At 38.9% G+C, this 288358-nt stretch overlaps 8 protein-coding genes and 2 long non-coding RNA genes across 28 annotated transcripts in view; 4 read left to right on the top strand and 6 right to left on the bottom strand.

Moving 5' to 3' along the window:
- The window catches only part of ctnnb2 (catenin, beta 2), a 17234-nt gene extending 2596 nt beyond the window's left edge, over positions 1-14638 (bottom strand). The window contains exons 1-14 of the mRNA XM_079590175.1: positions 14167-14638; positions 5206-5255; positions 3852-4076; positions 3455-3708; positions 2756-2994; positions 2430-2631; positions 2206-2350; positions 2017-2120; positions 1586-1924; positions 1344-1502; positions 1137-1256; positions 840-990; positions 524-645; positions 370-430 (exon numbers count right to left, since the gene is read on the bottom strand). Of these exons, the coding sequence (XP_079446301.1) occupies positions 370-430; positions 524-645; positions 840-990; positions 1137-1256; positions 1344-1502; positions 1586-1924; positions 2017-2120; positions 2206-2350; positions 2430-2631; positions 2756-2994; positions 3455-3708; positions 3852-4076; positions 5206-5218 (2134 nt within the window). The 5' untranslated portion in view covers positions 5219-5255; positions 14167-14638. The remainder of the gene's footprint in view (positions 1-369; positions 431-523; positions 646-839; positions 991-1136; positions 1257-1343; positions 1503-1585; positions 1925-2016; positions 2121-2205; positions 2351-2429; positions 2632-2755; positions 2995-3454; positions 3709-3851; positions 4077-5205; positions 5256-14166) is intronic.
- A 9112-nt stretch (positions 14639-23750) lies between these two features.
- LOC306987036 lies at positions 23751-29149 on the bottom strand. Of its 2 annotated transcripts, XR_013795081.1 has the most exons (4): positions 29010-29149; positions 28692-28753; positions 25162-25344; positions 23751-24141 (listed from the first exon to the last, which is right to left on the bottom strand). It is a non-coding gene; the product is annotated as an uncharacterized lncRNA (long non-coding RNA). The 2 variants fall into 2 exon arrangements; XR_013795080.1 differs by having other exon boundaries at positions 28692-29149.
- A 421-nt stretch (positions 29150-29570) lies between these two features.
- cfap44 (cilia and flagella associated protein 44) lies at positions 29571-56134 on the top strand. 4 transcript variants are annotated; one of them, XM_079589985.1, is made up of 34 exons: positions 29571-29617; positions 32356-32470; positions 32795-32949; positions 33941-34103; positions 35270-35372; positions 35490-35706; positions 36243-36357; positions 36467-36631; positions 36786-36941; positions 37098-37145; positions 37235-37334; positions 37429-37523; positions 40927-41136; positions 41223-41333; positions 41438-41590; positions 41896-42132; positions 44843-44985; positions 45168-45447; positions 45530-45585; positions 46518-46680; positions 46780-46910; positions 47532-47737; positions 47827-47989; positions 48062-48239; positions 50789-51256; positions 51337-51540; positions 51639-51834; positions 52324-52452; positions 53814-53944; positions 54037-54153; positions 54282-54483; positions 54688-54848; positions 55289-55423; positions 55634-56134. In XM_079589985.1, the coding sequence occupies exons 1-34, from the start codon at positions 29586-29588 to the stop codon at positions 55880-55882; spliced, it is 5487 nt and encodes a 1828-aa protein (XP_079446111.1). In that variant the 5' UTR covers positions 29571-29585; the 3' UTR covers positions 55883-56134. The 4 variants fall into 4 exon arrangements, with proteins under 4 accessions (XP_079446111.1, XP_079446113.1, XP_079446110.1 ...); XM_079589984.1 differs by lacking the exon at positions 29571-29617 and adding an exon at positions 31702-31812 and having other exon boundaries at positions 32790-32949; XM_079589986.1 differs by lacking the exon at positions 29571-29617 and adding an exon at positions 31775-31812.
- A 502-nt stretch (positions 56135-56636) lies between these two features.
- trak1b (trafficking protein, kinesin binding 1b) lies at positions 56637-88615 on the top strand. 4 transcript variants are annotated; one of them, XM_079590886.1, is made up of 17 exons: positions 56637-56998; positions 59993-60194; positions 60280-60474; positions 77088-77164; positions 77752-77868; positions 78051-78148; positions 78421-78529; positions 80344-80422; positions 80509-80639; positions 80735-80809; positions 80940-81077; positions 82012-82088; positions 82205-82414; positions 83916-84169; positions 85057-85344; positions 86297-86399; positions 86474-88615. In XM_079590886.1, the coding sequence occupies exons 4-17, from the start codon at positions 77114-77116 to the stop codon at positions 87243-87245; spliced, it is 2502 nt and encodes an 833-aa protein (XP_079447012.1). In that variant the 5' UTR covers positions 56637-56998; positions 59993-60194; positions 60280-60474; positions 77088-77113; the 3' UTR covers positions 87246-88615. The 4 variants fall into 4 exon arrangements, with proteins under 4 accessions (XP_079447012.1, XP_079447011.1, XP_079447010.1 ...); XM_079590885.1 differs by having other exon boundaries at positions 56665-56998; positions 86279-86399; XM_079590884.1 differs by lacking the exons at positions 56637-56998; positions 59993-60194; positions 60280-60474 and adding an exon at positions 75860-76047.
- An 8078-nt stretch (positions 88616-96693) lies between these two features.
- On the bottom strand, positions 96694-99734 carry LOC306987280 (cholecystokinin-like). The gene is made up of 3 exons (XM_079591389.1): positions 99686-99734; positions 98771-99021; positions 96694-96877 (listed from the first exon to the last, which is right to left on the bottom strand). Exons 2-3 carry the CDS (start codon positions 99018-99020, stop codon positions 96750-96752), a joined length of 378 nt encoding a protein of 125 aa, XP_079447515.1. The 5' UTR covers position 99021; positions 99686-99734; the 3' UTR covers positions 96694-96749.
- A 33114-nt stretch (positions 99735-132848) lies between these two features.
- On the bottom strand, positions 132849-152366 carry LOC306986610 (uncharacterized protein). Of its 3 annotated transcripts, none has more exons than XM_079590018.1 (7): positions 152320-152366; positions 144400-144512; positions 144171-144248; positions 134725-135007; positions 134490-134635; positions 134086-134410; positions 132849-133396 (listed from the first exon to the last, which is right to left on the bottom strand). In XM_079590018.1, the coding sequence occupies exons 3-7, from the start codon at positions 144244-144246 to the stop codon at positions 133243-133245; spliced, it is 984 nt and encodes a 327-aa protein (XP_079446144.1). In that variant the 5' UTR covers positions 144247-144248; positions 144400-144512; positions 152320-152366; the 3' UTR covers positions 132849-133242. The 3 variants fall into 3 exon arrangements, with proteins under 3 accessions (XP_079446144.1, XP_079446143.1, XP_079446142.1); XM_079590017.1 differs by lacking the exon at positions 152320-152366 and adding an exon at positions 145337-145881 and having other exon boundaries at positions 144400-144515; XM_079590016.1 differs by lacking the exon at positions 152320-152366 and adding an exon at positions 144907-145264 and having other exon boundaries at positions 144400-144515.
- A 724-nt stretch (positions 152367-153090) lies between these two features.
- Positions 153091-232594, bottom strand: topaz1 (testis and ovary specific TOPAZ 1). Of its 8 annotated transcripts, none has more exons than XM_079589992.1 (21): positions 232492-232589; positions 231858-232038; positions 231336-231414; positions 225710-228062; positions 225456-225526; positions 224767-224828; positions 224392-224503; positions 224186-224238; positions 223950-224036; positions 223766-223829; positions 202628-202779; positions 183379-183471; positions 182960-183075; positions 182786-182852; positions 167086-167257; positions 159024-159124; positions 158774-158939; positions 158535-158687; positions 155969-156172; positions 155443-155620; positions 153091-154203 (listed from the first exon to the last, which is right to left on the bottom strand). In XM_079589992.1, exons 2-21 carry the CDS (start codon positions 231894-231896, stop codon positions 153993-153995), a joined length of 4533 nt encoding a protein of 1510 aa, XP_079446118.1. In that variant the 5' UTR covers positions 231897-232038; positions 232492-232589; the 3' UTR covers positions 153091-153992. The 8 variants fall into 8 exon arrangements, 7 of the variants coding, with proteins under 7 accessions (XP_079446118.1, XP_079446120.1, XP_079446121.1 ...); XM_079589994.1 differs by having other exon boundaries at positions 225710-227561; XM_079589995.1 differs by lacking the exon at positions 231336-231414 and having other exon boundaries at positions 225710-227561; positions 232492-232594.
- Positions 231698-266836, top strand: LOC306986616. Its single transcript, XR_013794998.1, has 4 exons — positions 231698-231790; positions 257959-258066; positions 265763-265980; positions 266163-266836. It is a non-coding gene; the product is annotated as an uncharacterized lncRNA (long non-coding RNA).
- Positions 251208-267242, bottom strand: abhd5b (abhydrolase domain containing 5, lysophosphatidic acid acyltransferase b). Of its 3 annotated transcripts, none has more exons than XM_079590012.1 (7): positions 267154-267242; positions 266156-266241; positions 265667-266075; positions 261586-261734; positions 254721-254832; positions 254438-254624; positions 251208-254356 (listed from the first exon to the last, which is right to left on the bottom strand). In XM_079590012.1, exons 1-7 carry the CDS (start codon positions 267192-267194, stop codon positions 254192-254194), a joined length of 1149 nt encoding a protein of 382 aa, XP_079446138.1. In that variant the 5' UTR covers positions 267195-267242; the 3' UTR covers positions 251208-254191. The 3 variants fall into 3 exon arrangements, with proteins under 3 accessions (XP_079446138.1, XP_079446139.1, XP_079446140.1); XM_079590013.1 differs by having other exon boundaries at positions 254721-254769; positions 267154-267229; XM_079590014.1 differs by having other exon boundaries at positions 265667-265877; positions 267154-267229.
- A 15956-nt stretch (positions 267243-283198) lies between these two features.
- LOC306987390 (uncharacterized protein) lies at positions 283199-286547 on the top strand. Its single transcript, XM_079591595.1, has 4 exons — positions 283199-283379; positions 283452-283721; positions 284599-284640; positions 286051-286547. The coding sequence occupies exons 1-4, from the start codon at positions 283322-283324 to the stop codon at positions 286251-286253; spliced, it is 573 nt and encodes a 190-aa protein (XP_079447721.1). The 5' UTR covers positions 283199-283321; the 3' UTR covers positions 286254-286547.
- Positions 286548-288358: the final 1811 nt, after the last annotated feature.

Here is a 288358-nt window from a genome sequence, read left to right as displayed (position 1 = left end):
GAAAAGAAAAACACCCGTAGTATTTGGGTGCACCCCATCCTTCATGTTGACAGCTTTCAATGTTGTTACGGAAAGGGTGAATCTGATTGGTTGGTTCTTGTCACATGCCCTGTGGTGTGCTTGTGGAATTCTGAAAAGTTGAGTCATCTGGAAAAAAACGGCCGCTTTTTTGCTACTTTGTAAAAACTTTCTGCGGCCAGCGTTTCTGGATATGAACGAGGGCAAAACCTTTAGACCTGACTAAATTAAAGACCTCGGATGAAAATCTGGCGTTTTTTTAAGACGTTTTAAGGCCTTAAGTAAAAAATTCTGAACTTTAAATTTAAGACCCCAATAAATTTAAATAAAGTGGCATGAAAAATGTCTTACCATCTGGTCTGTATCCAAGAGGCTCTCCCTGAGCACCAATATCAAGACCTAGGTCACCAGTCTAAGACAAAATAATAATAAAAAAGTCCATAAATATGGATGCATAGAGTGATTGAGACCATTTCTCCATCAGTGTGCAGATGAAAGTTCGTACCTCATTCCAGGACATGGGCTCCGTTCTGAAAAGAGAGCTGGTAAGTTCCACAGAAAGACGTTTCTTGTAGTCCTGAGGCTTATCCTCAGACATGCGGAACAGCACTGCTGCAGCATATGTGGCTATATAGAGAAAAGTACATGAGTCTAGATTAAATGGAAAGCTTTTGTGTCTTAGACGCCCTTCCACCCTTTAGCTTGTAGCACAATCCACAACAAAGGAAGAAATTGTAAAAGATGTGCCCACTGAAATAAAAAGCGTTTTTTATTTGCTGTAATGTATGGTATTTGATAGTCAATTGGGGGCAGTCACTCACCCACTCCCTCATTTCTGGAGTGTAACAGCTCTGTGAGAGGAGCCGTGGCTCCTTCTGCTTCAATGGCCTCTGCTGCCTCCTTATCCTGAGCCAGCTCACACAACACTCCTGCTGCTACCCGCTGGATATTCTCAATGGGCGAATAAAGCAGCTACAGAGCAAGAGAAACACTTTAGAAACGCATAAATCATCGGGCTTACTAGATTAAAGATGACAGCCATCTTGTGTTAATTTTGTAGGGAAGTAATAAGGTGGTGAATGTGTGCACATGAAGACAATGAGCAAGTCAAGTCATACTTGTACAAATAAGGGGATGGTGTTGAGCCCCCTGATGACGATTCTGTTGTGCACATCTCTGGCCAGGATGTGAAGTGCTCCAGTGCAGCCTTCCACAATCTCCTCCATACGAACTCCCTCCTGAATATTACAAATCAGACAATTAGTAAAAATTTGTTTTTCAAAATGCCTTCCCACTATAAAAAATAAAATAAAAATAAACCTCACCACAAACTGTTGCTGTGTGCCACCCATAGAAGTGCGTCTCTGGGTGTCTTGGTGTGCCCTCACCAGCAGTTGGACCAATCGAGGAATTGCACCCTGCTCACGGAGTGGTGCATGATTGGCTGGGCATAGTGCCAGATTACGGATCAGACCGACCGTGGCCTACAAGTATGTGGAAAGAATTATTAGAATGTGCAATCATATCAGAAAATGCAGAAAAACTAGACGCTAGCTAGCACGCTCACCTTAATTAACGGCCAGTGTGAGGGTGGGTGCAGCAGTTTGACCACTACAGGTAGGCCATAGTGAAGACGAACAGCATTCTGGGCCATCTCGGCATCTTGGTGTCTGGAGGTAAGATGGCGTAGCGCGCATACGGCAGGCTCAGTGATGTCCTCTCGGTCACCAGCCCTGAGAACAGTGCGGACCAGGGCCTCGATTCCACCAACTTGGCAAACCATCATCTTATTCTTGTAATTGTTACATGTGAGGTTGGATAGTATGCCGGCAGCACAGGTGACCACATTGATGTCATCAGAAGCAAGAAGCTGAACTAGAGTGCCAAGAAGTCCTTCCATCCCTTCCTACAACCCATGAGAAATTTAAAAATAAGTGCCAGCAGTTCCAAAAAAAACTAGTCTACACATTTTATTAGCGCTTTAGTCCAAGCAGTTACCTGTTTTGTGGCAGCATCTGACAAGTTTCTGAGGGTCCAGAGGCAGTTTTGAACCAGACGCTGACTGGTATCTGTCAAGTGAAGGCCGAGAGCCTGCATACCACCTGAACCACACAAGGAAGCAAAAGATAAGACACTGACATCACACATGAATTCACACTTTAATGGCACCACTATGCAAGTACGTACCAGCCTCGACAATGGCAGGTTTGTTGCTGGAGCAGACGGACAACACTTTGAGCACACGACTTGTGGTCCAGAGCAGTTTCTCATACGTGTATGTTCTCATGATGTTGACCAGAGCCTGAGGTCCTCCACTGGCCAGGATGATCAACTGTGGCGGTAAGAGTTTAGATAAGAACATAAATAAGGTGTATTTATTCCCCATTTAGCAAGACCAATGCAATACTTGCCTTGCTCTCCTGGTTGCCATATGCTAGTATCTGTAAGCAGTCTGTGGTGATGGCAAGGAATTTGACATTGGTTTTGTTGAGTAGGGCAACCATCTTCTGAAGTCCTCCAGCTAAACGGACAGCCATTTTAGCACCTTCCTGATGGAGTAGGAGGTTGTGCAGGGTTGTGATGGCATAGAACAGCACACTGTCCACGGGGGACCTGGAAACACAAATCATGTAATCAATCTCAAGACTTAAGTGCATTGTTTTGGATCTTCAGAGTCTCAGAAGTTTCCATTGAGCTCTACTCAAGGCTTTCTAAAACCTGGCTTCTTTGGTCTTACCCCAGCATTTTGACGAGTGCAGGAATTCCTCCTGACTTAAAGATGGCGAGAAGACCCTCTCTGTGGTGGGACAGGTTGTGCAAGGTGCCGGCAGTGCAACGGGCAGTCTCCACATCATTGGTGTTCTGCATGGTCCTCACGATGGCCGACACCATCTGGGGGGAGCGCATAATGGCGTGGCGAGAAGCCTCTTTCTTGGAGAGCTGGTGCACCATCACTGCGGCTTTGTTCACCACCACCTGGACAGCAAGTGTGAGCGTTTAAGGGAATTTAGCAACTTGTCATTTATCAGTGAGCTTTAATAGAAAAACTGCAGACACCAATCAACCAGAGAAACCTGGATTGAAGCGACTGATTTGCTTGTCAAATGCAAAAACTTTCAAGGGTCGCCTCAAACTAGTGACTCGCTCTTCCAACCTCACATCCACAAATAGGCAAACATTACCTTATGAAATTGACAACGACAACATCCAAAAGCAAAACTTTAGGTGATCCAGAAAGCATTGTCACTGCTTCAAATTTTCACTATATGGCTAAAAATAATCTTAATGAAGGCTCTTGCTAAAAGAGCTTCCATATTTAGCTTCAGCTGCAAATAAACATTCCCCGGAGCAGAAATGTCTTGTCAAAGGAAATTGCAATTCTGATGGCTTAAGAACACCGTAGGAAACAAACATTAAGTATTGGAACATTCCTAACCTGGTCCTCATCATTGAGAAGTTTGGTGAGCTCAGGAATGGCTCTGGTGGCCAGTTCAGCATCATCCTGGTAGTTAATGAGATTGACAACAGCATGTTTAAGCATTTGGGAAGGCTCAGCCAGCCGCTGCACGTTGGTAGGGTGGGCAGAGTCAAACTGGGTAGAAGCGATCTGCATGCCCTCATCAAGAGTCTCAGGAAACATGGCTGCACGGACACGCTGTGCACGGGTCATGGCATACTGCCCATCCAGGTCTAAGAGAGGAAGTTTGTGATTTAGCCAGAAAGGAGGCAGGTAGGAAAATGGCAAGACTGAAAATATCCAGGCAGAAGGGCTTCCATGTTTATTTTTAGACTACAGGAATCATAGGGTGTTGGAAGCAAATACAGCAACATACCTGTCACCTGCTCAGGTGTGAAGGGCTGGTTGAAGCCCTGCTCCCATTCATAGAGCACCTGGTTGTCCAGATCCTCCTCTTCAGGGTTGCCTTTGCCTGAGAGAGATGGCGCTGTGGTGGTGGCCCCAGAGTGAATACCTGAATCCAGGTAGGACTGCTGCTGCCAGTGACTCACAGCAACTTTACGATCCTGCTCCATGGCCATATCAAGCTCCATAAGGTCAGCTACAGGAGATCAATACAAAGACATCATTCAATTTAATGTTGTTCCACATACATTTTTAGATGGGTTCTCAGCAGCCTGCTGCTACAGTATAGGACTTTTAAATTAAAATACGAATTTAGAATAGAATGTCAAATTTAAAGTAAAATCCAAAAGTTTTAAGTGAGCGTCATGCACAACGATGTAAGTCGTTGTTGCGTTTTAATGTTTTTGTTAGCCTAGACTAGATGTTAGCCTAGACTAGATGTGGCGCTGCTGCATTGTTCATTTAAAATATTGCAGAAAAAAAATAGAGAAGCTCCATGCAGCAAAGATACTGGTTACGTCAAAACCACAACCAAGCCATTCACAGAGTGATGCTTTTCTATTGTTTTCCAAGTAAACATGCGCTAGACGGACATCTTTAACCACTCGTTTCACAAATGACAGCTGCATGTTTAGCATGTAAAGTTAAGTTAGACTTAAAAAACTATGTATACATGCGGTTTGTTCATAATTGTTTTTAATGCAATTTATGAAACCATATCTGACTTATAAAGGAAAATACAGTTAAAACAAAGACAATCTGTAGAAAAAAATCCTTTTAAAATTTGAATAGAATTCAAATATTAGTAATATTCAAGTACAAATTCGAATTTAGTTTAAACCATTTTGACTGCCCTACTACACTAAAGATTCAGGAGCACACAATAGTCTTACATCTCATTAAACTGCCAGTAGAGTATGTGCATTTTTCTGCTACTTTACCATACCTGCAAAGCCTACGAGCAAAAAACGAGCAACATAACAGTAACTACATATAACCTTTAAGTAAGAAAATTGTAATTTAATTTTTAATTTGTTATTTGCTGTATGATATATTTGCATAGTTCTATGACTTAAGTTTAAAAAAATAATTGTTTGAATTTTGCATTTGAATACCATCACTAAATTTGATACAATTAGTACATTCAATAAAAAGGGGCATTTACTTTGCGTTTGATATATTGGCTCTCTGAGGTTTAACTGAAACATTAAGTAAATAAACCAATTCTTTATCAGCTTATCTGTGTTTGTGTGTCTGCGTCAAGAAGCACAGTCATCGGGCAAGCATGCTGATAAACTAACTGGTTACTTTGGAAAACTACTCACACTGGGTAGCCATCGTTGTCTCAATCCCTCAGCCTGAGCGACTTCCAAACCTGTAGACAAAAGAAAAAGAAAAAGCTAATTAGGATAGGAATAAAACTACATAACAGAACAGGTCAAGCATTTAAAGGGTCAAGAAAATGCTCCATTTTACAAACTAACATTAACATTTGGCTATTCCCTCCGACACAGCTGCTTTTTTACAAGCGAGAAAGAGGCTTCAGTCTACATTACAGACTGTAAAGGTAGTGTAAACGGTGGGGAAACTCCCCTAATTTAGACTGTAGGGTGTCACGCGAGAAGTTGAGAGTAGGAGACGGGACGGTGAGTCATCTTGGCAATACCAGTAAAAACACGCCGAGAGGGTTAGTCAGCTTCATTCATCCAAAGCTGATGAGAACAATACAGCATAAAGCATCACAAATTATGTGATTATAAAGACCCAGAGGACATGAAATAAACACTGTTGCTTATTAGGATCTTAACCTAATGAAATCAGATTTACTTGTTCCCCTGCTAGGGTGGCAAATTTGACTATAGGTTGCAGGCTATTATTCTAGGATAGTTAGACCCAAACAACAAAACAAGCATTAAGTAGGATTTCTTTTGTTACACATTTTATTGACATTTTTAGGTTATAAATAGTCAGCCATTCATTTATAGGTGACTCAAGCTAAATATCTTCAACCGGGTTTAGATAACTACAGAAACTAGTATCTGTTTCTGTAGTGATCTAAACCAGGTTGAAGATATTTAGCTTGAGTCACCTATAAATGAATGGCTGACTATTTATAACCTAAAAAAAAAATTTGTCAACAACAAAATGTGTAACAATTGTAATAACTAGCAAGAGACTGAAAAATAATGGCTGCTCCTTAATGTGGTTACGATAAAGTGATGACACCAATGTCATTAAATGATAAATGTGACCATCAACATGCCAAAAAGACAAATGCAGTTAAATAATACAAACTTGACAAAAATCACCTAAATCATGATTTAAAAAAAATTGCAACCTCTCTACACTGCAGAAACAGATGATCTGTAAACAAAGACAAACAAGTAAGCTGCCGTTTAGCGATCTCCATTTGAGATACCGTATTCTGCTTGGAGTCTAGACCGACTGAATGACACTTTCATATGCGTTCTGCCACAAGACACTTGTGCTGTTTGCGGTGACTAAATCTGCGATCAAACCTTCTCAGCGATGAACTAATAAATCCAAACATGGATCTCTTGACTATTTGCGATTGTGGATGCTGAATAAATTCACTCTGTGTGGCTATAAAGTCTTTCGCTGTTGTTTTAAAACATTAAAGTAATTTGGAATGATTGGAATGGATTACTAGGAATTTCACTATTTTAAACTATTTTAAGTTTCTTGTTTTACCAGTAGGCCTATGATAAACATCCTACAGTAAATCAGAAAACTAGGTGAGATAAAAACCATGTGTATGGGTTGACATTCTCTTTGATTTGTTCTCATAGGTGAAAGTGCAACAATTCTGATGAAACTTTTAAAAATACATCTCAAATGACAATCGTTGATTATAATTGAGCAAAATAATGATGATCAATTTAACCATTATGCAGCATGATGAAAATTTAACTTTTCATTGACGAAACTGCTCAGACAGTTCAGGATCAGGATACAGTTGCCTAAATATGATAAAACTAAAAAGTTTCAGACAGAACTAAGACTAGTAGCCTGTATAAAAAAAACCCTGACAAAACACTAACCTTTAAGTAGCCTACACATTTTATGGGTACTCAAAGACACATTCTTGTTCAAAAGTTAAAAGCAGCTGGATGGAGTGCAACAGAATGGAACAATGCAGGGAACTCAAGACAGGTTATTAAAGAAAAGTTGGACTATTTTTAACTGGCCCTGTCCCAAATGGCACCCTAAACGCTTGCGTTCTTCCTACGAGTCTGCACTTTCGTGACGTAACGCAGCTTTGACTGTCGCGAAGTCAAAGCTCGCTTCAGTGCGGCTCGGCAAAAGTGCGCATGAAGGGCACATTGACAGCAAAGGGGGTGTTCGCGAGCACCCTTCTGAAACCTAAAATGACAAATGGGACACCACACAATCTCATGGACTAAGTGGACACTTAGCCCGTGTGTCCACCAATGCGTTTTTAGCCACCTGAAAACGCTAGGCGCTCTGCTGAAAACGCCGAGCTGCGGGCGCTTGAGAGCGTTTTGGCAGCGCAGTTTTTTTTTCAGTTGAGACGCATCGTTGCTATGATACAGAATATCCGTTGGTCCGTGTGGTATTAGTCCCGCCCCTCCTCCACTGTGATTGGACGGTTGGCTAAAAAGTGACAGTGATGAGCGCTGCGTTTTATCCAAAGTTGAACACTCTTCAACTCTCGGCGACCTATAAAAAACGCCGAGCGCTCAGCACTTGAGTGTTAAATACTCGATCAGCGCCTCGTTACGCTCCTGGCGTTCTAAAAACGCGGCGTTCCCATTGACAACAATTGAAAAATAAAGCCAGCCGCGTGAAAAAACGCTTTGGTGGACACACGGCCTTAGTCCACAAGACCAAAAGTGCAACCTTATTTGCAAGATACTTAAGCGTGCAAATAATGGCAACATATAACGTAAAAAAATCTTACTGACCACAAACTTTTAAATGGTAGTGTGTATAAATCATATTTACAAACAGTAGGTTATGCATTTGCTAGAGTGTATGCAAGTGTTTGAAGTTAAGTCACAGTGCTGTAATGACCTCTGTAAACCTTAGTCTTGCGCAGAGCCTCAGGCTAGTGATGCCAGTTCATGGGGAAGGACATATTTGGCGTGAAAAGATGCCGCAACGAAAGGAAAGCTGTTAAGCATTGATGTGAAAAGTTTCCTCACACTGGCCTCAAACCAGAGAGGTCGAGTTATATTTCCATAGGAAACTGCTCACGTCTGCTTCAGGGCCAGTCTTCCTTCCTGCACAAGTCTTCAATGCACCAAGCAGTAATTAAACCAATGAAATGAGTCTAACATCCCTCCTCGGCTCAAAGAAAATAAACTAATAAAATATGTCTCAAAAAATCTTAAGTATAAATCAGCATCAAATTAAACTTCTGTATAAACAGGTTGGTGAATAGCCTCAATAGTTAATAGCGGACATTTTCACATAGCATCAAGGAAGCGGACAAGCATTGGAAACTGACACGTTGACACAATCTGGCTTCCTGCTGCAGTGAAGAACATCAGCTCACATCTTGCAGGCTTTAAAATATCTGATATGCGTCATGATATCGGGGTTAAATGCTAAAGTACAACATGGCAAGCAACCGACAGCTTCATTTCCAACTAAACTAGACATTCAGCAACAATCAATGTGGTTAATCCGACCGCAAGCAAACGTCATCTAAGCACTGATTTGGTGCCATGGAAAGGAAGAGCATCATGTGGCAGGGGAGATCAGAGGAAGACCGCATACAATTTGAACTTAAAAGAATGTGCATTAAACATTCCAACATCACTAAATTTAGGGGTCAATGATGACTAACTGTAAAATAAATGTATATGCACTTAAATATGGTAATTAGTACATTTATGATCAATTAAACAAGTATATTTAATAGGAATGCGCCAATACAATTTATTCAGTACTTATCCGATCCCGATACATTGATATTAATAATCCATAAAACCGTAATGCCATTTTTAAACAGTATTTTAAATAGAATAGTTATGGCTTCGAAAATGCGCAGGGATGCCTAGAATCACTTTATAAGTAGATGAAAATAGTTAAATGCAAGATGTGCAGCGCCAATCTGCTATTTTGGCTACATACCATTATAATGAGAATAGACAATCACATCTATAGAATGTTAATTTCAGCACGTTGATATGGGAAGAGTGCACACAACAGAAGAAATAACACTTTCCCAAGCACGTAACTTGGGTCAAGTTCACTTGCATTTGTGTCCTTTGTGCAGACGATGGTAAAGTAACGTTTATGTTGTATAGGAAATTTAACACCATGTAGAATGCATCACATAGAACGGTCTCTGTTTACTGGTGTTCATTCACTCTTCAACTTCACACAGCCATTCCTTTTAGAGGTTTCTTTTTCAAAAACATTCCTGCCAGATTATCAAAGATGCATCTGTGCTATTTTTCTAGTCATTTTCATATTTTGATAGACATTTTTTATTTGTCAACTTTAATTTTTGTAATGGTTAATTAAAAATATCTTCATTATCGGACACACCCCATCCTGCCCCCAAGTAGGCCTACTTGATATTGAGAGCTATCAGTAGCCTACTTGGAGAAAAAAAAAAAAAAAAAAAAAAAAAAAAAAGTACATCCCTAACCTACGGTTGTTAACAGTATGAGACGGATATCACGGTTTCTCAGTATTAAACAATCAAGTATTATTCTCAGTTTTATGGAAGACCGCAAAAAAGAAAACATGTTTTTTGTTGAACAAATGCTTTTACAAACTTTAAACCATTTGTTTGTGATATCGGCATACCGATAGCCTATACCGTTATTTAAAATGTAAAAATCGGACAGTTGAGGACGTTGCAGGTATCCAAAATGAACACTTGTCAAAAGAACTGAACTTCTACAGCTGTTCCATGGTCATGGGTGAAGAGAGACTGTGAATGAGAACACTGCTCAAGTCACATGCACTCCAGAGCTCTTCAGCTAAATTGCAAACCTGTGCATCTAGGTTAAGTGTTGGTTCTCAGCTGGGTGAGCATCCAGGCTGTCTGAGAACATAAGGCCGAGTGAGAACAGCTCTCAATGATGGGGAAGCTGTAGAATCACAATGTCAGCCTTCACCCAGCCACAAAAAAAGAGAGAGAAGAACACATACACCAATCTATAGCACTACTAGTGTAGCAGATTTTTTCAACATGACCTCCAAAATATAACATCAACACAAGAGCTGCTTTCACATACAGGCATTAATGGGAAACCTTATGACAACATCCTGGAGTCAGCACTGGACATTCCTCTCCTGTCTGTGTATGTCTGCATGACACAAGATACAGCATTTCAAATAGAGGGCTTCACTGAAAGACCCCGCCAGCAGGAAATACAGTGCTGTGAAGCCGTGCCAATGTTAATAAATTAGGCTTTTTAAGGGTGCGTGTGAAGGGAGATGGTTTGATTCGAGAGCAAACAGAGGTAGCTGTAGTAGTTTATGCAACATGCATCGTCCTCCACAGTGGTGAGACAGACCTGGAATTAATTTACCAGACAATAAACAAAAAAGGAAGTCAGATGCAAACTCAGGGTTTTCCTTGCGGCACCAGTCAGCATTCCACACAGGCGCACGGGAGGCGGACGTGCAGACGAATCACTGTGTTATTACGGGACGGATTTGGAAACTGAACCTTCAAAGTAACGGAAGGCTGCCTGATTAGCACTTTTAATGGGCTTGTTTAAAGTTTATTCACTGTATCCTGTTAACACAAGCAGAGATGTTGCTGCGGCACAGGCACAAAGCAAACAAAGCAAGTATAGGTTAGCTAGTCAAAAAGCTATACTATGAATAAATTAGTCTTTCAAGTTGCTCCAAATGCGTAGGCTATGTAGCCTATTGTTTGATGATAGAAATTAAGGGATTTTAGGCAAAACTGAGAACGCAAGAACGATAACTACCGGTAGCTATAAAGTTTTAATATTCATTCTAATTGTGAGAATAGGCAAGCCCATACTACGGCTGCACGATTTGGGGGATGGGTGGGGGGCAGGGTTTCTACACCTTGGTTAACTTCAAATTCAAGGACCTTTCCAGGTCCAATACCCTGAAATTCAAGGACTTCATTGGAGACACATTTGTTGTGTCCAACAACAAAGGTTGAGGTACCATTGTAGTAGTTGAGGAAAAAAAACTAAGGATTTATTATAAAAATCTGTGACAATTTCTTCATTTTTCCCAGGAGGTATGCAAAATCACAAATAAGTCCATGTCCATTTTAATATGGAATATGAGCCTCTTATGCATTCATTGTGGAAGAAAAAAACCTTCTGTACACTGGAGAAAAAACATGGATTCTTATCAAACTTTTTTTTGAAAGAGGTTTTATTTTTCATACCCAAAATCGGATGAAGCAAGCATTAACTGAGCGCCAAACACACGTCTGTTTGATTCATACTGGAAGCCAGAGGGCACCCTCACGCAGAAACTCCACATATGTGTTAGAGAAGTAATATAACATATGAAGTACCGGGAAATCTTTAGTGTGATACCTAGGCCCTGTCCCAAAAGGCACTCTCGGTCTTCCTGAGAGTCCACATTTCCATGACGTAACATCTGTCTGTCGGGAAGAAGTCTGCTGAGGAGCTCGCCTCAAGTGCGGCTCTGCAAGTGCACATCAAGGGCGCATATCAACCGCATAGGGGCGCTCGCGTGCACCCTTCTGAAACTTAAAATGACAAATGGGACAACCTACGGTCTCATGGACACGCACGCAACAGCAGTCCACAAGACCAAAATTGCATATGAAGTGTGCCATTTGGGACACGGCACACTTCATATTAAATGTCAAAAGAAAAAGTAGCCTTTGGGATTAAAAAAAAAAAAAAAAAAAAAGCACTACGCCAAAAATCGCGATTTTGGTTTAATTTAAATTAATCGTGCAGCCCTAGACCATACCACAAAAATAACGATAACAGACAAATGATATTGGAAGACTCACTTTAGAACTTTTTTTTTTTTCAGCTGATGAACGATAAACAAAAACATTGACAGCCAATCAAAATCAACCCAACTTTAAAAGAGTGAGCGTTTAAAGGGTCCTAACCCTTTAGCCAAAAATTTCTATTTCAGCCAAAAAAATTATCCCATAATTTACTCACCCTCAAGCCATCCTAGGTGTATATGACTTCTCTCAGCCAAACACAATCGGAGTTATATAAAAAAAGTAAAAAAACATCCTGGCTCATCCAAGCTTTAAAGAGTGAATATTACCCGAGCTTTTGAAGGCCAAAAAAAAAGCACATTCATCCATCATCATAAAAGTAATCCATATGGCTCAATCTCAGGTACTACTCACTCCCATTATTTTATTTAGCCTATCCTTTATTTAACCTGGAAGATCCTATTGAGATAATCACAATCTCTTCTTCCAGGGAGACCTGGTCAAGACGGCAGCACAGAGATTATGAAGCTTGGAAGAGCCAGGATATTTTAATATAACTCCGATTGTGTTTGGCTGGCTGAAAAAAGAAAGTCATGGGACATTGTTTTGGGTGAACTATTAAATGATGCAGACAACATAGCAGCGCACGCTTATAAACAGAAACTTTAGCCATCATTCAGCTTCACTGAATCTTTTCAATAAAATGAAACTGATCATCCTACTTTTGTCAACATCATACACATATGAAGATGAGAAGTGACAACTTAGATTTTTGGTTAAACTATATCCTTAAATGATGTTTTGTTGAAGGAAAGTGATTATAATGTACAAAAGCAAACCCGAGTCAAATAAAAAAACTATTAGAACTATTTTTGCAACAATAAATAGTCTACGTCCAAAGTCAAATTATTTTCAAAGACCATTTCCACAGGTTTTTCCATAAAACCACCATTGTCTGCGTGTTATGAGAAACCTAGGTTGTTTTTAAACAGACTACTGCGGGTATTTCCCGGACAGGTACGAAACCCGAGATTCGTTCTCCACTAGACAAAGCGACCACACACGCGCAATCGTGGAAAAGTTTCGACCTCTTCAGTTTCCACAGCGCACGCTGCCGATAGACTTTAGCCCCGCCCACACTTCCTCCAGCGGAGACGCGCACGGTGGCTGATCTAAGGTCAGTTCTGCCGTGCCTCTCAAGGTGGGTACGTCTAACTAAAGTGTGAGAAACAGCTGTTCCGGGCTCTGGGAGCCGAGAAACCCGAGCCCCTCCTAAAAGCACGCAGGAATTCGGCCATCGGTGCCTTTGTTTCGAGAAAGAGCAATGAACCCTGAAATGTTTTGACTCAGTTTCCCATTCGCAAACTTGCCTATCGGATGACACCGAACTATGACCAACTATAACATCACAACACATTGAAGACAAAACCACGATAGTTATTGTAGCCAAAACTCCTTTCCCCCCGACAAGTCCATCGTGGATATCCACGTAAGTTACACATAACGTTACGTAAGTTACGTGTTGCTGGATGGGTTGTCAAGACAGCAATTTTAATGAACAATTAAATTCAACCAAACAATCCACTTTTTAATAAAAATGCCCAGCAATCTCAGATTTAAGTTTTACACGGCACTTCTTCAAACTGAATAAGCGCTAATTGAGGTGTGCGATAGAGCAAAAAAAGAAAAGAAAATGAATAGTAATAAAATAAATAAAAATACTGGAGAAAAAAAAACAATCTCAACTGATAAAACAAACGCATTTCTATCTGACACACGTTTTCCCGACTGCCTTAATCTTAAATCTTACAAACTATAACATAACGTATCGGCTCAGTTTGTACTAATTTGAAAATATTCACAAAACAAGTAAAAACTCCCCGGTATGCCTTACGACATGGGTTAAACCGTTGAAGGAGAGGAAACTAAAATCATGATGTGGTTAAGAAAAAATGGGTAACGTTAGAATATGTGCATGGAAAAACAACATGTGGAGTCCCTGTTGAAATCATTTACGTAACGTTACTATTTATTAATTCTAGTTTATCGATTGAGATCTGCTGGTTTGCTGTTAGCTCGCTGCTCGAGCCATAATACTGAATGAAGCTAACGTTAGCCAGTGTTTGCGAAGCTACCGTAAACAAACACAAGAGTAAATGTGCGTCGTGCATAAACCTGCAAATTCCTGCTAAAACCAGTATAAAACAAAAAGTAAAAATCTAAACCAAGCGTTTTTAAATGCCCAGGTCACGGAAGGTAAATCCAACCCCAAGTCTCGCATGGAAAAACCTGGGAAGATCCTCCCGCTCCTCCAATCAAACTACTTAGAGTTTAATCAATCCTCATTTAAAAAGCTTACCTGAAATTAAACCGACGAACCCCTTGTTTTGGCCGGCGAAGGATGACCAACGTGTTGTTATTCAAATAGGTAACGAAACAGCCAAGCCAGCCGGTGAAATTCCCGGACGGGTAGCTGTTCTCCTGCGTTAGAGGTGCTGCAAACCTTCCGCGCTGATGTAAATCTAGACCTTAAAATGGCGTCGCTAAGACGCAGCTCTTATACAAGGAATGCAGTTCATGTATCCTACCGCACGCGAAAAACTAGGGCGCAGCAGTGGCTCGTCCAGTATGAAACTAAGCGTTAGTATTATATGTATACGTTGACAGGTGATAATCAATAAATACTATATCATATTCAGAGTACATTGTCTGAGGTCTGGATGTTTTTAAGTCGACACCAGGAATGTGGTATGCGCGGAGTAATATAGCAGCTACAGGAAGGGCGAGGTGCGTCCATTAGGTTGGAATGTGGGTGTTTTGAATGGGATGTCGGGAGCAGCTATACAAAGGTAACATTTGTATTAGGGATACAGGAAACACTACTGCTGCAGGATGGTTAACTGAAGTTACATAGATTTCTCTTTTCTTTTTTTGTATTATTCCTAAATAGTTTTTAACTTTTTTTGTATGGCTTTATCTTTTAGACTATAATGTCTTAAATCATATACCTAACAACCATATGACCTAAAATAATAATTTTGCTGATTCCCTTCAGGTTGTCACTGTATATTTTTTTATTTAACTGGAATAATCATAAATTATTAAAATTATGTTATGTAAAAAAACAGTATTTTACAGTAGTTTTGACACTTATTATTTCCTTTCTTGGTTTTGCTTAAAAATATTAATCAAAATAATGTGATTTACTGTTTATAAATAAATCCATTTAACACTTCATATCCAAATATATCCAAATAGCACAACATACATTCATATCCAAACAGCACAACACAAATAAAGACAAAAAGAAACCTGTAAATATTACATAAATTTTTTATTGTAACGATCAAAGATAAAACATCAATTAAAGTCTATCTAAAATTCATGTATCATAAATTACAATGTCAGATGATTTCAATATGATTGGTGTACAATAAGAAAGACATACAGCAGTAGATTCCATGATGAGACATAAACATTAAATCAGATAATAATTGACACATATACAGCAGTTGTCAATGTTGAACAGTGATGAGGGGAACAGTAATTCTGCAGATGTTAGGGTCGTGTGTGTGTGTGTGTGTGATCCTCATTCATGTCAGTATGCATTCAATAGTCAGAATGTTTAAAAAAAATAACAAAGGAAAAATAAGCCATAATTTGTTAAGCACTCCAGACAAGCGAGCATCAATGTCTCTTAATATAAATGTTAAACATTATCAGGTGAAATCGAAAACAAACATTTGACAGCAAAAAAAAAAAGTAAACATGTTATTCATCATTTTAATTTGCTGATACAAACTTATAAAAAAGCATTAACCACTGTTTACATACATGATTCAGGAATGATGCCATTTACCAGATCACACAGTTTTAGATACACTTCATTTGTGTTAGCACAACATTATTCTTGAATTTGGTGTAACAAAACATGTTGAAATGTTGTAACAAAACATCATCAGTTTATTATTAAAGCCATTTGACATCCAGAATGGGTGTTTATAAGTGCTAGTGCGTGTGTTTCCATATCACCCTCCAATGGTAATTGTGTGTGCACATTTTGGGCAGTGGCCACAAAGCTTCTGAATGGTGGGAGTGTCCTTAACAAATTTAAGTGCTTTATGCCTTTCATCAGGCCAACCCCCATGACCCACACCAAAAGAGATAGGATCTTAAATAAAAATAACATGTTATGATTGAGAGAAAAAAGGAGTCAAGAAAATCAATTCACTTTAAAAATGAAATCATTACCACCCATTTTTATTTATTTATATTTCTGTTATATAATAGAATGTAAATTATATAAAAAAAAATCCATGCAGTCTATAATAAAAAAAGAATGAACAGAAATCTACCAATTTGTCTTTTATTTAACCCGTTTTTTTCTTTTGGCAAGAGGTACACCTCGCTTTGAGTTCATGCTGCGAGCTACCAGGTGTGAGGTAGTCAACCAAAACTCAAACAGTCATATTTTAATAACCTCCTCCTGTTCCTTATTTTGTTCCTCGCCACATTTACCACGGCCAGCAGAATCTGTCTGCCATGTTTGTCTTCATCCTACTTTCACAGGCAGATTTAAAACAATACCTTAAAAATATTGATTTTGTTACATCTTACAATTTTGCTTTGAGCATTTTAGGGAAATAATATTGTTTTTGGTTTTATATTAGAGTGGATCTGTTGCCTTCTTTAGCATAAATTGTTTTAGCATTAAAGGACAATTATAAAATGAGTTCTGGAGTCTGAAAAATATTTTAAAAACCTAATCAAACATATACATTTAAATGTAAAAATGTAAATATAAACCAAATAACCATGTGACAAATAATAACCCTTTTCATTTTTAAGTAAAAAAATTATGATGGCTGCAAACACATTTATTTTCTATAACTTAATAGGTGATAATAAAACAGTAAAAAACATAATTTGTTCTTTATTTTTTAATAAAGAATTAAAAAATACATTTAAAATGTACTCTATTTTGGCTTGTTAAAGAAATATTGAACAAAAATGATCAAAAGGAGGCTGATATTTTTGTTATCTTTATTCTCATCACATTCTTTTTTTATGTAATATGACACAGTCGCACATTGACATGTGTATCCTGAGGAAATCAGTGAGACTGAGGCCTTTGTACCGAAGATTAGCAAGCACAGATCGATTGCAGACGGTATAGAATAAAAGGAGAGAAATTATCCATATTGATGCCCATGTTAAGTTTCTCCGTATATCCCATTTTCATTTACATTGTAAATGCCACAAAAACAGAGGGAATGCTTCTTGAGTCATCTTAATACAGACTCCATATCTTATTCTGCTTTCACAGAACTGTTTGTCTTTCACCTTTTTTGAGGGATCTTCTTAAAAACCAGAGCACACCTTAAACCAAGCAGAAAATCAATCAACTCTCATCTCCTTGCCTTAAAAGTGTGTGTGTGTGTGTGTGTGTGTGTAAATAGCCGAACAGATGTAAGGAATAGGCCTCGTGATACAGCTTTGACAATACTCTGCTTTAAATAAACTCTCATGTACGGTTGCTTCAAATATTATTAATGTAATATTATGTTGCACTTGTTAACATAACATAGGGTATTTAAATTAACAAATAAATACAGCTTGGATTAAAAATCTCTCGTATTATCTCACCTTTTTTGTCATGTATTCTTTTGTCAAGGATTCCTGATGGAAGTGCACTATATCAATACATTTACCATTGTTTATTTGTCCTCTCATCCTCTCCAATGATCAAATCCTCTCCTTCTGCTCATGCTCTTGCAGGCGTTCACATACTCATATGCACATTTATTGTTCTGTCATGATGGGGACTTCCATTGATTACTATTGTTTTTATATTGAGCTAAATACATTTTCTGCCTTCTTTAACAAAATCAAATCCTTGCATTAACCTAAATGTTGTACATTTGAATTAAAACATGCATTCGTTTGTTTATTGAGATTTTCTCGTGGGAAACACAAGCTAAAAATTAACACAATGTAATTAATTTCAGGTTTTATTGCCACCGGTTCCATTTGAGCAACAAGGCAGGCAAAATATGACCCATGTGAAAATATGAATTCAAAAACAGTGATAAACCTGCATAAACACTCAAAATAATCAACCGAATTGCTCTCTTTATAATCCATTTCATTACATTACATACACTGTCAGTATCCATTATCATCATAGTACAACTATGTTTACCATCTTGTTTTCGACAGTATACTGCATTCCTTTCACTGTCATCTCTTGAACACTGTAATGAGCCTGAATAATATGTCTTCATCATTCATTTCTACTCCAAACCCACAATAGGAAAACATTAGCATAGTCAAATGAATTCAAGCTAAATCTTACCCATATAAAATGCAACTTCCTCCACTCCTGATGGGGCAGATTTGCATATTAACCCAGATATTCACCTGCGGTATAAAAAAGCAAGTTTCTATTTAAATTGACTTTACAGTATATGGCCCCCCAAAAAAGAGAGAATCTGAGAGTGACTGAGATTTCTTGCTTTCAACGTTCGCATCCATTTCTGAGTACATCTCTCGTTTCTCCTGGGATAGAAGGGGCATATGCTCGCTCCAGGAGGGGTGGGTTGGCGGGGGTGGCACCCTGAAATTTTAAGCCTAGTTTTCTAAGCTCTTTTTGTGGGGAAAAGACGCTGCAATCTGGGCCTCTTCTCCCCAGGAGCCATTAGGCATGGTTTGGTGGCCAGCATGAAAAGAGTACGAGGACTTGGCTCAAAAGAAAAAAAACGTTTGCCTTTTTTTTTTTTTTTTATATAAAAAAGAGGGCTTCGGATATATATATATTCTTTTTTTTTTGCTTTTCGGCAAATGACACAACCCTGGATTTTTGGTAATGTGTGAGATGAGAAGTGAGGGGGCGCGGTTGGCATCTCAGCTCTTCAAACGAACAGCGGGACGTTTGGCCAGAAAAGGATGCAGGATTTTGCCTGGTGCTACATTACTTCTATTCAGCAGTCTCTTTTCATTATGTTTATCTATTATTCTCTATCCATATTTTGCCTACACACAAATGTGCACTCTTTCCTAGACTGGATTCATGATATTATAGGCCTCTTAGGGGTTTGTTAACACAGAGTGTTGCATTTAAAAACGTAAAAGGTCACAATTTTGAAACGTGTTCTCAGCGGTGCTCATGCGTGAGACGCTGAGAAAGCGGAGCAATGGTTCAAATTTCATCCAGTGGATGTTTACATAAAAATAGCATTTCAAAACATGCAGCAAAATAAAACGTAAAAACGCCTTTTGAGCGAATCGGCGAATTTTTTGTTGATTTAAAAATGCTCCATGCCACACAATAGCATTCAACTGCAGAACCGCAGCATTGATAAATGGCATGTTTTTAAGATTTGAACTTCATAGGGATAGTTCACCCTAAACTGAAAGTTAATCCATCATTTACTCACCCTGGTGTTGTTCTAATGCCATCTGCCCTTCTTTCTTTTATGGACCACAAAAGAGATAAAAAAAAAAAAAAAAAGTCCCACTCTTGTTGGTCCATAATGGCAGTGAATAGCGACCAGCATCAAGCTTTTTTAAAAAGACAAAAAAGTATCACAGTATGATCCCATGCGACACATGCCTTATATTTCCAAGTGTTCTGGGGTATAAGGTTTATCAAGAATAACAAAAACGTAACATGAAATATATCCCATGTAGGCTACCTTCTTCTCTGAGGTGAATATATTTGTGTTCGTTGTAACAAGAAGTTATGGCTTTCACATCAGTCGACATTAATTTTGAGCATCACCAGACAAATGGAGTTCCTAGTTCTCTCTTTCTTTTATTAAAGGGTTAGTTCACCCCAAAAATGAAATTCTCCAACCCAGTAAGACTTTCGTTCATCTTCGGAACACAAATTAAGATGTTTTTCATATATTTTTCAATTAAGATCATTTCATTCTGCCGGGCCAGAAAAGTTAGTTAAGATATCGTTAAAACAATCCAAGTGACTACAGTGGCTCAACCTTAAGTTAATCAAGCGATGAGAATACTTTTTGTGCGCAAAAACAAACAAAAATAACAACTTTATTAAACTATTCATTTTCTTCTGTGTGGGCCTCTGACGTGAGTTCGAGAGAGCGCCACGACGCATGTGCGAGAACTGAGAAGATGACGCTCACACTCATTTGATGGAAAAGTGAAAGGTACGCCATTCATTTTTCGGCATTGGTAAGCCACTTTTACACTTTCTCGTTGTTTTCTCACGATTTGGACATCCAGGAAATGCACACTTTAGAACCATTTTAAACACTACATCGATACCCATTTGCGTCGTGGCGTTCTCGTGAACTCACGTCAGAGGCCCACACAGAAGAAAATGAATAGTTGAAGAAAGTCGTCATTTTAGGGGGGTGGGGGGTGGGGGGGGGGTGTGAATACAAAAAGTATTCTCATCGCTTGATAAACTTAAGGTTGAGCCTCTATAGTCACTTGGACTATTTTAACGATGTCTTTACTAACTTTTCTGGGCTGGCAGATTAAATTACCTTACAGCCAATGAAGAAGTGAGACAGCTCTCAGATCTCAAATATCTTAATTTCTGTTCCGAAGATAAACGAAAGTCTTACGAGGTTGGAACAACATGAGGGTGAGTAATTACTGACATAATTTTCATTTTTGTGTGAACTAACCCTTTAATCAAAACAAACAAAAAAGTATTAGATTCTGTACCCTTTTTCTTTTTTAATAGATCACTAAAACCCAATTATGGTAGAATTCATAGTAAAGTGTTAAGAAGAATAGAAATAAAAACAGGTTTGAACAACAGAAAGCAAAGGCACAGATTTTCAGAGAAACCAGATATGGGCCAATATATCTGACACATTGTGTGCAGCTCCATGTCTTAGAAAGGACGCATAATTAGGTGTGTTGGCTTTATGCAATTTACAGTAAACTGTATCGTCATGCACTGCGGTTTTATGAAATATATTTTTTACCAGTGTCAGTATGAATTTGACACATTTGCCTGTTTTAATTTCCCTGCAATAAGCCATAAACAGTTATGTTGGTAATTAAAAGCATACAGTGGCACTAATTCATTTCCTGGAATAGACTTTATGTGTTTGAGATTGAGAGAGGGCGAATGTGCATTGTGAAAGCTATGCGTTTCCAACAACATATTACTGAAACCGAATACATTTTTGGGAGTCTAATTTCTCTTCATTTCACATCTTCCTCCTTATCCCCAACTATAATCATATCCAGAATTAGATTTAAAATGTGCATATTCTGTCTGAGAGAGTGATACAATACAAGAGAAGCTAATGTTTGTAATGTCCAGTTTGCTTCACTACAGCATAACTAGATTTTCTCCCTCCGATCAGCATCATTCACACCATCACTGTCGGTTTTCTCAACTTGTATATGTGTGACTGTCCGTCAAGAAATAGGACATCATCCTGTGACAGATGCTGCACTTTGCATTATTTATAGACTCTAATAAAGGACAGATACATTTTTTCACCTTTTTTATAGTTAAGGCAAATAAAATGACACACACACGCATGCATGCGCACACACACACACACACACACACACACACACACACACACACACACATTTACCATCAATGTGAGTATCTAAAGGCTTCTTTTAGAGATCAGGCACTCATCGTGAGCTTCCATGGAATGCTAAACAGATTATATTGGAAATTATCCTTCTCTAATGTGAGTATTGATTGAAGACGTACAAGGTGAAACTAAAAACACATATTCATGGACACATACACTCCTCACTCACACACTTATATATGCTGTCAGCAGAACCTTGACATCAAGACATGCCTATAAAACCCAATATACACGTATCTTCAACATACACAAGCATTCTTAGCCGCTGCTGGAATAATGACCTTCATAGCGTCAACATGCTCAGAAAAAAAGGGGTGGAAAATATGTGGAAATTTATGTCTATATACCTTTTATACCCTACAAGAATATCACATATAGCCCATCACTTCAAGATGCCCTTGGACACAACAGCCTTTGAAATGGTGGCCTCATTTTATATCAAAGGAGACATAAATTCCATTTTGCTGCCAGACTTTATATATCGACAAACATATTATTCTGTGAGAAAATGTACAGGACAATAGCAATGTACACTGAGGATAAATTTGGATGGATAGTTTCCCCTGTACAGCAGGACTCTACTTTTAGAATAAATAAGCTGTTTGGACTGGTATTATTCAATTAGAGCTGTTTTTTCTTAATCTTAAATTGTATGTTTCAAATGGGTTGCATAACCTGTGGTACAAAACAAGCTAAGTTGTTTTAATTACTCTGCTGGTAATTATATTTCAAATTGCACCTCTTACAAGCCAGCACAGTTTCAGTCGCCCTTCATCATCTGTGATTGGGCAGTACATCACATTCACACAAAATAACTGTTTCTGATTCGCTACAACATTGGTTTGAGAAACGAATGCATGATTCAGAGCTGTAGGCGAAGTACACTGTGTGCTTTAAAATGAGAAAATTGCAGAGATCAAAGTTGTGATCTTTTTAAATGTAAAATCACAGACTCCCAGTATAACGATGTCTATTTTCATATGCGGCAATGTAATTACATTTATTTTTATTAGTAGTAATTCAGTCAATGCTCTGGCTGTTTTTGAGTTTTGCATTAGGGGGAAAAAACCTAAAGAAATTATGAAGAACATTTCAGTGTGCTCTTTGTCACACAGAAATAGAGGACTTCAATTGTGAGATAAAGCCATATCTTACGAGAAACATCATAAAGTTATTCCATGAAAAATCTACTATGTACTAATATTATTACACACTTCTGTACATGCCTTGACAATGTTCAGGTTTTTTCTCATAAATAGTTGTATAGCAACTAGGTCTTAGCAATAGAACAATGCACAGTTTTAAACAGGCAAATAAAATGAGCCAGAAAAATATATATGAAAAATTGTTATTTTAAACACTAAATATACAGTATAATGCAGAGTTACCCTAAATGTTCGAATTTATTGTGCTTTCAAACAGCTTTTTACATTTATAATAACAGTCCACGATAATCTCATAAGGAATTACAGGTGATGGATGTAATAGGAATTTGAAAATTAAAGATATATTGCAGTACATTTTCTATTTAGCGTGTAAACAGTGTAAAATTAATACAAAATATTATTATAAAACCCTAAAGGGTGAAGGGGTTTTAAACATGTTTTAAGGCATTTTCTTCCACAGAACAACACATTTTGATTTGATTAGTCAATAAGCAGATTACATCAAGATGGTAATCAGTTATGTTAAAATGGTTTACATTACACAAAATAAAGACATATTGTTCTGAAAGAGATATGCGACAATTTACAGTTTAATACCCGTAGAGCTCCATTTTAGGCATGCGTTTCATGTGAATCTGTCTAATACCAGTGTTCTTACGTTCCTTCTGGATGGATATAAGGGATTATAAATTGTCTTTCATCTAATAACAGTTTGCACTTTTCACCTCATCTACTAAGGCCTTGTAATCATCCTAAGCAAAACAGCCCATTTCAAGCCTTCGCTCGAGTTAAATCTAACAGCACAAACACACTGAAATGACTTACATGTACACGTTGAGTATATTGCAAACAGGAGGATGACATTTTTCATGTCTTTTTCATGTTTCCATTTTATACAGTTCATCCACCTGAGGAAAGTGTGCTGTTGTTTTTTAATCACAGATTTAGACTAGAGAAATTTCAATAGATATTATTCACATGTTCCGAATAGGTTGCAAGTTTAGTTGCTGCTAGGCCCGCAGTAACTATTATGGCATTTTCAGGATTGGCTTCCCACCAAACCAAACATCCCGGACTCTCCGCTATGGCAAGCATTTGAAAACTAGCCAATATTACCACAGAGCAGAGTCTGAAAATATGAGCATATGCTGACTTTAAATGATATTTGACCGCAAATCTGCTCTTATACTGCATACCCGGAGAGGTGAGCCAAATATTGATCCGCTCCTAAAAGTTGTAGGATTCTACCTCAGGTACCGTATCGATCGAATTATGACACATCTCCTCAAACCTCCCATTAAATCATAACCTGTTTATCAAGCCACCATTATGCTTCTATAGTGAGTGTGAATGGGAATATTCAAGCATTAGCAACTCAGTGTCTTGCTAGAATAGCGTTCAATTACACAGAACTGTATGACCAAATATAACCCTAACTTTTACATACCTCAGATCTTTTCCTTCTGATCAGAACTATATATTATTCCCAGCTAGCTGTCAAATGGCTGGAATTTTTGCAGGTCGATTAACCCGATAAACTGGAATCTCCTCATCCAGGGTCGAAGTCTGGGTCCAGAAAGACATAAAATGGTGTAAAAAAAAGAAAATTAAGGTAAATTAATATGGAGACCAAGTCGGTGTTCAGTCCTCTGTGGCTTTGTAAGAAGAAAGTGAAGATGGAACACTGAAGATTTCGCTTTTCTTTCCCTAAAGATGTGGCTGCTGGAGCTTCAGGCCCCCCAACTGTGCACAGCATGGGCCTGGAGCTGGGAAAGCCAGAAACAGACCCACTTAGCACAGAGAACGATATATGTGTAAAGAGAGAATTAATATCAGAATACCTTAGAAATATTTAGGACTTATATTGGAGCAATCTTAAAAGATAAAGACGCATAATATTTCACACACTATATTTTACATCACATTACTTTATAATTGAATTAAATGACCCAAAGGCATGTGAACACAAACACCTGCATTAATGCATTTTAAGTATGAAACAGTGTAGCGTTTTGAGGTGACAAACAGTAGGACTTATGTGTGTAATGTTTTAAAAAAAATCAATTTGACTTTTATCAACCTACACATTTGATGTAGTTTATGCGTTTTCTGTCGTTTAATAGATATTTACAAGTCATTGTAACAGTTAAGATGTGTTGTTAGGGCTAGAAACACATTTTATTTATTTATGTATGCTCGGTATTGCTTTACTGCACTTCCACACAATATATTAGCAAAGTATCTCCCCGCTACATGCAGTCAGTCTGTCACATTCGGTCTCTTCAGACTGAGAGGGCAATGAAAGGACCAGTGCAGCTTACACACTGGCTAAACCAACACGAACACAAACACACAAACACACACTCTCTAGTCTGTCTGGAACCTAATATCATGTTAATGACCCTGTGCCTAAAGGCTGCCTTGCATCATGGGGCTTGCGAGTAGCTGGTCGGTCGCTTTAGTGCGGGTGGATTAGGGAAATGCTGTGGTCCCTGTGCAGAGCGGGGTCGCAGGACTAAAGGGTTTAGCCCGCGCACACACAGACCCAGACTGACACTCTCTCATTCGGCTGTCACTTTGACTCACCTCTGCGAAGCTCCGCACCCTCTCCTCACAAAAGAGTCTTTCTTGTTTTCTTTCTCTCTGCAGCCGGACGCTCCTGCCTTTGTCCACCTCCAGCTTCCTTTTTGTTTTTGTCATCGAATCTCTATTTTTTTGTCTTTCTTGTTTGCTTCGTATTTATCGATGTTTTCTCCTTTATCGTATAGCCTGTAACGATATTCATTGCAATGTCACCAAAAACTTTGTTAAAATTCTTAAAGCAATATTGTTTTAAAGATTAGTACATTTTGTAATTCATATTAGAATCAAAGGATATATTCATAAAAAATAAAACAATAAAACATAGAATATATAATTGAACTTACGAAATACAACAGTAACTATATACAATTCTTCAGTTCAATATTTGAGAGAGTTTACATTTTAAAATTTGAGTGCAGAGCAAATACACCAGTTTTAAGTTAACCCCTCATGGATTCATGTTATTTATTTATTTTTTGCAACCCATAAAGCTGACTGGCTAGTTTCATGTCATTAATTTTATATATAAATGGAAAAAATATTTTTATTTATGTATTTATTAGCCTATAATACAGATACAGATTTACTAAAGGGATGCAATAGGAGGCACAGGGACTGCAGCACACAGTTCCGTGGCTTGCTGCTTTGCCATATGTTTTTACATAACAGGCTGTTTTCCAAAAATAGCATGGCCAGAAACATCTCATTTGTTGGTCATTTGCAAAACTATACAGAAGGCCTAAATGAGCAATACAGCTTGAAATGAGGTACTGTACAAAGTAATATATGGCTTGGCTTACTATAGCAGGCCCATTGGTGACCTCTTCCATATGATTTCAAACTGCTTCAAAGCTTATTCTACGGGTTCAAGGCCTACTGTTTTACATATGGATTGTGTTTTAAGATATCTATATGGAGATCAGAAAACTGTAGTGATCACTCAGGCTATTGAACTGCAATTAATCACTCTCCACATAAGTTTGGATACTTATTTTTAATATTAATGCGACAACAAACTAACACACAAAGAATAGAATCTAACAGATGCTGCCATGGAAATGTTCATTCAAAATAAACCAAACACATTGTATTAATTCAATTAAGCTCAACAGACAGATGTTTACTTGTAAGGCAGTTCAAGTTTAAATTCAAATCAATAATTTATCATTTTATGGTAATAATCCAATAGCAATTGGATGGTAGGCCTAATCAGTTACGTTGTTTCTGTTTTGACCCTAGCACAAATATTGGGTCTGAGATCCCAAACATATGTAACATGAGAGTGGTGAATTGCAAAAACAAATACATGTTGAAATTTTGCTTATAATCAGTTTTCAAAACTAATGAGATATTTGACAATTATGTTATCATTAATCACCCTCATGAAGTTCCAAACCTATAAGCATTTCTTTATTTTGTGGAACACAAATGAAGATATTTTGTCCATAAAATGAATATAAATAGGGTCCAATATTAGCCATTATATGGACAAAATCAATTGAAATATTCTTCAAAATATCTTCTTTTGTGCTCTACAGAAGCAAGTCAGTAAAATTACAACAAAATTGAACCATCCCTTCAAGCATCAGCAACCTGATATTTCAACATATTTTGTGCTATTAAAACAAACTCTGCGAGACACCAAACAGAATATGATAAGCCATAAAGACAACATGATACCTTGCATACTGCAAAATTTGCACATTGCAACTTCATTGTAAAATCTTTCGCATTTGCAACCTTGGCCTGCACATCCACAACACAATTTCTACTCGGCTGTTCGAGAGATGTCTAAACTAGATATTTGAGTGTGTGTGTGCGCATGTGTGCGCATGATAGACAGGGACACCGTCTCTTATGTTTCATTATCATTCCTGTTGCAGACCCTCCATGAAAGAGCAAAAATCCAGAGATTTATGAGGCGGCTTACCCCCCGCAGAGCACATCATCAATGCCCAGCGCTAACCAGACTAACTCACACAACACGCACATATATATTTGCCCTCATCTATGCCCAAACCTTCATATGAGCACATACACAGATGCTTCATGACGTTTGCACACTGACAGACAGACGCTGTATAGGGAGTGCTGAATTAAGGCTTAAAATAGTCCAAGTGCGAACTGTCAATGGATTGTCGCATTGTGACAATTGCATGTTTTGCACGTACAATTGTTAGTTTTTTTTTTCAAATAAGAGACATATCAAAGCACGATTCCTGCTGTGCATAGTTAGAGCGAGCAGACAAGGGAATGATTTTTTCACAGGCTAGCCTCTCTTTCCCAGCACACACACACATATACATTCACATTCTACTTTTAAGTCTTTTTCATAAATAATTGTGTGTGCAATTTGAGTGACAGTGTGGGCACAGGCAGTACAAATACTAATTAAGTTTCACAGCAGGGGGCGGAGCTGTAAGAACGATTACTTTTGACAAAGAGGAAATTAAACTCGCCGCACAATAACATCATTTGCATATTTATTCACAGAGATGTGCTATAGATGATTTGGACTGGACTGTTAAGCGAGAGCTTAGTTCTGTCTGCAAAACATTTCCTTTTCAAAACATTTTTATTTCCTGAAAGATATCTCAAACTTTGCTATAAAACTAGTATTTGAAATCACTCAGTGGGTAACTTGGATTTTCACTTGAGTATAGATGTCTTCAGACTGCTTTTCCTATTAAAATTAATTTTTCTTTGGCAACCTCATGAATGCTGTTTAATCCCAGCAAATTAGACATCTCAAGTAAGACATGTAAGAAAAAAAATCATGCTTTGGTGAATCCTATTGATGACAAAAAGTCACAATTATGACACGTCGAAATTATGACATTTGATTTAAGTTCAAATTATGACTGAGATAAAAATCATTATGACGATATTGAATTTTGTCATAATGGATTTTTCTGTCATAATTATGACATACTAAAGTCGTAATGTGATTATAAAGTTAAAAATGTCATAATTTTGACTTTTTATTTCATAATTGACTTTTAATGTCATAATTATGACAAAAAGAAAAAAATATTATAGCCTACTAAGTGATAATTCTGACATACTAAATCATAATTATGAGATTGCAACATGCATGTTTATATTATAACATACTTTGAAATTATGACAGAAATTTTGACTTAATTATGATCAAGTCAATAATAATTATTGACTTAAAATTATGAAATAAACTGTTTAAAATATGATATACTCAATCATAATTATGACTAATAGCCTATATGATTATGACTATATCATAATTGAGATTAAAAAGTTAATATTTTGAGATAAAAAGTCGATTTTCTAAATGTCATTTATGACATCATAAGTTGACTTTGTATGTCATAACTTCGACTTTTCATCAAATTCATATAATTTAGTATGACACAATTTCGACTTTTTATGTCATAAATGAGTTAGGCCTACAAAAGCATTTTTTATTTTTTATTATATGACGGAAATGTGTTGCCATATGTGTATTGTTAGATACATAGGCTACACACACCTGGCTGGCAGAGTGGCAGGTGACTCACCTGCCGAAAACACCGAGTGAGGTCATGCAGGAGGTGAGGGAGGGGAGAGAATGTCCTCTTGACTTTGGATAAAAGAATGTATGAGTAAACCCACACGTGCTCTCACTAACACCCACGTAGCCTATACACTCCCGAATTTCCCACGTATCGGGTAAAAATAGCTGAGTTAACTCACTTAAAAAAAAAATCTGTCATTATTTGGTCCAAGAAGTATACTTTATGGAAATACGTGAACACAGACGCGCTTGCACTACCAACGTTTGTACAAACTTGCGTTGTTGATCAGGCCTTAAAAAATTATTCATTCTGCATACTCACTTTACTTTAACTTGCTCAACAATATTTTCTTCAAACTGTTGCTCCACCATGATAGTATTTGAACCGAAAGAAAAATCTCGTCGCAAAACAAAACAGTAGGATCGTCGGATTTCCGTCGCGCCCCGAGAAGTTGGGGCGAGTCAAACATGGTGGAAACAACGGTGCAACGTAGTCTATGGTCAAATAATAATAGCCTAATAATAATGGTTAAAAAAAAGCTAATAGCATTCTTTGTTCTTCATTGAGTTAAAACAATATTTGTAATATATATATATTTTTTCTTTATAAATATTGTTTAGTCTCTAAAACCTTAGGCTATTAGTCCCGCCCCTTTTCAGCGCTGCGCTCGTTGTATTTTGTCTTCCGGTCTGTATTTCCACAGTGATCATGAACGGCTCGTTTTAAAACCTTACCGGTCTACTTACATCTGCTTAAACATGACACACCTCATGATAACTTTCGTTAACTTTACATTAAGTAAATCCACTTTAAAAAGCTAATCACTCCTGGACAGCAATGGAATATAAAAATATAGAGTGACCGCAAAAACGGAAGTTCAAAGACAATATTCTAAAGATGGCTGCGCCCTTGTTTCTCTGGCGCATAAGGTCTTATAGACTTTATACTTATAGTCATAATTATATATATGAAAATACTGTTTTTAGAATCTGTTATTAAAGGTATAGGCTATGTAACTTTTTTTGTTCATATATCATTATATATTAATATACATTATATTAGTATAAATAAAGGTCAGTTGACTTGACAAAAATGATAGGCTAATTTTAAATACTGAATTTTATAGCCTACTTGGTCATCAAGTGATATGTTCAGAATGTTCCTTACACAAAACTATATGGTTTCAGAACGTTGCATGAGTTGTATTCAAAAGTTGTACGTAGCCTACATGAGGGTGAGCAAGTGATGAAATTATTTTCATTTTGTGTGAACTATCCCTTTAATACCACCATGAAAGAAGTTGTGATATTCTTTTCTTCCCTATACTGATGTAGTGAAACAGCTTCTCAAACAAGAAAAAATGTAGAGCGGAACTTGATTTCATGGTGACTTTAAGATGAAACTACCCCTCTGTAGAATGTACTGGCCATTTTTAAATTCTTTCTTTTGTTTATGTGTGTTTCAAGTCTTTCAAAGATGTGCTGTTTCTTGTCTTTAAGTATTACTTAAACATATAGGCCTACATAATAGCCTTCATATACAGTTGTGGTCAGAAAGAATTAATGGCACCCCTGGTATATATGATCAAAAATGGCTGTAAAAAAAAATGCGTTGTTTATCCTTTTGATCTTTTATTATTCCAAATTCCCTTAATCATCCATCCCAATCAATAAAACCAAAGAATATAGTTCTGATGTGCATCACAAAATAGAAAGTTGCTTTAAGAAAATAGCTAAAGAATTGAAAATCCTTTTGACCATCAGGGCAATAATTTAAAAGTTCCAATCAACTAAATATGTTACGAATCTGCCAGGAAGAAGAGGATGTGTGGATTGTCTTAATGCACGGTAAGGAGGAGAGTTTGAGTAGCTAAAGACTCAGGATCACATGAAGAATTGCAGAGATCACTTGAGTCTTGGGGGTCAGAAAGCCTAAAAAAAAAATGTCAAAAAACAACACCTACGTCACCACATGTTGTTTGGGAGGATTTCAAGAAAAATACTCCTCGCTCCTCCAAAAATAAACTCCAGCAAATTCAGTTGTCAGACATGACTGGAACTTCAAAAGGGACAAGATTACGGTCAGATGAAAAAAAAAAAAAAAAAAAAAGCTTTTTGGCAGCAATCCCACCAGTTGTGTAGATGCAGAACAGGGATAAAAAGTACGCCATGCCTACGGTTAAATATTTATGTTGTGGGCCTATTTTTTTTGCTGGAGGTCCTGGACATCTTGTTTAGATACATGGATTCTAGCAAATACCAACAGATAAAAAAAATCAAAAATTGAATGCCTGTGCTAGAAATCTTATGGGCCGTGGTTGGATCGTCCATCAAGACAATGGTCAAAAACAAACATCAAAATCAACACAAAAATGGGTAACTGAGCACAGAATAAAGCTTCTGCCATGCTTCTCCCAGTCCCCTAAGATGAACCCAATAGAAAATGAGTGGGGTGAACTGAAAAGAAGAAGCACCAACATGAACTTGTGAATCTGAAGGATCTGGGGAGATTCGGTATGGAGGAATGGTCTCTGATCTCTTGTCAGTTGTTCTCCAAACTCACCAGGCAGAAGAAAACTCAGAGCTGTTATCTTGGCAAAAGGAGGTTGCAAAAAGTATTTAATAAAAGGGTGCCAATAATTATGGCCAGCGTGTTTTGGAGAAAAGCATTTATTTCACAAAGTGATTTACCCCCCACTTTCAATTATTTTACTTCAATGAAAGTTTAGATTTTTGCGATTTTTTTAAATGAAAGATCAAAAGGATAAACAATGCAGATTTATTTTTTACAGCCATTTTTGATCATATTTATGAGGGGTGCATGCCATTAGTTCTGAATACAACTGTACATAATAAAAACATATACATGCTCTCACATAAAGGGGCTTGTCATGTGATGCTGACTTCCTGCCATTCTACTTTAGCAACAAGAGGGATAAAAAAGAAAGAAAGAAAGAAGCACATGTGTGTGCATATGAGAAGGCCGGTTCAGGTGTTGTCCTAGTAGTGAGAGATGTGCGTGGGTGGATTGTTCACGGCTGTTAGAAATGGGGACAGTATGTTTATGTGAGTCAGTTCAGCCTTGTAAGTCACTGCTGAGTGATGAACAGTTTTTGTGTGAGCAGGTGAGTTTGCTCACATTTGAAAAGAGTGTCCTTGTTGTATGCCAGCTTTTTTTGGCTTTCTGTAAAATAAAATGTCATTGTATTTCAGACAGTTTATGCGTTCATTTCAATATCAATCTTGTATCAAAAGACATGATCCTTCTATTATTTGTAGCACCATCTCCTAGTCTAGTAGAGCTGACCACTGACCACTGTACTGTACTGCCATCTAGTGGCATCTCTGCCGAATTTTCTACGTAAGAGGACGGAGGCGCGGCCAGTGTAACTTGATTGTGTCAAGGTTTCAGTTCTCATATCAGTTATTTTAGCTGTAAAAAAACGGTCCGTTATGCTGCTTGATATAATTTTTTGGGGGGCATTTTGTAATCATATTTGTATTATTATTATTATTATTATTATTATAATCATAAACACACTGGTTTGTAGAAGAGATAAAGAGAGAGAATAACGGTTAACACTTCCACCATTATTATAAAATATATGCTATTAATACGGTGACGTTCACAAGTTGTCACAACGGAAACCTACTTGGTCTCGTTGCAGTTACAATGGACTACAATTCCCAGTGAACATTGCTCGGAGTGTACGGTTACTAAGCAACGCCGTCAGACGAAGATGGACGCTTCCGAGACGCTACGCGATGAAGTTACTTTACAAGGTGAAATAACACTTTTAATGCTTCGTTTTGACACAAAACCATGTTTTTGAGAAACGCGTATTGTTCGTTTGTCGTTTAAACCTAATTCTTATGCAATTTCGATGAAACAACAACAACTAACGTTAGGTTATCAGCAGTAAACAAACTTGACATCTGTTTGCCTAACAGTAACAAACAATGATTGTCATGTAAATAAATATTAAAATTGTTTAGCAGAATTTCATGCAGACATATTAGACCATTCATCATGCATATTTTCTCATTAGTGTGACAAAAACACAATACATCATTTACAGTTTTAATGACATTTTAATTTCAGAGCAGGCAGATGTTTTGGTGGTTGAAGAGTGTGATGGAAACAACGAGGAAGAGCACAAGAAGTTGATCCCACATGATATGTATTACAGCTATGAGGAACTGTGCTCCAGACCCTTCATCACCACAGACTCCAACATCCCACTGAACCTACTGCACCTCTCGTATCCACAGCCATTATCACAAAATAAAATATATACTATATTACCATTTATGTTGCCAGTCAAAAGTTTGAAATAATTAAGATTTTTTTTTAATGTTTTTGAAAAACGTTTCTGCTCACAGAGGCTGCATTAGTTGTTCAAAATACAATACAAACAGCAATATTGTGAAATATTATTTAAAAAATATATACTTTAATGTGTTTTTAAAATGTAATTTTTTTCCTGTCCTGGCAAATCTGAATTTTCAGCATCATTACTCCCGTCTTCAGTATCAAACGGTCCTTCAGAAATCATTCTAAAATGCTGATTTGCTGCTCAAAAAACATTTCTTATCATCAATGCTGAAAACATTGATACTGCTTAATTTTTAGGTGGAAACCGTAGTACACTACCATTCAAAAGTTTGGAGTGAGATACAAAAAAAGTATACTTTTATTCAGCAAGGACAAATTCAATTGATTAAATGTGACTGTAGATAGGCTATTTATAATGTGTTACACAAGATTTTTATTTAAAATAAATGCTATTCATTGAACTTTCTATTCATTGAACATTCTATTCATTCAGTTTCTAAAAAAAACAAATTGGAGTAAAAACTTTTTAATGTTAATAATTATAAGAACCATTAATAATAATTGAGCATGAATAATAGGCTAATTGATCATTTCTGAAGGATCGTGTGACACTAAAGACTATGTAAGTAATGGCTGCTGAAATTTCAACTTTGCCATCACAGGAATAGGATCACATAAATGCAGCCTTGGTGAGTGTAAGAGACTTCTTTAAAACATAAAAAATCTTGATTATTATATATAATAAGTTTGTTGTTTACATTTACATTTATTCATTTAGCAGACGCTTTTATCCAAAGCGACTTACAAATGAGGACAATAGAAACAGTTAAACTAACAGTAGGACAACAATATGTAAGTGCTATGATGTCTTGGGAAGACTATCTGTTCATTTCATTTGCTCCTTAAACTGAGCCCAGACATTCGTTTGGCTATGACTGTGGGCGGAGAGGAAACCTACAGCTATTGGATGAGCATACGTTGGCCTTCATTGCCGGAAATCTGCTCATCCTATTGGATGTGCACACCAAAGAGCAGCGTTATATCCGCTCTAGCAGTGGGGGCGGCATTGGTGCCATCATGGTACATTAATACTGTTATTTTGGTGACTGTATGTGAATAGAAATGCATGGGCAAGTAAAAATATAGCTGCGAGCAGCAATTATAGGGGTTCAATTGCCGGGGTTCAAAAGGCCTTTAATCGTATGCGTAAAAAGGTATTGTTTCATTTAGCAAGCCTGTAACCATCTCAATCATAGATGAAAAATACCATTTACAGCCAATACAGGGAATTTACCATACTAAATATGTTTTTTAAACAGTTATGGCCCCACCTATGGGCTGATCTCCATAAAAGTTAGCATGCTCCTTTAAAATCATGTGCCACATGTGCTCACCTGTTTTCTAAAGGACTTAGCTATAGCTATCCAAAGGCCAAAGTAAACATTTTTTTTATTATTATTGACCTAGACGAGAGTCCCGAAAATTGTGCCGCAGTGGTTTTATCGAGGTCGAGCCAAAAATCTAGGACTAGTTAACGAACATTGTTTTTTGAAATAATCTTCAATATTTAACGAACGATTCTATTGACAGCGGCGCTCCTAGAGGCAAAGTTGCTCAGAATGAGGAGTTCTACCATGCAGTATGAATGTCGTGTGGGTGTGTGCGAAAAATCGCGTGGTATACAATCCTTTACGCACGTGAAAAGCGTAAAGGTGCCCCTCCCAGTGGCCGATTTCTTTCGAGTTTCTTACAGGCCTCTAGGGCCGTGAGCCAAACGGGCCCAGCGAGTTTCATTCCGATCGGCCTCCGTTAACATTGTCTGATAGCTGCTCAAAAGTCATTGGCCGCCGCCGACCGCGTTTTTCGAGATACGCGAATGTCCTCAAAGGCAGTCTTGGCACCTTGGACAAAGACACAACATGACAATTTATAATAAGTCAATCAGACTTAGGGTTGCGTAGTTATTACATTTTTATGTTTTTTCCATGTCATAGCGCCACCAACTACGCGCTTGAACCATTAAATGCCAACAACAACAAAGAATGACCTTGACATAAGAGTGTATGAGCAACATGAAAAAAGTCATAGCTTTTACTTTTAACAGGCTCAGACACATTCACATTTATTCATCCTTCATTTTACACTCTATAGTATTCACATAGATTATTATGCACAATTATGTGGTTATATAGCCTACAGATTTTTGTGGACCTGAAGACCTAATATCTCCTTTTGTCTCTTTAAAGATTCATCCAAATAAGCAATATTTCGCGGTGGCAGAGAAAGGCCATCAGCCTAATATCATCATATATGAGTACCCATCCCTGCGGCCTTACAGAATCCTCAGAGGTAGGACATCAGTGGCAGATCAAATGTCTTACAAAAGTATAACTGAAATTTGAACAAGATGTGATTTGAGACATAATCATACATACATAATTTGAGTTTGTTGTGTTTAATGTGAAGGAGGCACAGGCAGCACATATAGCTATGTGGATTTTAATCGTGATGGCTCTTTACTGGCCAGTGTGGGTGGTGCTCCAGACTACATGCTTACACTCTGGGACTGGAGGCAAGAACAAGTGACGCTGTGCAATAAAGCTTTTGCACAGGACGTCTACAGGGCCACCTTTTCACCCGACTGTGTCGGACAGCTCACTACTTCTGGCTCTGGTCACATCAGGTCTGTATTACTATAATTTATCCACTTATTTGTATTTAAAAACATTTTTTTAAAATATATTTCAAAGATGCTTTTTGTATGTTAAGAAAGAACATTTATACACTACTGTTGTAAAGGTTTGGGGTCAGTACATTTTCAGGATCATTGTTACAGAAATTTTATTTAAAATAATCTCTGTTCTTTTGAACTTTCAACAAAGAATTCTAAAATGAATCATGGTTTCCACAATAATAGTAAGCAGCTGGCTTCAACTGTGAGAAATGTTTCTTGAGCAGCAAATCAGCATATTGATTTTGAGCATATTGAATGATTTCTGAAGGGTCATGTGACACTGAAGACTGGAGTAATGATTTGGTATTTACAGGATAAAAATAAAAATAAATCAGTTATTGTAAAATATAATAGTATTTCACAATATTACTGTTTTTACTGTAGTTCTGATCAAATAAATGCAGCATTGGTGAGCAAAAGAGACTTTTTCAAAAACATGAACAGTATATATGTGCTGAGAGAGTTTTTGGTTTCATTTTTTTTAGATTCTGGAAAATGGCCAATACCTTCACTGGTTTAAAGTTGCAAGGGTTGCTTGGAAGTTTTGGAAAAACAACTGTAACAGATATAGAAGGATATGTGGAGCTTCCTGATGGAAAGGTTTTTCTTCACCACCTTCTTACATTTTGCATATTCACACACACAAACCTACAGATTTTTAAATGAAATATGTTCTTGAAGAAATTGATTCTTTCTCTCTCTCTCCCAGGTTGTGTCAGGATCAGAGTGGGGAAATATGCTCCTTTGGGAGGGGGGTCTGATAAAGGTGGAAATATGCCGTAAAGGTAGACGCACGTGTCATAGCGGAACCATTTACCAGTTTAATCTGGATGAGGGAGAACTAATGACTATAGGATCTGATGGTGTCGTCAGAGTAAGTACAGGTTACTTAGTGAGATTATGCTACTTTACTGGTTTTTGCTGTTGCTAAAATGTGTAAACTTATTTGAAACAAATTAATTTCACGTAGAGGATTTTTTTTTTTTTTTTTAAAGCTTTTAAAGCAATTTCTCCATCTTTTTCCTCAGAGCTGGAATTTGGAGACCATAGACACAGCAGATGCAGTTGATGACAGTGGCCTGTTTGAGACTGAGCCCATGAATGAGATAACAGTAGGCCGTAATGTCAGCTTGTACTCTATGGTCAAGAGCTCCATCCCAGAAACCTCCAATTGGTTTGCTCAGGTATGAAATCTTTTTCTTTTAGATGTGGAATTGCTTTATGTATGTATAATGTATGTGTGTATTTTTTTTTTACAATTACCTTTTTTTTAAAACCATTCTAGTCTGAATATTTGTGTCTGTGTGTGTGTGTGTGTGTGCGGGTTTGATTTTTAACAGGATTCTAAAGGCAGTATTTGGAAACTGGATCTCTCATTCTCCAACATTGTGAGTCAAGTTAAACAGGTTAAAAGAATCATCTTTCTTTTTTTCATGGTGGATCCTATAAGGATTTTTCCTGGCCTTTTGTTTTGCAGACCCAAGATCCAAAGTGTCTCTTTTCATTTCATGCTGGTGCCATTCAGGGCATGGATGTTTCTGAAAGTAGCCACCTCATGGCTACTACAGCCTTGGACTGTATGAAAAAATGTTACATTGACCAAATATATACCCACATACCTATAATATGTGCTTCTGTAAATAATAACAAAAACCTTTTTATCCTACCCAGCCTCTGTCAGGGTGTTTGACTTTCTTTCAAAGAAAGAGCTCACAATAAGTCGCTTCAAACGAGGAGGGACAACGCTCACCTGGGCCTCAGACACGGTAATGTAAATGAACCTCTTAGAAACATGCTTGGAGACTCTCTATGCATCATAGGATTGAGTGCATAGGGATGTCCAATATTGAAATTCTGGAAGATAATATAAGCTGATAATTATTTGAATGTGATGGCCAATAACCAATAAAGAGTCAAGTAAAGTCAAGTCACCTTTATTTATATAGTGTTTTTTTTATATACCTTTTTTATACCTTTATTTATATAGCACAATACAGATTGTTTCAAAGCAGCTTTACAGTGATAACAGGAAAATGATTCAATGATACAAAGAGTTCATTTCGGCTGTACAGCAGCTCTAAAAGAAAATAGTGTCATTGTTCAGCTAAAGTCAGTTCAGTGTTGATTCAGCTCCATTGTAAAGAAAAACAATTGTTAAATTAGTTAATTTAATCTATAAAACAGTTTTGCAGAAAACAGTCATGTTGTTATCCAGCTCAGTTCAGTTCTCATTGTTGAATGAGGGTCACTCATTCCTACTAAGAAAGCCAGAGAGCTCGGGAGCTCCCTACTAAGCAAGCCAGAGGCGACATTGAAACTCAATATTGACATTGAAACTCTTTACAATTTTGTCTAAATAATAAAAAAATACACAAAAAATGTTATACTTGTAATTCTACAGTGTTGTTATTGTACACTAAAACTATTGAAAAACATTGAAATATTGTTTATATTTTATTAATACTTGAAATAAAGCTGAAATAAAAAAAAACACATAAATATTATATGAAAAACTTAAACCTAAAACTTGAAATAGGACTAACTAATATAAATAGGTTTAGGTTGGAGCGCTAAAATTACTAAACAAATACTAAAATAAGAATAAATTAAAGATATATAGAACTATTTCAAATAATAATAATAATAATGACAAATGCACATAACAAAATTACCAAGACCTAAACTAAAATGAAATCATCATCATCATCATCTTCTTCCGCTTATCCTGGGCCGGGTCGTGGGGGCAGCAGTCTAAGCAGAGATGCCCAGACTTCCCTCTCCCTAGACACTTCCTCCAGCTCTTCTGGGGGGACACCGAGGCGTTCCCAGGCCAGCCGGGAGACATAATCCCTCCAGCGTGTCCTAGGCCTTCCCCGGGGTCTCCTCCCGGTGGGACGCGCCCGGAACACCTCCCCGGGAAGGCGTCCAGGAGGCATCCGGAACAGATGTCTGAGCCACCTCAGCTGACCCCTCTCGATGTGGAGGAGCAGCGGCTCTACTCTGAGCTCCTCCCGAGTGACCGAGCTCCTCACCCTATCTCTAAGGGATCGCCCAGCCACCCTGCGGAGAAAGCTCATTTTGACCGCCTGTATCCGGGAGCTTGTCCTTTAGGTCATGACCCAAAGCTCATGACCATAGGTGAGAGTAGGAACGTAGATTGACCGTTAAATCGAGAGCTTCATCTTGCAGCTCAGCTCCTTCTTCACCACGACAGACCGGTACATTGACTGTATTACTGCAGAAGCTGCACCGATCCGTCTGTCAATCTCCCGTTCCATCCTTCCCTCACTCGTGAACAAGACCCCAAGATACTTGAACTCCTCCAGTTGAGGCAGGAACTCTCCACCAACCTGAAGTGGGCAAGCCACCCTTTTCCGACTGAGAACCATGGCCTCGGATTTGGAGGTGCTGATTCTCATCCCAGCCGCTCCACACTCGGCGGCAAACCGTCCCAGTGCATGCTGAAGGTCCTGGTCTGATGGGGCCAGCACAACAACATCATCCGCAAAAAGCAGAGTCGAAATCGTGTGGTCCCCAAACCTGACCACCTCCGGCCCCTGGCTACACCTAGAAATTCTGTCCTTAAAAATTATGAACAGAACCGGTGACAAAGGGCAGCTCTGCCGGAGTCCAACATGCACCGGGAACTTAAAAAGAGAGATCACCACCCCGGTCTACCAGCCCAAAGGTACTGTCCCCGACCGCCACGCGATATTGCAGAGGGGTGTCAGCCAAGACAGCCCCACAACATTGGGAGACTTGAGGAACTCAGGGCGGATCTCATCCACCCCACGCTGCCTTGCCACCGAGGAGCTTCTTGACTACCTCTGTGACTTCCGCTAGGGTGATGGACGAGTCCACCTCCGAGTCCTCTGCCTCTGCTTATTCAATGGTGTCGGTGGGATTGAGGAGATCCTCGAAGTATTCCTTCCACCGTCCGACGATATCCCCAGTTGAGGTCAACAGCTGCCCACCTCCACTGTGAACAGTGTTGATAGGGCACTGCTTCCCACTCCTGAGGGGCCGGACAGTTTGCCAGAATCTCTTCGAGGCCAAACGGTAGTCCTTCTCCATGGCCTGACCGAACTCCTCCCAGGCCCGATTTTTTTCACCACTCGGGTTCAGATCAGGGGGGCCGTTCCTCCCAATCACGCCCCTCTGGGTGTCACAGCCACGTGGGCGTTGAAGTCCCCCAGTAGAACAACGGAGTCCCCAGTTGGAACAATTTCCACTACCCCTCCCAGAGACTCGAAGAGGGCCGGGTACTCTGCACTGCCATTCGGCCTGTAGGCACACGCGACAGTGAGAGACCTATCCCTGACTCGAAGGAGTGAGAGACCTATGCCTGACCCGAGCAGGGAAGCGACCCTCTCGTTCACCGGGGTGAACTCCAACACACGGCGGCTGAGCTGGGGGGCTATAAGCAAACCAAACACCAGCCCGCCTTTCCCTATGGGCAACTCCAGAGTGGTAGTCCATCCTCTCTCAAGGAGTGTGGTTCCAGAGCCCAAGCCGTGCGTGGAGGTGATACCAACTATCTCTAGTCGGTACCTCTCAACCTCACGCACAATCTCAGGCTCTTTCCACGCCAGCGAGGTGACGTTCCATGTCCCTAAAGCTAGTTTTCGTGTCCAGGGATCGGGTTGTCGGGGCCCCCACCTTCGACTGCCGCCCGATTCACTATGCACCGGCCCCTTACGGTCCCTCCTGCAGGTGGTGAGCCCATGGGAGGGCGGCCCCACGTCGCTCCTTCGGGCTGAGCCCGGCCGGGCCCCATGGGGGAGGCGCTCGAATGCGAGCCCCAACCCCCGGGCCTGGCTCCAGGGTGAGGCCCCGGCTGCGCCATGCCGGGCGACATCACGGACCTTGTTTTTGCTTGTAACATAAAAAGGGTTTATGGGTTTATGGTTTATAAAGTAGTATGAAAGATGGATATTTATTTTGAGATTAGATAAAGATTACATTTATCAATGTTATAAATTATGAGTGACAGCAAAAGTAACAGAAAATGTTCTTTGATGACAGCAAATGTATCTTATTTGTAAAAATAGGCTTTCACAAATAAATATCCAATATCAAACAATACAGATATATTTAAAAGTCTCTAATAGTCTAGTACCAGGATGTTTGCATATTGGATATTGATGGAGAGTGTGTCTGTCTCCACAGCTGAACAGTGGTGGGGGTCTGCTGGTTGTCGGTTTTGATGATGGTGTGGTACGTCTCTTAGAGCTATATAACCCTCAGAGTCTGCACAGGGTTGCAGGGCGCACACGCTCTGGAGATGCCGAACTTCGCCTTAGACAAGCTCTCAAGCCCCACAATGCACCTGTCACTGCTATCGCTTATGAGAGAAGTAGAAAGATCATGGCTACTGGGGTAAGGGTTGAGTGTGTGAGCATGATTTGTGTCGGAATATTCTGCTGTGTTAATATTATATTCTTTTGCTCTCTTTTTGTCTTTAGAGCGCAGACAGCACTGTTTTCTTCTTTGCGGTGGGAGAAAGATATGAACCAATTGGGTTTGTTACTGTCCCAGGGCCTGTGCAAGGCCTGGAGTGGTCACCTCAGGCACATGTGAGTGATGATGATAGTTAACGGTGCAACTCACTGAGGCTCTTGTTGTGAATGTATCATATGATTTATTGTATCGCACTGAAGCTTTGTATATGTGTTTAAAGGAAAAAAACACTCTGCTGATCTTCTGTCAAAATGGTCACGTGGTGGAAGTTCAATGTCCTGATCCTGGAGCACAGACCGGTGGAAACACCTTCCAGCTTTCAGGACTTCCCACAATACATTTCTGCTTCAGAAGCATCAAGTCCCAAATTATGGTTATCCACCGACTCTCTCTTTGCCATTCTCTCTCTATTTCTCTTTAAGTTTGTATTGTTGTTTTATTTTGTTGTATTCTGCTTTCATTCATATTTTATTTACTTAAATTTATTAATTATTTTATAAACTATTTTTCTACATTTAATTTGAATTCTATTGATTTGGATTTATATGATTAAAATTAATAATTATTTATATGCACAGTGATGATACAAACAAAATTATTCAAATTATAGCAATGGTCTGTAATAATGTCTATGATGTTTAATGTTCTGCTGCTATCATTTTGCATGTGTGTTCGCAGAGAGATGCAGAGGTAGCACTCAGGCAGGCCAGAAACGAGAAGAAAAAGAAAGAGAAGGAGGAACGCTTGAAGAAACTGTTGGAGCAGAAGCCAGATGCCACAGAGGAGGAACTACAGGAGAAAGAGGAAGAAGAAGATGAGGAAGAAGTGGAACTGCCTCCTCTTTACATTCCATCTCAACCCAGTCCTTTACACTGTGGCTTTTACTCAACACCAGGGTCATTCTGGCTTTCTATGGTAAATACATACACTCACAGACATACACTACTGTTCAAAAGTTTGAGGTTAGTAAGATTTTTTTTTTTTTACAGAAAATAATAGTGTTATTCAGTAAGGATGCATTAAATTGATCAAAAAGTGATAGTACTGGTAAATACATCTTTAAAGGGGTCATGACATGTTTTTTTATTTTTATTATTATGTTCCCTTAGGTGCAATTATAGTATTACTATAGTTTTTTTTACAAAAAACTTTTAAAATGTAGTGATTTATGACCTTTTCCCACCCTGTTTCTCATCCTCTGATTCAAACAGTCTGTTTTGGGGGTGTTTCCCCTATAAGAGTTCAGTGTTAACGCCCACTGTTATGATTGGCTAACGTCAGTGCCTATGCATCAATTATTAACGCCCCCAGCCAGAACATTTGCGGATTCAGCGTATTTAAAAAGTAGTTTAAAGTTTTAAATACATTACTTACAGTTTGCGTCGTCGTTGTTGAGCCCAGAATAGTCGGCACGGACTTATCTTTGAGCAACAGTTTTCTGGCAAAGCCATCATCATTTTGGGATTTGTTCTCAAAACAGTCATCCTTCAAATGTATAGAACAAACGCTTAAACTAACACTGCCGTGACTGAGACGTCCGCAAAAAATAAAGTGCATCCATTTTTCCCTGACGACTGGATCTTTCGCAGCGTATTCAAAGATGTTGTTTGTCCACAGCCAGGAACAGCACATCTGCGTGGCATCGTAATTTCCCTGTACACAGACCCACTCGCTGTCCGTCGACTGAACACTTGTGAGGCGCGCAGTGCGCGGGCGCGACAATGATACGAAATGAGCGTAGTTGCCTTGCGCTTTAAGCGTAGTTGTCTTGTGCTGGAGGCGGTCTATATGCAAACGCTGGTATGTCACTTCGTACCATGACGTCACTTCTTACCATGGATCCAGAACGAGCTGTATTTAGAGCTTGATTAAATAAATGATTCGTTTATAATGGGGAGGACGTCTTAAGCTATGAAACTTGCAGGACGTTTTAATGGTACAAAGACCTCTTATATACCAAAAGATCAAGGCAAATTTGGTTTCTCATGTCATGACCCCTTTAATGTTACAAAATATTTATATTTCAAATTAATGCTGAACAGTTATTTTAAACTTTCTATTCATCAAAGAATCCTGTAAAATATATAATTGTTTCCACAAAATTATTAAGGAGCACAATAATAAATGTTGTTTTGAGCAAATCTGCATATTATGATTTGTAATTATAAATCAGCAAATATGATTTCTGAATGATCATGTGACACTGAACATGAAAATTCAGGTGTGCTATCACAGGAATATATTGCTTTTTAAAATAAATTCAAAACAGTTTTTTGAAAACATAATTCAAAACATAAATTGTTATGATATTTCACAATATTTGTACAGACTGCTCCGAGACTTGAAAGGTTGGAGATCCAAACGCAGCTTTTATTAGAGGGACAATCCAGACTGTAATCTAAAATACAGGCAACAGGTCAATAACCAGGCAGGCAATCCAAACAAGCAAACAAGGCAGGAAGCACAGGCAAAAGGGTAATCCAAAAACAGGCAAGAAATCCCCAAACCAAGAGACATGAACCAGGGAAAAGGCTCAGAAGTGCAGAATTTGAAAGTGAATTAACCCTATTCGGACGGTAATTGTTTCTTATGTGGACGTCTGCAAAAAATAAATTTGCATTTGGTGCACATGGTGATTTATTGACGGTGGAGGAGCGAGTTTTGTAATCTCACGAACGCGCTGCTCACATGGTCAGTCACATGATTGTCTGGTGTTAATGTCCATATTTCATTTAATAATAGGAAAATAATATTCTATTTATTATTTATTTAAAACTCATTTAAAAAATAGGAAGCTAGACATATGCTATATTTGAAATGGTTTTCTGTCTTGCATTTTATCTCAAAAGGATGTAATTTAAAAAATATGGAAATTAGCAGAAACAAGTTAATGCAGCCTCTTATTTACGTGAGGTAAAAATAAAGCTGCTTGGTTTGTATTTTTAATGTTGTGCATAAATTTATATTTTTAAATTGTATCATATTTTGCTGCCATAATAACAGCTCTTTTCAAATGTTTCTTCGGGGCTCGGCAGTGAACAAAAAGGATTTAAACAGTGAATTTTGAAGTGATCTCTTCTTGTAAACTCAGAGATGTGGATTTGGACGGCAATTCAATTACCACACAACCTTGGTGTTTGTCAAAAAAACAGTAGGTAATTCAGGTGGGGATTTTTACGCAGGTGGTGGGAGAAAAACACTGACATTCTGGATTTGGATAGCAATAAAATCACCAATTAACCCCTGTAACCATTCAAATAAGGCTAAAGACAGCGTGAACATGGTTTAAATAGGCTGAGAATGACAAGGTAATGAGTAACAGCTCAATGCAATCATTTATGATGAGTCCAGGCAAAGGATTATGGGGAATAAAGTCCATGACTGAGTGGCAATTGTTAGGGGTTGAGTGCCCTCTGGTGGTTATCACTGGCACTCCAACTGGTGATCGTGACAATATTACTTTTTATTTTATTTTACTGTATTTTGCTCAAATAAATGCAGGGTTGTTGAGCATAAGATAATTTTTTATTTTATTTTTTACTTTCATATCCCAGACTAGTAACATCAATGTTACTAATAAATATGCTGTGTGTCATCTCTCTCTTTCTCTCACTCTCTCTATCAGGGTGGCTATGACTCAGGGTATCTGTACCACTGTAAATTCTCTGAAGAGCAGAGTGAAGATCCATTAGAGAGAAAAGACGAGCCCTTCTTCTTCTTACCTGTGCATGACACAGACCATAACCCCATTCTCACCATCACATTCAAGTAAGGTTTTTCTCTCTACACTTGGTGTGTCTATGTGTGCAATCCATGTGTTTCTCTAATAGCCTAGGAACTGAGAAATCATTATTAGTTTCCTTATTGGATTCTATTTATTTTTTTAAATTCAGCAATTAATCAGAAGGATGATGTTTCCCACACCTTACTTCTCACTCTTCCTGTCTTAGTTCCAGCAGGCAGTTATTGTTATGTGGCATGGAGGATGGCAGTATTCGGGCGTACCCTGTACAGGCCTCTGACCATCAGCTCAGCTCCATGCAGGCTTACTGGGCCCTCAGCGTCCATGACAACCAGTACGGCCATGTGTGCCACCTCCGCTTCAGCTTTGATGACATGTTTGTCCTGACCGCAGGAGAGGATGGCAACATCTTTTCTTTCAGCTGTTTGCCAGAGGTGGAGCTCCAGAAAGCCATGCAGCTCAAACATGCCAAAGTGCCCTCTCCACGGGTTAGTGTATATTTATGTTTGTTTGTGGTTAGTGTGTACTTATGTGTTTTAACTTTACCACCTTATTCTGTCATGAAAACAGGTTGGGCTGGAGTTGGAGAAAGCAGCACAGGACATAGAGGATCCATCTGCTTACAGGTGACAATGTGTATATTGTGTATAATGTATATATTATATAGCAAGCAATAGGATCAAGGCTTGTGTTTTTGCTACGTACAAAGACACGAGCAGTGCTTATCTCCGTGCTTTTCTGTGTGCCATAGCACCCAGTGTGCCACAGAGTCAATTGTAAATAATCTTTAAAATGTTTCACACAAAACTAAATAAATTACCATTCAACTCTCTTATGTTCACCAAGGCTGCATTTATTTGATCAAAAATACAGTAAAACAGTAATATTGTAAAATGTTATCACGATTTAAAATAGCTGTTTTTTATTTTAATATATTTTTAAATGTAAGTTATTCCTGTGAAGAAAAGCTTAATTTTCAGCAGCCAATTCTTCAGTCTTCAATGTCACGATCCTTCAGAAATTATTCTGATATGCTCATTTGGTGCTCAAGAAACATGTATTATTATTATCAATGTTGAAAACAGTTGTGCTGGGTAATATTTTTGTGGTAAACGTGTTTTTTGTCTTTACTGTCACTTTTGATCAATTGAATGCATCCTTGCTAAATGAAAGTATTCATTTATTAAACAAAATGAATTGTCTTGTTTTCTTGTGATCATGCATAAAAAAATGCTGCAATAAGACTGTTTACTGTTCTTGATTTTATAAATCCAAATAAAAGGTAAAGCTTTCCTGTTTATTTATTTATTATTCTATATTTACAGTATTATATTTATTTGACGCTAAATTTATTTGGATTTTAGAAATCTTTAGGAAAGGAGAAATCTTGAGAAAACATTTTGTTTTAATCACAAAAACAAGAAAAAAACTAATTTTCTTTATCCATCACATCTTCTGGCTTTAAAAACACTTGTAAATAATGAGTCACAATGACAGAATTTCCATTTTTATTATCATGCATGGTGCTTGTTTAGTTAGCATAAGTGTGTGTGTGCAGCATAGAAACAGCTAAACAGAAGCTGGAGCTGGACCGCATGCATAAGGAAGCTGAAGAGAGGAAACAGGAGCGGCGTAAGAAGCTGGCTGAACTGCAGAGTCGATTTCAAGCTTTACTGGAGCAGAACCAGAGCCTTCCTGAACACATTCGCCTCCATCGCTCGGTGCACAGCTCTCACACTCCTCCTCGCTCACTCACCTATTGCAGTGTAATGATTACATTGACACAATAATCTAACATCATATTTTATGGGTGGTTGTAGGAGTTTGAACTGGACACGCGCTTCCACGAGGAGACTGAAAGACAGACTGAAGAGAGAGTGATGGAGGTCAGGAAAGAACTGTCCTGGGAGGAGGAGAAACACCGGATTGGCCTCAAAAAACTACAGACCATGTACTATACATCCACGCATAACCACTTTTTCTCTATTACTTTACTGTTACATGATTTTTTAACTCTAAATCTCCAAATATGTTACCAAATAAATTCTGTTATCATTTACTCACCCTCATGTTGTTCCAAATCTGTATGACTAACTTATGTGCAACACAAAATAAGATATTTTTAATGTTTCTGGCCATACAATGACAGTCAGTGGGGTCCAAAACAACATTGTACTCTTATGACTTTCACTGAATAGACAAAAACAGTTGAAACAGATCTTATTTTCAGGAAAAATCTTATTTTGTGTTCTACTGAAGAAAGAAAGTCAACAATATGAGGGTGAGTATGATGACGGAACTTTAATTTTTGTTTAATGAGCTCTCCCTTAAGTCTTAGATGTTTCCAATAAAGCTTTTAAAGAAAAAAATAAAAATAGACACAAATGAGACCGCCGTTAAAATACAATATAGGGCTATTAAAATGAACACACAAAAATATAAATCTAAGAAGCTGGACGCTTAAGCAAACGTCTTAATTTGTAAATGTCATTTATTCTCATTGATTTGTAGGAAGAAACAATTGAGTACCACGGCTTTTGTTTATTCTTTCATGTTGCTGTTGTCTCTGTAGGTTCTGGGAGTCGGTGGTGCAGGACACGGTCACGGTGTATGCGTTTAAGAGTGGACATAAGATCTCCAACTACAGACTGTTGGCTCTGCCTGCCGTACAAATGCATCTGCGCCCGCACGGCACAGTGGCCTCTCAGAGCGCAAACGTGGAACAAGAGCATTGGCTGAACAAAGCACAGCCCGGCAAAGAAGCCAGCAACATTTCACGTGAGACAGCATGAGTGTGTTAACTTGACATTTAGACTTATAGGAGTGTACGTGTGCAGTCATCATTCTACTTCTCTCTTTCTAAGCAGTGCAGGATGAGCTGGTAACAGATTCGATGATGCAGTCAGGAAGGATGCAGTCAGGGTCTCGTAAACTGGGCAGCAGAGAGGCAGAGAAACTCCGCAAAGCTGCGGAGAAGGCAGAGAAATCCCGAGCCATGATAGAGAAGAGGAAAAAAGAGTGGGAAGAACTGTGAGTGAATGCCAGTGTGTGAATCTCTTGGTCTCTGTGTTTATGTGTGTAACATTTTTAATGCTTCCTCAGCTATGCCTCAAAGCCCAGTGAGGACTACGAGGACCCTAAGGATGTGGAAGCGATTCGATTGGCTAAAGAGAAAATGGGCGACTTTAAGCTGAAGTCAGCGAAAGACTTTACTGTTCCTGAACACTTGAGGATGAACGTGGACAAAAAGAGAGTGCAGTTAGTGGAACTGGAGAAGAAGGTGAATGGCAAAAACGTATCAGCAAAAATCACACCTTAATAGAAATGTAAAATTTTCACAACGTAAAAATTATATTGTAAACGGAATATAGACAGTGAATCTGATTATACATACACTCAGGGGCGTAGGAGCAATTTTGAACCTGGGGGGGACAGTAAATTCTAGGGGGGTTCGGGGAAAATTTACAATATCCTCCACACACACGTTTGTAAAGCGGCCTCCTGTATTTTTGTCCACATTAGCCCAAATTTTGTCCACCTCCCCCAAACTAATATTGACCCGCACAATCAAAAATCAAAACAGCCAATCTGGCAACACTGCCGTCCACTCAGTCCTCAGACCAGAGTTTTTTTTTTTTTTTTACAAGTTCAAGGATGGTCACAGAAAATTCAAGTTATCGTTAGTTGTCTCATTTGGAGACTCCGAAATCGGCAGAGATGGCAGGCAATACAAAACAAAATCTTACATTGGGAAATAGTTGGGGGGACAAAACTTAGATTTACGTATAATGGTCCTACGCGTATGCATACACTTCTTTGAAAGAAGTCTTTAATGTTTACCCAGGATTTATTTATTTGATTAAAAAACAGTTCAGCACAGCAGTAATATTGTGTAATATTATCACAATTTACAATAACTGTTTTAAATTTCTATATATTTAAATTAAATTTATTCACGTAATAGCAAACCTGCAAAAACCTGTAATAGCAAACCCTAATTAATAACCTGAAATATAAGAACAGCATTTATTTAAAATACAAATCTTAGTCTTTAATATTAATCTTAATCTCTTTAATATTTTGTCCTTAACAATTTAATATGTCCTTGCTGAATTCTTACTTACGGAAGCCCTGAACCGCAACGTAAAAAATAAAATCTAGTATTTCGAGATTAAAGCGAAATATTTTGAGAGTAAAGTCTAAATATTTCTAGAATAAAGTCGAAATATTTTGAGATTAAAGTCGAAACATTTCGAGATTAAAGTCGAAGCGAGAATACAGTCTTCCATAGAAATTGTGTGTGCATTCATAACGGTGCGCGTCCATTGGCGCAGAGCGCGTTTCCAATTCATTGTTTGTGTGTGTGTGTGTGTGTGTGTGTGTGTGTGTGTGTGTGTCTGTGTCTGTGAAGTCGAACTGCCTCGGACATAGATCTACACAAAATAGTAGCTTTTTACTTTTATCTGGTCTTTCAACAAAAGGAAATTCTACACAGGTGCTAATCTACCAACATGCATTACCATGGTGTTGCCTATAGACAAGCTCGTCTATAGTGGAGAACACTTAACAGTAACCGTACTGTCTCCCTCTTCACCGTAAATACGTTCTGGATACATTTTAAGTGCATTATTCTGTATCCAATCATTTGGCCGGATCCCGTGATTTCCTCAGATATAATAACCACTGGTGGTGGTTGAGGAGAGATTCCCTGATATGAGTGTAGGCCTAAGACATATGCAAACGCTATATAAATAAATTAATAAATAAATAAATAAATTAATTCATTCATTCATTCATTCATTCATTTGGATATTTCCATGCACGTCTGAAAAGTGTTTTCGCCTATAGGCTAAAGTCTATTCCGGCACAGTATATTTTATAACGTCCTATAATGATATCCTAATACCATATTGGTATATTGGCACCTGTAGAATTTCCTTTTGTTGAAAGCCCAGATAAAAGTAAAAAGCTATTATTTTGTGTAGATCCATGTCCGAGGCAGTTCGACTTCATAAGCCCAATTCTTTACACACACTTTACACACACATAATATTATTTTTATAAAAAAAATAATTTGTGTGAGTTTTAGATTTTAGTTTAGTTTGAAATTGAAAACTGAAACTGAAATGTGCTTATGGCAAAATAAAAGAAGAAGCTTTACTTGCAGTGTAAGTTATGAGCGCATTACGCGTAATAAATTGGAAATACTCGCTCTGCGCCAGTGGACGCGCACCGTTATGAATGCCTGTGACAATGTGAAACAACGGCAAGCACACGCGTAATTTCTACGGAAGACTGTATTCTCAAAATGTTTCGACTTTAATCTCAAAATGTTTCGACTTTAATCTCAAAATGTTTCGACTTTAATCTCAAAATGTTTCGACTTTAATCTCAAAATGTTTCGACTTTAATCTCAAAATGTTTCGACTTTAATCTCAAAATGTTTCGACTTTAATCTCAAAATGTTTCGACTTTATTCTCAAAATGTTTCGACTTTATTCTAAAAATGTTTCGACTTTATTCTAAAAATGTTTCGACTTTATTCTCAAAATGTTTCGACTTTAATCTCGAAATATTTCCGTACTTACTAGTCCAAAACCTTTGAAACATTTTCTCCATTTTGCATATTATTGTCAATGGAAATATTATTTTTATAAAAAAAAAAAAATGTAGTGTGAGTTTTAGATTTTAGTTGATTGATTTGGTGATTTGGTGTCTTTTTAACTAAAATAAATCTTAGTATGACAATAAGCTCTTATGATCTACTAAATGGTTTGTTTTAACCGATATATGCATGTGGTGGTCTACGTATTTTCATGTATGCTACAGATCTTTGAGAAGAAGTCTGAGATGAACTCCCATGTGATGGCTCTTCGAGACAGTAAGGTGGAGATCGTGTCTCAGCTCCATGCCAAGTTGGAGCAGCTACAGGCGATCCAGCAGCACCTGCCACCTGAGAAGCGTCTTCCACTGCCAGCTGTGCCTGTCTTAATGCCAGAAGAGATGCCCGAGAGGAAACACAGATACACCCGGACAACCTTGGAGCGTTACGCCACTCTTAGGGCCAAGATGGCTTCCACTGGCTTGGATGAACAACATAATGGGGAGAACATTCTAGAGCTGCTTGAACAAGAGATTCAAGACACACACACTGAGGCTCAGAACCCGCACATGGAGGACGAAGGTGCGGAAACAGTCTCTCAGAAGCAGGAAGAGGAGCTCACAGAGCTAGAGAAAGAGAAGAGAGAAGTCGAGGAGACCAAAAACCTGTACCAGCAGGACAAACTTCTTAAACAGGCGAGTTTGGTGTGCATTAGGAAAATCGAGGCGAATTGTATTTATCCCAATCCTTCAAATGTCTTTCTCTCTTTCTGCAGATGGAGGAGGCAGTGTGGCGTTTCGACGCTGAGTTACGTGTGTTGCGTCACGAGAAGCAAGAGTTGGATGTGTACATGAAACTGGCTGATCTGAGACATGTGACCCTGTTTGAGGAGCTGCTGCTTTTGAAGGAGTTCGAGAAGAGAGAGGACATACTACAGGAGCGACTGAGCACCTATATACAGGAAGAGCAAGAGATCAGGGTGGGTGTTTTTTTATTTGTGCATGGGACATAGAAATGATGTGTGTGTGTGTGTGTCCAGTACAGAACAGTTTCCATATTCATTGTTTTGTGTGTCAGGCCAAGATGCACGAATGTAAGAAGCAGATGGAGCAGAAGAAGAGAGACATCCTGAGACTCCAAGGGAAGGAGAAAACTCTCACCGCCACCTTTCAGGCCTCATTGGGGGAGAACAACAAGTTTGAGGAGTTCCTAACCAGAGTGTTTAAGAAAAAGATCAAGCGTACGAAGAAGAAAGAAACACGTGGAGGTGAAGGTGAGCTGTAAGAGTGTGTTCTGTGTATTTCACCTGGTGAATCTCAAAATGTCACATTTCACCCTGAAAAGGAAATATATTTTAAAAATATTTTATCGTAGTATCTAAAATATACATATTTTAATGATGATTCTCATTACTGTTTTGCAGTTATTTTTTTAATTAAATAAATTAAAGGCAGTTCATGCTATCATGATGACCAAGTACTTTAAATATATATTCATATATTTTTAATGTCTCTCGGTAATGAGTACAGGTAATCTTTGTATTTCACAATGCAGTAATGAGAACTGGTAAAATGAGCTCAATGGTCTTTATTTTTAAGTTTGCAATATATAATTTAATTTTTTGGGTAAACTGTAATGCAATGACAGGAACAGTTAGAATATACATAGAATTGTCAGAGATTGCCATCATCAGAGTCATGTTGAAATATAGAACACGTGATTTAAATGTAATATTTGTTTTGTTTATTACTCCTTCCATCAGGTGGTGATGTGACAGATGATGAAGATGACAGCGATGAAGACTCTGATGAAGAGTCAGACAGGGATAATGATGAGGATTATGATGACTCTGAGACTGGAGCTCCCCTGGACGACAGTGTGTGCCCACCAAGTAAGATCAAATTTGTTTAGACGTTTTCCAAGATGTGAGTTCCAGACCGTCAGCGGCCGTTCAGTGCTCATGTACCCACCGAGAACCGCTTTATCTTGGTCAGTCCTTCTGCAATTTGCCACCGTCTCTTATGTAGATAATGTTTAAACAGGAGGTATAATTAATTTTGGATATATCAAACGAGCAATCTTTGCTCTTATTAATCTACTTTATGAGCGAGTCAGTAGCAAAGATTTTATATTGAAAGAGAGAGAGAGGCGTTCAGATAGCGCTCGGACATCGAATTGATTCCTCTTTCGTGTTTCCTTGCCCTTGAACAGTTGAGAAAGAACCCCCCCATATATATATATAATAATTATATAACTTAAATTATATTACATTTTTTTTAGCTGATCCGAAAAATGATCCGTTCCGTGGCTCAAAAACCGTAAATGATCTGAAGACGCAACTTACATTGCATTAACCATGGGAAATCCCAATAGTTCACTTACATTTTTTAATTCTGTTATCATTTACTCACCCTCAAGTTCTTTCAAACCTGTATGAATTTCTTTCTTCTGCTGAAGACAAAGGAAGATATTTTGAAGAATGTTGGTAACCAGAAAGTTGATGTATCCCATTGACTTCCATAGTAGGAAAAAAAAAATACTATGGAAGTCAATAGCACTGCACTGTTTGGTTACCGACATTCTTCAAAATATCGTCTTTTGTGTTCAGCAGAGAAAAATAATTTATACAGGTTTGAAACAAATGAATGATGACAGAATTTCTATTCCTTTTACTGTTAAAAGGACAAAGACAAAGATATCGCTTTCCTCAGCAGATTTTGTGATTATGAATAAAAGAGTATGAATAATATACGAGCAGGTAATGCACTCGCTTAGTCGATCTCTCTCTTATAATAGGCTACCTACTCCACTAGTACTTAGCGTTCCTTCATTGCTAGTTCTAAAGAATTAGTTACGGAGACTTGAGCTCAATTGTTAAACTGTCAGTTTGAGATTTGAATCTGTGGCGGAAGGAAGTAGTTCCGCACAAAAGACACTCCGTTTTTAAAAACACTCCATTGTTGTTTCTTATTTATTTACTCACTTGTACCGTTGAACTAGCTGTGCGATATGGCTGTATATATTAGCACGGCTGTGATTGCCTACTGCCCAATCACAGCCAGCCGTGCTGATATAGAGTGATATTGCACGGCTAAGAGTGTGATATTGCTTAGTTTGGGATCAGTAAGATTAGGGTCAGTTTTTATTCACTTTTAAATTAATACTTTTATTCAGCAAGGACACATTCAACTGATCAAAAGTGACAGTATATATACCGTATATATATATAGGTCCTGTCTCTCTGTTTTTCAGACTGTGATCCCGAGCTCTTTGATAACACACTAAGGTTGCGTGAACATCGTCTGGATGTGGAGGAGCAGCTGCAAGAGGAGATAAAAATGGTTGACAGTTTAAAGAAGGAGTGTGACACACTGGCTAAGAAAGTGAGAGATATTTCTTTCCACTCCCACCTTTCTTTCTGTTTCTTGTTTTTTTAAAAGAACACGCTAAAGAGACAGTGTGTTTGTTTGTGTAGGAGAAGATTGTGCAAATCAATCGCAAGGCAGCAGAGGGCGATCTGGAGCTCATTAATCGAGAAAAGCAGCAAAGGCTGAATGAAGTGGATGTGGTGGTGCCGCTCAGACTTCATCAGGTGTGAACATAATCACACATAATTGCTGATTATCTTATGTTATATTGTACATATATTTACCATCTCAGCCTCTGCTAAAGTGTAACTCACAACCAATACCAAGTCTCTCTTTCTCCTTGTCTGAGCAGATTGAATATGTGAATAATGGTCTCTTGCCGGGTAAGCTTGACTCAGCACTGATCCTGAACACAGCTGATCTACAGCGTTTGCAGAAGCGCATTAAAGAGTTACAGGAGGAGAAGACTGAACAGCGAGAACTTTATAAACAAGCCAAACAACAACACGTACAGCTCAGACATGACCTTAAAGACATGGAGGCCAGAACAAAGGGTCAGAGATGTGCATACATGATGACTATTTCAAATCACACACTTACTTGCCTGATAGGCATTATCTAGGCAATTTTACAATCTATTATAAACTCAATTTCCAGTCTTTTTTACAAACTGAGGGAAAAGACAAAGTTACATTTCTTTAAACTCGAGGTATGAGTTTAAGTGTATAAAGTAATACATTACATACATTTCTTTGCAGAGTCAGAAGTACGTTGCGAGCAGCTGATGCTCATGAAGTTTGGAATGCTGGTTGAACTTGAAGTTCTGCAGACTCTCTCAGGCAACAGGAAGGTAGAGGAGATGAGACAAGAGGTCAGGGAACGGGACGCCAAAAACACACAGGAGCTCAAACACTGGGAGGTACACTGACACAAAGAACATGTGACACTGTTTGGGGGTTGCTTTACACTACCGGTCAAGAGTTTGGGGTCTGTACGTATTTTTAAATACTTTTTGAAAGAAGTCTCTGATCAAAAATTCAATAAAAGCAGTAGTATTGTGAAATATGAATACATTTTAATTTCATAAATTTATTTTAAAATGTCATTTATTCTTGTGATAGCAAATCTGAGTTTTCAGCTGAATTGATTTAGTATTTAATCATTTATTTGAAATATAAATCTTCTATAAATGTATTTATAATCACTTTTGATCAATTTAATGCATCCTTGCTGAAAGTATTCTTTAAAAAAAAAACGTTCTGACTCCAAACTTACATAATAGTGCATGTTATAAGTCAATTATATGGTTAAATGTGGCAATCCAGACCAATTGTTCATTATCATTTGTGTGCGTACCAGACAAAAGTTACTGAAGCAAGAGAGGCATTGACCGAAGTCACGAAACAGAACACAGAGAGACTACGTAACATGAACAGCCTGCTTAGCCAGAAAAAAGCATTGGACGACCAACTCAACTCCCAACAGAGGAAGACGGTATTCTTTTCTTTCATTATTCGCATTTCATCACTTTATTTATTTAGTTTCTTAACATTAATAAAAAACAGATATCTGACATGATTTTGTTTACTACATTTCCGTTTAAATTTCTACAAATTTACTGCAGTTTATTCACAAGTTAAGCAGCACCTGCAGCTGTGAATTGATATGCAGGACACAGACATTCAAAATGTGTGTTTGTTTAAGGTGGGTCAGTTCCAAGGCTGTCTGGTCGAGAAACAGGAACTGCAGAGGCTGCAGCGGCTGGTAGAGGCTCAAGCTCAAGACATTGAGGCTCTCAGTGATGAGATCCGTGCTCTCTCACGCAAAGACGGACACATTCTCCCTCCGCTCGATCCTGTCCCGCCTCCCGTTCCCGCCCCGCCCCACAGACACACAGCAAGCAATTCTGGTGTGCACAGGAAACTCAACCTCAGCAGCAAAGCTGTGAAATAGATCCACATACACACTTTTGCCCAAGTACAAAATCAGCATGTTAGCACACAGACCTCAAACTATCAATCTGTTCCTGTAGACATGTACGACAGGCTAAATGCAATAAATTCTTACCTTGGGGATTTTAAAATGTGTTATGTGTCTTCCTCAAGATTTACCTTCTTAGAAATTGCATGTATAACCTCTGAAATTTCCCACATTATTTTATCATAATAATCAGGCAAGTTTCAAATCCAAATCACAATGTCAAAGCACAACTCAACCATATTAAATAGAAAATTAAACTGTACATGAGCAGTTGACGTGTGACAATATTGTCCTGTAGCGTGATATGCTATATCCAAAACAATTAATTAAACATTTAAATCATTCTGTATGCACTTTTTATGAAATCATATTAAATTTCGAGACTTAACTTGTGCACTTATAACACCACAGGACTATTTCTATGTATACTATTTTTTATTTATAAAATATTGTGTGTGTTAATATTAAGAATAATATAAATAAACAGTTACAGCACCAACATTTTATATAATTAATTTTCTTTAAAAAAAATTAAATTACATTTAAGACGTAGTTTAGAAATCTAGTTTAGGCTACTAGATGTTTGGCATTAAAAATATCTGTCATTAAATATCACGTAAATGAAATCAAATAAGGAAACCTTTAATATTTAGCCCTATAAACAAATACAGATAAATGATGTCACGTCCTTTGTGTGACATTCTGGTGCTGTGAGCTCCTGTAGAACGTTTGACGCGTGACGTCACGAACTTTGCGACGCTCTCAGATTGAGAATGAAAGGAGGTGATACAGGAGAGGATGCTGTACAGGATGTGCAAAATATGAGCACTCAGAGGAACTAAGCATTAAGTCTGGTTGGTTTTGGAGATTCGAGGACTGCTGTTAAAGACGTTATCTCAATTCCGGGTAGTAAAACAATCCGACAATCTAGGTTTTGGGTTCCCTAGAGACAAAAGCACATTTCTAGTTTTTGCTTTATCGTTACCACGTCGTTCATTTGAAGTGGACAGATAATCTGTGGTACGCGCATCATCCGGACGACGATACATGTTTTAAATGATTTCCAAATTTACTGGTGATTCCTCAATTGTAAGTATCCGGAGTTATTTATCTAGACGGTATTCAAGTCATTACATTATCTTGTTTGATAATATAGATTGTTAGCTACAAGGTGGGCTGTAATGAAATATAGATGTTCTATCTTAAATGACTTAATATCAGTTTGTTTGTTTACGCAAGGGTTAGGTACCGCAGAAGATGCGGAGGAACGTCATGACGACACATGCGTAGACACGCCCATTACAAAAACAAACCACGTGATCTCATATGAACCAGTAATGTATGTGTGTGAGGGCCATAGACAGTATATAGAGCATCACAGTCCCGCCCACAGCCCGAGAGAGCTCTGGTGCCGGAAGTAAATTTCCCATTCATTTCTCCCATTGACTTTTGGAAAAATCCGTATCTAAAGAGTTTTAGAGCATGTCTGAGGATAACCAGCTATGGCTGAACTCATAAGCATACAACATATCATTTCGAGTAAAAAAACGAAGAGAAAATCCAAAAAAAGGCAAAGGTACAAGACTGTGTACATATTTTCATTTCCGAGCGAAAGAACTACTCATCCCATAAACCACCGCGCCTCACTGAAGTCGACTCAGCCACAACCGCGAACGAGCCTTTTGAGTGAATTTTATATAGTAAATGTGTAGTTAATAGCAGTTATTTCAGTAATAATCGTGTAAATAAAAATAATAATATATTGTGTGCGTGTGTGAAAGCGGTTAACGATAGCGTTAGCAACATGGTGCAGCTCAGTCATTAACACACGTGTGTTCAGTCAGTGTGTAACGTTAGTTTGTGTGTTTATTTCAAAGCCCTTTATGACACAGGACACTCTGCTGACAGGACAGGTTGAGGTCCATGCTCATTTTCATGATGTTATAGTTCATCCTTAATTGTAATAACATTTAATGTATTTTCTTAATATCCACAAGTGAAAATTAAAAAGTGATGGTCAGCAAACCAGAAAGTGCACAGCGCCACCGGTCTGATGCATGGACCGGTGCATGGTCTGCTCTTGGACCGTCATATTCAGTTTATTAACTTGCCATGAATTATTACACAAATGTTCAGTAACGTTAAATGCATGAAGAGGTATGCCTAGGCTTAATATTGTTTTGACAGTGGCATCATAAAATGCTTGATATGACTCATGCCATATGAAGGCTACAGTAGCCTATCTAAAGTGAACGATAAGTAAGGGATAAAGGCTGATTATGAGCCCGAAGCGAAGCCTGAAGGGAGTTCAACTCGCTATACATTATCCCGCTTATTACATAAATTACATTATCCCGCTTATTACTACCAAATAAATAAATAATTTGACACAAAATATTAATTTAAAAAGGAATGTATTGATTTAAAAAATATTTATATGGCTTCCGCTAAAGAAAACAGTCCGTTCAAGTCTCTACCAGAGAATGTAGACGGGCTCTGGTCTCTACTGTTAGAATCCTGCTTCCATGGCAACGCTCTGACCTTCGCGGGGTTTACACGACATCCACCAATCAGATGCATCACTGTGGGATTGTGGGATTGTTTAGGATTGTGGGTAATGAAGTACTTATCCAAGACATCGCGAATAAAAGGCATTTATCTCAAATCAAGGTTAGTGCCCCATGAACTTTTGGCGTTTATATGAGCATATACAATCGCTTAGTACAGCCGTTGCTGGTTTTAAGTCTACCATGTATGGTTACGTTTTTATGGCTTATACCCCAAATGTCTATGGAGAAATTGTATTGAATTTTTACTTCCGGCACCGGCTGTGGGCGGGACTGTGATGCTCTATGGTGAGGGCTAGTCTCTGTGTTTTATTATAATCTCAATATGTACACAGATACCTTTCCAATACATGTGTAATTCATTATGTAAGATTAGTTTTATTACACTGGATTTGTGTGATCTGTGCAGGTAGGCAAATATCATGGCTATCATTTTAAATGTTGATTTAGGTATGGGATTTTCATCCCAACGTTTTGGTGCCAAGGACTATATGACAATTCCTTTGCAAGGCACTTTCTTAATTATAAAGGCAGCTTTATATTTTCTCTCACATGCACACATGTTTGTTTCACTATTTGCATAGACTTCCATTGATTATTATGTTTTCTATCGCCCGAAATCAGCCCCAACCCCTAAACACAGCCCTCACAGAAACATTCACAAAATAAATCGGTCAAAACAGATTATTATTATTATTATTTTTAAATCTAGTGTTTTGCTAATGTTTCTGTGAGGGTTGTGTTGTCGGTTGTCATAATATTTGAACATGTATATTTGAAAATTTGGTCCTCACAAATATAGCCAAACTTGTACACACACACTCTCACACACACACTCTCTCACACACACTCTCTCACACACAGCTGAATCCTTGTATTTGTGGATACAGTTTTTGGTCCCCATGAGGAAAACGGCTTATAAATCATCCAGAATTATTTTTTTAAATGTAAAAATGCAGAAAGTTTTCTGTGAGGATTAGGGGATAGTGCAGTATATTTGTACAGTATAATATAAAAATAAAACATGAAAAACAAATGTGTGTGTTTGTTGTGTGAGGAATATAGTATGCATGAATGATGTGTTGTTTGCAAAATTCTAAATTAAATAACTTATTTTTTTTATATTGTCATTGATTGTACCAAAGGCAAAGAAAAATGTAAACAATGTTGTATTTTAATGTATATTTATGTCATGGACCGTATCTTTTTTTCTACCCATTATTAGATTAATGAATAAACGTAAAAGGAATCCCCTTGTTACACCTGGTGGTCCTACTTTAGAGTAATGCCTAATGTATCATTAGTTAACAGCAAAACTATCAAGAAGGATGAAACCTGATGCTACAATTTCTCAACACTAAGCCTCGATACCTGTAACAATTACAAACAGGCTTACTTATTTGTGGTTGTTGATGAACCATTCATCCACAAGAACAAGATCCTTAGATCACTCGAATACTGAATCGTGGTGTGTTATGATCTTCAATCTCACTGGTCTTTGTTTGTTTGTTTATAGAGGGCCAAAGCTGGAGATGTTCTAGTATCTCATTAAGAAGTTGCCAAGCTGGAGGAGTCCAGTTCTGAGTTCTCGAGAACAGACCCTACAGAACCCGTGCACCTCGGACCCATCCCAGAAGAGCAGTATGTAGGTGAAGGAACCGAGGAACCAGTGCCTTTAGCAGCACATGCCCGCTACAGGGACGCAGAAACCATCACAGGTCAGAGAACGTGCATCGTTTTATTACAACATGCATAAGATGTACTAGTGTTGATTTTCACATCTTTCTCTGGGTCTGTTTGCAGATGTTTGCAACAGCACAGAGCTCCCTGAGGTGGAGATTATCAGTCTATTGGAGGAGCAGTTGCCGGTCTACAAGCTGAGGGCAGACAGTGTGTTTGGCTATGAACACGACGACTGGATCCACACGCCTCTCATCTCGCCCGACACACGCATAGACCTCACCTCTGAGCAGATTGAGGAGACCCTCAACTATTTTTGTGAGTCAAAGATGTTTGCTATAATTATAAAGAGTTATGACCACTAATTGATTTGAATTGAGTCTGTCTTCTTTAATATTTTGTTTATAATAATAAATGTTTTAAATTCTATACTTCTGATGACTAACTCGATTGTTTGGCCTTAGTTACTATTTACTTATAGAAACAGTGACATGTGGAAAACACGGGTGAGGGTAGAACCACAAAATGGCAACAATATTGTACAGAACATCATACTAAAAGAGTTTAGTTATCATTTTATTAAAATAACTTTTTTAATTAATAATAAAAGTCAGCTCATTAGTAAGCAAAGCCCGCTGCCCTAGGGCCAGTTTAAGAGGGTTTCGGACAGTTGCTCTTATATTCATTGATCTTGTGCATGTGTTTTTATGCCTTGCAAACCAAAACATTTAAAAAAAAATGTTTTATTGTATTGTGCGTTGTTGTTGCAAATTGTGTTTTTTTTTGTGTAAAAGTTTTAACCTAGCTGGCTGACATAAATGCAAATGTAAGAATGACTTGTGCTTTTAAAAAAGAAAAAACAATTAGAATCGAAAATGTCTAAAACCTTTCTTATTCTTTGGTTGAGAAAATGTAACATTTTATGAAAAATGTTATGTCTGGCACATCTAAAAATGCTTTACTAATCAAAATTATAATCTTGTGGTGAAGCCGGCAGAAAATCAAATATTACTTTTGAGCCTTGTGGGTTTTTTTTAGCCTAAATAATTGTTAGATTAGAGTTACTGCTCGTCTTCTGATCCCCTAAATTTTATTTTTAGGTACAGTATGATACAATCTTTTTCCTAGTAATATAATATGATATTGCTGATTTTTCAGTTTTTAACAAGCCTATGTAACACAATATGTAATGAAGATATATCAAGGTCATTGTGAAAATGTAACTGTTGTCACTGACATGGCTCAGCCAGTAGAAGGTGCTGGTTTCTTTCTTTTGCGTCCCCACACTGGTTTTGTACCAATGTGAAGTTACAGATGATTGCAGCCCATATATTATATAAGCTATTAACTAATTTAGCATTAGAGTTATTGCTGTTTTTTTTCTCTTATTGCAATAAGTTATTGCTTTTTCCAGGCCTTATTGTTTTCTCAGGTGCCTGAACTGGCATGTGCCATTGTTACTTGTGAGCTGTTTTGTTGAAAGTTTAGGTATATAAATGTGACATGTTAGTGGAAACATGTTTATAGTACAATATAAATGACTGTTCAAAAGTTTGGGATTGGTAAATTGTTTAATGTTTTTGAAAGAACTCTCTTATTTGACCAATAATACAATCAAAACAATAATATTGTGCAATATTTTTGTATAATCTAAAATAATTGTTTTATTTTATAATTTTATATATTTTAAGTGTAATTTATTGCTGTGATGGCAAAGCAAAGCTCCTTAGAAATCATTTTAATATTTGTATTTATTATTTATTTTTAATCTTCCTGACCTCAAACTTTTGAATTGTAGTCTAAGTTTTTTCCACTTGGAATAGCTATACATTTAGCTTTTTTCCCTAATTGTTTTTGAATACCAACACATGTATCTTTTTTTTTTTTCAATGAACTTCTCTGACTTGTAAACAGTGACACATTTTCATTAGCATTCTGAGAATTAGTCTAATTAACCTTTCTGTAGCCTTTTTTTCAGTGATTCTGGTTACATAATTGTTATAGATCTCCCCTCTGGGGCGTCAGACATGTCGATAAGAGAGTTTGACGCACATGCATCAGTGTTAAAAGGACTTTAACGCACAATTCCTCTGATTGGCTGACTCATGTACAAGTATGTCACTGCAATAATAAGCCATTTTTTAACACTAATTCAGTTCACAAAAAAGGGTGCAGGATTTAGTTTGAAACAATTTCACTCAAAAATAGAATATAATGTGTGTTTTAATCAAAAATTAACCCCATTGCAAATCAGATTTATTGGTTACATTTACAGACTTTCTGCTGTTTGCAATGAACAAATCAAACAAAAGTAATTGAAATAGCTCAACACAACAAATGTGGTTTCCCCAAATTCAACTGAAAATGCAACTTTTAATGACTTCTGCAGTCTCAATATTATTCAACCCCTTCATGTCCAGCATCTTTATTACCTGGTAGAACACCCTTTTGCTGTTATGACATGCTGCAAACGAGACACCAGCTTCTGACATCATGAGCAATGGCCTCTAGTTCTTGTGTTTGCGTGCTGTGATGTGACTGTGATGGCCACTGTAGACTCTTCCAGGACTACTTCTGCAACCAAGCCTTGGTGGAATTTGAGGAATGCTTGGGGTCATTGTCCTGTTGGTAGGTCCAATGATGCCCAAGCTTCAGCTTCCTCACTGACGGCATAGAATTTTCTCATTGGATTTCATACATTTTTTTTCATAGGATTTCCTGATATTTCACTGAATCCATCTTGCCTTCCACACGCTACTGGTTTCCAGTGCCAGAGGATGCAAAGCAGCCCCAGAGCATCACAGAGCCACCACCATGCTTAACTGTAGACAGTGTTCTTCAGCATATGCTTCATTCTTCTTCCTCCAGACATAATGCTGATCCATAGGGCCGAATAGTTCCTGTTTTGTTTCATCGCTCCACAGAACAGAGGCTTATTTATATGATTTGGAGCAAATTGGAACCGACTTTTCTTGTGCTTTTGGGTCAGTAGTGGTGTACGTCTTGAAGTTCTGGCATGCATTTAGTATGTGTCTTACTGTGCAAGCTGAAACCTCAGTGCCTGTTGCCACCAAGTCGTGCGACAGGTCTTTTGCAGTCACTCAAGGGTTTTTCTGAACCTGCCTTCTCAGAAATCTGGTTGCAGCTGTTGATAGCTTTCCTTTTTCTGCCCCGTCCTGGTAGTGTAACCACTTTTCCTTTTAACTTTGAACTTGTAAACTATGCTTCCAACGGTGTGTCTAGAAACCTTGAGTACCTTCGCTATCGTTTTGTATCCTGTTTCTAGTTTGTGAAGGGCGATTGATATCTTCTCTTAACTTTTTGGACCATTCTTTTGACTAAAGGCGGGCGTACACGGTGCGAATTTAGCTGTTTTTACGAGCTCACAGATAATTTTTTCACTCGGGAGAAATCGAGTGGAAATCGGATGTTCGCGGCTCACAGCATGTGAGAGGAATTACGAGCCGAGCACGTTACGAGCACCTCCCGATCATTTTTAAACATGTTTAAAAATCACAACATCATTTTCACCAGCGTATAGGCTGTCCCTATTGCCAAATCATACACAAGCACGTCACAGGCTAGATCGATGGGGCTATACCTCAGTGGCAGCAACCACACAGCGTGCGCATACACTGTTACACGCATTTGTTGCTTTTCAACAAATCATTTGCATACACATTTCTGTAATTTTTCTATCTGAAGCTATTGCCTGCAACATTGAAAGCTCCGGTCTCTGTGTTTAGCGCGAAAGCTCACGTGATTGCCGCCGACTCGGGATAAAATTCGTGCAGGAGGACAGTCTGCCGTGTACCAGCTGCTTTGATGTGATTATCAGTTTAACTGACTCGTAACCTGTGCAATATCTCACAACCTCCCGAGTGTCCGAACTCGCACCGTGTAAGCCCGCCTTTAGCCATATTTCTAACATGCAGTCAAATGTGACACTCAACAAACCTAGCCCGTTCAGGTATTTCTTGTGTCCTAGCTCAAGCGCACCTGGTGCAACTAATGAAGCCCTTGAGTAGTTGCATCAGTTGTGCTTGAGACAACACCTGTTTTGCAGATTTTTGCTGTTGTGAGCAATTCTATTCAGGGGGATAAATACTTTTGAGACTGTCGAAGTCATCAAAAGTGTTTTTTTGTTGAATTTGCGGAAACCACTTGAAACATTTGTTGCGTTGAGCCATTTCAATTACTTTTGTTTATTGCAAACAGCTGAAAGTCTGTACATTTTAAATGAAGTCATATATACAAAATAAGAAGGGCGCACTAATTACATTGTGTAATTTGTGCAGTAAATTTCGAAACACTTCTTGCAGCATTTTGGAAATTTTTTATTTAATGTAACATTTTTCAAACATGTTCAGTTGGATATTTGTATACAGCGCTTGACTCAACCCCCTCTGAATAGCTCCGTACTGAGTCATGTTTACCATCTGAATTATGCTTCATATCAGCTTTCTGTCCTGGCAGAATATACTGACAAAGAAAGATAAATCAGCTGTGCCTGGGCCATAAATAATGATAATGTACTAAGTAGTTAATTTTATTCGCAACCATATTATATTTAATTTACTGGATGGTTAATGAATTATTCCAGTCATGTTAATCTTTAGTTCTCTTTTTGTCGGTCACTTGCGACATTGTGTTGAAATACTGACACTAGGTGTATCCTAACTCTTGGGAGCCCCAAACATCTGACGTATTTAGTAAAGGCCAATGGAATAGGCATATGGAATATGTATGCTTGGCCATACCCCTGAACATTCATGGTATATAAGGCAGCTAGCGTGCATCACACACTTTAGCTTTGTTCTTCTGAGCCTTAGCACAGCATCTCTTCATGATAAGAGAAGCGAATTTCCATTCACCTCGCAACCGCTGCTGGATTCAGAACACACATCAACGGTCTCTCTCCGAGTTTTGCACAGAAAAGTGCAGGGAGTTCCCCTGGGTGCATCAGTGGTCGTGACTCTCATACATCTTCAAGAGGCTGAGAGTCTCCTTAATTGCTTCCCGTCCTGGTCATTATACCTCCGGGTATGAGGCTTCGGCGACGAATGCTGAGGGCGATATGGGGGTTACAATGGGAGAGTTTCCGCTAGATACTGTACTCCAATTTATTTAAAATATATTGACAAATCGGTTACAATTTCTTATTAGATGGACACATTCCAACTCAGATTTTGATGCATGGATCGATTTAGAACAAAATGAATGTAATAATATTAAATTACTAAGTGAATTACCTTTTACAAGAAAAAAAAAAAAAAGCTTTAAAAAACACACTCACAATTGTTTCAATAATATACTTATTTTCTCAACTCTTACAACCTGGTGGAAAATGTAAGAAAATAAATAATAAATTATTAAATAGACAAATTCCAAGATTGACCCCTATGCAATCTGGCATAACCATGACTTCTATTTTAATAAAAAGCCTCTTTAATTTTGCAAATGTAGTCAAAAGGGGCAATACTCTCCTTCATCATGTATTTCATGATAACACGTTTATTTTTTTTTAAAGATTTCACATCTAAATTTGATAATGCTAAAGGAAAATTCATTCACTACTTGCACATAAAAAGGCAATTTAAAACATAATAAACATGAATTATAATACACCATAATACACTATATATAATACACAAAATATTATATTTACAAACTACAATACAAAACTATTCATTAAATTCAAAATGGGTTCCCTTTCAAAGTAAAACTTCAACACTGTCTTGGATTGATGCTGTGAGTGTTTGAAGCATGTGGAGAAACATGACTAATTTTATTGGCTGACAACAGTCCATGACGTCATTAGCAGAGTGCCCCTGAGTATAAGACGGTGCCTGTAATACACATCATCAGCTTTTTTGTCTTCAGGAGTTGTTTGTATCTAAAATAGCACGTGGTGAAGGCGAACTAGAAATCCATTTCAGGAGCGTTTCATGAAGTGTATGCCTCTGTGTCTCAGACACCTGTGGGCACACAATCTGTGCGTTTTGTGCTTGGGTGAGGAGCACACGCTTTCAGTATACTCAAGGTTTCTGAAGTCGTGAGGATCGCAGGTAGATCTGGCTGAGAATTTCGAAAAAGCTATGGCTCTTTCACGTTCCTCAGATACTGGCTCGAGCGATCTGCTGGATCAAGGTGTGCTGTATGTAGCATAATCTAATCCAACAGATATCATTGTTGCTTGCACCATCCAGCCAGGAAGAGGTGAATGTGGTTTAGAAGCATGGAAGATGTATATGTACTGAACCCTCTCATCCTGCCAGCCCTGCATACGGGGAGCTGTTAGATGTTATGGCCCGCACCACAACCAGATTTGATCTGGTATGGTGGCGTGAGAAACAGGAAGATGTTCGTGGCAGACTTGACAACAATTCCTGTCAGGCCATAATTGTCCCTCCCCATGAGCCTTCCCTTTATTCCCGAACGCCACACAGAGGTGAAGAAGTCGTGGAAGAAACCATATTCAGCTCACATTTATCCATTCCAAATGAATTCCATTCGAATGATACAAATGTGAAGAGGTAGATCGAGTGAGGATATGTGCAAATGCCCCCTGTCGAAGTGATGCTTGCTAGTTATCTCTCACAGGGTGAATCATCCCTGCCATCTAAGCTGCTACAAACCACTTCACTAAATGGCAGGGCATATGCGGCAGGGGGTCAGGCCGGTGGTGTCTTGCACACTATGGCTGTATTGCAGGCCTTCCAGGTGGATCTTCATTATTCATGTTAAGAACCTAACAAATAGAGGTAGTTTGCCTAATAAGCATTCCTCCTTATTTTGATCCCGGAGTGGTTGAGTTTGATGGTGAGAATCATTGGCAACTATATTTGCTGTTCTTGTATTTGTAACCTTTCATATGAAATTTAGGGTTGCAGTCTCCCCCTGGAAGTAGTGGTAATATCCAAGGTCGTAGTTGAAAATATTCTCCCTTTGGCGAATACTCCCTAAGCAAAAGAAACGGACATAGCTGAGCCATTTATTCCTTAGAGCTTTGCTTTTGCGGCTGATGGCCTGCACGGGAGGGGGGGAAGGTTGTAAAGGCTGGGACATCCCTTGTTATAAGACCATAGAAATGTGGATCTCTTATATTATTGGAAGATAGTGGCTTAGGGAGTATTACCACAAGACCGTCTAAATGAGTCTTTGTATATGCGCCCTTAATTGATACTCTGACTCCGGCTAAATAATCAGTAGAGTAAACCTATGCTGTGCCAAATATGTTTGTGCATATTCACAGCTTAATGAGGCAGACATTCCCACAGCATGGTGCAGGTGCAGTGGATATTTGTTTCCCATAGTGTCAATCCAAGATGCAGTGTTGAAGTTCCACTTCAAAAGGGAATGTCTCAGGTTATGACTATAACCATGGTTACTGAGAAGGGGAACTAAACACTGTGTCTGGTGCATGCCTTGGGCCTGCCTGCGTGTCTTCATTAGACATTACAGTGTATTAAAAAGCATATAAACATATTGCATTTAGAGTCTGGTATGGAAACTGTTCAACGGCTGAAAGAGCTGCACTGCAGAGGGTCATAAAAACCTCACAAAACATCATCGGAGTTCCACTGCCGCCCCTTGAGGACATTTACAGGCTTCGCTGTTGCAGCAGAGCTTCTACTATCTTTATGGACAGTACTCATCCTTTTCATGATCTGTTTGCACTACTGCCATCTGGAAGACGCTACAGAGCGCTAAAGACTCGTACTTCCATATTCCGAAACAGCTTTTACCCAACAGCCATTTTTTATCTGAATTCCCTCTCCCCTTCCTCTATCCTCCCACAGCTGCTTCGATAGTTTGAATGGACGTGTATGCCATATTGTTGCAATAACATGCACAAGACACTTTAAGCAATTTTTATGGTTTTTATTGTTTTAACTTATTGTTTTGTCATTGTTTATTAACTAATGTGTGTTGGTATATGTGGGTAATACGGATGAATACAGTTTGTTTTCTATGAGAGATGTGAAATTTAGTTGTATACCATGCAATGACAATAAAGGTAAAACTATAAAAAACTAAAACTATTACAGGCACCCTCTTATACTCACAGGCACTCCGCTAATGACATCATTGACTGTCATCAGCCAATAAAATTTGGCATGTTTTCACACATGCTTCAGACACCAGTCACACTGATGCTGTTCCCCATGTCAATCTAAGGCATTAATCTACATTAATCCGGATATATTTAACAACGCTCTCCGTCCAAACTAGTGTTTTTAGCAAATGTGAGTACATTTTCTGTCATCTTTGCAGGACTGTGATATAAAGAGTGTGCAAAGTAACATTTTAGCAACAGTGTGAAAGTGAATATCACATAACAGGCACAAAACCGGTATAAACATGAATATCTATTGGGACAATATGCGTCACAGTCCTCACTACAACGCGAAAACTGCGTTTTCAAATTTATCCACTTTGGAGAGCGTTTTCAAAAAGCTTTGTTTTCATTATTAAAAACGCCTGCTCAGTGTGGATGGAAGGCCAAAACTGAGAGATAAATATGCATTTTCAAACGAAAACGTATTAGTGAGGACATGGCCACACACACACACACACACGCTCTTGAAGCTCTGCCCTTTGTGCCGGGAGCATATTTGCATTTAAAGGGACCCACACAAAACGGGGTGTTTGTTGCTCACCCTCAAAAAGTGAAAATTTTAACATGCTGTAAAAAATGTCCTGTAGGGTATTTTGAGCTAAACCTTCACATACACAATCTGTGGACATCAGAGACTTATTTTACATCTTGTAAAAAGGGGCATTGTTGATTACGATTTCACTTTTCTAATGTTAGTTAGTGTGTAATGTTGCTGTTTGAGCATAAACAACATCTGCAAAGTTACAACACTCAAAGTTCAAAGCAAAGGAAGATATTTGCTTTTAAATAAATAATTTAAGGACTACAACAAACGGCTGGTAGTAACTACACGACAATCCTCCTGGGTTAGTGACATCACCAACCCTAAAATTGACATAAACCCCGCCCCCGGGAACACACAGTCCATGTTGAGAAGAGGAAGAGTTGTTATAGTAGATCACATTTGTGAGTCTGCTCAAGCTGTCCCATTCGTCTTTTCACATGCAATACAGAATGTAACACAAATGCAATAGCGTTTCACTCTGTAGGCATTTTACAACAGTTCCCACACGAGCGATTTTATAGATTATCATGACATAATATGCTAATTAAAGATGGTTAACTCCACATCAGCAACATAAATTAATCAACTAACCATTCAGAAACATCCTGTTGCATTCTACAAGTTGTCACTTCTTATTGAGTCTCTCCGTCATTGTCGGACTCCAGTTTAAACATAAAAAAACGTTAGATTAATTAGCTGCGCAGTACTTGGTTACCCTGGAAATCCAGAGTTCTCGCGAGAACACAATTTGAATTTGCTCAGCGAGTAGCTCTGGTGTCGAGTAATAATGCTCATTAAACATGCCCCTCTATCTGAGCTGCACCAATCACATCGGGTTATCTGATATAGGTGGGCCAGAGCCGAGATGACATTACCGGTAGTCATTAGTAAACATTGCAAGATGGCTATGGATGAACATCAATTGTTTGAAAGGGCTTTGGGCGCTACAATGAAAGATTTAGACTTGCCTTTTTCCCTAAAAGAGGAACAGAAGACGGCGCTCGAATCATTCCTTTGCAAAAAAGAAGTTGTTGCTGTTTTGCCGACCGGATACGGCAAAGGTATAATCTACCAGTTAGCTCCGCTCAAGTTCGAACCCGAAGACAGACACGAGAGGTGGGGAACAGAGTAGACGTGATCAATTTGAAGTTTGCAAAAGAAAGAACGCCGTGGATCAGGAGGTGAGGTGAATTGGCTTTATGCCCAGCTGCACTATTTCCTGAACTTCACCCAGCTCCTTTGTTTCCTGTCTGCTATTATTGGACAAACTGATTAATCCAGGTGTGTCTGATTATTGTTACTGAGGTCAGGCACACCTGGATTAATCAGTTTGTCCAATAATGGCAGACGGGAAACAAAGGAGCTGGCTGAAGTTCAGGAAGTAGTGCAGCTGAGCATAAAGCCAATTAACAGACTGCAATAGCCTGAACTTAAGTTGGACCCAACTTTTCAAATGTGATCAACATTTTCCTAAGTACTAGATGTGTTGGGCTATTTAACATGACATTTTAATTATATTATGCTGAAATGAACGAAATTACTCAAAAAAAAGATTAATTAATTTTGCTGAACGAGATTCAAAGATCTGAGTCAGTAAAATGATCCGAACTTCCCACTACTACTCTGCTGGTAGTGCATGGGGCTTAGTGATGCGTGATTGGTCGTAGTGTTAGCCAATTGCGTGCAGTGAGATTTATAAATGCATGCTTGGTGCCGCCCCTCGAGCTGGCCGATTTTCATCAATCGACACCAGACCATAAATCTTTCAGATTTAGGTCTGGATTTCCAGGCTAGTACTTGGTAGCCTTGTCCGCCTAAATTAATTATAAATACATAAAAAACTAGTAGGCTATTTGCAGTATATTAAATCGTTTTTGACCTAATTATTTTGCACTGAAATGACACACTCGAGTCTGTCGGCTCTGTCACCGTTGCATCACGTGCACCCGCGCAATAATCATAAAACTAGTACTATGTCAACTAGTGATATCAGCAAAGAACTGTTGAGGAATGTGCAACATAATTTAGACAACTGTTTTTGTCATGTTATAATAACTGACACTATTATTTCAGCCACTCTGTGCATGTCCTTGCACAGAGCGAGGCTGAACATAGTCATCTTCATTTATATAGTGCTTTTAACAATGTAGATTGTTTCAAAGCTGCTTTACAGAGATAAACTTATCTAAGGTAACAGATTGTTTTGGCTTTATAGCGGTTCTTGAATAATGTTATTTTCCAGCTAAAGTTAGTTTTGATTGATTCACTTCCGTCGAAAGGATAATTTGTTATTAAATTAGGGGCCGCTAAGACGACACCGTTCTCTCTACACAGACTTTAAACGTGAACCTGTGATAAACACTGATGGCACTCACGAGCGCATCAATAATTAATTCTATAGTTATGTGCATTTGAATATATGTGCGCATGTTTGTAATTCTCTACAAACCAAACCTTAAACTACTTGTCCTGCCTATAAATTTGATACAGAATTTAATTTTATTTTATCACTACGGGGAAGATACGCAAATTTCTCACAATGCTTTATCTGTAGAGTAGTAAAGGGATCCTCCATAGGGAGAGGCTAGTTGGCACTTCAGCACTGCGTTGTCATCGGGTCCAGGCGAAGGTCCTTCGTCAGATCTGGATCCGGCAGGCTGCGGGAAAACCTCGGGATAAACAAAGACACTAAAATTAGCGTAGATGCCATTCTTCTTATGATGTAACGAGTACATCAGGATTTAAGGGAAGTGTTCCCAGTTCCGGCTGACCTAATCTATGCAGCCTTACATTGAGTTATAGAAGTCTATAATGCATTATGTGAATGATAGGTCAAAGAGATGTGTCTTTAATCTAGCTTTGAACTGACAGAGTGTGTCTGCTTCCTGGACAATGGTAGGAAGACTGTTCCAAAGTTTTGGTGCTAAATAGGAAAAGCATCTACCGGCAGCAGTCGATTTTGATATTCTAGGTATTATTAACTGGCCGGAGTTTTGAGATCACAATAGACTTGAAGGACTATAAATGCGTTAAAGGGATACTCCACTTTTTTTGGAAATAGGCTCATTTTACAACTCCCCCAGAGTTAAACAGTTGAGTTTTACCGTTTTCGAATCCATTCAGCCGAACTCCGGTTCTGACGGTACCAGTTTTAGCATAGCTTAGCATAGATCATTGATTCTGATGGGTCCAGTAGCATTTCTTTCAAAATGACCAACGAGTTTCAATATTTTTCCTATTTAAAACTTGACTCTTCTGTAGTTAAACCGTGTACAAAGATCGACGGAAATGAAAAGTTGCGTTTTTACAAGCCTATATGGCTAGGAACTACTCTCATTCCGGCGTAAGAATCAAAGAACTGTGCGCCCGTACCATGGGTGCAGCAGGCGTAATGATATGAACTGATCATCTCTTCCTTCTAGTTAATTTATAGCAGCAAATAAACATGAATGAACATAAGAAGGAATGTTGTTTTCCTTCTTATGCGGAAAGGCGTCAGTACACTCTGTTTCTCAAGTTCAAATCCTCACATGTTAATCTCCTGACTGCTTTGTCGGACAAAATGGTGGATGGCGAAGTATGATTGGGCAGATCGCCTGTCAATCAAGCTCTCTGCGAAGGGTCAAATGCCCTCCAGTGGGTTGGGCTAATCCAAAAAAAGTGAAAACAAGGCGGGTGTTCTGAAGACAGACTGTTACCTGTGAAACAGGGGTGCTCTGAAAACACCCCCATTAGCAATTAGTGCTTTCCAGCTGATGAAATTAACACGGCAAAAAATCAACAAATCAGATTTTTGGTCGAGCCAGAACATATCGACCAATAAATCGACTAGTCGACTGGGACATTACAGCCCTAAAAAAGGGACAACTTTAACATGCTGTACAAAATGATCTGTGGGGTATTTTGAGCTAAAACGGCACATACACACTCTGGGGACAACAGAGACTTATTTTACATATTGTAAAAAGGGGCATTATACCACCCCTTTAGTTGATCATCACCATCAGTGATGTATAGTGACTCTATAAAAGCAAAAATGTTTTGCCAAATAGAGCATTCAGGTGTGTGTTAATACAATGCCAAGGAGGAAAGACATTAGCAATGATCTTAAGGCTGGTTCACACGGCAGGATAATTAGGCCGTTTTTAGCCCCGATTCACCCCTTCCAACAATCTTAAGGATGCTCTGATTATCGTAAAATGATCTATTCAGATATTCCTGCCGTGGTATACTGCGCTCGTCTGCTCGGAAGGACGCCGGGATCGCTCCGACTTCAAATCGGGGATATCCAACAATTGGATTTTTTTGGAACGATTTCTTTTCGTGTGTGGTGTCCCCCGGGGACAAACGAGCACACAGCCTGTGGACTGTGGCGTGTAGCCAATCAGAAAGCGAGGCGGCGAAACAAAATCAAAACAGCCGGCGGCATGGCGCACCAGAAAGTCCGGTGGACGTCGGAGATGGAGGATAATTTTTTTTTCTTCAAACAAACAATTTTAAAATCGTCCTGTGTGAACCAGGTTTTAGAAAAGCAACTGCTGCTGCCCTTCAATCTAGAACGGGTTACAAGGCCATTTCCACACAATTTGAAGTCTATCATTTTAAATTATATTATTCACAAGTGGACACTGTCACATTCAAGACAGTTGCCAATCTTCCCAGGAGTGGACGTCCCAGCAAATTCACCCCAAGGTCAGACTGTGCACTGCTAAGAGAAACTGCAATTAAACCAAGAGCTACATCTCAGACATTTCAGGCCTCAGTTTGCATGTTAAAAGTTAAAGTTCATGACAGTACAATTAGAAAAAGACTGAACAAGAATGGCTTGTTTGGAAGGGTTGCCAGGAGATAGCCTCTTCTCAAGAACATGGCAGTGGTGGTCAAGCGCAGTGGTGAAGGGGTGATGATTTGGGCTTGTTTTGCAGCCATAGGACCTGGGCACCTTGCAGTAGGGGTCTTAATAGGAACCAAGACCCTAGGACCCAGGACCCGTACTGGTTTGGATCTATATTTTAAATGGTCAGCCGGGTCCGGTCCCAATCTATTACTTTATTTCCCAGGTCTGTTAAACATTGTGTAATATACCCGAGTCAATCGGGGAACAACCGGCCGTGATCAGAGTCAGCCAGCGCTGTGCGTGTGTTTTGACACAATGACTATACCAATTGACAATTGGCTCTTTTATGAATGAACTGTCTCATAAAATGTTTGGTCAGACTCTTCTCAGAGAGCACAGAGATGATGGCAAAGAAGTTCTAACGTCAGCGGCCGCGGCCATGGCACTGAGCGAAAAATCATTATTATAGTTAAAAAGAGCAAGCAGTCGAAGTTATCTTATTATGAGTTGACTCGAGATATAAAAAAAAATGCAAAACTGAAGAGTCGCATTTGTCATCCGTCACCGTGACAGCTATTGGACATTTGGACTTTTGAAGCTGGAATAATGAGTGGATTAATCATGCTCTTTCATTCGGCAAGAGAGGAATAACCTGGATAGAATTTTTTGGCCTAGTAGGATTGTATGCATCACAGTCAGGTAGGGAGAAGGCTACTAACATTAAGTAAGACAACTTGTTTATTGACTTGTTCATTCATAGCAATTTGCTGTAGAATATGTTCCGATCGCGTCCAGTCAGTTTGGGTTCAACTTTAAAATAATATACGGGTCCGCGTCAGTTCGGGGTAGTACATTTATGGCATTTCTTGGTTCTGCACTGGTCCGGGTCCAACTTTTAAATAAAAGACAGGTCCATGTCGTTTTTTTCGATGAAAAAAAGAATAGAATCAGTGTGTTACACTGGCCCAGTCAAAGTCCAGGCCTCAACCCGATTGAAATGTTGTGGCAGGACCTTAAGAGTGCTTTGTGTAAATAGACGTCCACAAACCTCCAAGAAATTAAGCAACGTTGTAAAGAACAGTGAGTCAAAATTCCTCCACGACGATGTGAGAGACTTATAAAGTCATATAGAAAATGATTACTTCAAATTATTGCTGCTAAAGGTGGTTCTACAAGCAATTAAATAATAGGGTGTACTTAGTTTGTCACACATGGCTTCTCCATTTTGGCTTTATTTTGTTAAATAAATAATGACAGTGTAATGTCATGTGTTGTTGTTCATCAGAGGTATTTACCTAATTTAAAGACCTGCTAAAGACCAGATAATTTTTTTTGTCCTGACATGTAAAACCATAGAATTAAAAAAAAGTGTACTTTCTTTTTTCTGTATGTATCAGTCTTGTTCTATATCAGTTTATATATTGTTACTTTAGATTCTTAAAATATAATACAATGTGATAAAACTTTCCCTTTAATTTGACTGAACTGAAGTAGCCTACATCATATTAATCTCCATGCATGTTCAGAATTGCAATGCACCAGCCATATAGTAGAACTCATTTATTTCAGGTATTAATTTCTATATTTTTGGATCTGTAAAATGGCAGATTACTTTAGTAATGGCAGTATTTTTTCCACATTGTATTGTTGTAAAATACTTTATTTGCGTTATTTTGTGTAGTAAAAACAGCATTCAAAAATGTATTTACTGTCATATTTGATCAAATTAATGAATTTTTGCTGATTAAAAGTATTCACTCCTTTCATAATATAGATAAAACTATAAATTATTATTACTAAATAAATTATTCCAAAATAATGTCTATGTTAACTTAATTGTCATACTGAAGGAAACAAAGTAATATGAATTACAAATGATCAGTATAATATTTTATTGGATAATATTATGATATGGTTATCATGGATAATATTTGGGAAAGAAAATATACTACATAGTGTTAATGGCACACTAGTTTACATTATAGATTAGGCCTATAGTCTAGTGTGTAACCTTTACATTTGACCTTGTGATATCAACCCTACTGTCATGTCCCTCATCCCACACCAGCGCTCTCTCTCTCTCTCTCTCTCTCTCTCTCTCTCTCTCTCTCTCTCTCTCTCTCTCTCTCTCTCTCTCTCTCTCTCCATCCCTCCATCCCTCCCACTGTATCTCTATCTCACCATAGTGTTAAATATAGTTACTCTACTCTTGTTGCTGTAACTGACCAGACTCCGCATCACTCAATACCTTTACGGTAGTAAGGAAGTGTAGCGCTCATGTTTGGTCTGGTCCTCTCTCTGCTGAGTTGAGAGAGAGTGGAAGGATGCACACGATCATGGGAGCAGAGGACTTTGAGCTGGAGTGGTGCTATGAGCAGTATGCCAATGGTAAAGCCTCTGTGTGTGTGTGTGGGTTTTGTGTTTTATGCACTTTTAGCATCTCTTTGATTAGTTTCTGTTTTCATTTCTCATTGTTATGTGTTTTTGTTGATTTTGAGGTTTAGATTGTTTGTTGTGGGCTACTTTTATCTGTAAAGGATTTGAGAGGTTTGGAAGTGCTTTAAAGCTATCGCATTTTCTTTTTTACTCTCTCTTTCCTTTTTGAGTATAGCCTGAGGCCTCTGGATTTCCGTGTGTGTGTGTGTGTGTGAGAGAGAGAGGGAGAAAGTATGGCATGGTAGTCTTATTGTTTGCTCTGTCAAGAGCCATTTCATTTTCTGGCAGTATAAAACTTCTTTCTCTTTCTCATTTCTGGAAGTCTTTAATATTTTTTTACAGTCAATGTCCTGAGGCTGAGCTCTGAATTTAGATGTATAATGCTCATTAAAGCCATTAGGATCTCAGATGCGTTCAAATACGTGATTTGTTATTCAAATTAATTAAAACCGTATAAAATTCAGTTTTTATCTTTGAAGACATTAATCCATATTCAGTTTTGCATTTCGAAATTAAGATTCTATTGTATGTTTTATATACAGCTCCAAGATGTAGTATGTCTTGTGACAAAAAAAAAAAGTTCCTTCTGCATGCCCACATCCTGTACATTGAATTTAGTTTTAATTGTGTCATTAACAAGTTGTTGCAACGTTTATTATATCAAAATTTTGTGCATACGTTTGTGCATGTGTGTGTGTGTGACTGTAAGAGTGTGATATAACAGTAATTGTGGATGATCTGATTCTGGCTGACTGTGGATGGGGTTGCTGGGTAACAGCACCATGGAAACAGTCGCCGGGACAATCACGCATGATTTGTCATTGATGTTATTGTAAGAGCGTGATGGTACGAGATTCAGCAAGCCATAGCTCCCCCCCCCATTCTTTTTTTTAGGTTAAGTCAATGTAGGATTCTCATTGTGTTGAACTCGGGTCTGATGTATTTAAGTGCTTTGCTAACAGGTTTTTCTACTCTCTTTCTGTCTGTTTCAGTACTATGTGCTGAGCGAGTGGGCCAGATGACTAAGACCTACAATGACATTGATGCGGTCACAAGACTTCTGGAGGAGGTGAAAATTAAAAAGAAATTATGTGCATTTATTATGATGCTAGAGTTTGGGTTCAGTAAGAGTTTTTTATTTTATTCAGGAAGGATGCATAAAATTGATCAAATGTGACAGAAAAGATTTATAATGTTACAAAAATTATATTTCAATTAAATGCTGTTCTTTTGAACATTCAAAGAATCAAAGAATCCTGAAAAAAGTGAATCACAGTTTCCACAAAAATTTTAAGCAGCATAACATTGATAATAATAAGAAATGTTTTTTCACCAAATCAAGATTCAAGATTCAAATAGCTTTATTGGCATGGTGACTTTACATTGCCAAAGAAAATCATCATATTAGAATGATTTCTGAAGCATTATGTTAGTCAGCTTTGCCATCACAGGAATAGTTTAAAAAAAAACATTAAAAAATAGAAACCAATTATTTCAAATTGTAATAATAATGAACAGTATTACTGTTTTTCTTTATTTTTTATCAAATAAATGCATCCTTTCAAAAGCACTTTCAACAACAACAACAAATCTTCCAGACTCCAGACTTTTGAATGGTAGTGTATTTGAGAATCTTTTCTTCGACTCATTCTACAGAAAGAGCGGGATCTGGAGCTCTCTGCCCGCATCGGTCAGTCCCTCCTGAAGAAGAATCGCATACTGTCGGAGCAGAGCGAATACCTGGAGGAACAAGTGGGCACCATCAGGGAAGAGGTACATGAACAGATTCATTACAATGCAACTTTTGAAGTTTCAGCTCAGATAAGTCTGTTAAAATATTAGTAATGATATGAGTAATGACCATTAGCCTATGTTCAACCTGTTAGTAATGATGAAGTCATGAGTAATGAATGTTTGTAGTTTGATTCAGTTTTGTTGATTTGATTGTACCGCAGGTGGCTCAGCTGCACCATGAGTTGAATCTAAAAGACGAGCTCCTGCAGTTCTACACTAATGCAGCGGAGGAGAGTGAAGAGGGGTCTGGATCGCCCACGTCAGTCCACTGTTTTATAACACTGTTCTCATTTGTCTCTCGCTCAAGGCCAGTTCTTTTGGCTTCAGTTAGGATATTTTTAGCCTAGGTGTTTTTCTTCAGGGCTTCTCAGCTATATTTTAATGTATAATGTGCTAAACTAAACAATGTTATAACACTTGTTATTTCTGCTGAATGAGACAGCCCAAAGATCTTCAATAAAAGTAAACAAAAGCAGAATTGTAATATTTCAAAGTGATTTCATATTTATAGTTTTTTTGTTTTGGGTTCAGGGGTCAACAGGGAAGGGCAGGAGTTTCTGCCCGTAGCGGTTCATCTCTGGATATTCTGCAGCAAAAACTTCGAGACCTTGAGGAGGAAAACATTTCTCTCAGATCAGAGGTACATGCACATGCAGAGAAATTATATATATATATATATATATACATGTGAAACTCGAAAAAGTTCAAAAGTTCATTTATTTCAGTAATTCAACTTAAAAGGTGAAACTAATATATTATATAGAACAATTTTGATGATTATGGCTTACAGCTATGAAATCCTTTTCACAATATTCTAATTTTGAATTTGGGGTTTTCATAAGCTGTAAGCCATAATCATCAACATTATAACAAATAAAGGCTTGAAATATCTCACTTTACATGTAATGAGTCTATATAATATATTAGTTTCACCTTTTAAGTTGAATTACTGAAATAAATGAACTTTTGCACGATATTAATCGATATGAATGATATATATTATATAATTCTAAATTTAGAATCTAATAATATATACACGCACACACAGTACTGTTCAATAGTGTGGGGTCGGTAAGATAATTTTTTTGTGATCATGATTTTAATATACTGAAGAAATGTGTTAAAATATGTTCAAGAAACATTTCTCATTATTTATACTGTATATATATATATATTCCTCCGTACAAAGATTGCAAACCACTTTGCTTTTGTTAAATCTTTATTTGATGTATTTCGAAAATATTTGGTTAAAGGTACTTTACAAAATACCAAGAACCGTATGAAACAGTTAATACTTATTTATATTTTAACCTGACACACTTGGTCTTTAAAGGGATACTTCACCAATTAGCATTAAGTTTTGAATCAGTAGAAACCCGGTAGTATTTTCGAATGACCATGCGTCCCTCCCTCATGTCCTCCTGAGATGAGAGATTTATGTATTTTTTGTCTGGAAAAAATCCTCCGATGATGCAAAAATCGTCACTTTTTTTGGCCAGAGGCTAGAGACTACAGCCAGTAGTAGGAGCTAGATCCGCATGTTTTCAACCCGCCCATAGTGGGTGGGATCTTACTCACAGAATGTACAAAGTGTCAGCCATTTTTCACATGTCCGGCTGGGATTTCAGGATCGCCTAAAATGTCCGGGATTCGGCTTTTGCCGTCTACAGTCGCCATTCATTATGTTTACATGCACATCTTTTGTTTCCATCGGACTAAATTCATTCCGATTGGTGAATCTGAATGTAGTGTTTACATGAACGTTAAACAAGTGATTGGTTGATGTGCGTTTTAGCATTGCTAAGAAAGTTTTCGTCTCGCCGGGATCCGTGTGAAGCAGAATGCATGACCTGCAAAGCTGGCATGTCAGTCTCAAATAATGTAATAACGTAAATATAATGAATGGCGACTGTAGAAAGCAAAATCCGAAACCCGGACATTTTGGGCGATCTCCAAATCTGGTGCGGGAATCCAAAGCTTGTGGCTACCTGTACGAGCCGCAATACAGTGGGGAACAGTTGCGGATGATCGAACAAGAGGCGGCCGGAGCAGCTGAGCAAGACCTGCTTGGCAGTCAGGAGGAAGAGCCCGGGCAGACTCGAGGAGGGGCGGACTAACTCATCACGGAGACTCACAAAAAAAGGGCGTCTTTTCAGTTTTGAGTCAACTAGTAGCCTAGTTGTATTATTTATTCCGATACTGTCCTCTGTAACCGGTAGGCGTGGCTTGGGAGTGGCCTCGTAGGACAGCGAAGCAAGTGCATTCTGGGAGTTGTTGTCTTTCATCCACATGAGCCAAAAATACATTTTCTGGCTTTTCGCAGTCTAGAAGGCACCAACTTCTAAAATAATTTCACATTTCCACTACATAAATGACCCAATTTAAATACACATTCATCTTTCCAGTGGTGAAGTATCCCTTTAAGTAGTTCTTGTCTCTCTTTCTTGTCCTTAGGCGAGTCATCTAAAGTCTGAGACCGAGTCATATGAGGAGAAAGAACAACAGCTGGTGAATGACTGCGTCAGAGAGCTGAGTGAGTGAAACGTTGGCATGAAGTGGAGGTGTAGAGCTCTATCTTTTAACAAAACTAAAATAAGTCCACCCTTTCTCTTCATACAGGGCAGTCCAGCATCCAGATCTCCAGTATAGCAGAAGAGCTGGCCAAAAAGACAGATGATGCCTCTCGCCAACAGGAGGAAATCACACACTTACTCTCTCAGATAGTGGACCTGCAGAAAAAAGCCAAAACTGTGAGTCGTTTGCACCTTTCACTCTATCGGAGAACAAATAAAGAAATATATGAGATAAATATGTGCTGAGATTTACATGTGTATGTTTTTGACAGTTTGCCATTGAGAATGAAGAACTTTCTCAGCACCTTTTGGCAGCTAAAGACGCTCAGAGACAGCTCACAACCGAGGCACTTTATTTCAAACATAATAAATCAGTATTCTACGTATTTAATCTTACAAAAGCATGTCTTCATAATATATTCACTTATTCAATCTGTGTGAATGTTGTTGACTATTGTTGGTTCCTCACACACACAGCTGCAGGAGCTGGAGGAGAAATACTCTGAGTGCATTGAAATGCTCCATGAGGCTCAAGAGGAGCTCAAGGACCTACGGAACCGCAGTGTGTCTGCAGGAACTCCTCGACGCTATCACCCTCTGGGACTTTTTCCCATGGTACACAAACACGCAGTTATATAACTCATGCAAGGCCAGTGCACTAGGAGATCACAAACATGTATCTTTTGGTTTAATGTCTGTTGGTGTGGATTTTCTGGTGGGAATGACAAAAGCTGGATAAGACTTGGACTTGCTGGTACAGCAAGTTAGGTAGAAGTCAATTTACACTACTGTTGTGGTCAGTAAGACTTAAAAAAACTCAGAAAGGACGCATTCAATTGATTAAAAATTACAGTAAAGACTTACGTTGTTACAAAAAATCAATTTGAAACTTGACCTTTCTATTCATTAGAGAATCTTAAAAAAAAACTTTACATTTTACTTAAGTTATATAGTGAGTTATATAAATAAAAGCAGAACATTCTCAATTTAGTTTGGTTTGGCAATAACATTTATGAAACCTACTAATTAATTAATGACATTTCTGTCGATTAAGTTCTGCTAGAGATGTGTTTCTCTGTAAATTCTCATTTCCATCATAATCAAAGAAACCTTTTTGTAAAACTTGAATAAAATGGAAAATTGCTCTATAAAATGTTTAAATGTTATGACTACAGTTTCTTTGTTCTAAAAATTACAAATCGTACAAAAATACCACATTAATTAAAAAAATCTAATAGTACATTTTATGCATTGACATGGGAATTTAAAAAGTCCGAGTGGAGAACAAGCCCAAAAGAAAAAAAATATGGTATTGTTTATTATAACTAATTACTGTTATAATATTATCATAATGTTGTTTATTATTTTTATCTTTTTTGTTTATTTAAACATATTTTGAGGACTAAATTGAATCCAAAAGTGAGCTAAATCTAAAAGAACGTTATTTTGGTGATGTCCTCATTTGTAAAAGAAAGGGGAAAAAAGAAGTAAATAAAATGTGTGCGTGCGTTTGTGTGTGTGTGTGTGTGTGTGTGTGTTTGTTTTTTAGGACTCCCTGGCTGCTGAAATTGAGGGAACCATGAGGAAGGAATTGAGTCTCGAGAATCCTGACAATGAAGAACAGAGGTTTGAACTTTTTTCCCCTTCCTATCACATAGCACATTTTCTTTCATTGGTCATTATCTGTTTTTTACTGTTTTTTAAACTTTGCATTCAATAAAAAAATATGCTTTTGTTTCAAGGGTCCGTCATAAGCGTGTGTTTGAGACTGTGAAGAACATCAACCAGTCCGTCAGACAGCAATCTTCTGCTAATTCTGCTACTAACATCCCTGGGTCCAATCAGACGCTGTCATCCCTTAGCTCCGCCCTATCCGACAGCAATAGCAACTATGCAGTACCTGATAACCGTACACAGAGCATGCTCCAGGAGTCTGGCTCCTCAGATGCTGCGTGAGTCTATTATGAACTTTCAATTAACCTTTAGCGAAATCATAATGTAGTCACTGCTTTCCTGGGAAAACAATAAATGCATGTTAAAATATTCATGGGTCTGAAAGGCCACTGGTTCTGGCCCACTTGAATGAGTTTGTGGGTCATTTACAGGAAAATCTAAATAACACATTTAAAATGTAACTGATGAAGGGGGACATGCAAATGGTCAAAAAAGTTGAAGCGATCAAATACTGTGACTAGTTCAGCATCCTTTTAACTACACTGTAACAAGTGATCAGTTGACTTAACTTAAAAAAAAAGTAAGAAATCCCGTTGCTTTAAAATTAAGTAAATATACTTCATGCGTAATTGAAAAAATGAAAGGTGCTCTAAGCGATGCTGGGTGACGTCTCTTCTTGTTGACAATCAAAGTATTGTCAAACAAAACGGAGGCTAGCTAGACCCTCCCTCATCCCGTCTCCTCTCTCTCCCTTCGTTTCCCAGTGAGCATAAACAACGGCTCCTTCATAAACTAATTTAGTCAAAGTTGTCAATAGCCTATAAATGAACATTCAAATTCATAACAAACAGAGTGAATACAATCATTCACACAAGCTGTCGCCCTACTGTGAGTTTGCTTGATCATTTACAATAGAGATCGATCGCTAGCTGCTATAAACCTATATGTTGTATTCACTAAAGTTTGCGCTGACTGCATAGATCTAGCTAATTATATCCTTGTGTTGGTTAGGCGAACACGAACATCCATTTCGAAAAACCAAAAAATGGATTTACCCACCTGTCCAGCAAAAACAGAGCTACCTGAATGTCGGATTGGAAGCCCCTCTGGCGGCGGAGTTTTCGCCGCCTTTCGCAGGCTTTTCCAATGTAAATTCGGGACTTCGCGCGTTCCTTATCCTTTTCCCTCTTTGCAATTTGTTCATCGGAATGTCGTCTCTTTGGTCGTGTCGGCCATATCAAACTTTAAGAGAATATAATTCTAACTTCCTTCTTCATGCTTCTCTCTCCTCCTCCACACACCCCTTCATGTGTACGCACACTAACCCCCCAAACCACACCCCCAAATCTTGCTTGTCAGTTATTGGCTGGAACACTGTTTGTTATGTTTCGTAGTGCGGGTTGCCCCAGTTTGTTTTTGTTGCCGTTTGTGGAGCCTGGGCTGTCTACAAAGACTGCGTTTTTTACAGTGTGTTCAGGAGACAGGCAGCTAGCGGATAGTGAGGAGATGTTTGCTGTATGTGACACAAAAAAAAAATTTGGCCTAAAAAACGTGTGAAATTGCTTATAGCACCTTTAAGTTATGTGGAATAGTCAAGTTCACATAACTTAATTTTTTTAAATTTCACATGAAGTTTATTTAGGCCTACTTAATTTTACGGCAATGGGTTTCAAGTTAAGTAAACTGATCACTTTTTTGTGTAAAACAAACAAATGGCATTGTTTCCTGAGAATGACCCTTGTTTTCAATCATACGACTTTCCTTGTTCTCTGACTGCAGTGTGGACGCCTCTGAGAAGCGATCTGGCTCCGAGGAGCTCAAGCTCGCTCTGCGACGACTGTCTCTACGTCGTCAGAACTGTTTGAGCGAGCGTCTCTTCTTTGAGGGGGAGCGGGGGAGGCGTAATCGGGAGCCGGCGGACAGTGGAGATTATTCAAACAGGCTTGTGCACAGTGAGAGCATCATGTCCCTGGGCGCTTGGTCCAGTCGGCCTTATCTTCCCGACAAGCTCCAGATTGTTAAACCTCTGGAAGGTGACCGAAATACCAAAAATGTCTATCCTAAGACATTCCTGCATTACCGTTCCAGGCCACGCCCACCCACTATGATGCTTTTCAATTCACTGTGGGCGCTAATGCATCCCCGCAAACACTCCTACTTTAGAGAGTCCCGCTCCTGGGTACATTTACACTAGCGATCAGGTTTTGAAAATGGATAAATGTAAAGGAATGGTTCACTAAAAATAAAAAAATTCTGTCATCTAGCCTTTTAATTGAAAAAAAAAGCTAATTTTGAATGAAACACACCCTCCACTGTATCACTTATTTTGCATTTGCAATTACTGTTATGCATATTCATATAGTCTATAAAAGCTCTACTATGCAGCAATCATAGAGGCAGGACTTTATTTGTGTTTTATCTATGCTATACTATGTATGTGAGATGTAAAAGAGTCCAATTAGTCGTTTCTATATATTCTAGTGTCTACACTAATATACACTAATATAGTGTATGAAGTAGTGATTTAAATATTAATATGTCAAGTTTGTTGTGAAAGTTCTTGGGGGATTTCTGTTTTCTATTTTATTACCGCCACCTAATGGACAATAAGTGAAACATATAACTTTTGTTTGTGTTATTCTTCATCCATTTTTATTCTGTTTCTGTATTTCTTGTACTTGTATTTCCCCCCCTCATCTCTTATTCTGTGTTCTGCACTTTATTTAGTATATCTTCAATAAAGACATCTTATTCTCACTCTTTCTTTCTTTCCTTCATTTTTTTGTTTTTCATTATCACTTCATTGCAGCATTGTTAATATGTGTTTGTTTTCACACTAAGTGGATGTAGCCACTGTGTAAATTGGGTTATGAAATCACACAGTTCTCCGTCTCAATATCCCTTGTGTCTTTTTCCCTAGGCTCAGCTACCCTTCAGCACTGGCAGCAGTTAGCTCAGCCTAATCTGGGCGGTATCCTGGATGCTCGACCTGGTGTGGTCCCGAAAGGCTACCGTCCTTTGGAGCTGGACCTGGAGGAAGTATATCACTATGCCGACTATGAGGAGGATGAGCCTGGAGATCAGTACTTCCAGAACCTTCCCACCACAACCACATCTAATCCCAGTGTCCCTCCTGCCCATAGCATTTCTCCCTCAGCCTCCCCGTCACCATGTCTCAGCACAGGTCACGCGTCCATAGAGTTCTCAAGTAAGTCAACATGTTTCTGTGTGCTACAGACATTGCATCCGATGCAAAGATATTTATGTAATAACAAAAATAAATAATACTTGTGTTTCTAAGAACACTTTTTCTTGTATGTATGAAGTCAGAAATGGTCATATGCTCCATAATGTTTGATAAATGTTAACTTTTTAAAGTATATAGAGTCCTTATCAAACCTGACTTAAAGAAACAAATTACAATAATGCAAAATATTTGTATTTATTTATTTATTTGTTTAAAAAGAAATCAAGGCTATATCTTTGCCTATTGTCCCATTAATTTCAAATTTCAGAATGACAAATTTCTCAAATCAATATTTTAAATCTATGTATTTGGTCAAGAGCTGTGTAAATAAAAAAAATAAAAAAATATTTTAAATAAATTATTGATTAATTTAGATAAAATAAATTCATACTTGCTATATCTATAATTAGTCCTTATACAAAACTATTTGTTTTATTATAAAATATTTCTTGATTGATTGTCGATCGCTTAAAACGGTATATTTGCCCACTATACCAGGCAAACGGTTTCCTATATATTAAGATAATAAAAAAAAGAATTACAAATGACTTAAGTCAATATTTCAAATCCATGTATTTGTCAAATGTAAATGTAAATGTTTTTTTAAAATAATAATAATTGTTTTATTTGTTTAGATCAAATTATTTAAAACTATTGTTTTATTTGATTGATTAATTAGTTGATTGATCCAAACTGTATATTTACCCATTGTCCCAGGCAAACAATTTCCTATAAATTAGGCTAACACATTTCAGGTAACAGAATTACAAATTTCTCAAATCAATATTTCAAATCTGTGTATTTGGTAAGTAGCCATGTAAATAAAAAAATCATAAAAAAATAAAAAACATATTTATTTAGATAAAAATAAATAAAAAATGTGCTTTGTTCTCAGCTTTTGTACCTTTTTCAGTGTATTTCCCAGGCAAATGCATGGCTCATACAAGTTCGACCTACACCTTCACCACCTGCAAAATCCTCCATCCTTCTGATGAGCTCACAAGGGTGACCCCCAGGTAATATACTGTCCTGTAACTGAGATAATAATTCACAAGCCAATCAGCACATAATGTTCTGCTTCTCTGTCCAGTTTAAACCCCGTCCCAACCTCGTCCTGCGTGATTTCAAGCAGTCTTCGGTCGACGCCTGCTGTCACGCCCTGTACTCCTCGCCGAATGAGCCTGTCCCAGTCACAATCCTTCACCAACCTGCGGGACCCCACAAAAACCTTCAGCACGTCTTTGGGGCTGGTGCGCCTCCTGCAGGAGAGGGGCATCTCTTCCGCCGTGTACCAGCCTCAGAGCTGGGACAGAGGAAGTGGAGGAGTCCTCTTTTCCACCTCAGTTCTTCCTCCCCCGCCTCACGACCCCCACCGGCCCAATACCCCACCCAATTCCCCCACCCGCCGCACTCCTAGCCCGGGATCGGTGGTTTCTGATTCAGACACCTCTATGCCTTTCTCTTTCAAAAGCCCATCCTATGAAAACTTTTTGGCTTCCAAACCGGCACGGTCCATTTTGAAAGAGGTAGCAGGGGTGTCTCAGGCTAAAGACTGTGAGAGCCAAACTGATGTCAGTATGTATAATCTCAATTTGGTTGATAAGCTGAAAAGGTTGGGTTTGGCAAGCCCCGGGGCTTCTGGGGCAACAGGGGGTGGGATTCCAAGGTCAAGCCCACTTATAAGTCATCTTGGTGCACTACGAAGGGCAGGGTCCCCCTTTAGTCCACTGAACGAAGGGATGAGAAGGAATCGGAGCTATCCTGCTATGGTCGGGGCCAGTATGGCGATGAAGGGGCCTGGCCCTCAAGGGGATGAAATGTTACTGACTTCTAAACTACCTAAGCAAACAAGTCTCAAATAAGTTATGCATATCACACAATCAATAGATAGGACACTAAACTACTAACACAGAGGTCATAACTTGTACAAAGACACACTAACTTAAATAATTCACCCAATTTTTTTCTGAATCTGTCTTCATTTCCTCACCCTCATTCCTAACCTGTATAACTTTACAATATAATTTTGAAGAATATTTCAGCTGTTCATAAAATGAAAGTCAGTGGGATCCAAATCTACTGGACTTCATAGACTTTTATTGTATGGACAAAAGCCAAGACGTTTTTCAAAAAAATCTTCATATTCATCATTCATCATTCACAGTCATTCGCTCAGTCACAGTCACATCATTTCCAACATTTGGAAGGACTTGAGGGTGAAAAAATAAAGACATAATTTTCATTTTTAGGTGAACTGTCCCTTTAAAAACTACTTTAAAAACACGCATACACACATAGTTTGAAGTTTCTCCACACTTAACTCCCTGAATTGCCCTGTAGGATCTAATGCGATATGTTCCTGTACCGATGGTGCTGATTGTACATAACCTTTGACCTCACTTTCACTTCCCTGTGCACATGCAGGAAAGAATAAACCATCAAAAAACAATTGAACCGGAAAATCTACTGTCACATGTATGATTCGATCACTATGAATTAGAACTAAGTTATCACATTTGGAGCTGAGGGTATTTCCAGGATATAATAAAATGTATTGATTCGGGATCAATGGTGTTCTGCCCCTGCTTTGGGCAACTATAGAGATGTGTTCTCCCTGAATGGTTTTGAAGGGTTGCAGTTGAGGCTGATGTATTGATGCTGGCAGAGAGAATGTGTAGGACAGGTTTAATCACTCACCTGACCAACTCTCTTTTCTTCCATTTCTCAGTTTATATCTTTTTTTTAGAAGATGAATATGTAGTGAAGTAGTGAACATTATAGCTTTTGATTCGATAAGTGGTAGAATAAATTGAGGGTTGGCTACATGGATTGACTGATTTCAGGAAGTGCTGTTGTCTACATATGAAATTCTACATATGGTTTTCTATGATAAAAAAGCGAGTGCCTGTATTTGAGTCATCTGTTATGTCTTTACTGAACGATTAGGAAACATTTGAGCAGCCGGAGAGCATTGTAAACTAGAATGAGCACTGAGCACTTGTATTTAATTGCAATTTTATTGTCTTTATTCATTTACCTTCTTTTTCATGTTATTAAAAGTTGCACTTTGACGTTCTAATGTGCTGTTTAACACCACCTGTTTCATAAAGTTTTTGAGATTTAGTTGCTCTTAGCTTATGGTCTTACAAGGACAAAATATTTTAGATTAGAGAATAAGCTTTAATGTTTTTTTTATTATTTTTTTATTTTCAAATTAAAATAAATGCAGAGGAAACAAAATTACGCTTCTGGTCGTCGATGTCCATAACTGTCAACTAGAGGGCACTGTGTCCTCACTTATTTGTTTCTTTCCTTGTCCTCCCACTGATAACCTTTACAAGTGAAGTAGTCTACCAGTTGTATGTTTTTTCTCATGATAAAACTCATGACTTTCTTAACATTTTGACTTTGAAAAAGATTACATTAAGATAGTTTTGATTTGTTTAACATTTTGGCAACTGTTTTATTCCCCTGAGAAAAAGATTAATTGTAGTTGCAATAACAGCTATTTTGCGCGGAACTGAGGAACAACTGATGATGACACGGTTTGATCTTTGGCTAACCAATCAGAGGACAGTTTTTTATTTTTATTTTTTAATGAAAAAGGAGCAAGCTTCTCTTTTTTTCTACTTCGGTATTAAATAAAAAATCTGATTCTCTGCTTGCAGCAAAGTCAATTTAGCGATTTCTGGTCTTGTTACATGCTCTAAGCTCTATAAATGGTAAGAAAGAATAATTTGTGGCCCTGAATTTTCTTAGAATGAATTAATAATCAAAAGTGTTTGCTGGACGAACTAATTAATTTATTGTAATATCAATCTAGCTACATCAAATTAATCAGATTGACTTATCCAAATATTCAGAATTAATCAAAAGTTATTTTGCTACACCTGACAACAGTGGAAAATACTTAAAGAACTTGAAATACTGCTCATTTTCAGCAGCCTCTCATTTATTTTTGAGAGGCTGCTCACTGCAGAGCAAATGGGTGGAGCTTACATCTAGCTCCTCCTCCACTCCATTCGTGATTGGTCAACATTATTGGGAGATGAGATAGTCTGTGGCTCTTACCATTGGAAAAAGCATAACAGCTAACTTGGATCAATTGAGGCACATCATCCTATCATATAATGGCAGTGATGTCAGTGGCCTGTTATCAATTACCTTACCTTCCATTCCCCCATTTATTCTCCTTGTGTCTTCTGTCTTTTGCCAGATCGTTGTGGTTGCTACCCGCTATCCTTCAACCCAGCAAGTAAATATTTAACTCTAGTCGTGTCTTGTTCAGCCCTGTTTTGAGGCTCCAGTGCCATTTGTTTTCCCTGTTTGTTTTCTTTTGTGCATCTTCCTCTGTCGATCTCACCAGGCTTTCTCTCTTCTGCCAGAGTTTGAGTTTCTCAATGCCTGGTCTCATCCGTCCCTCTTCATCGCCTGCTGGTGTGGGGTTCTTCTCTGTCACGAATAAGGATGGCTTTACTAAGCTAGACCTCCGCAACGCGTATGTAACGACTGAGACAAATCAGACATAATTATTTGTTATAGTTAACAAATAATATTTAAAACTCACTCTGGGATCTGTGGTCCCATCCCCCCAACAAGGGCAAGAAGGGTCTTTGGTTACCATGACTACGATCAGATAAGTTGGTTTTATTGCTGTTAAAAATGTGGTCAGGACCTTGGCCATAGGTCCTACAGACATTAAAACAGACTATCCTGCATTCATTTATCGATGAACTGATCTATAAATGAGCATGCATCCCAGAACAATTTGTGAATGATGTACTGTCTTGTGTAATGTCTTTTAATACTATTATTTTGTTAATGCTGTGTATTATACAATAGAATCAAATGATCACCTATACCATGTTTGGTCTCTATAAATTGGTACTTTGAAGATCGAAATGATTGTGTACATGATATGCCGATAGCTGCGCAACATATTAGTATTACAAGAATCTTTCTTAGTTTCTTCATCAGAAACCAATCCAGCTGCACATGCAAATGAGCACACTTGAGACAGCATCATAAATCCTCCCCACAGAGAAATCTCCCGCTTAGAAATTCCCCCTTTCTTATAGGTTGAGCCAACCCCGAAAGGTGTGATCTTTTTCAGCCTTTAAATGGCCAAAACACAAGCCTACAGGTTTGTCACCATTTCAATGTTCTGTTGGTTAGCAACCTCCTCTTTTTCCCTCACAGGAACCCGATGGTGCGATCCTGTCTTCCTTAGCTTTCGTCCAGCGCTGTCGTTGCACCTGGAAGAAGGCTGAGAAGGTCCTGGCCCAGACCTCCAGACGAACCAAAGCAGCAGTCAATGTAGCCTACACATCAATGTAGTCTAAAAGCATTCGCTCCGTGTTGTCAAGCCCATATGAAAATTAACCATTGTAACGAAGTTCGTTGTTATGGGAAGGAGGCGGGAACCGGCGAACATTCAACAAACAATTTAATACCAAAAATAAAACAAATACAACACGAAAGTAAAAGACAGAGAGATACGAGACCGATGCGTCGCGCAGTGTCGCTCTCATTATCAATCACGCCACCGGCCTCACACAGTCCTCCCACGGCCCTCGACCTCGTCCTGCTCGCTACAACCATGTAGTTTTCTTATAGTAAAAGTGTAATGATGTTTTTTTGGCGGATTGATTACCGTCTGTATAATCACAGTTTTACTACAAATACCATGGTTAAACTATGTTTAATGTAGCAAAACCATGATTAATTCGTGGTTACCATGGTTTAAATATTAACCATGTTTTTTTAAATTATTTGTAGTAAAAGTTTACTGTAAAACCATATGGTTAATTTTCGTAGTGCATCGCACAGCTTTGTCACACATATTTTTATATTTTGGTTAGTTATATAAAACAGTCAGTTTACCAAATATGTAGGCTAGGGTTAGTTGAGGGCAGATGCGAAGTAAATTAATAATTATGAGATAAACTAATATTTCACGGCATCCTTATGTGAAGTTATATCTGCACAGAAGAAAGCCCTGTCTAGGCTCTGACCTGGTGTAGTTTGTGTCAAGCCATTAGTCTGGTTGCTTGATGATAAAGAGATGAAATGTAGTTGCAATAAACAATTTAAGAATCAGTACAATTGTAACACCTGATGCCTATTTTGTTGCGCAAAACTGAGAAACAGCTGATGACAGCATGGTTTGAGGTTTTGTTGACCAATTAGTGGAAAGGGGCGTTTCATTTGCTCATGTAGAGATCTCATATTTTTAAGCAGTTTATCCATATTGGTTTTTATTGTTTTCAGTTGGTGAATTAGAACAAAGTGTGATGAAAACGAAAGAATATGAAGGGACCAATTTGTGGTAAATTAAAGGTTTCTTCGTTTTCCCGTTTTGAAGACAAAAACGAGAAAAATTATCTGAAGGAACACGGATCGCTTTGGTCAGTCAGAATGTTTAACTCGTCATTTCGACTGTGAATGGGTTTGCATTTTTCCTAAAACAGCTTTTTTATGTAGCCTAATTGTTTGTTTGAAGGAGTACATGACAGAAGTGATAGGAAGCAATTTGTTATCCCAGACAGGATGGTGACTAACCTAATTTCAGGTCTTGCCTACTTCAGACATGCTCTCCAAATTAAGCCTCCATGCTCAAACCACCTTATTCAGATTGAAAAAAGAAAAGGCCCTAGCACAGTAATTGCCATGGGAACAGGACGGGAACTATCTGCACTCAAGTATTTCTTATGAGTCACAAAGATGTCCAGCAATGAGCACAAACAGCATTTAATGTGACCCTGATGCAGGTGGGACATCATTTGAAGATGTTTCATAGGGCAGACTCACAAACATATGACTATGTAATTCATTACAATGACTTTTCTGTTGTCTTGGAGGCAAATCCATTAATGTATGACATATCACTAAGATGTTTTAGAAATCTAAAAAACCCTAACTATAAGTTATCCATCAGATATAATCCATCTCTGGTCACAAATAAGTAGCCATGTTTTGGTTCATCCATTTGCGTCATCCAGTCAGGCAAGAAATAACAAGCAATTGCTAATCTTTTAAAATGAGGGCAAAATGTTGAGCTAACACAATAAGAAGAATGTGACCGATGGGTCCAGTTTATACCTTAATGTCCCCAGCAGTGGTTGTGTTCTTATGGTAGTAACAATTACGTCATTATCTATTATTACCAATCATTTAAATGTTCATATTTTAATATTATGACATTTAATAGCTTTTGTTTTAATTCACATTTAATTTTTTTTAATCATGAACTTGCAGGAGGAGGAGCATAGGCTAGATTAAAGATTATGCATTTATATATTTATTATGAAGAGAACAAATTAACAGAGACTGTGCGTCACTTTTCATGTTCAGGACCACAATGCAGATGAATGTTTGAGGCCACTCAAATGTGAGCTTTGTGCCTGCACAAGCAAATATGAACAACACAATATTAGAAAAAAAGTTATGAACAAAACACGTAAAAAAAAAAAAAACTGAACTAAACGCAATCGTAGAGGTGAAAAGTATTTGAGTAAATGTAATTTGTTACTGTACTTAAGCATGTTTTTGGCTACTTTGTAGTTTTAATGAGTATCAAAAATACTAGCAAAATACTACTTTCTTGAGTACATTTTTGAATAAGTATGTACTCTTTACTCATTTATTTGAAACGAGCAATTACACATTACCAGACATACCGCCTCTCCTGGAAGGTCTGGGAGTCTCTCCTGCAAATTGATAGCAGCTCCATGTTACCCACAAGTTATATATCCCGGAAATCAACTGTGTGACAGCCAGGTATGATTCAATTTACAGCGCATTGGTCAATTTTCTCATTCTTTTCTATCTGCAAACAGTGATTGACTGTTTCACAACTCTGAACGAAATTCAATGACGTCAAGGCTGTAATGTGATTAGCTATCAGGGCACATGTGACTCAAGTTAGCTGTCACGCTTTTTCCAATGGTAGAGTCACATACCCACGTATCTCCCAATAATAAGACCATCTCTGTCTGCAGTACATTTTGCATGGCACTTAACTTTTTCTGCCTCAGTTTATTTCAGCTACAAGAGAAGTGATATTGCCATCTACAGAGCATTTAAGGTAATATATCTTGTGCATTACTTTTACCCAAACTTAAAGGTACAATGTGTAGGAATTTCTCCCATCTAGCGGTGAAATTGTATTTTGCATTCAAACGAATAGTGCTCTCTAGCGCCTCGCTTTTTCAAATGCGTGTTGCAATTATGGTAGCTGTTATGTACCAAGAAGCTATGAAAACATGTCTTCCAATAGCACTTCATCGAGTTTACCTATACATGTTCTACTGTTATGCTGCCTATATAATGAATTACACAACCAAGCAAGGAAAAAAAAGCTTGTAATTTAGACCGGAACATTGACTTACCTGTCGAGAAAAAAGCAGGCAACTTCAGCGTCCCTTTCAAAGTCTTTCTCCTCCATTAGCTCTTTCCACCTGGGAAAAGCTATCCCCATATTTACTCTCATTTTTTAAATTTGCCGATAACGTTTTCTTTTAAATTAAATTGTTTGCTTTTTTTGGCGACGAGGATTCCTTCTCCAATGGCTCGGCATAAGTATGAAGATACCGTGCAGTGCAGCCTTTCAAATTTGCCGGGGCAATGACAAGCGCGCACCTCTCACTCTCCTTGTCCGTTTCAGTCTCTTGACGCTGGCTCTGAACGAAAACGCGTTGTAGAAAACGCGTTGAGGTAGCTAGTGCTTTTTGTCCCTCTCTGCTATTATAGTTTTTCAATATGGCGGAACGACATGGAAGCCTCCATGGACTTACCCGTCCCATGTAAATAAAGATAAGAAATTCTTCGCTTACGAAGATAAGTCAGATCATTGGCAGAGGTAATTCTACACCAATGAGGACATATTTATGAGTAAAGACATTGATTTTAGCTAAAAAATACTTAAACTACACAGTGTACCTTTAACAACAAGGCTACTTTATGCAAATGCGAGTGGATTAGCAGGTAGTTGCTGAATCGCAGGTGTTTATGTGAGATGAGGACATCGTTGCAACAGGAACCAGCGTGTTTAGTGCTTTAATTACTTAATTTTACTTAACATTATTTTATTTATCCATTAAAGAGACCTTTTTGAAAGATATTGTTTACTTAAACCTTTTTGGAAAACTTAAGTTTAACTGAGACTTGAGTGTTTTTAGACGTTTAAGGGGCTGTTGTGCCTTGATTTATTTCAATTTTGAGGTGTTTAGTTTTTTTTTTGTGTGTGTGAAAATAAACATGTGATTGCTCTCCTCACAAATAAACTGTTTCTTGTTTTTCACTGACATGTCTCTTAAGGCCGGGACACACCTGATGGTTGGCCATTGGCGAGCATCTGTCGGGCTATTTTTTGCGGTAGTTTTACTCTTTACCTTTACCTTTACCTCAGCGCAATCAACTTTCTGTATCTGCCTGAACTCAAACCTAAGTCCCCTGCTCGCCTGTGCCGGGGACTTATCCTTCATCCTCCACCGTATCAGTCCTTCTTTTTACACCTCTTTTATCAACAACATCAAAAATATTTTGTCCGTTTGTTTGATTGTGGAAAGAAACTTTGCACAATCAGCTGCCATGACATTTTTGCAATTGTTTGTAGCGGTGACTAAAGCCACAGGTCATGCACTGAGATCAAAGATGAGACAAAACTTTAATAGACCATTTGGGTGTTAACAAACAGCGATGATGTTTTTTGTGTGCGGAGCCTAGCTGGCAATTCCGAGTTTATATGACTATTCTGAGGGGGGGAAAAAAATCTCAATTGTAAGATATAAACCCATTATTCTGTCTTTTTCCTCTGAAGTACGACTTTATATACTGCAATTCTGACTTTTTTCCCTCATAATTGTAACCATTGAAGGTTTCACAGTACAGTATATCCGTTGCATGGCTTGCTTCGAAGGGAGTCTTCAACGACAGTGTCTTATAAAAATGAAGACCATCTTTTTTTCCATTCAGATTCTGACAGCCAAAGGCACAAGAAGACATTTTTTCTCTTAATCCATGGATTTTGCCTGTTCTCCACTGTTTTCAAGCTGACGTTTGCTCGCAAATGGTCTATAGGTAATTAATACGCACGCTCGCCACCAATTGGGCAGGGGGGCTACAATTTAAAATAGATCACCCTCAGTGTAATCTGTCAAAATGATGGACGGCCTTCATATTTTTCCATCACTGCTAAAAACAATTCACTCAATGACGGAAAATATTAAGGTCCCCAGTGTTCAGCATCCGCCCAGCAACAGCCCAGTTTCCAATAACTTTATTCCTATTTGACAAAATTATGACTGAAAGTTGAATCTGATCCAGTGGTGGTCAAATGTGATGTAATATGATGTTGCATTATGTCTATAATTGAGGGTTTGATGTGATCATTTTTTGTTATTGGCCTGTACTTGATTACAGCCCAGTATAGGATTTTGCTTTTATTAAGAGTCAGCAGAGGAAAATTATGATATGACAGCTCTGTCCTGCTCTCCGGCATTTAAATATTGCCTAATTATAGTTGACAGTGACACGTTTGTGTGTGTGTATATGTGTGTGTATGTGGCGGCTGACCAGTCTGAAGACATATGCCTTATCCACTGCATTTCGATGGTTGGTCTGTTATTATACAGAGAGATACATTGCATCTGTCTGTCTTCCAGTCTATTTCTGTGTCCATGTGCCTGTCAAATGGAAATCTTTACCCTTGGACAGCGTATCAAGCTCAATATGTCCCTTGAGTCTGCCTTGAAGTAGGAACTCTCTACTCTCTCTTTCCATGTTCCTTTTCTTTGTCTTTGTCTAAGACCATCTGAATAATTCAAGTCTTTTCTAACCAGAAATTGTACCGCTCTCTCCTCTTAATGTTCCTTTAAAGCGTTTCCTCCATTAATTCACTAACTCATTTATTGATTTTTCACTTTCTTTTCAAGCAAAGAGGCTTCATGAGACTGCAGTTTGAGCCGCAAATACTTGTTAAGCCATTATGTCAAGCACTTCCTTCCATTAAAAGCAAGTTATGTTGGTTGTGAGTTGTTTTGATGGACAAAATGCCAGAGTCTGTAGGATTTAAGGCCAAAGTTGAATGCTGACCTGATTTATTGAAAACTGTGGTTCCATGAATCTGACAAACACATTAGCTTAATGGTTTTCATTTATGCAAAACCACTGTGACAAATAAAATCAAATAAAATGACAAGATTTAAAAACAATACTTTGAGACTTTTTTTTGTGTCTTTTTTAGTAGATTTGGGCTATTCTGCATTATACTATCTTAACAAATGTACATTAGAATAATAATAACAATAGTAGTAATAAATATACTCTTTATTTGTAGATGAGGAACCAGATGATATTTATGGATTTTATGATGAGTATTCATACTCCTCAGCACTCCGGCGGCCAAAATCCATCCAGCCCACATAATCCCGATCTTTTATCCGATGGTTACTGTTTGCTCTGTTGTTCATGGAGGAGTTGCGACGAACAGAGCCTAGGAGAGAAAGAAAGAAATGATCTTAAATATATAACTAGTAAAGTGACATGATATATCAAGACAAGTTAAAGAGTTAATGAATAGAAAAAGGTGGTATATATATATATATATATATATATATATATATATAGTTGCTTTCTCATCTCATGTCTGGATCTAGTTCCACTCAAATACCTATACTAAGGCTACTATACAATAATTTTTCTGCCCATCTATCTAATATAGACACTGCTTTCTAACATAACACTAAGAACAATTTTCTAAATGGCAAACTATCAAAAAAGTTGAACTGTGCCCAGATTTCTGACACCCATTTGAACATAATTTTTATTTAAGTCAGCGATTAATAATGTTAATGGCGAACAAACAGTTCAGTGCTGTGAGAAGATGGGAACCTTTTTGTGACTGTGTCAAAGTGGAATTTAAATAGTCAATGTTCTCTTGGCCTGCTATGAACTGTAGTAGTTGCAGAGCAACAATTCATTTGAATAGTATTTGTAAAAGAACATTGTTTTCCAGAGTGGCATGCTCCTGTGTGTGGCAATGTTTCAGCTACATACAGCATGTTAAGTGTCATTCACTCTGTTGTTAGGGGTGTGATGGGTTTGCAACAGATGGGAGACTTTTAACACACTACATACTATAATTTTGTTGAAGTTTGTACAAGTTGTAGACTTGTTTTGACATGCTGACATGTGTGAAACTTGCACCTCCTACTCACAATTATAAAAAAAAAAAAAAGAGAGAGAGAGACAGCTGACCTTATTGAGAAACTAAGCGCATGCAGAAACTAGGGATGTTATAATGGGATCAATTAGTTTCCAGTACTAACACACACACACACACACACACACACACACACACACACACACACACACACACACACACACACACACACACACACACACTTTTCTATCGTTATATAGACTTTACATTTTTTGTATACTCGGCTAATGATATTATCTGATATTAAATCTAACCCTTACAGAAAACCATTTTTAAACAATACTGTTTATTAAGCTGTATTCCTCTCGGAGACCGTTGAAGTTTTGGTCACTTCACTGTATGAAAAATCTGATTTATATACAAACATACATAACAGGCACTGTTAACAATTAAATGTTTAATAAAAAATAAAAATTCCTCACTGCACTTACATGTTCAGAGGTACAATTCCCCGTTCCTGCATTTAGGAATCATAATAGTTATACCCTTAGAAGAGGTTACACCCTAAAGAATGGTTATGCAACTTAATGGTGCACACCTGACCCAAAAACATCCACCCCATGTACACCTCGGGCATAAACATGCTTCACTCGGCTGTGTTTATGTTTATCAATGCCAAGCAACGCTAACCTGGAGCTACTGTATAGTGCGTGACAAAGTTTTTTCTTTCATAACACGGAAACCTGTAATTTCATGTAATGATTTTATCTGCTTGTTTGTTATTTTTCCTTTTGCTTGTTGTTGAACATGACACATTTTTTAAAAAATTGAACATGACTTGCTCTAAATGTGTTTAAACCTTTTCTTTTTTTTATTGTGTTGAATTTGTGTATCTTGTGTGCATGTTAAGTGTTAAAGAAGAATCCAATTTGTATTGTAAGTTTTTTTTAAACACTTGTATACTGTAAAAGGACTAAACAAAATCTAAACTCATGGCTAGTTTTCAAATGTCCTGAATGAAGGAAAAAAAAAAAAACTGTGTTCATACACAAGGACATACATTGAGCAGAAAATGTCCTAGTGTGTCTACTGTGCAGAACATTAAGCATTTGTTGAAGCTATTTTTATTCTTTAAGACAATTGTGTCTTCAGACTTCCTGTCATTGAGGAACATTGTGTATTCTTCTGAGACGTCATGTGTTTGGCCGTTGAAGTGTCTCTCACCTTTTTTAGAGATGAGTTTGGCCAGCAGTTCGCTGAGGTTGGCACGGGTGTCTGGGTCTGTGTCGCCTGCTGGCTGCTGTTTGAGGGTGAGGCTGGTGGAGCGGACGACCCGGTGGTGCCCGCTTAAACTGGTCTCCACCTGCGAGGGGAGAGGGCTATCATCAGAGTCAGGGGAAGAGGAGCGGGGCCGACCCAAACAGGAGGTGGAAAGCGCAGCCAGGATCACACACACACACACCCCGCTGTTCATCCTGCAAATGTGAACGAGAGGAGGAGAGAGAGGCAAACATGTTAAAAGAAATCCCTTTAGTAAGACTGTGATTCTGTTCATATTACCATAATTTTTTTTTCAATGTGTTTTTCATTTATTATTGTTAATATTAACTGTATGTGCTTATTTTTTGGTCTTACTGCTATAATTTTTTTATTTCTATTTTTTCTAAATACAATTCTTAAATTACATTGGTATTTAATTTCAGTTGTTTATTTTGTGTTTTTTTGGTTTTCTAGAAGAAAAGTTAATTTAACCTTAAATTTGATTATCAAATGTATTAGGCTGCAAGAGAAAATAACAGGGAAAATACAGTTATTTGATGTAACAAATTGCTATTGTAGCTATTATTAAGACAAAGAGAAAAAAAGACAGTTTTTAAAGACACAAAAGTTATCAAGCACCGTTTTACGATAGTTGCCATCTGTTATTCTAATATTAAATTTTTCTATAAATATTAATATTTTCATCAAACAATGAATAAATAAAATATTGAATCCTTGTGTGAGGATAGATAGATAGATAGATAGATAGATAGATAGATAGATAGATAGATAGATAGATAGATAGATAGATAGATAGATAGATAGATAGATAGATAGATAGATAGATAGATAGATAGATAGATAGATAGGATCTCTTACCTTATTCTGTTTTGTGAGCTTGGAGGAGAATGAAAGTGTATTCTCAGGAAGGAGGGAGAGAGGCACTTATATACCCAGCTGTGACGTGCACACACACGCACACAAATGCATTCACACACACTAACACAGACATGCACGCACATAGAAAGTGTTTAAGCATATACATATTTACTACATTCTATTTTTGAGTCCGCTTTTTCTTAAAATTAAAGAAATTGTTCTACAAAAAACAGGGAGGGGGGGGGGGGGGGTAGTTTTAATTATTGAATTATTCTATTTAAACTTTTTAAATTGTCTTTCATTCTGAATTTGATGATAGTTTAATTTAAAGTCAATTATACAAACATAGACAGTGAGAGTTGTCTGGCTTTTTGGTGATCTGGGCGGAAAAAAACAAACGCAATTTGAAAGCCATATTTATTTAAGTGTTAGATCTGCCCATTTCAGTCCTTGTATTTCCTGTGTAAGTGAGTGGAAACCATTATGGCACCAGTCCATGCACCTGTACTCTCTGGATGCCCAGGTGTGAGCCAAAGTAGACAAGTGCAAGTCTGAATGTAATTGTCGATGGAACGTTTTCTGAGTCATTGATAAAAACTGCTGCTGGTGTCTTTAGACAGACTTTATATAACTCTTTATATAACTTACAGCTTCATGTATATATAACTTTCTGGAAGTGTTTCAGCACAGGTTCTTTTTACAAGGATTACGTAGTAAACACTATGTGCCAATACCTGTCTCAAGGCCATTTTCTTTTTAGTTTGCTATGTCTTTTTTCCTTTCTCCTTTCATTGAAGTAATTCTTCTATGACTTCTTTCTTTATCTTCTGCCGTCACACTGCCTTTTATAAAGCCAACTGCATAGAATGGAGACTGTGGTGTTGGACAAGAAAATCAAGCAGATTCATTTTGAGATAACCTGGTCAATCAGCCATAATCGATCACAATTGATTCCTTAATTTGCATAGTAATGGGAAGATAAGACACAATAGAGAAGTTATAATGGTCTTTATGAGCTCTAGCAGTATTTCCTATGTGAACTTAAAGGTATAGTTCACCTAAAAATAAAAATGGGATAATTATTTACTCATCCTCACGTTGTTCCTTTCTGAAGAATATCCTGGTTTCAGGATTTATGCGAATCAAGCTGTCGAGTTCCAAAATATCTAATATTCCAAAAAATATCTAATATTCTTACATAATATAGAAAAGTGTGGCCAAAAAGCCTGAGAAAAAAACATTGCGCAATACATTTCTCCTGTCATTCATCTTATTCGTGCCTGCTAACCTTTTGTTGTGCAGGGCCCAACGCTGAGGATTTTTTTTCTTCTGGGCAGTGGTTCAAATTTTCACTTGCCCTTTCAAAATTTTCACTGACCCCTCCACAAACAAGTAATAAATAAAATTGGCCCAGTTATCATCTTCATTGTTTTTTTTATTTTGACTCTTAATAAATAAGGTTGTGACACCATGTTTTCAGGTAAGTTTAACAGTAATTTGAAGGTAGAAAAAAAGAATAATCAAATGTAAAAATGGCACTGCATAGTCTTAATTAAATATAGAGTCATCCTTATTGAAGTTACAAAAGTTATTCAGTCAAGAGCAGTGTTTTTTCGGTGTCCTTTGTTGTTTGATTAACATTAAACAAAGACATCAGCAGGTTTATTAAGTCAAGTCAAGTCAAGTTTTATTTCTAGAGCACAAGTTTAACAACCGTAGTTGATCCAAAGTGCTTTACTAAGGTTTGCGCTAGTCAATTTACTAATAGTTGCAGCAGTATTTACCGCCTCCAAAAAAGTTTGTCTTAAACCAGACGCTAATTTGCACTGTTCTTGGAAGATTGCGTTGGTCATTATGGAAGTGATCTGTGTTTGTTAATTTGCGCATCGCCAATAAATCAATGCAAATGATGCAATGCGGCAGCATTGGCCCGATCGGCCAAGTGACATCGACTGAACTGTCCTGCACGAGCGACGTTTAAGCTGCGACTGGGCCATTGGGCAGTCCTTATTGTTGAGCCCTGAACTTTGTGTATCTTTTTTTACAGCTTTTATTATAAGTTCACATGGGTTACTTTAATTTGTTTTCACAGAAAACAGCTGTGAATAAATATAACTGCGTCTGTCCACCTGTCTCTCCTTCATTCTTTCTCTTTCTCTCCATTAATCTCTCCCTCTCACGGTTATCAGGGTGCAAAATTTGCGTGGTTGGTGTGGGAACACTTGTGTGGGAGGTGCTGTGAAGCATGAGAATTGATTGGCTGGCGTGTGGGAGGTGTTTGTGTGATTTTAGCCCGTTGTAGTGTGAAGGCAACCTGCACTTCAATTTGCTTGACTTCTTTACAGGTGTGAAGCAACCTGTGCACACATGAGCACCACTTGCAACCTGTGTTTCATGAGACGATTATTAGCACTCTATGTTTATCAAGACTACTGACCTTTAGTCCACCATGCACTTTAAACGTTCATCACCTTACATATTTATGAGTCGAAATCTGCTTAGGGGTAATAATGGACCGACAGTATTAAAAAGTGACTTTTGACTATTATTTACAACAGGATTTGCATTTTCATGGGTTTAAATAAAACATTTTTGTTATTTGAGACAAGAAAATAACTTTGTGCAATCAAAACCACTCCTTTCCTGGTAAAAAATTGACTTGATTTTCAAAAGTCTACAAATTTACAAAAGCTGACGATCCAAACATGTCAGTCTGTATTCATCCAATTTGACTCTCATATGCTGATGTAATTTTGATTGCAAGTATACCATTAAAAAGATTGGGCTAAGAATTTTTGTAAAGAAATTGTTCATTTTATTTACCAAAGATCATGATCAAATGTTTTGAAACTAATCAAAATGACACATTTATAATTAACAGATTATTTCTGTTTTAAATCAATTCGGATCTTTTGAACTTTCTATTCATCAAAAAAGTATTACAGTTTCCACAAAAATGTTAAGCAGCACAACTTTTTTTGAAAGACCCAAGACATGAAAACTGGAGTAATAGTTGGTAAAAAAATAAAAAAATAAATCACTGAATTACATTACAAAAAACATTAAAATGGAAAACAGTTATTTTAAATTGTAATAATATTTCCCAATATTACAGTTTTTACTGTAGGCTATATTTGAACAAATAAATAAATGTAAAAAAAAAAAAAACACTTGGCAAAAAGTTTTGCCATTATCAGTCATGTCAAACTCATTACTTCAATCTCACTCCAAACGGTCTTGGTTGAAACAATTACTCGCAGTCCTTGCAGAAATCCTGCCTGTCACATTAACTGATGCTCATCATGTTTTATTCTGATTGGTGTCTGTCATGACAGGGTCAAATCTAAATCGAGGGCCAGGAGGTTAAATGGCAGATGTAATTGTGCTCACCTCACATGTCTTCTGGAAAGAAATGAACCCAGCGCCATTACCAAAAATCATTCCAGAGTAATTGAGGATGACCTATGTAAATCTATGCTTCTTACAAGACGGCCAAACTTTTCTCTGCATGAATGAGTAATTTAAAGCTGTTTCTCCTTTTGCTGCTGCCCCTCCCTCTGTCTATAATTACATGCGGGGGGCATGTCAATTAATGAGACTTAATTACCACATTTCAGTCCAGAAAAGACTGAGTAAAATGTCCATGTTACTTCCAGATGTTAGCTGGAATTAGAGGAGACCAAGCAGAACTGGCAGACTTGTGTCTTGTGCAAGACTTTATGAAAAAAAAAAAAAATTGTAGCTCATATCTGTTGGATCATATCTGTTGGATATCTGTCAACATGGATAGTGTAGTGGAGTGCCCTCCTAAATGTTAAATTCACTTCTAGCTGATCAGATTTAACATGTGTACAGTCATACCTTTTTAGCAGAAATTGACCAAAATATTGTGCACTCTCAATAAAGCTGTCCAATCAAATACTCTGTAGGGAAAGTCACTCCCTCAATTCCATCTACTTCTGACTAGCATTAGCAATTAGCAAATAATGTCAAATGAAAAGTTTTTTAGATTTAGTTTATGACAAGTCCTTTGATATCCTAGGAAAGAAATGCTCCTCAAGCTATTGTTGGGCACTTAATGTTTTTAAGTGAGTGCAAAGGACTCACTTAATCAATGAACAAAAAGAAAGTTATTCATTTTGCAGATGCTTTTATCCAAAACTGTACATTGCATTTGTGGTATAGATAAGTTTGTGTGATCGCTGGGAATTGATCCCTTTACTAAGGCGTCACTAGTGCCACATTCATCTACAGCAACTGTCAAGTAGCTGAAGAATCAAGGTAAAAAATAGAACAGTGTGACAATAAAACTCACACACTGCCAGACGTCACAGTGATAAACCATGTGTCCTTTGGTAAACACTAAATAATTCACAACTAAATGAATGCATGTTTTTATTTGCAAGTCTCTTTCACCTTTACAATACCACTGTGATTTGAATGAAAGAAAATTACAATTTTATTCAAGGACCCTGTAGATTCCTTGATCATAATGATACTTCATCCCAGCTAACTGGGAACATTTCCATAGTTTTTACTAATGTTCTTTAAAATGTAATGTTCATGGAAGGACCTTCAGTACTTGATGAATGTTCTTGTAATGTTGAGAGAAAATGTAGCCTAGAAATCTAGACGCACCCTAGCGGCAGCAAAATTTATTTTGCAGCCAGGGCAGTCTAGCAACTGTCCATACCTAGTGATTGGGTCAAGCCAATCACGTCGTGTATAGAGTAGGCGGGGGCGGGCTTAACATATGACGACAGAGTTGCGATGGCTGCCACTTGAAAACAAAGAATGGCGGCTGTGGATGGAGAACAGCGGTCTTTCGAATCGGCTTTGGCCGCGACTCTGGAGGACTTGGAGTTAAGTTTTTCTTTAAGAAAAGAGCAAAGAACGGCACTTAAGTCATTCTTAACAAAGGAAGAAGTGTTCGGAGTTTTGCTGGACCGGATCTTTGCCGCTCAGACTACGTCACCTTCTTCGTTGCTCTGGTTGGTTGTAGCGCTATCCTATTGCGTGCAGAGGGATTTTGAGAGACAACCGTTTATCCCGCCCCTCGGATTAAGCCGCGTCTATGGAGAGTTGCCAGACTAAACATCTTGATGTAAGTCTGGCTTGCCAGGCTAGAGAAAATGTTCATTGAATAACATTCTCGGAATGTCCTTATAATGTTGTTATTTGCTGAATGTTATCATAAAGTTATCATAAAATGTTCTTCTGAGTAACGTTCATGGAACGTCCTTACGATGTAACTTGTACAAGAATGTTCTTGTAATGTTCTCATAACATTGAAAGAAAATTGTCTTTCTATTACTCACAACTAATGGGCATGCGCTCCATTCCACACCATTTTTTAAACCAGACAACCTATAACACTCTAAGGTCTCTCTTTAGCCTGAAGCATCACAAAGCATTTTGTAAAATGACAGTATGACAGTATGAAACAGGTCATATATACAGAACACTAGTGTTGTTGTTTTTTCTAGTGTGTTGTTTTCCATATGTCTTGTTAGATTTGACTTGTGTGTTGTCTAGTTGTATGTTTGTGTTCTTTTCCCCCATTGTTTAAGTTGGTGTTTTTGGTTTAGAAATGCTTTGCTCTTTATGAATCCATGTTTTGGACGGTCTAAGAGACTCTTAGGAAATTTTGTGTATTACTATAGTAAAATGTAAATCTTAAAGTTAAGTCTTATCTGTTATTTTTTGTGATTCAAATATTTAATATACTTTGAAACCTTTACACTCTGGAAAAATGTAAACATGTAACGGTACCATTAACTGTACCATACTTGTGGTATGTGTGGAGGATTTGGAGTGTTTGCAATGTTTGGAGGATTTTTTGCACAACCAAGAAAAAGCTGTCTTAAAACATGGACATTTTGAACATTCAGAAAACATTCAGAAATAAAGTTTTCATAATATTTTCTAAATTAAAGAATAGAATGTTTCTCTCACATAAACCAAGAGAAAAAAACAGTCTTGAAGGTCATGAACAGATTGAATTTAGGCTTTTATTCACATATAAACATTGATCAGCGAACACAAAAGCTCAACCGTACTTGTTCGACATGCGAGAACAAACTTCATTGGCTCTTGCGAAAGCTCAAACATGCTGCGTAATACACGAGCATGAACCTCATTGGTTCAAACATGCTTGAGCTTACATTTACCATAACTGATGTGCGTGAATAAAAGCCTAAATTCAATCTCTTCATCATATAAGGTAATCGTGTCTCTTCAATTTGCACTAAACTGCTCAATTCATACGTATTTAAATGTAAAACATTTTTACAAAATCTTTATACAAATTTTGAAGCATTAAAGAGGTAGTTATGTAGACTGTCAATGGAGAGACAGAAATCTCCCAGATTTCATTAAAAATATCTTAATTTGTGCTCCGAAGATGAACAAAAGTCTTACAGGTTTGGAAAGACAGAATTAAATAATGACAGAATTTTCATTTTTGGGTGAACTAACCCTTTAATACATAAAAATTTGGACATTTTGAACATTTAGAAATATGGTTTTCATAACTTAATGGGAATGTTAGCGAAACATTCTAAAACATATTTTGTTAGCTGGTGTAGCAGCTGTGCTTCATTCAGCTGTGACTTTTAAATGTTTAAAGTGCATGCTTATGATGAAATCGGCATTGTTAAGGGGAACAAAATATCTTATTGTCACTTTTGTCTCAAATCAACAGTTTGATCCAATGGGAATGCCCCAGTAAAATGATGCTAGTGTAATTATCTTTGTGTTGGGTGCTGTATAAGAAATGGCATCCATTTTCCAGTGTTTGGTTGTATGATTTACCTCTAGCTTGGCCAATAACACTTGAAGCAGGATGAATTAGGACTGAAGTGCCAGCTGGGTTGTGCTGAAAGAGGCACCTGTCCTCCTCCTCATCGACATTGCAAAGAGCAAGGTAACGAGAGGACAGATTGACAATTATCAAATCGGGTCCCTGCGAGGCTGCTTGAATGTATCTGCTGTATTTTTGGTAAGCAGAGTATTGACTCTGTGGGGATATCATTTTATCTTTACTAATTGAAGTTAATATTAATAGACAAACTGCAACAACTAATTAAATATATTTTCTTACATTTTCTTACATAATCTATTTCTTACATACAGTACGTCTATTTTGGACCATCTTATAAAGAACTACACTCTAAAAAATGCTGGGTTGTTTCAACCCAATTTTGGGTAAAATATGGACAAACCCAAACGTTGGGTTAAAAATGTAATGTAAAAATTTAACCCAACGTTTGGGTTTGTCCATATTTTACCCAAAATTGGGTTGAAACAACCCAGCATTTTTTAGAGTGTAGCAAAATGTCAAAAAACAGCAATTATGCCTTTAATTCTCAATGCTTTTAAAAGCAGGTTGAACTTCACTGGCCTTTTACAGACTTTTATTTTACTTTCATATGATCTCCCCATGGTTATGTTCCTAATTTGTGCTAGTTTCTATGAGTTGAGTGCAATGACAAAATCTCTACAATGAAAATTACTCTCTTTTTTTTTTACTAGCTAGCTGAGAGGCTGCATGAGTTTGCCTTAGGGGATTCATAAAGTACCCCTATCTATCAATCTATGAATATTTAATAATGCTGAGCTCCACCACCCAAACAAAACACGTTACAGCAGGGGTGTCGAACTCCGTTCCTGGAGGGCCAGAGCCCTGCAGAGTTTAGCTTCAACCCTAATTTTTTTTTAGAACACCTGATCAGCTAATCAAGTCCTTCATGCTAATTTGAAAATTGCAGGTGTGTGTGTGTGTTGAAGCAGGGTTGGGACTAAACTCTGTAGGGCTGTGGCCCTCCAGGAACTGAGTTTGACACCTGTGCGTTACAGGGTTCCCACTTTCTGCAATGTCTGAATATTTATCTATTTATTTATTTTTTCTTTATCCCTTAGCCTATATTTTGTATTGTTAAAACGAAAAACTAAAGGTGCCTCAAATATCCTGTCGGATACTCAATGAACTAAAAAATTTAATCTCAAAGCTCTTTCTCCTATAGTAGGGTTACTGGTGGAACATTGACAATATTTGCGGTTCTTGCTGGAACTTATGGGATCCTTTAAGGACTTTGTATTCAGTTAAGAGGTTCTGGAGTCACCTTTTCATTACCATGAGACCTCGAAGTGCTTTGGGGGAAATTAGAGGAACTCGAATTCTATAAAAGGGTTATTGTAAGATCTTTTAACATTTAAGTGGTTCCTGGAAGATCTCTTATGTTAAAGCCAGCATCTGGAGGAACCCAATGGTTCTGTGAGGCCACGATAAGATTTTTATAATTCTATTATTATTACATTTAATCATTTAGCAGACGCTTTTACCCAAAGCGACTTACAAATGAGGAGAACAATAGAAGCAGTTAGACTAACAATATGACAACAATAGGTAAGTGCTGTGACCCTTCCCAGTTTTAGTCTGACGCAGTATACGTTTATTTATTTATTTATTTTAATTAACAGATATAAAGTAGAAGAGAAGAGAAAAGAAAGAATTAGTATTAATGGATCCAGTATTTATATTTAAGTTTTGTCATGTTTTATGAATTTGCTGTCTCCTTTCTCGTCTTGTGTTGTGTATGCGTGTGGACGTAGTCGCGTCAGCTGCAGCTGATCAGCTGTCTCACTGCTGTCGCCTTGTCTTTGTCAGATCGTTGTGGATGTTCCCCGCATGTTTGTTTCCTGCCTGTCTCCTGTTCCCGCGTGTCTTCCGTGTTCAACACTCCTGGTTCATCACGCGTCAACTTCCTGGTCTCCGGTCTCCGAGTCATCTCGGATGATGTAATCATCATCATCATCTTCACCGGAGAGATCGGGTTGTCCTCAGCGTCCCTGTGCTGCCAAGGGCTTCATACCAAACTTTTGCACACCATCACTCTCCCAGCATCTGACCAGCTCTCAATAAAACTTATCTTTCACTTGCAATTTAATCTTCCGATTATCTTCCTAAGTTTTGGTGCTAAATAGGAAAAGGATCTACCGTCAGCAGTCGATTTTGATATTCTAGGTATTATCAACTGGCCGGAATTTTGAGATCGCAATAGACGTGAAGGACTATAATGCGTTAAGAGCTCGCTCAAGTACTGTGGAGCTAAACCATTTAGTGCTTTGCAAGTAATCAGCAATATTTTAAAATGTATACGATGTTTAATAGGGAGCCAATGCAGTGTTGACAGAACGGGGCTGATATGGTCATACTTCCTGGTTCTGGTAAGAACTCAAGCTGCTGCGTTTTGAACTAGCTGTAGTTTGTTTATTAAGCGTGCAGGGCAACCACCCAGTAGAGCATTACAATAATCTAGCCTTTGAGGTCATGAACGCATGAACTAATTGTTACGCATTTGTCAATGAGAGCATATGGCGTAATTTAGATATATTTTTAAGATGGAAAAATGCGATTTTACAGATACTAGACACGTGACTTTCAAATGAAAGATTGGTATCAAAGAGCACACCCAGGTTCCTAACCGACGACAAAGACTTAACAGAGAAGCCATCAAGTGTTACGCCGGTTTCACACTGCATGCGCTAGAAGAGCGTCAGCAGCGCATAAGCAGTGCGTACAGTGAGCGGAAGCAGGACACGCGCGTTTTGCTTCCACACTGACAGCGTTTGACACGCGAAACTGAACCGCGGCGTGTGTAGCTACAGACAGAGTAACCTACTCTATAATGGGTAATTTAATAAATTTGTTGTTTCTTGGAGAAAGGTTTTCTTCGTTTAAACTTGTCAAAAAAAACTTAAAAACTTAACATCTGCACCAAGAGCCACTGCATGCCTTTTCCTTTGCCTGTGAGTCTTTATAAAGTATGTTTCTTGGATCATAAATAATTTAACGTTTCTCAACCTCCACAATGAGACGAGTGTCGTCCATAGTTATATTTTCAGGTGCACTCGACCACACCTGACACCATGTGCTTTTATTTGATTGTCAGCATGACATCCTTATGGCAATATATATATATATATATATATATATATATATATATATATATAATATGTGTGTATGTATGTATGTGTGTGTATATACATACATATATTAAATTAATCTGTAAACTGGCAGTATACATCGATTAAACTTGTTTTTGTAGTTTGGTCAACAATTTTGTTTTGGACATTTAATTTTAAATTGATGAAGGTAATTTGATTGACTGTTTAAAACACAAGAGATCTCATCAATGTGCTTTTTGGGTGAAACTGCTGTGTGTTTTGGCCATGGAAAATGCATGGTCACTTTAATTCAGCGTAAGCGGCGCGTTAAAAATAGACTGGGCGCCGAAACTATCGCGGCACTGCTGTTCCTGCTCTGCTCCTGCTACGCGCTGCCGCGCCGCTTCTGCGTGCGGTGTGAAAGCATTCATTGAATAACATGGACGCCGAAAAAAATACGCGCAGCTCACGCGCCGCTGACGCTTGCGGTGTGAAACCGGCGTTAGACAGTATTCTAGGTTATTATGTGTGGAAGTTTTTTGTCCAATTATTAGAATCTCTGTTTTTTAAGAATTTAGTATTAGGAAATTACTAGTCTTCCAATTTTTTATATCAGCTATGCATTCCGTTAATTTTGTGAATTGGTTCTGAAGAAATATACAACTGAGTATCATCGGCATAACAGTGAAAGCTAATTCCAAGTTTCATAATGATATCTCCTAATGCATGTACAGAGTGAACAGTAGCAGTCCTAGTACTGAGCCTTGTGGTTCTCTATACTGAATTTGTGATCGATAAGACATCTCTTCATTTACTGCTAGAAACTGATAACGGTCAGATAAGTATGATTTAAACCATGCTAGTGCAATTCGACTAATGCCAACATAATGTTCAAGTCTATTTAAAAGAATGTTGTGGTCAATAGTGTCAAATGCAGCACTAAGATCGAGTAACACTAATAGAGAGATACAACCACGATCTGATGATAAGAGCAAATCATTTGTGACTCTGACTACTATGTACTATATCTCGGTACTATGGTACGGTCTAAATCCGGACTGAAAATCCTTGCAGATATAATTTCTTTCTAGAAAGGAACATAGTTGTGAGAATACTGCTTTTTCTAGTATCTTTGACAGAAAAGGCAGATTCGAGATCGGCCTGTAATTTACTAATTTTGTATGATCAAGTTGCATTTTTTTAACAAGTGGTTTAATCATAGCCAGCTTAAAGGTTTTTGGTATGTATCCTAGGGATAAAGACGAATTAATGATATTAATAAGAGGATCTATGACATCTGGAAGCATCTCTTTCAGTAGCTTAGTCGGTATAGGGTCTAACACACGTCGTCGATTTAGATGAATTAACGAGTTTGCAAAATTCTTCCTTTCCTATAGCAATAAATGAATCGAATTTATCGCCTCTCTGTATGCAATCGAGCTCTCCTTCCATGAAACGCGAAATACCTCTAGTTTTGTTTTCTTCCAGTTGCGCTCCATTTTTCTAGACAAGTGTACGATTTACAAAAAAAAAATTCTGCTTGTGTTTCATGCAATGAAAGCTAACGGTGACTGATATTGCATTATGCCCGAGATCTGGTTTTGGGTTCCACAGACAGAAGTCAAACAGGTTTGGAATGTCACAAGGCTGAGGAAATTATTTTAATTTCACAACTATCACTTTAATAACATTACTAAGAGTATTTTGTACTTTGCAGGGATCTTGGTAAGCTGAAATACAAGTTCAAGCATGAACAAGAATAAAAATCCTCCTGTAGACCTCCTGTAGTGCCTGGACCATCCACCAGAAAAGAAGAAAAACAAACGGAAAACGAAGCTGCTGCACCTTTTCACTTTTCTAACTCGTTAATGTCACATTGTTAATGTGTTTTCTGTTGTGTCCATGGACTTTTAGGTTGTTTTTTCTCATTCAGTGTTTTTCTTCCTCTCTGTCGTCATTTTCATTAGTTCATTTTCATCACCTGTCTAGTTAATCAGTTAATCACCCTTCATTGTCTTCACCTGTCGTCACTCGTTGTCATCTGTGTATTTAAGTTCCTGTCTTTCTCCCTTCAGTGGTCGGTCAATGTTTGTATATGTTATTGTGTATGGAGAGTGTTACCCTTGCCTGTACCAGTTCTGTTTAAGTTTTATTATAGTAAAAGTTTGAATTGGAACTTTGGGCCTCTGCCTGTCTTCATCCGCACCATACCCGTGACAGATTGACCGACCCCCCTAAAATGGACGAGTGGGTAAAAATTTTCGTCCTGGCCAAGGAGAGCCAAGATCTCCCAGCCTTTGCCCATGGAGGATCGTTTGAGGGAACCCGTCTGGCCAGATTTCGCGGGACCCGTGGAGGCCGCAGTAGAGGCGGTGGTCGAGATGGACCCCGACACCATTCTCCGCTTTGGTCCCTCTTCGACCCTGGACGGTTGACGTCCAGCTCCAAGCCGCCTGCACCGCTGGTCCCGTCCAGCCCAGAGCTTCCTGCGCCAGAGCCCTCATCGCTGCCCAGCACAGAGCCCTCATCGCTGCCCAGCACAGAGCCCTCATCGCTGCCCAGCACAGAGCCCTCATCGCTGCCCAGCACAGAGCCCTCATCGCTGCCCAGCACAGAGCCCTCATCGCTGCCCAGCACAGAGCCCTCATCGCTGCCCAGCACAGAGCCCTCATCGCTGCCCAGCACAGAGCCCTTATCGCTGCCCAGCACCGAGCTTCCTGCACCGCTGGTCCCGTCCAGCCCAGAGCTTCCTGCACCGCTGGTCCCGTCCAGCCCAGAGCTTCCTGCACCGCTGGTCCCGTCCAGCCCAGAGCTTCCTGCACCGCTGGTTCCGTCCAGTCCAGAGCTTCCTGTACCGCTGGTCCCGTCCAGCCCAGAGCTTCCTGCACCGCTGGTCCCGTCCAGCCCAGAGCTTCCTGCACCGCTGGTCCCGTCCAGCCCAGAGCTTCCTGCACCGCTGGTCCCGTCCAGCCCAGAGCTTCCTGCACCGCTGGTCCCGTCCAGCCCAGAGCTTCCTGCACCGCTGGTCCCGTCCAGCCCAGAGCTTCCTGCACCGCTGGTCCCGTCCAGCCCAGAGCTTCCTGCACCGCTGGTCCCGTCCAGCCCAGAGCTTCCTGCACCGCTGGTCCCGTCCAGCCCAGAGCCTTCGCCGCTGGTCCCGTCCAGCCCAGAGCCTTCGCCGCTGGTCCCGTCCAGCCCAGAGCCTTCGCCGCTGGTCCCGTCCAGCCCAGAGCCTTCGCCGCTGGTCCCGTCCAGCCCAGAGCCTTCGCCGCTGGCCCCGTCCAGCCCAGTGCCTTCGCCGCTGGTCCCGTCCAGCCCAGGACCGCCTGTGTCCTCAGTGACCGCGACTCTGGCCATCATGGCCACAACCATGTGGTGTGTGTGGGCTGCGCACACACTGGAGCCGGTGTCTGTCCCTGAGCCGGTGTCTGTCCCTGAGCCGGTGTCTGTCCCTGAGCCGGTGTCTGTCCCTGAGCCGGTGTCTGTCCCTGAGCCGGTGTCTGTCCCTGAGCCGGTGTCTGTCCCTGAGCCGGTGTCTGTCCCTGAGCCGGTGTCTGTCCCTGAGCCGGTGTCTGTCCCTGAGCCGGTGTCTGTCCCTGAGCCGGTTCCAAATCCTGTCACTCTCCCCAAGTACTTTTTGGGGGGGGGCTATAGGCCACCGCCATGGCCGCCCGAAGGGTCCTCACCGCCATGGCCGCCCGAAGGGTCCTCACCGCCATGGCCGCCCGAAGGGTCCTCACCGCCATGGCCGCCCGAAGGGTCCTCACCGCCATGGCCGCCCGAAGGGTCCTCACCGCCATGGCCGCCCGAAGGGTCCTCACCGCCATGGCCGCCCGAAGGGTCCTCACCGCCATGGCCGCCCGAAGGGTCCTCACCGCCATGGCCGCCCGAAGGGTCCTCACCGCCATGGCCGCCCGAAGGGTCCTCACCGCCATGGCCGCCCGAAGGGTCGTCTCCGCCGTGGCCACTCGAAGGGTCCTCTCCACCATGGACGCCTGAGGGTCCGTCTGCTCCGCCATGGCCACGCCCTCATCCTGCTCCGCCCTGGCCACCTGCACGTCCTGCTCCGCCCTGGAGGCTTCCTGCTCCAGATCGGCCACCTGTTCATCAGCCTCCAGGGCGCCCACCCTCCCACCCCTTTGGATGTTTTACGGCGCGAGGACGCGCCTGGGGGGAGGGGGGGGTTCTGTCACATTGTTAATGTGTTTTCTGTTGTGTCCATGGACTTTTAGGTTGTTTTTTCTCATTCAGTGTTTTTCTTCCTCTCTGTCGTCATTTTCATTAGTTCATTTTCATCACCTGTCTAGTTAATCAGTTAATCACCCTTCATTGTCTTCACCTGTCGTCACTCGTTGTCATCTGTGTATTTAAGTTCCTGTCTTTCTCCCTTCAGTGGTCGGTCAATGTTTGTATATGTTATTGTGTATGGAGAGTGTTACCCTTGCCTGTACCAGTTCTGTTTAAGTTTTATTATAGTAAAAGTTTGAATTGGAACTTTGGGCCTCTGCCTGTCTTCATCCGCACCATACCCGTGACAGTTAAGTACCTCACATGTCCCTTGTGAATATTTTATTATTGATTGCATTTTATGTTGCAGCGAGTAAAGGTGCGATCACATTTGTGAATTTTGTGAAATTACACAGGCAAAAGGGTCTATTGACCATTGTCAGCAGAGTAGCGACATAATGTATGAAGCACAGCTCAGGAGTCACTTTCAAGTAGCTTTCTGTTGGTCAAATCCAGCGAATTCCAGTGGCCAACTTGGTCCCATAGTGAAATTTTTGACCACACACGAAATTCCAGATTGTATTGATTCTTATGGAAATGACTGGAATTCACCAGTGAAAATTCACAGAACAATAACTCATTTTACTGCACTTATAACTCTGTTATAATGGAAAATGTTTTCTGCTTGTTGTGACATATAAGGAATACTGTTTCCGGGTCGAAGCCTCTACTTCTACTTCCTCTATCTGATAATACTCAACAACCATTTATGAGCACTGTTGATTCAAGTCACACATTTAAGCTTTTCAAAAGCCACAGTGTACATTACAGTCTCCAGTCTCACAGCATCCCAGACTTCAAGATTTTATGATTCAAAGAACAACTAACCATCTGAGATTTCAGTATAGAGATAAAGGTTAAGATCATAATTTTCAGGAATATTACAGCACAATGAGTGTATATTAGCAACGTTTATTGTTTGTTTTTGGCATCTGATAGAGCTTTTGGATTTGGAAACAGTGACGTCAGACTTAACAAGCTCAACTAAACTTAACAAGTTAAGTGAAGATACATTTAATTAGGGTAGTCAAAATGTTAATGTCTATATTTTTTTTTACATTGATTTATTACATGGAACATATGTGTTTCCATGCATTTAAGTTGAGATGTCTTTTCTTGTATATCATATTGTATTATACATGGTTGATTATTCATGTTGCTTATGTATTATACAATTTTTTTGTGAATTCTATTCACTGATATTAAAGGGATAGTTCACTTTAAAATGAAAATTCTGTCATCATATACTCACCCTCAAGTTGTTTCAAACCTGTATGAATTTCTTTCTTCTGCTGAACACAAAGGAAGATATTTTGAAGAATTTCAGTAACCAAACAGTTAACTGGTACCATTGACTGCCATAGTATTTTCTTTCCTACTATGGAAGTCAATAGGACCAGTTAACTGTTTGATTACTGACATTCTTCAAAATATCTTCCTTTGTGTTCAGCAGAAGAAAGAAATTCATACAGGTTTGAAACAACTTGAGGGTGAGTAAATGATGAGAGAATTTTCATTTTAAAGTGAACTATCCCTTTAATCTATTAACTTTTTTCCTCAAGTACATGGAAGTGTGTGTATTAAAATGGATCTAAAATATGTAATAAACAATTCTTATTTTGTATTGGGTTCAGTTTATTATAATAGAAGTTAATGGTAACCATAGTAACAACATGAACATTTTTTTTTTTAAAGAAAAGAAAAAGTGGTTCCTGGAGGCACCCAAAACGGTTCCACACAGTGCCTAATATAAGAGTTCCTCAGGAAACCTGTGTAGTTCCTCAGAGAACCGCCCCTTTTTAAAGGGTGCCTCTACGGTTCCACCGGTGTGGCAAAGTGAAGAACCCCAAAAGGTTCCTCCAGGCACCTTTTATTTTTACAGTGTACGATTTGTTGAGCGAGTCTTTAAAGGTGCAGGAAGTCAATTATGTTGACTGAAGCCTCCAGCTAATAAAAGGGATTGCACTCTTTACTTGGTGTGAGGCCAGCATAAGCATAACATAACAAATGTTTCATAAATGAAAGAGAAAATTCTGGCAAAACTTAGTTTTCATTATATCACTGTAATATATAAGCACTTATCTGGTCTTCTCAGCACTGTAACAGCTATTAATTTGTTCTTACACCAAAAACATATATAAAAAACCTGAATTATACTAATTATTATACTATTACTTAGTTATAATTATACTAATTCTAACTAATTATACTATAACAATGTCTACATATTAAAAGAAAAATCCACAAATAGGCAAGAAAAAAGGAAAAGGTAAGGAAATAATTACTATAGGATTGACAGTGCTCTACTTTGTAAACCTTGACACATGCTTAGCGATTGCTTCTTCCTTATCTGGTTTGGGTTTCTTTGCAGTACTGCATGGTAAATTGGTAAGAGCAACTTAAGAGGTTGGGTCCTTGAAAATAACAGTGGGGTCATTGTGCCACTCCAGATCATTCTGAAGTAGTCCATCCTTGAAGTTTTGGGAAGTTAGTTCAAATAGCCTATTTTCCTTGCCAGCCAGTCTTTGTTTTGCTTGGGAAAAATCACAATGTATTGTGGAACTCCTATAAAAGCACAATATAAATAGATAGAAGACAGGTAATATTTACTGCCAGAAATAATTAAAACATATCATGCCTTAATCTATCTGCCCATCCCTCTCTCATACATCAATATAATACATACAGTGCATCCGGCAAGTATTCACAGCGCTTCACTTTTTCCACATTTTGATATGTTACTGCCTTATTCCAAAACTGATTGAATTCATTATTTTCCTCAAAATTCTATATAAACAATGCCCCATAATGACAACGTGAAAGAAGTTTGTTTGAAAATGTAGCAAATTTATTACAAGTAAAAAAAATCACATGTACATAAGTATTCACAGCTTTTGCCATGACACTCAAAATTGAGCTCAGGTTCATCCTTTTTCAACTGATCATCCTTGAGATGTTTCTACAGCTTGATTGGAGTCCACCTGTGCTAAGTTCAGTTGATTGGATATGATGTGGAAAGCCACACACCTGTCTATACAAGGTCCCATAGTTAACAGTGCATGTCAGAGCCCAAACCAAGCCATGAAGTCCAAGGAATTGTCTGTAGACTTCCAAGACAGGAATGTATCGAGGCATCTGAAGGGTACAGAAAAATGTCTGCAGCACTGAAGGTCCCAATGAGCACAGTGGCCTCCATCATCTGTAAAAAAAAATTGGACCCTCTTGAAAATGAGATGTTGCATCTCAAGGCGCTATCCATTAATAAATTGAAATTGAAATTAAATTGAAATGGAAGAAGTTTGGAACCACCAGGACTCTTCCTAGAGCTGGCCGCCCGGTCAAATTGAACGATCAGGGGAGAAGGGCCTTAGTCAGGGAGGTGACCGAGAACCTGTCGGTCACTCGGACAGAGCTCCAGCGGTTCTCTGTGAAGAGAGGAGAATTAGGCCTGGATGGTAGAGTGGCCAGACGGAAGCCACTCCTCAGTAAAAGGCACATGACAGCCCGCCTAGAGTTTGCCAAAAGCTACCTGAAGGACTCCCAGACCATGAAAAACAAAGATTGAACTCTTTGGCCTGAATGGTAAGCGTAATGTCTGGAGGAAACCAGGCACTGCTCATCACCTGGCCAATACCATCCCTACAGTGAAGCATGGTGGTGGCAGTATTATGATGTGGGGATGTTTTTCAGTGGCAGGAATAGGAGACTAGTCAGGATCGAGGGAAAGATGAATGCAGTAATGTACAGAGACATCCTTGATGAAAACCTGCTCCAGAGCGCTCTGGACCTCAGACTCTGGCGACGGTTCATCTTCCAACAGGACAACGACCCTAAGCACACAGCCAAAATAACAAAGGAGTGGCTATGGGACAACTCAGCCAGAGCCCAGACTTGAAGCAGATTAAACAACTCTGGAGAGATCTGCTATTCATGAAAAAATTAAACACAATGTTGGTATTGTGGCATTTGTGTGTATTGTTATATTAACATTTTCCCAAAATCAAGCTCAAATGGAGCCAAGAGGTTTTTCACCAGCAAGTGTCAGAGATTTGTGTTTCGTCAGTCATTAATGGCCTCATCTGAGGCAGTTCAGCATTACGCTTTAATCAACTTACAGGTTACAAAGTTTATTATAGCTGCTTAGTTTTTCCTGTCTTTTAATACATTTGGCCAAAATCTTGTGTTAAAAAAGAAGCACTTCATTCATGTTTGAGGCATGTGGAGCTACTGTATGAGGTTTTGCCAACAGGGTTTGAGGATCAACTGGAGTTCTGATGTTTAGTCACAAGCTCTAGTATAAAAGCTCTCATGTCTCTCAAATCCCACAACCTCGTCCTGCTTGCCACACACATGTTCATAATACCCACACAAATGAAGAAAGATCATTACTTGATCAACTCAAGTTTTTTGATTGGATAAGAGCAGTGAAAGCTGCTGCGAGACTTAAGTGACGTGCTAAGGAAGTCAAAGGTCTCCATCCAAGGGTCAATGAAGCAACCAGCATTGAAGAGAGAAGGAAGGCAAAGCTCACCATTATCAAAATGTTAAACAATGAGACTTTTGTGATGAGATAAAGAGACTTAAGCAACAAAAGGAGATTGAATCCAACAACGTCTGAATCACTTCTTAGACGAGCATGGTATCCTCATGTTTTTCTCCTTACATAGAGACACTGGATTGCTCACATTATCTCCTCTAAAGATTCAGAAGAGACCTCAACAACATCACACAGTGTTCTCATATTTTTTCTCCTTACCTAGAGACACTGGATTGCTCACATTATCTCCTCTAAAGATTCAGAAGAAATCTCAACAACATCATACACTGTGTTCAGATTTTTATCCTAAACTAAAGACCCCTATATTTGTCTCCAGCAAAGTTTCACACAAGATCTCAACAACATCATAAATAAGGCTTAGATTTATCTCAGCTAAAGGAGCTCTCACATTTATGTCTTTTAAAGTTTAGAAGAGACCTCAACATATTTACAAATTGTGCACCAAGTCAAGTACTTGAAAGGTACTAAAGTAAAAAACAATCCATAAATTCAAAGTTTAAGCTTAAGAGTTAAGTTATGCAGAAATAAGTTTAACGTTACTCTTAATTGCTGACACACAATAAGAGAATAGAGCTGTACAGTTTATGTGCAGAGAGGACATAATTTGTTCTTGGAAATAGTAATGTACCTGATTCCTTTATCAAAACTGACTTACAGAAGTCTTAAAACAGGAACAGTAACCCTGGAGCTTTCTTTGCTGAAAGGCTCATTAAAGGCTTACGACTCAATTTGTGATTATTAATACATATCATATGATAGAAATGTTCATATTGAGACATTTGATTTGTAAAATTGTTGATATCTCTTCTAGACTTTAGAGGAGACAAAGACTTTAGAGTGAGAGCTCCAGTGTCTCTAGCTAAGGATAAAAATCTGAGCACAGTGTGTGATGATGGAGAGATCTCCTCTGAATCTTTAGTGGAGACATGTGAGACCACCAGAGTCTGGTAAGGAGAAATATCTGAGCACAGTGTGTGATGTTGTTGAGATCTCCTCTGAAACTGTAAAGGAGACAGTTGTGAGAGAGTTAGAATTTGTGTCTCAGGAAACGAGTGTGAGAAGCAGGAGTCTCAAGCAAAAGTTTCCATTTGATGTTAATGTAACCTCATTCATGTCTTTCTTGTGTGTTTGGAAAATGTGCTGTATATACAATGCAGTTATATACAATTACTATTCTATATCTATTAAAAAAAGACCTTCCTACAATAACTGGGACTAGTCACAGCACTTGCCCTTGTTGGTTTGATTGCTTCTATTGCTATATGGCACAAACGTAATGGCATAAAATATACAAAGAAAAAAAAATAAGGACACCCGGACCCCAGAAATAGCTGTGAATTTGGGGGATAACTGCACACAAAGAACAATAGCAATTTAATAGAAATGCTTCTGGCTCTGAAGTCAATCATTCATGTGTGTCTAATCCTGTCAGCTAACATGGAACAGCGTTAAAAGTCTATATATTTTTCAGAGATAGGGGTACATGTAATAGTACAGTTTCTGGATACTACATTGCCTTTAATGCCTTCAGCTTCCCATTACCATCACTGAATAGGCTGATTCCCAAATCACAATCACAGTGTCATTATGATGAATTACCCCCCAACTTGAATAAGTTTGACCTGACAGGCAGCTAAAGGGCTTGCGTAGGATTTGGGCAACAATCAAAAGCTGGTGCTTGTTTTTAATAAAATAAATGACAGTCAATTGTGTTTGAGTTTCCAAAGGGCCTTCAATTAATCAGGCTTTTGATATAATAATAAAGGGAAGCGGCTGCATACACAAAGGGAACGCTTGAGTGAAAACTCCAGAGGAGGGTGTGAAGTGGATCAAATCATGACTCATTCTCATGCCAATATCTTTCCACAAGCAGCTAACAGAGATCTCAAGAGCGAAACAAAAGGTGAGCAAACTCATTTACCTTAGCTGTCTATAAATAGTTGGTTCAGAAAGGAGTACAGGTATAAGGCATTACATTGTTTTTATGCATCTTATGCATTCATGCAGTGATTGATCAATGTCTCCAGCTTCATCAGAATGTTTAATTTACCTTTAAAAATACCGTTGAAGACAGACCTACATTCTCTATGGTGTATTGATCTGATTGAAGGAAACCCCCACCCCTGGTGTAAATGTCATCACAGTAATGGCTTCATTCCAGGGGCTCTGTTAAAGGAGAGCAATTCAGATATGCGAGGAAGATACTACGTGCATATGCTGAATTATATATGAATCTTGGGTCCATGAAAAAAACATTTTTGAAAAAAAAGGGGGTTGGCAAGAAACACAAGTGTCATGGTCATTTTACAGTTTTACAGTAACTTTCAAATCTCCCCAGACACATGTGTGTTCATTCTAACTTCCTATGATATTTCTTGAAAAAAAATTAGAGGTATTGAGCCTGTCACAAAAGGACATGTGTTGACTTGTTACAAAACAGTTCAGTACAGCAATTCCTCTCTGTCTCTAATTACACAAGGTACTTTTCTCAAGCAGCATATTGACCAGGATCTTCTTGTGTAGAACCTCTAATGGTGCTCTCAGAGTGCGATGTCTCTGAGGTTCATCGGGGTGGAAGTTTGTGGTTGGGACAGAAGTTGATTGGGAAGTGTCATCCCTTGAGGAGTTGTATTTACTGTATTTAGAGGGTGATTAAGTAATCAGTTTGACAAAAGGCATATATAATGTATATGTCGTGATGCATGCAATCTGATCTCATGAAATGCGTCTCTATAGCACGCATTGTATTTATTGTGCAATTTATAGGCGAAAATTTTTATTATGTGCATATGATACATACTGTATACCCCTTGGGTAGGATTACTAGTGTGTGGTACGTGCATATTATACGCTTGGGTAGGATTAGTGGTGTGGGGTACATGCGTATTACATGCCATAAAGTGCATATCCGCACGCGAAAACTGCATATCATATGCACGTAAAAACAAATTTTCATGTATAAATTGCACGATAAATACAATGCATGCTAGAGAGACACATTTCATGAGATCAGGCTGCATGATGTCCTCTGGACATTTCATTATTGCTTTTATTGGGGCAACCCCTTGTCAAAAAAATATTGTGTTTAGGATTTTTCAGAATTTGGGACCAATTCTAAAGGATCTGAAAGGTAACATATATGAGAATCCTTTAAAAGTCATATATTAAACTGAACACATTAAATTGCTTCAGGATTTTTTTTGTCCTATTTGATATTGTGTGATTTTCGGAATACTTAGAATAATGGTTTGCTACTGGACAGTAAACAGGAATTAAAACATAGTAAGAGAAATTCTCGAAATTTATTTTAATGTTCTATATTACATATTAAACTTCTAAAATATTGATTTTTTTGTTTTGTCATATGTTGAAAAAATCCCATTAGAACACTTAGGATTAGTTCTAAATTGATATAAATTTCAAAAGGAATTTTGCACATGTTCTTTTAGGATTTCTAGGTGGGATGAAAAAACAAACAACATTTAATTGATATTCAGGACATAACAATAAGATTATACTTGTTTTCTAACCTTATATAAGTCAAGTGGTGTTTCTCATTTCTTATGATTCTAAAGTCCCACTGAAAGATTTGAGTTGTGCACCCTCGCTTTATTTCCTTGCTTCCAATCTTCACCCCCTTAGGATGCAAGGAAAGAAAATGAGGATGGAGGAATCGAAATATTCTTGATCACTCAAGCATCACTTCACAGCATCATCAGCTGTGCTCAAGGGATATACCCATACTGTATGTTGTTAAGAAATTCATAATAAAGGAAATAATACAATTCATAATAAATATTATTAAAACCCTCTTGAAATATTTAAGATGTATGCTTTATTTAAACTGCAAAGGTAATACATAAATGTAAGTTATTGTGACAGATGTGAAGGGGAAGGAGAATGTATTTGTTCATCAGGTTTCATGACAAAAAAAGATCTCTGCATAGGATACGCCTGTGCATCTTCGCTCATAGTTCCTCTGGAAGCTTCCTCACTCCTCGTTCCTCGCCTCCTCACTGTGCAATTGCAATGTCCTTCAAGATGGCTAACTTTGATTGGTTTTTGGGTCACAGGCTGGAGGACAAAAGAACAAGGAAACGAGGAAGTACTATTTGAGTATTGAGAAGCACCCCAGGTTACATCAAGGTTTTCCCTCTGAATTCGTTTCAGGTGTATCAGGTTCAGTCACCTGTGAATGAGGGGTTCAACTTATTGATGTCACAACTGGAGTGTAATTGAAAGAGGCTATGAGGCAGATATTCTTAGTTGTCGACTAAAATGTAAATAAGATAAATATCTGTCCACAGCAGGGACTTTTGTTGAAGTGCATATAAACAAGTCAACAACACTTTTCCCAAGACACCAATTGGTTTGAGGCTTTGTAAAGTCAACCGTGAGTGTGTGCAATATATACTGTGTTTAAGTGTGTAAGTGGATGTGAGACTGTCTACCCATATTAAAGTGCATGAGTGTTTGTATGTGTGTGTGTGTGTGTGTGTGTGTGTGTGTGTGTTTGTGTGCTTATGAATATTTCATCCCTGGCATGTCTTGAGTAACAGCAGATGGCTTGTCTCTTGCCTTCTTAATGTGCACCTGTACCCTCACCACACATATTTAATTAAGCAATGCCTGGAGCATCTGAAATTCCCTTAATCTTTCCATCTTTCAGCATTTTTAGTGAAATGTCCTCTTTTCCATCACCACCATCTTCCTGTCCGCACTTTCTATATCAACAAATTAGATTAATGATCAGAAAAGCAAATGTAGAAATGGAATAATCAATAAGCAGTCGCGGATTAACTCACATTTGGTTATCGGATTCGGAGCACAAGAGGATTCTGATTGGCTCAATAGGTGAACTTAACTGCCGCTTCTGTCATAGAACTGTATTGATCATAGGTTGAAGATGTTGTTTTCATGCTGGTGTAAAAACTCAACCCTATCAGGTAAAGTCAACATTTGAAATAGCTGTTAGTCATTAATCACCGGTAATACACAGAGGGTTGGTTAACTGAATAATCATTAAACACACAGGAAACAGGAAGACATCAATGAACATGTCATTCATTAGTACATGGTGACATTTCAAAGAATTAGTAACAGATGTAAGAACACTCCGTTGTTCTGTTCGTAAGATTAAAGTTACTTGAAAAAATAAAAACAAAGACCACATATTTGCTTTAGATATACAGCAGTCCGCAGCTGTTCATGCTGCCATAATATGACTTGGGAATATTAGTTGTCACACTGTATACTACAGCTCATATTGTTAGTTGTCATATGGTTATTGGTTGGTTTTTAATAGACAAACTTTGTTGGCGGCAAAAAAAAATACAAAATAAACAATTGAAAAATAAAACTATGAAACATTTCCACTGCTATTGCTCATAATAATGCTCATGTTCAGTATTTTGATCCTATGTTCATGCACTTTTCAGATTCCTAACTCCACAGCTGATGGAAAGCAATCCGACGGGACTCAGGCAGAAATCATGTTCATGGATGAGCTAATAAAGTTGTATTATCGTTACTGCAGTATGAAGCTAGCCGGGGGCCGAGAGCCGAGAGCCCTGAGACCACCGGATCGAGGCCAGTGGAGCAAATGCTAATGAGAGACACCTCCGCGACACACCTGTCTCGAGTCCTATGGAGAAGCTCCGGAGCTTTTATTATGCTTATATGCCGCAGTCGTCCACTACCGCTCCTTTTGTGTTGTTGTTTATGTTTATTTTATAATTAAAGTTACATTTAAAGTTTGCCAGTTCCCACCTCCTTGCTCCCTTAACTTAAACTTTGTTACAGTTAAGTTTGATCACTTAAAATCGCATTAGTTTATTTCATTCGAATGAAATAGAATTGCTGAAATACTACTCATACAGATTACTTTTTTGACTAATTAAAATTTTGAGGTAACGCTGCGCTGTTCACACTAAAAATACATTTGATTTGAATGTGTTGAATGTTATGTTATAACGTTACTCTGTGCATTTGCTTGCTTGCTGGTATGAGACACTTATTACAATGCAGTAAGCTAGTTCAATATTATAATATCATAATAAAAGCTGCATGACTAGCATTGCTGAATGGCATGCAATTAATTTTAAAATAGGTATTGTATGGCAGAGAAAATTATTGTTACTACAAATAAAGCTCTTTTGGATTACTTAAGCAAAACGATGAGTTTGTCTAAGAAAAATATTCATATTTAAAACTTTATGAAGTAAAATAACTACCTTCCGGCCAAACGAACATACGGATTCGACTTAAGGCTAAAGCACATCTTATGCGAGTAATGCGGCGTATTGCTGATATTTACGCTACGCAATGACACACTACGCTACTTCTGATGTCATAAGTTGCGTAAAATGTGCTTTAGTAGACTGTGTACGGCTGTTTGGCTGGAAGCTAGAATTTTACTTTGTTTATATTTAAATATTTATATTTTTCTTACACAAACTCTGAAGGCCTTTATTAACCCCCCGGAGCCGTGTGGAGCTCGTTTATGATGGATAGATGCACTTATTTGAGCTTGATATTGATGGTCGCAATCCACTGCCATTATAAAGCGTCAGGGTGTTTATTAATATTACCCCGATTGACTGTATTCGTCTGAAAGAAAAAAGTCATATACCCTTGTATGATTCATAACGCAACTTTAAACGCGAACCTGTGAGAAACGCTGATGGCGCTCGACTGCGCATTAAGAATGAATTATAGTTATGCGCATTTGAATATATGTGCGCAGGTTTGTAATTCCCTACAAACCAAGCCTTAACAAACTACTTGTCTGGTCTTAAAAAAAAATTATACAGAATTTTATCACTTCGGGTAGATACGCGAAACCGAAATTATCCCGACAACGCTTTATCTGTAGAGTGGTAAAGGGATCCTTCACAGGCGAGAGGCTAGTTGGCACTTCAGCACTGCGTTGTCATCGGGTCCAGGCGAAGGTCCTTTGTCAGATCTGGATACAGCCTGGATCCGGCAGGCTGCGGGAAAACCTCGGGATAAACAAAGACACTAAAATTAGCATAGATGCCATCCTTCTTATGATGTAACGAGTACATCAGGATTTATGGGAAGTGTTCCCAGAGAGCAGGTCCTCTCTCAGAGGAATGGGCCAGGGAGGGGCTGTCACAAGGACCACCAGTTCCGGGAACCAGGTCCGGTTGGGCCAATACGGCACAACTAGCAATTTGGTCCATAACGTCTGGTGGTTTTTTTTTTATGTTAATATTATTCTGAAGACTGTATCGCCCACATTCTTTCATCTTTTCTCAAAGATTGACTTTAGACCCTCAACAAAGACATCTAAGATACCGCTGCCATGCACACAAAGAGAAGAGAGAAAGAACAAAAGAAAGAAAGAAAGAAAGAAAGAAAGAAAGAAAGAAAGAAAGAAAGAAAGAAAGAAAGAAAGAAAGAAAGAAGAAAGGCACAGCGACAGATAAAAGTTTAACTTTAACTTTCATCAATTTGACATATAGACCCCCTTTTTAGTGTTCCTCTATTGATACTTCAGCTCAGGGCAGCTTTAAAATGAACCCATAAGAGCAAATACTTCACAGGGTGATGCTTTGAAAAGTTTGAAACATTAATAATGGTTATTTCTGTGGTGAATTTTGGAATATTAGTGTGTAGGAGGCTGACTGACAGTCTTCTCAGCGGAGTCTTGATGTCTGTGTAGAAAAAGGCTTATTAATACTACTGGCTTCTGAGACATCAGCTCTCACATTCATGCTGTGGACCTCTCAACCCTCTTTCTCACCATTTAAACATCACTTAACAGGAGGAAATGATGAGAGTTTGGTTTGAGGAGTGAACATATGATGTACGTGAAGGTGTGGCTCTCCGTTATGTCCATTATTGTGCCTATTAACGCTCAGTCAGCATTAATATTGTATACTAGAGACCATAGTGTTAAATTTCATTACGTCATCGCAAACCACCAAAAAAAAAAATCCAAATTAGAATGGAAATCAAACACATTGCTAGATCTTATCTAGTTCTCAAAAAAAGTGTCCCTCTTATATCAAACGACTGTAGTCTTTTTGTTATCTGGCCCCAAACAACAAGTGCAGATTCAACTTTTGAGAAACAAACTCTTTTTTTTCATCTTCTCATGGTAATTTATTCATAATTCTCGAGTATGACGTGTCACCGGGAGAGAGTTGGTGTTGCCATGTGTCCCTCAGGCTTTAATTAGGATCTTCATTCAGAACTTCTGTAGCAGCCTTAGGGAGGCCAGTAGCCTATTTGCATTTCAAATGTTACAAACTTCACTCCTTCACATACAGCTCCATTGTTGCCTAATTAATTTAGGAAATGTGGATGCCGCACCTGTAAGGAATTATGTTCACAATGCTGATTAGTATTTGTGTGATTGCTGTTATATTCAATATTTTTTATTTAGCTAGAAACGTTCCTCTCTTTCCAGCAGTGGACAGCAAATTGTTGATTATATTTGGTATCTGTCATTGTTGAAGTCATACCATATTGCAGAAGTATTTCAAAGGATTCGGACAGAGTTCGGCATATATTAGTGCTGATTTCTGTGAAGGGATGAGGCAGGAGAGAAAACAGAAAATATTGTCCACATCGTAAATCTGAGAAAATGTTCTTGTGAGGATTTCACACTGAAGAATACAAGAGAGACATTTGGCTGTTTAAGCTGATAAATTTTTAATGTCGCTCTTTGTAAATATTTGATGTCTTTGTCCCTGGGTTTGTCCAAGAGATTCTTTCACAGACACTAAGGGGTGTAATAGATGGACAACAGATGTGACCTGCAGTATAAGTGTATTAAAAAAAAGAAATACAGGCTACATTCATGATGTTTTTATCTATATGAGCCCCCATATTTGTATATGATGTTATCAAGGTGTAACAGTGTTGGGGAGATGGTTTCACTGTTATCTCAACTGCAGGTCTGAGGATTTGAAAATGTAATTTACAGAAAATGTCTAATTAATATTCTTTGGAATATTTGGTTGAAATCAGGGGCAGTTTAAAATCTTTTTACTGTAGTGCTTTTGAAAGTGTTTCTGTCAGACAACAACAAAAAAATCAAACATTCCTGTCATTATGCAGAAAAAAAGACATTATGTTGACATTTTGTGATAACATGCCCCAATAGAGTGTTGGAGTGATGACGTATATTTGTTGGCAAACCCAGAACTTAGCATCACCCTGGTTCCCTCAACAAAAAAATGTCCATTGGCTTTTGGATTATTACAGAAAATAAGATCATGATATTCTTTGACAAATTAACACAACTTTTATGAAATTTGAAGCCTAAACAGAATTGGCAGAAGTAAAAACGAGGCTGTGAAAGTGGACGACGAGGCTGTGAAAGTGGACTAGTGTGTAGAGTTTTCCCATTAAAAAAATCCATTGATTTTAGGACGATGGAAATGTAAGCGCTAAAAAGCAAACTCGTTTTCAGGTTTTGTCCTACAAAATGACGTAAACCCCGTAGCACTTCATTACATGTACGTGGTCACAACTTATCATTGAATAATTGAGTAACACTTTACAATAAGATCTCATGGTAAAACTTTATCTTACAGTGACCTTGTTACACGTGTTACATGTAGTTACTATAGTAATAACTATAAAATACATGCAACTAACCCAAACCAAACTGCCAACCTAACCCTTACCCTATAGTAAGTACATGTAGTTAATTATTATTACTCAGTACTTAAATGTATAATTACATTGAAACACGGACACCTTAAAATAAAGTGTAACCTGTGTCATTTGTTAACATTAACTAACATACACTTAAAAATAAGTTATACATTAGTTACAATATTTATAAATCTTTGTTAATATTTGTTAATAAAAAATATAGTCGTTCATTGTTTATTTATGTTAGTTGGGGGAAGTCGTGGACTCGTGGGTGGCCTAATGGTTAGAAAGTAAGACTGGTAACCCGAAGGTTCCAGACTTGAGCCAAGCTTGAGTCCCAACCCCCAATCGTTCCCAAGGCGACGCAGCCAAAATGGCTGCCTACTGCTTCGGGTGTGTGTCCATGGTTTGCAGTGTTCACTACTCACTTGCCATAATGTGTATGCACTAACTTGGATGCGTTAAATGCAGAGGACAAAATTATGAGTATGGGTTACCATACCTAGCATGTCATCTCACTAGTCCACAGTGCATTAACTAATGTGAATTTTTATTTTTTATTTTAATAATGTATTAGTAAATTATAAAATTAAAATTAATAAATGACGTAGAAGTTCATTCTTATTTCATGTTAACAAGAACTAATGTTATCTAATGAAACATTACTGCAAAATTTTACTAATAATTGATTAGAGTTTTTCTATTAGCTTTTCAGGAAAAAATTAAATAGCAAATAACTTAAAAAAAAATAGTTGGTGACAAAAGGGATGCTGGAATTTAGTTTAAACTAAAGGATCAAATTCACCAAATTTATTTTGATTTAAAACTAAAAAGAAAATTATCCATGCTTTTCACAATGTTAGTGTTTGAGCATGTGAATATTTAATGAGGCAAGCATTTATGATTGAGCGTTGTTGCTAAACAATGAGCTGTGAATACTTTTGGCTGCACAATGCAGGGTCAAGTCTCACATCACATCTCAGAGAAAGCTGAGCTTTACAGGTTTCAGTGCAGAGCACAAAGTTACAAGACTGTAGAGGTAACAATCTCTTTTTTTGATAACAAGCTCCTATCTCCTCTTAGTATAAATAACTGCTTACCTTAGTACCTGCAACCATTCTTATGACATTCCTCTAAAGGAGCATTTGAAGGACTTGGCAAACTGAAATGACACCAAAAGTTAAAGAACAGAAAACAGCCCAGTGCCTGTCCACCTGCAATGCATGGATTCTGTGACTGATGGGGCAGACAGTTGGGAACTCGCTGATCTCTACGGGAATTATTTTCAACCCTGAGGCTGTTTTCTTCGGTTTGTGTTACTGCCGTGGGGTACAACACCACAGTAAACACCTGCTGGGACACATTTGCAAAGCAGATTCCTCCGTATCGACCTTGTTGTTGAATAGAAGGGGAGCTTTTTCGAGGAACTGAGGTATATTCCCTGTTCTCCCATTCTCCTTTGAAACTCACTTCCAAACTTGTCCTCTCACTAAATCATGTTTCTACCTGCTCAACAACTTAAAGTCCGCGTGAACCGGAAGTTGCAAACGACTTTTCTCCAGTGTTGTGACGTATTTCCAGGTGAAACGGAATATTGAACAGAGGGCAGGGTTTTACTTTAGCGCTCCTCCTCTCCATCTCTCGCTCATAGCAGACTAACGGTTTGAGGGGAGGGGTTAAGCCTGTTCAACCCAAGCCGTCAAACTGACGTCATCAGAAAAGGAATGCCATTCCAGACAGGAAGTAACTTTTCAGACTTTGATTAAAATGGCAAACCATTTTTTTCTTTGTACTAACTTTAACGGATTAAGTGTTCACAACAAGACTAGTAATATGCGCTAACAAAGTAAATAGGGTCAATTTTGATTTCATGTCGACTTTAAAGTAACTTGGTGGACAAATAAATGATGGGCAAATCCTTTTTGCTAGATTTACGTTTACACAACAGGGCTCATAGGAATTTAATGAATGTAAAGAATTGTTCTACTGGTCCAACAATAATTCTGTACTTTTTAATTTATTTTTAGCAGCATGCTTTACAAAAAATATACATAAAATTGTAAAATAAATTAAATATGTATAACATTTATTTATAGATATATTAAAAAAAATATTTATCAAATATATTTAAATTATTTATCAAATATATTTACCACAATATTATACATTTATACTAATGCCAAATGTAGCCTAATCTTTGTACATTTTCATCTAGGCCTATAATGTTAAAATCCCAGGATTTTACTGCAAATACTTGTATTTCTTACAAATGATTCTCACTATTTCAACAAAACCTCTTCTATGCCAGCCAGAGAGATAATGGTGGGGATATTTAAATTAAAGGCACAACAACAATATTCAGTACAAATGGTTGCAAGGCATAAAACACATACATAATTCATGACTAACCAATGCTTGGAATGGAAGAAGTAGCACTGGTCCAATTGGCAAGTTCCATCAACTGGACTGAAACTCATAGTTAATATAGAAAATAAAAATAAAAAACGTAAAAATGCAAGTTTCATATTCCCAATTCATAGGCTGCATCCTTCGAAGGCCACATTCGTAGGCCGATTGCGTCATGAAGGCTGTCCCAATTCGAAGGCTCCTTCAAATGCGACCTCCAAATGCAGCCTTCGTTTCCCATGAAGTGAAAGATACAACAAATGGATTGTTAGCCCTTTGTATCTAGAACAAGGGTGCTGGAGCTAGAAGTTACTTACTATTTAACTGGCCCTTGCAGGAAGTTAGTGAAAATATCAGAGATAGCTTGGTTAAAAGAAAGAAAAAAAAGGAAAGAAAGAAAAATAAATAAGGAAACAAATTTTTAAAGAAAGAAACAAGAAATAAGTTAAGCTAGATGCAGGAAGCAAACCTATGTAGCCTGGAGCACTGGAACTTACAGAGTGAGCATAGACAAATGATGGAGCTCTCTTTCCTTAAGGAAAGAAAAAAACTGACAGTTTTTTTCTTCCAAGAACCAGTTTTTTAAGACATAAGGGCAAGCTGTAATTGAAGGCATTGGCTAATTCAACGTGAATAAGGTCTAAAGACTTATCGCATAGGTAGATTGTTTCAAGAGTTCAAGTGGTAATGTCTTTGCAATTACAGATTTTCTATTTTAATCCCTAGCAAAACCCTCTTAATAAAAAAAGAGTTAGGAGCCAAAACTGTACATTTCCAACAGTTAAACAGCTGCAATTTTGCTGTTACTTTGTGAGAGTTTATGCAGACAGCCCTCCTACCACCTTGTTAAGTCAGATGCAATTTATAGACTGTGGTCCCATGCATTATGCACACTTGAGCTGGTCTCAGTGCCAGCGTGGAAGGCATGGCTGAAGTCTCATCCGCCCTGAGCACTGACCTGATCAGGCAGAGTGCAAATTGACCCAGTCAGATAATGCCATAGAGAAGAGAGACTCAATTACTCTTTCAGTATTTCGCTGAATTATACATCTGGAGCTCTTGCCGAATCAATATGGTTCCTGTCTTTGATACTTGAATGATTTATTTTCCTACACTGGGGGTCAGAAAGCCCTGATAGTGTGTGTGATTGTGTTTGTGCGTTGCAAGGTTTGGATGGTTAGCATGTTCCTGTTCACTTCTTCTTTTAGATTCGTATCAAAATGAGATTTAGTCCATGTCTTTTGAGACCATTTATATGCCAGTTCTTTCTCTTCTAGGAAAAATTAGCAAAAAGATTAGACTCAAATTAGACTCAACATGCGTGATTTTGTCCAGATTATGCATTTAACAAAATTGTGAGTGACAGGAAAGTTTTTAATGTGAAAATGTATAACATCAGGGATGTTAATATTTTGCAGACATATTCATCAATTTTCCAGTAGTGCAATATATCAGTTTTGATGGCCAGCACACACATTTTTCTTATGACATTTTTTTTTTATCACATTCAATTATTCTCTTTGACTTCAGTCTTTGGAGTGTAACTTCAATCTGTCAATGTGGATCTGTAAATGTGTATTTAACGTATTCAACAATATTATTGATCTGCCTGCATTGACGCCATTGTATGAGAATTGAACTGAGCTGGACGATGACATCACTGTTTTATCCAGAGCGGCTGGCTGTATAGATAAATTAAATTAATAACTTTTTTACTAAATGAATCAACACTGACCTTACTTAAGCTGACTATGACGCTATTTTCTTCTAGAGCTGCTACAAACCGTATTGCATTATTTTCCTGTTATCACTGTAAAGCTGCTTTGAAACAATCTGTATTATAAAAAGCACTAAATAAAGGTGAATTGGCCACTATAACTGTGCTTTTCAGAGATATCTTTTGTCAGTGATATTAAAATAATCAGATTCATATTTTATATCCTTTTCCTCAACAGTATTTTTGCCCATAAAACCATATATTTTTTGTTCAAAAGTATACTTTTTTTTATTAAGCACAGATGGTCTATCAGACTCGTTTCAAAGCATACAGCTGCTCCAAATTCAATTAACACGATGAAAACATGTCATTTTCAATTGACTGTGGAAAAGAAACAGGCTGATTCCTGTTTACAATATAACAATGAATGATCCCAGATGTCAGCATAGTTTTGAACACATATCTTGCACAGTTATTGAATCAATATTGATCTTCAAAGAAATGTTCACTTTTGATTTAGTGGTGTCTATCGTGTTAGCTTTAGTTTGGAATCAGCAAAGCTGGGTTTAACTCAGTTCAGGATGAAAAAAATCAAGCAGCTGTCTTTGCACAGTATTATTGTAATTGCACAATTTCAGCTTTTGGGAAGTTGCTTAATATTTCCTTCAAGTGAAGTTAAAGCAATAGTGACATCAAGTGGCTGGTATGAATGCACAATATTTATTAAAACAAGCTGATAAGAATTACATTGAACACCATATGTTTAACTTTGTGTAAAGTAAAAGTGACAAATATTATTTTGATGTGTTACTGAGCATTGAAGACAATGATTTTATTTCTCATGCAAATATTTGTAACAGGTATAAACAGGGGTGTAGACAGGAATTATAAAAAATATTATCACATAATATTAATATAGTAAATTATTATTAACATTATTGCGTGGCAATATAGGCATAAGGTGGGTCGCTATGTTCTTGCTAAAAACAAAATAAAAAATCAGCTGCATTATTCTGTTGGAACCCCGAACACTTCCACTTCACACAAGCTCAGAGTCCTGTTTTCCCCAAGAAGAGCCACAGTCACAAAACGGCCTTGAAGAGCACTGTCACACCGGAACGTCCCGGTCCCTCCCGCAGGGATGAAGGACACTTTAAAACACCTGGGTAGGAATGCAAGTTAAGGAAGAGAGTATACATTTTTTGATGCCTTAAATATCATATATATCGTCATGTATATAACGCAACAGTTTCTGTCCACAAATTGTATTTACAGAGCAGCGTATGAGACTGAAAGACAACCTAATTTCCTAAAAAAATAAATAAATAATCTTACCTACCACACTTATTTAAACTACATATTAAAACATGAAAAAAAAAAAATATCGTTCAAGCTTTTGACAGTCAGGTGGATTCTGATTGAGTGTTAATGTTTTGATCATTAATCAGATGAAAAAAATACAGAAAAAATAAACGTTTTTAAAGTGATTCCAATTATATCGTTCCTCTATGCCTTGCCCATTATCGTTATAGTTGTGGTATGGACACCACTATTCTATTAAATGTAGAATGATTTTTAAAACTATTTTATCTTTATCATCCTTGGTGTGTACAGGCCTTTACTAAGTTGATTTGACTTCATTTGGAAACATTTAATAGACTAAAACAGGCACTATTGTGTCTAAAATAAAAGCTACACAACATTAAGTTGTTTATTTAGCAGTTGTATCGCATGCTGTTAGTCTGAAAACATAGCACACTTTCTCATGTAAAATTGCTTATTAATAATAATAATAAATGCATTAGCTTTACAAGGTCTATAATAAATGTATGTAATGACAGAACTCCTTACACTGGGTTTGCCCGGCCCTCAGACTCTAGTGAATCTCCAACGTGAACGACCACTCCATTCAGTTGTTCGGCGCAGCAGTCACCGCGATTGGTAAGAGCCACTGATGCAATTGTATAACTCTTGATCAGATCCAGTCTCCACCAGGGATCCCTTTCAATAGTCGTTTGAGTGCAAGAGCCTTTGAATAGGTCATATTGCCGGTTCCCATCAATGGCATTTTGTGCAAGACTCAGGCATGCTGTAGTACCCTGATTCACACTGGACTGGGTGGCTCGTCCATTTGGTGCCACGTTTATCCTCTCCGACTGCATCATTGAAACCATGTCTGAGAAATAATGAAGTATGAACAGTTAGACTGCTGTAAAACACACTCAAACATCACATGTGATGTCATCACATTTTACCTTCAGAGACTGTGTACACCTCTACCTCACATACTGTCAGAATGCGGTTCACTCCTGGTAAAAGCACATTAACATACTGTCCATCTAAGGGGCTGAACTTGAACTTCTGCGTTTTCCCAGCCTGCATGGAATAAACCTTTGCAACCCTAAAGAAATGTAAAAATGCTTGATGATCTCACAATCTGGATAAACATTTTTTTTCAATGTTTGAGCAACAGTTTAAAAATTCTCTCACATCTGATTGTTGTTGCCGTCGTTGTCAAGGCTGTTCCCAATACGAATCTCAGCTCCATCGATCCTATCAGCACAACAATCACCTCGGTTGGTGATGGCAACCATGACAATTTTGTAAGGCCGTTGGAGGGTAACTCTCCACCAGGGGTTTCTTTTTGCAGTTATGTAAGTGCAGGAATTATTTGCTAAATTTGTTGCTCGGTTTCCATCAACAGCATTGGCAGCGGTGTTACTGTTTAACAAGTCAATGGACTGGTGGGTCTCACTTCTCAAAGCAACATTTCCTGTAAATGACGACAACAGAGAATTGATTACATAACTACAACAAACTAATATAAATATATATATATATATATATATATATATATATATATATATATATATCAGTTACTCGTCGCAGCAGTTTTATATATATTCATATATATATAAAACACAAACTGATGACTGTTATGAGGCAGTTTTTAGAGAGAACATTCCTTGCATGTGTAAGCAAAGATGACAAATGCAAGGAATGTTCTCTGTAAAAACTGCCTCATAACAGTCATCAGTACGTTTTTGATCACTAAAAAGGACAGGCTCGTAAGTCAAGTCAAGTCACCTTTATTTATATACAGTGGGGGAAATAATTATTTGACCCCCTGCTGATTTTGTAAGTTCACCCACTTACAAAGAAATTAAGGGTCTATAATTTTTATGGTAGGTTTATTTTAACGGATAGACCGAATATCAACCAAAAAATCCAGAAAAAAACACATTATATAAAGGTTGTAAATGGATTAGCATTTGATCGAGTGAAATAAGTATTTGATCCCCTACCAACCAGCAAGAATTCTGCCTCCCACAGATTGGTTATGCAACCATGTGGAACACAGATGAGTCCTGTCACCTTAAGAAAGTACGGTGACACTTTATTTTACAGTGTCTTTGCTACATATGTTACATGTACTTACCACAGCAATAACAGTAAATTATGCATAATTACATGCAACTAACCCTTAACCAAATCCTAATCCTACCCTAACCCTATTGTAAGTACATGTAGTTGCTTAATATTACTCAGTACTTAAACATATAATTACACTGTAACAATGACACCTTAAAGGGCACCTATTATGGAATTTTTAAATTTACCTTTCATGTAGTGTGTAACATAGATCTAAGTGAACAAAAACATCCTGCAAAGTTTGAAATATGAAAGTGCACCGAATATAAAGTTATTGTCTTTCAAAAGTAAGAGTCGACTCTGAGTCATTTTTATGAATCGTTAGAAGACCGAAGCTTTTTCTCTGACTAGATGACGTCAACTTCTCAAGTTATTTGAATACGATACGCCCACTTATTGCGCTCCAAGGCCAGGGAAAACTTGAAAACGTCATGGCGACGAGACGCTGTGTTCTGAAGTGCGACTCAAGTGAAGTCAGCATTTGAAGACTAAGTGGCTACAATTCATATATACACAACTATACCACAGAAGTAGCCTATAGTCCGAGCCTTGTGCTTTGTTCGCGCCATTTTGAAGACGATTGCTTTACCAACTTAAATGCAATCAAACTTGGATTCGCGAGCCGGCTGATATTGAAGGAAGGTTCAGTTCCAAGTGTATTTGCATCAGCTTCCTCCTCCGTATCACAACCTGTAAGTGTTATTAATAATTGTTGCTTTTATGTTTTATGTAGCATGCTTAATTATTTTGTCTGTTGTGTAAGCACCGTTTAGCTTCTAGGTCTTCAATGACAATTGTATTGAAATATGTGAAGTGTTTGTCGTTGTTTTCGGAGTTGTCTTAAAGAATAGATTAATACCTCGTAGTAACATAACTGCATTTTTTTTTTTTTTTTTGTAAAAACGTTATGTTTATGCATCGGGCTAATGCAAACAAAGACTGATTGTGCTTTTACAATATGAACTCTGGGCTATGCTCGCTAACATAACATTAAATTCTTTATCTTATTTTTAGTTTTTTACTACAAACTACAAAGCAGTGGACTATAATCCTTATTATAACACAATTTAATTGATAAAAGCATCATTGCTGGGTCATCTGACCAATCAACGAGTAGCGTCGCGCAAAGGAGGGGTTTGGAAAAATGAGTCGTTGAACGAATCATTTGGGAGTCGGTGAGCAAATCAGGTAAAAATAAATGCATATTATACGAAAACAAAAGTGTTTTTTGACATTGCATGCATGTAAAACTGTTGTTGGGGACTCCCACAACAACATTAGGAACATTTTAAATGTCATAATAGGTGCCCTTTAAATTAAAGTGTAACCGAAAGTACTCCTAATGTCCTAATGTCAGTGGACACCTGTCCACAGAATCTGCATATTCCATTCCAATCTCTCCACCACCATGGGCAATACCAAAGAGCTGTCAAATGTCAGGGACAGATTGTAGACCTGCACAAGGCTGGAATGGGCTACAAGATCATCAGCAAGAAGCTTGGAGAGAAGGAGACTTGTTGGTGTGATTATTCGGAAATGGAAGAAATACAAAATGAAAAATCAATCGCCCTCGTTCTGAAGCTCCATGCAAGATCTCACCTCAGGGGGTAAGGATGATCAGAACTACACAGGAGGAGCTTGTTAATGATCTCAAGGCAGGTAGAACCACAGTCACCAAGCAAAGCATTTGTAACACAATACACCGCAATGGATTTAAATCCTGCAGCACCCGCAAGGTCCCCCAGCTCAAGAAGGCACATGTACAGGCCCGTGTTGAAGTTTGCCAATGAACATCTAATGATTCAGAGAAGGCTTGGGAGAAAGTGCTGTGGTCAGATGAGACCAAAATCGAGCTATTTGGCATCAACTCTACTCGCTGTGTTTGGAGGAAGAGAAATGTTAACTATGACCCCAAGAACATCATCCCTACAGTCAAGCACAGAGGTGGAAACATCATGCTTTTGGGCTGTTTCTCTGCTAAGGGTACAGGACGAATTCACTGTATTGAGGGGCTAATAGACGGGGCCATGTACTGTCAAATCTTGGATGAGAACCTCATTCCTTCAGCCTGAATACTGAAGATGGGTCGTGGATGGTTCTTCCAGCATGATTATGACCCAAAACATACCGCCAAGGCAACGAAGGAGTGGCTCAAGCACATTAAGGTCATGGAGTGGCCTAGCCAGTCTCCAGACCTTAATACTACAGAAAATCTGTCGACGGAACTTTTAGTTGCCAAGCGACAGCCAAGAAACCCTAAGGATTTTGAGAGAATCTGTAAAGAGGAGTGGACCAAAATCCCTCCTGAGATGTGTGCAAACCTGGTGACCAACTACAAGAAACGTCTTACCTCTGTGCTTGCCAACAAATGTTTCTCCACAAGTACTAAGGCATGTTTTGCTTGGGGATCAAATGCTTATTTCACTCACTGAAATGCAAATCAATTTATAACCTTTATATAATGTGTTGTTTCTGGATTTTTTGGTTGATATTCTGTCTCTATCCGTTAAAATAACAAACTTTCAAAATCAGCAGGGGATCAAATAATTATTTCCCCAACTGTAGTGCTTTTTACAATACAGACCGTTTCAAACCAGCGTTACAGTGATAACAGGAAAATAATGCAACTAAGTTTGTTTCGGCTGCACAGCAGATCTAGAAGAAAATAGTGTTATCGTCCAGCTTAAGTAAGTTTCAGCGGTGGTTCATTTCTGTTGTAAAAAAGTTATTCATTTAGTTCATTTATCTATACAGCCACTCTGGAGAAAACAGTGATGTCATCATCCAGCTCAGTTCAGTTCTCATTTAATGGTGTCAATGCAGGCAGATCAATAATATTGTTGAACATTAACTGTCCCCAACTAAGTATAGCAGGGTGGAATAACTCCACCTATTGGGAGATCGTTCGCATGCGTGTGGCTTATTGGCTGCCCTTGTGGGTTAAAGAAGTGGGTTTTGGCGACCGGATATGCATCTTGGTATTGCCGTGATGTCATGTCATCTTTCGCCGCCGAAGGTTTTGACTGTGTCCTTATCTTCCTGTCTGCTGTGTGCTCGCTGCCTACTTATCACAGCGGTATGTTTCGGATCGAGCGGCTGTATTCCCGCATGGTGTGCGACCATGAATGGTTTGTTTACGTTGACCATCCCGCGATCTGAGGGTCCTCCCTGGGATTGGGATTGGGCGTCAATATTAAATTGTGAAGAGTCTAATTGTGACTACGTTGCTGTTTTGCCTCAACATCCATCATGGTAGAAACCTTTAGCTGCTGTGATTCTGTCGCATGTCGCTTGTGAAGATTGTGCATTCGTCTGATTGCGCGGGCGGGCTGTCTCCTCTGGCCGTCGCCTATTGAATTCCCGTGTCTTGTATGTCACGATCCACACACGGGAAACAGGGGTTAGATCCAATCACAGCTTTAATAGGGTAATTCGTAATCATAAACAGTCCAGGCAGGGGTCAAAACCAAAGAAGCAATCCAAAACATAAAAACAATACAAAACAGGCAACAAAGCAGTACTCGGAAGTGGTGTGATAATAGACAAGACACAACCAGGGTATATATACACACAGAACTAACAATGAAACAGGGAACAGCTGGGAACAATTATGACGGGGAACAGCTGAGTGCAATGAACAGTGATTGGTACAGACAAGGATTGTGGGGAATGCAGTTCATAATGTGGATGACACCGTAGGGAAGAGGACCTCTAGTGGACACCAGGAATACACAAACCAGACACTGTGACATTGTAAGCATCTTGTTTAGCTTTGTGTAAGCTGGCTGGCTGTCGCTTTTGACCGCTGCTCATTGAACTCCATTGATTCATAAGCATGTATGTATGGTTATTTTTATTTATTTATTTTTATTTCGTGTCTTATTTTTGATCACTAAACCGGAGCAAACTTAGTTTATTTTCATGTGGTATTGTGAGCACTAATTCTAGGTCAAGTGGTTTAAATCCTCTAAGTATTTGACATCTTATCATCTTGGCTCGTGTATGTTTGTTTTGTGTGTTTCTCATTGTTTGCCATGTTACAGGAGCTGGGGGTTTCTGGAGGGTGAAGGCGACGCTGCCATTTGTGTGGTGTGCTCACACCTAGTGCTGTGTGTCCTTTGGCATCTAACCTTCACGTGTGCATCTGGGTATTTGTAGTGAAATATTGGGGGGTCTTGTTTTTCCAATTTGGCGGCTGGCCCGTACCTCCAGATACCTCTGCTCTTGGTTAATTGTTCCTTTAAATTTAGTGTTATTTGTTGTGTGTGAATAGATGCTGATTGATGGTGTTCATCATTATTATAATGCCAGTGTAAGAGTTTTTAACTGTGAATTTCTAACTATTTATTATTCGACATTGACGAACAAAATAAAACTTTTCTATTTATACGACTCATGTCTTCTCATCCACTCACTCAAAACGAACCTGTGTGCCCTTAGTGCTATTTCTCTGGTTTTCCGGGGTGGCGTAGTCGATCATATATTGCCATTTCCGTTAAGAGTGTGGTAAACATCTTTCAATTCTCTTTACTCTCGCACTGCAACGCTACATAAGCAAGCCAAAAGCAAGGAACCATCAGGTGACAGAATGGAGAAAAATAACCTTGGGAGAAACCAGGCTCAGTCGGGGGGTAGTTCTCCTCTGGCCAATGAACGAACAGTGATTCAGGCAGCATTACAGGTCAGAATTCAGATTGGATTGGAACATTTAGAATATTTATCCAGTTCCATCTGGTTTTAAGATCGGAGTCATCACGCCGGTATAGAGACGGGTTTGTTGAGGATCAGTGCCACTGGCTCTCGTGTCGATGAGGCCTTCATAGAGGAGAGTCAAGTTGACACAATCTGTGCTGACACTTCAGGGATGCGTTGTGGTTGTGTCTAGGCGCAGGTCCTCCATCTGATGCAGCTCACTACATCACGTCATTGTTTGTAAATTGGGCTACACTGTTTGCCCTGTATGTTTTTGAGTCATTTGTTAATGAATTGGACTACTGTTCTGTTTTTAAATCACTAAAAATTACCGGTTCATAAGAGTAATTTGTTCATGAATTAAACTACACTGGGCCTGTCTCAATACTCACTTAGGGTCTTTGCACATGACCACTTGTATACTTGCATGATGTATTTCCTGTATTTGGCCCAAGTGTTCAAGTGGGCATGAAGACCACAAGCGTAGAAGTTTTGATTACCCAATGGGACACACTTACAACAACATAGTGTTGTGAAATTAAATTACAAGTAAAGTTTTTTACAGAGCTTTATTTACAATTTTTTTTACATTTTACTACCAAGTTACAGTATATGTAATATCTAATTAATTCACACTTGGATGAAAGTTCATGATTTCAGGGCTCATGAGTTCTTGAATGTGAAACTATCAGTAATAGATTTCTATGTAATTTCAGAACAAGTGTGAAATCTGGGCACTCACTGAAATCTGTATACTCTCTACACTTGTTTAGTTGTTTTGGGTCTGATCTGTTCCTCTGTGAGATGTGGCTGAGATCTAGATGTTTTGTGGTGCCACAACGCAAGGGTGTGCCTACTAGATACAGATCACAACTATTGTGTAAATTTATATTGGCAGGTTTTTCTTTACAAGGTTTTTCATGACCGTACGAACCTTGCAAAATGGATGTGAGGCTACATCTCTGCAATGCTTTAGCGTATTGAGACAAAAGTTGCTATGTCATACCCAAATTTCCCAAGTCGGCCATTAAAAAAAACAAAAACATGCTAAGATTTTTTGATTAGTTTTGTCTATTGTAATGAATCTTGATAGATTCCTTAAATCATTTCACAGACAATGATACCAATTATGCCATTGTCGGTTGAACTTGCCGTCCGGCATTTAGAATTTCTTTGAAAACCTACTTTTTCTAACTCCTCCTAGACCGTTTTCAATTTTCAATTTATATTCTTATATAATTAACTCATGTGCTTAGCTACAAATACCTCACGAAACAGTATCAGTGATTGTGTGTGTTAAGGCCACTGAGCTTTGGCAACTTTCTCAGAAGTCTCAGAAAAACTATGCCAATACCATTTGTTTGCCAAAAATAATCTCTATCTGCATCTGTCTGATGTTGTAATTTTTACCCAAGATTACTTCGATGACACATCATCTTTCAACTCATCATTATAACTATCCCTTTTTCTTTTCCATGCAGTTATAGGCTTTATTCTCTGTTATTCTTATCCAAAGTGATTTACAGTAGATTTTTTATTACAGGAACTGTTCCCTGGAGCAACCGGAAGTTGACACAAATGATTGTAATTCATGCATCATCTCTTGTGGAATTTGAACATATAGGCCTGGGGCCGGTTGCATAAACATAGCCATTATGTTAAGACAGTGTCTTAAGTTCTAGTTTGACCGACTACCAGTTAGTCTGGGGAAGTCAGTATTACTTTTTCGGTATTAAATTAGGCCAATATACATTTTTACGTAACAGATTTCAAAAAGCTATTAACAGTCTTAAGGAAAAAAAATATGTCTAACTAGAGGTTTATGCAACTGGCCCTTGGTTACACATTTGGACTTAGATTAAGCCAGGATTAGGCCTTAGTTCAATTAGGACATTTCATAGCTTTTATAAATGTGCCTTAAAGAGGTGGTTTACTGCTTTTTTTCTTTGCATGATTGTGTTTATGGGGTGCAATATAACATTTCTTCTTCGTTGTTTTTTTTGTTTCGTTTTTAAAGCCTTATTTTCCATAAATTTCACCTTTATTGTAAGCCGCTTTCTCCTCTGTCATTTGAACGACCGGTTGACTTCCTGATTCTATGAAACCACGCCCTCAGAAACAGGCAATGGGCTCAGATTGGTTAGTTGGGCCGGTGTGTTGTAATTGGCTAAACTGCGTAGTGCATGTTGTCCGGAAACTTCACGCCCATCACGCCCATTACCTTTACGGGCGAAAGTTGCATGTGCTCCGGTCAAATGTAAAGAATGGTGTCAATACTGCCGTATCAGTTTGCAGAATCAGACCCAGAAAGCGGCAATGAAGAGAGTCAAGCAGAACCTCCCCAAACACGGCTCTTACAAAACATTTCTGAATGGTACATTTTTTTAGTATTATTATTCTATTCTATTATATAATAATTTCGATACGCTGTTACTTGAAAATGCCACTGCTGCTTGTTAGCTTTTGAGATATGGTTTTCTCCTGATTAAACATTTAATATAACTGAATAAATGACTGAGTAATACCGCAGCTGAAGTTTGCTGTTGCGATTACATGTAATTTTTTTAACTTTATACACGTGTCTCTTATACACACAAAATAGCATCGAACTAACTGGCTAGTGGCTACTATAAACAAACTAGCATTGGCATTGGTTTACGTTCTTGATCAAATCGAAAAATTACGCCATAAAGTATACAGGTACATAGAAAATACATTTACAAAATTAGTACATAATTACAAATTCAGGTCCAAAATGTTTGTACGCGTTTGACATAGACACACGAAATAGCATAACTAAGTAACGCCAGCGCTGGCATTTGTTTATGTCCTTGATAAAACTAAAACATTACGTCTGAAATTATACATGCAAATACATTTAAAATTATTAAGTCTTACTTACAGGTTGTGGCCCAACAACTGCTGCCTCTGGTTTTAAAGTTGGAACTGCTTCATGTTTTAGTAACAGTTTCTTGTTAAATCCGGCATTGAATTCGTGGAGATTCTGGAAGCTGTCTTCCGTAAAATGCGCCGCACAGAGAGCTAAATTATGATTGTAATTTTCAGGAACATAATCAAACATAAATTTTAGCCATTGTTGACGAACTACAGCGTCCGTAGGAAGCCCGAACACAGAAAACCCCTGGGTGAAAATAACACACTTTAGACGGCATGGCTACAGCGCTCCACTATAACTCTTCCTCTTCGACAAAGCCGCAGAAATATGGCCATGTCCCTTTTTTTTGCATATTCCGAAGGGAGGGTTGATGTAAATGTATGGGTTAGTTACGTATAAAACCCGGGAAGTATCTCGTTGTAGTCCCAATCGAGTCGTTTTTGTAGGCATTAAACTTCCTGATTTTTAAAAGACGATATCTATGCTTACGTTGAACTTTCAGCGCAGCAACTTTGCAGATACTGTTCATGCACCAACAGCAACATTACACACTATTTAAAATGAAAAAAGTGAAATCGCAATCAACCACCCCTTTAAAAAACACAGCTGGTGTGCATCTTGAGACACATCAATGGCAGTGACATATTTTAAGATATATCAGTATAACTGAAGTTGCTTTCAGTTAAAACAGCTCAAACATGTATTTTAGTCTGGGACTATCTTAAGCCTTGTCTGTGAAACCAGTGGTATCTTTAAAATACTAGTCCAGATATTTAACCACTAAGGCAAGGCTTTCACACTGCAAGCCTTAGTCACACCAGATATTATATAATGTAAGACATTATTTTTGCATTTTCTGTATGTTTTTGAACGTACTCAATTGAAGTGCCAAAACGACCACTTAAACATCGTCTACCTGTGAGTTGATAGGCCATACAAGGTCCCAGAGAGATGAATACCAGTTCAACCATAGTGATCATGAGAATCGTCATTCCTAAAACAAAGATGGAAAAATATATATTTGCAAATTCTTGTCTTTCTGCCTGCAATAGTAAAATAAATGTCCAAGATGTTTAATGGCAAATCAAAGCAAACTAAACAGTAATATATTTCATGTAATTTCAGAAAAAGTGTGCTGCACTCACTGAAATCTGTATCCTCTCTACACTTTACAGTAGTCGTCGTGGGTCTGATCTGTTCCTCTGTGAGATGTGGCTGAGATCTACTGTAGATGTTGAGCCACAATGCAAGGGTGTGCCTACTAGATACAGATCACAAGCCACCTTTATTATGCAAGTCATCATTACTGTGTTTCTGAGAAATGTATATTAGCAGGCCACATTAGAGTTTTGGTGTAGCATCAGGGTACATTTTTATGATTTTCCAGGGGTTTCATGACTGTACAAACCCTGCAAAATAGATGTGAGGCTACATCCCTGCAATGCTTCGACGTATTGAAACAAAAGTTGCTGTCATCACAAGCATACCCAAAATTCGGCCATTTAAAAAAAAATATGCTATAATTTTTAGATTTTTGCCTATTGGAATGAATCTTGATAAATTTCTCGAGTCATTTCATGAACAATGATACCAATTATGCCATTGTCGTTTGAAATTGCCGTCCGCTATTTTCAATTTCTTTTAAAACCTACTTTTTCAAACTCCTCCTTGATCATCTTCAGTCCAAGCCAGCAATATATCAAAAGTTGCTGGCAGATCATCTTCAGTGCAAGCCGGCAATTTATCAAAAGTTGATGGTATGATGCCAAAATGATTCTGAGGCTGCATCTCTAGGCTTTAGCGTATTCTGACCAAAGGTCAGGTCAGGTTTAGGTGCGTTCCATTCGACCGTAAGTTGACTGAGAAGTGGACTTCATAGGGTATTCATTCCACCACCTGAGATTCCAATCCGAAGGGAGTAAACCTGTTCAGTTCGAAGGGCATTGCGATACATCAATACATCACTTCACAGGAAGTGGAGAGCAAATCTCACCCAACTGTCATTGTGTACTGCGTCACCAGTCAGAACTAACAATGGAGCAGAGCCATTGAAAGGGTGGTGTGATGGAGGTGCTTTCACACCTGAGCGTTTGTTTTGGAACCTGGTGTGTTTTCTCCCTTCATCTAGGCATATGTGAACACGGCAATCGTGCTCGGATCCACACCAAAACAATCGCTGGTCTCGACTCCATTCCAAACAAACTCTGGGCCGGTTCGCTTGTGGTGTGAAAACAATCCAACCCTACGGACCAAATAGTATAATTGATTAGCATCAATGTAATACACGTTTTAATTATATTTATTAGATACGATCTGAAACGCAAGTATCAAACGCGAAACGCAAGTAACTTTGTGGGCTCTGTTGCTATTATACCGGCAGGATAAATTACTCATGCACACGAAGCTAATTTAAAATGGGTTGGTCTGAAGTAGCTTCATTATTCAAAGGTGTGGTTTGGGCGTAACGTGAAATAAACCAATTAGAGTGTCATCTCACATTCCCTTTAAGAGCAGGCACGCTTGTTCCATGGCGGATTGCTATTATAACGGTGGATTTGCCAGGCGAACGCAAGGAGCGGTTCACAGCCGAGGAGACCGACGTTCTCGTCAGGGCCGTAAAAGACAGAGAAGTGACAATGTATGGGGATGGGAGAAACCCACCCAAATAAGCTTCGGTTAAACAGGCGTATAATAATTCATAAATTCATAATACAGATTTTTTTTGTCACGTATTCATGTGAACTGGATTAATTTTGACAACGTTTTATCTGTACAGAGGTGAAGGGAAGGGAGGGATAAACCAGTTGACACTTCAGGACTGCGTTGTTGTCGTGTCCAGGTGCAGGTCCTTCATCAGATCTGGATATGGCATTGATCCGGCGGACTATAAGTGCAGGTAAAATTTGTTATGTTAGCTTATATAGTTGATAAAGGTATAGAGAGAATTGAACATTTAAGCTTACATAATTTTTATAGCTCATTTATATATTCATGTTAATTTAAAGCTGCAGTCCGTCGTTTTTCCTCTTTGTCGCCATCTCTGTTAGAAATCTGCAATTGCAGTTATTCGCGGAATTATTAACTGTGCGTGGGTAGTAAATCGGCATGAAACAGCGCGGATGAACACAATGTATTGAGGCTGCCGCGTCGCTGTGGATACTGTAACGTTACTGTCATCAGCAATCTCAGAGTATACTTTTTGAAAGTGTCAACATTAGAATTTTCATCGGAAAATGTCATCTGAACAAGTAAGTAACATTCACTTTTGTTCTGACCAAATTCGGGGGGTGGGGGGAAGCATTGCAGTAGCTATATCATGCTGATTAAATCTAACGATTGCTTATATCACGTCAAAACGTGAAAAATATATTTTTTCTGTAGCCACTCTGAAGTCCGAAGTCTTTGGGTTTTACAACTGGTGAATCTCCAGTTGTCACTGGTGATTGTCGCTTTAAACTTTCGGGATCCGCCATACCAAGTGCTAAGCTAAATCTCCACCTCCATCATCCACACACGCTAGCCGGGGACTCCTTCTCTATGTGTACAGAAGTGACGTAATGACGCAAAGACATGCTCGAAATTCCCGCGGAAATCCACCAGTACCACTGGAATTAAAATCATTATTACAAGCTTACCGTTTTGAATCGAGGTAAGGCAAGCAGATCGTTTTGAACACTGGCTGGTTAAGTTTTTTTTCAAAAATGTCTTTTTTGATATTTTTAAACCCAAAAAAGTGCCGGACTGCAGCTTTAAAGCAAGTGCTTAATAATTGATGAACAACATTTTTTACATGTGTCATGGATTGAGGGTATAATTACATAAATTATATCTAAATCCAATTATTATTATAAATAAGCACTGCTAAAAGCCATACAATATTGTCTTTAAAACAATTGCTACAGTTTCATTTGTAGTAGAAACCGCATCCGACATATCACTTTGCTCACAGCTGATTGGTTCAATTTCGGTTTGAGATCTTTTACCAGAACATAACCTGCCCCGGAGCAGGTTAGCCGTGGAGCACAAGTTACTATGGCGATGAACACTGCTAAAAGCCAAACCACTTTCATGGTGCCTAAACACCTGTCCACATCAAGTTGCTTCTATATCTGGATAACAGATCGGATCTCGCATTCCCGCGAAAAGAAAAAAAGAATGGCTCTTGTGCAAAGTTGACCTGAAGTGATGGGTTTTCTTTTAAAAACATTTTACAAATCCCGCAAAATGAGGATGATGAAGAGGCTGTTGCCAGTTGCCAGCTGTGGTGGGAAAAATTTGCGTTCTTTACAGAAAATGAATGGTTCTGGAACTTTCGGGTGAGAACTGCAAAGGCAAACATTTCAGTATGTTTGCAATGTACTTCGCACTCGACTATCGCAAAACCACACAGCTACGTGCAGCAATTCCTGGAGAGAGGAGGGAGAATCCAGGCTGTATCCAGATCTGACGAAGGACCTTCGCCTGGACCCGATGACAACGCAGTGCTGAAGTGCCAACTAGTCTCTCCCCTGGGATCCAACTAGGATCCCTCTACCACTCTACAGATAAAGTGTTGTCGGGATAATTTCGGTTTCGCGTATCTACCCCGAAGTGATAAAATTCTGTATAACAGTTTTTAAGGCCAGACAAGTAGTTTGTTAAGGCTTGGTTTGTAGGGAATTACAAACCTCCGCACATATATTAAAATGAGCATAACTATAGAATTCATTCTTGATGCGCACGTGAGCGGCATCAGCGTTTCTCACAGGTTTGCGTTTAAAGTCTGTGTAGAGAGAACAATGTCGTCTTAGCGGTCTCTAATTTAATAACTAATGATCGTTGCGATGGAAGTGAATCAATAAAAACTAACTTTAGCTGGAAAATATCTTTATTCAAGAACAGCTATAAAGCCAAAACAATCTCTGTTACATTAAATTATCCGTTTATCACTGTAAAGCCGCTTTGAAACAATCTACATTGTTAAAAGCACTATATAAATGAAGATGACATGACTTGACTATCGGGCTTGATCTTTTACCGGACACTTGTTCAGAAAATGTCCGGTGCCTCCGCAATACAAGCACAGCCCTCTGGTTCTCCGTCGTTGTCTCTCCTCCCGGGAAAGCAGAGCTCTTCCCACCTGCATGGGCTCGTGATGGAAGACGGGACTGACCGCATCTCTGTTGGTGGAGAAGTGACTCTCGAGTCTCGTGGGAACCAAGGTCTGGAGCGTATGTTGCTCCAATCAGTTCCTGGTTCTAGTGGGAACTCTAGCTGCTGCGTTTTGGACCAGCTGTCAGGATTTAGACCGTACCATAGTACTGAGACAGCTCTCATTAGAGTCACAAATTATTTGCTCATATCATCTGATCGTGGATGTATCTCTTTATTAGTGCTACTCGATCAGTCCGCCGGATCCAGATTTAATAAAGGACCTTCGTCTGGACACGACGACAATGCAGTCTTGAAGTGTCAACTAGTCTCTTCATGTGAAGGCCTCCTTCCCTTCCCTTTACTTATGTGCAGATAAAACATTGTCAAAATAGTTGTGGTTCACATGGCTATGCGGAAGCGATAAATAATTCTGTATTATACATTTTTAAGGCCAGACAAGTAATTTGTAGAGGTCAATTTGTAAAGAAAGACTACATGCCTGCGCACATATTATTCAAACGCTAACGCTCATACCTACTGTATGGACTAAACACGTAATACACGCCATCAGCGTTTTCACAGGTTTGCGTTTTTGAAGCTTGCGCAGAGATAAAAAAAAAAATGATAATATAATAAAATTATAAAAGGCTTGCACCTTGGAACCTATGTCAAGGTTTGCATTCTCAAGCCACCAGGCACTGTTGTTGTGCGAATGAGCGGGCCGGAGAGCATTAAGGGTCTTCTATTAGAACGGTGTCGTGTAAGCGGCCCCTAAGTTAATAACTAATGATCTTTGCAATGGAAGTGAATCAATCAAAACTAACTTTAGATGGACAATAACTTTATTATAGAGCTGCTATAAAGCCAAAACAATATCTGTTACTTTTATTTTCTATTATCACTGTAAAGCTGCTTTGAAACAGTCCATATTGTTAAAAGCGCTATATAAATGAAGGTGACTTGACTTTAAGCGGTTGTCAACCTGTAGAGCCAACTCGATGAGTCTATCCAGATTCCGGGGCAGGTCCAGCGCGTAAATCTCCCTTTGTATGCGGTCAGCCAGCCCATGCAGGAACATGTCCCACTGCATCTCTTCATTCCATTGGCACTCTGCTGCTAAGGTCCTAAATTCAATAGAATAGTCAGAAACCGGTCTATTCCCTTGATGAAGATCCGCGAGTATACGGGCCACCTCGCGTCCGGTCACAGCACGGTCAAAGACCCTTCTCAGTTCATCAGATAGTGCCTGGAACGAAGCGCAGCATGGATGGCGGTTCTCCCACACCGCTGTTCCCCACTGAGCCGCGCGCCCTGTCAACAATGTTAATACAAACGCCACCTTCGACTGTTCTGAGCTCAGACACCTGCACTACGAAGGCTTGCACTGCACGTCCTGCGGCAGTCATCTGCTCCTCCTGCTGGTCCATACAAGACATGCTTCTGGACAGAAACTCTGTCAAATCCAGTGCACTCGCTGAATTCATGATGTGGTCAGATCGTTCTGTCACGCTGGAATAACAGAGGATTCAATAGCGAGTGATAATGAACATTTATTGTGGATGCAAAAGTGAGAGTAGATAAACAGGGTCAGAAGTATAAGTAGTCCTGGGAACAGACTGAGGCTAGGCAGCGCAGGGACTCAATGGGCAACCCAGATCACTCTGTCGCCCAAGACTGATTGCCCACTGAAGTTAAGCAGGGTTGAGCCTGGTTAGTACCTGGATGGGAGACTCCTGGGAAAACCAGATTGCTGCTGGTAGAGGTGTTAGTGAAGCCAGCAGGGGGTGCTCACCCTGTGGTCTGTGAGGGTCCTAATGTCCCAGTATAGTGACGGGGACACTACACTGTCAAAAGAGCAACGTCCTTCGGATGAGATGTAAAACCGAGGTCCTGACTCTCTGTGGTCATTAAAAATCCCATGGCACTTCTCGTAAAAAGTAGGGGTGTAACCCCGCTATCCTGGCCACATTCCAACCATTGGCCCTTGCCAATCATGGCCTCCAAATAATCCCCATCCACTGAATTGGCTATATCACTCTCTCTCCTCTCCACCTGTAGCTAGTGTGTGGTGAGCGCACTGGCGCCGTTGTACTGTGGCTGCCGTCGCATCATCCAAGTGGATGCTGCACACTGGTGGTGGTTGAGGAGAGATCCCCTGATATGATAGTAAAGCGCTTTGGGTGTACATTAGTACATATGAAAGCACTATATAAATGCCTCAATAATTAATTTGCATTTAAAAGGAACAGACACAAAAACTGTGTGTTTTTGCTCACCCTCAATAAGTGACAACTTTAACATGCTATATCAAATATCTGTGGGGTATTTTGAGCCATACACACTCTGGGGACATTATTATTGATGGTATTCCTGAGACTGAGGATGAAAGGTGCTGACTTTCTTTAAGGATAAATTGGACCTGGATCCACACACCATTTGGATAGAGTTCAATGAGTGGGAAAAGTTTCAAAGGCAGCAGATGAAACCTTGAGTAGACCTTGACCAATTATGGTATGTTTTCAAGGCTCAAAGATAGACAGTTTTGAAAGGTTCAAAAGTGTTCTGTTCAACAGAGAAGGAAGGAACGGATTCCTAAAATGAAAGCTGCAAGAGAAAGACATTGCTTTTTTAAGGTATGACAAGCTTATTGTTCATAAACGGCATTGGAAATATAAGGGAAGATTTGAAGCATTGACAAAAATAAGATGTGAAACTACGTGGGTGTCACGGTGTGGGTTTTGTTCCTTGTTGTCTGTCATGTGATTCCCTGTTTGCCATGTGTCTTGTTAATTGTCTGATCATTGTTCCCATGTGTTTCTGATTAGCCACGCCCCCTTGTTATCTTGTTTAGCTTGTTTGTCTATGTATTTATACCTCTGTGTTTCAGTTGTTGGTTGTCGGTCGATGTTTGTGTTTGCTGTAGCTTGTAGATGTTTCCTGTTCCTTTCCTGAGTTTCCTGTTCTGTTGTTTATTAAAATAAAGTAGTGCGTGCACATGGATTCTCTCTCCGCTTCATCTATGCCTCAGCATAACAGTGGGATCTCTTGGTGTGATATTTCTTTTTTTTTAAAGATTGCTCATTTGAATATTTGTAGTTTAAGGAACAAAGTGCATGAAATTTCTGATTTATTGTTGTCAAACACGATTAACATTTATGAGATATCTGAAGCCCATCTGGATGAAACATTTGATGATGATGCCATGACATAATCTATATAGAAAGGACAGAAATACTTATGGGGGAGGTGTAGCTTTTGTGTTTAAAATCTCAGTTAAAGTAAGGGATGGTATAATGTGTAATGAAGTTGAGGTATTTTGGCTTCAAGCACAACAGACTGCACAATTAGCTAAATGAGTTCAGGCAACTGAGAACTTTGTTCAGCCAATGGGTTTTAGTGTTTTAGCAATTGAGAAAAACTGTAAAAGGCTGAAAAATCTCTCGAGCACGGTCACTGCCTTCCACCATTCCTTCTCGAATAAAAAACCCAACACAACATTGCGCGCTGTGCCTGCGTCAGACTGTTGCTGGCTGGACCGGATGTACAGTGAGTTATTAAAATCGTTAGGTTTATAGTGAATCCCATCCCTAATTTCAAACAAACAAAATATCTGTTTACACATTAATTCCCGCCCAAGATGATTTTCGGTGATCGTTTTACTATGCACATGGTAGACGCTGGTTTTGAATGGCCATGCTATTAAAATTATTTATACAGTATAATTAATATCGGGTGGTCATGATTATTTGCCAGCATAGACAAGATAACAACTGTGACTCATAAATGTTCATGATCCGCAAAATCTGACGGAACAGATACATAGTCCGGAGATCCTTTTCGTTTATTAATTTCGTTTAGAGAGAGAGAGAGAGAGAGAGAGAGAGAGAGAGAGAGAGAGAGAGAGATAAAGAAAATAAACGTGTCGTCCTCACCTTGTGGAGCCTTGGAATTCAAAGGGGAATCAGATATGTGTGTTTAGATGGAGGTCGGATGTCCAGATATCGTATATGTACCTGATTTAAAACAACATTTGGAAAAAATCAGATCTCGTGCGGATTTTTGTGTTTACATGTGTGCAACAAATTCCGATCTGTGTCAGATGCGAGTAAAAGATCGGATTTTTTTGAGCCAGTGTAAACGCAGCCTTTGGTGCAAGGATTCGGAGTTAAAAAAAAACAAAAACTAGACAGAAATAGACTGTATTAGAAAATTAACTTCGAATGTACTTTTCCCTGCAGTTTACCGCATTCATTATTTTTTTGAGTGGAAAAAAAATGTGCAGTAGTTACTTTTGAACAGAAATTTGTTAAGAGTGGGCTAAAATGAATTATATATTTTTTTTACAGCAGTTGCTGATTTGTTTATCCTTCCGATTTTTGAATTAAAAAAAAAAAAAAAAAAAAAGTGTAAAGCAAAAAAAAAGCATTTGCATTACCTAAGATATACATTGTGTAAATCTTATCTAAAAACATATTGCTAAAACAAATTGTAAAATTGTAATCATGTTATAGTTTTTTGGCAGACTACTTAAATTTAAAACTTTTTTACTGTAAATTTATGAACGTATATGCTTATTACCAAGCAACAAACCATTATTTTAAGACATGCACCTTCAAAAATTAATGTTATTTTCAAGTTCAAATGAGTAGAAAAAGAAGAAGTTGAATTTGCCTTCCATTTTCAAGAAATTTCCAGCATGATTTCACAGAACAAAGTTTTCATATTTATTGTCTTTACATATTTGACACCCATTTTTATGACTCATTTTTCTTGTGAATATAGTATTGACAGAAAAAAGAAAGAAAAGTTCCACTTGTCCACACAGACACACAAGGGTCATCAAATACAGCAACATATTCTCATTTAAGATTTTGAAAAACAAAATAAACATTGATTTGTCTGCATGTAAAAATGTGGGAAAAATATTATAAAAAGCAACTGACTTTAGATTGGTATTGTATTTTTTATTTGTAATAATTTTCAGTTAAAGTGAACAAACTTAAACGTGCACATCACAGAACTAGAAAAAATATTGTATCCAATGATGGAATGTCTTTCATATTATTGTACACAAGTGCCTTTCAGAGCTACCGCGGTCATATGATTTACACTAATCACAAAATGTATTTGACAGTTTCTAATTGGCAAGACTAATGGTAACAGTGAAGGTAACTCTGTTTTGCCAAGTCTTTAGTAGAAAATAATGGAAATATTCACAAATACAACACTATTTTAGAAAATTTGTTTACATTCGGGGGCCATTTTTTTTATTTAATTTTTCACACAGGAGTTTGTAACCTCAGATGTAAATCTCTAGATTGATTGGAAGTTCCAGGATTTTTTAAATTGTTAAGAACATGAAACTAAATATTATGAAAACTTTTTTTCTTTTTACTCAAAACAAAACAGTCTTGTCTTACAACATTTTAAACAACAAAATGTATAAACCACCACCACCACACAAAAAAAAATTGCAACCAGTTTCAAAAAGTCTCAGTTTCAACAGTCCGAAACATGAATTAACCTTTGACCAGACTTTGAGACGCTTGTAACATCTGGGTTTATCTGTTTATTAAACATCTGTTTACAAGCACGTGTGTGTGTGCTAGCTTGCCCAAATCTCTTGTGCCCACCGCTCATTCTGTAAAAACCATTTGTGGGCAGACACACGATCCAGTTGAAACAGTTGCTCTTGGCTTTGGTTGACAGCTGTGTAGCGGATGCTCAATTTGGGGTTTGGTATGAGAGCCGCAGAGAGGAGACGACAACCGGCCGCCAAGTACACACTCTCCGTTACATCCTCGACACCAGCATGCCTAAACCAAACAACTTACATACTCACAAATCATGACCAAACAACATTCAAGCACTTACAAGTGGGGTTAGGAATCAAAAATCGATTCCAATTCTGTAATCAGATACTATAGGTCAGGAATCAGATACTTGGCATAAAATTACAATTTAGATTCTGCTTATTGATTTCTGTGGGCACTTTTTAATTTGATTCTAAACCAGTCAGAAGAACGCAAAAGAGAACTTAATTCAGCAGTCATGCGCTGTTTTGCGAAAAAAAAAACTCAATTCAGCAGTCATGCACATCTGAAGCTCTTGAATAACTTTTGTAACTTTGATCTATAAAGTGAAGACTATGCAGTGTTATTTTACATTTGATTTACATTTTTGTACCTGAATACTAGACCTACCTAGGGTGAACCAGACATCCCCAAAAATTTGGGACAGTCCCGAAATCTAAGCGGCTGTCCCGAATCCGGTCCTAATTGTCCCCAAAATTATACTAAAGCAAAATCTTGAGTAGTTATTGTCTGATAAAGCATTAAAAACTGTCTGTGTAGGTCAAGTATTCCTGCAGCCAGCCCCCGCCGGCTGCTCATTGGCTGCAGCATCTTTTTAGTTTCTTTTTTAAGTTCTACACAGATACCGTAGGTGCGAATTTAGATATGCATTGATAAGCTAATTTTTATTCATTTATTTCGTTGACGTGGCTGGTGTACCAGAACCCCAACACGCCGGGAAGTACCGGGAGGAATGGGTGGGGAAATATCCATGGATTGCCACAGCCTTAATCAATGAAAGTAAAGCGTTCTGCAATGAAGAGAGCGCAAGGTGCAGCAGCCGCGAGGACAGTGAATGTGCAGGCAGCTAGTCGTAAAGAAGTGATTGATTGGTCACTGTGTGCAAAAAAATACTTCGGCCTAATATCTGATGTCAGGTTACACAAAGTAAATCATCTACACAATTATTTAGTTTTCTTATTTAATGACCGACAATTTAGTTGTAATAATAATTTTGGCATAAGGCTTATTAGCGTCATGCTATAGCCTGAAAGGTCTGATTTACGCACTGTTACAACAGTCATTGTTTTTTTGTTTATTCGGTTTTTCACAATGTCATTTGAGTTCATTATTTTAATGTTGTTTTTGAATAAAAATATGTTTGGTTCAGGTTTGAAATCCATTATCTTTTATTATAGGCTATGTAGTCTAATATCATAGTAGGCCTACCTAGGTCATCCTAGACCTCCCACAAATACATACCTTCTAAGTGTAATGAGAAGTGACTGAGAGGATCCAGCAGGGGCCAGTAGGTTGGTATTAATAAAGGTGATGAACATCTCAAAGGCCAGCGTCATCTCGATTTCGGTGAGACTACACGGCAGAAACAGACTGTCTGTTTCACACACCACTGCAGTGTAAAACCCTGCTGACCGAGCACCTGGAACACATACACAAACATTATACAGGATACGCAGTGCATTAGTGACATGCTGAGCATTGTGGTATTTAAAAGCGGGTGGGCTTCTAAACATCAAATGCTAGACCCCCAAACAAGAGAATCTGTAAGGCCCCGATATACTTCAAGCAAAATCAAAGAATGAACTGGTGTGACATAATTTCAAACAAATCAGGATGATTGCTGACAGTATACCACTGCAAAGATATTTTGAACTATACTTTTTACCCCTAAATGAAGAACGAAAAAGAACTTCGCTGCGAGTATATCGAGGCCTTTCAAAACTTAAGTTTGGTTGAATTAGAGATATTGAGGAGTTATCTGACTCACGTTTAAAAAGGGCCCTGGCACGGCTCCAGTTGTTCTGCTTGCCCAGTTTATGGATGAGGTTCTGTAGCTGAAGAGTTTCAGGCACCATACCATGTATTAGCATGAACTCAACAATATCTGCTGCAACAGGTAATGTCTGCTTTATCACGCAGAAGCGCAGATGAGCACTGAACATTTCAGTATAGTCGTTTATCTGCACACCATCTGGAAATGTGAAATAAAGTTGAATTGTCAGGAAAAATATTAATATATGCAATTAAATAAATTAAATTAATGAATCAGCATATCATTAATCAAATTAATTAAAAGAAACAATCAACTGGCAGTCCTAACCGTAATAGACTAAACTACAATGAATGTCTCTTCACACACACAAATACATAATTTAATGCGTCCTTGCTGATTAAGTTAAATTCTCTGAAAATAAAATCTTGTTACTTGTATAAAAAGTGTATATGGAGCGTTTTCATTAGCAATAATCAATGTACCGGTATTTGTTTTTACAATATTTGTAAGCAGTTTTACAAAGAACAACCTTAGAAACACCCTAATGAACAAGTCGAGGATGACACTATACTTTATACTCCTTTTCAGTTATGAAATGTTATTATGTGCCGAATCATTGTTTTAGGAAGACACATACATTTGTCATCAATTTACAATGTGGACACTAGATGGCGCTATGGAGTTTTTCCACGTTGTGAAATAGCCTACACAAACTCAACTGAGTTAATTTCCAGTAACAGTAATGTAACAGGTTATCCTTTAAAGTATCCAGTTTTAAGTATCCTTCTTGACCCTCTCACATTAGACATATTTGACTGCTGCTGCTGTCTTTCTCGCCAAAAGTGTCAAAAGTTATAAACGAGCGCACTGGCAAGTGTAGATATGGCATTATGTAGACAGCTTCTTTGATTCTAATCGAGCTAATGCGCTTACTTCACACACAGCTCTCTGAGCGCGCGAGAGAAATGCAGTATTTCCTCGCACTAGTTGTGAAATTACAATCTGAATGAAATATTTCAAATTATTATTATTTCTGGCATTATAAAGGGGGCACTAAGGGTAAAATTATGCTCATCACTCAATCACGAGCCAAAATACAGGTCCTAAAAATATCTATACCTGGCGTCCAAGTATCGATACAATGTCCTCAAGCAAAATATTGCAACACTATGCTGTATCTATTTTCCCCCACCCCTAATAAATACTGTTCTTTTGAACTTTCTATTTAAAGAATCCTGGAACCAAAATTAATTTCATTTTATACTACAGGGCCGTTGAATGCTTGAATCTGATTGGTTGACAAACGTTCTGAGGTGTGCAATTATATTCAGGGAACCGCACGGCTAAAGTAGTTCCGGCAGGTCTTAACCGTATTACAGTTCCATATCACTTCGCGTAGTCAACTGTAATAACGGAAAATAGGATACAAATCATAACAAGAAAACTGCAGCCGCATGCGCTTTATCTGCAGTTCTCAATGTCTAACTTCACAATCAATGGAAATATGCAGTTTAATTTTAATAAATAAAGTATATATAGTCCTATATATAATCAATAAAAAATTAAAAAGAATATTTTAATAAATTGATAGTCCTGCTGCAGATAATATAAAAAAGAAAAAATTATTGATTGGCCTATACTTGTTAAAAGGGCTTTGTGTTTCATTTATTAGGCTAGTCTGTCACTAATAGAAAAAAAAAAGAATGAACGAATTAATTCAAACGAATTGAATAAATAAATAAATAAATAATAATATTGACGCGAATGCTTCTTTCTCTCTCATAACTGCATTAATAACTGCATAAAGCCGGGGACACACTTACTGTAAGGCCGGTTATAAATGTAATTTGATAGGCTACTTATCTGCATGCACGCGTGTTCAGCGCGTTCAGTCTGTGTTCACAGCGGCGTTTAAAATCTGCTGCATTCACAGTCAGAGAATGTTTCTAGTCGTTACGTGTGTCCAGCATTAAGTGGCCTTTAGTCTGCTATCAGCGGCTCAAACCTCCGTTACTAACTCTAAAATGACGTTTTGGAATTAGCAACGGAGCATGGGTTTAGATGCGCAAGGAATTAGTCCTACATACAAGAGCGTTTTAATGACAAAAACTTTACAAACGTCTTGAAATTCATCATCTGAACAATATTTCGAGGTGTGGCAACTGTAGTATAAGCGGAATAATTGACTTCAGGCCGTTGAATTATTAGAAAAATAATGCACACCCGAGGTGTAACGGCCACTCCGCTTCGCGTCGTGACCGCATTACCACCTCGGGTGTGCATTATTTTTCTAATAATTCAACGGCCTGTCGTCAATTATTCCTTACTTAAAATATAGAAAGAGTTTTTTAATTGTAATATTTTAAAATATTAGTATTTGTACCGTATTTAAATGCAGCATTGGTGAGCAAGAGACTGCTTTCAAAAAAAAAAAAAAAAAAGCCTTACTGAACCCAAAGCTTTGAATGGCAGTATATGTATGCATGTATGTATGCATGCATGCATGCGTGTATGTGTGTGTATTTCACAATGAGAGAAGATGAAACATGAAATAACTTGCTTATCGGTTGTCTGAGTCCAGGTAAGTTGGTAAGAATCTCTAAGGTGTCTCGGTGTGATGTCTTTCCAGCTAAGAGAGTCAGGACATGTTTTCGACTTTCTATGTCAGCCTGCTCACAAGGCCACATGTTTGAGCTCACAAACCATCCATCAGCTGAAGGAAAAGAAACGCATACACTAGTAATCCCTTATTTCCAGATTCAGAACAACACACACAAAAGTTGCACATCTCCTTTTTACCTCTCAGCATTTTCAAAGCTCCCTCAATACTCCCGCTGTAAAGGAAGAGCTCTGTTGCCATAGTGACCAGTTGACAGCGAGACACCCCGTGTTCATTCCCCATAATCCCCTTCAGAGTGATGAACTCAATGTGCAGTCTGAACATCACACTGACCAGCTTCACTCCCTAAGAACATGCAGGACATACACACCGTATTCAATCAAAGTACTACTGTACAAGCATGCTTCCACAAACAGGATACACACCCACCTTATTCCACTCTTGTGTCCTGTGGTACCTGAAGATCAGAGACACTCCAATTCTTCCCAGGATGGTTTTGATCATTTCATTAGACGAGGCTTGCTGACACACTTACACAGAATATAGACATGATAATCCACCCACAATTAGTGAAAAAACATGACATTTATTTTCATGACTTTTCCCATTGTTTAAAAATCCAGTCAGAATTTATTTCAGAGACTGTACTCATAATATTCACAGAATTATTTTAAAGCATTGCAAACCCAAGACACTTTATGTAACAGAAACTGATACAGAGTATATACGTATGCGTGTATATATATATATATATATATATATATATATATATATAATTGATTGCAATTAATTGCATTTCCCCCAAGCTTGTGATAATCAATATTTAAACGTAGAATCACCTAATTAAATTAAACACAGAAAAAAAGGAACAGAAAATAGCCCTATATTAAAATAACATTAAACATCAATATATCAATATATTATTCTTTATTCAGTTCCCTGCAACACAATCTGATTTAACAGATTTTTTTTTTTTTTTACTAACTATCAAAATAAAGTATAGTCCTACAAAGCTATTATCACCAGAGCATGTGATCAAAGCAGGTGATTAGAATAATAACACAACACCACTGTTACGAGTCAAATTAAATAATTCAATCAAAATCCATCTTTGCAGTGCAGAGGTGACACAGAAGTGGCATCAGAACTGGCATTAATATATTTACACTGCATTTAAAATTGCATAAATAAAGCTATGAGATTTTTTTTATTTTATTCAATATTTAAATATGAACTGTTTTCAAATTTTAACGTTCTCATTAAAAGGGTAGGCCTACTTTAAATGTGAAACTAAAACCGCCAGTAGGTGGCGGAAAGTTACTGTCTTAATAAGTGAGTTGAGGGAGTCATTAATTCAACCGATTTGTTCAAACGGCTGATTAATTCGGGAAAGCAACAAGTGATTGTTGATTGAATCATTAAATTGATTCGTTCAAAACGCGGATTTCAGTCAAAAAAAAAAATCATCGCTGTCTGTTGCATTGAGACTCTGTTACGGTTTCATTTTGAAATTCTCATCTGCGAAATAAAGAGAAAACTAAAAATATTGACAATATTGTTTATAAAATGTAACTCATAATGTTCATTTAACTGTTATATAAAATAAATATCACATTTGCAATTGTGCACGGGAAACAGCACTCTTGCTGATGTGATATTGTATGATAACAACATAATATGAATATAAGACAAAAACTCATTTGGGAACATAACTGCACACATCACGAAGTGAAAGCACGAGAGACAAAAGCGATGTCAGGTCACAGTGCCTCGTAAATCGTTAAAACTAGTGCTGCACGATTAATCAAATCGCAATCGTGATGTCAAGCCTATGCGATTATATGACGCAAAATGCTACGATTTTATATGAAATAAACTGTTAATTTTTGTCATCATTTGGCTAGTTACATGATCCCGCTCTTATTCATGCAAATGCTTTTAAACCATTCATGCGCGACAAGACAATGTGCTGTCTGTGAATGTCCTGACTGTGACACACACACGCACTAGTATCGTGCGTGCGCACAAGACAGCACGCCAGAATACAGTTCTCTTTCGCGCTTGAACAAACAATAACACACACAATTATGCCAAAATTTATTTTTGTCGAGTATCTTCATAACATAAGAGCAGTTTTATGATGAACGAAAAGAGTTGTGACTTGGGAGAGAACGAGGCGCGTGAGAGATTTGCGTATCTGTCAGCAGCGGCTGGTCTTAAGGGGCAGTACACATTAGCCACTAATGATCTTTGTTAATCAAAGAACAAAGGGAACAGAGAAAAAAAACTCACTGCTCTTGACTAAAGAACTTTTGAAGCTGTAATAAGGATTAGTCTATATATAATGTATGCAGCGCAGACTGTTTGATAACTTTATTCAATTTCTGTACATGTCCTACCTGTTAGACAGGAAGGGCACAGGTAAATATGATATGTGAGGGTTTATTTATGGGTTTATATGAGGATTGTTTGAAGTTCACTAAAATTCGAAGCCTAATAAATGATTTAAAAAAAATAATGCTTTCAGTTGGCGGACCAAGCAAGTTTACTTGAAACCATTTGTTTATTATATCGCAATCGCAATATTGACCTCAATAATCGCAATAGGACATTTTCCCCAAATTGTCAGGGCTCCATACTAACTTTTTTTTACTAGGAGCGCTGTAGCCCCTGACTATTTTAGGAGCGCAAGGAGAAAATGTAGGGGCATACCTTAAATCAGCTTGTATTTTCCGGACTATAAACCAGACACAAAACTATTTTTTTCATAGTTTGGCTGGTCCTGCGACTTATAGTCAGGTGCGATTTATATATCAAAATTAATTCATACTGACTGAGATGAACCAAGAGAAAACACTACCGTCTACAGCCGTGAGAGGGCCCTCTAGTTAGCGGAGTTGTTCAGAAGCGACACCGAGGATGAAGAGTACAGTGATGTGGAATGAGGTCGCGGGAGCTTGGTGAACTTGCTTACCGGTAACTTGTTGGACATGGCTTATGTTAATTTAGCCTATTCAGCCTTCCAGGTGTATGTTTTTTTTTCTGTACCTAATACCTTCAAGTTAGCCTACGTGTCGCCACCATACACATCAGCATAAATGCTCCTGATAAATTATTTGTTATTAAAGAATTAACATTCACAAACCACTGTTAATTTAACATAAAAGCAAGCAGGCTGTGTGCATGGTTTGCCATGACTGAATGCGCGCAAAGTGCGCTCCCTTAATAATTCCTAAAAATCTGACATCAGTTCATCGCATTCTCATACATCTCTGTTATTATCAATAAAGCTGACTGCATGCATAATGAATCTTTCATAATATCTTTTATAATCAGAGGATTTGCCAGCATGCAGAATTCAGCACTGAACAAAAAGTCAGTTTTGAGCGGTGAGGGGATTCTATCTTAAATGCTTATGATTGGCCATTGCGTTCAAGAAATCAACACATATGTCGGTGATTGGCTACATCGCTCAACGTTGCAAACATGTTACAAATAGAAACTATGGCCTTTAAATCGTTTCTATTTTGTTTTAGTTGTTCTTGTTGCTTTTCTGCAACAAATGAATAACAATTTATTAGTTTTTATATGTTTTATTAATTTCTATTTAATCGTTTTATTCTCCCGCAGCCTGCACACATAGAGTGCATTAGGCTACCGCCTACGGTGTCGTGTGATCGAGATCGGCAGTCTGGAGCCCTGAATCGCGCAGCCCTAGTTAACCCTCTGGAGTCTAAGGTGTTTTTGGGGTCCTTGAGATGTTTTGACATGACCTGATATTTGTATTTTTTTCAGTTGCTTATAAACATATTAATGGCAAAGGTGTAATTACACTCTATTTAGCACGAACATGTCTATCATAATATGTGAGCAACATGCATGTACATGTTTGCATTTTTGAGAGAATATTATTTATGCATGGTTATTCAAAAAACTAAAACTTAAATTGTCTGATATAAGACCACAAACGACCAACTTCACATATTCCCACAATACTTTTGACTAATGGGTGCTGTCGGCTAAAGTGTTTACTTTAAAATGATCTGAAAATCATCCGGGCTAATCGTTCACATTAAACAATAGATTGATTTAAATTTTGTAAGACACTTTTTGTTTGGAAAGGCAATATGCAGGTGGGCGTGAATGATCCAACAAGGTCATGAATAATGTCCTCATTCCCACCTGGAGAAGACAAAGAGCTGCTAATGCTGCATACTAATGAGCAATTCATAGGTGTCACTGAGCCACAAGATGCAAAGACAACACACACACACACACACATATTCACACACACACATATATATATATATATATATATATATATATATATATATATATACATACATACATACATACACACACACACACACACACACACACACACACACACACATATATATATATATATATATATATATATAACTACAGAATTGGTTCAGAGTTGGAAACATCTTGAAAAAAGTGTATTTTTCCACAAACTGTGTATGCTTGCAAATTGTATAATATCCAAGGTAAACATTTCTAGTAATTGTGCAGTTAATTCTCATTCGTATTTTCAGAAAGTTTTTGATGTAGGCTATCCTCTCCCCAAATTTGTCACTAATAAAACACAAAAATAATTTAAAGACAAGGCTTATATTGATATTTTAAGATTTTGTTTGCACCTTGTAAATTAGGTTTTGATGTGGCAGTAAAAACTTTATAATATATCCAAAACGAAATGTTGTCTTTCATATTTAGTCTGTAACATATCGTCTTTTATAGGCTAATATATATTAGGGCATAAATTTTAATTTGCAGTTTAATATGTTGCTTATCCAAAGACATTTTATTTCAACGTATTCAGTCGATTTTTACTCATCTCAGTAGGCAATATAGATAGTTTCATTCACACACAGACACGCGCGATCTGTAGCAGCTAAACAACAACATGCGTCTGTGCCGTTCATTCATTCAAACACAGAAACGCGATTCAAATTTAAACAGTCTTTTGCGGTTTACAGACACCATTTCATATCGCGATTAGAACAAAGCACTTACTGATGATCTGCAGCTGGAACCGTTGTTAGGCTACTCCAGCACGTTTGAGGTAAAATTTCCAGGATTATCACGATATTATTATTCCTCACAGCGAGTGTGTTATCCAGCTGTTGTGGGCGTTGACTGGTTTGCATGTGTTGCTTCAGATCATCTGCGTTTGAATAGCGCGCGCTCTCGATGGGCGTGTCACATTAGCAGAGTAATGAGCTGCCAGAACGATAATGAGACCGGCTGATCTCTCGCTCTTTATATATAGATTACATAAACAGAGAATATTTCTTTTAGTTTTGAATTAGATAATTTAAAACTACACACTTAAATGATTACAGAGATATATAGCTCATGTCTGAGTGAATAGTATTCGCTGAGTTTTGTTTGAGTTTAGAGAAGTGCTTCAGAAAAAAAGTTCACGGAGACGGAGAGGCAGAAAGCACTCCCTGTTTACTTTCTTTATTTTACAAAAGCACAATGTTTTATTTCGATTGTAAGTGGACACATAAAAAAGTAGACATTTAACAGCTTATTTTTTCATATTTCTTAAGGCTGTATGACCAAAACTGACGGAGTATTTTAGGTCTATTTTGCTGCTATGTAAAAAAAACCGAGCAAAACGCGCCCACGCGTTTGCCGACCTCAGGGGGTTAAAACACTAGGCGCGTTTTCATTACCCTTCAAAATTGCGCAAATTGAAATTGCAAATTGAAAATACGCATAATGGAAACACGTAATTTTCAGAAAAACTCCCATATATATATATATCGCAAAAAAGTTTTTACATTGTTATGAGGTGGTTTTTCAGGCAATTCAAAAATAAATATTTTGAATTCACATTCACAGTCACCTGACGTAATGACGCGGTGTGTTTGGACAGAATATGAGATCGAGTTCTTTATTAAATTAATAGAAGACAAGAGAATTACAGGAATACTGGATTCTAAACCTCAAAGAAATGCCACGATCAAGACCTCGAAGCAGAAATGAAGGAAAAACACATGTGCCGCTCACAGTATAAGGGTATTTCCTTACCATTAATGCTTGGACAACACGCTTATCTCCTTCGATTAATAATAATGGCCACTGTGGCGGCTGCAATATATAAACCTACCAACATTCGTTGCCATGATTTTTGGAATGACTTCTCGCGAGAGGGAAAAAATAAGTTTTAATCGCATTAAATTTGTTAATGGAAACGCCGTCATTTTTCAATAGTTTTATCGACAAAAGTTGTCGGAAAAAACAAGTCGCAAAAGTTTTGCGCAAATCTGTAATGGAAATGTGGCTACTGATACAATATCATATTAGACAATACATATCGCACACCATTACGCACATGAAGAATGAACTTACAATTGAACTGACATTTACCAACTTGCTTCTCTCCTCCTGTTTCGCGTGCAGGAGACAGATGTTGTTGTGTAATGCTGCTGCGAATATGACGCGAAATGTCACGTGAACAAGCAAATCCACAAAGAAAAATTATTTAATTAAAAAAGTACGCTAATTAGATAGTTTTAATTAGGAAAACAATTATATATGTCTTTGATATGTCTCATCGTCTTTGTCAGTCAACTAAAGCGGTTCACGTGAGTAGATTGTTGGGCACGGTTTAGTTCCTTTTTCTTCCTTCGCGTCTTGGATGTCACCTACATCACATTAACATTACTGCATGAAAATATCTTATGCGTTTTAGAATAATGTCACTTGCCAGGTCATGTAAGGGGTAGACTACAGAACGTATTATACTTGTCAAAATGAAAATAGAAACTCCACTATGTCTCTCTTTACATTTATTTTGTCCCGTTGTCGACTTCAGCTAAGAAAAGAAATAGTTCGCCCCACACGTCCAAAATGTTTAGCATACTTTAGATAACCTTCCGCAATGAGTGCAGGCTCTTTGGTGGAGCTCTGCTTTAAATGAAGTTCCATCATGACAAATTAATGGACTACTTGCAGAGTGACATGAAGACATGAATCAGAGGCACAAAAAACGTTGACAGCGTTGAGCGCAATGAGCACGAATTTGCGTGATTTACGAGAGCATCATTTTCAGGTCGGAAAAACCAGATTTCCGGACTTATCCGGAAGAATCACCCCCCTCAATGTATTCGAGCAGCAAATCAGTATATTAAAATGATTTCTAAAAGGAAAATGAGGATCAATGAAGACTGGAGTAATGGCTGCTGAAAGTTCAACTTTGCCATCACAGGAATAAAATATATAAATTAGGGCTGTCAAACGATAAAAATATTTAATCGCGATTAATCGCATTAATGTCATAGTTAACTCGCGATTAATCGCACATTTTTATCTATTCTAAATGTCTCTTGATTTCTTTTTGTCCCATTATTTTTTCTCATTTTAATGCTCTTATCAACATGGAAAAGTGGACCGGCTTGCTTTGTGCAAATGTTTTTTATTGAAAACAAGATTGGCATATACTGTTCAATTCCACACTGACATTCTCACTTGGAGCAAATAATCTCTCACACAATGTAACACTGTCCATCAATAAAAGGGTGCCAGAAATACTGACGAGGTAACTGATTACTGATAGTGACGAGTGTGCTGAGATCGCATCAGCGGTGTGTGTGTGTGTGTGTGTGTGTGTGTGCTTGGCCATTAAGTGGTATTTCAGACTGGACATGCCGCAATGACAGCTCAGTTCACAACGACAAAACACACAGATCACTTTGGTCTTGTCAACTAACCCATTTGGCAACTTTTTAAAAGTAAACTTTCCATTCAGAATCGTATTGGCATCCATTTCGGCGTCTCGCGCTCCTCATTCATCCACTCAAAACGTAACGTTAAAGGGGGTCGCAGTCGCACACCGGACGAGAAGCACAGCGCTGCGTATTTAAAATCCGAACACATTATTCTCTATGAGTGCACACACACCGGCGGCGCCATTCTGCGTTTTTATTGCTGGCCATAAACGGAGAAAGTGCGCGTCCGATGTGCTAGACGCGCTCAGATATCCTAGACGCGGCTCGGCGCTGCGATTCTCGTCCACTCTTTGGCGGCTCGCAAGCCCAAAAGTGTGTGCGGCGTGTTGTTGTTTTGTTTTGTTTTGTTTCTGGTCTAGCTAGATCCGGTGTGGCGTTGTAGTTTTAATAACGTTACTAGTTGCTGCAAAAGCATGTGAAAAAAAACAACAAAGTTTGCTAGGCGTTAATCTCGCGATAAAAAAAATGACGCCGTTAACATGGGTTTGCGTTAACGCCGTTAATAACGCGTTTAACGGACAGCCCTAATATAAATATAAAAAAATAAACAGTTATTTTAAAATGTAATTTTTCTGACCAATTAAATAAAGCCTCAATGAGCATATAATACTTTTTTCAAAAAGATTTAAACAATCTTACCAAACCCTAACTTTTAAATGGTAATGTACGTATGAATTACTTCACAAAACAATTTTTTAAATCAATGCAATAGAGTAAGTGTGTACCTGATTCAGCAAACAGCTCATATGGTAGGGCGAGTTTGTCTTTGGGCTCTTTCAGCATAGCCATGGTAACGCAGCAGCAGAACCTGAGAAGTTCTGGGGGACTGTGTGAACCCACACAAACACCACAGAATACTAGTGCCAGTCCAGCCCAGTCATCCTGATGTTTCAGCATCTGAAGAGACAGACACACACACACACACACACACACACACACACACACACACACACACACACACACACACACACACACACACACACACACACACACACACACACACACACACACACACACAATAAAAGGATAATGAAAAAGACATGGCATCATAAATAAGAATAAAAAAAAAAAAACAGAAACAAACAAGAGCAAGCAAATGTAAAAGTGTAAATAAGTACTGTGTTAACCCCCTGGGGTCGGCAAACACGCCGGCGCGTTTTACTTGATTTTTTCACATAGCAGCAAAATAGACTTAACGGCAATCATGACGGCGTGATCAGCTAGCTTTTTTTCTTAGTGCAAAAGAGACTCAAAATACTCTTACATCTAACAAGTGTTATACATCATTCAAAACTGTTAAATGTCTTTTATTTGTGTGCACTAATAATAAAAACAAAATGTTGTTTTTCGTAAAATAAAGAAAATAAACATGATGCGTGTTCTGCCGTCTCAATGTGAAGTTTATTCTGAAACGCGACAGAAAATGATCTGTAACTCAGCGAATGTTTGTCACACAGACTTGAGGCGTATGTCTTTAAAACGCTTGGACTTACGCATTAATTGTTTTTAAATGATGTAAATTATATCAAAAACAAATATTCCACGCGAAGGATCGCAGAACTGTTAACGCCCTTATTACCTCAAAACAAAGAATCAAAGACTTCAGTAACGTGCTCTTCTGCTTTTCATCGAGTTTGGAAGACTGTGTTTGTGCTGTGCTGTTTCACTTGGATTTGCCTCAGAAGAATTAGAAGAACGCAATTTGAAGATGAGAAGATTTTTAAGGTAAGACATGTTAACCCTTTGGGGTCTAAGGTGTTTTTGGGGTCCTTGAGATGTTTTGACATGCTCTGACATTTGTGCTTTTTTCAGTTGCTTATAAACATATTAATGGCAAAGGTGTAATTACACTATTTAGCACAAACAGGGCAACCATAATATGTGAACAACATGTATACATGTTTGTATTTTTGAGAGAATTATGTTTATGCATGGTTATTGAAAAAACAATATGTGTCCACAAGACTTTCGACTAATGGATGTTATTGCCTAGAGTTTTTGCTTCAAAATGATCTGAAAATCATCCTGCCAAATCATTCACATAAAACAATACATTGATTTAAATTTTGTAAGACACTTTTTGTTTGGAAAGGCAATATGCACAGGGACGTGAATGATCCAACAATGGTTCACACCTGAGAAGACAATTACCCGCATAATGAGAAGCATAATGAGCCTTTCATTCAGGTGTGTCACTGCACCACAAGAAAGAATGCAAGGACAAAATAAATTTCATCTCTGCAAAACCCAGCCACGACCCATCTTCAATGCTCTTACTGAGGGAAGAAGGTTGTTGGCCAAGATCTCGCGATACATGGACCCATCCATCCTCCGCTCAATTTGGTCGTCCTGTTCCCTTTGCAGAAAAGCATCCCCAAAGAATGATGTTTCCACCTCCATGCTTCACGGTTGGGATGGTGTTCTTGGAGTTGTACTCATCCTTCTTCCTCCAAACACGGCGAGTGGAGTTTAGACCAAAAAGCTCTATTTTTGTCTCATCAGACCACATGACCTTCTCCCATTCCTCCTCTGAAGTTTGCCAATAACCATCTGGATGATCCAGACGGGCCTGGACATGCGTTGGCTTGAGCAGGGGGACCTTGCATGCGCTGTAGGATTTTAATCCATGACGGCGTAGTGTGTTACTAATGGTTTTCTTTGAGACTGTGGTCCCAGCTCTCTTCAGGTCATTGACCAGGTCCTGCCGTGTAGTTCTGGGCTGATCCCTCACCTTCCTCATGATCATTGATGCCCCACTAGGTGAGATCTTGCATGGTGCCCCAGATTGAGGGAGATTGACCGTCATCTTGAACTTCTTCCATTTTCTAATAATTGCGCCAACAGTTGTTGCCTCACCAAGCTGCTTGCCTATTGTCCTGTAGCCCATGCCAGCCATGTGCATGTCTACAATTTTATCCCTGATGTCCTTACACAGCTCTCTGGTCTTGGCCATTGTGGAGAGGTTGGAGTCTGTTTGATTGAGTGTGTGGACAGGCGTTGTAACAGGAGTTTCCTACCTCACCTCCTTCACACCCACGTAGGGAGCCGTCTCCTGAGTATTAACAACTACATTTCCCATCATGCAGCCCATCTGGATTAAACACACACACCTGTTCATCACCAATTGCCTTCACACCTGTATCCCATTTGCTCTTGTATATAACCAGCTCTCAACCCTCATTCATTCAAGAAAGCCCTGGCTTTCTTACTGAGCAATTATCTACGTGTTTTCTCTTGCTGGTTTAGATCTCGGACAGTGTGCGGATATCTACGATCAATCTCTGGCTACTTTGACCTTGGACTGTCCACTGGCTTTCGATAATACACTGGCTCCCTCGATCGTGGACTGTTTACTGTGTTCTGATGAATATCTGCCTGGCCTGGACTTCTACGCCTGTGTATCTGAGTACTCTTTGCCTAGCCCCTTGTACTATTGTCTGCTTCAATCAAATAAAAGCTGCAAATGGATCTTACCGACTCTGAGCAATCCTTACAGAATGCTTCGCCTGACCCAGGTCCAGCAGCTGTCTCACAGCTGACCACTGTAGTGACTGCACAGGCTGCTGCACTAGTACAGCACAAGCGTCAGTTGGAGCACCTTACAACGCTCACCGATGAGCTCGTGCACACCATACGAGCTCTGCAAGTATCAGCGAGCAGCGCCACCACCGGAGCTTCCCCGTCGACTGCGAGCGCCACTGTAAATCCTCGTCTCGCTCTTCCAGAGAAGTTTGATGGTGCTTCAGCGAGATGCAAGGGTTTCCTACTCCAATGCCGCCTCTACTTTGATCAAGAGCCAACACTACATCCCACACTCTGGGACTCTGGGAAAAAAGCGTTTGTGTGTTCGCTCCTCACCGGGAAAGCACTGGAATGGGTCACTGCCATCTGGAGGACGGAGGGATTCCCCTTTACCACGTTCGCGTCATTCACCCGGGAATTCCACAGCGTTTTTGAACACCCCACGGAACAGGGCGATCCCGGGGAACGCCTCGCCTCCTCAGTCACACACAAGGGAGAAGGAACCACCGCTGATTATGCCCTCAAGTTTCGTACCCTCACTGCACAGACCAATTGGGTTGAGGACACTCTAAAGACTCTGTTCAGGAAGGGTCTTACCAATGAACTACAATCTGAGTTAGCGTGTCGCGACAAGGGGAGGTCGCTGAACGAATACATCAACCTGATTCGCTCTTGACGCACTCCTCGAGCCTCCTACCGTGAACGTTCCGATGACATGCTCGGCTCAGAGCCCATGCAGCTGGGATTCACTAGCCTCACTCCCGAGGAACGAGAGCGCCGCATGCAGCAGCACCTGTCTCTACTGCGGCCAGTCAAGTCATCGTAGACTCAACTGCCCGGTTTGTCCGCCTTCCCAAGTACAACCGGTGAGTGCATCGGGTATTTCAGACCACCAGTGGCCCAGTTTCATTCTACCTGTTCGTCTCTCTCTTCGTGGCAGGGAAATCGATACTACAGCATTGCTAGATTCAGGAGCTGCGGGAAATTTTATGTCTCACGAATTCATAGTTCAGCACAAACTCCGAACTAATCCCTGTGACTTTCCCCTAAAAGTGGAGGAGATGGGAGGATTCACTATCTCACCGAAGAGGTAATCCTACACATCGGAACACTTCACTCCGAGTTTATCAGGTTTTATGTTATCTAGGGCTCCAAACACCACATAGTCCTGGGCCTTACATGGCTGCGCACACACAATCCACAAATCTCCTGGCGAGAGAACCAGATCGTCCAATGGGACCTCTCATGTCAAAGAACATGCCTGACCAAGGTCAACCTCACTCTTAACCACACCCTCCAGGTCTCCACGCTCGAGTTCAGTGATCCTAATCTGCCCGCCGAATACTCCGACCTGGCCGATGCCTTCAGTAAACACAGGGCCGCACAGCTTCCGGAGCACCGTTCAAGTGATTGTGCCATCGAACTGTTACCCGGCGCCAGGAAGTACATCGAGGAGGAACTAGCCAAGGGGTTCATTCGGCCTTCGACCTCACTCGCCGCTGCCGGATTCTTCTTCGTTAAAAAGAAGGACGGCACTCTGCGTCTAAGCATCGACCACCGTGGGTTGAATTAAGTTAGTCAAGTTCAGGTATCCACTGCCGCTGGTACCAGCCGCCCTCGAACAGCTATGTCAGGCCAAGTATTATACCAAGTTGGATCTCCGTAATGCCTACAACTTGGTTCGAATACGCAAAGGAGACGAGTGGAAGAGGGCCTTCTCCACCACTAGTGGGCACTATGAGTATCTCGTCATGCCGTTCGGGTTGTCCAACAGTCCTTCGGTCTTCCAAGCGTTCATGAACGACATCTTTCGGGATATGCTGGAGAAGGGGGTGATCGTCTACATCGACGACATTTTGATCTACTCCTCAACCATTGAGGAACACGTAAAGCACGTCAGATCCGTTCTGCAAAGACTTCACTACCAGCTCTTTGCCAAAGCCGAGAAATGTGAATTCCATCGCACAAGCACGTCTTTCCTGGGATACGTCATCAGTTCAGAGGGTGTGGCGATGGACGAGAAGGTGGTTCAGGCAGTCCTGAATTGGCCAGTTCCCCAAAGCGTCAAGCAGTTGCAACGGTTCCTGGGATTTGCAAACTTCTATCGTCGATTTATCAGGAATTACAGTACAGTTGCCTCTCCGCTGACTGCCATGAAGAAACACCACAACCATCGCCTGAGCTGGTCACCAGAGTCCTCCTAAGCCTTTGATGATCTCCGAGCTCGTTTCACCTCTGCTCCCATCCTGCGGCACCCTGACCCCACGCATCAGTTCATCGTCGAAGTGGATGCTTCCAACACTGGAGTAGGAGCAGTTCTGTCCCAGTGCCAGGGCATGCCTGATAAAATGTATCCTTGTGCCTTTTTCTCCCGTAAGCTCACCTCTGCGGAGCGCAACAATGATGTGGGCAACCGTGAGTTATTGGCCATGAAATTGGCTTTAAAGGAGTGGCGGCACTGGCTAAAAGGAGCGCAGGAACCATTCATCATCCTCACTGACCATAGAAACCTTGAATCCTTGTCAGGCTCGGTGGGGCCTCTTCTTTACCCGATTCCAGTTCACCATCACATATCGACCGGGTTCCAAGAACACTAAGGCCGACGCTCTCTCTCGTCAGACCGAGGAGACAACCCAAACACAGAGTGCAGAGAATATCCTTCCCGAGAGTCTACTTGTCGCCGCAGTTCACCTCGAGGTTTTGGGGAGTTTTTTTTTCAAACACCTCAATATAAACGTCAGCCTGTCCTCCGGATATCATCCCCAATCCAATGGGTAGACAGAACGTCTGAACCAGGACATCATTCGGTTCCTGCGCACATACTGCCAGCGTCAACAAACAGAGTGGAGCCGATATCTGTTCTGGGCAGAGTATGCGCAGAACTCTCTGGTTAAACCCGCCACTGGTTTAACTCCGTTTCAGTGCATTCTGGGCTGCTTTTTCCTTGGTCCGGGGAACACATTGAACTCCCCTCCGTTACCGAATGGCTCCAAAGGAGTGAAGAGGTCTGGGATCAAGCGCATACCCACCCGTTACATGCGGTTCGGCGTCAGGAACGCCACGCCAACCGGTATTGTCGACCAGCCCCCCAGTATCGTCCAGGCCAATGGGTATGGTTGTCCACAAAGGATCTCAAGCTTCGGCTCCCCTGCCGCAAGCTCAGCCCCAGATTTGTCGGCCCATTCCAGATCCCAAAAAAAGTTACTCCAGCTATCGCATTGCCTCCACATTCAATGTTTCCCTGCTGAAACCTGCTGTCCGTCCCGAGAGAGGGACAAGAGAGGAACCCACAATACAAACCCCTCCTCCAGTCCTGGTGGACGGCGAAGAAGCGTATCGGGTAAAGGAACTGCTTGATTCCAAGCGCAGAGGTAACGTCCTACAGTACCTAGTCGACTGGGAGGGGTTCGGTCCAGAGCTGCATCAAGGCTAAGGACATGTTGGACCCCACGCTTACCGAGGAATTCCACCAAGCACACCCCAGCAAACCTGCTCCCCGACCTAGTGGAAGACCCCGTCGCCGCTTACCTTCTCGCGCCAGGAGTCGCTCGCAGGGAGGGGGCTCTGTAACGCAGGAGTTTACTACCTCACCTCCTTCACACCCACGTAGGGAGCCGTCTCCTGAGTATTAACAACTACATTTCCCATCATGCAGCCCATCTGGATTAAACACACACACCTGTTCATCGCCAATTGCCTTCACACCTGTATCCCATTTGCTCTTGTATATAACCAGCTCTCAACTAGGGCTGGGCGATAAAACGATAACGATAATTATCGCGATATCATTTTTCTCGATAAAACGATATCAAGAGTTCGATAAATGTTCGATAATGTTTTTGCGCCAAAAGCGGAACGAATCTCATTTGAACCGCGCGCCACACGGACCGTTTATCCGCTCGGCTCAAAGTCCAAACGGCAGCGCAGCGCGAGTTCACTCGAGCAGACGCGTTTACTCTGATCGGTCTCGGCCACTAGATCCAGTGAGAAGCGCTTGAATTCAGCGAAGAACACAAATGTCTCAGTGATTTAACCCAGTTTAAAGGCAGATGAAACAGCGCTGACCAGTGTTGGGTATAGTTACTTTGGAAAGTAGTTAATTAGGTTACAACGTTACCATCAATTAAAAGTAATCAGTTACGTTACTGCGTTATCTATTCATAAAAGTAATGCGTTAGAGTACTCATGCGTTACCAAAAATTAAAAGCCGTTTGCAGCGCTTCACACATGCTGCAGCTTAATTTACAGACACGGCCCCCTTTAAATGAACCTAGAAGTCGTGACTCCTGGCAATGAATAACGTCAGTCATCCGACTAAATTAACACTGCAGGATAACAATAACAGGAAAGATAGTCATAGGCTATTCCACATAGCGTTTTATTTATTTATTATCACAGAACATATTAATCAAAATTCACACCTTCCAAGCCCGGGTAGTAGAGATGCGCGGATGGACTATTATTTCAATAAAAAAATCAATAATTATAATGGCGATATTATTTCAGTATAGAAATACATACATCCCAAGTCTATCGGAAGTTCCGGGAGTCTCCCGCATATTGATAGCGGCTCACTGATGCCCGCAAATTAGTTAAAATCTCCCGAAATCTAGAGCGAGCGCGCCCGCGAGACAGAGACTGTGCTCCAAACCGCGCAGCGCGTGCATGGCAGAGCGGGAGAGAGAGAGAGCAAGAGACTGCGCGCGTGTGCCTTAATGAAGCTGGAGGGTGGTGGGGTATTGAAGCGCAGAAACACTGTCTTGATCCTGGGGAAATTTTTTTATCCGGGATTTTCCTTTCCTTAAAATAACGGATTACTTTTTTTTAAAAATAACGAAGTTACTGATTACTTAATGCACAAAACTAACGCGTTAAGTTACACATTTCACGAAAAAGGTAATTAGAGTACTCTAACGCGTTACTTTATAACGCGTTACCCACAACACTGGCGCTGACGAACAGGAGAAACACTGTGTGCAATGATACAGAGAAGGCTTTTCTGTCTACACATTCCCATCATTTACCACGGATTTAACGTTACTGTAACGTTAGCCTAGTAATATTAACTGCACCATGAAATGTGCGTGGGATATATATATATATTGAATTGTATAATATTATTAATGTAGACAATGTATTAAAAGACTAATTGAATATAATTACAGTTTTTAATAATGAATTTAGGCTACTGGTTTTCATAAATACCATAGAAACCATAAAGTTACATTTTATCTGTGGTTATCATGATCTAAATGCATGATGCTGGATGGCCAATGGTTAATTTAAATAAAACTAAAGAATAAAATAATGTTGTTACTTTTTTTTTAACAGATGTTACTGTTTTTGTTAATGAACATAAATTGTATATAGTTAAATCTGCATCCTAACTCAAGCTAATACTACTGAAATAAAGATATTTATTTTGTTAAGGAAAAAGGACAAATGTTTGAATGTTCTACCTCGGATTTGTGAATGTTCACCTGTTTGGCAAGTGTTTGTCATGATATATTCTGTGTTTAAAAACAACGCTCTGGTTTCTACAGCTTTCACTTTGGAGTAAAAATCTGTCTTTAAACTTGAAATAAATAAAGATTTGACATTTATCGATATCGACTGATATAAAAAAAAATATCGTGATATTTTTTTTTGGCCATATCGCCCAGCCCTACTCTCAACCCTCATTCAATGCGAAGTATTGTATTGCCCTGGCTTTCTTACTGAGCAACTATCTACGTGTTTTCTCTTGCTGGTTTAGATCTCAGACAGTGTGCGAATATCTACGATCAATCTCTGGCTACTTTGACCTTGGACTGTCCACTGGCTTTCGATAATACTCTGGCTCTGACGAATCTCTGCCTGGCCTGGATTTCTACGCTTAAGTATCGGAGTACTCTTTGCCTAGCTCCTTCTACTATTGTCTGCTTCAATCAAATAAAAGCTGCAAAGGATCTTACCGACTCTGAGCAATCCTTACAGACGTCTTTTATACAGGTAACGAGTTCAAACAGGTGCAGTTAATACAGGTAATGAGTGGAGAACAGGAATGCTTCTTAATGAAAAACGTACAGGTCTGTGAGAGCCGGAATTCTTACTGGTTGGTAGGTGATCAAATACTTATGTCATGCAATAAAATGCAAATTGGATTTTTGTTTTAGATTCTGTCTCTCACAGTTGAAGTGTACCTATGATACAAATTACAGACCTCTACATGTTTTGTCAGTAGGAACACCTGCAAAATCGGCAGTGTATCAAATACTTGTTCTCCCCACTGTACATACATACATACATGCATGCATACATACATATATATTCTACAGAATTGGTTCAGAGTTGGAAACATCTTGTCTTTTTCCACAAATTGTGTATGCTTGCAAATTGTATAATATCTAAGGTAAACATTTCTAGTAATTGTGCAGTTAATTCTCATACTGAATTTTCAGAAAGTATTGGAATATGTATCCTCTCCCCAAATTTGTCAATTATAAAACACAATACAAATAATTTAAAGAGAAGGCTTATATTGACATTTTAAGATTGTGTTTACATCTACCTTGTAAATATATATTTTTGCTATTTTATTAAAGGTTACAATTACAACAACAATTACAATTTTAACTATTTCAAGTGTAATCTTTATTTGTAAAAACTAAAGTAGGCATATACATATTATCATACGTATTTCAAAGTTAAGGATTCATTAGTTTGAATATAGCCTACATTGGAACAAACACCATAACATTTTAGTTGATGACTTTATTTTTGACATAACATACTATATATTTAACATATGAGCAGAAACTGGCTAACAAAAGCTTATTTGATGTGACAGTAGTCTATTTTACAGTAAAAACTTTATAATCTATCCAAAACTAGTCAACGATATGTTGTCTTTCATATTTCGTCTGTAACATTGTTTTTATGATATATTATCATATTATATATTATCATCATCCCAGGATGTCTTTCGAAAGAGTAGGGGTATAACCCAGGCATCCTGGCCAAATTTGCCCAGTGGTGTGTGGTGGGCGTTCTGGCGCAATATGGCTGCCGTCGCATCATCCAGGTGGATGCTGCACATTGGTGGTGGTTGAGGAGATTCCCTCCTTCTATGTAAAGCGCTTTGAGTGTCCAGAAAGGCGCTATATAAATGTAATGAATTATTATTATATTAGGGCATATAAATGTTAATTTGCAGTTTAATACATTGCTTATACAAAGACATTCACAATCTCAGCTGGATCCGTTGCTCCTCGAAATGAAAATAAACCAGCACTTCTGAAGTACATTTTCCAGGATTAGTATCATTCCTCACAGCGTCGCAACGTAAAGTAGTACACTAATCTGATTAACCTTGGTGTGTTTTATCCAGCTGATGTGGGCGTTGCATGGATTGCCTCAGATAATTTGCGTTTGAATAGCGCGCGCTCTCCGTGGGCGTGGTCACATTAACACTTGATGAGCTATAATGAGAACGACTGACATCTCTCTCTTTTCATACAGATTACATAAACTGAGAATATTTGTTTTGTATATAAATTACTTAATTTAAAAGAAGATAATTCAAGCTTCATGCCTGTGTGTCTGTATGCCTGTTTGACTGAGTATTCGCTAAGTTACAGTTAATTTTGAGACGCGTTTCAGAATGGACTTCACTGACAGAACTCGCATCATGTTCATTTTTCTTTATTTGGCAAAAAGCACAACACTTTGTTTTTATTTTGAGTATACACAAAAAAATAGGCACTTAACAGGATTGAATGATGTACAACACTTTTTATTGTGAGTATACACAAATAAATAGACACTTAACAGGATCGAATGATGTACAACACTTTTATGTACAACTTTTGTGATGTACAACACAAAATTTTTGTATTTTGAGTGTCTTTTGCACTGATAAGAAAAAAAGCGAGCTGATCACGCCGGCGTGATTGCCGACCCCAGGGGGTTAAACTGGTGCCAGACTAAAATGTACGTTATGAAATGAGATTGGAGTATAAAAATGAAGCCTAATGTCGTACATGTATGTCAGTGTTTCCCCGACAATGTATTTAGCGGTGACAAAATCTTCACATGATCAGTAATATCACAACAATCACTTACACACCTAAAAACCCTGAGACATGGTGACCGGCGGCGCTGCTAATGCGGTGGCTCTGAATCCATTTGTTGACAAGAAAGGAGGAAAGAGCCACATATGGAAATATTCTTGATTAGGCTAATGTCACGTTGCCATAAGGGGCCGTTCACATAGCACGTTTTTTGCGTGTGCAAATTCGCACGCCTCTGTTCATGGTTGCATAGCATTGGGAGAGAAAGCGCTTGCAGAAAGCAGAAAGCGGTACGAACAGCGCTCTCCATGAGGACGAGGAAGTATAATCAAAGAATTAATTGATTTCTAGCACTTGTATTAGCTTTACTACTAAAGTTGAGATGAGAAATAAAAAGTTGCCCTGTACAGCTTTCGATGTCGTTACGGAAAGCCCGAAGCTGATCGGTTGGGTTTTTGTCACATGACCTGTTGAGATGTTTCCATTTTGCCACGGCATAGCCACGTCGCTTCTATTATGAGCCCGCTTGCCGTGCGCCTACAAATAAAACGCGATATGTGAATGGCCCCTAAAGTGGACTCGGCTGCGGTTGTATCAGGGTAGTTTTACGGGTAGGCTACATGAGCACAGTATTGGACCGACACCCGAGTACTGGTACCAGTATCGGTGCATCCCTATTTATGTCATTAATATTAGTCCGTCAGAAAAGCATTTCTAGGCTTATTCTTGGCTGGATTAACTCTTTTAAAATCAAATATGAATGCAGTTTTGGATTAAATAAAAGCACAGTCAAGTCAAACAAAACACGTTTTATCTCCTGTATAGTTTGGTAACTTAAGGTTAACCCCCTGAGGTCGGCAAACGCGCGGGCGCGTTTTGCTCGTTTTTTTTTACATAGCAGCAAAATAGACCTAAAATACTCCGTCGGTTTTGGTCATACAGACTTAAGAAATATGAAAAAATTAGCTGTTAAATGTCTACTTTTTTATGTGTCCACTTACAATCGAAATAAAACATTGTGCTTTTGTAAAATAAAGAAAGTAAACAGGGAGTGCTTTATGCCTCTCCGTCTCCGTGAACTTTTTTTCTGAAGCACTTCTCTAAACTCAAATAAAACTCAGCGAATACTATTCACTCAGACATGAGCTATATATCTCTATAATCATTTAAGTGTGTAGTTTTAAATTATCTAATTCAAATCTAAAACAAATATTCTCTGTTTATGTAATCTATATAAAAAGAGCGAGAGATCAGCTGTGCTCATTATCTTTCTGGCACCTCATTACTCCGCTAATGTGACACGCCCATCGAGAGCGCGCGCGCTATTCAAACACAGATAATCTGGAGCTACACATGCAAACCAGTCAACGCCCACAACAGCTGGACAACACACTCGCTGTGAGGAATAGCACTGCTAATAATATCGTGATTATCCTGGAAATTTTACCTCAAACGTGCTGGAGTAGCCGAACAACGGACCCAGCTGCAGATCATCAGTAAGTGCTTTGTTCTAATCGCGATATGAACTGGTGTCTGTAATCCGCAAAAGACTGTTTAAATTTGAATCGCGTTTCTGTGTTTGAATGAATGAACGGCACATGTGCATGCGTTTGTTTACTAACGTTACAGCTCGCGCGTGTCTGTGTGTGTGAATGAAATATCTATTGCCTACTGAGATGAGTAAAAATCGACTGAATACGTTGAAATAAAATGTCTTTGTATAAGCAACGTTTTAAACTGCAAATTAACATTTATGCCCTAATATAGGCTATATTATAAAAGACGATATGTTACAGACGAAATATGAAAGAAGTTTGTACTGCCACATCAAAACCTAATTTCCAAGGTGCAAACAAAATCTTAAAAGGTCAATATAAGCCTTCTCTTTAAATTATTTTTGTGTTTTATTAGTGACAAATTTGGGGAGAGGATAGCCTACATAATCCAAAACTTTCTGAAAATACGAATGAGAATTAACTGCACAATTACTAGAAATGTTTACCTTGGATATTATACAATTTGCAAGCATAGGCCTACACAGTTTGTGGAAAAATACACTTTTTTTTCAAGATGTTTCCAACTCTGAACCAATTCTGTAGATGTGTGTGTGTATGTATGTATGTATGTATGTATATATATATATATATATATATATATATATATATATATATATATATATATATATATATATATATATATATATATATATATATATATATATATGTATATGTGTGTGTGTGTGTTGTCTTTGCATTCTGTGTGGCTCAGTGACACACTCAGTGAAAGGCTCATTAGTATGCAGCATTAGCAGTTCTTCTTTGTCTCCAGGTGTGAATGAGGACATTATTCATGACCTTGTTGGATCATTCACGCCCCCCTGCATATTGCCTTTCCAAACAAAAAGTGTCTTACAAAATTTAAATCAATCTATTGTTTAATGTGAACGATTAGCCCGGATGATTTTCAGATCATTTTGGAGTAAATACTCTAGCCGACAACATCCATTAGTCAACAGTATTGTGGGAATATGTGAAGTTGGTCGTTTGTGGTCTTATATCAGAACATTTAAGTTTGAGTTTTTTGAATAACCACGCATAAATAATATTCTCTCAAAAATGCAAACATGTACATACATGTTGCTCACATATTATGATAGTCATGTTCGTGCTAAATAGAGTGTAATTACACCTTTGCCATTAATATGTTTATAAGCAACTGAAAAAAATAAAAATATCAGGTCATGTCAAAACATCTCAAGGACCCCAAAAACACCTTAGACTCCAGAGGGTTAACTACCTCAGCTACCTACCTTACTTATGGTTAACTATAAGTAAGCGACTTATAGTCCGGAAAATACGGTATACACAGTACACGCACATTTATTATGTAAACACAAACTTTTATTTTGGATGCGATTCATCGCGATTTATCGTTTCACAGCCTTTATATATATATATATATATATATATATATATATATCAGTGGCGGCTGCTGGTCTTTCAAAGAGGGGAAGCTCATTTTCGGCCAACATAATAAAAATGGTCCAAAACTTCCATCAAAATATGTGTATCGTGATTGTCAAAACATTAGGTAATTAAACAGAATTGTATTAAGTTTAGTAAAAACATGTTACAATGTTTACATGGTACAATGACTGTAGGCTACTGATTTTATTATTGCATTTCAATTCAATTTTATTCTTTTGATTTGATTCGGATCTTGATTCAACATCGATTCATTTGGATAAATATTAGGTAACGTTAGCCTAACTTACATTAATTTTTTTTTTCAAGAAAAAAAAAATCTCATACATGCTGTAAACATACAGAGAGCCCTGTCAGCTGGTATTATTATTAAAGGTTAAATAACATCTCAAATTAAATATAATACAAATATAATATAAAGATGTCATACAGTGCACATATTTAGCAAAATACTCCTCTCTGTAGCTAATTTTTCTAGCCAACTAACGTGCAATGGTTATTAAATGGCTTTCTTGATCCTGAGGTAACGTAACGTTACGTTAAACCCTGGTTAAACCTAAACGTTGTGCCATTTTTCTTTCCGCGTTGAAAAACACTGATTGCTCGATATTAAGTATGAGGGATATACATTTTGGTAAGTTGTACTGGATCTTTCAACATGCTGATTCGTGTTTATTTATTATTTACTAGTTGTAAAGAGTGAGAGATGATCTGTCACGTCACATTTACAAGTGCTAAAGCGATATTTATCGTTTGAATTTCGTAATACAATTTACAGAATCGGAGAGCTGAGAATTTGCTTATCAAAAGTAACCTTCTCTTTGTTGTCTGTCAGTGTCCTCTTTGCTTCGCGATTTTTCCCTGCGTGAGAAAAGCGTTTTTCAGTTTACTTTTCATTGAGCTCGAATAGGTTCAGCTATGGACAGAAATTCTGTCAATCAAAAGGAGATGACAGACCCTCCAATCACCACGCAGACGCTCGGAGTCCGGGCCCGCCCACTCCTCCATTCCCCCCAGAGACGCTGAGCGTCCGTGGGCGGGACATAATCGCAGCATTTATCCAATGACCGTCTAGTTTCGCAGCACTGAAAAAAACTGTTCAAAGCAGCCCCATTGAAGTCAATGGACGCTCGGCTTCAACAGAAAAATGGACTGTGTGACGCTGCGGGAATGAATGAGAAGGAAATCGAGTCAGCTGACCAGCTGCTGATTCTGAACGAACTCGTCTTCGAGATGAACGCGTTCTAAAGCATTTTTAGTCAATAAAATGTTAACAAAATAGTACATATATTTGACCATTAATTGTTGACATTATAGGGGAAGCCGAGCTTCCCTTGCAGTCTTAAAGAAATCGTCACTGATATATATATATATATATATATATATATATATATATATATATATATATATATATATATATATATATATATATATATATATATATTGCCATATTGCCTTTCCAAACCAAAAAAAAAAAAAGTGTCTTACAAAATTTAAATATTTTTTTTTAAATTGTTTTATGAGAATGATTAGGCAGGATGATTTTCAGATCATTTTGAAGCAAAAACTCTAGGCGAAAACATCCATTAGTCAAAAGTCTTGTGGACACATATTTAGTGTTTTGTGGCCTTATTTCAGATTTATTTTTCAATAACCATGCATAAACATTCTCTCAAAAATACAAACATGTACATGTTGCTCACATATTATGGTAGCCCTGTTTGTGCTAAATAGAGTTTAATGACAACTTTGCCATTAATACGTTTATAAGCAACTGAAAAAGGCACAAATGTCAGGGCATTTCAAAACATCTCAAGGACCCCAAAAACACCTTAGACCCCAGAGGGTTAATGAGGTAATGATCTTACCTCAACTCTAACAACAGCCTGGGCCAGATCCGACAGCTCAGATGTGTGAGGGTTAGTCGCCAGAGCTCTACAAACCAAAACAGAGTATGTGTGACATCATGTGATGCTTTTTCAGTAATGTAACATGAAAACATGAAAAACTATTAACTGTTCTGCTGTGGGGAGCGAGCATACCTGCATTTAACAGCAAGGAAAATGTCCATCTGCTGTCTAGGAACCTGCATCATTTGGAGATGACTCTGCATGACCTCACACTGATCCACACTGAATACACATCCTGCCTCAACAATCTAAATACATAAAGACATTAAATGTGGCATTATGGCTGATCTGAAATTGTAATTGCAGAGTGCACACACACTATCACTTATCTTCATTATATTATATAATGATCTAATGCAGGGTTGCCCAAACCTGTTCTTGCAAATCTACCTTGCTTCAAACTTCAGATCCAACCCGGATCAAACACAACTGGACCAGATCATCAGGGGCACTTGATGATTACAGACAGATCAGGGTTGGATCTGAACTCTGCAGGTAGGTAGATCTCCAGGAACAGGATTGAGCACCCGTGCTCTGAAAATGAGCATTACCTTTGAGGTGAGGAGAATGAGCTCAGGGACAGTGTTGATCAGACCTCTTTCCCTCACAAGTTTAAAAACAGCCAACATAATCTCAGGAGGCGGCTGGCACAAGAAAATATTTAAGATATAAGAAAATCAAAGTATATATTTTTGCATTATATAGACAGTAAGCAGTCAACCAGAATGCCTATTACCACCGCCACAAGACCACAGCGTTAAATACACTCCGGTGGCGCAAAAGGACCGTTTGCAACAACAAGGCTGGAATTGTGACATTTTACTTGTAAATTAAGATAAAGTAATCAAATAAATTACTGGTAATAACAACAACAATAATAATAATAATAATATGACATAATATTTAATCTAGGCTAATTATTTATATATACTTAATGTTCCAGCTATTTTACTACTTTTGCAGTGAAATATTACAGTGACGGCTTTTTACAGTACAGTAGGCCTACTAGCCAGTATTTAAAATTATTACACAGTGTGTATTATGCCATATAATAAATAAAACAATATGAAAGGTCGATTACTCCTATATAACTCATTGATGTATTTCAACAGCTCACACATGTACACTGTTCGTTATCTGTCCTTTTTGACATCTATTCATATACAACACAGAGCCCTGCACATAACATGAAGAACAATACTGTAGTGTCCATGAATTAAAAAAAATTGTTGAACACTTTTTATATTAAATTGTTTATTTGTTTTACTTCACCACTTTTTACTGTACTAATAATTTTTTATGATCCAGAAAACGTAGCATATAGAAAAATAAACACTGAACCGCATATTGCGCCATCAGTCCATTTCGCAGAACAGTTTATCAGCCGTCACAGTTACATTCGTTTAAGCGGACACAAGCCCCCAAATACACACTGCCATAAGAAAAGCCAAATTTTGAGGAGTATTTACCGTACCAATCTTTTTTTATGGGCCCTTGATTTTGGCAAATAGGACAATGTACACATCCGTATTGTGCCATCAGCCCATTTCACGGCGGGGTTTCTCAGTCGCCACAAAGGATGCATTAAAGTTGACATAAGGCCTTGATATTAGAAGCCCTAATGAAAGCCAAATTGAACAAATAGTTGATGCTCAGTTAATTAATGCACATCCATGCTCTCATTTTCTTCACAGTAATATAGCTCAATGAGATGCACAAAGGAAATATGTTATACTATACATAATGGAAATTGTAACGCGTGAGCACTTACAAATTCTCATACGCAATAGTTTCTCGCAAGCACGCAAAATGTTTCTTGTGTGCAAGCAGAAGCATGTATATTTTTTATTTTTGCAAAGGTCCCTTTAGGGCTCCGTACCAAGGTGCAGTTTAGCCTGAGATGAATGAAGAGTGCTTCTGTCACACATGTGCAGACATGGGTACTGCTGAAAAAAACAGTTCAGTGATTCAGAGTGGACGCAAAACTTTAGAATGATGTCACAGAGTTCATTCATGAAGTTGTGTGAACAACACACGGCATCAGTGTACGTCAGAGCTAGGGCTGTAGTCAAGTCCACCTATGTCAAGTCCAAGAGTCACCTATGCCGATTGCTCCAAAACAATGACAAAATTTGCATTTAGAAGATATAAGCATTCAAAACTTACAGTCTCTCACTTTTGCAAATATGGATTAATGATTTTGATGACAATGACGATTTCAGCTTCTCATCAAAATTCTCATACGCAGTAGTTTCTCGCAAGCACGCAAAATGTTTCTTGTGTGCACGCAGAAGCATTTTTATTTTTTTATTTTTGCAAAGGTCCCTTTAGGGGCTCTGTACCAAGGTGCAGTTTAGCCTGAGATGAATGAAGAGTGCTTCTGTCACACATGTGCAGACATGGGTACTTCTGAAAAAAGGGACTGCTGGGTAACTTCTGGTCGTAATAGAGTGCTGGTCAACAATGATGTTCAAATCCTGAACAAACATATTATTGCTTTGACAACATTGTTCATTGGGTTGACAACATTGTTGATGAAGTGTCTGCAGGATGGCACAAAACAGGAGTAGGAAGTTTGTACGATTTCATTTTGCTAGGGGAAAAAAGGTAGACGGCCATAAGTAAATCATCTGATCAAGCAAAGAATCTAACTTTGTTTGAACTCTTCAATCATTGAAATAATTAAATATTTTATATTTTTTAAACTTTTATGAAAAAATAAATAAATACTAAGACATGTAAATTATTTAACCCCCCTGGGGTCGGCAATCACTCCAGTGTGATCTGCTCGCTTTTTTTCTTATCAGTGCAAAAGAGACTAAATATACTAAAAAGTGTTATACACCATTCAAACCGGTTAAATGTCTTCTTTTATTAGTGTACACTCATAATAAAAACAAAATGTTGTGTTTTTCGTAAAATAAAAATAAACATTTTGAACTTCGTTTTTAACACCAGATGCATGCTTTAGAAACAGCCATAATCTGCTTGCTTCCATTTCCTTACACACACCACTTGAACCTTTCTATGAAATAATCATTTATAAAATTTGAGCATTCCGAGGTTCCACTGACGTGGACGTAATTTGCTCCGGCCCCCTTCCTGTTCGCAGGAGTGATGAGATAGTTAGTAGATTGTGTTCAATCAATGGCTGGCTGTCGAAGTGGTGTCCGCTAAATAATATAGAATTCATAGACAATGGACTTTATGCACAGCTGCACTACTTCCTGAACTTTAACTTTACTTCAGGAAGTAGTGCAGCTGTGCATAAAGTCCATTGAAAAAGTTTTTGGGGCAGACCTGACCTGTTAAAATTTATAGGCAGGACAAGTAGTTTGTTTAGGCTTGGTTTGTAGGGAATTACAAACATGCGCACATATATTCAAACGCACATAACTATAGAATTAATTCTTGATGTGCACTTGAGCGCCTTCTGCGTTTCTCACAGGTTTGCGTTTAAAGTCTGTTTAGAGAGAACGGTGTCATCTTAGCGGCCCCTAATTTAATAACAAATTATCCTTTCGACGGAAGTGAATTAATCAAAACTTTAGCTGGAAAATAACTTTATTCAAGAACCGCTATAAAGCCAAAACAATCTGTAACCTTAAATTTAAGTTTATCTCTGTAAAGCAGCTTTGAAACAATCTACATTGTTAAAAGCGCTATATAAATGAAGATGACTTGACTTGACTTGAAAAGAGATGGTATTCATCCCTCCTAGGATGGTGCTGCTCTTCTCTCTAGTAATTTGGCTCATAGTCTTTGAGATAAAACATGACAAATTGGGGCCCAGGTCAATCTATCTCAGGAAGCAGACAGACTAGCTTAACCAACTGTCTGTCAGCTGCCTCGCGTCACCAAGGTCAGATAAATCCCATCACATAGAGCCTCTTTCACCTAGATATCATCATATAAAGACTGTGTCTGTTCCCCGAATTTGGAAATCCAAAAAACGTCTAAACCCATCTAAGGTAAAAAAAAATTAATTGATGTTCAACAAATAAAAAACAGATATAATATAGATGAGCATAGGGATGGGCGATATGGCCTAAAATCCATATTGCGATATACATTGCAGCCTTTTGCGATAACGATATATATCACGATATATAAATTATAATAAAACCATTTCAGAACAGGTTACACAGACCCTAAGGAAAGCCAAACAACTGCTAAATGTTTTTTTTTTTTTAAAGAAAGAAAGAAACAGTGTATGTAGTTTCGAGAACATTTATTGTGCATTGTGCAAAACTGTAATTATACAACATAATGTTGCAGATAAATACAATTCAAGTACACTAGCTGCAGAGACTTTAAGTAGCCCTAATGTTTATATTATGGCTAGCAGCTTATGAAACCCCAAATTCAAAATTAGAATATTGTGAAAAGGTTTTCATAAAGCTGTAAGCCATAATCATCAAAATTATAACAAATAAAGGCTTGTAATATCTCACTTCGCATGTAATGAGTCTATATAATATATTAGTTTCACCTTTTACTTTAGCATGATATTCTAATTTTTCGAGTTTCACCTGTATACGTCAACTAAAGAAAATGCTTCAAGTATAAAAGTTTATTTACAGTAGTGCCATGCCATAAATAGTAAAAAGTGCAAAACAGTGCAGAAGGCACTTGAAATTAAATGTAGTTTTAGTTTGGCAATTTTTTTCAAGGACACAAAAGATGCAAAGAGCAGAAAAACTGATGTCTTCTCAGTTAAAAAGCAACACAACAACAAATCTTAAAATCGGGCACACACAGAGATTTTGTGTTTACACTACTATTTTGTGAATACGCGCTGGTATTCAGTGACATGTTTTGTTTTGAGGTGGTAGAACAGATTAGTCGTGTGTGTTACCGAACTGTTGCCCCACGCACTCTGTATAGTCTGTATAGTTTGCTGCTGCTCGTCGGACGGCTTAAATCCGAACCAAGTCCAAATAATGGATGTTGCACCGATCTTTTTCACCAGCTCCTCTGTTTCGCTTTCAGCCATGTTTACTCAAGATGACAACGAATATGATGCGTTTCAGCCGGTTGCAGGCTCTAAATTTCGCGGGTAGATTGCGTCATCAACATGCATTATCGCGATAGTGCAAAATAATTAAAATCTCTATCGTAGGCCAATTTTGTATCGTTTATATCGCATATCGTTTATATCGCCCATTACTAGATGAGCAAATGATAAATCTTGGATTGCTGAATTTGATCGCTTACTCCAAAATCACTCATTGTTAATGATATGATTTCAGATTATAACCTAGATGTCCTGTGTTTGACAGAAACCTGGCTAAAACCAAACGATTACATTACTTTAAATGAGTCAACCCCACAAGATTACAGTTATAAACATGAACCTCGTCTGAAACGCAAAGGAGGAGGTGTTGCTGTAATTTATTAGCCTGATGTCGTCATACTTAGATTCTAGTCAGAATGTGAGTCTGATACTGCTCCATTGGGCTGTGATTATGGGGCGTGTTTCAACCGAAACAGGAAATATAAAAGGCCTCTGCACTAAATTGACCGTTCGCAAAGACCCACCCCCCTTAGTTACTGTCGTTATGTCCGACAAGCTACGCCGCTGTCACGCCACACCATGTTCTCACGCAGTGAAAAATACATTGCAGAGCAGAGAGGACACGGACAACACACTGACAGACAGGACAGACCAGGTTACTTTTCGGTTACTTTTGTAATTAAACATTAAACAAAGTCTCACCTTTCAAAATTGGTAATTTTTTAAAAGAATTTTAAACAATAAATAACATTTTGTGGCTCTTTAATGTGTCGTGACAGATCGCTGTAGAGCATCAGTTAAAGCTGCTCGTGAACCTATCATCTCTTCCTTCTAGTTAATTTATTGCATCAAATAAACATAAATGAACATAAGAAGGAATGTTGTTTTAACCGCGGAAAGGCGTCAGTACACTCCGTTTTTCAAGTTCAAATCTTGAAAATCTTGATTGGACATTGCATTCAAGAAATCAACTCATATGTCTGTGATTGGCTACATCGCTCAACGCTGCAAACATGTTACAAATAGAAACTTGCCTGTAAATCGTTTCTATTTTGTTTTAGTTGTTCTTGTTGCTTTTCTGCAACAGATGAATAACAATTTATTAGTTTTTATAGGTTTTATTCATAGATATTTATATTTAATCGTTTTATTCTCCCGCAGCCCGCACACACATAGTGAGTGCATTAGGCTACCGCCCGTGCTCGCACTCGGCCATCAAATCTAGTCACGTGCCGCACGTCTCTAGATCACGGGTCCGGCCCGAGTATAGCGGCGGGTATTATTGGGCTCGGGCAGAGAATCTAAGCTCTAAACAGGACAGAGTAACAAGGCGGATAGTGCTCATATTCATTTTTTTGACGACGTAGTTAAGGCGGCAGGCGTGTGTTGCTTAGGCGGCCGCCTTAGTTCCAAAGTGCTGTGCGAAACCCTGTGTTACGTTAACAAGCCGGACACCTATTCAGCCTGTTGTTCTGTGTGCTATTGTGGAGCTGAATAACTTGCCTTTCCAGATTAAATGTCTGTTCTTGGTATTGGATTTTGTGAAATTTCTAAATAAATGTGACTTATATATGTTTTTTTCCTCTTCATGACGCATTTTTTGACTGATGCGACTTATACTACGGAGCGACTTATAGTCCGGAAAATACAGTCCCTCTCCTGACTGCTTTGTCGGACAAAATGGCGGATGGCGAAGTATGATTGGTCAGATCACCTGTCAATCAAGCTCCATGCGAAGGGTCAATTGGATAGACCTAGAACCAAACAGAGGGTTTTCATTGGGTCCCATCTTCTTAGCAACCATCGGGGCCAGCTGATAGATTCAACTTTTGCCGAATCCCGTAGGAAGGACAGCAAAAACATCTTTCCCATCGACAAATGCCTTGATCGCGGTTCTCTGTTCCTCTTTTAAAATGAATGCGCTGTCTATATCTTCTATAACAGACGCGATAGCGGAATCTACACAATTAAATTCTCCAGCGGCAGCCATGAATTCAACCCAAGCGCTCTTTGATGACGTAGATTAAATTTCCGTTGCTCATCGGTCCATCATCGTATAAAGCCCGCCCTGACAATTTGATTGGTCCGAACTATTTTATGTTCGGGCATAATAGCTCCTCAACGGATCAAGTCCAGACCGAACTTCCCGACCTAAAAATGTTGTGGGCGGGGCTAAGTTCGGCTGGCATCCAAGCTAGTAATTTATAGTAATATTTTCAAAACCACTAAGAAATCTAGTTAATATAATTCTTCTGAAGTGTTTGTGCTTAAAGGTCCCATGACATCCTGGGTTGCCCTTATAATGTTAGTATGTTTTTTAGATCAAAAAAAGTCATCAATTAGAAATAAAAGGCATTTTTCCTAGCCTGATTTTAGCCTCTGATTTTAACGCTCTGTTTGAAGGGGCGTGTCTGCTGCGAGATTCATTGTAACCGGCCACTGCTGTGATTGGCTGACATGCTTACATATGAAATAGCTACGTATTACATGTGAAACTCTCTCGAATACTTTTACTACAGCTATTATACGTTTTTACTATTACAGCTATCGAGAATAAAGGATTAGTTCACTTTTAAAAAAACTTTTGCTGATAATTTACTAGGGGTGTGACGAGACCCTTATCTCACGAGACAAGACGAGACACGAGATTGGGTTCACAAGAACGAGACGAGACGAGATTTTTACACAATATTTGATAGAAATCCTCAATGACAAAATTCATGACTGGAAAAATAGTCTGCAGGTGGATTTTGAAATGTTTTAACTAAATCATCTTGTAATGAATGTCATTTCAGTTCTACTTTATGAGTATGAATTATCAAATACATTGAAATACAACAATATAGAAGCACTGTAAAGGTTTTACCACAAACTCAACTGACTGGCTTCTCTCAAGTATGATTTCACACGAGTCTCTTCAGACCTTACTGTACATTATGAGCTTCCAGAACTTCTGATTGAGGCTGTGTGTGACCTCCAAATGAAACTACTTTCCACAAATTGAAAATAGAAATAAAAACAGTATAAAACAACAGTTTTTCTTAGTCTTATTAGTGCAAACGATAATTAAGTGCAAGTGCAACCATAATCAAAGTAGGCCAACTCTCTCTGTATTCAAAGAGCAAACAGAGACCAAAACAGAGACCAGAGCCACAACTACAACGTCCAGAGATAGGTTTGATATTGGGAGACGGGCTATTGTATGCAGTCTATTGGGAGACGGGTTATTGTATGCAGTCTATTGGGAGACGGGTTATTGTATGCAGTCTAATTTGAGCGCATCGTGTTTACTTTCACTTTCACTCCGTAGTGGCGGTGCTGAACGCGCGTTCTACAAGATAAGGGGCCATTCACACAGAGTGCGTTTTTGCTTTGTAAAATGCGATACTACGTAGAATGGGGGAACTGATTTTAACTTGAGCGCCGCGTTTTTAGAACGCTGTGTCATGCGCGAGACGCTACAAAAGATGCAAGACGCGAGCGCAAGGTTACACATCCGTCTAGCGCGTTTACATAGAAAAACAATGGAAAAGTACCGCACTGGAATGGAAAAAAAGGTTCTGTGTGAACCGCCCTAAGACATCTCAGATCGACTCTCTGTTGCGCAACAAATCCTCCGCCATCGTAACGCGATCAGTGAACTGCAACTGCAACTCGTGCTGGATGAGCAGAGTAGACGTTTACAATCGCAAAACGACAGTGGAGGCGGCCGGTGCCGCGGTGTACACAGTAATGTGAATGTTGCGGTGGCATATTCTATTCTAATTATGACGATATCGCGAGACAGCTTTTCAGTCGACGAGACATCTCGTCACATTTTAGTCTCGCGAGATCTCGTGGCACGAGATCTCGTCACACCCCTATAATTTACTCACCCCGATGTCATCAAGATGTCCATGTCTTTCTTTCTTCAGTCGAAAAGAAATTAAGGTTTTTGATGAAAACATTTCTCCATATAATGTACTTCACTGGCGACCAAACGGTTCAAGGTCCAAATGACAGTGTCAGTGCAGCTTCAACGGGCTTTAAACGATACCAAACGATGAATAAGGGTCTTATCTAGCGAAACGCTCGGTCATTTAAAAAATAAATAAAAAAGTTTAAGTATTATCAGCACAAACGCTCGCCTTGCTCTGTTCTGTGATGCGCGTTCGTGACGTCACGTAATACGCAATTACGTTGAAAAGGTCACGCTTCACCGAGTCAGTGTTTACAAATGTGCGGAAGGAGGACCATATACACATATTCAAATGTCTGTGTCAGTTTATCGTTTAAAATGCCCATTGCGTGTGCGTATCCTGGCTGTTGTAATATTAAAAAGCCTAAAATAACATTTTCGTCAGGATAGAAATGTTTTACTTTTCATAGAAGCGTGACCTTTTCAATGTAATTGCGTATTACGTGACGTCACGAACGCGCATCACAGAACAGAGCAAGGCGAGCGTTTGTGCTTATAAAACTTAAACTTTTTTATTTATTCTTGAAATGACCGAGCGTTTCGCTAGATAAGACCCTTATTCATCGTCTGGTAAGCCCGTTGAAGCTGCACTGACACTGTCATTTGGACCTTGAACCGTTTGGTCGCCAGTGAAGTCCATTATATGGAGAAATGTTTTCATCAAAAACCTTAATTTCTTTTCGACTGAAGAAAGAAAGACACGGACATCTTGGATGACATCGGGGTGAGTAAATTATCAGCAAAAGTTTTTTTTAAAAGTGAACTAATCCTTTAATGAATCGTCAGAAGTTTTTTAAGTATTTAGATCTATTCCCATCACATAAAATGTTGCCGTGATGAGCATTGAGCAAGCAGATGACAGTCTGTTGTTGATCGCGAGTGTAGTGGCAGTTTTAATCTTTTCTTTGTTTATTTTGTTTTCTCAATGATAATATATGAATGCCATGTGTTCTGTATTTTGAGCTTTATGTTGTAACGTTGATACAGGTGTGTGTGTGTGTGTGTGTGTGTCACTGAGAAGACCCCAGGCTAGGGAGGGGTAAGGCGACCATGGGGGTTCCTTTGTTCCTTTGGGGTGGGTGCAAGAATGCCTTTGATGAGAACATTATAAGACTCCAGAAAGAACACCTATCTTGGTTCTGCTCTGCCTGCAAACTGGGCTGTTAGGGTTGGTGGGTTTTCACCCTCACCCTGCAGCTGGCCTGTGTGGCTAGAATGGGAACTATTCTGCAGAATAAATGTATATTTTCTTTTAAATACAATTTGAATATTGACGTCTCTTTTGCCTGGGAATGCTGCGTTTGTTAAATATTGTTTTGCCACAACAATTGGTGTCAGGTGGATTAATCAGATATTAATCTAAAAAGCCATAATTGTTTCAGCATCTGTAGAGAGACGTCTCACAGATTATTAGACGCGCGTCGATTTTGTAAATCCTGGGAAATAGAAATCAGTCGGCACGAGGTCATCTCACAGTAAACTGAATAATACTTTTTAATACACCGGTTGTTTTGTTCTGTAAAATGGGAAAATAATTATGGCCAGAAAAGCATGCAAGAAATTGGGGAACGGATAATTGTAACAAAAGGGTTTTTGTGATCGTGTTCAGCGTGTGTGTAAAACTGTGAACAGACAGAATTGTTGAACTGAAGAAGCAGGTAGAATAAAAGAAGAATTGTTGAATTGAAGATGAAAGAGAAGGAACTGAAAAGTAGCAAAGGATAGTAAGATAGAATGTTTGTTTTTTTCTGATGGAAATTACAAAAGAGTGAGTTGTTGAACTGAATTGTTGGATTGCAGATAAAGAGAACAGATGTAGAAAGAAACTGAAATGTTGGATTGAGAATTGTTGGATTGTAAGCAAACAGTGTTGCTTGAACTGGTTAGATGAAGCAGGGCAAAAAGAAAGTCAAATTAAGTTGAAATGGTCTGAAAAGTGAGTTTTTAGATAAAAATAAGGCATTGAATATGATTAACAGGGATTAACATGAGGAATGTTTCATTAAGCAGAATGGGCAACATTCTATATGTCAGTGTTAATTATGATGTGAATGTGCTTTATTGTATTAATGTTATGAAAACAATGGTATTGAAGAATAGACTTCCATATGTTTATAACAGAGTTTATAAAAGATTTGAAGGTGCAAGCGGCTATGGTAGCTGTCTGTAATTTAGGGACTGAGGAATAATGATGCTATTAAGTTGAGCAGTCTGCAGATTAACCATTTGATAAAAGAAAAAAGCTTCCAAACAGTGTTAATGAAATTGATGACATGCTAAATGTCTTTATACTGTATGAACAGTTCTGATAAATAATAGTGAGACAAAAGAGAGCAAATGTTGTAACCAGCTGAAGCTCTCACCTTAAAGAGATTTGCAAATGATGGTTTTGTAAAAGTTTGATTCTGATTGTAAAGAAACAATACACATAGACTGATTTCAAACAAAGAAATGCCAAAATGATACAAATTTGAAGAAAGCTTCTGTGTTAACATGGATTAGTAAAATAGAGTAATGTTACTATGATTTGGCTATGTAATTGAATTTGCAACTGAGATTGTATAATAGCTCTGTTTTGCATTGCTGAATGGGATGTTCTTGTGAAGTGTGTGATGGATGAATTGCACATCTATGAACGGTGAAAGACCATTTGATGGAGTCTCCTCCTGCAGGGCTGGATGGTGAATAAAGACTGAACAACTGACAAACTGTTATTGCTACAAGCTTGGACGAAAAGTCTGAAGATGTAACTGCACAAAACAGAAAGATGGACTGTGTCACCTTTGGACTCCATGTGTGTGGCCAACGGGACCAATGGCAAATTGTAGGATTGAAAATAATCCAAGATACTTGAAATGAACAAAGACATCTGCTTTACTGTTTTTGACAACCTATTTCCGTAATGACCATTTGGAGTCTGTAAAGGCACCGAGGTGCTGATAGTTATCAAGGCCTGTAGGCCTAAGATGTGTGTATTTTGGGGGTATGAAATTGTCCCACCTTTGGTACAATGGGGAAGTTGTAATTATCTGATTGGTCAGTTTTGAATGTCTCACATTTGGGTTTTAGTCACATGGTCACGGAAGGGATAAAAGGAAGATTGAAATGAAAGGTATAAATATGATGAAATGACTTAAAATTGTTGCATTTGTTTTCAGAGAATGAAAAACAGGGAGAAATTGTAGTGGCAGTTTTAATCTTTTCTTTGTTTATTTTGTTTTCTCAATGATAATATATGAATGCCATGTGTTCTATATTTTGAGCTTTATGTTGTAACATTGATACAGGTGTGTGTGTGTGTGTGTGTGTGTCACTGAGAAGACCCCAGGCTAGGGAGGGGTAAGGCGACCATGGGGGTTCCTTTGTTCCTTTGGGGTGGGTGCAAGAATGCCTTTGATGAGAACATTATAAGACTCCAGAAAGAACACCTATCTTGGTTCTCACTCTGCCTGCAAACTGGGCTGTTAGGGTTGGTGGGTTTTCACCCTCACCCTGCAGCTGGCCTGTGTGGCTAGAATGGGAACTATTCTGCAGAATAAATGTATATTTTCTTTTAAATACAATTTGAATATTGACGTCTCTTTTGCCTGAGAATGCTGCGTTTGTTAAATATTGTTTTGCCACAACACGAGAATCAAGATCTTATCATTGCAACGCAGTTTCTGCACTCTCTCTGCTTTCACGAATGCAAACACTATGATGTAAATACAGTAAGAGCTTCGTTGTGCAGTGTAACAATACACTGATTTTATAGACTGTCATTGATTTCATAATGAGTTTGGCAAGTGTCCAGATAAACTCGCGCTGTGTGGAAAGATTGTTCTTTGATCGCTTTCTGTATATAATTAATTCACAATTTAAATAAGATTATTTTCATTCTACTAAAAGAAACGATGTGAAGTTGATATTTTAGTCACTGGCTTGACTTACTGATGCATAAACTTACTGAAAAGAAACATAATCCTAGGTATTTATTTGAAACAGTGGCTAAACTAACGAAAAAAAGAAAGCTTCAAACCCAGAAGTTTCCAAGCAACACAGCAGTAATGACTTTATGAACTTCTTCACATATAAGATTGATAATATCAGGGACAAAATTATAACTATGCAACCGTCTACTACAGCATCGCATCAGGGAGAGCATTGCAGTCTTGACTTGACCTCAACCAAATGCTCAAGCGCTCGTCACAAAAAGTGCACGTCAGCATTTGAGCGTACGGTTAAAAACTAGCCTAGAGCGCCATCTGTGGGTAACAACTAAGCTCAGAATCAATTGGAGAGAGAATCCCGATGCATACAAAAAATCTCAAAATCAATCCACGAATCATTGGAGAATCAGGATGCATCAATTTATTGTCACAGCCCTAATGCTGAGGATGTGTAAGTTTGAAAAATGTCTAATTTATGTTGATGCATGGCACCGTCTGTGTTATCTTTTCCATAAGTTTCTATTGCTGAGTCTGTCTAACCGTTTCTCCTCATAATCCCCTCCATATTAGGGATATGGGCATCGACTAATTTGACAGTCGTTTAAACAGAAGTTTTGTAACCGACTAGTCTAAAAATAAGAAACCCTCTAAAGACTTGTGTATGATCCATTTGAGCACTTAATCTATTAATCAAACAATCAAATCCCATAATAAATTCTGCTAAATGCTGCACACTTGGTGAATAAATCATTCTGCTTTGACTATCACACCTACGTGCATGTTCTGAATATGTTTATGCATGGCTCTAATGAAAGGAGGAAACGGTGAATGGTAAACGGAAGTTTTAGAATAAAAAGAAAGTAAACAGCAGGTGCTTCATAGCCGACTGCCGCACATATCGACTATTGTTTTCAGTGTCGACTAGTAGCAGATGTACCATTTAGTCGACTAGTCTTGCACATCTCTGCTCCATATCTCTTATAGTACAAACATTAAAGTACAACATTCTATGTAGAATTCAAATGGATCCGATATGTTTTTTGGTCTGCTCCGACTCGATGATCCGCTCTGTGATATTTATATCGAAAGTCTCACGGTAATTATGCGATATTTTGTTTATGATGCCTCCTGTCCGACATGCACCTAGAAAAATACACGTCGCAATTGGTAGCGTTGCATTTCCCCGACTCATTTCCTGGTTCTCCTTCTCCATAAACAACATGAAGTCAAGGAGAACTACATGCTAAAGATTCCCCACAGTGGTCAGAAAGAACAGGGGAGTAGGGCTGCAACTAACGATTATTTTAATTTTTTCGATTAATCGATTAAAAAATAAACATAAAAAAGCATTCATTTCCAACCCTTTATTCAAAAACAGAACTGACAGTGCAAATTCACAGTGCAAAAAAATCTTCAGACAGTGCTCAAACAGGTTGCTCCTTGAACATCCCTGAGCTGTTAAAGTAATTTTTTTTTTTTAATTGACTAACACAAAAAACATACACATGTGCTTTACATCTGCCAAATATAGGACTTTTTTAAAATAAAGTGCACAAAAATATGTATATTTTTGTTTAAGGGACCTGAGCTGTCAGAACAATAAAAAAAAAAAAAAAAAAAATACAAATCAGAAAACTTAACAGGATTTGTTTAAACGTCAGAACTTGTTCTCCACACTACACTCACAGACGCACAAATTCTCACACTCACAAAAAAATACAATGGATTGACCACCTCGTATGGTGTGTATTTTGCAGCTCATTCTTTCCGAGCATATAGTGAAGTTTCTCTGAGTCATTTAGACTTGGAGTAAAGAATGAAAAATTCAGTGCTGCTCGGACACACTCGGTCTTTCTTGCGCGCAAATAGACTCGGTCTCTATCGCGCGCTCTCAGATGCACTCGGTCTCTCTCTCGCGCAGACATACTTGCGCGCAAATACACTGTATATCGCGCGCGCTCTGAAACACTCGGTGTCTCTTGCGCGTGCAGACACACTCGCGCGCAAACACACGTGTCTCAAGCGCAGTGTCGCTCGCGGAGTTCGCTTTGCTTTTGTCCAGTCCGGCGCCTCATAGCCCTGCGCTCAACTAACATTTTTTTTTTTTTAAACATCTCCACGTCGATAATAAAATTTGTTGCCAACTATTTTGATAATCGATTTTTGTCGATTCGTTGTTGCAGCCCTACAGGGGAGTAGAGCTTAAATCGGGACCAAAAAAAATCAAGCCCGACCCTACCCGACACATTTACTGTAATTATGACCCCGATTTAAACCCGACCATTTTTTTTATACATGGGCCGTTATAACTGACGTTCTCAACTACAATTACGAGCTGTTTGAACTAACGTTACAGAAATCTGTTTAGAATTATCTTAATGAATAATGCAACAAGGACAAAGCATGTAAACTGCGTTGTTTGTTTATTCAGAATTGAGTGGATCGCAAGTTGATCCGAATGAAGAAACGTAAAAAAAAAGACGTGAACAATGATGAACACCGAAAATGAAAAAGAATGAACTTTGGACCTAGGCTATTTGGAATATTTTTTAAACAAAATTGCGTCCACAGTTGTTGGTTTCAGAGCGGTGGTCCTCTTCTCTCTCTCGTTCGGCCAGCTGCGCTGAACACCCGCTCACTGCCGTCTAGTGTTGTCACGATACTAGAATTTCTAACTTCGATACGATACCTTGAAAAATATCGATATTCGATACCATTTTCGATACCACAGAGAAAAAAACTGCCACTATATTAAGGGGGTATTTTTTTTATTTAAAGCTAAATATAACAAGTCTAGAACATGACAATGAGGTTTTTTACATGAACAAAAATGTCCTGAGTTCTATCTGTTAATATTTTTTAATTGGACCAGGGCTAACATGACCCGTTGTATTTGTATAACCTACTGTTATCAAAGATTAAAATATAGCCTAGTAACAAAAAAGCACTTAACAGTATCAAATTGGAGGATAGAGTGTCAGTAATGTATAATAATAAGATTAAACATTAAATTTTCAGTTAAAGGCATTTCATTATTGAATTCAGAGATGCCATTGTCTAGCTGTTTAGTTTAATTAATATCTGTGTAATCAAATTGATGATAATCGCTAATGAAGGCAAATTGCAGAATTAAATAATAATTTTCTGAATAAAGTTAAATAGGCACAAGTTAATTTACATTTGACCACAGTTAAAATATTTACTTGTCTAAGATTCCTCAGTCAGATTATGTTAACTTTAAGAATTACGGTGAAAAAACGAGACAACACAGATTTATTTTAACAACAATACTAGGCCATCTTGGTTAATGTTTCAGAAAAGTTAAAATGAGAAGAGTTACAGTGTTTCCTTTAGGATTTTTTTAGCAGTGGGGAAAGGTCTGTCCAAACAACAAACACCCCTGATGCTGAGCGTAGCCTATGCTTGCTAAATGGTACCCCTGGAGCCTGTTCCTTAAATCTGTTTACACCTATAAAATAATTTGAAAAAATGAGTGATGTGAGGGATTATTGATTGTCAAACAATCTTTTGGGTGCCCGCAGCCCGCTCGCAGTGTGAAGCGCGTGTCCGCACTATTCTCCGACTCCGACATGCCCGCTCGCGGTGTGTTTTTACGCTTGTCCGCGCTATTCTCCGACATGCCCGCTCACAGTGTGAAGCGCGTGTCCACGCTATTCTCCGACATGCCCGCTCGCGGTGTGTTTTTACGCGTGTCCGCGCTATACTCCGACATGCCCGCTCGCGGTGTTCTTTATCAATCAACCAAAGCCGGTCGCGGGGGCGCCGCCCTCGCCATCTTTCCATTCACTTCACTTTTGCTATTTAACCAGAGCGAATGAGACGAGTGCGTCACGTGTGGTGTTTGTCAACGCGCCTTTAGAGAGAAGTGAAAGTGACCGCTCGGCTAGTATCGATACTTCGGGAAATTAGTATTGGTACCGTTCAGATATTTCAGTATCGATATTTATCGAAATATCGATATTTTTGACAACACTACTGCCGTCATAGGCGAGCAGCGCACGCACTTAATGCACTCGACAAAGCCAACACATATGTTGTCACTGCCCACAACTTGTTTAAATGGTTCCATACCTCCGACTTTCCTCCAAACTTACTCAAAGTCAATTCTCCTGTTTTTCTTTTTTTTCTTTACATCTTCAAGCTCCATGTTGCACTTGAGCTACAGAATACAGCACAGCAGTCCCGGTGTAATACGTGCGAGTGGAGTAGACCCTGCGCATGACACGTGACGTGCTTGATCAACAGCCCGGCCCCGAGAATAGTGGCGGGAAATATCGGCCTGACGGGCTCGGGCAGAGAATCTAAGCTCTACAGGGGAGACACTTTGTTTCTCTCAATATGACTCTAGAGTCGCTATACTCGCTCCAAAGCTAATCGCCGTCACTCTCTTACTTCTCCCTCGCTCTACCACAAAGTCCCCACAAGCTTGACGCACACACCAGCGCACAAATATAAACATCAGGCCACCACTTCATGCATTTTCTCTGATCGGATAGCTATCTGATTTATCAAAACGATTCCATTTACACCTGGTCACATAAATGTGTTTTTGCAAAACGGATATAAATCCGATCTTTAATTCCCGCCATATATGCAGATTTAATGGAGTGCACGTCACCGAACGCAACAGATATGAGCTGCATTTTATTGATCATAAGCTAAAATTTCAAAATCAAAGAATGCAATAAGAGAGAGCGGCAACAGTCCTGGTAGAATCATTTCGGTTATTTATAGGGCTGCAACATCGAATCGATAGAGACCGAGTGTGTTTGCGCTCGAGAGAGACGGAGTTCAAGGAGCAACCTGTTTGTGCACTTTCTGAAGATTTTTTGCACTGTGAATTTGCACTGTCAGTTCTGTTTTTGAATAAAGGGTTAGAAATTAATGCTTTTTTATTTTATTTTTATCCGGTTCAGCGATTAATCTGAAAAATAATCTATTATTAAAATAATCGTTAGTTGCAGCCCCAGTTCTTTACTTTTAAGATAATTATGTGTTAAGCGTCAGCGACTTACTTTCACTTTGATTTGCGATAGTTTGCACGTTGGCTTGATGAAGAGACGCTCAGCTGCTCATCTGCGGTGATGCCTGTTGCAGTAGCGCCGTCATATCTGACTATAACATGACATAGGCTATAGCCTATAACACGCTCTCACACGTTAATTTTTTTAGGAGGAGTACAATTTTTGGGAGGAGTACAATCTACATGTGGTTTCAACAGCCAGATGCATTTACACTTGTCCAATTTCGTCTGGAATGTGGCCCAGACCACCTCCTGAAGTTGTTTGAGCGATCGGATTCAAATCCATCTCGAATGTGTTTCAGAGGGCATTTACACCTGGTCTTTTCACGATCAGATAGCTATCCGACCACAGAAAACGCATGAAGTGGCCAGGTGTAAACAGCCCCTAGGTGAGTTGCCGGGGAAAGTGCAAATTGCCTTCTAAAGGTTACACGGTTGTTGATGGGCCCTGTTTCTCATGACATTTTCTTTTTACTTGTTTTATTTTTATTTATTTTTATTGTTTCTAACATGTCCTGTTCTGTAGACGTGCTCTTTATTTATAGTTTTTTATACAGTAGTGTACATACAACCAGTACAACATGTCCTTTTCTATAGACATGCTCTTTATTTATTTATTTTATACAGTACAACATGTCCTGTTCTGTAGACATGGTTATTACTTATTTATTTATTTTTGTTGTACCAGTCCAATATGGCTGTCGGTTGAAATAAACCTTGTGTTGTAGGAAAACTTGTTTTATTTGTTATTAATCTATTTTGATGCGTTTTCCCATAACTTTTGTCATTTTACTTATGTTTAAAAATATCGGAATTAATATCGATATCGCAATATTCATTATCGATATCGCAATATCACATTTTGTCAATATCGTGCACCCCTATTTGATACCCTTTGAAAAAACTGTCGTTCGCTGTGCCTGGCGTCAATAAAAGCTTTTATTGGACAAACAAGGATATTTTCAGTTCTGAAACTTATAGGATATTCTTATAGTATGATGACCTCTTATATGTCAAAAGATCAAGGAAAATTAGATTTCTCAGTTCACCCCTTTAAACTAGTTATCTTGTAAAGTGTCCTTAAGGTTGGCCGCATTAACAGTATTTTAAACAATACCCAGCCATAACTTTGAAATTTCAATTGTCGCTAGGGTTCTCGCTGTTAATCATATACATTGTGCCACTGTTGCCTTGGCTTTTGGCTTGCTTAGTTGGAGACATTTAACATTCAACATTATTATTGATCTGCCTTACTTAAGGTGGACGATGACGAAATTTTATCCTAGAAACAAACTTTGTTGTATTATTTTAATGTTATTATCACTGTGAAGCTGCTTTGATACAATCTGCATTGTAAAAAGCGTTATATAAAGGTGACTTGACTTTGTGAGTAACTCGTTACAATGTTTTTATTTAAGTTGTCATTAAGAAAAAAAGAATTAAAGAATATTTAATAATTAAAGAATTAAAAATAAACACATTGTTTCAAAAAAAAAAAAAAAAAAGACAAATATTTTTTTGTGACGAATATTACATAATGTGGTCACAACATTGACAAAGCCTAGCCTATAAATCACTTTTTTTTTACTGCAAGGAGAACAGGCTAATATTAGGAAAAAAAATTAAATATGGGTTATTAGTAGCCTGATGTATTTTAAACCACATCTCCATGAAAAAGCACAAATCGAACACAATTTTGAGATATACTGTTCTGTTTATCTAATAAGTGGCAAAAAAACATATTCTGGTTATCTAATAAGTGGCAAAAAACATATTCTGGTTGAGTACCATCTGTACACACATAAAATCTTATTCCACAAAAGAACAAAAGACCACAAGGAACCACACTCACCAGCCTCTTATGTGCGAGAAGCAAGTTAATGACTGCCTCAAATTCTCTGAGCAAACACATATTGAGGAGAGACGAGAGCAGAGAATTGACTGTCTCCTGGTTGAAACTCCCGCTGGGAGGACATTTATTGTAATATCCCATAAACACTGCCACTTCACATAGAAAAGACAGACAGGAAAGCCATTTAGTCAACCTAGAATTATTTATCTGTTTGACAGCATAATTCACCCAAAAAAAGAGGAGAAGTACAGAGGGTATGCACTAGTGTTGTCACAATACTGGAATCTCCAACTTCGATATGATACCTTGAAAAATATTGATTTTCGATACCACAGGGAAACTGCCATATATAAAGCCATACAGATAATTTGTTATTATCTCATATTTTTTTGTGATAAATTTGGTTGTAGCTTTCACATGGCCCAGGTAGGCTTTATTTGAAGTACATTAAAAAAAAGACAAGTAAACAGTCAGTACTACAATAAGAACAAATAACCAAATTGCAAATGATAGCACAAATAAATAAAATAGAATTAAGAGACCAATAAAATAAACATCGATTTAAGTTTTTCAGGTGGGTTTAACAGTATTCAGGTAAGAAATACAACAGAAATTAAAGTAATTGTAAGCATTAATTTGTATTTAATTGTTACAATGAAAACTATACCGAGTTATTTTACATTTGATTAAAGTTACAAAACAAGATCAGTAAGTGATTTCCTCTTTTGTTCTTTGATTAACATGACAGGCAGTAGCAGGTTTATCAGGCTAAGGGGGGTATGATGTTCATTTTATTCATTAGGATTAGTGGCCATGTGTTATTAGCAGTTCGTGTTAGTATTGTGTTAGGATTACTTTACCATAGTAACTGTAGTTTCCAAAATAACACTTTATTTTCACTTATTTTGATATTTTCTGTTTTCATGACTGGTGGCTCATACAAACTTACTAACTTTTAAGAAAAACTAGTTTGGGACTGCCTTTACTGTTCCTCATACTTATTCACCAGTGTTAGTGATATTTTTTAGTGATATGGGGGATACATGTATTATATTTAGGCCTGTCGTGATAGTCGATAAATCGATTAATCGCACGATAAAAAAAAATTACCTCGATCATTTTTCCGGCCGCGATAATTTCATTTGCATACTTGTTTGTTATCCGCGACTGAATGACAACTCTCGTTTCCTTAGCGTAGGAGAAGTGAACCCTCTTGTCAGTTGCATTGTCTTTTGTGTGGGGAGGCGGCGCTTGTCAGTCACATGGACTTTGTGTGGGAAGGCGGGAGTGCTTGACGCGACTGCCGAGAAGAGCGAAAAGACGTCGCAAGTTGTGACATGGAATTGGTTTCAAAGCCAAACGCGACAGCTGCAGTGTGGTAGCACTTCGGATTCAAACCGAATGACCGTACTTTACTTCAAAAACATGATGCACGACCAGAATACGCTATAAAAGCAGACCTTTCAGCCTAATTCTATTCTTTCTGCATATTCCATCATCTAAAATAAAATCAAATGAAACATTCTCTTTTTTAAAACTTGTTTTATTAGTTTCAATATTTTAACTTTATGCACATTGCATCAACCAAAAATTTAATTAAATGCAACAGTCTCAGACTTGAAGAAAATTGTTGAACATTTAACCAATTTCTGCACATTCCACCATATTTTAACGAAATAAACAAAGTCCTTCTTCTGTTAACTTATATTTCTGCATATTCCAGCATATAAAATGCAAATTTTTTTTTTGTAAAATCCTCTTTTCGATTAGATGTAAATAAAATACAGCAATAAAATAATTAAAATGAAAGTCTCTCATGACTGTATTCCAAATTATTAACATTTACGTCTTTTAACATTAAAGTGCAGATTTGTTTTGTTTTTGTAAATCGACATGTTTTTACCATTTCATTAAGTTTTGCTTAGTAGATAGCCTTTCTTTAAAGTGAATTTCGTTTTTGTATAAATTGTATCTTAATTTTAATAAATATTTCATCAACCAATTGCATGTATTTAATAAATAAAAAACAAATATAGCAGACAATATAATAACCGTGACATTGAGGCGCTAGCGCGCCGCGTTCACTTGCATTGCATTGCATTGTTAAAAGCCTTTCTTTAAAGTGAATTTCGTTTTGTATAAATTCAATTGTATCTTATTTTAATAAATGTTTCATTAACCATTTGCATGTATTTAACAATACAAGGCAAATATAGCAGACAATATAATAACCGTGACATGGAGGAGCTGGCGCGCCGCGTTCACTTTCACTGTTAACTAGAGCGCGCACCTCATAAATGAATGAAACTCAGCGTAGGCCGATGTCTCATACATTAGCATTAAATATCTTTGCTGCATCCTTTCTAGAAAAGACAAGGGCTTTCTCGCGGCTCGCATCAGCATTTACGGATGATGAGTTTTGTGATGCGGTTGCGGATTAAATAAATAATAGGCTACCCCATTCGCGCAGCTCTATCGATAACAACATTGAACACTAGGCTACACAAATAGTATTTTATTATTATTTTTTTATTTAGGCGATTAATTTTCCATAGTGACATAGGAGGTGCCGGATCCAATAAAAAAGGTTCCGTATCCAACGTCGGGCTTGTTCCGGCTCAAATTAAGCCACGACTCACGAGACAGTCTAACGAAACAACATCACAGTTTTGCTTTTATTGTTTTTGGTTGTTTTGTTCATTGTTATTGTGGATATTTAAAATGTTTTCCATTTTCAATGTTAAATAGTCTTTGGAAATAAACGTTTATTGAATTTTGAAAGGTGTATGTGCATTATTATGCCATTATCATTATTCTATAGATGAAAATGGTCTCAGATCGACAATATTATCGTTTATCGCGATAATTTCTTGGACAATTTATCGTCCAGCAAAATTTGTTATCGTGACAGGCCTAATTATATTGCATTGCATATGTGTGCTGGTCAATAGAGATGTTCCGATTCCGATACTAGTATCGGAAATGCCGCCGATACCAATAACAATTCTGACATCGGTATCGGCGAGTACTTGTACCCATGTACCGATCCGATACCATTTTCATAAACAATACCTAGTTATTGCACGCTAGCTTTGCTTAACGCTGCAAATCGGAGATCAAGTCTTATTCGCTGCTCTAAACAGTGGTTGCCCGCAGCAACACAGGAAGTTGTGCTGTGTCGCCACAAGCAACCACCGTTTAGAGTAGTGAAGAAGAAATTAAAATGCACGCGCTAGCAGTATGTCCACTGATTGGCAATTTAACCGACAAAATTATCGAGTTTATTGCTGTGGATGACCAGCCACTGTCAGTCGTCAAAAACGTTGGATTTTGCCGCTTAATTGAACATTTGGAGCCCCGGTACAGTTTGCCTGGTCGCAAATACATCTCTGAAACAGCGCTCCCTACGCTATTCGAGACAGTGCGTGAACACATTTCATGTAACGTTAAACTAAAAGATGTGCAAACAATCAGCTTTACTACCGACATCTGGAGCTGCGACGCGACCCCGCTGTCTTTACTGAGTTTGACAAGCACACTGGGTACAGTGACGCCGTCATCTTTAAGTTTTAAAGAGATTATTTTCTTAAATTATTCATATGTTTTTTTTTTTATTCCTAGATTTATTTGTTTTACTGTTTTTTATACAGTTACATTGTAAAACTAAAATACCTTTTTCAGTTTACAGTATTAGATTTGTGGCTGCATTTGAAGTTATTTTTCACTTAAAAATAAATATTATACTACTGTGAAATGTATGTCAGATAATAAAACATATTCTAGTTCACTGTGTGTATTTGTTCATGTTTTATTAAGGCATAAGTCTGAAGCACACCATAAAATAATTATATCAATTCATACAGGGGTAATATGAATTGCAGCAGTATAGATAACACACCCAGGTATCGGATCACTACTCGGTATCGGAATCGGTATCGGGAAGGGAAAAAGGGGATCGGAACATCTCTACTGGTCTGCTGGTCTAAAATTAAGAAACCCCTAGAAAACAGTAAAAAAAAAAAACATAGGAACAATGGGTCTCATTCATGAAACATTCGTAAATATACGAGTAAATATGTGAGTGATTTGCGCGTAAAGAGACCTTCCCGAAAACTTTTGTCCTGATTCACAAATACTTCGTAAACATCAGATGTGATAGTGAAACATGTGTGTGTGTTAATGAATTCCAATCAGTCGTAAATGGGGCGCGCGTGCACGCTCATTCTCAATTACCATAAATCCCGCCCATTAAATCCGACTGACAACTATATATGGGCATCATATTATGACACCAAACGAAGGATTTCAACATGTCTTCTCAAAAGCGAATAAAAAAGAACAATTTCTCAGATGCAGAAATTGAAGTTTTATTATCAGAAGTTCATTCAAAACACCACATTTTATTTTCAAGCCTACATAGTGGTGTATTTTAGGTCCTAAAAAAGGAAGCTTGGCAGATATTACAGATGCAGTTACTGGAGTTTCATCTGTTAATCGAACAGTCCCAGACTCAGAAAAGAAAATGGTTCGACATGAAGCTCGACTGCAAAAAAAAACGAATTAGTTCACTTCGAAAAAATATAGCCCAGCCCTATTGAAATCAATTAATTATTTGATTAAAGTGTTCCGTTTGCAGATGCTATTTACTGGCTCTCATAATAAAAGTAAAAAGAAAAAACGAATGTAATTACTATATATAATATTTTTTCAAAATGCTGTGTAAATATATACCCGATTAAGGTGAATTAAAATGCAGCCTTATTAATGAGCAAAACGTTCGGATGTTAAACGCACTATTTACGCGTGGCCGGGAGCAGGTGTAGATTTCTTTCGTACCAACTAACATTTGCAAAATACGAACATTTTAATGAATCCGAAAATTTTCGCCAGAACCACTTTACACACGATTTACACAATAATTCGTTCTGCTCGTGTTTCATGAATGAGACCCAATGTGTGTACATTTCAGATAGGCTACTTAATGTATTATTCCAATATCCAAATATGATACTAAATGTGACCTTGCACATTCTATTTGTGTTTGCATTTGAACATTGCACATTTTATACAGGACACACAATTAGCTGAATAAATGTTAGCCAATACAAATATATAGAAAACGGTTGACAATGCAGGGAACTACACTAACCTTTTCCACTGGTGGCACTTGCGCTACTAACTTTTTCATTTACTGGCGCAAAACATGATTTGGTCGCACAAATTAATTATAGTAAGCCACTCTGGATAATAATGAACAATAATGAAACTGTATTGCATACAGATGTGCTTTTTATTTTACTTGCCATCTTTTAAACCACATGCCGCCTTGTTTTCTTTAACATTGGTTGGGATAGATTTACTGCAATAGAAAATACAATACACAATGTGCAAAATGAATTTCTTTTGGATTTCAACATGCTATGGTTGGCACAGATGGGTAGACTCCTGAACTCTTAAAATAAAATAAATATAATCCATAAAATAATATAATAATAGATTTTCAGCAGCTATTGACTATTCGGTATTAAAGATACAAAAAACAACAATGCATATCCACTTCACAATTAAGTGAAATATAATAAGCAACAAATAAGGCTATATTATAAGCTACATTGAACTTAATTATCAATTCAGATTCCTCACTTGCTCGGTTTGCTTGACGCCGAAATGCAGTTGGGAGTGCTGCTGCGTCACGGGATATGTTCCTCTCTATACATTTCGCGTGCTTCATACTGTCATTGTGAAGCTTCAATTTACATGAAGCTGCGTTTACATGGACACTTATAATCGGATTGACGGCTCAATCGGACTGAAAAAATCTTCATGTAAACACCTTAATCGATCGGATTGAGCTCGATCCGAATGAAATTTCGATCGGATTGAAAGGGGTGGTTTATTCCTTTTGTAATGCGATCGAGAGAACATGTAAACACTTGATGGAATTTGAAAACCGAAACTGAAAGGACTGCGCATGTACATTGACGTAAGACGCGCGGAACGAGCTGTTCTTCCTGTTGAATAAAGTGTCATATAAATGACCTTATCCCCCAGAGGTGACCCGCAGCACCTGAGACGCGCCGTGGTGAGGAGAAGAGAGTTCGTTCAGAGCGCGTCTCAGGTGCTGCGGTTATCACTCCGCCCAAGTAGCAGTGCTTCGCCTTCAGAGAATATAGTTCCCAGTATTTATACGGTTAAAATATGTCTGTGTATCATGTGACTTTGTTTTTTGTACACTCTGTGACTATACAAATCACAACATGTAAAATATGAAAATGTTTGCGTTATTTTGTCACTTATTTGGATTAGTATGCTAGCTGCAACCATTTACATCCAGTCTTTGTGCTAAGCTAGGCTAGCGGTGGGTGCGTCAAACAGACTTATAGCACGCACGGAGATGAAAAAGGTATGTATGGACTTATCTAACTCTGGGGGATAAGGTGAATAGGCTAAAGTCCCAAAAAGTCGGAGTGTTCCTTTAAGTTACACAAAGTTATCCGCTGATTGTTTAAGGTCTATGTGCGATGCAAGGCGCTGCTGCCACGAGGCTAGAAAGCTCCTGGCTGTTCTAGAAAGAAGACTGATCCAATGCAGCAAAGATATTTAACAGCTAAAGTCCATAGTATAGCCTAGCCTATTGGCTATGTTGTATCCCCAGAATTCCGATCGGCGCACAGGGACAAAAATAAATAAATATTTTCACAGAGTAAAGTCTTCTCTACGAAATGCAATGCAAGAGAATGCGCCTCAACGTCCTGATTATATGTCTGCTATATTTGCTTCTTATTTATTCATTCCAGGCAATTGGTTGATGAAACATTGATTCAAATTAAGATACAATTTATACAAAACAAAATTCGATTTAAAGAAAGGCTTTTTACAAAACAAATCTTAATAAAGTGGTCAAAATAATCTCTTACCCATCTTATGATCCTACTCATACTGTTCACTTTTCATATACCGGTAATCAACATAGATTAAATTAAAATAATACAATAACATTATATTATGTAAACATAAATATGGAATATAATTTAATTAATGCCTGATGAAAATTTGACTATTTCAAAGTGTGCTCGTTTTTTTCTGAGGTAACAACATTTAACAAAGTCTGTCTAGCAAAAAATGTAAACCATAGTCTAGCCTATATTTCGTTTTGCCAGCACTTTACTTAGACATCATTCCATTTCTGTTCTAAATGTGAAATAATAAATGTAATCAAACAAGTTCCTTATTATGTTTAATTGCCTTAGCCTCTGGTGTGTGCGCTGGTGTTTGCGTGAAATTCTGTTGTTGGGGGGGTGGGGGATTTAAAGCGGTTTATTTCTATTCCGGGGGAATTTCTTGCTTTTCAACCACGGTAAGAAAAAATCCATACCGTCCCAGCCCTAGTAGACGGTAATGTTTTCTCTTGGTTCATCTCAGTCAGTATTAATTAATTTTGATATATAAGTCGCACCTGACTATAAGTCGCAGGACCAGCAAAACTATGAAAAAAAAGTGCGACTTATAGTCCGGAAAATACGGTAGGTACTTTAGTTATTATTAACACAATAACGTAACACATGCAGGCTATGTTTCTCAACACTGAGAATGAATAAATAAACGCGTTTCTCCAGACTCGCGCTTATCAGTAGCCTAATCCACAAATCACAGCACTTTCATAATCACTAAGCCATAGCGATTTCAAATTTATTTAGATTTATTGTTCAGCATTACTTGAGCATTTTATAATTTACATGGCTAAATGATGTCTTTCTCTTATCTGAGTGACCATGAGTATTTTAAGATAATCAATGCAATCACTCCCGTGTGATAATCAAATCCATAGGATTAAGTTAAAGGAAAATTCCAGCATTGAGAACTTTGTAAGTGTACAGACAGTTTAATAAGAAGATACTTTATAAAGACAGTACATTACGCGTATGCGGGCAGGAGCCATCTTGGAAAACAGTCTCGACCAGTCGAGCCACGAACGCCGTTATCCCTAGGTTCATTTTTCGCCGGAATTGTCCTTTAACTCAATACAATATTTCAACTTTCCATATCCACCCCAGGCCGTTTACCTTCAGGAGTCAGAAGTATCGTGAATAGGCCTGCATACTGTCCTCGCTTATGAAATCCGTCAGACGGCTGCGGGAGTGGAAGGGGGATCGAGCGGGATTCTTTATTGGTGTTGATTTTCAGTCTCTTTTTAATGATAGGCCTTACGCATCTGTCAATCATCCCCGGTTGCTTTTTAATGAATGAACCCAGCACTATGATTGGTCGAACTCTTCAATTTGTTAACAGTTTCTGTACCTGAATAATAGACCTACCTGAAAATCTTAAAACGCTGTGCATTTCATTTGTATCTTAATTCAGTTTTATTTATTTGCTAATTGATTTGTTCTTATAAAATTTTTGAGTGTTTACTTGGTATTTTTGTTAAAACCATAGGCAAAGTTCCTTGTGTAAGTGTTCTTTAGCCTGTTGATTTCAGCTTGCATTACTTGCCCACCGTGACACTGTCCCCGTTGTTGTTTTGCTTTTTTTATAGAATTGTTTTTTTAGTTCAGTTGGACAGCAAACGCTACAATTATTTAGTAAATAAAAGTGTCTGCTCTGCTCCATACATAGCATGAGCTGCAGTCGCAGGACAGTGGAGCAGGAGTCTGATTTCACATATCACATGACGTGGGTAAGGAGAGATGAGATGACTGACAGGACGATGACGGAGGATTTGGTGCGCAACAGATCCTGAGCGTCATTGACAAATATCTTATCTAGTCAAATGTGCGGTCAGTACCACCGTTCCACATACGTGTTATCGTTAATACCAGTTTATTTTTACTAGTGTAAAAATATCCTCACCGTGACATCCCTACCTGACATTATCCAGATAACTTTAAACATTTCTACAAAATAAATTGAAACACCAGAATATCTACTGATGTCCTCGTCACTTTAATTTCGTCAACAAATCCGTCTTAAAAAGTACGACCAAGTATATAGTCAATTTAATACCGGTAGTATAGAATAGGGCTGGGAGATATGACGATATTATCGTATATCGACGATGTCTCACAAGTATCGCGATGTCGATTATACTGTAACAGTCAGTTTCCAGACGATATCGTCAATATCGGGAAAAAAATTCAAATATATTTTACATAGCCACCATACACATTTATTTACATGCAATAGCATGAGTAAAATATTTTCTATAGGCTAGTAGTTAGTAGGGTTAGAAATAGAAAATCAATTCTTATTGATAGCATTCCTTAAGCGCAAGACGCAAGAGGACACTTCTGCATATGCGCTGTTTTCTGAGCTGCACACACATCCAAAGCCCGCACAGAGAGTGCACGGTGCTCTTATGTAGTGCACGGACAAATACATGCATAATTATGTCAAAATATCCCCTTAATAGCTGGTTTTGTCTTAAACGGTTGAGAAAGAAAAACAATATGCCTATTGAATCCGTGCATTGACAGCCTATACTTGCTGCCACCATTAATGTTGATCAAAGAACAAAAGAAAAAGAAGATCACTCACTGAACATTTGTCATTTTAATTAGCCTTATTTTATTTGCCTATTGTTTGTTGCTGACTGCTCTAACGGCATATGTCTGTGTATCCAACTTTGAGATGCGTTCCGTCAAACATCATTTATCTCTACTTTTGTAATTTTTTTTTAATATTTTTTCTGTATTTCTTTGTTCTGCAGACAAAAAAAATTAAACCGTATCCTATTAATTTGGAATAGCAGAGATATCTCCCATTTAAAAAAATTATATTATCAAGTAAGCCTATTTTATTTTGGTCTGCAGTCTAAAAGTTAATAAAAAAAATGGTAGAAGTAACTGCACCCGTTTCTGAATATGAATTTGAATGTTCCACATAAATAGGCCTAATCAAAAATCACAAACATTATCATTGTAATTAAAATGAGTTTATAAATACAATTTAATTATACTGCAAACGGATGAAGAAATTGTGGTGCTTCGAATATCTCATGCACGCGTTCAGAGTTTAAAATGTTGGCAGCTCCAATACAGCATCTTGGGAGCGTTATACTTTGCTGTAGATAAAAAAAAACTAAAATATCATTTTTAATTACTTCTGTTTCTAAATAGGAAATAAAGCTGTAATTTTTATTTCGTAAGCGAACTATGCAGGTTTTTTACCTTAACTGAACTGCTTCGGAGTCATTGGAATGGTTATATTACTTATTTCGGGTTGAATGGTGGTCGTCTGGAAAAACCACCCTTGCAACTTTGAGCCCTGCAGTGTCAGGAAGTATCGTGTGATATCAGGTCTCGCGATGTAACGAATTGCTTTATGGCAAAAAAAATATGCAAAAATTCTGTCATTATTGCGCTCTCTCACACTGTTCGAACCCGAATGAAGAAGACGTTTTAAAGAATGTCCCATCTGCTTTATGTCGTTGATCTACTACTCTGGTATCTGAGAGTCACCAACAAGTTTTTCGACAGTGTTGTCAAATATCTATTCCGAAAGCTGTAGGGGGAGCTCTATAGAGAAACCTGCGAGCAAAAAGCGAGAATGCAGAAATTCCCGGATAGTTCACCCAAAACAATTAGCCCATGATTTACTAACCCTGAAGTCATCCTAGGTGTATATGACATTCTCAGGGATTAAAGCAAAAAACAACGTTTTTTACTGAAAAATTTTCCTCGGGCAAACCCCATTCCACAGCCTGTCACACACCCAGTGTGAAGTTTTTTATTCTTGTAATTATGAGTATAGTTAGTACATGCACTACATTCGCAAATTAAATACTCAAAGAACATTTGCATTTAAAGAAAGGCCATTTTGAACTGAAATTTCAATGTTTTCAATCTAATGCTTTTACAAGACCTGACTCTTTGTGGTGTAGTAATACAAATAATTAACCATTTGCATAACTTTAACAAGTTTTTGTTTCTCAAATAATAAAAACCCAACAGAACTTTTGCTGCAAATTGAGCTAATATCACAAACTACATATAATATAATCCGTTTTTAACCTAGCCATTATGAATAAATAATATAATAGGGCTGCAACAACGAATCGATAAAAATCGATTATCAAAATAGTTGGCAACGAATTTCATTATCGACTCGTTGTGTTGCGCGAGGCGGAGATGTTTAAAAAAAATAAAAATAAAAACATTTTTTTAGTTGAGCGCAGAGCTATGAGGCGCCGGACTGGACAAAAGCGAACCGAACTCCGCGAGCGACACTGCGCTTGAGACACGTGTGTTTGCACGCGAGAGTGTCTGCATGCGCAAGAGAGACCGAGTGTGTCCGAGAGTGCGCTATATAGAGTGTGTTTGCGCACGAGTGTGTCTGCACGCGAGAGAGACCGAGTGCATCTGAGAGCGCGCGATAGAGACCGAGTCTATTTGCGCGCAAGAGAGACCGAGTGTGTCCGAGCAGCACTGAATTTTTCATTCTTTACTCTAATTCTAAATGACTCAGAGAAACTTCACTATATGCTCGGAAAGGATGAGTTGCAAAATACACACCATATGAGGTGGTCAATCCATTGTATTTTTTTGTGAGTGTGTGCGTCTGTGAGTGAGAATTTGTGCGTCTGTGAGTGTGTGCGTCTGTGAGTGTGTGCGTCTGTGAGTGTAGTGAGGAGAACAAGTTCTGACGTTTAAACAAATCCTGTTAAGTTTTCTGATTTGTATTATTCTTTATTTTTTTTTTAAATTATTTATTGTTCTGACAGCTCAGGTCCCTTAAACAAAAATATACATCTTTTTGTGCACTTTATTTAAAAAAAAAGTCCTATATATTTGGCAGATGTAAAGCACGTGTATGTTTTTTGTGTTAGTCAATACATTTTTTTTATTACTTTAACAGCTCAGGGATGTTCAAGGAGCGACCTGTTTGTGCACTTTCTGAAGATTTTTTTGCACTGTGAATTTGCACTGTCAGTTCTGTTTTTGAATAAAGGGTTGGAAATGAATGCTTTTTTATTTTTATCCGATTAATCGAAAAATAATCGACAGATTAATCGATTATTAAAATAATCGTTAGTTGCAGCCCTATAATATAATGTTATTTTTTATATGAAAAGTGAACAGCATGAGCAGAGCCGTATGCAGGGTTTTATAAATACCGAGTTCCTTGCTAAAGGGATCTTGCTAGGGGGGTTCGGGGGTATGCCCCCCGCCCACAGAAAGTTTTCATTTTCCTCATCTACACGACACGTGCATTCAATTACTCACTCATAAAGACAGTCACTTGTCGCCACCTACTGGCTTAATGATGCAAGTTGCGCAAACACAGACAAAGCGGAGTGATACAAACAGTGAAATATAACATATTTGAGGACCATATACATATATTCATATTTATACAATACTACTATTATGGAATTATAGGTGCTTGTGTTGTTCAATTGAGCTTACATTTTCCACAGTAATTGACAAAGAAAATGTATATGTGTTAAATATGAATACACTGTAATAATGTCAATCTCATGGGCACAGTATGAAATACCTGCACTTCCTCTCTCATCTCCATCACATTCTCTCTTTTTCTCGCAGTCTCCTAATCTTTACCTGTATATCTTACCTTCCCAAAGCTGAGCTTTGATTGATATAGTCTTTGCAAACTGATTGTTTCTGTTACTCATTTAAAACTTCTATCGTAAAGAGTTGTTTGGTTTAGCTACTTACATCTCGCAGGCCAGACTCGCATTTTATGACCGTTAACTGAAGCGTGTCGTGAAGTGTTGCGCTGGAATTCGGGCTCGCCTCGCAGCTTTTGTCAACATAAAGCCCACTTTTTTCTTTTTTTTTCACCTTGCCTGGGAAAACAGGCGAGAGTTGAGACGGCATCGCTCTTTATTTGGGCGCACTTTTCTCGCATCTACATTTAAAATAACGAACGTGAGAGCAAACATGTGAACGGCCCCTAAATCTGCTCAGATGAATTCAGTTATCGTGGCGATATGCAATAGGGCTGCACGATATGAGGAAAAGCTGCGATGTGCGATAACATTGCTTAATATTGCGATGACGATATGACTTGCGATAAATGTGATTGTTAACTATACTGTTCCCATGTCTTAGTGCTTTAATAGGTTCTTTGCGTGATATGTCAAACGTTTATTACCTGCCTGGTTCAGAATACACGATTTTGGCACGATCCGTTTGACGTATGGGTGTCGTGGAGATTCGTAATAACGACAACGGGCGTCGGGACGCACGATTCGATCGTTTCATCTCGTATAGTGTGTCATAGTGGGCGACAACCTACTTCGCGTCTGCGATGCTTCACGACAGAAAGACTATAGCATGTTTAATTCTTTAACGGTCCTCCACGATGGGTTGAATATGTGAGCGAGACGTGAGTGAGTGCAACAGTGAGCGTGTGTGTGTGTGTGTGTGTGTGTGTGTGCGTGCGTGCGTGAGTGAGCGAGGGACAGTGAGTGTGTGTGTTTGTGTGTCTGTGCGTGCGAGTGAATGTTTGCGAGTTGTGTGTGTGTGACGGCACGCGATGACTGGTCGGAAAGCAACGTGTAGTCTGACATGTTTCTTGTCCACGACAAGATTTTAGGAGTCAAAAACGTGTAAGTTAGTGCTAATCTGAACCAGGCATTATTCATCGTGTCAGGCTGTCTGTTGCGATGTGTTCATCGCGGGAGTTCATATCGCGATGACGATGAAAATTCGATGTATCGTTCAGCCCTAATATGCAATATCATTGCAGCACTAAAGTAGAGTTAACATTAGGCAATTATTTCACAACCTTCATTATATGCACTTATCCTGACATCTGGGACCTCAATGGTGGGTACAGCCCTGGGCATGGAAGATAGGATAGAATATCGGGAGACATATGGGTCAGACATGACTTTGACCACTTCATTAAGTTTTGTATTCTAAAAAAAAACCTTTCTTTAAAGTGAATTTGGTTTTGTAGAAATTATATCTTAATTTTAATCGAGGTTTCATCAACCAATTGCCTAGATTTAATCAATGAGAAGCAAATATAGCAGGCAATATAATCAGGACATGGAGGAATATTGCATTGCATTGCATCGCGGGAGCGGAGTGATAACAGAACGCTTAGAGTGGAGAGAGGAACGTGCTTTGCTCCACTCCAGGCTTTGATCACATCCCCTTAAGCAGGGTGAATACACCTCATCCTTCCTTAATTGAATACCCATTCAAACTAAAATTAAGATAATTACACTATTTGAGAAATGTAAGCATATTTACAGCCTTAAAATGATGAAAAGTGAATTCAAGATATAAGGACAGGGAGGAACCCTGATATTTACGGAAATCCGTCGTAGACTCTCTGCAATTAACGGAAATCCATCGTAGCGACGGAGAACTTTAGGCCTTCTGAAGCGAAGCGAATTCAAATAATTAGCTTCCAGTCAAACGAACATACGGATTCCACTTAAGTGTAAAATGCAACTTATGGGAATAATGTGACATACTGCTGATATTTACGCTGCGCTATAATGACACACTACGCTACTTCTGACATCACAAGTTGCGCAAGTAGACTGTGTATGGCCGTTTGGCCGGAAGCTAGAATTTTACTTTGTAACGTGTTAAATATGAAAATTTTTCTAACAAAAAAACTCATCGCTTTGCTTCAGAAGGCCTTTATTAACCCCCCGGAACCGTGGGGAGCACTTTTTTGATGGATAGATGCACTTCACAACAGAAACAGCAATTCACTGCCATTATAAAGCTTGGAAGAGCCAGGACATTTTTTTATATAACTCAGATTGTATTCGTCTGGAAGAAGAATGTTATATACACCTAGGATGTGCCGAGTACACCTTGAGGGTGAGTAAATCATGGGCTAATTTTCATTTTGTGTGTGAACTATCCCTTTAAGGAGATCTTGGAACTATAAAACCAGAAAGAACAAACCAATTAATTTTTGATTTTAGACATATAACAAATACATTATAGTTTGAAAATAATTTTTAAAAAAGCGCTACACGTTATAATTAGGAAATTACACTTATCATTAAATCAGGTGATAACAGCAAAAATAAAGAGAAACATCGGACCTTGTAAAAAAATAGGCAAGACACATTGCTATGACATCAAAACGCATGACCATTCTTACAATCACCAAAGTGGGTTCTGTTCTTTTCAACATAATTTTTTTTGTATTCAACAGTTCTCCTCGCGAAACGAAATTCATTCCAAACACAGATGCGATAAGAACAGTGTGGAAATTATTAGCAACACTAACATAACAGCAAAGCTAATGTTTTATGTTAGTTTAAGCTCAAACGAACCAAAGTAAAACCTTTAACATTTCAATCATTAAATTAAACTAACTGAAATCGCAGGCTATCATTATTCCGAGTTCACACTGCACAATTTTAAAACTTGTCAGATCATTGTTCTTTTCACACTGCATGACTGTTTGGGGTAGCATTCAGTTGCTGCTGTGTTCACACTGCACGATAGATCAGCAAAAGGGGTTTCACATTGCAAGACTTTACAATAAGAAGAATCACAGACAACTCTGTCTGGTCCGCAAACTACGTTTCACAACCAAAAACACGGAAGAACTGATAAGGAAATAACTCAAGATCACGTGTGCGTGAGACCGGAATTCTCGTGCAAGGCTGGAATTGTTATCAAAAATGATAGCCTGCAAGAAGCTTGTGATCCAAATTGTCTGTGCGCTAAAAAGGAGTAAAAGAAAAAAAGGTTATGGAGGAGGAAATGATTGGGGAGATGCGGGGAGCAAGGATTGTTTGTTCTGCAAAGAAAGTGTGCTGCGGTTGAGGCTGCCAAATATTTGTGATTTGTTTCTGTTTGTTTAGACATGTGCCGGTATTCGGTAATGTGATAAATCGAGGTAATGAATATGCACGATATTGTTATCGCGGGCACTTCAAAATACCGTGAATAATAATAGATCCGAATTTAGATTTTTAGAACGCGCATTAGCTTATTTTTCATCAACCGCTTAAAAAAAACACTGCGTATATGCGCAAAACACGTGTGCGCACTCTGATGCAAACAATCCCCACATGTAGAAGCTGTGTGCATGCTACACACTCTAGTCTAATGTAAACAATCCTCACATGGAGAAGCAGCATGGCGGAAGGAGGATCGGTGCAGACGATTTATCTCCCTTCTAAAAGAGTAAGAGATTTATACGCCAAAAATAGTTTTGGCGTGCATGATACGCACTTGGGTAGGATTAGGGGTGTGGAGTGCGTGCGTATTACACGCCATAAAGTGCATATCATATGCACGCAAAAACAATTTTTGGCGTAAATGGCACGAGAGATTAAATTTGTGCTATAGATACTCACTTTCATGAGATCGTGGCGGGCTTTAACGAGGAGCAGTGGGTCAGAAATTTTAGGATGAGCAAGCCAACCTTTGATATGTTGTGTCAACGTGTGTCCACAATTTCTCTCCTACGACGACACGTTTCGTCGGGCCATTCCGTACCTTTGCAGATGCGCGTCGGGGTTTCTCTCGTCATTAAACCGCGGAGACGTAGCCTAATGCCTCAGAAAATCCGGCCTGTTTACATGACAGTCGCATTATGAACGAGGCCTGAAACCGATTTCGAAAGATCCAAATGCATGCGTTATTTCCTGTTTACACTGTCCTAGAACACATCCAATCTGCGTCACATGTGAGCAAAAAATCTAAATTTGGTCACATTTCACTGACAGTGTAAACGAGGCCTTTGGCATTCCAGCATCAGGCTTCATGGACCTTCATCGGGCCAAGGAAATAAATGTTTTTCATTTGCAGTTTGCACATTATTCTCTTAATATATTCTCTGATATAATTGCGGTTTATTTTTATATTGTGTATTGTTTTATTTATATTTAATTGTATTTAAATGTTTGAGGTCATTTTTGTTATTTAAAAAGTTATTAAAGTTGTAATATAATCATTCATTGTTAATTATTTACAGTTATTCTTTTGCTCTTAAATCTACTTAAATAAATAACAAAAGTAGTTATTTTGTACTTTCTGTTTGATACAATTACTCTTTATACATTTGTATTGTGTATTGTTTTATTTATATTTATTCGTATTTAAATGTTTGAGGTACTTTTTATTATTTAAAAAGTTATTAAAGTTACTGAGTGGACAACACTGAAGTTTGTTTATCTTTTTAACCTGTTTCTCTTGTGGAATTAAAATATTGTGATAATACCATATACCGCGATAAAAGCTCAATCAATTAATCGCAGCATGAAAATGTGATACCGGCACATGCCTATGTTTGATATACAGTAATTGTAAATATATCTGATATTCTGGTCTATAACTCCTCATCGAACTATCCACTGCCCTGAATCTTGCTCTCATTGCCTGTAGGTCATCACCGACGTAATTTTCAGTCAAAATACATTTTAAATAACAGGATTTTGAATCCCCGACAGGTCCAGATATTTAGAATGCCAAATATCTCACGGGCATCTGCGAATAATCTGCGATTCTTTTAGATTGCGTCTTTGATAATTCACTGTGTGATTGTCACTCGCGTGAACAAGCACCAATTTGACTTCGAATTCAGGCATTTCGGGCAATTTTCGAGTGGGATTGCGTGTTTTAAGCATAATTGTATTAATTTCTGCAGATTTTGTGCTCACAACCAAAAGTGCACATTCATAAAGACAAGTATATTGGTTATATAAAACAGCATAAAGGATCCGTGCTAGGGATGCAAATGATCGATTAATTCATTAATCATTAGTTGATTGACCTTATCGATCGATTAACGATTAAAGGGATAGTTCACTTTGAAATTAATTTTTGATATGTTTTAGCTTACCTCAAGGGCATCCAAGATGTAGGTGTCTTTGTTTCCACAGTATTTTCAATTTTGATATTTTTAGGTCAAACCGTTGTTGTCTGACAGTCATATCTATGGGGTACACCTCAAAAAGCATGCACAGAGAAGTCAAAATTAAACATGATTTAATGACTCGTAAATGTAAGTACACATTGATGGCCTAAGACACGAAACGAGCGGTTTGTGTGAGAAAACGAACAGTATTTATATCGTTTTTACCTCTTGTAACACAGCCATGTCCAAGTGATCTGAGGGCGCGGGCGCTTCCTTCTGTGTGACGTGTGCGCAGACTTACATCGAGTCATTAAGTCATGTTTAATTTGGACTTCTCTGTGCATGCTCTTTGAGGTGGACCCCAAAGTCCACAACGGACTTTGGGGTTTTTATTTTTAAAAATAAAAATATTTTTAAAAACCCATTTTATTTTATATATTTAGGTCAACAACGGTTTGACCTAAATATATCAAAATTGAAAATACTGTGGAAACACAGACACCTACATCTTGGATGCCCTTGAGGTAAGCTAAAACATATCAAAAATTAATTTCAAAGTGAACTATCCCTTTAACTGCATGTATGCATGACAGGGTCTGCAAATCCTGCTCAAAACGCTATGTTCCTCACCAAATGAATGAGAATGGTTTTTAATCTAAATAAAGGGCTAGTAGGATTGTAAAATGTTTCGATGTGATTGATCATTTAATTTAATTAATTATTTAATAATCAAATATAATGACTACTACTAATACAACGTGTCACCAACGCCACCTCAGATGCGTGCAGAACGTGTGACAATTGTGGACGTGCTCTCCCTGGAACAACGCACTGAAGACGGCAACTAAACCCAATGCATTCACAACGATATAATACAATAGTGTTCTCATGTTATGTAATATGTCAGTCCCAAATTATTCATCATTATTAGTCGTCCATTTCTGTTTGAGCTGTGCGCACTGAATGAAGGCTACAGTTAAACTGGAGCAGTTTGCTAGAGCGTTATTTAATTCAAAGAAACGCATCCTATATGAGATTCATCAGATATATTCAAAATAAACATTAAATTACAAATTATTTCTGCACAAAATGACGCGAATGCACAAGTGAACTTGAACTAAGTTACGTGCAATTCATTCAGAATGACTCATGTTGTGGACGCGCTTTTCCTGGAGCAACACGACACTAGGGGTGTAACGATATTCAAACCGAACCGAAAAACCGTGATACACCACCTACGGTTCGAATCGCGATACTCTCATTTCGAACCGAAAGCGCCCCGCCCCCTACTGCCCCGCCCAGCTCACACTTCACCTTATGTCACAAAAATATTTTTTTCTGACATTTGATTAAATAGTAATTAGTAGCCTACACTTGTAACAACTAATGAAAGCTGTATTTTTACTAAATATACACTAACTTTCCAAGTGCATGTCATGTTATATTTGGTGATTGATCACGCTTGGCAGTTAGACTGCAGTGTTTCCCACACATATTCTAATTCGTGGGCGGTGCGCCACAGAAACACCGTCCGCTACATATTACGTTTTTTGGCGGCCGCCAAAGTGAATTTTTATCCCGCCAAAGCCTTATTTGATCGGTGAGTGATGTAGATGACAGACTGCTGCGCTTGTGACCGGGCGCATGTTACTGAAAGAACGAGCAGAGAGAGAGAGCCCGGCCGCGCGCGCACTCCCTCCCTTGGGCATATTAATCAAGATCTTGAGTTGACACGATGGTAAAAGGTCGGAAGACCGAAGCTTCACGTGGAGCATTGGGAGATTTTTTTCCTGAATTACCGGTGTGTATTGTGCTAAAAAAACGTTGCCTTATCTTCTCTGAATAGCGTTCCGCGCATTCAGCTGAGACAAACCACACTTTCAATAAACCTACAAACCTATCCAGTGATTAAATGTTTTCTGTGTTGACACAAATCTTGTGCAATGTCCTAAACTGACGGGATAATCAACGCGTACACGTCCGCTAATGACACCTCCGATTCGCGCGCTAATGACACCTCCGATTCGCGCACTAATGACTCCTTTAAACCGATTCCATTTAATGAATGGTTAACTGATCTATCCAACAACTCACCAGACGTCTAAATTGGTAATACTTTACAATAAAGTTCAACTTAATAAACTCCAATTAACTACATTTAGTTAAAGGTGCTGTATGGAGTTTTCAGCGGCATCTAGCGGTGATGTTTCAGATTTGCAACCAATACGTTTACAACCGAGTGCTCGTGCTTTCTTTTGTTTTTTATTATTATGTGGAGTTTGTGTTGGAGTCTGTGTTGTGCTAGTCGTTTCCTAGTATTAGCAGACTCCATGTCATAAAGTTGCAGTGTCGTCGCTGTTGAGTGCAAAGTCAGTAGACGAGGCGAGAGGCGAGACGCTCGGGAGCGCGCATGCAGGTCTCAGTCACGTTATGTAATATGACAGTCCTCCAAATAGTCATTATTAGTCGTGCAGTGCCGTTTGAGCTGCACGCGCTGAAGCTGATCACGCTTTACTACAGCGTTAATTCAAGGGATGCATCCAATTTAAGATAAATCAGATATAGATAGGCATACACAAAATAAAAACAATATTACAACTTACATTTGCACAAAACAAAAGGCTGCGAATGAACACGCAAACTTAATAGTCATAATGAAGGTGTAAAATGGTTCCAAACAAAAAGCGCTCGCTTTGTTGTGCGGTTGAGCAGCGCGCACGCACATGAACCTGCTTAATCGATGATCGATAAGTTGTATTGATTAAATGTATTATCGATAATTAATCGATCGTCGATTAATTGTTGACATCCCTAATCCGTGCTTCATGACTTAAAGTTACAGCTGCCTAATGTAACGGCTGCCAAATTATGAGATAATATTTAAAAATATCTATATGGCAGTTTTTCTCCTATGGTATCGATGTCAAAATAGTGGCCACTGAAAATGCTGAGTGGCTAGTAACTTTGGAAAACCAGTAGCCACAGTGACTCGTGAGCAAAAAAGTTGTCAAGCCCTGGATATAACAATGATAATCATAATGATGATCATAACAGTGATCATCTAGATTTAGTTCTACCTATATTGTATTTGTACTGTGTCAAAATCAGGTAGACTACATATAAATGTCAGGACACTCGATTCCTGGCCACGTGTCAATGTCTTGTAAACGCCTTTAATTTGAGAAGATCATTGTTTGTTTTAATTATATTTTCGCAGTAAAGCCCAATTAAAGTCTGAATGCCACACAGTCCGGCTGAGGGGGCTTGTCCCATCGGGAAAATGTTGTCAATGCATACCCTCTATTTCTTTAATAAGTTAAGTTCTGTTACCTGCTCGTAGAATAAGAGCATGTTTACCAACATGACAGAACTTCTTCACTGTATCCATGCAGTACTGAAACAAAACAATGCAAACCATAAACAAACTCAGATGATACTCAAACAATCAAAAAATGTTCAGAAGGGAGCAGTCGTGTCAAAAAACACTGAACCAGAATTATATTACAACACACACCTTTTCGTCTCCATCTCTTGGTGTGTGCAGGAACCAACAGACACTTCGCAGGCATGTGCTATATTCACTAAAGTAGTACCAACAATACTAAAGACAGAAAGAAATTTGGTCAAAAATGTGCTACATGTGGATAATGCATAAAAATAAAAATAAAACAGAAAGGTAATGGTAAAATTAATATAACATAACATTTCGTGAGCTCTTATCTATCCGTGTCAAAGATTGAGTATACTCACACTGCTGTTTACATTTCTCAAAGCAGAAGTCTCTTTTGCAGTCACTTCAACCCCTTGAATATAAAACATGTTACATGTGACATTTATGGTTAGATAAATTGCTTAAATTTACTATATTCCAATACACTACATATATTAATAAGCAAACTTGGAACATTTCAGGCAGATTAATCTCAGATCTTAGGTTGGTGTTGAGTTTGACCTACCATTACCGCATGTGTTCATTACAAGACTTGTTGCTCTTGTGTTTTTTACTGTAATAGCACACAGATTGTTTGTTTCTCTCATCTCTTGGTTGTTATTGCAGTCTGTGGCATGCTGCAAGATGAGGACACAAAATATTAACCCTCTGTTCATCACAATTTATGTTCAGAACCAAACATCAAATAAGTGTTAAACGTTTCATTTCTGTGCCACTAACAGCATCAAATAGAATTGAAAGGATAAGAAGCAGGTTGCGCCAAAAAACTAGTGTCCCTTTTGCTTGAGGAGAAGCCACACAATTAGTATAACGGCACACTTTAAAATAAAATCATCACAATATCATGCGTGTCAAGTGTTTTGGAGCAATGCAAACTGACCTCTGACTTTAAAGTATTCATACACTGGGCAGGTTGAGCTATGTAACTCTGTGTCTCCTTTACTGTAGGTGAGAAACAGAATATAAGTCACTTTCTTATAAAAATAAGATAAGAAAAAGCTCTAATATTAATTTGATGGACAACAAAATGTTGATGGACAACAAAAATGGCGAATTCGGCGGATGGAGATATTATGTGCAAACAGCTGGAAATTATATTTGTGCAGTGTGCACAAGTTATTAACTTATGTTTATTTGACAGTGATTTCTCATTTCTTGTATGAAGGCTAAATACAAATAAAATATTAACAATACTTTATTTGTACCATTTTTATTTCTAAAATATGATATAGTTTTATAGGAGGTTTCAGAGACTTGGCAAATACATTTTTCAGAAGTTTGTAGGTACAGACATTAATTGTGGGCGTTCTTGGCAGTTTTTCCTGAGGCTTTTATTATTGTTCATATCGATATCAGAATTATATCGTATCGACCGAAATTAAGAAATATATTGTGATATCAATTTTGGCCATATCGTCCAGCCCTAGGTGAGTTAAATGATGACAGAATTGTCCCTTTAATTACACCAATTCAAAATCAGAACTGGGACACAAAATAAACTCAAAACTTAAATTAACTTTGACATTTATGCTTAAAATATTTCTGTCAAACAATTCAAAGGTCACATACCAATCACAGTACCACCATCTTTCAAATCTTCCGTCTTGGCGTCTACAGCAGTTGAGTGAGATTCGCTGATGCTTTAAAAACAAATTATAGATTAAGAAACAGAACCATATTCAGTAAAAAAAAATCTCTAAAGTTAAATGCATCACCAAGAAAGAAGAAATTAAATTAAATATAAACAGTAATCTTTCAGTAGTAAGATTTTCTTCAGACATTTAAAAATATCCATCATGTGTATTAAATCTTAAATAAATTACCGATCCGTGTTTACGTCCCAGACAATCTTGCAGGGATTTCCAGTTTGAAGTTTCGACTCGGTTTTTTGCTGTGTCTCTTCATCCTCCTCTGTTGACGCATCTTCTTTACCCACGGTTTCAGTGACAACAGCCCCAAACAACTCTGGATCATCCTGGATCACATCCAGTATAAGGACATCTTCTTCATATGCTCGAGAAACATCCAGGAAGCTGTCGGCCACCACATGCGATGGTGGAGGGGTGGAGCCTTGTTCTTTATCTTTAATCTGACATGTTCCATCATCATCAGACAACAAGCTCTCAGCAGTATGATTTTCCACTGACTCATCGTCTGAAGACAGACTTGCGAAATTCTTGCTTTCATCTTCAGAAGAGGAGTCTGTGATTGCGTAGCTGTCAAACACGTGCGTTCTTTTCCCTTCTCCTGAACAGTCAAGGTTGCTGTCGGGTGTATGCACAACAGAATTTGGAGTAACACTTTTGGTCTCCTGATCCACCGAGGAAGAGGTTGTCACTAAAGAAGAATGCTGTGCTTCTACCATTTTTACTTTAAGACATATTTGCGAGAGTGACCTTGGGTTATAGAGCACTCGTCTACCACAATTTTCCCCCTCCTGATCCTCAAATGACGTTGCTCTTGAGGTTTGGCTAACAGGTTTGGGATACAACAAATCTTTAGGCAATTTTTGATCTTCCCTGATGACAGGAAAATCAGACTGATAGTTGGACCCACTTGAAAGCATTTCCTGATTAGACTTCTTGAGAAGGGAATGCTTTTTTAAAAGACTGTTCCCTTCTAATGACGCTGCATAGTCAAGACCATTAAGTTTGTAGTTGTTACCCTGTTCAGTCATTACAGGCGCAGAGTACTCAAGAACATCGTCAAAAGCTTTCTTCAGACTTTGGTTTGACTCAAGCTCTGCAGGTTTGGAAATATGAGTGAATATGACTCTTGGACTGTCTACTAGACATTTCCAAGCCCTTTCTGGTGTGCAAGTGGGTGGCTTTTCGCAAAATGCACTGCAAGTGCCGAGTTCTGCAAGTTTCGAAATATGAAAAATATTTTGAGTCATTGTACCTCTGGGATTGTTAAGACTTTGTGCTCGATTTTCCAACACAGCTAACGTGTCAATGGGTGGCTTCTCACCTTGTGCAGAAGAAAGTAGTTGCCCCTCCAGTACTTCTCTTGCGTCATCACTGCTCTTGCTTTGCTCTGTGGGTTTGGAAAGTTTGTTTTGAACATCCTTATCTGATAAGCATGCAGGTGCTACACCGTGAGAAGTCTGAACGTTGGCAGGAAATGAAGTGGTCACAATCCACCGGGGTCCAGTTAAATGTGATGGTCTGATTTCGTTAGGAGGGCCCATTCTGGGGAAGGGCCAGATTTTGCATGTGCGAGCACACGATGATTGAGGGAAAAATATGTAGGCTTGCGTTCGCTGGCAGGAGAAACTCTCAGGTGAGTTCAATTTACAATCAGAATCCTCATTTCTTCTGTCCTCCTCCTCTTCACCCAGTGAAAGACCCCTGTTCTCATTGTCATGTCCGAAACCAAAACCATTGACAGTAACTCGTCTGAGTATTAAAGGTGGTACACGACGCACTGGGCTGGAAGGACTTTCAGAGATGTTATTCATTGGACAGGCCTTGTCTTTCTCCCAGAAACTCACAACAGGATCGATGTCTTCACAACGTGGGAGTACCGAGGCAGTTCCTTCAATGTCGGTCTGTCTCATCCTCTCGCAGTCTGGATTCCTTACAAGGCAAGCATCCCATTCCTTTACAGATCCATCTGGAGTCTCTGCTGTGTCTGAAATGTATGTGCTGCCTGTAGCTCCAGATGGAGGATCACCTGATGAGAAAGAAGCACAGCTATGGGTTGGAGTGGAAACTTCCGAGGATTGGTTAGCAATCTTACTTCTTTGCTTCCTGATGCCATGGAGATGAGGTTGCATGAGAAAACTGAATTCTTTCATTAAGCATCTCACTCTTTTGCATTTCCTCTTTTGTCTTAGTACCGCTGGCAAGACACATGAGAAATCACGTGAGGCTATGTCAAACACTCGGGCTACATCGCACAGTTTCACCATGGGGTTTTTCTCAAAGCGGAAAATCGTTGTGGTCAGGGGCCGACGGGACTCAGAGTTATGACAGGCACCTTTCTGCCACGCAGTCGGGCTGGGGCGGCCAGCTCTCGATCTGTGTTTGAGTAAACGGGCCAGATTCTTACTAGGGCGAGGAGTGTATTTTACATCACCACACAAAGCACAGCACGAATTTTTCACCAATCGTTTGCGGTCTTTCCTCGTGTCTGACCTAAGTCGTCGTCTCAGCTCAACTTTTGAACTGATATCTGCAATCAGAGACAAAGAATGTGAAAGGGGTGAGAGTAAAAATGCAATATGAATATAAAGAGCCTCCCTATAACTGCTTTCTCCCAAAACACTGACAAATTTCTCCATTAAATCATACCAATCTAAATGCTTGGGATTCTCCACCCAGAAAAGGAAATTCTGTTATCATTTACTCACCCTCCTGTAGTCCAATATGTAAATGACTTTTTTCTTCAGATAAACTCGAAAAATAGTCCATATAATACAAGGCACTTCAAAAACCACACCAAGCGATGATGACAATACCCCATTGGCCATTTAGCGTTGTGAAGCACTACATCAGCACATTGTGAAAAGTAATATAAGTGCATTGTGAACCTCATTAGAGAAGTAACACAGAAGCACAGAGGACCTTCACAACACATGCTTCACAACGTTCCTGACATTTACATCAACTCAAAACATGCATATGAGAGTTTATAGTTTACAAGGAAACTTATACAATAAACATCACTTCCGTCCAACTGTCAAAGAGCATCGTGAAGCACTATGTTAGCACACTGTGAACGTGAAGTAAGTGTCTTGTGAAACGTGCTAGAAGTAACACAGAAGCACAGACCTTCACAACACACTTAGCCTATATCATGCTTCACAACATGCTGACGTCTACATTAACTCAAACGTGCATATGATTATAGCTTATAGTTTATAAGGAAGCGAAGGTTTAAAAAAAACATTTATTAAACATCTATCATTTCGCTTCAAAAGACATTGATTAATCCACCAGGATAAGGTGACCAGATTTCAGAAATGGAAACCGGGTAAATTTACAACTGAGTAGTCAAAATATCACTAAAATCTTATTTGTTATATTATATATTATTTAAAAATCAGGAACAATACTTTTTTTATTTTTTATTGTCGTGGGTTCCCTATATTATTATTAACATTAATAATTATTTTGTTCGTTTGATTATTAGGATTTTTGATCAAGTTTTAATACAATTCACCGCACCACTTTTTTAACTAAAAATGTTGTTACATTTGTGCTTGAAAATGACTCTTACTATTCTTATTTGGGATTGGTATTTTGCATTTTAGGCTTTCTTCAGGCCTATTTTAAAGGGTTAGTTCACCCAAAAATGAAAATAATGTCATTAATGACTTACCCTCATGTCGTTCTAAGCCCGTAAGACCTCCGTTCATCTTCGGAACACAGTTTAAGATATTTTAGATTTAGTCCGAGAGCTTTCTGTCCCTCCATTGAAAATGTATACAGTATACTGTCCATGTCCAGAAAGGTAATAAAAACATCATCAAAGTAGTCCATGTGACATCAGTGGGTTAGTTAGAAGTTTTTGAAGCATCGAAAATACTTTTTGGTCCAAAAATAACACAAAATAAGACTTTATTCAGCATTGTATTCTCTCCCGGGTCTGTTGTCAATCTGCGTTCAGGACTCCGCAGTGACGCTGCTGACGTAAGACGCTGATGACGTGTTATCTGGTGCGCCCGAGCTTCGTTTACAGTCTGAGGGAGACGCACGCTATATTCAAGCTATTCTACATTGTTTGCGTGGATATAATTTTTTTAATGGTGCGTAAATGTGCATGTCGCGGATGAGACACTTTTACACCGTGCGTTTCCCTCAGTCTATAAATGAAGCTCGGGCGCACCAGATAACACGTCATCAGCGTCTTACGCCATCAGCGTAACTGTGAAGGATTGACAACAGACCTGGGAGAGAATACAATGCTGAATAAAGTCTTATTTTGTGTTATTTTTGATGCTTCAAAAACTTCTAACTAACCCACTGATGTCACATGGACTACTGTGATGATGTTTTTATGACCTTTCTGGACATGGACAGTATACCGTATATACATTTTCAATGGAGGGACAGAAAGCTCGCGGACTAAATCTAAAATATCTTAAATTGTGTTCCGAAGATGAACGGAGGTCTTACGGGCTTAGAACGACATGAGTCATTAATGACATTATTTTAATTTTTGGGTGAACTAACCCTTTAAGTAGAAAGTGTGTGTATTGTGCAAATCTAGGCTATTTGTTGCAAGTGTAATTGTTTCGTTTTTGCTTGTTTTTTTATTTACATATAGTTAAAGGTATAGCGGAGGATTTTCTTTTTCCGGGTGGGTAGCCTATACTATTGGTCCACCTAAGTGTCAATCATTCTGGTGATATGTTTACGTAAGGCCGTTCACACGCTGGCGTGCGCTAAAAGCACAGGTTGGGCTTCCCACTGATGCCGCAGTCGCGAAAATTCTACTAGACAGGTAAAGTTTGTCATGCTATTTGGAGAAATCCATTTAAAATCACTGCTAGTAGGCGTTCCCTCTCGGGAGCAAATAGAGTGTTGCGCATGTGCATTTTTAAAAAAATTGGAGAGGGCGGGTCTTTTTTAAAATTAGGAAAGATCCTCCGCTATACCTTTAAGTGTGGAAATGACTGCGTTGTGACAGGAAATTTTGGGGACTTTAAAATTGTGCAAAACAATCCTGCACTGTTGAGGCCCTGTTATAGAAGCACATACAAACAGTATTACTTTACATCAACAAGAAATAACATTAGTATGTTACTACCCTGAAAGCAATAACGATGTTTATGTGGTATTTGATGATTATAGTGCTCTGCTCTAGTCTAGGTTATGTTCTTCATGAAGTAGCGTCCCAAGTACAGTCGCTCACAGTGCCATCTGTTGGTGAAAATAATCAACACGATTGCTCCTATAATCAGTATGTTGGTTGGGCTTTTATGCAATGTATTTGCAGGTTGTTTTGAACAAGGTGTAAACCAGGGACAATTCAGGGGACAGCTCCAGTGGGGGACGGAACACCAAAAACCAGGACTGTCCCCAGAAAACGGGGGACTTCTGGTCATCTTACACTGACTAGGATCATAGATTACTGTTGTGATGGCTTTGTGCGGTTTTTGAAGTGTTTACTTCTGGGTTGGTATCAATTTTATGGACTTAACGTACAGAGATGGATTGTTTTTTCTAAAAAATATTAATTTGTGTTCATCTAAAGAAAACGCCATACACGACTGGGACAGCACAAGGGTGAGTAACAACATATTTGTTTAAGATGGATATAAATCAATGCACTTATAACCAATCTGTTGCTTATATCTGCCTCTTGAAGGGATGTATAGTTAACCCAACTGACTTTGCTGCCTGTGAAACATGAGGTCTGGAAATAAATAACTGGTAAACATGTTCCTAACTAAATTACCTCCACCTTTATTTGCATGTATAATGATGTCTTGACCCTTACTTGGTGTTCGTCCAGATTTAGTGGGTCTGGCTTTACTTGCATGAGCTCTCCGGACTTCCGTCTTGATGGTAGTTTTCACCTGTCCATCAGACCCACCAAAATGATCAATAAAGAGTTTCCTCGGTTTTCTTCCCCGACGAGATTTTTGGTTTTCTTGACTGCCAGTTTTTTTTTCGTATTTTGGATCTAGTTTGGTAGGTGGAGTTTGATCCACTGATTCTCCACATACGGTGGATTTAATAGAAATATTATCTGACTCAACCGACACTTTACTGTTTATATACGACAGTGCGCGACATGGCGTTCCCGTTGGCTCGTGTATCACGCGCTTCCCGCCACTTAGATGTTTTTTCCTGGCAAAGCACAAAGCTAAGCGCAAACGGTAGAAAATTTCTTTTTTATTTTCGGGCAATTTTTTCAGTGCTTTTTTGGACGCTGACCGACTCCTTGTACAGGTAACTTGAGCTTTAGTAATTCCACCTCCACAGTTACTAAAGCCACTGACTCTGGATGTGAAAGTACCTTGATTATAATGCCCTCGGCAGTCGTCATGTTCACCATGAGCGTCTGGTTTGGAGCTCGCCTGCCCGTCAAAATAGGACGGTGGTTGGGGGTCGGTGGTAGCACAGATTTCGTGGTCGTTTAGCTCTGAGGAAACGACATCTGCTGCCTCCGGAGCTGGATAGCTGTCTTGGCCTTGTACCTGTATGCCACGATCGGCAAGTGGATTTAAACCAGACACAGTTTTAGGCCCAGTCCATCGCCGTTTATTCTGCTCTAATTTGTTATATTGCTTAAACGAATCCCTCTTTAGTTTGATCCTCGAAACGCCGTTGCATGGAAACATTACTACAGCCAACTGTGACTAACTTTAACGAAAAACATGTCACGCATAAATTAACTCAAATCTTTTTCTCCTCAATGCACTTAAAATCAGCATGTTACAATTTATACTGAACACAAATTGTCGATTTAAGGCACACAGAGACTTAAAGACAGCGTCGCATTAACGTTAAATTCGCTCTTTTTTCAGCGAGACGTGCATCAATCGCGATAAAGCTGGACTAAAATGGCAAGCGGTAACTTAATATACAGATGCACGTCGAAACCTATTTTTTTTAAAGACAATATTAATGAAATATATGTTCCTCAATACCTGTCCGTGTCACTGTGCGATTATTACTAAAACAATAAAAACACCCTCCCACTTCCAATTTCGAGTTAAGACATGCGCAGTTGATGGTAGAGTCAGAGTGTTCGATGGATACTGCCGCCGCGTGGTTTAGTCTTTTTTTTTTTTTTTTTTTTTATATATATATATATATATATATATTTATTATTGGTCTGAATAACAAAACATTAGAAAGTTAGCTTCCATTTCTAAGGCTTTTTAATTTTTTATCTAGTTTTTAATATTTCACTGATTTTACAATGAAACTCTTTTAGTAGCTAAACAATAATAAAATTGTAAAAAAATAATAATATGTATATATATATATATATATATATATATATATATATATATATATATAAAGTGACTGCAAGAGTTAACTAAAATTGAAAAGTCACTTCTCCTGAATCTTCAAATGAATTACATTTCAAAACAAAAGTAATTTAGTTAGTAATTTAGTTAGAAAGAAGGCAAGAAATGCCGCACCCAATGTTTATAGGAAATTTCTTGATAAAGGATGTCATACAGGCATATGAATGTTCTTTACAGATATCAGTCACCCTACTAAATCTAAATAAATAAAAATCTTACGAAATAAAATCACCCTGTCAATCAAATAACTTTTTTTTTTGTCATTCATCAAAATAAATTAAAATAGATAGGAAGTTAGAAATTCCTCTTCATCTTAGAAAACACATTTCCATTTAATCTAATCAGCACAGGCAGCATATCCTACAGGGGTGTCCAATCCTGGTCAAGGTGTGTTTATTTACAGTCAAAGGCCTTGTCTACACTAATATGTTTTTGTTGGAAAACGCGTATTTTTTCCTCTCCGTTTTGGCCTTCCGTCCTCACTGAGATGGCGTTTTTATAAATGAAGGGAAAACAAGCTTTTTGAAAATGCTATCCAAAGTGGATAAATTTAAAACCGCTGTTTTCGAGTTGTAGGCCTAGTGTGGACTGTCAAAACTGAGGAATTTAAAAACGATTCCGTAAGTTTAGACCAAACATATGGGGACTAAGTGCGACCTGGGCGCATCAGTGGATGGTGAGATATTTTGCTACATAAAATGATCCTGTCAGAAGAATTGCGCGATTTATTTGTATAGCGCTTTTCACAATACATATTGTTTCAAAGCAGCTTTACAGAAATTGCATTTCAGAAATGTACATTGAAAAATACAGTTAGTTAATCATGTATTAATTTAGGGCATAACATATCGTCAGCGTTGGGTCGTCTCTTCACAGGCGTTGAGTCGTCTCTTCACAGGCGTTTGGGCATCTGAAGTCTCCATGAGAGGCTGGATACATAACTGGAGCTGGCGAACTCTATTTGGGTTATCTCGGGACTACAAAATTTCAGGGATAACAACAAAAAAGGCAGATGGGAAATAATTAGCGTAGCTGCTGTTCATAATATGAATGCATTTGATCTGATTTAACTGTAGTATAAAAGGTATAAGATGCATTATGTGAATGCTTGGCTAAAGAGATGCGTCTTTAATCTAGTTTTAAACTGGGAGAGCGTCGCGAGTCTGAGCCTCGGACAATATCAGGAAGGCTATTCCAGAGTTTAGGAGCTAGATTTGAAAACGCCCTCCCTCCTTTAGTGGACTTAGATATCCTAGGTACGACCAGAAGCAGGGGCGCCGCTAGAAATTTTAGGCCCTATGAAAGAATATGAGGTTGGGCCCCCCACCGCACCCATTCCATTAATAAAATCAATCTCTGGGGGCCCCAAAAGTGCGTGGGCCCTTAGAATTGTCCTTTTCCCCCCTTAGCGGCGCCCCTGACCAGAAGCCTCGAATTTAGCGATCTTAAAGAGCGTCCCTCTTAAAGAGAAGATCCCTTAAATACACAGGAGCTAAACCATTTATAGGGCTTTATAGGTCAGTAGCAATACTTTGTAATTGATACGGAACTTAATAGGTTACCAGTGTAGAGATGATAAAATTGGTGTCATATGCTCATATTTTCTGTTATATGCATGTACAGTTAGGTGAATTTAGCTTTTCAGGCGTTTTTCAAAAGTTTCTCATCAATACTGAAACATTGGGAAACTGGCCGGCCCAGAAAAGTTAGTGAAGATGGTATTCGCACAAAAAGTATTCTCGTCGCTTGATAAACTTAAAGGAACACTCCGACTTTTTGGGACTTTAGCCTATTCACCTTATCCCCCAGAGTTAGATAGGTCCATACATACCTTTTTCATCTCCGTGCGTGCTATAAGTTAGTTTGACGCACCCACCGCTAGCCTAGCTTAGCACAAAGACTGGATGTAAATGGTTGCAGCTAGCATACTAATCCAAATAAGTGACAAAATAACGCAAACATTTTCCTATTTACATGTTGTCATTTGTATAGTCACAGAGTGTACAAAAAACAAAGTCACATGAGACATAGACATATTTTAACCGTATAAATACTGGTAACTATATTCTCTGAAGGCGAAGCACTGCTACTTGGGCGGAGTGATAGCCGCAGCACCTGAGACGCGCCGTTCTCACAAATGCGGAACAATTAATTAATGCGTTCATGACCTCAAGGCTAGATTATTGTAATGCTCTACTGGGTGGTTGCCCTGCACGCTTAACAAACAAACTACAGCTAGTTCAAAACACAGCAGCTCGAGTTCTTATCAGAACCAGGAAGTATGACCATATTAGCCCGTTCTGTCAACACTGCATTGGCTGCCTATTAAACATCGTATAAATTTTAAAATATTGCTGATTACTTACAAAGCACTAAATGGTTTAGCTCCGCAGTACTTGAGCGAGCTCTTAACGCATTATAGTCCTTCATGTCTATTGCGATCTCAAAATTCCGGCCAGTTAATAATACCTAGAATATCAAAATCGACTGCTGGCGGTAGATCCTTTTCCTATTTAGCACCAAAACTTTGGAACAGTCTTCCTACCATTGTCCGGGAAGCAGACCCACTCTGTCAGTTCAAAGCTAGATTAAAGACACATCTCTTTGACCTAGCATTCACATAATGCATTATAGACTTCTATAACTCAATGTTAGGCTGCATAGATTAGGTCAGCCAGAACTGGGAAACTTCCCCTAAATCCTGATGTGCTCGTTACATCATAAGAAGAATGGCATATAATAATTTTAGTGTCTTTGTTTATCCCGAGGTTTTCCCGCAGCCTGCCGGATCCAGGCCGTATCCAGATCTGACGAAGGACCTTCGCCTGGACCCGATGTCAACGCAGTGCTGAAGTGCTAACTAGCCTCTCCCTATGGAGGATCCCTTTACCACTCTACAGATAAAGCATTGTGGAAATTCGTGTATCTCCCCCGTAGTGATAAAATAAAATACAATTCTGTATCAAATTTATAGGCAGGACAAGTAGTTTATTTAGGCTTGGTTTGTAGAGAATTACAAACATGCGCACATATATTCAAACGCACATAACTATAGAATTAATTCTTGATGCGCACGTGAGCGCCATCAGCGTTTCTCACAGGTTCGCGTTTAAAGTCTGTGTAGAGAGAACAGTGACGTCTTAGCGGCCCCTAATTTAATAACAAATTATCCTTTCGACTGAAGTGAATCAATCAATCAAAACTAACTTTAGCTGGAAAATAACATTATTCAAGAACCGCTATAAAGCCAAAAAAATCTGTTGCCTTAAATTATACGTTTATTTCTGTAAAGCAGCTGAAACCATCTACATTGTTAAAAGCGCTATATAAATGAAGATGACTTGACTTGACTTGACTATAACCCGTCCGAGCGGCGGGTCTTGTCTCCTTTGGCGGATCGGGCGATTAACAAGACGACAGCGTCTCTATCGCCACGTCTGAGGAAGAGTGGTCGGGCTCCGTCGACCCCGCCTTTTCACAGTCTGGTGCTAGCGCTGCAGCTACCAGGACAAACTCGGACGCCGAGATGCTGCGCATCCTCAACACAGCCGTTTCAGACCTCGGTCTCAAATGGACCTCGCCTGAGGAACCGTCTAGGAGTCGGCTGGATGGATGATTTTTGCCAGGGCGCCAGCAGGCCCCCCGTCACAAGCCCACTCCTTTCTTTCCTGAGGTCCACGAGGAACTCATGAAGTCTTGGCGCGCGCCTTATTCAGCACGCACAAGCGCTTCCACCTCTGCCACGCTCTCCTCTGTTGACGGCGCTGCAGAAAAAGGGTATGAGAAGCTACCACCACTAGAGGAAGCAGTCACCGCGCATCTGTGCCCGCCCACTGCTGCTGGCTGGACAGCTAGAGCGGTGCACCCTCAAAGCCTTGCCGTAACACTTCAGCCCTCGCTGGACACACGTTCTCCGCTTCCGGTCAGGCTGCATCGGCTCTAAACATGATGGCGGTGTTGCAAGTGTTTCAGGCCAAACTTCTCCAAGCTATGGACGAGTCTGGCCCGAACCCTGAAATGTTCCGTGACCTGCGCAGCGCTACGGATCTAGCCCTCCGCGCTACCAAGGCTACTGCGCAGGTTATCGGCAGAGGGATGGCTAACCTTGTCGTGCTCGAGTGCCACCTGTGGCTGAACCTCACAGACATCAAACGGCATTCCTCGATTCCCCAATCTCTAGCACCGGTCTCTTCGGCTTGGCTGTGAAGGGGTTCTCCGAAAGGTTCACCGAAGCACAGAAGTCTTCGCAAGCCATGAAGCACTTCCTGCTGAGATGCTACAGTTCTGCCTCAAGCCACCACAAGAGCGCACCGCCTTCTCGACCAGCGAAACCAGCGCCTCAGGTTCCTCAGACCCACCTTGCGGCTGATACCTGCCATCGCTCAAGGTCGGCTAAGCGCTACCCACCGCCTCGGCGCCAAGCTCCCCAAACCCGCATCACGCTGGACTCCGAGCCGCCGAAGGCCACCGAGCCAGCGGAGGGAAAAGAGAGGGTTCAAAGTCCTGCTCTAGCCGGACCACCCTCGGAAAGAGCACATCTAGGTCTCGCTGCTCCCTGTTTAGCTCAGGCGGCTGGAAACCTTCATACTGTAGTTAATGGGTCCGTTGCACTGCATGCGCCCCTACAAACAAACACTGTTTTCATAGCGAACCCAATAAAGCACAAAAAGAGTAGACCCTTTGCCAGGACTGGTACCAGTCAGGCGTGATTGTGGGTGTGGCCTCCAGGAGGAAAGTAAAAATGCGAGGACAAGCCTGCCTCTGGTCAAGCCTGGAGAAGAGCTTACATATCAACTGCCTGGAAATGAGAGCAGTTTGGTTGGCCCTGAATCCATTTCTGCCAGACCTCAGGGGACACCACGTCTTAGTCCGCTCGGACAACATGTCAGTGGTGTCCTATATAAACCGACAGGGTGGCCTCAGATCAGACAACCTGTACGTCATGGCTAGAAATCTCCTCTTACGGTCGCATGCCAACCTGCGCTCTCTGAGAGCTGCTCATGTTCCGGGGATCCAAAACTTGGGTGCGGACATGCTATTGAGAAACAACACTCCCCCAGGCGAGTGGTCTCTCAACCCACAGACAGTACGTCTGATATAGACCAATGCTACTTTTGCGTCATCAAAGGGTAACGCCCCTTTTTGGGGGAAGACAAACGGATTCCCCTGAGAACAGAACTCGCTCTAGATCTGCAAAGTTTCTTGATAGCAAAAATGAGGAACATACCATTCATACGAGAATGGTACACTCTCTTTGCCGGCCGAGGACTGTGAGCAGTATTTAAAGAGTAAGTAGCCTATTTTTTTGTCATTAACAAACAAACTAGACGATGAGGCCATGTCAAGAGGAGTCGGTGGTTTACTTGGATCATATTTCACTTGATTTAAGCTATTGACATTTACATAGTTTTGTTGTCGACTAGCTATAAGTTACTAGTTAGAAAGACGAAGCTGCTAGCAGCTACGTGATTAGCTCTCACTAGGCACACTACCTTGGCTGTTAACTGATTTTTACTGTTGAAGTGTCAACTAGCCTCTCCTTTTGGAGGATCCCTTTACCACTCTACAGATAAAGCATTGTGGAAAATTTGCGTATCTACCCCGTAGTGATAAAATAAAATAAAATTCTGTATCAAATTTATAGGCAGGACAAGTAGTTTGTTTAGGCTTTGTTTGTAGAGAATTACAAACATGCTCACATATATTCAAACGCACATAACTATAAAATTAATTCTTGATGCGCACGTGAGCGCCATCAGCATTTCTCACAGGTTCGCTTTTAAAGTCTGTGTAGAGAGAGAACGGTGTCGTCTTAGCGGCCCCTAATTTAATAACAAATTATCCTTTCGACGGAAGTGAATCAATCAAAACTAACTTTAGCTGGAAAATAACATAATTCAAGAACCGCTATAAAGCCAAAACAATCTGTTACCTTAAATTATACGTTTATCTCTGTAAAGCAGCTTTGAAACAATCTACATTGTTAAAAGCGCTATATAAATGAAGATGACTTGACTTGACTTGACTTGAAATAGTGGCAGGCTAGGACTAAAGTGGACTTGGCTGGTTTCTGCTTGTGTCACTAATTCAACCCCCCAAACTATCTGTATTTAACATGTAGTGTACTTGCTAGTTACTGGCTTTAATTTCATTACCATACCAACTAAGCTGCTGCTAGCAGCTTCGTCTTTCTAACTAGTATAGCTAAACTATGTCAATAGCTTAAATCAAGTGAAATATGATCCAAGTAAACCACCGACTCCTCTAGACATGGCCTCATCGTCTAGTTTGTCATACTGTGAGTGTGTTAATGACAAAAAAATAGGCTACTTATTTGGTGATTCCACGAGATAGTGGTAACGTTAGATGTCTGAATAGTCCATATTTGGCCACTGCGTCAGGTCATTAATCCAGTTTTCGACCATTTCAAAGGGACACCTCTGTATCCCCATAACAAGTAGCTTACACCCCATAGTATCGCTCATGGTCCTCGGCCGGCAAAGAGAGTTTGTATGTACATAATACATATACAAACTGCTCAATAGTGCCACATGAAGCGCTGGGTCGTCACTGCTGGTATCACAACCAGTCTCAGTACTATTTGAAGGGATAGTTCATCCAAAAATGACATTTCTGTCATCATTAACTCACCCTCATGTTGCTCAAAACCTGTATGACTTTTTCTTCTTTGGAACATGAAGGAAAATACTTTGATCTTACAGTGTTTTTTTGTCCATACAATGGAAGTCAATGGGCACCAAAACTTGTTCGGTGACTTGCCTTCTTCAAACTAACTTATTTTGTGTTCCAAAGAAAAAATAGCGCATGACAAACATTTTTAGTGAACTATCCTTGTTTTAAGGCTTTGATGTATCTAATTAGCATATAGTAAATAAACCATATAATGTAGTTATTGTAAAACTCATCTGTTGTTCTGTAATTCCCACAACTAAAATTCAGTCTGTGCCATTTTTGCTATCAAGAAACTTCTAGATCTAGAGCGAGTTCTGTTCTCAGGGGAATCCGTTTGTCTTCCCCCAAAAAGGGGCGTTACCCTTCGATGACGCAAAAGTAGCGTTGGCCTATGGAGTGTTTTCGGCGAGGCAGAGGTCGATCTCTTCGCCTCGGAAGTCAACACTCTCTGCGTAACGTTCTTTTCGAAGAACAAGGACGCACTGGCCCAGACGCCCTCTGTATACGTTCCCGCAGGTCTCTATGATCCCTCAGGTCCTCAGATGGATTAAGGAGAGCGGATGCTCAGTCCTTCTAGTAGCCCCTCTCTGGAGATCCCAAGCGTGGTTCCCAGAACTGGCACAGATGATGGACACTGCCTCCTGGCCAGTGCCAATTAGGAAAGACCTCCTCACACAGGCGAACGATCTGGCACCCTCGCCCCGACTTATGTGCCCTCCATGTGTGGCCCCTCAACGGGTATCCTGTGACCTCCCAAAAAAGGTCTTGAATGCCATTACGGAGGCTAGAGCACCGTCTACCAGACGCCTCTACGCTCTGAAGTGGTCAGTATTCACTGGCTGGAGCCACTGTTATGTGAAGTGCCAGTGGTACTCTCCTTCCTGCAAGAGCTGTTGGATGCGGGTCGCTCCCCTTCCACGCTCAAAGTGTATGTGGCAGCCATGGCGGCTTACCATGCTCCTGTGGCTGGCCAGTCACTGGGGAAAAACAACATTATCGTTCGTTTCCTCAAAGGTGCCAGGAGAATGAACCCCCACTGCGTATAGCTACGCAAAACTCATTCCCTTACTCTCAGGGAACCGAGCTTACGATAGTAACCGAGTACGTTTTCCAAAGAAACAAGCGCTTCAGTGGTGCGTATGGAGTGAGGGGGGGGATATTGCTGTTTATCACGTCATGTTTTTTTTTACGGTAAAATACCGGCCGGCAGCTGTGGTTGCCAGTAATTTACCGTATAAAATACGGTAGCAACATTTTAGGTTTTACAGACTTGATTTAAAATTTACAGTAATAAACCATATTTCATTATCTGATATAATGTTAATCTATAGACCTATTGAAGTATTAATATCTGTTTTGTACCATACACTGACAACCAACAATCACAGCAGTGATGAGAGTTACATGATCAATTAAAGCTCATCACAAGCAGCTCTTCTACAAGAAAATTAATAGTAATATATAGAAGCTGCACTGTGTCATTCCCACAAACATTAAACACCATCATGGTAACACACATGCAATTTTAAAAATGCAATAAACATTAATTTAACAACATTAAATGTAACATAAAACCCTAATGTACATAACTGATTAGAAAAAAACTAAGAAAACTACAGTATGAAGAAACAAATTATTTAAACAAAAATACATAAAATGTGAAGTGTCACGCAGGGAATTGTGGGAATGTCAATTTACGTTTTTTCAATTACATTAAATTTACCATTAGATCGATCACAGTTATTTACCGTATATAGTAAGGAAACTTTCTGTTAACCAATTAGTCTTTTACTGTTAAAATCACGATAATTTTTTACAGTGTGGATTTAACTGTGGTTATTTTACCTGTGGTATTCTTCTCAACTTTATTTATTAAGAGTGACGTGTGGTGTGATTAAATTCTGACACGTCTCGGGAGGGAAACTCGGTACATGCTCTTAAACATTTGGGCGCAAACACCCAGCGCAATTGACTTTGTACACTGACGCATGTATCATTCCTATTTTTCACCCATGCACGAACAGCGGACTTTTCCCTCCACAGACGCACGTCGGTAAATTAGGGAATTAACTTGCGCTCCCGGGGGCAGTGCAGCGAAAAGAGGCGTGTTCTGGCGCAAACTATTTTGCAGTTTTAGAAAACAATTCCGCCACTGACCAGGAAAAACCTAGTCTAAAGACAGTGGCGCGTTGCGTGTTAGTCATATGGTATTTTAAGGGCGCATGCTTGGCCATTATGTAGCGTGTGAACAACGCGCATACACTTTGATTCTCTAATCTAAACAGACGCAGCAGTTTTCATTTTTGCAAATCATACATTATTACAAAGAAACATATTAACACACGAGGGAAATCATTATTGTGTCCATGAAGATGTGAAAAAAAATAGCCATAAATCTAGCTTACACATTTACCCAAATTATTATACGCGTGTTTAACAGAAGCTAATTTGTTTTGGTTTCTCCCATCCTCATACAATGTGACTTCTCTGTCTTTTACAGCCCTGACGAGAACGTCGGTCTCCTCGGCTGTAAACCGGTCCTAGCGTGCGCCTGGTAAATCCGCCATTATAATAGCAATCCGCCATGGAACAAGCGCGCCTGCTCTTAAAGGGAATGTGAGATGACGCTCTGATTGGTTTATTTCACGTTGCGCCCAAACCACACCTATGAATAATGAAGCTACAGACCAACCCCGCCGGTATAATAGCAACAGCACCCAGGATCCACCCACAAAGTTACTTGCGTTTCGCATTTGATACTTGCGTTTCAGATCGTTAAAATAGGGCCCTTGGTGTTTTGATTGAGGGAAGTTTCATGGGGTATTGCATGGTTGCCTTTTTAACCGTTTATATTATTTAACTATTGTGAAATGAATGTATATTTTTGAAACACCAGCTTCCATCTGTGTACTTTAATTAGGGTGGCTTGTGTGAAACAAGGTAGGCCTTTTGAGCTGACTATTTAATGGTATAATCATTGGTTCTGGATATATTTAATTAGTAGTTTAGGGCCTGTAAAACGACCCCTGGTGGCCACACATGCATAACGTCTGTTGTGAGGCCCGTTTCAGGTCAAACGTATCAAAGGCAACTACTGGTGCTTACTCCCACGCAGCAGCATTCAAGAGGCATGGATATTATCTGCCGCTATTTATTTATTTTCACAATGTGGCTTGTGGTTGAATAATGAAGTAATTAGAAGTACTGGAGATTTTCCCAATTAAAATAAAATAAAATAAACACTTTTTTTGCTTTCATAGAGCAGATGCATTAAAATATAATTCATGAGCACAAATTTCTTCATGTATACATTTTTAAATGCACATTTGTAGAAAGCCATAGGCAAGGCAAGTTTATTTATATAGCATATTTCATACACAATGGTAATTCAAAGTGCTTTACATAGAATAAATTTAAATAATCAAAAGAAATAAGAATAATTAAAACAGTTTAGAATAAAAAAATAAGTAAAATACAGTACAAACAGTCGGACGAACAGTGGCACATTCCTCATTCAGTAAATGCACAGCTAAACAGATGTGTGTTGAGTCTGGATTTGAATGTGATTACTGTAGGAGCACACCTGATCTCTTTTGGAAGCTGGTTCCAGCTGTGGCTGGCATAATAGCTAAAAGCAGACTCTCCTTGCTTTGAGTGAACCCTTGGTATTTCTAGCTGATGTGATCCTAATGATCTGAGTGATCTGTTGGGTTTATATTCAGTGAGCATATCTGCAAGGTTCTAGGCCATTGAATTATTTATATACCAGCAATAATACTTTAAAATCAATCCTAAATGTAACTGGGAGCCAGTGTAAAGACCTGAGGACTGGTTCGATATGTTCATATTTTCTGGTTCTGCTCAGAATCCTGGCAGCAGCGTTCTGTATGAGCTGCAACTGTCTTATGGTCTTTTTGGGAAGGCCAGTGAGGAGTCCATTACAATAATCCACCCTGCTGGTGATGAAAGCATGCACAAGTTTCTAAGTCTGGACTGGAAACAAAGCATCTAATTCTTGCAATATTTTTCAAATGATAGTATGCTGATTTAGTTATTGCTTTGACATGACTACTAAAGCTAAGGTCTGACTCTAGAGACACACCAAGATTCCTGACTTGATTTTTAGTTGTTTGACCTCTAGAGTGAAGGTGTGCATTCACCTTGAGAACTTCATCTTTGTTTCCAAATGCAATGACTTCAGTTTTGTCTTTGTTTAACTGAAGAAAGTTTTGGCACATCCAACTGTTTACTTCATCAATGCATTGTGTTACACCTGGCCTGTGCCGGGCCGTGCAACAGAGAGGGGAGACCACGCGGATTAGTTTGATTTAAAGAAAATATGTTTATTAAAGATAAAGGATGAGCAACGTAAAGTAAATAAAGTCAGTATATGTGTTAGTCAGGAGAAATAAAAACGTATGCAATCAGGGTATATGAAGAGTAATGCAAAAAGGAAACAAAATCAGCAAAACGGTGCGGGAGAGAAGGAGAAATCGGCGACCCCTCAATCCGGTCTGGAGAACCTTTTAAAGCACACGATGCTGGAGGCAAATCACACATGATATGCCACACCTGTGCTCCGCTCACCTGTAAGGGAGACATAATTAACAGAGGAGGAGCCGACAGATCCGTAACACCCCCTCCCTTAAGACAGAGGCCCCTAAAAGGCCTCTGCAAAAAAAAAACACCCACAACAAAATGACAAACATTTCTTAATTTTTAAAATAATTTCTATAAACTAAAAGTGAGCACTTAACTTTGGTTCAGGGATGTTGACAGCCCATATACATGGACAAGCCAGACGAACCCTTTTGTCCACAGGCCCAACCCCTCTACCCTCCAGCAGCTCCAACCGCCCTCCCCCATACCAAGAACTCCAGCAAATCCTGGTACCTGGAAAGCTACATTTAAGGAGATTAGGCAGAAGAAGAGAGTGGAGAAGAAAAAGGCAGAAAGAAAGATATAGGACCAAACAAAACATTTACTCAAGCCCACCCGGAGCACGGGACAAAGCGTCAGCCACGAATGTGCCGTATCTGCAAATTGTATGGCTGCAAAAATAAAGCCCAGCGCATCACGCGCTGACTAGGACTCTTTAAAGAGTGGAGGAATGTCAATGGATTATGATCCGAATAAACAGTGATAGGAACAGCGCCCCCAGCTAAGTACACATCAAACTGCTGTAGACCCCAAACTAACGCCAATGTTTCCTTCTCAATAGTTGAATAATTCAACTGATGACAATTAAACTTTCTTGAGAAGTAACATGTCGGCCTATTGTCTTGTGACACCCAATAGAACCGCTGTCTTATTGGTTCTGCATCACCAACATCAATATCATGCTCAATTAAATGAGTACGTGATGGTGTATCTGAAAATAAAGAAGGAAAATCAGACAACAAAGATGACAGTTCTGATGCACGCTCCTCTGGCAAATGTCCAAACAATGTATTCAACTCCGCCAGTTTTTCAGAGTTCCTCAAACGAGGTTTAAGCACACAGTCATCAGGACCTACCACATCCTCACCAGTACTTGCTGCCACCATGTAGGGAGTCTCAAAGGCCCTAGGAGCCTCAACAGCTGCAGCTAAAGAAACGCCCATAGCCAGGTCACCAGACTCTGCAGCCCCAGAGACTGAAAACCTGCTATAATAGGACTTTAACAGATTTATGTGACAGAGCTGAGTGGAACACCTACGATTTGGTGTAGAAAGTAAATAATTCAGGTCTGACACCTGTCGAACAACCCTATAAGGACCTGTGTATTTGGCAAGGAAAGGAGAATTTGCTATCGGCAATAAAGCCAACACCTGATCACCAGGACTAAACACCCTTTTCTCAGCTCGACGGTCATACCAACTCTTCATTTTCTGTTGGGCTTTAGTTAGGTTGTCAGTCGCCATCTCACAGGCTAAAAACAGCCTACGACGAAAACCATTTACATAGTCCAACAAGTTAAGAGGAGACTCAGGACACTTCAGCTCCGCCTGCAAAACGGCTAGAGGCCCACGAACTCTATGGCCAAAGACCAAATCATTAGGCGAGAACCCTGTGCTCTCCTGGGTTACCTCTCGTGCCGCCAACATTAGCCACGGGAGCCCTTCCTCCCAGTCTCGGTTAAGCTCAACACAATAACCCCTGAGAAGCGACTTCAATGTCTGATGAAAACGCTCCAGAGCACCTTGGCTCTGGGCGTGATAAGCACTACTACGCTGATGTTTTACACGCAACTGCTCGAGCACCTCTCTGAACATGCGTGACGTAAAGTTAGAGCCTCTATCACTCTGTATAGTGTGAGGGATACCGAAGATGGAAATAAACTGTGAAAGAGCCTTCACGACAGATCTAGTTGTGATTGTACGCAAAGCATAAGCAGCAGGATATCGGGTAGCCTGACACATCACCGTCAGCATGTAAACACACCCTGACTTAGATGAAGGCAATGGTCCTACACAATCAATTAACAAATGTTCAAATGGTTTTCCTATAGCTGGAATAGGGTAAAGGGGAGCTGGCTTTAACACCTGATTAGGCTTCCCCGTTAACTGGCATACATGACACGTCTTAATGAAGGATGCCACATCCTTCTTTAGGCGGGGCCAATAGAAGTACTTCATAAGACGGTCATAGGTCTTTCTTACCCCCAAGTGTCCAGCTACATCCCCATGAGCTGTTTGTAGGACCAAGTCTCTAAACTTAACTGGCACTATCACTTGAAACACTGGATCCTCGACTCCTTCGTCAGTGTGAGAAGACCACTTCCGAATCAACAACCCCTCCTGAACCAAATAACCACTTGCTGCATTGCGCAACTCCTCAGGTGGTAACACCCCACCGAACAGATCTTTTAATGTCACATCCTCCTTTTGAGCTGCAACAAAATCACTATAGGAGAGAGAAGATGGTAAATTTGGCAAAACAACAGACTTTAACTCCCTTGTCTGAGAAACATCATCATTAGAGGCACGGCTCATAGCCCGTGTCACTGCACAAGCTGTAAAGACAGACACATTCTGACGACTAACAACACTGTCAGCTTGAATAGAGGGAAAATTGTTAACAATTACAGGGGGTGGTACATCACGCCAGACACGCTCTCCAGCCAGGTTGTTTCCCAAAAGAAGATGGACGCCCTCTACAGGTAAGGAAGGACGGACTGCTATGGTTACCTCCCCCTGCACCAATTCAGACTGCAGATTAATCCTGTGCAATGGAACAGAGACAACCTGTAACCCAATCCCCCGGACTAAAACATTGTTCCCAGTACTCGAGTCCCCCGAAAAAGGCAAAACGGACTCCAAGATAAAAGACTCTGACGCCCCTGTGTCCCTAAGTATCTTAACTGGCACCCGGTTGGAACTACCCACCAGTGAAACTAAACCATCCGTAACGAAAGGAAAGTAACCACTTCCACCCGTTACCATTAAATCAGCGCCACAGTTTCTCTCACCAGCCCCAGCAGCGCTCAGGCCTGATAACTGAGATGACGTCACAATGCCTTCAGGTTTAGCCTCAGTCTCACCCACCAAAACTTTAGCAGGTATAACTGACTCAGATACGGCAAGAGTAACACCTCTAACAACCTCAGTACCCTTTCTCTGACTTTTCCCCTTTAACACCGGACAGTCTTTCTTCCAATGCCCCCTTTCCAAGCAATATCGACACACATCAGCATCATTCTTAGCCTGACTAGCAGGTGTAGACGCAGAAAACCTAGAATCTCTGCGGAAACTTACAGCACCTCTGTGTGACTGATTAGAGTGTAAATCTATTCTACTCTGAGTAGGTGACTCGATTGAACCTAACGAAGAAGACCCCGAAACTCTATGGAAACGTCCAAAACGTTGTTCCTGATAGACCTTACCTGTATGGTTTTCTTTTAAACTATACTTGTGTGTCAAAGCAAAATCGTCAGCCATTTCTGCGGCTTCCGCTGCAGTTTTCATCTTATGCTCAAATACATAGGTAGCAACACGCTCAGGAAGAATATTTCTGAACTGTTCTAAAACAATCAGGTTAGACAATTCTTCAAAAGTAGTGACTCCCACCGCAGAGCACCAACGATTAAAGTGACTGTTCAATTCCCTCGCTACCTCTGTATATGTCTGTTTATCCCCCTTTCTCCAACTGCGGAATCGCAAACGATAAGCTTCAGGAACTAATTCATAAATTTTAAGCACTGCTTCTTTTACTTTAACATATTTTTTTCTATCCGGTACAGACAACGCAATAAACGCTTCTTGTGCTCTACCTACAAGAACACTTTGGAGTAACAACGTTTTCTCGGAGTCAGACCAGCCACGGTCATCAGCCACACTCTCAAACAAAGAAAAGAAAACCTCTGGATCTCTCTCATTAAATTTCGGCAGCAACCTAACCATGTTAGATATATCAGGGGGACGCACAAACCCCCTAGGAGCAGTACCCTCACCCCCATCCACTGAAAGCCTACCTTCAGCGACCAGTCTCAGCCGTTCTAAAGCCACATCACGTTCACTTCTTATTCTTTCCATTTCCAATTGACGCTCAGCTTCTCTTTCATTCCGGTCTGCCTCACGTTGAGCATCTCTTTCATTACGGTCTGCCTCACGTTGAGCTTCTCTCTCTTTCTGTTGCATTTCTATTAACACTTTTTGTTGCTCAAATGTAAGTGACATTTTAGAAAACTCTGTCGAAAGAGGTGTCGACGTTGCTTCTCCTAATTCTAACTCCTCCATAATTAGAGATGCAGGTGATGACAGAATATTCCTAACCACCAATTCCGCCTGTACTGACACTTTAATCTGGGCTAATTTCGCTGTTCTGGGTAAACCCAAATCAAAGTTATAATGTTCACAAACTTGACGCAACTGATCCTTTGTCAAACTATTCAAAACCTCCACAGATGGAGCTACGAAAAAATCTTCCAAACTAGCCATGGAACAAATTCTACAGCATACAATTTTTCCCTTTTACAGAAAATAAAGAAAAATGAGCTCACCTTTTCAAATGCAAGTGTGGCCACAACAGCGCGCATAGGACGAAAAAAAAACGGAGCTGCCCTGTAAAACTAGAAAAACAGCGATCCTCTTCATGCATATCCCAAGGACAGAGATTTTTATTACACGATATCAGCGGAGCCTTAACTCCCCCGACAAAATGCCGTTAAAGCAGACTTCCACGACTGTGCCCTCTGCCCAGGATAGCACAAAAATAACAAACTAAAATAACAAAACAAAATAACAAACATTAATGCTTTACGGGCACTCCTAAAGCTCCGATAATTAATTTATCGAGTACTTTCCCAACAAACTCAATCCTAAACGCGCAGTGCAGACCCACACCTAAACAATAGCTCACCGCCGATTCTTCAACCTGGCTCACTTCAACACCCAGGCACAAATTAACAAAATGTTCTCCTCCTCTCACGCACCAACAACGAAAGAAAAAACAAATTATGAACGGATTTCAAACGCAATTTATCTACAAACTAATCCACATGCATCTTCCCAATGATTCAAAACTACAACCGTTCAACTCAATGAACTATCAAAGCACTTTCCAAATCAAACGCACTTAAACGAAACGGTCTAAATACTTACAGCTTCTAATACTTAGGCTTAACCTAGTTATAAGCAAAAAAAATATTTACCGATGTCGTTTCGGATCCTTATTTTTCTTTAACGAGCCCCCACAATTTGTTTGTCGTTTCCGATCCCGATCGTTCAAATCCCTTGACGAGCCACCAATCTGTTACACCTGGCCTGTGCCGGGCCGTGCAACAGAGAGGGGAGACCACGCGGATTAGTTTGATTTAAAGAAAATATGTTTATTAAAGATAAAGGATGAGCAACGTAAAGTAAATAAAGTCAGTATATGTGTTAGTCAGGAGAAATAAAAACGTATGCAATCAGGGTATATGAAGAGTAATGCAAAAAGGAAACAAAATCAGCAAAACGGTGCGGGAGAGAAGGAGAAATCGGCGACCCCTCAATCCGGTCTGGAGAACCTTTTAAAGCACACGATGCTGGAGGCAAATCACACATGATATGCCACACCTGTGCTCCGCTCACCTGTAAGGGAGACATAATTAACAGAGGAGGAGCCGACAGATCCGTAACAATTGGAACAGGGAGTCAATGGGGCTGTAATCATTAGGCGATAGGGCTAAGTAGATCTGTGTGTCGTCTGCATAGCTGTGCAATTTGGTAAGCAATTTGGTTCTTTCTCATTATTTGGCTCATTGGGAGCATGTACAGGTTGAATAGGAGTGGCACAATAATTGAGCCTTGAGGGACTCCGCATGTCATGGATGTCCACTCAGACTTATGGTCTCCTATACTCACATAATAACCTCTCCCTCCTAAGTACCTAAGTGTGACCTGAACCACTTTAGGACTATCCCAGAAAGCCCCAGCCAGTTTTCCAGCCTGTCAAGAAGTATGTTGTGATCAACAGTGTCAAATGCAGCATTGAGGTCGAGTAGAACCAGCACTGATAATTTGCCTGTATCAGTATTAAGCGAATATCGTTGATTATCTTTATGAGCGGTGTCTCTGTGCTGTGATACGATCAGAAACCAGATTGAAAATAGTCAAAGTATCCGTTTGAGCTTAAGAATTTGTTCAGCTGATTGAAGACAACTTTTTCAATGATCTTGCCTATGAAAGGAAGATTTGAGATCGGTCTATAGTTGTTTAATATGGTCTTTTCCAGATTGCTCTTTTTCAGGGGGGGCTTGACAGCTGCAGTTTTCAAGGAGTTTGGAAAGCTACCAGAAAGAAGTGAGACATTTACCACTTCTAGGAGATCTGCTTCTAAACAGTAAAACACATTTTTGAAAAAAGATGTGGGAAGTGTGTCAAGGGTGTAGGTTGATGTTTTAAGGTGCTGTACGGTTTCTTCCAAAATTTTGCCATCAATTTCTTCTAAATCAGACATAGTAACTACTTTCTCAGGTTGTGGTCTGATCTGTCTGACCCCAGCGCAACTCAAGGATGTGCTGATCACCTTTCTGATATTATTGATTTTCTCAGAGAAGAAAGAAGCAAACTTACTGCACTTGCTGTCTGAGAGCATTTCACTGGGAATCTGGCTTGGGGGGGTTGTCAGTCTCTCTACATTACAGTAGCAAAAATAGTGCGTGTGTTGTTTAAATTGATGTTTATAATATTTGAGAAGAAAGTCTGTCTAGCTTTGACTAGTTCCATATTGAAAGCAGGGATGGTGTCTTTGTAGATGTTATAATGTACTACAAGTTTTGTCTTCCGCCACAGCTCTGTTTTTCAGCATTGTCTTTTAATATTTTGCACTGCTGTTGAGTTTCTCCAAGGTGCTTTTTGTCTACCACTCTTCCTGACTTTCACAGGAGCAATATCATCAATTACACTTTTAACTTTTGAGTTAAAAGAATCAAGGAGTCAGCAGATATGCTTGGTGTTAAAGATATAGCCTTCATAAATAGTACACTAGTGTTCTCATTTAAGCATCTCTTCTTGACAGACACAGATCTACACTCTAAGAAATGCTGGGTTGTTTCAACCCAATTTTGGGTAAAATATGGACAAACCCAGCCGTTGGGTTCAATTTTTACATTATATTTTTAACCCAACGTTTGGGTTTGTCCATATTTTACCCAAAATTGGGTTGAAACAACCCAGCATTTTTTAGAGTGTAGCTTCAATGGTAGGAGAGATAAATATATCAAAGAAAATACAGAAATGATCAGACAGTGCGACATCCTTAATAACAATCGATGAAATGTTTAGACCCTTACTGATAAGTAAATCTAGAGTGTGTCCACGATTGTGTGTGGGTCCATGTACATGCCAACAACAAAAAAATTTCAAAACAGTTTTGATTTATTTTGCCATATTGGTTTCTGCATTATCTATGTGAATGTTAAAATATCCAGAAATGGAAAAACTTTGAGGAAATGGTTGATAACAGTTCTGTAAAGTCCTCAGCAAAGGCTGAAGAGTATTTTGGAGGCCTGTAAACAATAAGTCAAATGTGTGGAGCACCTTTTAACACAATACCCAGATATTGGAAAGACGGGTAATTACCAAATGATATTTGCTCACATTGATAGACATCTTTAAAAAGAGCAGCTAAACCCTCACCTCTCCTAACAGCTCTGCAGACACTCATAAAAGTAAAGTTTAATTGAGGACTGTTGCACTGCAGCTGTCTTCTAGCCATGTTTCATTTAAAAACATAAAATCCAGGTTGTATGTGGTTATTAAGTAGTTGACTAGAAGTTATTTATTTTTAAGTGAGCGGATGTTTAAAAGTGCTAACTTAACAGTCTTACTTTTAGTCCCCACAGCAATCTTAGTTTGGTGTGTAATAGGCACCAGATTAGATAGGTTTGCTGTACGGTTTTTGAAGGCCTTGTACTATCATGTAATCGAACAGCAATAGAGAAAGATACAGGCACACTGGGTTTCTGCTTGTTCTGTAAACATTTGAGAAAGTTACTGTTATCATAGCGGGGACCTGACACATATCACTAAGAGCTGGTATCAGTTGTTTTTGGTTCACCTCGAGCAGAAGGAGGAGGGTGTGGGCCCTGGCGTTGTGGCAGAGGCCGAAGAGTTCTCACAGGAGGAGGGGGTGGGCGAGCTGGGCCCGCTCTTGGTTTGGCTTTGGTGGTTGCGGGGCCTGCAGTTTTTTGGTTGATATCTGGGGGCTTGCAGCAAAAGAGTGGGATAGTTTGGTTCCAGCATACACCAGTTTTTCCATTTTCTCTGAGAAGCACAGAAGTGAAGATGGCTGTTGCTCTGGTGTTATTGGAGGCTGTAATATGCTGTCCTGGTTTCCCTGGCTGTTTTCCAGAAAGTCGTCTTTGGGTACTGAATCTTGGAGCAGTTCTAGTATGTCACAGTCTGTCTGTGGTGAGCTCTGTGGGCAGGGCTCAGCTGAGATTGTAACCGTGAGCAGAGGTTGTTGTGGCGGAGTGGTGTTATCATTGTCCTTGTGTGACGTGTCAACCGCTTGTCCATTCAGGTGCTGTAGTGAAGTCCTGTGGTCATTCATACTGTATCCATGTGTGTGTGTGTGCCATTCAGGTTGAGTGGATTGGCGCACTCCTCAAAGGGATGATGGAGGGAGAAGTAGATATTGTCCTTCAGCACTCTTGAACCAAGTTTGTTTGAGTGGTGGCCATCCTGTTGAAACAGTTGCCTATGACTCCAGAAAAGTTTAAAGTTGTCAATGAAGTTCACTTCTTTTATATTGCAGGTTTTTTGCAACCAAGCAACCGTGAAAACCTTTTTGTTCCTCTTGCTGGGAGTGGTCCACTGATACATTTTCAATCTTTTAAGTGTTTCAAAAAGTTAATTGAAATCCTTCTTAAGGAGTTCTGATGGGTCTTTATGAATATCATTCTTCCCCACATGAATGATGAGTCGATTTGCAGTCTTATGTTTCATCAGAATGTTCTCAAGTTCCCTGTTTACATCAGAAGTTGTTGCTTGTGGAAGGCAGCACGTAGTTGTATCCCTGCTACTAATGTTTCTGATTATGGAGTCACCCACTATCAGAGTCCTGGGCTCGGCTGCGCTCTAAGCTGAGTGCCGCTGCTCGACCTTGAGCGCCAGTTAGCATCAGTGTTAGCTACTGGCTTATTCAGTCTGTGTTCGATCACATTCATCAAATTTGGGGATTCCTCATTCAATAATACTTCAAATCTGTTCTCAAGATGTATAGGCGGTGGTAGGAGACCAGTGTTTGCAATCCTTGTCAGAGCCGTATCTGGGGTAGACGATGCTACTGCGGCAATATGTGATACTCGTGACAATCTGATTTCTCGAGTGCCTTTGTGTCTCGCTATAGCAAGCCGTTTTAAAATGTAATCATTTAAACCGACTAGTATCTATTTTCATGCTACTAGTACTTATTTTTTAGATACTAGTATCTATTCCATTAACTACTAGTAATTCATTAGCTACTAGTGCTTATTCTTTAGGACCTAAAGAATAAGAACTAGTATCTAATGAATAAGTACTAGTATCTTTAAAAAGTTAGTACCTAAAGAATAAGCACTAGTATCTAAATAATAGGCACTAGTACCTAAAGCTCGCCTCTGCTCGCTCAGAACCTCGCCGAAGGTGATACAAAAAAAAGTATCTGGAAGCAGGTACCAGTACAACTTTTACACAGTGGAAAAGCAAACAAAGGCGAGGCAAGGCGAGCTGGTACTGTGTAGTGGAAAAGTGCCATAAATAATAGGCACTAGTACCTAAAGAATTCCGTCTGGTTTGGTTTTCCCGCAAGTAACTTTGTTTCAAGAACTGCAATCCTTTGTAAAAGTCTGTGGCAGTTAGTGAAGCAAGTAGATTCCTGAAGAGGCATTTTCTCTTATCCGTATGAATGTAGGCAGTTGTGTTTTCTCTTCCCTGGAATGTAAGCTTTCAGTGGGAGGCTGGTCGAATAATAAATAATTTTGCTTTTTTTGTAGTAATCCAAGCGTTTGAGCACTGTGCTTATTTGCTGAAGTTAAAATTAGGTGATAAAAGGAGATAAAATATAAAAGTGATAGAGCAAAGCGCGGAGCAGTAAGCAAGATAAATGATCATGCAATTTTTCCTCCTTCCTTTCCTTTCATATTTTCTGCCTCCTTTTCCTCTTATAGTACCGTTCAGGCATCTATCTCTCCCTTATCACCTTCATCTGATCCTCCTTTAACTCGCACTGACTCATGTTTTCTCTCCTTTATGCATTCATTATTGCATATCTTAAGCACAGCCTGGTTGAAGTCTTCTGATTGGTCTGCAAATACGTAGTGTCCTGCTCCCTGGAGGACCTTGGAGCAATTAAAAAGAAAACTGTTACTGTTGAGAGTTTGAGGGTTTGAGGGAAAATAGTGCGATGGAATAAAACTCACTATGATTTTTGTGTGCGAGTCAGGTCTCATTTCTTGAATAGCTTTTCCTGATTGGCCATCAATGCTGGAACGTGATCCATAGATGAAAGTCATGGGAAGAGAGGGACTGATCATCTCCACGCGGTCCATCATGGGTTGCTTAGGCCATCCATATGGGATTGTCATGTTTTTAAATGCTGTCTCACCACTGCCCAATCACAAGACAAATTTGTAAACGTTTTTTATTTTAACCTGTCTGTTAGGTCAGAAAATAGCTTGTATTCTGCCCGGGTTCACAGTTTACCTGGCTGTTTGTGCATTCACATGGTATATGTAATCAGCCACAGTGTCGTCTGCAAATACAGAAGCGTATTTCTGCTTAAAATCTGATCGCAAAAGCTGCAGCAACAAAGGACCTGAAAGAGAAATACATTTGTAAAGAAAGATCAAATACCGTATTAGGCCTATGGCAGGGGTGCCCAATCCTGCTCCTGCCCTAATCAAACACACCTGCCTTTAATTTTCAAGTGATCCTGAAGACCTTAATTGGTTGCTTCAGGTGTGTTTTATTAGGGTTGGAGATGAACTGTGCAGGACAGTCGATTGGCAGGAGCAGGATTGGGCACCCCTGGCCTATGGGATTTCTGGCTGTGATCTTGCATCTCACAATATTTCTACATCACAGTGGAGATATATCTTAAAGGTCGCATGGCATGGATTATTTTAATAATGTTTCCTGGGGTGCCCTTATAATGTTAGTATGTTTTTTTAGTTAAAAAATTGTCATAATTTAGAAATAAGTAATTTTTCCTAGCCTGATTTTAGCCTCTAATTTGAACGCTCTGTTTGAAGGGGCGTGTCTGCTGTGAGACCTCAGTGTAAACGCCCACTGTGATTGGCTGACATGCTTGCATATGAAATAGCCAGCATTGCATGTGGAACTCTCTCAAAAACGATTACTATTACAGTACAGCTATTATACATTTTTACTAGCTATTGAGATTAACAAATCGTGAGAAATTTTTAAAGTATTTAGATCTATTCCCTTGACATAAAAGGTTGCAGTGATGAGCATTCAGCAGATGACAGTCTAATGATCACGTGAATGAAGATCTTATAATTGCAACGCAGTTTCTGCACTCTCACTAATGCTTTCACCAATGCAAACATGAGGTAAATACAGTAAGAGCTTTGTTGTGCAGTGTAACACCGTCATTGATTTCATAACGAGTTTTGGCAAGTGTCCAGATCAACTCGCGCTGTGTGATTGACAGCTTGGGCGATTGGAAAGGGATTGTTCTGTGATTGTTCTTGTATATATTTTAATTACAGTTTAAATAAGATTATTTTCATCCTACTAAGAGAAACGATGTGAAATTTATATTTTAGTCACTGGCTTGATTTACTGATGCATAAACCGTATTGAACGATTTTGAGAGAAAGATTATCTGTCTGAACTTGAACAATTACACAGCATAAATTCACATTACCCACCACTGGTTCTTCAGAGGCTCGGATGAAGGAACTAAAAAAAAAAAAACGTTTGTGTTCATTTGTACATCCAAACACTGAGCAACTGCCATGCTTCGTCGTTTTTAAGCCTGATGTCTCTCGAGAAAAAAAACAATATCACGCTCTCGTTGCTCATTTTCTCATGGGCGGGACAAATTCTCTTTGCGGGCAAAGCAGAGAAAGGGGAGGTAACCTTTCCCCGTATGACGACATATAGGGAAGATTCCAGATTCGCCCGTCTGAGCTTTAATTTTCTCAAAAGCGGAGCAGGATTGGTTTACACCTATCAAAATTTCTAGCCACTGGGGGACCATAAGCAGGCTAGGGGAACTCATATTAATGTTAAAAAACCTCATAAAGTTACATTTTCATGCCATGGGACCTTTAACTAGTGCGGTCAACGTCAAGGAGTTAAAAATATTGGTAACACTTTACAATAACCGTACATGAATAATTATGTACTAATACCTGAATTGAAGCTACAAAAGGTAATTTATTTTGTCGCCAGGGATCGTTAACCTCTTACAATAACAAAGGTGTAGGAAGATGACGCAGTGAATAAGCGGAATCATGGAATTTGTTGTCATGCCGATGGATCTAATAATGTTTATGGGAAATAATGTTTATGGATGAGTGAATACATTCATGTATTTTAACATGACTGTGGTTTGAAGCAGGTTGCGATTGCTAGTGAGAGACAGATTGATATCTGTGTGTGATAGCGCCACACGCGAGTCCCGTGGATATAAAGGAATGAGGACATTGCATTCTACCGAACTACCCACAAGTGCTGAATTAAATTAAACTTCAACAAATTAAATTTGTGAGGTAACCTCAGCACTGTTTCACTACATATCATACTAAACTTAATTTGAATGTGTTGAAAGTTATAATGTGTTAGTTTGTTGGCTATATGGACAGTAAGCTAGATCAACATTGGAATTACATACTGATCATATTTTCTAACATTTCATCATGTTGAGCTATATAACATTAATTTGTTTTATGTACATTTGCTCACCTGTCTAATAAAGTACATGCAAGAGCAGTGTCTCTGTCAAGTCGTGAAGCTCTGTCAAGTCGAAGTTTGTTGCGGACGTGGAGCTCTCAGCATCTCGAAAATGCCACGCTGATATTAATAATTTTATTTTTCCTTTTGTCCCAAAGTCAACTTGCCATGGTCCATAATGTTTGAACAAAACAGCAACAGCGTGCCACTAGACGTCACGCAGTTGTCCACGTCTGTCGCCATGGTTACCATGGCAGTACAAGCGTAAACCAGGGATAACGTGGATATTACGTCATTGACAGGCGACAAGTGACAAGGGACGGGCACTATTTAAAATTAAAATAACTACCACCAATACATTTAATTTGATCGAAATGAATTAATGTTTTCTGTTCATTGTTCATTTACAGTATGTTTGGTCATAGCTACTTTTCTTCCCAGAACTACAGTATGTAGGGTTTGTTTCTGGTAGGACACTCATTAGTGGCGCACTTTAGGTGCTCTCCAGGGGTGCTTCTCAATATCCCTCCTTGTTTCTTCGCTCCTCTGTCATCTATCCTATGACCAGGAAACCGATTGAACTCAGCCATCTTGAAGGACATCTCAATTCTTTAATTGCACCACGAGGAGGCGAGGATCGAGGAGTGAGGAGGCTTCTTAAGGAGTCATAAGCGAGGATACATTGGTGTGTCCTTTGCGCAAGAATTTTATCGAATAAACGTGACACACGTATCAATTCTCCTCCCCCTTCACATCGGTCACAATCATTTTAATTTATACTTTACCTTTAACTTTCTTGCTTTACTGCAGTTTAAATAAACCACACATCTCCCATATTTCAACAGGGTATCTTGCTTTATTATTATTTATTATGAATTTCTTAAATAAACAAACTTTAACAACATAAGGGCAGATCCTTTGAGCGCTGCTGATGACGCCTTGAAGTGACACTCGAGTAATCAAGTATTCCCATGTATAATACGCTTTCCTTCAACTCCGTCCTCTTTTACTTTCCTTGCAGCCTTCCCTCGCATTCTACAGGGGGTGGAGCTGAGACGCGAGGAAAGGAAACCAGGATGAAGAAATGAGAAGCACCCCAGGCACGCTAGTTGTGTTCCTACTTCCTATGGTAATGCTGGCATTTTAATCTAATAAATGTTGACTGCTTTGGTAAACTGAATTAATATTTAAAGACATGTTTGCATGTAGTGCCTAGAATGTAGTGCCAAGATGTTTTCAACGCATTTTCGAATGCATCCATCCCCGAGATTGGTTTGCAGCGATCGACCTGAAGGACAAGTACTTTCATGTCTCGACACAGACCATTTCTGCGCTTTTCGTTCGTAGGATGTGCATACCAGTACAAAGTCCTGCCCTTCGGGCTGTCCCTGTCACCTTGCATCTTTCCGAAGGTCGCAGAGATAGCCATTGTTTCACTCTGAGAATACGGCGTTCGCATTCTCAACTATCTCGACGACCGGCTGATTCTCGCTCAGTCTTCGGATCAGTTGTGTGAACACAGGGACATGGTGCTCAGGCACCTCAGCCTGTTGGGCCTTCGGGTCAACTGGAAAAAAGCAAACTCTCCCTGGTGCAGAGTGTCTCTTTTCTCAGTATGGAGTTAGACTCGGTCAACCAGACAGCACGACTCACAAAGGAGCGCGTCCAGTTGGTGTTGAACTGCCACTGGCTGGGGGGGCCACGTACAACGGGCATGCAGTATCGGGTCTGTGGACAGGGCCCCAACTGCATTGGCACATCAATTGCCTCGAGTTGCTTGCAGTAAGCCTTGCGCTGGGCCTTCTCAAGGGGCCGCTACATGGCAAACATGTACTGTTCCGTACGTACAGCACTGCAACCGTTGCGTACATCAACTGTCAAGGTGGTCTACACTCCCTCTGCATGTCGCAACTCGCCCGCCATCTCCTCCTTTGGAGTCAGAAGCATCTGAGGTCACTTCGTGCCATTCATATCCCAGGAGTGCTCAATCGTGCAGCCAACGAGCTCTCATGACAGCCTACGCTTCCGGGAGAGTGGCGACTCCATCCCCAGGCGGTCCAGCTGATATGGGACTTCTCCGGAGCCGCACAGGTAGATCTGTTTGCCTCTTCGGACTCGACCCATTGCCAGTTTTTTTTACTCCCTGACCGAGGGGACCCTCGGCACGGATGCACTGGCACACAGCTGGCCCCGGGGTCTGCGCAAGTATGCGTTTCCCCCAGTGAGCCTTCTCGCACAAAGTCAGGGAGGATGAGGAGCAGGTCTTGCTAGATGCGCCGTACTGGACCTGACATGCTACCCAACAAGACCTGATGCCCAAAACTCATGCCTAGAACTCCCCCTTCAGAGGAGGCAGACCCAGACCTGACTTTTCTCTGTTCCTCTGCTCCTTGCGGTTATACGTAGACAGAACGCAAAGCTTTAGGACCTCAAACCAGCTATTAGTCTGTTACGGAGGCCAGCAGAAGGGAAAGGCTGTCTCCAAGCAGAGGTTAGCCTACTGAATAGTGGATGCTATTGTCTTGGCGTACCAGTCCCAAGACATGCCTTGCCCATTCGGGTTGCGAGCAAACTCAACTAGAAGTGTTTCTTTCTCCTGGGAGCTGGCTCAAGGCGCCTCACTGACAGATATATGTAGAGTTGCGGGCTGGGCGATACCCAACACGTTCACTCGCCCCCAGTGGCCAATAATCCAATAAGTTACACTGAGTGGTTCTTGCGGAACAGCAGTGACTGACCATCTCTGCTTAGAGCTCCTACTTTCTGCCCAACACTGCGGTCAGGCCAGGAGACTCAAGCGGAGCGCTGGAAGGGCCAGCAGAAGTGGCGTGTTTGTAGATATCCCCAGTTTGTCAGAATCACCTCTGGCATGTGTGGAGAGTGACTGATGAAGGGGAACGTCTCGGTTACGTGTGGTAACCCTTATTTCCCGAGGAGGGAATGGAGACGTACGTCCCGTCGCCGCGGTTGCTGAGCCTCCACTGTACGGCCAAGTCACAAAGTCCGTCTCCTCAGGGGAAAAACAAAGATGCGACGCACCCTCTGCTCATTATATGCTCACGCCGTGATGCACAGCAGCTGTTGCAATTATCGCATGCATTATAGCCATTCTGCCTATAACGCTACGTTACAACATCAAGCAATATTACAATAATTTATATAATTATAACACTTTAATATGGGACCATTTTGCATAATGAGTAGTTTCATGTTTAGTACATTTTGCTGACTACTTACTTATTTAAAATAGTATTTAAGTAAAAGTACTGTACATGTTTTCATTATGGTATTATTACTAGTACTTCCTCCACTGGTAGAGACTAGAGGAATTAAGACTAATAATAGAAGATGATAAGGTTTTGCCAGTGACACTTTTGATATATTTATTGATATAAGTGTCAAAAGTCATTAGTGAAGATTATGCAACAGTATTTAGAATATAATAGGGTGACCATGCGTCCTCTTTTTCCCTGACATGTCTGGCCGGGATTTCGAGATCGCCCAAAATGTCTGGTATTTTGCTTTTGATCGGCAGTCACCATTCATTGTTTACATGCACACCTTTTGTTTCAATCGGACTGAATTCATTCCGATTGGTGAATCTGAATGTAGTGTTTACATGAACGCTAAACAAGTGATCGGTTGATGTGCGTTTAAGCATTGCTAAGAAAATTCCTGTGTTTTCGTCTCGGTCGTGATCTGTGTGAAGCAGAATGCATAACCTGCAAAGCTGGCCATACAGTACGTATCAGTGTCAAAAAATGTAGTTATGTAAACATAATGAATGGCGACTGTAGAGAGCAAAAGCCGAATCCCGGAAATTTTGGGGCGATCTCGAAATCCTGGCCGGACATGTCTGGGAAAAAAAGGACGTTTGGTCACCCAGAATATTATATAGAATGAACATGCAGAAGAATTTTAACGGGAAAACGTAATTAACTCCTATTAAACTAGGCATCTTGTAAAGTGTGCTTATCCTTAAGGTTAGCTGCATTAACAGTTTAGCTTTTTTTGGCTTTTCTTAGCTTTATTTTTCCCCCTCTTCACATTAATGTAACAGCCTCTGCTACAACATTATCTGTTCATAAAATTGGTATCGGAAAAAGTATCGTTCAGGAACTGGTATCGAAGTCATGGTATCGGTATCGAAAATGTTTGAATGATACCCAGCCCTATACTTGTAGGCAAGTCAGACAGAAAATCAATAATAAACAAAAGTGTTTGTTGAATTATTATTATTTTTGTCTCCTTTAACAACTTTTGTTCAATTGATTGATTGATTGATTGATTGATTGATTGATTGATTGATTAACTAACTACTAACAACTGATTTTACTAAAATATTAACTGCTATGTAAACATTTGACAAACAATTTTGCCCAGGTTAAAATCAATTTTTATTTATTTAGTTTTTCATAAATTAACATTTTAATTTATGAAAAGCTAGTGATGGCCTAGTTATGTACCTGCTTCATCTTTTATTTCAACTGCTTCAACAATTATTTATTTCCTTTATTTGCCAAGGCAACATTTTTTTAGTTTACGTTTTTCATTTAAAATGTATATTTTATTTTGATTGAAAACAATTTTTATAGTTTGAATAAAACAATAGTTAAACAATTAGTAAACAATAACAACAGTTTCATACCCAGTGGGCCTGCCAGCCTAAGCGGACCAAGTGGGTTGAATGGATTCATTGCTGTCCCAAAGGCTTTAATCCAAATGGGAACCCAACGCTCCTGAACATTTGGTCTTGCTGCAAAACCCCATGGCTCCACCAACACCAAGTGCTTCAATCTGTGTAAATTAATTTAGACAATATTCTTCATAGCAGACATTGAAAGCATCCTTGACTGATTCAATATTGTTAAAATATTATTTTGTTTTATGCCATCAAGTCTGTCTGAATAGCCTACTCGATTCTGATTGGCTGCAATGTGGGCAATACAACCGCTTAATGCACAGGTAGTTCCAAGTCAGTTTAATCACAGTTCTATATTAATGTGCTGCTTTTAATGAACCACACACACATCACTTACACAAAGAAAGAGTGTCGCACTTACACACACACACACACACACACACACACACACACACACACACACACACACACCATCTCATTTTCTCTATAATTGAAAGGATTAATTTAAATAAACTGTCCCAGTTCAAAGGCTGCATCCTTTGAAGGCTGCAAAAGTCAGACGGTCAAGTACTTGTCGCTATAACAACTGTGACAGCTGCTGTTGACGAGCAGCAGTAACGTTTGTACTGAACTTTTTTTTAAAGTAATATTAAACTGTCTGAAAACAAAACAGGGTTCACAAACTGCACTGTAAACCCAAATAAATTGGCAAAACTTTAAGGTTTTAAATTAAGAAATTCAGTTTAAGTAAGTAGAACTTGCAGATTTTTATTTTGTACTTTTAATTGCTATTAACTTGAAATATTTGAGTAAGCTAACTCTCAGACATTTAACTTAAAATATCTATGTAATCTCAACTTAAATATTTTTAGAAGTGAAAACTTGGCTAGCTTTAAATATCCAATTCAGTAAATGCTATCTTGCTAATTATGGCGCTTTTCCACTGCATGGTACGGTACGGCTCGTTTCGGTACGGCTCACTTATGGCGCATTTCCACTGCATGGCACGGTACGGTACGGCTCACTTTAAATGGTACCACCTCTGTTGAGGTTCCAAGCGTACCGTACCGATACTATAATGTGACGTGAAAACACTGCAGATCACTGATTGGTCAGACAGAATCGTCACTTCAGCGTCATTGTATTTGCGACACGAGACACTAAACCCGCTAGATTTAAATAGCCAGACAACAGCCAACGCGGTAGCACCTGTGTTTAGAGTATTTACTTGACAAAAAAAGTAACAAAAAAATCAAACAAGAAATGGCTGAATCGTGGTCAGTGGACGAGGTGCAGACGTTCCTCTCGTTGGTTGCCGAGGAGCGGAAGTAGCACAGCTCTTAGCCGCACACGGCTACTACCGGACCTACAACTATTATCAGTCCCACCCACTTTGAAGCGGTACTAACTGCAGTGGAAAAGCAACCGAGCTAAAGTGAACCGACCCGTGCCGTACCGAGTCGAGTCGTACCACGCAGTGGAAAAGCGAAGCGAGCCGAGCCGAACCGTTCCGCGCCGAGTCGAACCGTACCGAGCCGTACCATGCAGTGGAAAAGCGCCATTAATTACACAATGCTTTGACAGCATTAAGCATAGCAATTGCCGAATGAGTACAATAATATAGAATATTCAACATACCTGTCCTCAAACCAAGCTCATGCTCCACTTGTCACCAAACAAAACCAAAAAAAAACAAAGGAACTCTTTAAATTAGCATAACTAAAAATTAAACACTAATAAATCTCCCACTTAACATTAATATTGCACACACACAAAATAATAATTATATATATATATATATATATATAACACTTAATTTTAGCATTTACTCTCACTTTCGAGTGCCATAGCAAAGCATGATGGGAAATAGAAATGCCAGCCCAGTTGCAGTTAAATTTAAGTTCGTCTGAAAATGAAAAGAAACAAGTTCATAAAACTCAAAACAATGAAACAATTCAGATTACTTAAAATGTGTTAGTTTTATGAACTCAAAAGAAAAAGAGTTCTATATACTAATAAAAGTCAATTTAATTGATCTAATTTGTTTACCCTACTCAAACTAATTAATTATTTTGAACATTAGGGTTTACAGTGTGTCTAAATATGTTCACCATGGTTCATTTTTAAAATGCATATTAGTAAGATATGACAACATTTGAATGGCTTAATTTTTTTTTTTTTTTTTTTTACATTTGTATCATTAGATATTTGAGTTAGTTGAAACCAAATACTTACTTTTCAAAGTGTAATTAAAACTCTCTCTCTCAAAAAAACACAACAACAACTATTGTCATTGGCACGCAATGAATTGAAGGGAAGGCAAGGCCACAAAGGATCCATCAGATGTATTCTTAATTTCATGGGAAACGAAGGACACATTTGGAGGCCACATTTTAAGGAGCCTTTGAATTGGGACAGCCTTTGTATGCAGCAGTGACGCAGTCGGCTTTCTAATATGCCCTTCATAGGATGCAACCTCTGAATTGGGCACTTATAAATGTTTAATGGACTACTTGCACAACTACTTCGTGTTCTACTTATTACTACTTAGGAGTTTCCTGTAACGGCGTTCAGCGCACCTACATACAGACAGTTACTATAAATAAAAATATTTTACCTGCAGCAGTCTAGTGCTTATATTCTCTTTTAAAGGAACACTCCGACTTTTTGGGACTTTAGCCTATTCAACTTATCCCCCAGAGTTAGATAAGTCCATACATACCTTTTTCATCTCCGCGCGTGATATAAGTCTGTTTGACGCACCCACCGCTAGCCTAGCTTAGCACAAAGACTGGATGTAAATGGTTGCATTTACATTTACATTTACATTTATGCATTTGGCAGACGCTTTTATCCAAAGCGACTTACATTGCATTATCCTATACATTTATACATAGGTATGTGCAATCCCCTGGGATCGAACCCACAACCTTGCATTGTTAACGCAATGCTCTTACCACTGAGCTACAGGAAAGCCGAGCACCTGAGACGCGCTCTGAACGAACTCTCTGCTCCTCACCACGGCGCGTCTCAGGTGCTGCGGTTATCACTCCGCCCAAGTAGCAGTGCTTCGCCTTCAGAGAATATAGTTCCCAGTATTTATACAGTTAAAATATGTCTGTGTCTCATTTGACTTTGTTTTTTGTACACTCTGTGACTATACAAATCACAACATGTAAATAGGAAAATGTTTGTGTTATTTTGTCACTTATTTGGATTAGTATGCTAGCTGCAACCATTTACATCCAGTCTTTGTGCTAAGCTAGGCTAGTGGTGGGTGCGTCAAACAGACTTATAGCACGCACGGAGATGAAAAAGATATGTATGGACTTATCTAACTCTGGGGGATAAGTTGAATAGGCTAAAGTCCCAAAAAGTCGGAGTGTTCCTTTAACAGTGTTTTTCTCTTACTGGTCATATTTCATACTTGGTGAGTTTACATTTTTAAATGAATTTGACTTATAAAAAGGATTGCTGGACACGTTTGTGCTCTTATTCCAGTCTTTGTTGAATGAATGAATGTGTGGTAACAATGTTAAATATTTAATTAAACTTAAACGGTAAATGCACACAGCGTAGAGGGGAATGACAGCGCTACTATGAATATTAGCAAGAATTTTTACATAAACATGTACATCACATACAGTGAAATGATTGACTGAAAAAATGATAGAATAACGATTAAAATATGTAATACAAATAAACAGAGGTTCGTACTGATCTTATTCATCGGGTTTCACACTCTGACGAAGCTCAGTGCAAGTAGTCCATTCAATAGGATATGTAACCTTAACTTTATTTCTGTATCTGAGTTAAATTGGACAGAATGCTAAACAAGTGGTAACTGACAAACATAACATGTTAACCCTTCCAGTCAAATTTAGTGCTGCAAACATCAATGACAGTTTTAACTTGTCAATGCTGGCAAATGACCATGGTATAAGTGGGATAATCCACAGCTCACTGTGAATTAAACAATTTGAATGCACTCCATGGAGGCAACTGCCCAACACATTGTGCATTAAAATAGTTTAATCTACAGATAGCCGTGGATTATCCCTTTCTTAAAAACCACACACACATTTACCTATTAGGATATTTCAGGGCATAGGCAGTAGACACATATCCTCCAAGATCATGGCCCAGGAGAATCATATGTTCCAACCCTTCTGCCTTTCTCCAGTCCTCCAAGGATTCTACAAACTGGTCCTCTGCATCCTTGGCATCCCTGCCAAAGGTTGGTCGACTGCTGCGTCCAAACCCCAGCATGTCCAGTGCGTACACAGGCCTTCCTTCCCCTGCAAGGGTAGACAGGTTTTTCACCCAGAGACCCACTCCACCCCCAAAACCATGTAGTAGCACTAAAGGAACCTGAAGGTGTTGAACCCCAGAGGCTGAGAGGTCAGATGAGCTCTCTTTTTCATTAAAGCCCAGAGTCCAAATGTAGTTGCCATAAGAAATTGGAACATGTCCTTGAGTAAACTTCAGTTTTATGGCTGAAAATACAATATGTTGAATAGTTTGTATGGAGATCAGAATCTTTTTAGGAGTTACACACTTACACATATATACTTACGTTTCAGGATTCTGTCTTCTGATTTTATAAGATGGGAGAGTGAGGTGGGACACCAGGACGGCAGCCAACTGGACATACACCCCGATCTATAATGTGAACAAATGCCCACTTGACAAGAAGACATAATGAAGCCTAGAACTATTCCGTTTTTAGTTTGTTTCCCTTGAATTTCTCATCATCCCTTCTGGCTCTTGTCTCAGAAGATTTTCTGTCCAACAGGCAGAACTATGACATGCCCTTCTGGTATTTCACAAGGGTTTTTACATGATCCCTACTTTTATATATCTGCTTTTTACAAATGTAATGATGACAATCCTGAACCAAAATTTTGAAGGAAATAAGATCCAACAACCTGTGTCTGTCTTTTAAGAGAGCGACCATCTGTGTTGTGTTTTATTTTCTTTGTTTTAATATTATAATCATTTATAATGATTTAGTCATTTATGTTGTCATTTGATTCGTCATTTAATCATTTATTAATATTATTATTTATATTATTATTTGATTTATGTAATTTTATGTTTTTACATTTTATATTACTTATTATTTTACTTCCTCTTGCAATGTTTTTGTTGTTTAATCTTATGATTGTTTTATAATCTTATGATTGTGCAGTAAACAAGCAGTAATTTTCCATTGTTTTTGCTGTGGTAACGCTTGTTAGATTTGTGTCTGAGCATGGAAACAACCAGACAGAGTATGAGCAATGAAACACATGCAACTAAGTTTATTTAATAAATTCTGCTCTTTTTTATCTGATCTAATATATCTGATATTTCTGATGTGGAGATCCATCCAATCTAACAATGTCTAACATGTTCTGTTCTCATTGATGAGAACAAGTTTTTTTACTACAAAAAAATCGAAATTCTTAAAATGATCAAAAAAATTAAATAGGCTATATATATATATATATATATATATATATATATATATATATATATATATATATATATATCATAAACATACACATATACATAGTTGTTTGTACAGCTTACCTCCTATATGTAAGTACAAATTCCTCTTGATTTGTTCTCATTTTTCCTCTGTTCCTCTTTCATCACTGACATATTATTTTTGTGAGAATGTGATCTTGCTACACAGACAGTGCAAATAGGGAAGTGGTCAAAGAAGATCCCCAAGGGCCAAAGAAGCACATTTCACCCACTCTCGATTAAAGCACATATTCATTTTTATAGCGGATAGAGGTCACACTCTAGGGCCACAAGGGCCATTTGCAGTTGCTATTATACAATTGTTTATGACTTGTGTCCTCCAACACCAATGTTTTTGAAAGTCTACATTTATCATAAATTATACTTTTTGTCCCTTTATTTTATATGGGAGTAAAGTTGATCAAAAGGTTCCCGGTTAAAATCCCACTGTTGCCAGAAATTAAGGTTGTTATTTTATGCTGTGAATTATGTTTTAATCATGAAAATCACATATTCTGTTATGGCATATTACAATATAAATGAACATTGAATTAATGATATATTACTGATTCTAGATATTTTATTTACAGTTCTGAGTTTATGCACGTTTAGTTTTTTTTAAAAGTATATTTCTGCTCCAGTTATTTTCTAAAAACTAAAAACTAGTCTAAACATTTATTTTTGAAAACATCCTCACATGTTTTTTGCACAAGTGCCTATTACTTTTGCACTCACATACTTTAGCAAAGCAAACCACTAAAAGGCGGATAACATATTGTAATTTCTTTTTTAATCTACTCCAATCCGCTCCTTTGGAATTGCCTCTACAGAGGGACCGCATATAACGCCCTTGTGTTGGTTGTGCTGTCTCCACTGTCCTGAACTGCCTGTATGTCTTGCACAAGTTGTCAGAATCAGAAACTGAATCAGAATGAGCTTTATTTGCCAAGTATGTGTACACAATTTGTCTTGGTTACAGGAGCTTCCAGTGCAGAAGTAAGTACAGGCATAGTGCAGACAAACATAGGAATTACACAGTAGAAATGAAATATAACAATAATATGAGAAACAAATATTTAAATAATGTAATATAATACAGTAGTAGAAATATAGAAAAAACACATATTTATATAATTGTTTTAATGAATATACAGATATGTTATTTATAAGTGTACCGTTTATGATGTAATTTACACATGTACAATTTTAGATGTTATGTACAAATGTACAGTTATGGTAAAAATACAGTTATGAGAGTTTAATTGTTCAGGCTGAATATAGATTTTGAAGCAACCAGCAGGGGGTCCAGCAAGGGTCCAGCGATGTTCTTCAGGTAGACCAACACCAGTCTTTCAAACGACATCATGACCACAGATGTGAGAGCGACAGGTCTGTAGTCATTAAGTCAAGTGATTTTTTTTTTTTTTTTTTGGGTGACTGGGATGATAGTGGAGCATTTGAAGAAGCAGGACACTTCACACTGCTCCAGTGATCTGTTGAAGATCTACGTGAAGATTGGGGCCAATTGGTCAGCGAAGGTTTTTAAACAAGCACGTGAGATACCGTCTGGGCCTAAAGCTTTGCTATTGTAACCGGTGGCTCGCGACACCAGTTATATGCACTTGTCTGCGTTGTGTCTGTAGCTTCGTCGAGACAGACACGGGACAACAGGCGGCAGTTTTGCTGGATCTATTTGTCTGATAATAATATACAAACAAATGTAATCAGCCTCTTAAGTGAGAGTCGCCCTTGCTTTACCTCTTCAGTGCATTAACAATGCCAAGAGGAATAAATATAAAGTGTTTTATTTCTACAATATATGGTGTAAAAACGTCTGAGTGCTGCCCTCTTCAGGTTGAACGGTGGCTACTGCAGTTGAACTGCCTATTGGCAGTTGTGGTACCCTGTGATGTAAGAGAGTACCAGCTAACCACGCCCTTGCCTACAGAGAGATACGTATCAGGTGCAATGTTTATGTATGTGTGAAGTGCAGATCAGAGCAGGGGTGTGAGTATGGGTTTCTCAAACCTGCAGTAAAATGCACTCAGATCCTCATCCATTTGTTGATTCTCCACAAATCGGGGGGGGATGGTAACTTGTACTTTGTGATTGTCATCAGGCCTGTCCAGACTGACGCTGGGTTGTTGACTTCAGCTGACTTCAGTTTTTCAGAGTAGTTATTTTTACCCACTCTGATCTCCTTTGTTAGTCTGTTTCAGCCTGGTTATACCCGCTTTTTACCCCCACTTCTGTAAGCACCCTCTTTGGCATGACGAAGCTGTTTGAGTTTCCCAGTAAACCATGGTTTGTCATTACTGAATGATAAGAATGTCCTGGTAGGAATGGACAAATCCTCACAGAAACTGATGTATGATGTTACAGTCTCTGTGAGCTCGTCCAGATCAGTGACAGCAGCTTCAAAAACATTATAGTCAGTGCAAACGAAGCAAAGTTGTAAATCGTACTCGGTTACTAACGTAACCTCGGTTCTCTCTAGAGGGGGAACACGTACTGCGTAATATCTTGCGCTAGGGGAAAAACTCTTTTCCACGAGACATTGAAGCCAAAAATTATCCTTAAAGCTGCCGTCGGCAAATTTTTTTGGATCAAATTCAGTGAAATTGACACTATAATCCGACAGAACAACATAAATAAGGTGGTTTTAGAAAAAAACCCGAGCTTCTAACTCCACCTGAAGCGTGTTATTTTGTTTTGCAAAAATCCACCGCTCCCGGATCATCGGGTCTAATCAGCGCAGGGGTGTGTGAGATCTGACTGTCAATCACAGGTCGTGCACAAATCACAGATCCCCCTCCCTCGCGCAGACGCGGACGTTACAATATCACATGCACACGTTCGCCTGAAGATTGTACGAAGCGTGATGGCAGAGAGAAAATCTAATAACAAACTTCCAATTCCTCGGTTATTGCTATCTATGGATAGATTAGCCAGGGCAGCCTACCTCCGAGTCTATGGTGTTGACCGATGCTGAAGACGGACGCGTTCACAGAAAATCAGGTACACACGCACTGACGATGGGCGGGTGCTCGTTGGTAGTGGGGGAGGGGCATGAGAGTTGTAAACATTAAACATTTTGTCCACTCAAGTCCACTCAATCTGCCAGACTTGCCGACGGCAGCTTTCATTTTGAAATAATGTAAAACGCATTGCGGCAGCATGCAGACATAGGCAAGACGGGTCGCGCGCCTATTGGCTGTCCTGCGGCAACTGCAGCAGCCTATCGAGAGAGGCCAATACAGGCGTGGCTTGCGCCTATAAATATAGCTCGACAGGCTGATAGACTATGATTTTCATCGCCGAAGCGAACCAGAGCGTGTTGCAGGCACGGCAAAGATACGCAGTACTCGTTCCCTCTCTAGAGAGAACCAAGGTTACGTCAGTAACCGAGTACGTTCTCTTACGAGAGTACTCTCGTACTGTGTAATATCTTACGCTAGGGGAACACAGTGTAAAACGCCGTGCGTGCTGAGATCCAACAACAAAGTCCCAAGGGCAGGTGCCCGGGGCTCATATAGTGCCCGGGGCTCATATAGTGCATGATCACCAGGGACTCGTAGAGAGTCCGGGAAGAGGGGCTCGAACAGCATCATTCCCGTAATAAGTAGCGTCCTATAAGGAGCAAACTATAAAAATAGTGTTCCACACAGTCAGGGCGAAAAACTCGGCCAGGACTGATGAATATTATGGGTCTTACACACTGCCCATAGAGTTATTTTATCGATCAACAAGCGGCGCTCAAGCGGTTTCAGTATTCTGAGCTGATAACATCGAGGCAGACAGTACTGATTTATTTTACCGAAAGCAGCTTAGCCTGCAAGGCGGGAACCTCTAGGTTATAAAACCTTATAAATGTAGACGGGGAGGCCCAGCCTGCCGCCATACAGATATCTTGCAAGGTAATCCCACTAGACTAAGCCCACGACGAGGCCATGCCTCTTGGGGAGTGCGCTCTGACACCTAACGGGCACTGCAGGCCCTTAGAGGTGTAAGCCAGCGCGCTATGGCATCAACTATCCATCTGGATAGACTCTGTTTCGACGCAGCTAGTCCCTTAGAACTTCCGCCGGACGAAACAAAGAGCTGCTCCGTCTGTCTAAAGACAGTCGAACGAGACACATAAGTCCTTAATGCCCTGACCGGACAAAGGAAGCTCGCGTCCTTTTTCTCATTAGAGACCGGCAGGGCCGACAGGGAAATCACTTGTGCCCTAAACGGTGTGTTGAGGGATTTAGGAACGTACCCGTGCCTTGGTTTGAGTATGACTTTCGAGTCATTTGGCCCAAATTCCATACACGTCGCGCTCACTGAGAGCGCTTGCAAGTCCCCTATACGCTTTACCGAAGCGAGAGCCAGAAGAAACACTGTCTGGAAAGACAAGTGTTTGATGTCTATTGGTTGGATCACCCCACAGTCTGGGGGGGGTTAGCGGGTACCCGTTGATGGCCCACGCGTGTAGGGACAAAAGCTCTTGGTGAGGATGCCAGATTGAGTCCTTGGCCTGAGAGAGGAGGTTCCTCCTCACTGGTAACTGGGGGGGGGGCATTGGAGTAGAGGTGGCAAGGCAGTTCCAACCCCTGTATCACTAATGCATTGTCCTGTCTTTTTACCCTCTTATTGTGCCACTGAACCAAGGACGTGTGGCTCACATCCACCAGCTGCAGGGTGGTCTGCTGCATAACAGTAGAATTGGCCAGAATGCGCCGCCTGATTTTCCTGCAGTCTCCAGGATGAGATCCTATCTGGACACTGTTCCAGTCCCCTTCTTCTTGGGACTCCAATGGATGGCACGGAGCCTGACAAAAACAGTCTAAATCAGGCAACAACAATCTGGCCAATGGGAAAGTTGGGCAGCGGTGGTGAGTGCGTGTCTCTTCACACTCTCCACCCCTGGAGTAAACTCCTGCCTCTTCTTGGGGTACCTGAACCTCCTTTTGACCAGCCTACTCTGGTGTCTGGCAACAAACACCACCATCTGCTTATCATAGTCCAGCTGGTTCTGTCAAAGAGAAATAATGTTGCTCACCTAAGCAGAGAGAGCTTATAATACATAGCAAATGAGAAAACAAAACATGTGCAAGTGTGAACATGTATGACAGCTCAAAGAGGGTAAGTAGAGAAAGTTAAATGTTCCTGGTCTGCTGGTTAGTGAGGGCTAGTTCCAAAGCTCTACAAGATACTCCGCCAGGCTGTTTACTCTGTCCATGTCTGGCACACCAGAGTTATCCACTGCCAGAAAAAAATAAAACAGATGAGCAACAATATGAGGACAGTGAAGTGGGACAAAACACAGAAATATATAACAAGGTATTTAGATACCGCAGACTCGCCAGGAGACACTGAGGCAGCTGGCTGCGACATAGAAGCAACAGCCAGTGTGGAGGAGGCAGAAGCCAGGGTGGAGGAGGCAGCAGTTATGTTTGAGGCAACAGGCTGGGCGGAGACATCAGGCATGAAGGTGGGAGCAGGCTGGAAGAAGGCAACAGCTAAGGTGGAGGCCGCAGCCTGGATGGAGGAGAGTGGCTCAAAAAAGGTTTGGTCTTCCCTTAAGCCCTCGTCTTCTTTGTCCTCACCTTCATCCACAGAGGCAATAATGATGGACAGAGGATAATGGGCATATTTTGTCCAGCATGCCAAGGTTACACCCCTACTCTTTTTCAAAGGACATCCTGGGATTTTTTTATGATCACAGAGAGTCAGTACCTCTACCAGTGGCCAAGTGGAGACTGGGCAGTTTGTCTCATACCACTACTTACAGGCAAGGCCAGGATTGCTTTTGTGGCCATGAACTTCCCAAACCCAGGACTATGACCAGCTTAATCAAGCCATTCTGAGTGAAGTACAAAATCAGTCCTGAGACACATAGCGTTTGAGGTTTTGTTCTCCGAGCACCCCGACAGATTACTCTACACAGCTGCAAGTGGACCCAGTTTAGCCAAAAACAGTGAAGATCACATTATAGATATTATCATGCTTGAACAATATCTGTGGTTGTTGCACCCAGAAGTGACTTGGGTCAGGCAACACAATCCAACCACTGCTGCACAAGTTGCTAACCTAGTAGAGGCCTGCATTGCTGCAAGGAGGGGTGCCGCATGCTGGTGTAACAAGTGTAAAATTGATTTTATTATTTCTGTCCAGACCACTATTGTCGAATACGATTGACAATTAGCATACAGTTTGGATTGGCGGTATAGTTCTGTTCTGGACAATAACTCCCTGTGCATCCATGCAGCCTAGAATGGATAAGAACAGGGAGAGCAGCATTTACACCCCTTACCGCCAATTTCCACTAGATGCGTAACGGCTGCAGAACGGCTCAGCTGCGTGACAGCTCCGTGTTCCGTCATCCGTCAATACCCACCAGGTCCGGATTTGTTGCGTAATGGCTGCGGCCGGCCATGATTGACACGACAGGTCACATGATGATTGTTTCTATACATGGGCGTCGGAAGCGAAAAATAAGTGGGTGTGTCTTGTCCCACCCATATACAATGGTTACGACACCCATGTTTCTATAAACAGAACTACCAAACCAGGAAAAGTTTTCCATCCGATTCCGGAGGAGTAGAGGATAGAACTCTTTTCTGAATGACCAATCTCCCTTTTCTGTGGCTTTTATATTGATTCTACAATGGGTAAGTAGCCTACAATAATGAAATAATTAACTTATAAAATGTTTTTTTTTTTTGTTCCTTTTTTAAATGTATTTGGATAGTAGCCTGCTGAGTAAATAACGTTTTAATTATTGTTCTTGTTTGAAATGGTAAAATGTTTGTGATTTGTTTTACTGATGAGTGACAATAATAAACAAACTTTTACAGTAAAACTTTACAAAATTAATTTATAAATATACATATAAGAAGTTAAGGCTATATGAAACATTCTCCTATACAAAGTTTGTTTAACAGTAACCATTTGAATGCACACTGAATAGTCACCACATGTATATTGTGATCATACTAACATGTTTATTATAATTATTATTATAGTAATTCAATAAATTATTATGTGTATTTCAGTTAAATTCAGTAGCAGGAGAACAATTGCTTTGTTACTTCTGCTGGCAAGACTACGGAGGAGGGGTAGGAGAAGGAGCCAATACTGGGTCCATCCACTGAACCAGCGCAGGCCTCAACAAGGAGATTTTTATCATCTTGTGGAAGAACTGCGTTTGGTCAGTCAACGGCATCACCAGTATTTTCGAATGAGTGCAGAGAAAATGGATGAGCTTCTCTCAATCATTGACCCTGAACTCACCAGACAGAATACCAACTTCAGGTCCGCCATAGAACCAAAGCAGAGACTGGCTGTTGGATTGAGTTGAGCTTCAGATTACATACACAATATATCAAAATAGGTTTGAACTTTTATTTTCAAAATAAAATAAAAAAATTTAACAAGATAGGAACATTTACAAACAGAATTTACAATTTTTAAATAATATTATTTAAAACGTATATAGATCTAAAACTATCAAAACCACAGCAAAATAACTATTTACAGTGTAAAATGGTATTATACCAAATTTGTGTAGGAGTCCTGCCCTACCCCCACTGTGTATCCTGATCAGAGGAAAGCATCTGGGTGAATGTTCCAGTTGGGTTTATTGATGGGGGTTGGGTTAATGGCCTGAAAGTACCTGGCCTAGACAATGTTGCAGTGGGGGTATGGAACATAGAGGGAGGGTGTGAATGAAATGCACTTGAATGTGCTGCTGGTTCCTGCCTTGAAGTTGAGCTGTTCTCTATTTGTTACAGTAAGGTTAAAATGCCAATTTTGGCCTGCTGCCTCCTGTTGTGGTCTAGTTTATGTAGTAGTGGAACCAGGCTCAAGGCAAAATGATAACTCTCATCAAGCTCCGATTCTGGTTTGGGAAGCGGCTCCTGTAAGATTGAGAGAAGCCGTTCTTCCACATCGGATGTGTGTGGTCTGTGGCTCCTCCTTACTTCGGTCGCAGTTGGGACTTGAGGCACCCTATCCCTTGGGCTCCTTGACCTGTGGGGCCTGTCTGTAACCCCAGATGTAGTGTTCCCCGATAGTGTGGTTGTCTCTGGTCCCTGGCTGTCCTGAGGCACTGTTGAACTAATAGGACCTGGTTCATCAGATCCACACATAGAGAGTGGTGTTGAAGATCTTTCCTCTGACAAACCACTGCTCAAATTGCTTTTGGAACTAAAAAAAAAAAGTTAAATAATTGGTTGACCTTCTGACACATTTATGTCATACACACAAAAAATATCTATCACTTTTTTAAAATGTGGATATTGAATTTAACGATGAAGTTGTCAAAAATAGTGAAATGTAATTAAATACAGACCTTCTCGGTTGCAGGTGGGGCACAATAAAGGACATGATTTCACTATATTTCCAGTCCTTTTGTGTACCTCCTGCTGAACCGCTTGCAAATACTTTTTTGCAGTGCTTCACAAAACTGTCCCTTAAAATTCGCCATTTTGCCTTGCAAAGATCAACTAAAAAAAAAAAAGAGAGAGACAGATTAAAATAATAATCACACATTTAACTAATCTTTGTTTATTTTTTTCAATTTACAGATACTTGGCTTCTGGTGACTCATTGATCAGCCTTGCATTCAGCTACCGCCTTGGACACACAACTGTAATGAACTCTGTACATATGGTGTGTGCTGCCATTGAAAAACATATGATGCAGTCATTTTTGCCCCGGCCGACTGCAGATTCATGGAAGGAGGTCACACAACGGTTCTGGGAAAAATGGAACTTCCCAAATTGTCTCGGAGCACTGGATGGGAAGCATATTGTAATTCAAGCACCACCCCTGTCCGGTAGTCAGTACTTCAACTACAAAAAGACATTCTCCATCGTGCTTTTGGCACTTGTGGATGTGGATACCGGTTCAGGTGCATACAGGTCGGGGACTTTGGCTGAACATCTGATGGTGGGGTGTATGCAGGGTCAGATTTGGGGATGGAAATGGAGGGAAACACACTTCACGTTCCTCCTAGTACCTCTCTGCCTGGTGCTGCTCACCTTGGGAACGTACCACATGTCATGGTGGGTGACGCAGCATTCCCTCTGAAGCATTACTTAATGCGACCCTACCCAGGACATAACCTCATCCACAGGAAGAGGATTTTCAATTACAGACTCTCGAGGGCAAGGATGGTAGTTGAAAATGCCTTTGGCATTCTGGCGTTACGTTGGAGGATTTTCCATCGAAGGATTAACCTTCACCCCAAAAATGTGGACACTCTTGTTGTGGCAGCATGCATCCTGCACAATTTCCTCCTTGCCCCAACAGAAAATGTTCAACTGCTGGAAGAGGCAGCGGAACTGGGGAGACGCATGGCACCAGTGAGGAACATGGGGGGAAACAGGGCTTCAAGAGAAGCCTGTGCTATCAGGGAGAGCTTTGCCACTTTCTTCAACTCGCCCGAGGGAAGTGTGTCATGGCAGGACAGAATGGTGTAATAAAACATATCTTTACTGACTGAAAATAGTATATTTGGCTTGTGTGTATGCATTTAGTGTTTTTTTTTTTTTGTGTGTGTGAATTTTTTTACTGTAATATTTTTTTTTGTGAATTGAGTGATTTGTATTGAAACATCATTGGTTTGCTAACTTCATGTCAGCCCCATCATTTAGCAGTATGAACCATCCACACCAAATAAAATAAACTTATACAGTAAACAACAAAGATTAAACTTTTTTTCCCACTCTTATGTCAAGTACAATATTAAAGAAATGGCTAAATTACATATATCTTACAAACATACACACACACACACATATATATATATATGTATATATAAATAAATGAATGCCTTAAATTCGTATTCTATTTATAGCTTAACTCAAATTTAAAATGTTTCATTACATAACATAATACCCTTAAATAAAGTTCTTCATGCAAATCAAACAATCCTGCAATGGCTACTTAATTCAAGTTTTAATGGGTTTTTATCATCTATAGCTATATAATTCCTCATTACAAGTACATGACTAGCTATTAGCTATATGTCATTATTTTTTAGAAAAAAAAAGTGACTTACCATCCACACCCATTACTTCTGCTATATTTTTCCACGCTGCATCCTTTTTAATATTGTCCTTATAAAAAGGATGTGAAGGATCATATATAATTGGTTGATGTTGTACTTCGAGAATCAGCATCTCTTCATCCATCGTGTCAACGGGGTTAAAGGTGTTCGAAAAAAAACTTCAACAGCCCTGTCTCCGCCCATTATGACGTTTTCAAGGTGTAGTGTAGGGAAATATGAGCACGGTGTATTTTATTTTGAAAATTAAGCGGATATTTTATTTTGGTTTGGTTTGTTCTGTTTTTTGCTCGACTTCCTGTCCTGCGCACTCTGCCCTGTAGTGCTGCGGAGCTCTCCGGCATCCGGCAAAAATAGAAGCTCTGCGTATCAGCTCCGGAGGCCTGCGGATCGCCGGAGTCGGAACGCAGCCGTTCCGCGGTCAGTGGAAATACACACATTTGACTTTAATGGAAACCGATTGACTCCGCAGCCGTGCCGGAGCCGTAACGCAGCCGTAACGCATCTAGTGGAAATTGGGGGTTAGGGTAAACAGAACAGAACCAACATTAATGTATTGCAGATATCAATAATTCAAGATTTTAAAGCTGGGGAAGGAGGAGGGTAATTAGCTCATGAGAAACACGATAGCTGCTGAGAATACTGAAGGAGCTTATGTATACAGTGATAGGCGTCGTATTCATATAGGTAGACGTGGATCAGCTGAGAGTCAGCTGATGCGAGCTTGCCTAACGTGACCTGCCAGAACTGACGCTACGCTTGATTTTCACTCAAAATCCTCCCTTTCCTTTATAATTTAAAAACTAGGGATGCACCGATCGGGCCTGATACTGAACTCATGTACTCGTACTCGTAAAAATGCCCCGATACCAACAACCGATACCAGGTAGCGTGTGTGTTTGCGTCCAGACAAAGAGACACTGACAACATAAATTATAATGGGGATAAAAAAGAAGGCTGTCTATGAAGTAAATGTATCTTATCAGTGGAAACGGAATATAGTCACACCTATATAGCTGTGGTGCGCGAGCTGATAAGAGAAAAACGCGCAGTGGATTGAGCGTGCAATGGCACAGACTTTTTTGCATCCCTTTTTTTACAGACGTCAGTGGAAAGTTTGTAGTTCAGTCGGATGTCAATGGCAAAGAAAGTAAAATGAGGCATGTAGCTTATTATTAACGTTAACTGACGAGAGAGAGAGCGAGAGCACTTCTGTTGAATACTCTTGATGGCTGATCGTTCACTCAGCACGTGCATATGTATGTAAAACATGAACGGTTACCTGAATTATGATTAATGAGTGGTTCTCTACATTATTACAGGACGTTTGCAGGTCAAGAAGTTCCATGAACTTCAAACATCCAAAGCGCACGCCCCGAAAACCATCGCGTCTGGACGAAATCAGGATGACTCATTCATTCTAAGATTCAGAAAGCTTTTAACCTATGGACTCATTTTATGTAAATCACAGGTCCAGCACCAAAGAGTCTGCATCAAATTGCTCCATTGACACCTTTAGGGGCATGTGAGAGTGTACGCAGAAAAGACCCCCCAAACTCGTGAGCTTCAAAAAGATCTTAATCAACTCAAGAAGGCCAGGTGGCATGGATGGACCTCTCAGAGATGCCAAATACACATACACCAACATTATTTCCATTTAACTCAGAATATAAGTCATTCCAAAATGTATACGATATATTCCTTTTTTTTTTTTTTAATCAAATTTTTCTTTATTTTTTCATTTAGAGAAAAACATACAGAAATGCCTCACAGAAATAGAATATAAATGTGTATATACATCCATTTACATACATGTCTATATATAAGCATATATAATGAAACATAATTAACATAACAAAATAAAAAGAAACAAAAGAAAATAAAAATAAATAAATTAAATAATAATAATAATAATAATTTAAATAAACAAAATATATATATACATATATATAAATAAATAAAATCCCATGTGGAACCCACCCGCCCCTTGGATCCAGATCCCCATATCTCACTCACATATTAAATCTAAAGCCCACGGAGAGTGGTCAGCAAAGAGTGCCAAGCCTCTATTGCTGACTCTTTGGCACCGTGGACTCTAGCTATTGACAACTCCAAGTAAACAATATCCAAATACATTAAAACCCAAGCTCGAAAGCAGAGTGAGTGTGGAGGTTTCCAGCGTGTGGCAAGTAGTTTTTTAGCAGCTGTAAGTCCAGCCAACAATGCCCTTCTCTTGTCCAGTGTCAACCCCAACTTTGACAAATCATTCAAAATAAGTGTAGCGGGCGTACATGGCAATCTAATCTTAAACAACTTAGAGAGGTTAAAGGCAATCATCTTCCAAAAGTCGGCCACTGGGGAACATTCCCAGAACATGTGAAAGTAACTGCCAATCACTTTAGCAGAACAGAAAGTAGGTCTCATATTGACGCTAAAGGGTGCCATGTGCGTTGGATGTAGACGATTTGTCAAAAGCGTCAGTATATGACGCCCAAGGATGAGAATGCGTTGGACCCTCAGACAGGGCCACAGAACCGCTTCAATGTGTCAGTAAAACCATAGTAAAAGTTAGAGATGACCTTTGGCATCCTAAAGGCACGTTTCAACAGCAAAATGTAAAGCGCTTTGGTGGCCATTGGGTCTGTGAAAGCGCTATATAAATGCAGTCCATTTACCATTTACCATCACAGATAGTGGCTGCATGTGCCATTCTGCACAATATAGCCACCATAGAAAGGAGCCAGAACCACCACAAAGCTTCTCCCCGATGAAACTGACCCGATCACACTTGACCACCCAGCTGGTGCAAATGTAGTTGCAATCACCATACAATATTACACTTAATAAAAGCACATTGAAACTACAGATAGGTCTCAAACTGTTTTGTTGGTTTTGTGGGATGGGAGGGAGAAAGAGAGCGAGAGAAAGTTGCATTAATAAATATTCATGCTAAAGTGTTACTTGGTTAAATAAGTTCACATACTGAGATCAGCTAATCCAGCCGTTTGTTCTCCAATTTATTTATTTTTTAAATGTGGCGCCTCCTCAGCTCACAGTCAGGCTCCTTTAGTGTCCAGTCTAGCTCTATAGGCTCCTTTAGTGTGCAGTCTAGCTCTATAGGCTCCTTTTGTAAAGGGCCCTGACTGAGTCTGTTTCCACCTGAAACATAATTCCACCACAAACATGATAATTACAAGTTTTCTGGAGGCTAATCAACTCACAAAAAGTTCCTTGACAAACACCTGTAATTTATTTAGGGTTAAGGCAAGGTTTTAAATCCTTACCTTGTTCACATTTCTTCTGAAGCCTGTTGAGGTAGAGGCTTCAGTTTCTGGGACAGGTTGTGAAAAATCCTACAATAAAAGAGATGGGGGCCAGTCCCTGTTTTATGCCACACATTCAAATGTTTGCCTTAATAAAAAGCCCAGTGCATTCACCTCAGCAACTGTCTCAGAACACAGACAGAGTGTGTTCATCATTTCCTCCACCCTAATAAATAAAAGTAGGCCAATATAAAGCATAACTGTTATAAAGCAGGTTATGTTTCTGGTGTTCTGTCTGCTGCATACTGACCTCTGTGTGCGAGACTGTGTGTGTGCTGGCTTCAACAGGGACACTGCATTTCCCTCTACTGCAGAACATACAGTCAGCCATATTTAAAACTTAAAATAGTAATGTATCGCACAAATACCCAGTGTTACTTGCTTAGAGGAGCCAGCACCAGGGTCAGATTGTACAGCACCTGTAATCCCATCCTCCATCCATAATCTGTGGCCCTCCACCGGTTTTCTGAATTTCACTCTTTTTTCGGTTTGCCTCAAACAAGTGTTTGTGATTAATGTTTACAAAAATAATAAAAGGTTGTGTGTAAATACTTACTTTGAATTATATTTTTATATGTTGTCTTTATCTGCTGCCAAGAACGTTTGGAGTTGCATCTAAAAAGCAATGAATATTAATCTTTATTAGTATATACATGCACATTTTTTATATATTATAAAAATATAGGCTATATTTCACACACACATTCATAGCCTACATATATACATAATTTTACATGAATATAGAACGTATTTGTTTAGCGTAGGCTACACATTAACGCAATCAGCAATCTTTCTCCAACAGTCTTCTCTTGCTTTGGCAGCAGAGACCGTATTGTTTCGAGCTTGTAATACATATTTAAATTCATCGTAATTCTGAATGATTATCTCTTGCTCCTCCGCGGAAAAAAATATATCGCTCTCGCTCTATCCATATCGAATGCGATTGGTTGTTCGGTGCCAACGTCACTTTGGTATGTGCACGCGCTCGTGGATTAATCATAGCTTAAGATCAAAGCCTGAGTTGACAGAGAAAGTTGATGAGCTTTCCTTCAGTGATTCTGCTTGTTAACAGCAGGAGTTCATAATTAATGCTCAATCACCACTTAATTATCTCATTAACTTCAACACTGCTTCAATGGTACTTTAACTCTGTAGTGTGCACACATATGAACACTGAGCAGTGCTAATTTAACTTCTGTGTACTATTACATAAATCTTACCCATTTCATTTATGTATGACTGCAAATATGAATCACATTCAGTTTATTAATACAATTACATAAATCGTATCTGTTTCATTTATATATGACTTAAAAATATGAATCACATTCAGATTATTAATTGGTTTATGTTAAAACTATGGGTGGGAACGCATGGGTCAGAGTTTGCGTGCAGGTGCGCAAATTTTCCCGTCCAGTTTGTTTTTATAAATCACAATTTATGCGTCGGAAGTGGCGTACGCCTCTTTCTTGGACTGTTTTGTGCGTACGCAACGGTTATAAATGAGGCCACTGGTCTTTGCTTAGAAGAAGGAAAAGTTTCCTACAACGACATTCAAGGTTAGTGACATCACCAACCCCAATATTTAAATAAACCCCGCCCCGGAACACGATTTATAGATTATCAAGACAGAATATGCTAATCAATGACTAGAAGATAACTAGCCTACACATAAGCTACATACATTCATTAACTAACCAATCAGAAATGTTGTCTACATGTTTTTTCAATTCTTCTTGAGTCTCTCCATCTTTCTGACTCTGGTTTGAACATAAAAGGCTAAAAGTTTTTTAAAAATGTTCAGTGCATGTCTGTGTGAGGTAATCGAAGCTGCTAAGGACAAGAGCTCTTGAAGCTCCGCCCCCTGTGCTCGGAGCAGCAGCTCATTTGCATTTAAAGTTACAGACACAAAACAAGGCGTTTTTGCTCACCCTCAAAAAGTAACAACTTTAACATGCTATATAAAAATATCTGTGGGGTATTTTGAGCTAAAACTTCACATACACACTCTGGGGACATCAAAAGGGACCATCAAAATAAAGTGTTACAGATCCTGTACATGTTTTCTATTTCTCTGGGAGTATTTTCCTTCAGAATTGATTATGTGATGTACCTTAGTATCAGAGTGCATCTGTTTTCATCTCTGCAGACATGAGATAATGCAATATCTGCTATATTCTCTTAAAGGTGTTAAAAAAAAACCATAGGAGCTTATGCTCTCTTTGAGTCAGTAAAAATTTAGTTAATCAGAGTGGTCCAAGGCTTTCGGACTTTTGTCACACTTGAACTAAGAACTGGAACTGGAAAACACAAAAACAATTAATTTTTTTAATTGTCAAAAAAGAACAAAAAAAACAACTGGCAACACACATACACACAAATGAAGGCATGAGACTATAGAACATCCCCAATGCAGATACAAATTTTCAAATAAATATTCTTCAAGGTTTTACTTGTTTTTTTCCCCCTGCCGTCAACCATACTAACTTGAATTATGACAATATCTGACACTACATTATAAATATAAAAACCTAAAAACTGCTCAAAACTAATTAAAAAAATGCTAAAACTTTACCCTCCCCAATTAAAAAATTAAAATATCTATACCTGAAGTAATAAACTGAAGATAAACTGACTTTAGGACCCAGGGGAACAGTTAATTTCATAATTAATTTCCTTTTCTACTTCTAGGTTTATAAATAAAAAGCATAAAAAAAATGACGATGACTGTTCAGAACGACCACATGACCTACAGCCCCATATACATGTTTTATGGCGTAAGAGTAAAAAAGAAATAGAGGAACAGTGTTTCAGAGAGACAGTACATCAACCAGATCACATCTATGAGACTATGAGTGTCATTGGTTTACTCCATCTTTCGTTTTATGGGTTCATTGTGACAACACATGGTAAGTCTATTTTTTACCATTAGTAATACTCTTGTCTTTAATGAGTTGAATTGTTATGCTACGTTGTGTCAGCTCTCCAGCACCAGCGAGTCCGACCCAATGGCATGGCTATTCTTCCCTGTGGTGACCTGAAGGTTGGGAAAGTGACCTGGAGCAGAGATATGAAAGGACATCAAGTGTCCATCCTCAGCACTGATAATGGAGAGATAATCAGACACATGAATAATAACAATCACAACTTATTGTCAGACCTGTCTCTGATTATCTGGTTTGTCTCAATTGGGGATGAAGGCTTGTATTTTTGCAACGGGACACCTGTGGCATGTCTAACAGTGAAAACAGGTAAGAAACCAGAACCTCCCCATGATATGCACTGAAAAACAAACAAACCAAAAACTATTTGAATCTTATATGGTATAAATTTAACATATGTAATATTAAATGTTGTGGAATAATATTTTGTGATTGCATAGTAACTGATTTAAAAACAAAACTGCATAATATGGAATCCTCTCTGTTAAATATATGTTCCAGGATGTTGAAAGGCTGTAGCTATTTGTCATATATTTTGAAGTTTTGGAATTTAATGAATTGCTAATGAAATTTTGCCTAACAGGGCATAATGTGTACAAGGGGGACAGATAAGATGGTAAAACATCAATAATATCACAATGGTCTCAAAAATCTACTTAAGCTTACTGTGCTTTTGGGAAACACAGCCCAGGTCAAAAGACAAACAAGAGATTTTAGTAACATTTTGAAACAATGTTTAATTTGTGTAAAAAATAATTTCACTACAAGGTACACAAACACGTTTCTTCTGATATGAAAGTGAGTTAAATTAATTTAAAATATGTATTTAAATTGTGTTATTTTATATATATTGTCTGTCAAGATAATGTTGTGTCTTGTGTTAATTTAATTTCTCTGTGTTGGTTTCATGTGCTTCAGTTCAGTCTTAATCCCCTGCTAGTAAGTCTCCTTGGTTACGGATTACTTTCAGCTGTGTGTCCTTAAGTTCCTTCTGTATTTATTTATTAAAGAAAGTTAGCATTTAATCTTTCTTATCTTCATTCTGAGAACTACCACATCAGTTGTGACATCTTTTATATAAACAATTCTCTTGGGAGCGGTTTCAGTCAAATTTAATATAATTTTTATTTTATGAATTAATTGAGAAGAACTAAATTTTACTTTGTTGCTTTTATGATTTACACAGCAGATGGACAGAACAGGACAGATCTGACTGACTGTCTCAAAGGTCAGTAAGAAATTAAGTGTATCACTCTTGAATTTTAGCTGCTGCTGCTAACTCATTTCCGTTTTTTATTTTTACGAAATCGAAGCAAATACTGCACAGCTGTTGGGGTTCTCTGTGTGTTTTGATGGAATTCAGAACCAACTTGTGTAATAGAGATTCCAGATCATCATTCATTCGTTATTTCATATTTTCGCTTCCTCATTATGAATGTTATTACTGTAGTAAAATAAATGAGGATTTATGAACGGGTTGTCTCAAATGAAAGAGACAAAGAGAAAACCTGCTTTATTAATGGAAAGTTGTGCTATCCTGGGACCGGATTCACAACATGTTATAAATTATTTATTTTTAATTCTCTAATTTAAAAATGTTATGAATACATTGTATTATCGTATTGTGTGCTTATCAATTATGTTCTTAAGAAAAGAACAAAACAAAAACCTAAGAATAAAGCACTTTGTAAAAAAAGTAAGTTAAGATTTTGGATTTATTGAGTTGTTTCAAATATTAAGCATTAAACATTATAATGCTAAATACATGTAAGACATTAGTACTGTGATATTTTACTTTTATAATCTAGCATACTTTTAGGCTTATTGGATGTTTGTGTTTCTGATGGAAATTCTAGGCTACAGGTTAGTAAGAGGGAGAAATCTTCCATTCTCCTCACCCTCCCTGACTTTTCCCCTCAAGGCTAAATTGTTACCAGAATGAAATTTCTTTTATAATATTGTTAAATGAATCATCTCACATACTTTACTTTTAAGAACTTAAGAAGTTAGCAAGAAATGCACTTAGGAGCATTCTTAAATACAATTGCAGTTTGATTCACTGACGATTAGACTGCCAACTAGTCTCCCCTGTGAAGGATCCCTTTACAGATAAAGCGTTGTTGGGATATTTTCGGTTTTGATACAATTCTGTATCAAAATTTTAAGGGCAGACAAGTAGTTTAAGGCTTGGTTTGTAGGGAATTACAAACCTGCGCACATATATTCAAATGCGCATAACTATAGAATTAATTCTTAATGCGCACGTGACCGCCATCAGCATTTCTCACAGGTTCGCGTTTAAAGTCTGTGTAGAAACAACGATGTCGTCTTAGCGGCCTCTAATTTAATAATTAATGATCCTTGCGAAAATTAAAGCTAACTTTAGCTGAAAAAAAATCTTTATTCAAGAACCGCTATAAAGCCAAAACAATCTCTGTTACCTTAAATTATCCGTACTGTAAATCCGCTTTGAAACAATCTACATTGTTAATAGTGCAATATAAATGAAGATGACTTGACTTGATGATTCAAGATGGAGCCCATTCACTGATAATAAAAAGTAGGGTTACTATTGTATGCCAGAATATGTCCTATGGTGAGAATTACATTTTAAAAATGTTTTTTTTTTCATCTTCAGGTGCTGTTCATGTGAATGTGATGGAGCAAGTGTTGATGTTTGGGGGTGTTGGACTGGCAGCTCTGATGTTTCTCTTTGCTACTGTGGCTGCAGTGCAAGCTTTATACTCTTCTGTCAATGTAAAGCAAAGAGCTCACACTACAGACCACGTTCAGACACAGGAGACTGATCTGTATTACATTAACCTGAGAGAACAGCAATGAAACTGATTTAAGGTGTTCAAGAAAGCTTTTTGACAATTAAAATCCCTTTAATTGCCATGCAGCTTGTTGAGAATAGTGCTATTATTTTAAGTGACCAGTATATATACATTAAAAAAAATAAAAAATAAAAAAAAATAACCAGCTGAACAATAAAGTGGGACATGTGCAATAAAATGCCACAGACTTACACAGACCAAGCTATCTAGAAAACCAGAGTATCATAATTGTTATGTATGATTATGTGTGATTACTCAACATATCTGTGATGAAATAAAATGCAGAAATGATTCAAGGATTTTGTTTCTCCACTTCTCTTCCTGTTTCACGCTATATGTCACAAGACAACTGAGTGGCAAACCAGAAGCATTGCAAAAGCACATGGATATGATATGAGTACGTGGTGATACTTTTATTGACTGATCAATAAGTATAATTGTAGTCCAAGTACAATAATTGTATAAATGTGTAAAAGCATCTTTACACCTCCATGAACATGCAGATGATATCATTTTAACTGAACTATCATTAAAAAAAGCAACACATTTTTTAGTTTTTAGGTATACATGGTTATCACATTAATTTGAAAAGTTTTTAAAATAAGATTATGGTTGAAAATCAAAAAACTTTGGTTACACTTTATTTCGATAGTCCACTTTAGACATTCTACTAACTATAAGCAACTTTTCAACAACATTGTCAACTATCTCTCATTAGAGAATGAGTAGACTGTCGGTAGACTGCTAGGTTAGGGTTAGGTTTAAGTTGACTTGTAGTTGCCAAGTGACTTATAGTCAGTAGAATGTCTGTTGAAGGAGCATCAAATTAAAGTGTTAGCAGGTATTAAGCAGACAGTCTACTAATACTCTAATGACAGTTAGTTGACATGTAGTTGCAAAGTTACTTATAGTAAGTAGAATGTCTCAAGTGGACTATCGAAATAAAGTGTTACCAAAACGGTCACTATAATTATACTCATAACTGCAGTTCACCATAGTGCCGTTTTTTTATTTTATAGATTGTCTCTCTGGAGTGCACTCATACCGCTGCCAAAAAATACCTAGTATACAGTTGTTGTGCTTGTTGTGACTCTCACTTTCATTATGAAAAAATCGTCTTAATAATATTATCTAATTAATCATCTTCCTGCACCAGACGTGTTTGGAAGTATACTAAACTCCACTATGATGTGGGTTTGTGTGTTATACACTGGTGAAATAAATGGGAGAGAATGAAATCTGTGTAGATGGCTGCCGTTTTATTATTTAGGGGTTCAAACACGAAGTGCTGAAAGCCTATTGTAATTGTAAGGATTATAATTAAACCGTAAGGTCTAGAGACTTGAAACTTAGCCAGATGGTAGGTCTCAATCTGGGGAGAGACTGAAAAGGTATGACCCCGATTGGCCATTAGGGGGGCTACAGGGATTAAAAATGTGAAACTGCTCATAAATCCTAGACCGTTTTATGTAGACTCAAGTGCCTTATATTATTGGGACTTAATCCATAGATCAAGACGAACAAGATATATCTCCGATTTTATTTCCGCCATTATTTTTTTCTCCTCAAAAAAAGTTGAAATTTCGATTCACTGTCGCTAAGGGGTGCCAAAAACTTTTAAAGTGGCCAGGGCCACTTTTACTAAAATGGCTGTAACTTGTGAACGGAATTAGATATTTTCATCAAACTCAGTACATGTGTGTATGGGCTCAATCTTTGGTCACGTGAGAAAAAAAGCGGCGATTGACGCCACAGGAAAAGAACATGAAAATTGCTATAATTGTCTATGAGGACATTAGCATATCTCAAAAAACATGGCTGCCATCGGCCAATGAAGTTTTGAGCCCCTATTAGAAAAGGTTCACTGAGACCTCGGAACACGGTGGGAATGTTTGACTCATGGCCCGCTAACGAGCTTTACTCTGTAATCATGTGGTGTTTCACACATCCACAATATTCATATGATTTGATTGATAGATCTAATACTGAACAACTTTGCCACAAGAACCACTCCTGCCAATCAAATCATTCATTAAATATTTGCAATTAGGGAAAAATATATACTTTCGAAAACTAGTCCTAGGTTTATCGCTCAACCTCAATAAAGTA

This window comes from Phoxinus phoxinus (assembly GCF_949152265.1).
Source record: "Phoxinus phoxinus genome assembly, chromosome: 19".
In the NCBI taxonomy this organism is placed as follows: Eukaryota; Metazoa; Chordata; class Actinopteri; order Cypriniformes; family Leuciscidae; genus Phoxinus; species Phoxinus phoxinus.
This window is presented reverse-complemented; position numbering and strand designations above follow the sequence as displayed.

Bases quoted from the DNA above. Each gene is read 5' to 3' on its own strand.
- abhd5b (XM_079590012.1), bottom strand. From the start codon at position 267,194: ATGAGAACAAATCAAGAGGAATTTGTACTTACATATAGGAG. The intron at 266,242-267,153 runs GTAAGCTGTACA...TTCACATTATAG, and splicing joins TTTGTACTTACATATAGGAG to ATCGGGGTGTATGTCCAGTT. The intron at 254,625-254,720 runs GTAAACTGTGAA...GTGATTGGGCAG, and splicing joins GTGAATGCACAAACAGCCAG to TGGTGAGACAGCATTTAAAA.
- cfap44 (XM_079589984.1), top strand. From the start codon at position 31,735: ATGGGGACAGTATGTTTATGTGAGTCAGTTCAGCCTTGTAAGTCACTG. The intron at 32,471-32,789 runs GTGAAATAACAC...TTTTAATTTCAG, and splicing joins CGATGAAGTTACTTTACAAG to AGCAGGCAGATGTTTTGGTG. The intron at 46,681-46,779 runs GTGCACAGCTCT...GGGTGGTTGTAG, and splicing joins ACATTCGCCTCCATCGCTCG to GAGTTTGAACTGGACACGCG.
- LOC306987280 (XM_079591389.1), bottom strand. From the start codon at position 99,020: ATGAACAGCGGGGTGTGTGTGTGTGTGATCCTGGCTGCGCTTTCCACC. The intron at 96,878-98,770 runs GTGAGAGACACT...TTTCTCTCCTAG, and splicing joins CAAACTCATCTCTAAAAAAG to GCTCTGTTCGTCGCAACTCC.
- LOC306986610 (XM_079590018.1), bottom strand. From the start codon at position 144,246: ATGACGATTCTCATGATCACTATGGTTGAACTGGTATTCATCTCTCTG. The intron at 135,008-144,170 runs GTAGACGATGTT...CGTCATTTACAG, and splicing joins TATGGCCTATCAACTCACAG to GAAATGTTGCTTTGAGAAGT. The intron at 133,397-134,085 runs GTAAGGAGTTCT...ATTCCTACCCAG, and splicing joins GAGGGCCGGGCAAACCCAGT to GTGTTTTAAAGTGTCCTTCA.
- trak1b (XM_079590883.1), top strand. From the start codon at position 75,984: ATGCACACGATCATGGGAGCAGAGGACTTTGAGCTGGAGTGGTGCTAT. The intron at 80,810-80,939 runs GCACTTTATTTC...TCACACACACAG, and splicing joins AGAGACAGCTCACAACCGAG to CTGCAGGAGCTGGAGGAGAA. The intron at 86,400-86,473 runs GTAATATACTGT...TTCTCTGTCCAG, and splicing joins CTCACAAGGGTGACCCCCAG to TTTAAACCCCGTCCCAACCT.
- topaz1 (XM_079589989.1), bottom strand. From the start codon at position 232,182: ATGTTTCCATGCAACGGCGTTTCGAGGATCAAACTAAAGAGGGATTCG. The intron at 224,829-225,455 runs GTATGTGACCTT...TCTCACCTACAG, and splicing joins AGATGGTGGTACTGTGATTG to TAAAGGAGACACAGAGTTAC. The intron at 202,780-223,765 runs GTAACAGAACTT...TTCTATGTGAAG, and splicing joins TGCTCTTATTCTACGAGCAG to TGGCAGTGTTTATGGGATAT.
- LOC306987390 (XM_079591595.1), top strand. From the start codon at position 283,322: ATGAGTGTCATTGGTTTACTCCATCTTTCGTTTTATGGGTTCATTGTG. The intron at 283,380-283,451 runs GTAAGTCTATTT...ACGTTGTGTCAG, and splicing joins GTTCATTGTGACAACACATG to CTCTCCAGCACCAGCGAGTC. The intron at 283,722-284,598 runs GTAAGAAACCAG...TGATTTACACAG, and splicing joins ATGTCTAACAGTGAAAACAG to CAGATGGACAGAACAGGACA.